Raw genomic sequence first — 240,123 nt, forward strand, 5'->3', positions numbered from 1 at the left:
AAGCCAGAAACATTTTTGCTCCAACAAGCTGCTTGTATTGTATAACCCGTGTAAAAGACTTGTGCTAGCATGTGATGTGTCATCGTACGGAGTCGGGTGTGTATTACAACAAGCTAACGTTGCGGGGAAGATGCAACCTGTTGCCTATGCCTCCAGGAGCTTGTCTAAGGCTGAGAGGGCCTACAGCATGATTGAGAAAGAAGCATTAGCGTGTTTGTTCGGGTAAAGAAAATGCATCAGTACCTGTTTGGCCTCAAATTTGAGCTGGAAACCGATCACAAGCCCCTCATATCCCTGTTCGCTGAAAACAAGGGGATAAATATTAATGGCTCAGCCCGCATACAAAGGTGGGCACTCGCGCTATCAGTGTATAACTATACCATCTGCCACAGGCCAGGCACCGAGAACTGTGCAGATGCTCTCAGTCGGCTACCATTGCCCACCACGGGGGTGGAAATGGCGCAGCCTGCAAACTTGTTGATGGTGGCATAGCCCTCAGACTTGTTGATGGTCATGGAAGCGTTTGAAAATGATAAATTACCTGTCACGGCCCGCCAGATTAGGACTTGGACCAGCCAAGATCCTCTGCTGTCCCCAGTAAAAAACTGTGTACTGCATGGGAGCTGGGCCAGCATCCCCGTGAAATGCAAGAACTAATCAAACCGTTCCAGTGGCTAATTGCGTTGTGCTACCCAAAAAGGGCAGAGAGACGTTCATCTCGGATCTCCACAGCACACACCCGGGTATTGTAATGATGAAAGCGATAGCCAGATCCCACGTGTGGTGGCCCGGTATCGACTCTGACTTAGAGTCCTGTGTACGGCAATGCAGCGTATGTGCTCAGTTGAGCAACGCGCCCAGAGAGGCACCACTAAGTTTGTGGTGCTGGCCCTCCAGACCATGGTCGAGGATCCATGTTGACTATGCGGGCCCGTTTCTCAGGAAAATGTTCCTGGTGGTGGTGGATGCTTTTTCAAAATGGATTGAATGTGAAATAATGTCGGGAAGCACCGCCACCGCCACCATTGAAAGCCTGAGGGCCATGTTTGGCACCCACGGCCTGCCTGACATACTGGTCAGTGACAACGGGCCATGTTTCACCAGTGCCGAATTTAAAGAATTCATGACCCGCAATGGGATCAAACATGTCACCTCGGCCCCATTTAAACCAGCCTCCAATGGGCAGGCAGAGCGGGCAGTACAAACCATCAAACAGAGCCTTAAACGAGTCACAGAAGGCTCACTCCAAACCCGCCTGTCCTGAGTACTGCTCAGCTACCGCACGAGACCCCACTCGCTCACAGGGGTGCCCCCGGCTGAGCTACTCATGAAAAGGACACTTAAAACCAGACTCTCGCTGGTTCACCCCAACCTGCATGATCAGGTAGAGAGCAGGCGGCAGCAACAAACACAATGTAAACGATGGTCGCGCCACTGTGTCACGGGAAATTGATCTGAATGGCCCTGTGTATGTGCTAAACTATGGACATGGTCCCAAGTGGATCGCGGGCATGGTGATAGCTAAAGAAGGGAGTAGGGTGTTTGTAATGGACAAATTTGCAGAAAGCACCTGGACCAAACGGGGCTGCGGTTCACAGACTGCCCTGAACAATCCACAGCAGACACCATCTTTTTCAAGCCCACAACACACACCCAAAGGATCAATGACACCTCGCCGGACCAGGAAATCGAACCCATCACGCCCAACAGCCCAGCAAGGCCAGGCTCACCCAGCAGCCCTGCAGGGCCAACAACACGCCAGCCCAGCGAGGGCACAGCCAACACACCAGAACAGACATTTGTACCGAGGTGGTCCACCAGGGAAAGAAAAGCTCCCGACCGCCTCACCTTGTAAATAGTTTTCACTTTGACTTTGCGGGGGGAGTGATGTTGTGTATCTGTAAGGCATGCACTCCCATGTACCACCACCAGGGAGTGCATCCCCTGAAGTCCCAAGGGACCCCAGCATCCCTTGGGAGCACTGTATATAAGCCGGCCCCTAAGGCCTGTTCCTCACTCTGGAGTGTCTTAATAAAGACTGAGGTCACTGTTACTTTAACCTCCCTGTGTGCAGTCTCATCTGTGTTAGGAACACAACAAAATTTTCTTGTAAAAAATGGCTCATTTTACCTCAAAAGAAGTTTGTCACAAACTTCTCACTTTTAAAAATTAATTCATGGGATGTAGGCGTTGCTGGCAAGGCCAGCATCTATTGCCCATCAACATACCATTTGCTTTTATTGGCTTACATTTATATAGCGCCTTTCACGACCACCGAACGTCTCAAAGCGCTTTGCAGCCAATGAAGTACTTTTGTCAGTGAACCCATGGCCTTCTGACTCAGAGGCGAGGGCACGACTAACTGAGTCATGGCTGACAAGCTAACAAGAAAGAGGAAGACAGGGTCACAGATAGTGAGAGACATGCTGATGCAATGCAAGGAGGGTGTATTTATTATTTATTTGTCATGTGCAAGCACTGGCTGTGAAAGCAAACTTAATAGAATAACACATTTGGTGCTAGGTGTGGCCATCTCTGGTTGTTTCAACAGCATTTTGCTAATCCTTAACTTATACGGTGTCCTAAATCATGCATTTCATGTCATCTCAATTATCTTTTTGACAGCTGGGAGCGAGTATAATATGTGCTCAATCAGCACTGTGATTTCGGTAAATGAACGATATCGATCTTCAACATCGAAATTAGAACACGGTGATAATCCGTTTGTCCCAAACTGTTCATTTAAAAAAATTCATTCACCGGACATGGGCATCCCTGGCAAGGCCGGCATTTATTGCCCATCCCTAATTGCCCTCGAGAAGGTGGTGGTGAGCCGCCTTCTTGAACCGCTGCAGTCCCGTGTGATGACTTTGTCGTAGCAGTTTGGTACAACTGAGTGTCTCGCTGGGCCATTTCAGGGGGGTAATTAAGAGTCAACCACATTGGCATGGGTCCAGAGTTACATATCACCCAGACCGGGTAAGGACAGCACAGTAACTAGTGGGGTGCCGCAGGGATCAGTGTTGGGACCCCAACTATTTACAATCTATATTAACGACTTGGAAGAAGGGACTGAGTGTAACATAGCCAAGTTTGCTGACGATACAAAGGTGGGAGGAAAAGTAATGAGTGAAGAGGACACAAAAAATCTGCAAAAGGACATAGGCAGGCTAAGAGAGTATAATGTTGGAAAGTGTGAGGTCACGCACTTTGGCAGAAAAAATCAAAGAGCAAGTTATTATTTAAACGGAGAAAGATTGCAAAGTGCCGCAGTACAGCAGGACCTGGGGGTACTTGTGCATGAAACACAAAAGGATAGTATGCAGGTACAACAAGTGATCAGGAAGGCCAATGGGGATTGCAAAGGGGATGGAGTATAAAAGCAGGGAAGTCTTGCTACAGCTATAGAAAAGTATTGGTAAGGCCACACCTGGAATACTGCGTGCAGTTTTGGTTTACATATTTACGAAAGGATATACTTGCTGTGGAGGCAGTTCAGAGAAGGTTCATTAGATTAATTCCGGGGATGAGGGGGCTGACTTATGAGGAAAGATTGAGTAGGTTGGGCCTATACTCATTGGAATTCAGAAGAATGAGAGGTGATCTTATTGAAACATATAAGATTATGAGGGGGCTTGACAAGGTGGATGCAGAGAGGATGTTTCCACTGATGGGGGAGACTAGAACTAGAGGGCATGATCTTAGAATAAGGGGCCGCCCATTTAAAACTGAGATGAGGAGGAATTTCTTCTCTCAGAGGGTTGTAAATCTGTGGAATTCATTGCCTCAGAGAGCTGTAGAAGCTGGGACATTGAGTAAATTTAAGACAGAAATAGACAATTTCTTAAACGATAAGGGAATAAGGGGAGCGGGCAGGGAAGTGGAGCCCATGATCGGATCAGCCATGATCGTATTAAATGGCGGAACAGGCTCGAGGGGCCGTATGGCCTACTTCTGATGTTCTTATTTCTTTCCCTAAAGGACATTAGCAGAAGGAAAGCAGATGGGTTTTTATGCCAATCCAGTAGTTCTGTTGTCAACCTTACCGATACAAGTTTTTTATTCCAGATTTATTTATTTAACTGAGTTTAAATTGCCCAGTTATCGTGGTGGGTTTTGAACTCGGGTCTCTGGATCATTGGTCCAGGCCTCTAGATTACTGGTCCAGTGACATATGCTGCCACACTGAACCACAGGAAGCTGTGGGATCAGAACCTCTGGCTGAAACTTCAAGACTCAATTGCACGAGTTCAGATTTAGAGTTGCGCGCCTTTGGTTTAAGGACGTGGTTCTTCCCAGCGCCCTGGCCAATATTTATCCCTCAACCAACATCATTGAAACGGATGGTCTGGCCATTTATCTCATTGCTGTTTGTGGGAGCTTGCTGTGCGCGAACCACCCACAGCGTTTCCCACATTACAACGAAAAGTACTCCATTGGCTGTAAAGTGGCTTTGCGGGTGTCCTGAGGTTGTGAAAGGTGCTATATAAATGCAAGTTCTTTCTCTCTCGCTACTCGTGGCCAGTCTGCGCTCCGGAGCAAGGTTGTATTGTTTGGCCTGTTCCTTTAAGGCTGCTGCTCCCTATACTCCCCGTGGGTCTACAGATGATTGTAACTGCTTGGAACCAGTGTCAGCCATGGCTCAGTGGACAGCACTTCTTGCCTCGGAGTCAGAAGGTCGAGGGTTCAAGTCCCACCCGACAAAAAAATCTAGGCGGACACTCCAGTGTAGTGCTGAGGGGGTGCCACACTGTTGGAGGTGTCGTCTTTCAGTTGAGATGTTAAACCGAGGCCCTGTCTGCCCTCTCAAGTGGATGTAAAAGATCCTATAGCACTATTTCGAAGAAGAGAGCAGGGGGAGATCGCCCTGGTGTCCTGACCAATATTTAGCCCTCAATCAACATTACAAAAGAAAACAGATTATCTGATCATTATCACATTGCTGCTTGTGGGAGCAGAAACCCTCACCACATTTAAAAAGTACTTGGATGTGCACCTGAAGTGGTGTAACCTACAGGGTTACGGACCGAGAGCTGGAAAGTGGGATTAGGCCAGGTTGGCCGGAATGGTTTCCTTCTCCATGCTGTAAACCTCGATGATTGACTGTGTAAATATGAAGATGGAAGGGAAAATCCCAGCAGGGAACAAAGTCCAGGACAAACACGCTATCAAAAACAAGAACTTTAAAAAGAAGTAAAAGTGATGAACTCTTCCCCACGAGAAAAGGTTCAAGTATAAACGGCAGCTGTTGACAGATTACAGCTGGGGAAAAGACTCAAACGTTCCAGCTGACTGACAGGCTGTCAACTAATCCACCAGTCATCATCAAAGAATTAGCTCTGAGCTTTACACAAGGGGAGGTACAGAAGTTCCACCTCAAACTTCACTTTTCAGTGAGTTTGACACTGTCAAGATAATTGACCAGATTGCATTGCAAATATGCACAGGCAAGACTGGAAACTTCGCTCAATGTTTGAGGGTCTAAGGGAAGGGGAGTTGCTGAAGATTTGCATCACTGTGGTGGACCGTACTACATTCACTTCACAAGCTCTTCCATCTTGCTACGTCACTCCTCACCTTCCAAAGCCCCCAGTAAAAGAAAGGCCATCTTCCCAGCAAGCAATTAAGAAAGCAAATATTATGTTGGCCTTTATTACAAGAGGATTTGAGTATAAGAGTAAAGACGTCTTACTGCAATTATATCAGGCTCTGGTGAGACCACACCTGGAGTATTGTGTACAGTTTTGGTCTCCTTACCCAAGGAAGGATATATAAACATTGAGGGAGTACAACAAAGGTTCACCAGACTGATTCCTGGGATGGGGGGATTGTCCTATGAGGAGAGATTGAGTAGACTAGGCCGATATTCTCTAGAGTTTAGAAGAATGAGAGGTGATCTCATTGAAACATACAAAATTCTTACAGTGCTTGACAGGGTAGATGCTGGGAGGATGTTTTCCCCCGGGGCTGGGGAGTCGAGAACCAGGGGTCACAGTCTCAGGATAAGGGGTCGGCCATTTAGGACTGAGATGAGGAGAAACTTCTTCACTCAGAGGGTGGTGAATCTTTGGAATTCTCTGCCCCAGAGGGCTGTGGAGGCTCAGTCTTTGAGTATATTCAAGGCTGAGATCGATAGATTTTTGAATATTAAGGGAATCAAGGGATATGGGGATCGGGTGGGAAAGTGGAGTTGAGGTCGAAGATCAGCCGTGATCTTATTGAATGGTGGAGCAGGCTCGAGGAGCCAAATGGCCGACTCCTGCTCCTATTTCTTATGTTCCTCATTTCGCTCCTGCTCAGACCCTCCCCCTCTGCTTCACTCTGCTGCACCTCGGAAACATCGCTAAGTTCAAGGCAAGTTGTTGCTTGAAGCTTCAAGTCTCATCCTAGTAAACGGAAGTTAAAAAGAGTGGTGGTTTGGGAGAGTGGGGAGACAGTGTTGGGGAAAATATATTGCCCCACATGCAGTTGGGGTTGCCAACTCTGGTTAGGTGCACTCCTGGAGAAATAATCACGACCTCCAGCCTCGAAGCACCCGCCACTGGTCCATCCTCCAGACGCTCGGCCTTCCCGCGGCCAATTGGAAAGTGAGCAAACTCTTACAATCCTAGAACGGTTACAGCACAGAAGGCGGCCATTCGGCCCGTCGAGCCTGTGCCGGCTCTCCGCAAGAGCCCTTCAGCCAGTCCCACTCCCCCCTCCCTTTCCCCGTAACCCTGCACCTTCTTTGTCCTTCAGGCACTTATCCAGCTCCCTTTTGAAAGCCACGATTGAGTCTGCCTCCACCACCCTCTCAGGCAGCGCATTCCAGATCCTAACCACTCGCTGCGGGAAAAACGTTTTCCCTCGTGTCACCTTTGGTTCTTCTGCCAATCGCCTTAAATCTGTGTCCTCTGGTTCCCGACCCTTCCACCAATGGGAACAGTTTCTCTCTCTCTACTCTGTCCAGACCCCTCATGACTTTGAACACCTCGATCAAATCGCCTCTCAACCTTCTCTGCTCCAAGGAGAACAACCCCGGCTTCTCCAGTCTATCCACCTAACTGAAGTGGCATCAGAATATTATCCATGGGTTCGAGAGGCTGAGTAGCATAAGATTATTTTTACTCGTGTTGAATTCGGAACAAGGGGCCATAAAGTTAGAATTCATAGTTGAGGCAGAAACGAGAGTGACTCTTCTTCAGGCTAAAGGTGATTATGTGGAATTCCAGATGACAGGAATGACTTGGAAATATATCGGTCGTTCCCTCATCGTCGCTGGGTCACAATCCTGGAACTCCCTCCCTAACAGCACTGTGGGAGCACCTTCACCACACGGACTGCAGCGGTTCAAGAAGGCGGCTCACCACCACCTTCTCCAGGGGCAATTAGGGATGGGCAATAAATGCCGGCCTTGCCAGCGACGCCCACATATTAAAATGTCAACTGACGGACAGAGGGAGGGAAGGAGTGCCCTGTTCTCCTGTAACTAACTATCGTTGTCAGCGGAGGGAGCTGTTTGGATGGGGCATGGAGGCTGCATCTCACCAGCACCCTGGATAGTATTTTTTCTCCCCTCCTTGAAACCTTTCAAACAAATCGAGTCATTTTTTGGGTCTTGCTGCTCTACTTTACCGAGTGTTTTGAAACACCCTGAATTTACATTTCCCTGCGACACAAAGCATCTCCAAACATGACATGGGAAAAGAAAGTCTTGCATTCATATAGCGCCTTTCACAACCTTTATGGCCCCTAGTTTTGATCCCCCCCACAAGTGGAAATTGTTATGTATTTATCCCTTGGCAACCTGCATCACACCACCACCAGAGGGCCTACCTGTTGGAGTCCCAAGAGATCCCAGTATATAAACAGGCCTCCCACGCTCTACCTAAACTCTGGAGTCTAATTAAAGGAGCTAAGGTCACACTTGCTCATTGCACACAGTATTCAGTTTCATCCGTTATTATGAGCATAATAGAAACAGCTTGAAAAGGAAAAACGATTGCAGAGCTCTGGGGAGCTCGGACAATGTAGTGTTTGCCAAGCAAGGCCGCACTCCAGGCCTGATGGCCCTGGGGCAAACTAATCCAACTGGGCCGAAAGTTCTGTTTGGGCTGGTTATGACTGTGATAGCTGGTCTGAGCTGAAACAAATAAATCAAACGCAAAAATATAATAACAAATTACTACCGTGGACTTATACTATAATATTTTATGTATTAACATATATTTTATAAAATTATATAATAACAGAGAGAGTGAGAAAGAGAGAGAGAGAGAGAGACCCGAACCAGTGACTGAGAAGACCGGACCAGCTAGCCCTTCGGGCGGGGTTGGAGGTAAGTGGCTGCGATGTGTTTTTCAATTCTTTTAAAGTGTTGGGAGCTGGCTGTATGCTTCACTTTGCAGCTTCAGCTCGCTTTGTGTCCCTGGTTACCATGGCAGCCCGATCTTTTTGGCGCAGATCAAGGCTCCACTCTGAAAACCAAAATGAAGAAATCCAGCGACAAACTTACAACACTTTTTTTTTGCGTACTTGAGCTCCAAAAAATCGGGCAGAACTCTTCAAGTACGTCACAAAAATTGCTTTGGGACTAATTGAGCCCCTTGTCTCTGCAATAATAGCTCTGTGCAGGTTAGACCAATAAACAATATTTTCCTCGGTCCTGTTTTTCCTCTCTTATTGTCGATTCTATTCGGCCTATTTGGGAGGCCTTATATTTTTTTCTCACATTTATTTGGTGGAGCTGGGGCTGCAGCTCCATCCTCCCCGCGGTCAATCCCCACCCACAGTTAATTCTCCCCACGGTTAATCCCCCTCCCGGTTAATTCACCCTGTGGTTAATCCCCCCCGCGGTTAATCTGTCCCGTGGTTAATCCTCCCCGCAGTTAATCCTCCCCGCAGTTAATTCTCCCCGCGGTTAATTCTCCCCGTGGTTAATTCTCCCCCGTGGTTAATCCCTCCCATGGTTAATCCACCCTGTGGTTAATTCTCCCCACGGTTAATTCTCCCCGTGGTTAATTCTCCCCCGTGGTTAATCCCCCCCCGCAGTTAATCCCCCCCGCGGTTAATTCTCCCCGCGGTTAATTCTCCCCATGGTTAATTCTCCCCGTGGTTAATTCTCCCCCGTGGTTAATCCCACCGTGGTTAATCCCCCCCATGGTTAATCCGGCCCGGTTGCCTAGTAGTGTGCTATAGCGCCAGCCTAAATGACCTGCTCAAATCGTGGGATGGGTCAAGAATGCAGCCAACGGAACCAAGCTGAGATATCAAGGCCAGACGCAGATTTAAAGTATTTGGAAAAGAACCGGGGGCGGAGTGGGGGGGGGAGATAAGGAGATTTTTTTTTCTTTATGCAGCGAGTTGATGTGATCGGGATCGCGCTGCCTGAAAAGGCGGTGGGAGCAGATTCAACAGTTACTTTCAAACCGGGAATTGGATCAATACTTAGAAAGGAGAAATGTTCAGGGCTGTGGGGAAAGAGCAGGGGGGAGTGGGATTGATGGGATCGCTCTTTATACAGAATCACGGAACGGTTCCAGCGCGGGAGGAGGCCATTCGGCCCGTCGAGCCCGTGCCGGCTCTCTGCAAGAGCACTTCAGCCAGTCCCACTCCCCCCGCCCTTTCCCCGTAACCCTGCACATTCTTTGTCCTTCGGGAACTTATCCAACTCCCTTTTGAAAGCCACGATTGAGTCTGTCTCCACCACCCTCTCAGGCAGCGCATTCCAGATCCTAACCACTCGCTGCGGGAAAAACGTTTTCCCTCGTGTCGCCTTTGGTTCTTCTGCCAATCGCCTTCAATCTGTGTCCTCTGGTTCCAGACCCTTCCACCAATGGGAACAGTTTCTCTCTCGACCTACTCTGTCCAGACCCCTCGTGATTTTGAACACCTTGATCAAATCTTTCAAAGAGCCGGCAGAGGCATATGGGCCCAATGGTTTTATTTGCTGTATTGAAAGCTAGGAAAAAATACTTGGATGTGCACCTGAAGTGCCCTAACCTACAGGGCTCTGGACCCAGAGCTGGAAAGTGGGATTCATCTGGATGGCTCTTTGTCGGCCGGCGTGGACACCATGGGCTGAAATGGCCTCCTTCCGTGCTGTAAATTTCTATGGTTGTATTTCTGCCATACAGGTCCTGCAATCGTTTGCAGGCGTGCATCAATAACTAGCAGAAATGTTTGACAAATCGTGTCATGACAACCATAGATAAATCACAGAAGGGGAAGTTGACAGATGATGTCGTGCAGATCTGTGGCACATCCCTTGCCGATGGCAAGTTGTCAAATGAGAGACTCGCTCCACTTGTGTAAACTCCTCAAATCTTCTAGCGATTTATTCTTCTACCCCACCCAGACACGCACCCTCCAAGTAATAAGTGACCTCCCTATTCTTCCTACCAAAATGTAATACCTCACATTTATCTGTGTTGAACATGTGGTGAAAAGCATAGATATCTTTAAGGGGAAGCTGGATGAACACATGAGGGAGAAAGGAATAGAAGGACATTGTTAAGTATGGAAGAACTCCACAAGGCTGAGTACTGTGAGCTAAAACTGATGTGACCTTAGTCTCTTTAATACAACTCCAGAGTGCCCAAGCAGCATGGCAGACAACCTTTTATACTCCCTCGCACGAGGTGTGACCCTTGGGCCTCCAACAGTTGCGCCCTCTGGTGGTAAGTCTTACACAGTTACAATGTTTACATACACAACAGATAACGTTGACGGGGTGAGATGAAGAGGGGTAGGAGGAGGCTGGTGTGGAGCATAAACACCGGCACGGAGCCATTGGGCCGAATGGCCTGTTTCTGTGCTGTACACTCGATGTAAGTATTACTTTTCAGATGCACTATGTAAATACAGTTGACAGTAGAAAAACTCCCAAATCCCTTTCACTGTCAGATGATGATTCACGTCGTTAATGCTTGTACATTTTTACGAGCGCAGACATATAAGGAAGACGGAGCTGCAATCAGATAAAATTGGTAGCCCACTGTTTGCTTAATGGCGAGTGCTATTTGCAAAAACGCTGGTTATGTGTTTGCTCTGACATTAAAATGAGTCAAACTTCCTTTGGCTTATCTATCAAAATAGGAATCTATTGTGTGTCGGTGACTCATTCCTCAGGTAGTTGCAAGAAGACAAATGCTCCTCTGTTTCGAGCTGTTTCAAAACACGTTCCCATGGATGTGACGACCATAAACATGGGCAGCCTCTCCGCGACAAGGTCAGTTGTGGGTGACCAGCCACTTCTCCTGGCCCGCTAAAGCCTACTTTTGCTGTGGGGCCTGCCACAATGTGGGGACTATACTTGCTCATTATATTAGCTGAGAACAACCAACTGTGCCGCATCTGTTTGAGAAAAGCATCCGGACAGAAAGACCTTGTGCCAAATCTCAAATCGGCACATTTCCAAATGGAATGAAGCAGATTTATTTGGGAGTGCCCTTCTCTAAGCCTTGTTGCTTGTCGGTGGGGCTTTTTTTCCAAGCATTAAATATCAGTTATTTTTAAGCTGTATTTTGCTTCCCGGGACCCCCTCCCAGCTGCAGGCACGAGGGTGAGGGGTGATTGGGGGGGGGGGGGGGCAGGTGCAGAGAGGGGCTGGTTGCAGACACCTTACTGCAGCTTTCTGCTAGTGGAGCCGAAAGGGCTGGATTGTCTGACTTCTGCCACCCCTGTTTTCACCACGGCAATGCCGGCGGTAAGCACTTGTAGACGGCCAGCCTCCAGCGCCCTGCCAGGACGTTCGGTGCCGGTTTGGGCGGGGGGGGCGTGTAAGGTTCGAAAATCCACGGCCGCATTTTATTGGAACACCCTAAGGACAAGCAAATTACCATGGGATCGTCCTATACATTTTAAATGAACATTTTTGGCCAAGTAAAACCCTCAGACCAGGCAGGCTGGGAAACGTGTGGGTGGACACAGACATTGTGGAGTCTGGCTCACAAGCGAGACAGAGGCACTGGCCAATGGGGGAAAAGTGCATTCTGGCCGGCCAATCAGGGGTTGAGTCGGGCCTGAAGCTGGGAAATCCTCAACCAATGGGGACTACCCGGCCCAGTTTGAAAATATGGCTCACCCCTAATGAATGTGAACCATCATCTACCTAATGGCCCATCAAAGGGGAAGCCCAAACCGATTGACTCCCAGGACTGTTACAATGGACCATCAGACTTTGAGGCACCAATGTGCACTGAAAAAATACCCCTGTCCTCACACCTACCTGTACCTGTGACATCTTCTGATTAAATATTCAAAGCTATCTCCCCGCCCAAACTTACACAATGGACCACCAACTGAGTTCGAGCACGAAATGGCCAGAACTAAATTGGATACAAAGATAGGAGCTACAGAACCAGCAGTGGGAGTCAGCTTTTGGAGCAGTTGGAGAGTCAGCTTTTGGAGGTTGGAGTCAGCTTTTGGGAGTTGAGTCAGTTTTTCACAGGGCACTTGCTCTGGGGAAGGTGTGCTTAACTCCAGCAGCTTTTTGCTTAGGAGCAAGTAGTTAAGGCCAATTCACTAAATATATTCAAAAGGGAGTTAGATGAAGTCCTTACTACTAGGGGGATCAAGGGTTATAGCGAGAAAGCAGGAAGGGGGTACTGAAGTTGCATGTTCAGCCATGGACTCATTGAATGGCGGTGCAGGCTAGAAGGGCCGAATGGCCTACTCCTGCACCTATTTTCCAAGTTTCTATGTTTCTATGAGCCAACCGAAAGGCAAAGAGAAGAAACCAACGCAACATCGAGGAGGAAAACCGAACCGACCAACAACGTAAAACCCACCCCAGAGGGACCCCGAGCTGAAATAAGTGCCCCCAGAACCCCGGAGTTGATAGGATTTGAATATAGCCCAAACCCCCTCACAGACTCAATTTAGGACAGGAATTGGTGAGAAGGGTGGAAGTGGGAGGTGTGGTTGTGTGTGAGTGGAATGTTTTAACCTCTTATTTTCCCCTTCCCTGTTGCGAGATTCTTCGTGTTGTTGAGTGAGATTGTGCCGTTACTGCTATTTTTGACCTTTTCCTATGCCCTCTATCTTGGTGTTTACTATTCTAAATGAACAACATTAGCCATTTTGCACTCTTACCCACTGTGTCTGGTGCCTCGTTACTCACCCATCCTCATAAATCACACGTACAGAACCCCAGGGGAGTGTGGATTCGAACCCACACCCCAAGCTCCCCTTACAGGCGCGGAGCATTACCGCCCGGGAGAGGCGAGCCGGTGTGTAACGCCTCCTGGTTGTGAAACCGGCTCGATTTGTGACTCCCGTCCGATCAGTAGCGCCCCACAGCACCTCCTGCTGGAACCGGGCTGTGGACCCGGGCGGTCCGAGCTATCGCGGCTGCAGTGAGGTCAGTAATGCCAACCATGTGATTGGTTTTTTTTCGGCGATTTATGTTGTGGTGGCCTGGGCTGTGTATTGGGGATGTCTTTGGTGGAGTTTTTTTCAGGTTTTTCTTCCCCCCCCCCCCCCCCCCCACCGCCCGAGCCCTCTGTTATGGCGCAACGAGGCCGACTGTTTAGCTCGGGATTTTCGCTTGCTCAGCCGGCCTAGTGCCCTAAAAGAGAGGTGTACCACGCCTCCTTTGGCACTCAGTTCCAAACGCAGGGCCTAGCTGGTGAATTTTTCAGGTGGCAGACGCAAACCATTTGCCGGCGCAAAATTTACCGATCCGCCCGGGACACCGCCCCAACTGAGGCCCGACCGATTTTCTCCCCGATGGTCTTGAAGAAATACAGGTATCTGTCTCTCCGTTCGTCTGTGTGTGCCTCTCCATTCTATCTCCCATTGGTGAAATGGCTGGCCTGGTAGTTACAGCATGACTGAGTTTGGGAACTCAAGGAATGGGGAATTGGGGGCATGAATCAAAGTGTGTTCTTTGCTGCCGGTCTTCTGCTCTGCCAGTGCACCATGATAGATATATATATATATATATATATTTAATACAAGTGCTCAGCTAAATCTCCAATTAACAGGGCCAGTAATGCAACACTGTGAAATGCCTGGGAATAATTTTTTTTTTAAAGCTCATTCACGGGATGATCTTCGCTGACAAAGCCGGCATTTATTGCCCATCCCTAATTGCCCTCGGGAAGGTGGTGGTGAGCCGCCTTATACAACCGAGTGTCTCGCTGGGTCATTTCAGAGGGGCAGTTAAGAGACAACCACATTGCTGTGGGTCTGGAGTCACATATCGGCCAGACCGGGTAAGGCCGGCAGATTTCCTTCCCTAAAAGACATAAATGTTGGTGTTTGTGCTCTACACAAGCAGTAATTCTAATCCCATGAAGGATAAGGGGTAGGCCATTTAGGACTGAGATGAGGAGAAACTTCTTCACTCATAGAGTTGTGAACCTGTGGAATTCACTGCAGCAGAGAGTTGTTGATGCCAGTTCATTGGATATATTCAAGCGGGCATTAGATGTGGCCCTTAGGGCTGAAGGGATCAAGGGGTATGGAGAGAAAGCAGGAATGGGGTACAAAGGTGAATGATCAGCCATGATCTTATTGAATGGTAATGCAGGCTCGAAGGGACAAATGGCCTACTCCTGCACCTATTTTCTATGTTTCTATGTTCCTTTCCCATCCTTTCGTCCCTGTTTCTTTCAACTGCCAAAAGGGTATTAGTGAACCAGATGGGTTTCTGCGACAATCCGGTAGTTTCATGGTCACCATTACTGACACTCACTTTTCAGTTCCAGATTTATTTAATTACCTGAATTTATATTCCCCAGCTGCCGTGGTGAGGTTTCAACTCACGTCTCCAGATTATTAGTTCACGCCTCTCCAGTCCAGTAGCATAACCATTGTGCTACTATTCCTGACCATAGTCCTGCCCTAAGGTGGAATGGGAATGGGGAGGAAAATATATATGATTTTCTGGAAAACAACAAAAGCGAAAAAGGAACATTTAAAATGCGAGATCATGAAAGTACCCCTCTGTGCCACTGAACTAAACTCCTGTACGTAACTTTAGAATTATGGGAAGCCAAACCCCAAACAGACGTTTCTGATTCCAGCTCGGTAATCTGAGAGGTACAGAGTGCAAGAGTGACGTTGTGCTACAGAAGGGGCATGGACGAGGGGCCGAGAATGAGTCACCCGGTGGAACAGCCATGTTGCAGCAAGTTGAAGAGAAGTATGGACAAAGACCGGGGAACAGGTTTTCCACTGGCCCACCCAACCGCCTTTCAGAACTTGGGGGAAGATAAATATTATTTCAGCGCTGTGACTGTTGTTGGCATTTGTTGCCGTTTGCACTGGAGGGACCTATGCAAGTTCGCAGAGCAGGAATTGGTTTATCTTTCAGTCCCCTGACATGTGAGGAGGAAGCTATCCTCAATGCGTAGGTGTGCTCGTTTGTGTCAGTTTAGCATTGCACAACACCTACAGATGCGGTTGAAAGATATAGTGGCTGAAAATGAATGGTCACAAAATTAACCCTATGGATTACCCTTCTTAAACCTCTCCGCCTCTCTCTCCCTTCCTTTCAGACGCTCCTTAAAATCTACCTCTTTGACCAAGCTTTTGGTCGCCTGTCCTAATGTCTCCTTGCGTGGCTCGGGGTCAGATTCCGTGGATAATGCTCATTGGGATGGTATTACTGCATTAAAGGCACCATATAACAACAACAACTTGTATTTATATAGCGCCTTCAATGGAGTGAAACATCCCAAGGTGCTTCACCGGGGTGTTATGAGACAAAAGATTTGACAACCGAGCCGCGTAAGGAGAAATTAGCACAGGTGACCAAAAGGGGTAGGTTTTAAGGAACGTCTTGAAGGAGAGAAAGAGAGGTAGAGAGGCGGAGAGGTTTAGGGAGGGAGTTCCAGAGCTTGGGGCTCAGGCAACAGAAGGCACGGCCACCAATGGTTGAGCGACTAGAATCAGGGATGCTCAGGGGGGCAGAATTAGAGGAGAGCAGACGTCTCAGGGGGTTGTGGGGCCGGAGGAGATTACAGGGATAGGGAGGGGCGAGGGCCATGGAGGGATTTGAAGCGCAAGTTGTTGTATTCTCTTCGTCTTCAAGAGTTGCGAGGCAGAATTATCTTTGGGTGAATGAGAAGGAAATGAAGCTGATTGCGAGAGTAGCCCTTCTCTGCATCTTCAACAGTAACTCCCTAACACCGTCACTAAAGCTGAGCTGTGAACTGTGGCTCAGTGGGTAGCACTCTCATCTATGGAGTCAGAAGGTTGTGTGTTCACGTCTCACTTCAAGAGACTTGAGCACTGAAATCCAGGCTAACACTCCAGTGCAGTGCTGAGGGAGTGCTGCACTGTTGGAGGTGCTGTCTTTTGGATGAGATGTTAAACCAAGGCCCCCGTCTGCCCTTTCAGGTGGAAGGTCCCATGGCAATATTTTGAAGAAGAGCAGGGGAGTTATCCCCGGTGTTCTGGGCCAATATTTATCCCTCAATCAACAAATTATCTGAGTCATTGTCACATTGCTGTTTGTGGGAGCTTGCTGTGCCCAAATTGGTTCCCGCATTTCTCACATTACAACAGTGACTACACTCCAAAAAGTACCTTGTTGGTTGTAAAGCAGTTTAGGATGTCATTAGGTTGTGAAAGACACTATATCAGTGCTAGTCCATATTGGGAGGAGTTTGGAGCTTAATGAGTTGCTGTTATGACAGGGGAAAAATGCCTCCAAAATTTGCTGGTAACCCCCAACCATTAATACCTGTTGAATTATAATTTTTTTTCCATAGCCCTGAGGTGTGCGGGGGTGGGGAGGGAGACTGCGCAAATTCACAGGTGATATTAACTTGCGGAGAGGTGGAAAATAAGTTGGATAGCATTTGTAAATTGGTAATATGGTGAGCATACAGACAGACGTAAGGTACAGTATTTTGGAAAGAATGATGGGGTTCACCAGTAAACTATGGATGATGTAGAAAAATCTAACACTGAAGTGGAAAGGGATCTGAAGATGATATATTTAGCTCTCCTTCTGACCCCTCACAGTCTACCCTACAGATCCTGATTGGCTGCTTCACAACATCAATTCATCTTGCAGGTTATATGTCATCTTCATAGGCAGTCCCTCGTATCGAGGATGACTTGCTTCCACGCCAAAAAAGAGTGAGTTCACGGGTGTTTCAATGAAGGACCGAATATTCCAGATCCCGAACTACATCCTGAAGGGTGGAAGATGCCTGTGCGTGGATTTTTTTAACGTGGGGTGGCCGTTGCACACCAGCCACCACATGGGCTTGACAGAGCTCGGTCTTGGTCCAGTGGCAAGGATTGACCAGGACGACTGGAGACCAGCTCTGCTGCACGGACCTAGTGCGCGCACATATCGCAGTGTGGGCTGGTCCGTGCTGCCCCTGGGCCCCTGGCCCCGAACTCACACCTCCCCTGAGCCCCAATCACATCCCTCTACAATCTCTCACCGCTCCTTCGCCCCGACCTCGCCGCTCCTGCTGTACCTGCCCGCGCTCCAATCACCGACCTGGACGTTGATGATGTCACTCTTCGCTGCCGTCGCCCTCCTGCACCAGCTCGCGCTGCTCCGTGAAGTGGCCTCCGCGCTGCTCCCGGACAGTCGCTCGCCGCTCATTTTATGGCCCCGACCTGCCGCTGATGTTCTCACGCAGGTCAGGGCCTCCACGCTGGTCCTATGTACAGCGATAAATCATACTGTGCCGTGCTTTGGGATGTGGTAGCATAGTGGTTATGTTACTGGGCTAATAATCCAGAGACGTGGACTAATGATCCAGAGACCCGAGTTCAAATCCCACCACGGCAGCTGGGGAATTTAAATTCAGTTAATTAAATAAATCTGGAATAAAAAGCTTGTGTCAATAATGGTAACATTCAAACTACTGGATTGTTGTAATAAACCCATCTGGTTCACTGATGTCCCTTTAGGAAGGAAATCTGCTGCCCTTACCAGGTCTGGCCGATATGTGACTCCAGACCCACAGCAATGTGGTTGACTCTTAACTGCCCCTCTGAAATGGCCCAGCGAGAGACACTCTGTTGTATTGAAGAAGGTGGCTCACCACAGGGATTGGACAATAAATGGTGGCCATGCCAGCGAAGCCCACATTAACTAATGAAAAAAAATGCTGCTGTAATGTTTCATTGTGCTTATGTAAAGTCTGTAAAAATTTACAGTTGATTTTTTATAAGCTCTGAGAAATCTGTACGCAATCATACAAACCACGAGACTTCCTACCTTTCTCATCCTCGTTTTCAATTCATGGCCTCGCACCCCCCTCCCTATCTATGTAATCTCCTCCAGGCCCACAACCCCCCGAGATGTCTGCGCTCCTCCAATTCTGCCCTCCAGAGCATCCCCGATTTTAATCGCTCAACCATCGGTGGCCGTGCCTTCAGCTGCCTGGGCCCCAAGCTCTGGAACTCCCTCCTCTCTGCCCCTCTACCTTTCTCTCTCCTCCTTTATTGGCGGACGAGTCGAGAACCAGAGGACACAGATTTAAGGCGATTGGCAGAAGAACCAGAGGCGACACGAGGGAAACGTTTTCCCGCAGCGAGTGGTTAGGATCTGGAATGCGATGCCTGAGAGGGTGGTGGAGGCAGACTCAATCGTGGTTTTCAAAAGGGAGTTGGATAAGTGCCTGAAGGACAAAGAATGTGCAGGTTACGGGGAAAGGGCGGGGGGAGTGGGACTGGCTGAAGTGCTCTTGCAGAGAGCCGGCACAGGCTCGACGGGCCGAATGGTCTCCTTCTGTGCTGTAACCGTTCTAAGACTCTATAAGGCACTCTGTAAAACCTACTTCTTTGATCAAGTTATGAGGCTCAGTGTCAAATATTTGTCTTAACGCTTCTGTGAAGCTCCTTGGGTGCTAGATGAATGCAAGTTGTTGCTGTTGCCACCTCAAGCTAGTCTGGGAGACAGTGTAGTGGCACCAAATACTTGAATAGGAACATGACCCGCAGGCTACTGTTGAATATTCAGTTGTCGGGCTCCCCAGGACCACCGCCTTGGATGGGCTCCCAGGCCAGCCTGAAATGCGAGGACCTTCGCTCCATGCGATGAGTGAAGTCATTGCAGGTCATTGGGGTCACCAACCCTCCAGAATTGGCCCTGGAGTCTCAAGGAATTGAAGATTAACCCACAGGACACTGCTGGCAGCATCTCCCAGGAGAAAAATCACAGGGGCATTCAAAAAAAAATTTATTCAAGCACCCTTGTTAATAATTATAAACTATGAACTGATGTCAGCTGTGGCTCAGTGGGCAGCACTCTCACCTCTCCATCAGAAGGTTGTGGGTTCAAGTCCCACTCCAGAGACTTGAGCACAAAAATCTAGGCTGACACTCCCAGTGCAGTACTGAGGGAGCACCGGAAGTGCAGTGCTGAGGGAGCACCGGAGGGGCAGTACTGAGGGAACGCCGCACTGTCGGAGGGGGAGCACCGCACTGTCGGAGGGTCAGTACCGAGGGAGCGCCGCACTGTCGGAGGGGCAGTACTGAGGGAGCACCGCACTGTTGGAAGGTCAGTACCGAGGGAGCGCCGCACTGTCGGAGGGTCAGTACCGAGGGAGCGCTGCACTGTCGGAAGGGCAGTACTGAGGGAGCGCCACACTGTCAGAGGGGCAGTACTGAGGGAGCGCGACAGTACTGAGGGAATGCCGCACTGTTGGAGGGGCAGTACTGAGGGAGTGCTTCACTGTCGGAGGTGCCTTCTTTCAGATGAGACGTTAAACCGAAGCCCCGTTTGCACTCTCAGATGTATAAGATCCCACGGCACTATTTGGAAGAAGAGCAGGGGAGTTCTCCCTGGGGCCAATATTTATCCCTCAATCAACGTCACTAAAACAGATTATCTGATCATTATCACATTGCTGTGTGTGGGAGCTTACTGTGCGCAAATTGGCTGCCGCGTTTCCCACATTACAACAGTGACTACACTTTGTAAAGTACTTCATTGGCTGCAAAATGCTTTGAGATGTCCGATAGTTATGAAAGGCGCTATATAAATGCAAGGCTTTCTTTATTTTAAAGATATTGGAGATGAGGGATAAGGATTGACTAATGGTCAGGAATAATCTAATCGAGTAATGGATGAGGTTGTCCACTTTCCAATTGGTGTAGGAAAGCCAATGGTCTTTTGTTGGGCGGTCGAAGGCGGGAGGGAGGGAGGGATTGGGCAAGGCGGGTGATGACACCTCTGGGACTGTTTCCTGGGATGGCAGGACTGTCGTATGAGGAGAGATTGGGTCGACTCGGCCTGTATTCACTGGAATTTAGAAGAATGAGAGGGGATCTCATTGAAAGGTATAAAGTTCTGATGGGGTTGGACAGACTGGATGCGGGGAGGATGTTTCCCCCCCCCGGGGCTGGGAGTCTCAGGATACGGGGCAGGAAATTTAGGACCGAGATGAGGAGAAATGTTTTCACTCAGAGGGTGGTGAACCTGTGGAATTCTCTACCACAGAAGGCTGTGGAGGCCAAGTCACTGAATATATTTAAGAGGGAGATAGATAGATTTCTAGACACAAAAGGCATCAAGAGGTATGGGGAAAAAGCGGGAATATGGTGTTGAGATAGAGGATCAGCCATGATCATATTGAACGGCAGTGCAGGCTCGAAGGGCCGAATGGCCTACTACTGCTCCTATTTTCTATGTTTCTATGTTTCTAATACGTCCAACCTGCATAGGTAACCCTATTCCCGGATGCATGTAACCCATTCTCTCTAAAATGGCATGTAACCCATTCTCTCTAAAATGGCATGTAACCCATTCTCTCTAAAATGGCATGTAACCCATTCTCTCTAAAATGGCATGTAACCCATTCTCTCTAAAATGGCTGGGGAGTTGCGGGGGTGGGGGCGGGGGCGGGGGGGCAGGTGACCGCAGAAGGGGGAAATGGAGAAGAAGTTCTGGAACGTTTGAGATTTCTAGGCAGTGACCCATACCAAACGTGTGGTCAGCGAGTAAGGACGGGACCAGGTTCAAGGGTGTTGCCTCTTGTGGTCGAATAGCATCGTGGGGCGCACGCAAGAATAATGGCAAGGTGCCAGGGAGCAGCTGACAACTGCACTCAAAACCTTCTGGTTAAGAAGGAGACAATATTTCAGAAATCGTTTAAAGAGATTAAGTTTCGACCTGGGTTCTGAGGATAAAATTAAGATATAATCAACGAGTTGTCTACTTTTGCTGGCAGTCACATCAACTACGCCGTGCTGCTGCCTCATTTATCTAATGGTTTGATGACAGGAACAACCGCAGAAAACCCCACAGGTTCTCACAGCTTCAGGACATGCGGGAGTCAGTCTCACTCACAGAGAGAACAGCAAATTGTCTGTGGGCTATCGCAGTGGTTCAGCACGTGTGCAGTGCTCGCTCCACGCTTACAGGGTTGTCAGCCGTGGCTCAGTGGGTAACACTCTCTCGCCTGTCAGTCAGAAGGTTGTGGGTTCAGGTCCCACTCCAGGTGCTTGACCACAAAAAAATCTAGGCAGACACACCAGTGTAGTACTGAGGGAGCACCGCACTGTCGAAGGGGCAGTGCTGAGGGAGTGCCGCACTGTCGGAGGGGCAGTACTGAGGGAGTGCCGCACTGTCGGAGGGGCAGTACTGAGGGAGTGCAGCACTGTCGGAGGGGCAGTACTGAGGGAGTGCAGCACTGTCGGAGGGGCAGTACTGAGTGAGTGACGCACTGTTGGAGGGGCAGTACTGAGGGAGTGCTGCACTGTCGGAGGGGCAGTACTGAGGGAGTGCTGCACTGTCGGAGGGGCAGTACTGAGGGAGTGCCGCACTGTCGGAGGGGCAGTACTGAGGGAGTGCAGCACTGTCGGAGGGGCAGTACTGAGTGAGTGACGCACTGTTGGAGGGGCAGTGCTGCACTGATGGAGGGGCAGTACTGAGGGAGTGCTGCACTGTCGGAGGGGCAGTACTGAGGGAGTGCCGCACTGTCGGAGGGGCAGTACTGAGGGAGTGCAGCACTGTCGGAGGGGCAGTACTGAGTGAGTGACGCACTGTTGGAGGGGCAGTGCTGCACTGATGGAGGGGCAGTACTGAGGGAGTGCTGCACTGTCGGAGGGGCAGTACTGAGGGAGTGCTGCACTGTTGGAGGGGCAGTACTGAGGGAGTGCTGCACTGTCGGAGGGGCAGTACTGAGGGAGTGCTGCACTGTCGGAGGGGCAGTACTGAAAGACTCAGGTCTCCAGAGTGGGTCTTGAACCCACAACCTTCTGATTCCAAGGTGAGAGTGCTGCCCACTGAGCCATAGCTGACACCAAAGCGGTGGAACTACCTGAGCAACATCATATGCATTTGCAGCTTGTGTTGGAGCATTTTCGGCATAAATCTGGAAGCCCATGGGCAGATATTGCCAAGATCTGAGAGTGAATTTCAGTGAGGTATTTGGAGAAAGTTGACCAAAGTACAATGGCCTCTCCAGCTGAGTTGAATTAAATATCCCAGCATGCTTTTTGAGTTCAAGTCCTGTTGGTCACAAGGTTGGAAGTGATCTCATATATCCCATAATATCACAGTGACCATTTATGTTATGTCTGTAATGTACTTATGAATGACTCCACGAGGCAATGTGTTGTACTGAAATTGTAGTGATCTTGGTCCTTTATTCGTAACTCCAGAGTGAGGCACAAGCACGGTGGGCAGACTTTTATACTGGGCCCTGCACACCTATGCAGGTGATCCTCAGGTCTCCCACCGCAGTGCCCTCTGGTGGACAGCCTCTGCCACAGGGACAGGAAACCCCGGTCTTCAGCAGTTGCACCCTCTAGTGGTGCCAGCACAGTATATACACAGTGTAAACCTTATTGATAGTACATCAGGTAACAAGTCTCCATCTTAAGCAACTATACAGTGACTACACAGAGAGTATATCTATAGTCTGCATATGTAACAATTTATACCCTGGATGCAGGAAGAGGCGCCGCACTGCCGGAGGGGCAATGCTGAGGGAGTGCTGCACTGTTGGAGGTGTGACCTTTTGGATGAGACGTTAAACCGAGGCCCCGTCTGCTCTCTCAGGTGGACGTAAAAGATCCCATAGCAATATTTCAAAATGAGAAGGGAAGTTCTCCCGGTGTCCTGGGGCCAATATTTATCCCTCAATCAACATAACAAAACAGATTATCCGATCATTATCACATTGCTGTGTGTGGGAGCTTGTTGTGTGCAAATTGGCTGCCGCGTTTCCCACATGACTACACTCCAAAAAAGTATTTCATTGGCTGTAAAGCGCTTTGTGATGTCCGGTGATCGTGAAAGGCGTCATAGAGATGCAAGCCTTTCTTTCTTTCATCCGGAAGACGGCATTTCCGACAGTGCAGCGCTCCCTCAGTACTGCCCATCCGACAGTGCAGCACTCCCTCAGTACTGCCCCTCTGACAGTATAGCACTCCCTCAGTACTGCCCCTCCGACAGTGCGACGGTCCCTCAGTACTGCCCCTCCGACAGTGCGGCGCTCCCTCAGTACTGCCCCTCCGACAGTGCGGCGCTCCCTCAGTACTGCCCCTCCGACAGTGCGGCGCTCCCTCAGTACTGCCCCTCTGACAGTGCGGCGCTCCCTCAGTACTGCCCCTCCGACAGTGCGGCGCTCCCTCAGTACTGCCCCTCCGACAGTGCGGCGCTCCCTCAGTACTGCCCCTCCGACAGTGCGGCGCTCCCTCAGTACTGCCCCTCCGACAGTGCGGCGCTCCCTCAGTACTGCCCCTCCGACAGTGCGGCGCTCCCTCAGTACTGACCCTCCGACAGTGCGGCGCTCCCTCAGTACTGCCCCTCCGACAGTGCGGCGCTCCCTCAGTACTGCCCCTCCGACAGTGCGGCGCTACCTCAGTACTGCCCCTCCGACAGTGCGGCGCTCCCTCAGTACTGCCCCTCCGACAGTGCGGCGCTCCCTCAGTACTGCCCCTCCGACAGTGCGGCGCTCCCTCAGTACTGCCTCTCTGACATTGCAGCGCTCCCTCAGCACTGCACTGGGAGTGCCGGCCTGGATTTTGTGATCAATTCTCTGGAGCCGTCTTACATAAAAGAAAACGAGGATTAGAAGTCAAAATAAAATGATGTAATTCATGAGGGAATGGCGTAGTTTCAGAATAAGGGGTCACCCATTTAAAACAGAAATGAAAAGGAATTTCTTCCCCTAGAGGGTGGTGAATCTGTGGAATTCTCTGCCCCAGAGAGCTGTGGAGGCTGGGTCATTGAATATATTTAAGGTGGAGATAGACAGATTTCTGAATGATAGGGGAGTGAAGGGTTATGGGGAACGGGTGGGGAAGTGGAGCTGAGGCCAAGATCAGATCAGCCATGATCTTATTGAATGGCGGAGCAGGCTCGAGGGGCCGAATGGCCGACTCCAGCTCCTATTCCTTCTGTCCTTAGGTTCCTGTACCGTGAGTCCTGGGTTGCTCAATTTAAATACTTCACATTTTCGAAAGCTTTACCAAACGGCACATTGCTTGACCTGTGAAAGAGGTCATTCATGTTTTATTTTAAGGTGAGAAAATAATTGTGGAGCGAACAGATGCCGAGAAAGATGCAAGTCAAGGTTCTTCAGGTTTGCAAACCCTCGAACTACATTAACTAACAATTGTCCTTCAACTCTCAAAGTGTAGCTCAAAATCAAAATGTAATACAAGCGATTGATACTATTCAAAGACTACAATGTATCAGCCAGGTAGAGAGGTAATTTTTTTTACACGCTTTCAACTTGCATTGTGCTTGGGGCCAGATTTAAAAACATACTTCTGACTGAACTTCCAAATCACTCAGAAAAATTAAGTGAAACCCAGAAAGTTTCTGTTGCACTGGTTCAACATGCTCTGAACCTTTGCAGATGCTTCTGAATATATGTGTCAGGTAAAAATGTTGACAAAGAATTCTTGCCTGCCTCGGTCTCTAATTGCTGCTTGTTTAATTATTCATTTCCTTGTCGGAGCCGATTCTTTTTGTGCACTATCACACTTCATTTCCCCTGAACTGACTGGTGTCTCATCAGTGTTACTCATCCGTTTAGCATTTGTGTTCCTGTGTGTATGAGGAATTCCCTCACAGAGGGAAGAAAGAAAGACGTGGATTTGTATAAGCGTCTTTCACGACCACCGGACGTCTCCAAAAGCTTTGCCAACGAAGTAGTTTTGGTGTGCAGTCACTGTTGTAATGTTCCAACTGTACAGGGTATTGGTGAGACCACACCTGGAGTACTGCGGACAGTCCTGGTCTCCTTATTTAAGGAGGGATATACTTGCATTGGAGGCAATTCAGAGAAGGTTCACTAGCTTGATTGCTGAGATGAAGGGGTTAGAAACATAGAAACATAGAAAATAGATGCAGGGGTAGGCCATTCGGCCCTTCGAGCCTGCACCACCATTCAATATGATCATGGCTGGTCATTTTTGCAACTTTTGTACCCCATTCCTGCTTTCTCTCTGATACCCCTTGATCCCTTTAGCCGTTGTCTTATGAAGATAGGTTGAACAGGTTGGGACTATACTCATTGGAGTTCAGAAGAATGAGAGGTGATCTTATTGAAATGTATACGATACTGAGGGGGCTCGACAAGGTAGATGCAGAGAGGATGTTTCCCCTCATGGAGGAATCTAGAACTAGGGGGCAGAGTTTAAGAATAAGGGGCCGCCCATTAAGAACAGAGATGAGAAGGAATTGCTTCTCTCTGAGGGTCGTAAATCTGTGGAATTCTCTGCCCCAGAGAGCTGTGGAGGCTGGGACATTTAATATATATAAGGTAGAGATGGACAGATTTTTGAACAATAAGGGAGTCAAGGGTTATGGGGAGCGGGCAGGGAAGTGGAGCTGAGCCCATGATCGGATCAGCCATGATCTCATTGAATGGCGGAGCAGGCTCGAGAGGTCGTATGGCCGACTCCTGCTCCTATTTCTTGTGTTCTTATGTGGAAAACGCGGCAGCCAATTTGAGCACAAGCAAGCTGACACGAAGGACAGATCTGGGAAGATGGGAGAACATCAGCAACCATTCCCAGCACCACCGGAAGAGTGACCTCTTACAGGGTCACCTGCGTTAAAAAAACATCGCAAGGCACAGTAGCTGGAAGTGTGAATGTCAAGCCTTGGAGCGAGATATTGGGGTGGGTGACCAAAATCTTCATTGAAAAGAAGTGTTTGTTGTACATTTTTGACGGTGGAGGTATGAAAAGAACAAATGACGTACGTTTATATAGTGCCTTTCACAACCTCAGCTCTTTACATCCAATATAATACTTTTGAAGTGTTGTCACTGCTGTTAAGTCGGAAACGCAGCAGCCAATTTGAGCACAAAAAGCTGCCAAAACAGCCATTACCAGATAATCATTTCTTTTATGTTGATTGAGGGATAACTATTGGCCAGGACGCCGGGGATAACTCTCCTTGCTCTTACTTCGAAAGTCATAAGAACATAAGATATAGGAGCAGGAGTAGGCCATATGATCCCTTGAGCCTGCTCCACCATTTAATACGATCATGGACTCTGGTCCACTTTCCCGCCCGCTCCCCATAACCCCTTAACCCCTTATCTTTTAAGAAACTGTCTATTTATTTAAATGTATTTAATGTCCCAGCTTCCACAGCTCTCTGAGGCAGTGAATCCCACAGATTTACAACCCTCTGAGAGAAGAAATTCCTCCTCATCTCAGTTCTAAATGGGTGGCCCTTTATTCTAAGATTATGCCCTCTAGTTCTAGTCTCCCCTATCAGTGGAAACATCTTCTCTGCATCCACCTTGTCAAACCCCCTCATAATCTTATACATTTCGATAAGATCACCTCTCATTCTTCTGAATTCCAATGAGTAGAGGCCCAACCTACTCAACCTTTCCTCATGAGTCAACCCCCTCATCCCCGGAATCAACTTAGTGAATCTTCTCTGGACTGCCTCCAAAGCAAGTATATCCTTTTGTAAATATGGAAACTAAAACTGCACGCAGTATTCCAGATGTGGCCTCACCAATACCCAGTACAGATGTAACAAGACTTCCCTGCTTTTATACTCCATCCCCTTTGCAATAAAGGCCAAGATACCATTGGCCTTCCTGATCACACTGTACCTGCACACTATCCTTTTGTGTTTCATGCACAAGTACCCCAGGTCCCGCTGTACTGCAGCACTTTGCAATCTTTCTCCATTTAAATAACTTGCTCTTTGATTTTTTTTCTGCCAAAGTGCATGACCTCACACTTTCCAACATTATACTCCATCTGCCAAATTCTTGCCCACTCACTTAGCCTGTCTACGTCCTCCTGCAGCGTCTTTTTGTCCTCCTCACACATTTCCCTTCCTCCCATCTTTGTATCATCAGCAAACTTGGCTACGTTACACTCAGTCCCCTCTTCCAAGTCGTTAATATAGATTGTAAATAGTTGGGGTCTCAGCACTGATCCCTGCGGCACCCCACTAGTTACTGGTTGCCAACCAGAGAATGAACCATTTATCCCGACTCTCTGTTTTCTGTTAGTTAGTCAATCCTCTATCCATGCTAATATATTACCCTCAACCCCATGAACTTTTATCATGTGCAGTAACCTTTTGTGTGGTACCTTGTCAAATACCTTCTGAAAGTCCAAATACACCACATCCACTGGTTCCCCCGTATCCACCCTGTTTATTACATCCTCAAAGAATTCCAGCAAATTTATTAAACATGACTTCTATTATGTCTTGAATAAAGAATCTGACCAGATACCGTAAACTCAAAGTAATGTGTGACCGTAGTCCTTTATTACAGGTCTCCAGAGTGCCTCTCCAGCCTGTGAGGCCTCCTTATGTACAGGTGCTCCCAAGGGAGTGTGGGATCCCTTGGGACTCCAGGGGATGAGCCCTCTGGTGGTTAAACAAGGTATTTACAGGTTTACATATTAAACAACACCCTCCCCCTCCGCCCAAAGTCAATAGTGCAACTATTTACAATGTGAGTCGATCTGGGGCCTTCCTTTCCCTGGTTGATCGTCTCGGTGCAAATGCTGGTGTTGGTGAGTCGTTTGTTGGGCCGTCGCTGGCCTGCTGTGCAGCTGGCCTTGCTGCAATGCTGGGGGTGGTGAGTCCTGCTGGGCTGCTGCAGGTGATGGGTTCTGCTTCGTGGTCAACCGCTGGGCCGGTTGCCACTTGTGTGTGTGTGTGTGTGTGTGTGTGTGTGTGTGTGTGTGTGTGTGTTGGGGGGTCGAAAAAGGTACAGTCTATTGTGGGTTCTTCTGGATAGTCCGTGAATCTGAGTTTGGTTTGGTCCAAGTGTTTTCTGAAGGTGAGTCCATTTGAAAGCTTGACCCGAAACACCCCGCTCCCCTCTTTGGCCACGACAGTGCCGGGAAGCCACTTGGGACCTTGTCCATAGTTCAACACAAATACAGGATCATTTATCTCAATTTCGCGTGACACATTTGCGCGATCATGATATGTATTCTGTTGAAGCCGCCTGCTCTCTACCTGTTCGTGTAAATCAGGGTGGACTAACGAGAGCCTTGACTTAAGTGCCCTTTTTCTGCGCAGTTCAGCGAGGGAAACCCCAGTGAGTGAGTGGGGTTTTGTGCAGTAACTAAGCAGGACACGGGATAGGCGAGTCTGCAGTGAGCCTTCAGTTACCCTCTTCAAGCTCTGCTTGATTGTTTGAACTGCTCGCTCAGCCTGACCATTGGACGCTGGTTTAAACGGGGCAGATGTGACATGTTTGATCCCATTGCAGGTCATGAACTCTTTGAACTCAGTACTGGTGAAGCACGGCCTATTGTCACTCACAAGGGCATCAGGCAGGCCGTGCGTGGCAAACATGGCCCGCAGGCTTTCAATGGTGGCAGCGGACATGCTTGCCGACATTATCTCACATTCAATCCATTTGGAGTACGCATCTACGACCACAAGGAACATTTTTCCCAAGAATAGACCTGCATAGTCGACATGGACCCTGGACCAAGGTTTGGAGAGCCAGGACCATAAACTTAGTGGCGCCTCCCTGGGTGCATTGCTTAACTGGGAACAGGTACTACATTTGTGCACGCAGGACTCTAAGTCTGCATCGATACCGGGCCACCACACGTGGGATCTGGCTATCGCTTTCATCATTACAATGCCTGGGTGGGTGCTGTGGAGATCACTGATGAAAGTGTCTCTGCCCTTTTTTGGCACCACTACCCGATTACCCCATACGAGGCAGTCTGCCTGTATTCCCATTTCATCTCTGCGCCGTAGGTACGGCTTTATTTCTTCCTGCATCTCTAACGAGACACTAGACCAACTCCCGTGGAGCACACAGTTTTTTTTACTAAGGACAGTAAGGGGTCCTGGCTCATCCAGGTTCGAATCTGTCGGGCGGTAACAGGTGATTGCTCACTCTCGAATGCTTCCATTACCATGACTAAATCTGCGGGCTGTGCCATCTCCACCCCTGTGGTGGGCAATGGCAGCCCACTGAGAGCATCGGCTCAGTTTTCTGTGCCTGGCCTGTGGCGGATGGTATAGTTGTATGCGGACAACGTGAGCACCTATCTTTGGATGCGGGCCGATGCATTCGTATTTATTCCCTTACTTTCAGAAAAGAGGGATATAAGCAGCTTATGGTCGGTTTCCAATTCACATTTGAGCCCAAGCAGATATTGATGCATTTTCTTTACCCCATAAACACATGCTAACGCTTCTTTTTCAATCATGCTGTAGGCCCTCTCAGCCTTAGACAGACTTCTGGATGCATAAGCAACCGGTTGCAATTTCCCAGATTCATTAGCTTGTTGCAATATACACCCGACACCGTATGACGCCGCATCACATGCTAGTACCAAACGTTTACATGGATCATACAACACAAGCAAATTGTATGAGCATAACAGCTTCCTAGCTTTCTCAAAGGCATTTTCTTGGCTTTTACCCCATACCCATTCATCTCCTTTATGCAGTAAAGAGTGCAGGGGTTCTAACAATGTGCTAATACCCAGTAAGAAGTTACCAAAATAGTTCAGGAGTCTTAGAAACGACCGCAGCTCCATCACGTTCTGTGGTCTCGGTGCGTTCTCGATTGCCTCCGTCTTCGAATCGGTGGGCCTGACACCGTCTGCCGCGATTCTTCTCCCCAGGAACTCCACTTCAGGTGCCAGGAAAACGCACTTCGAGCATTTTAGCCTGAGCCCCACACGATTAAGCCGACTAAGAACCTCCTCCAGGTTCTGCAGGTGCTCGACAGTGTCCCAAACTGTAACCAAGATGTCGTCCTGGAAGACCACGGTGCGCGGGACTGACTTCAGCAAGCTTTCCATGTTCCTCTGGAATATCGCCGTGGCTGATCGAATCCCAAACGGGCATCTGTTATAAATGAAGAGACCGTTGTGCATGTTGATGCAGGTGAGGCCCTTCGATGATTCCTCCAGCTCCTGCGTCATGTAGGCCGAGGTCAGGTCCAGCTTCATGAACGTTTTTTCTCCCGCCAGTGTCGCAAATAGGTCGTCTGCCTTTGGTAATGGGTATTGATCTTGCAGGGAGAAACGATTGATAGTTACTTTGTATTCCTTGAGGACTGGAACAATCGGACTGGCCCACTCGTTGAATTCGATCGGCGAAATGATGCCCTCTTGTTGCAGCCAGTCCAGCTCGATCTCCACCCTCTCTCTCATCGTGTACAGTACCGCTCTCGCCTTGTGATGGATATGTTGTGCCCCCGGAATCAAGTGGATCTGCACTTTTGCTCCTTGGCATTTCCTGATGCCCGGTTCGAACAGCGAGGGGAACTTATTTAGGACCTGGGCACATGAAGTGTCGTCGATGGACAAGAGCGCTCGGACGTCGTTCCAGTTCCAGCGTATCTTTCCCAGCCAGCAGCTGCCGAACAGCGTGGGACCATCGCCTGGTATCAGCCAGAGCGGTAAATTATCCCGATGGATGTAGTGTATCTAGATTTCCAAAAGGCATTCGATAAGGTACCACACAAAAGGTTACTGCAGAAGATAGAGATACGCGGAGTCAGAGGAAATGTATTAGCATGGATAGAGAATTGGCTGCGAACAGAAAGCAGAGAGTCGGGATAAATGGGTCCTTTTCGGGTTGGAAATCGGTGGTTAGTGGTGTGCCACAGGGATCAGTGCTGGGACCACAACTGTTTACAATATACATAGATGACCTGGAAGAGGGCATAGAGTGTAGTGTAACAAAATTTGCAGATGACACAAAGATTAGTGGGAAAGCGGGTTGTGGAGAGGACACAGAGAGGCTGCAAAGAGATTTGGATAGGTTAAGCGAATAGGCTAAGGTTTGGCAGATGGAATACAATGTCGGAAAGTGTGAGGTCATCCACCTTGGGAAAAAAAACAGTAAAAGGGAATATTATTTGAATGGGGAGAAATTACAACATGCTGCAGTGCAGAGGGACCTGGGGGTCCTTGTGCATGAATCCCAAAAAGTTAGTTTGCAGGTGCAGCAGGTAATCAGGAAGGCGAATGGAATGTTGGCCTTCATTGCGAGAGGGATGGAGTACAAAAGCAGGAAGGTCCTGCTGCAACTGTACAGGGTGTTGGTAAGGCCACACCTGGAGTACTGCATGCAGTTTTGGTCACCTTACTTAAGGAAAGATATACTGGCTTTGGAGGGGGTACAGAGACGATTCACTAGACTGATTCCGGAGATGAGGGGGTTACCTTATGATGATTGATTGAGTAGACTGGGTCTTTACTCGTTGGAGTTCAGAAGGATGAGGGCTAATCTTATAGAAACATTTCAAATAATGAAAGGGATAGACAAGATAGAGGCAGAGGGGAGACTTGAACTATGGGGCACAGCCTCAAAATATGGGGGAGCCAATTTAAAACCGAGTTGAGAAGGAATTTCTTCTCCCAGAGGGTTGTGAATCTGTGGAATTCTCTGCCCAAGGAAGCAGTTGTGGCTAGCTCATTGAATGTATTCAAGTCACAGATAGATAGATTTTTAACCAATAAGGGAATTAAGGGTTACGGGGAGCGGGCGGGTAAGTGGAGCTGAGTCCACGACCAGATCAGCCATGATCTTTTTGAATGGCGGAGAGGCTCGAGGGGCTAGATGGCCTACTCCTGTTCCTAATTCTTATGTTCTTATGTTCTTATGTACCTCATAGAAACATATAAAATTCTGATGGAACGGGGCAGGTTAGATGCAGGAAGAATGTTCCCGATGTTGGGGAAGTCCAGAACCAGGGGACACAGTCTAAGGATAAGGGGTAAGCCATTTAGGACTAAGATGAGGAGAAACTTCTTCACTCAGAGTTGTTAACCTGTGGAATTCCCTACCGCAGAGAGTTGTTGAGGCCAGTTCATTGGATATATTCAAGAGGGAGTTAGATGTGGCCCTTATGGCAAAAGGGATCAAGGGGTATTGAGAGAAAGCAGGAAAGGGGTATTGAGGTGAATGATCAGCCATGATCTTATTGAATGGTGGTGCAGGCTTGAAGGGCTGAATGGCCTACTCCTGCACCTATTTTCTATGTTCCTATGTTCTATGAAGCACTGACTACACTCGATCAGCTCCGCTGGGCAGGCCACATCATCCACATGCCCGACACAAGACTCCCAAAGCAAGCGCTCTACTCAGAACTCCTACACGGCAAACGTTCACAAGGGCAGAGGAAACGTTACAAGGACACCCTCAAAGTCTCCCTGATGAAGTGCAATATCCCCACCGGCACCTGGGAGTCCCTGGCCAAAGGCCAGTCTGCCCTAAGTGGAGGAAGTGCATCCGGGAGGGCGCTGAGCACCTCGAGTCTCTTCGCCGAGAGCGTGCAGAAACCAAGCGCAGGCAGCGGAAGGAGCGTGCGGCAAACCAGACTTCCCGCCCACCCTTTCCTTCATTGGCTGTCTGCCCCACCTGTGACAGGGACTGTAATTCCCATATTGGACTGTTCAGCCACCTGAGAACTCACTTTTAGAGTGAAAGCAAGTCTTCCTCGATTTCGTGGGACTGCCTATGATGATGATGATGATACATCATCTGATGCTGGATGGCTGAATGACTGCTTTGCATCCCATACATACTATCAATGGTACATCAACAGTACGTACAAATAATTAACAAACAGACGATGTAGACTAAACGACCAGCTTCCTGTTGTCTTGAAATCAGGTCTTATTGCCGCAATCGACCCTTGACATGAATTACTGTGAACACACAGGTGACCAGATTGACACATTTGAATGGCTGAATGACTTCACATCGTGGGTCATTGAATATATTTAAGGCGGAGATAGACAGATTTTTGAGCGATAAGGGAGTGAAAGGTTATGGGGAGCAGGCAGGGAAGTGGAGTTGAAGCCAGAATCAGATCAGCCATGAACTTATTGAGTGGTGGAGCAGGCCAAATGGCCGACTCCTGCTCCTATTTCTTATGTTCTTATGTTCACCATTCTGTTTTTGTGGAAACATCCCCTGGTTGGTCCAAACTTCAATATACTCCATGTTCACCAGAAATCTGCTTCATCAGAAAGCGAGGCATTTCAGGAATATGGGCTTTCACTCCCACACCGTATTACACTTTTTAAGAACTGAAAAGACCATCGATACAAATCGGTGCCCTCTCTTCCCCTGTCCATCCATCCCTTCTCTCTGGGGAAATGTATTAAATTGTCTCTTCAACCCAAATCCCAAGTTTAACTTGAAACTCAATTCTCCCGGCGTCCTGGCTAACCTTCGTTCCTCATTCATCTTTTTAAAAAATTCATTCATCGAATCTGGGCGTTGCTGGCAAGACCAGCATTTATTGCCCATCCATAATTGCCCCTTGAGAAGGTGGTGGTGAGCCGCCTTCTTGAACCGCTGCAGTCCGTGTGGTGAAGGTGCTCCCACAGTGCTGTTAGGGAGGGAGTTCCAGGGTTTTGACCCAGCGACGATGAAGGAACGGCCGATATATTTCCAAGTCTGGATGTTGTGTAACTTGGAGGGGAACTTGGAGGTGGTGGTGTTCCCATGCGCCTGCTGCCCTTGTCCTTCTGGGTGGTAGAGGTCGCAGGTTTGGGAGGTGCTGCCGAAGAAGCCTTGGCGAGTTGCTGCAGTGCATTTTGTAGATGGTGCACACTGCAGCCAGGGGGCGCCGGTGGTGGAGGGAGTGAATGCTGTTTGTGGGATCTCGCTATGCTCAAATTGTCTGTGTAACAACACTGTATACTTCGAAAGTAATTTGTGATTAGCAATTGAGAAAGGATCCTGGCTGATTTCCGTTCCCTCGCCAGGCCAGCTGTCGTCCTCTTAATATGGCCCCACCTGAGATTGGCCACCTTAGCATAGACTGTGCAGCAAATCTAGGACTTTCTGGTCTGTCATCATCTTAGGCGGTCCCTCGAACGAGAATGACTTGCTTCCACATGAGTTCACAGCCGTTTCAATGAAGGACCTGATGTTCCAGGTCCTGAACTCCATATTGAAGGGTGGAAGATGCCTGTGCGTGGATTTCTTTAACGTGTGGTGACTGTCGCACATCAGCCATCACATGGGCTTGACAGAGCTCGGCCTTTATCCAGTGTCAAGGGTTAACCAGGACGACTGGAGGCCTGCTCTGCTGCACGGACCACATTGCAGTGTGGACTGGCCCGTGCTGCCCCTGGGCCCTCGGCTCTATAGTGTCATGCTTGCTGATGTATTGAAGGACTTGCAGTAATGGTGACCAGTATGGCACTGAAGAGGACGCCCAGCTTAGAGCAAAAACGCATAGACAGAATATTATCTGAATGGTGGCAGATTAGGAAAAGGGGAGGTGCAACGAGACCTGGGTGTCATGGTTCATCAGTCATTGAAAGTTGGCATGCAGGTACTGCAGGCGGTAAAGAAGGCAAATGGTATGTTGGCTAGGGGATTTGAGTATAGGAGCAGGGAGGTCTTACTGCAGTTGTACAGGGCCTTGGTGAGGCCTCACCTGGAATATCGTGTTCAGTTTTGGTCTCGTAATCTGAGGAAGGTCATTCTTGCTATTGAGAGAGTGCAGTGAAGGTTCACCAGACTGATTCCCGGGATGGCTGGACTGACATATGAGGAGAGACTGGATCAACTGGGCCTTTATACATTGGAGTTTAGAAGGATGAGAGGGGATCTCATAGAAACGTATAAGATTCTGACGGGACGGGACAGGTTAGATGCAGGAAGAATGTTCCCGATGTTGGGGAAGTCCAGAACCAGGGGACACAGTCTTAGGATCAGGGGTAGGCCATTTAGGACTGAGATGAGGAGAAACTTCTTCACTCTATAGAGAGTTGTTAGCCTGTAGCATTCTCTACCACAGAGAGTTGTTGAGGCCAGTTCATTGGATATATTCAAGAGGGAGTTAGAAATGGCCCTTACGGCTAAGGGGACCAATGGTTATGGAGAGAAAACAGGAAAGGGGTACTGAGGGAATGATCAGCCATGATTTTATTGAATGGCGGTGCAGGCTCAAAGGGCCGAATGGCCTGCTCCTGCACCTATTTTCTATGTTTCTATGTTAAGTCTTAGAAGTGGGGCTTGAACGCCACAACCTTGTGATACATGGCAAGTATGCTGTGCACTGGCCCACCAATCATTCTGAGGCGCTACACAGGATAAGCATTTTCAACTCATTAATGGATTGTATCCCTTGGGCTATACGAAAGATGTCATCACAGGAATTCTAGTGCATGGAATTTCAGCGTATACGTATAAGAGTAAGCTTGGTTGTTGCTTTCAAGTCGAAGTATGATGCCGGTGGTGTTGCAAGTAAGGACTTACTTTCGAAGGGGAAAGCCTCTATAGATCTGGCCAATATCCATTAAAGTCACAGAAGATGAACATATTTCCTGCAGAGATATTAATTAAGTTGTGCGTGCTCCAAGTTTCCAACAGGCCGTTTTATTTAGAAGCAACTTCTACACCTGCACAAAGAATTGGCCCCCATAAATTAAATCACATGTTACTAAATTTAAAAAAGTAACTCCGAGAATGTTATAAGGAAGCATTTGAGAGACTGGGACCATTGCATAGGTGAGAAATCTGCGAGGAGGCTTCATAAAGGAATTTAAATGATTTTGATACGGTGAAAGACTATATCACCTGGTTACCAAGTCAACAACAAGAGGCCATCAATTTAAAATTAGGGAGGTGAGGAGAAATTTCTTTACGCCGTGATTTGCTAGAGCTTTCCTATGGGGAGCAGTCGAATAAAAACCCATCTGGTTCACCAATGTCCTTTAAGGAGGGAAATCTGCCGCCCTTACCCGGTCTGGCCGATATGTGACTCCAGACCCACAGCACTGTGCTTGACTCTTAACTGACTCTCTGAAATGGCCCAGCGAGACACTCAGTTTGTACCAAACCTCTACGACAAAGTCAGCACTGTGGGAGCACCTCCACCACACGGACTGCAGCTGTTCAAGAAGGTGGTTCACCACCACCTTCTCAAGGGGCAATTAGGGATGGGCAATAAATGTCGGCCTTGCACTATATATAGCAGTCAAATAGCAATTATCTTTTACAAAGCAGCAATGTGCCAAAGGACCTTTCCAGAGAGCCGACAAGCTGCCTATGAAGATCATGTGCAGTCCCAATTTATGGAGGGCAACTGAGGGGCAAACAACAAACCAGTTTTGAGTTCTACTTTATAAAGGTAGTAACCATATCCAGTCTGAATTTTAATTCCAATTCGTTCTGTGAACGAATAAATTAATGTGTTAATTGGATACCCGCCTCATTTACAACTCTTTACACCCTGTGAGCCATCTTTCTTCCGTTGGTGGCTAACTTCACCCCTCCCCCACCCACCAACCCATCAGAGGACAAGGTTATGATTCTACGAAATGTGATTTCACAACAGGAACAGTTCTTCGCTAAACGACAGTTTACATTTTGGTCAAGGTTATGAGGATCCAAGATTGTGGTGAGAGAAACTCGCGGTTAAAAAAAAAGACTTGCATTTATATAGCGCCTTTCACGACCACCAGACATCCCAAAGCACTTTACAGCCAATTAAGTACTTTTTGGAGTGTAGTCACTGTTGTAATGTGGGAAACGCGGCACCCAACTTGCGCACAGCAAGCTCCCACACACAGCAATGTGATAATCACCAGATAATCTGTTTTTTTGTTACGTTCATTGCAGGATAAATATTGGCCCCAGGACACCGGGGAGAACTCCCCTGCTCTTCATCGAAATATTTCCGTGGGATATTTTGCATCCATCTGAGAGAGCAGACGGAGCCTCGGTTTAACGTCACATCCGAAAGACGGCCCCTCTGACAGTGCAGCGCTCCTTCAGTACTGCCCCTCCGACAGTGCAGGGCTCCCTCAGCACTGCCCGTCCAACAGTGCAGGGCTCCCTCAGCCCTGCCCCTCCGATAGTGCAGCACTCCCTCAGTACTGCCCATGCGATAGTGCGGCACTCCCTCAGTACTGCCCATGCGATAGTGCGGCACTCCCTCAGTACTGCCCCTCTGACAGTGCAGGGCTCCCTCAGTACTGCCCCTCTGACAGTGCAGCACTCCCTCAGTACTGCCCCTCCGACAGTGCAGCACTCCCTCAGCACTGCCAACGCGACAGTGCAGCACTCCCTCAATACTGCCCATACGACAGTGCAGTGCTCCCTCAGTACTGCCCCTGCGACAGTGCAGCACTCCCTTAGTACTGCCCATGCGATAGTGCAGCACTCCCTCAGTACTGCCCCTCCGACAGTGCAGCGCTCACTCAGTACTGCCCCTCTGACAGTGCAGCACTCCCTCAGCACTGCCAATGCGACAGTGCAGCACTCCCTCAGCACTGCCAATGCGACAGTGCAGCACTCCCTCAGTACTGCCCCTCCAACATTGCAGCGCTCCCTCAGTATTACCCCTCTGACAGTGCGGCGCACCCTCCGTACTGCTCCTCCGACAGTGCAGCACTCCCTCAGCACTGCCCCTCCAACAGTGCGGTGCTCCGTCAATACTGCCCCTCCGACAGTGTGGCACTCCCTCAATACTGCTCCTCCGACAGTGCGGTGCTCCCGCAGTACCGCCCCTCCGACAGTGCGGCGTTCCCTCAGCACTGCCCCTCCGACAGTGCGGCACTCCCTCAATACTGCTCCTCCGACAGTGCGGCGCTCCCTCAGCACTGCCCCTCCGACAGTGCGGCGCTCCCTCAATACTGCCCCTCTGACAGTGCGGCGCTCCCTCAGTACTGCCCCTCTGACAGTGCGGCGCTCCCTCAGTACTGCCCCTCTGACAGTGCGGCGCTCCCTCAGCACTGCACTGGGACTGTCGGCCCTGATTTTTTTATGTGCCCTGGAGTGGTAGAAATGGAACCTCAACAAGAGGTTAGGGACAATTGAGATTGCAGAAGAATCTGCTGTTGCTATCACTGATGGGCAGACAGGTCGGTAAATGCGGAAAACGTGAGGGAATGTTATTGTGGTGCTTTAGCCGAAGGTTCTTCTAATCACCGACAAGTTGTTATTGAATGGTTCCTGGCTCGCTGTCTTGAAACTTGGTTCAAATATGTTGCATGCTAAAAATACAATGGAGTAGATGATCAGCCAGCTGTGTGGGTGTAACTTTGGCATTGCAGATTGGCATTCATTTTGGAAACTGCCCGATTTTTGTTCCAATTGGCAGAAGAAGATTTTTTGCATGTCTGAACTGAATAGTGTTGCACAACTAAGACCACAACATTAGGTAATTGATTGTAGCATCTGATAGATTTTTATTGCACTTTAATCCAAACCTGCGGGCGCCACAGGTGCCTGAATGACTCCGTGGGCCACATCGACTGCGATTCAGGCGTCGACGCCATGTCCTAGGAGAGAAAGGTCCGATGACGAATTTTACATTGAGCCCGCGGGCCTCATCAGAATAAATCAGGCAAGCTGCGGCTCGCCTGTCGGGGCCTCGCTAATAACAACAACAACAACTTGTGTTGACATAGCGCCTCTAACGCAGTGAAACGTCCCACAGCGCTTCACAGGAGTATTATCAGATTTTAAAATTTGACACCGAGCCGCATAAGTAGAAATTAGGGCAGGTGACCAAAAGCTTGGTCAAAGAGGTCGGTTTTATGGAACGTCTTGAAGGATGAGAGAGAGGTAGAGAGGTTTAGGGAGGGAGTTCCGGAGCTTGGGGCCCAGGCAACAGAAGGCACGGCCACCGATGGTGGAGCGATTATAATCAGGGATGCTTAAGGGGGCAGAATTAGAGGAGCGCAGACATCTCGGGATGGGGGATGGGGGGCGCGGGGGGGGGGGTTAATAAATGTAAGAGAAGGGATAGCCATCTGTGGCTAAGGAAGGAAATAAGGGATGGTATCAAATTGAAAACAAGGGCATACAATGTGGCCAAGAATAGTAGGAGGCCAGAGGATTGGGAAACTGTTAAAAGCCAGCAACGAACGACTAAAAAAATAATAGAAAGGGAAGATAGATTATGAAAGTAAACTAGCACGAAATATAAAAACAGATAGTAAGAGTTTCTACAGGTACATAAAAAGGAAAAGAGTGGCTAAAGTAAATGTTGGTCCCATGGAGGATGTGACTGGGGAATTAATAATGGAGAACAGGGAAATGGCAGAGCCTTTGAACAAATATTTTGTATCGGTCTTCACGGTAGAAGACACTAAAAGCATCCCAATAGTGGATAATCAAAGGGGCTATAGGGAGGGATGAACTTAATACAATCACTATCACTAAGGAAGTAGTACTCAGTAAAGTAGCCTAAAGGCGGACAAGTCCCCTGGACCTGATAGCTTGCATCCTAGGGTCTTAAGAGAAGTAGCGACAGGGATAGTGGATGCATTGGTTGTAATTTACCAAAATTCCCTGGATTCTGGGGTGGTCCCAGCTGATTGGAAAACTGCAAATGTAACGCCCCTATTCAAAAAAGGATGCAGACAGAAAGCAGGAAACTATAGACCAGTTAGCCTAACATCTGTTGTTGGGAAAATGCTGGAGTCCATTATTAAGGAAGCAGTAGCGGGACATTTGGAAAAGCATAATTCAATCAAGCAGAGTCAGCATGGATTTATGAAAGGGAAATCATGTTTGATAAATTTACAGGGTGGATAAGGGGGAACCAGTGGATGTGGTGTATTTGGATTTCCAGAAGGCATTCGATAAGGTGCCACATAAAAGGTTACTGCACAAGATAAAAGTTCACGGGGTTGGGGGTAATATATTAGCATGGATAGAGGATTGGCTAACTAACAGAAAACAGAAGTCGGGATAAATGGGTCATTTACCGGTTGGCAAACAGTGACTAGTGGGGTGCCGCAGGGATCGGTGCTGGATTCTCAACTATTTACAATCTATATTAATGACTTGGATGAAGGGACCGAGTGTAATGTAGCCAAGTTTACTGATGATACAAAGATGGGTGGGAAAGCAAGTTGTGAGAAGGACACAAAAAATCTACAAATGGATATAGACAGGCTAAGTGAGTGGGCAAAAATTACACAGATGGAGTATAATGTGGGAAACTGTGAGGTTATCCACTTTGGCAGAAAAAATAGAAAAGCAAATTATAATTTAACTGGAGAGAAATTGCAAAGTGCTGCAGTACAGAGAGACCTGGGGGTCCTTGTGTATGAAACACAAAAAGTTAGTATGCAGGTACAGCAAGTAATCAGGAAGACAAATGGAATGTTGACCTTTATTGCAAGTATCGGTATAAAGTATAGAGTATAAAAGCAGAGAGGTTCTTCTACAACTGTACAAGGTATTGGTGAGGCCACACCTAGAGTACTGTGTACAGTTCTGGTCTCCATATTTAAGAAAGGATATACTTGCTTTGGAGGCTGTTCAGAGAAGGTTCACTAGGTTGATTCCGGAGATGAGGTGGTTGACTTATGAAGATAGGTTGAGTAGGTTGGGCCGATACTCATTGGAGTTCAGAAGAACGAGAGGTGATCTTATCAAAACATATAAGATAATGAGGGGGCTCGACAAGGTGAATGCAGAGAGGATATTTCCACACATAGGGGAAACTAAAACTAGGGGACATAGTCTCAGACTAAGGGGCCAACCATTTAAAACTGAGATGAGAAGGAATTTCTTCTCTCAGAGGGTTGTAAATCTGTGGAATTCTCTGCCCCAGAGAGCTGTGGAGGCTGGGTCATTGAATATATTTAAGGTGGAGATAGACAGATTTTTGAGCGATAAGGGAGTGAAGGGTTATGGGGAGCGGGCAGGGAAGTGGAGCTGAGTCCATGATCAGATCAGCTATGATCGTATTAAATGGCGGAGCAGGCTCGAGGGGCCAGGTGGCCGACCCCTGCTCCTATTTCTTATGTTCTTAACTGGAAATTCAGGAGAAACCTCTTTACCCAGAGAGGGGTGAGAATGTGAGACTCGCCGCCACAGGGAGTGGTTGAGGCGAATAGTTTCGATGTATTGAAGGGGAGGTTGGATAAACACTTGAGGGAGAAAGGGATCGAAGGATGTGCTGATGGGATGAGATGAAGAAGGGTGGGCGGGAGCTCGAGTGCAGCATAAACACCTGCTCATTTCCCACCGATCTTTCTGCACTTCACCTTAGGGCCTCTTGCTATGTGACGTGTGCTCTAGTAGGGAAAGCAGATGTTACCGCTGTTCATGTCATGTCTTCATTACTCTGTTGTGTGGGAGGGAATCGATTTGTTAGTACGTCCATAAAAAATGTATATTATCAACAGAGCCGATTAAATTAGACCTGTTCTGGGAGAGTTGTTACTGATGCCACATTCAGATAAATTCAGCAAAAGCAATTGACTGCACACCCTGTTGCTGAACTGTCATAGTCACAGTAAGCTCTACCTTTCCTACAATACAATCAATTTTGCCCAAGCCCGTTTTCTGGCGTATTGCCAGAGTCACGCCTGTTTTTCTAGGCCAGAAATACGCCAGAAATATTTTGCCAAAATTTCCCCGATGTATAATTCAAATTTGGCGATTTTTTTTTTTTTTTTTGGGGTGGGTGATGAGGTAGCGGGACTGTCGGGAGAAATGACAGCAACCTCACGAGAGTGTTGGCCCAGCTTGTGCAGTTGTGGTTGCTTTTCTCCAGGCAGGATCTTGGTCCTTGCACTCCGTTGCATCTTGTATTTCTGCGGCTGCGATTTTTCCAATGCTCTCACAAACCACTCCTTCTCTCACACACACACACACACACACACAACTGGCCCTTTAAAAATGGCCGATTGCCAACCCGGAATGTACTGCGCATGCGTGTCCATTTGAAATAACTTCAAAAATGTCACTTTTTTTTGGGTCGCGCATGCGCAGAAGGTGCGGCATCGCTTTTTCGGCGCAGACAGCAGGCTCCACCCCCCCCGAGGCGACTGGACGCACCGTGCGGCTCCAAGTTGAATTATACATCAGGGAAACTTTGGCAAAATATTTCCGCTGCATTTCTGGCCTGGAAAAACGGGCGTGACTCTGGCAATACGCCAGAAAACGGGCTTGGGCAAAATTGAGCACTAAGTCACCATTGCTGACATGCGCATTTTATTCTAGATTTGTTTCAATAACCTGATTTAAATTCCCCAGTTGCCATGGTGGGATTTGAACTCATGTCTCTAGATCATTAGGTCAGGCCTCTGGAATTACTAACTCTACAGCTTAACCGCTGTGCTACCGTTCCCATCTTGTAGTCTTATAGTGAGTTACATGAAGTACACAGGTGTAGAATACAGCAATGGGGAGCACATTTCATAGAGAAAACGCTCAATATTGAAGGATATCTTCTGCGCAGAGCCCTCAATGTTGCCGGGAAAACTCCCAACTGCATCAACTCTGACCCAGGGTGGGTCTTAAAAAAAAAATATATATATATATATATACACTTGTTGGTTCTTGAGATGAGGGCAACCAGAGCAAGCTAGTATTGGAGCAAACCAGCGTGGAGGTCCCGACCTGCGTGAGAACATTAGCGGCAGGTCGGGGCCATAAAAGGAGCGGTGAGCAGCGGCCTCGGGAACAGCGTGGAGGCCACTTCAGGGAGCAGAGCGAGCTGGTGCAGGAGGGCGACGGCAGTGATGACATCAAGGTCCAGGTCGCTGATTCGAGCGTGGGCAGACACAGCAGGAGCGGCAAGATTGGGTCGAAGGAGCGGCGAGAGATTGTAGAGGGATTGTGAACCTGTGGAATTCTCTACCACAGAAAGTTGTTGAGTCCAGTTCGTTGGATATATTCAAAAGGGAGTTAGATGCGGCCCTTACGGCTAAAGGGATCAATGGGGTATGGAGAGAAAGCATGAATACAGGAAAGCGGGGTACTGAAGTTGCATGATCAGCCATGATCATATTGAATGGTGGTGCAGGCTCGAAGGGCCGAATGGCCTACTCTTGCACCTATTTTCTATGTTTCTATGTGATCGGGGCCCAGGGGAGGCGTGAGTTTGGGGCCAGGGCCCCAGGGGCAGCACGGGTCAGCCCACACTGCGATATGTGTGCGCACTAGGTCCGTGCAGCAGAGCTGGTCTCCAGTCGTCTTGGGTAATCCTTGCCACTGGACCAAGACCGTGTCAAGCCCGTGTGGTGGCTGGTGTGCAACGGCCACCCGACGTTAAAAAAATCCACGCACAGGCATCTCCCACCCTTCAGGACGTAGTTTGGGATCCGGAATATTAGGTCCTTCATTGGAACACCTGTGAACTCATCCTTTTTTTGGTGTGGAAGCAAGTCACCCTCGCTTCGAGGGACGGCCTATGATGATGATTTATTGCCCACAACTAGTTGCCCGCTCTGAGGGGCATTGCATCAACATGTAGTCGGGAACCAGACTAAGCATTCCCTTCCCTGGAGAACATCAGTGAACCAGTTGGGTTTCTACAGCAACATGTCAGTTTTCAAGGTCATTTTTTTTTAGTACCCGTAGTAACACCCTCGCCTCTACTTCAGCAGCTTCTGGTTCAAAGTTTCTCAATGTATATTCCTGGCAGTCTCGATAACTCAGCCCAGGCGAGGACTCGGTGAATGGGAGGCTAGATTTGCTGAATTCGACTTTCTAAGTTACTGCGGTAGGATTGGAATTCACAACTTTGGGGTTGTCTAGTACCCTAACCACGAGCGTATCATTCACCCAGTCCTTGGCAGGGCTGAGATACCCTGACTGCCAGGAATATATATATATATATTGGAAAACCTTGGACCCACAACGTTAAGAGTCAGAGGTGAGAGCCAAGGCTGACACACAGGGGTCAAGTTTCCGCCTGAGTTGCTCCTATTTTTTTGGAGCAACTAATTTAGAATGGAGCATCTTAGAAATTGCAATTCTCGGCATTTAGTTTGCTCCAGTTCTAGTGAGTTAGAATAGTTTCATTTTAGAACAGATTTTTTTTTCAAAAGGGGGCGTGTCCGGCCACTTACACCTGTTTTGCAAGTATAGGCAGCGAAACTTACTCCAAACTAACTTAGAATGGAGTAAGTGTAGATTTTGTATGCTCAGAAAAACCTTGCCTACACTTATAAATCAGGCGTAGGGAACGAGGGAGGGCGGGGGGAAGTAATTACATTTTACAAGCATTCAACAGTCTTACTTATACAAATAAAGAGCCATTCTGAATTAAAAAATTATAAATAAAGCAAATAAAAAATACATAGAATTTTCCTACCTGTGTGAAGCAGCAAGCAGCCTTCGAGCTGCGGAGCTTCAGGCCATTCAACCAGGAGACAGGGAAGGCATACAAAACACCTGGAGGGAGAGCCAGCCAGCCAGCCAGCAAGTTTAAAAGTTTAATTTGTAATTCAAGTATGGGTGCTGTATTATCAACACCACGGATTGTGCAATGGTTCGCCATCAATTCACTGCATAGGAGAGAATTGATTAGAGCTCACCGCATCAGGAATGTCATAGCCCGTAGGCTGATGGGCAGGAGAACTTACTCACGTCGGCAATATCAAGCCAGGCGTTCGTACCTGGACATGAGCGAGGCTGATTGCAAGAAAAGGCTATGTTTCTGCAGAGGCGTTGTTGTTGAGATCTGTGATATGGTGAGAGCAGATTTGCAGCCCAGAAGCAGAACGCCGACTGCCTTGTCTGTTGAAGTGAAGGTAACAGCTGCACTTGCCTTCTATGCCTCGGGATCGTTGCAGGCTACAACTGGAGATGTGTGCGCCATCTCTTAACATGCAATACATGTCTGCGTTTACCAGGTCACGGCTGCATTGTATGCGCAGAGGAATGACTTCATCAAGTTCCCGATGACCGCAAAAAAAATGCATGACAGGGCTGTGCGCTTCTTCAGGATTGCTGGCTTCCCAAAGGTACAGGGTTGCATTGATTGTACCCACATCGCCTTGCGAGCACCTGTGGAGGATTCCGAGCAGTACAGGAATAGACAAGGTTTCCACTCCATTAATGTGCAGCTCATGTGTGACGACAAGCAGCGTATTGTGTCAGTCAATGCGAGATACCCTGGCAGCACCCATGATGTGTTCATCCTACGCGACAGCATTAAATCTGACATGTTTGAGCAGCAGCCAGAAGGGCAGAGCTGGCTACTGGGAGACAAAGGGTACGGCCTGGCCACTTGGCTCATGACGCCCATACGCGTGACACGGACGGAAGCTGACCATAAATACAACATGGCGCACATTGCGACATGCAGCATCATTGAGAGGACCATTGGCATCTTGAAACAGCGATTCCGATGCCTGGACCATACCGGAGGTCACTTGCAATACTCTCCTCAGATTGTCGGTCACTTCGCTGTTGTGTGCTGCATGCTCCATAACTTAGCCATCATGAGGCAGCAGGAGCTGGTAATGAAACCAGAATGCCCACGTGAAGGGCCAGTGCCTGATGATAGTAATTTGGAAGAGCAGGATGAGGATAATGACAACAATCAGGAAAGCATGCAAGTGCCTGATGCCGGAGCATGAGGTCGGAGGAGGGCCGTCCATCGTGCCCCTTTAACGATTGCTCGAGACTTGCGCCAGCAGCTCATCCGTGAACGCTTCAACTACTGATGCCTGAGGGCTCTGCGACCACTTTTGCATATGGACATGTTTATTCTTTGCACTTGTTCCTACGTTGTGTTGTGTTAATGGAATATGATTCAGTTTAATGAAAACATATTTTATTGAAAAGTTAACGTTAGTGTAATAAAATATTTGTTGTATCAAACTTTACTTTTTAATATGACTCTTTAAGATCACTTAAAAACTTTAAGATCACTTATAAGTTGTAAAGTTACAAAACTTACAAAACAATTTCAATTTGAAAAACGTTACTACAGTTACATCAAGAACAAGGACAAAAGCAGCAAAGAAAGGCTGCAACCATGTCTCATCCACATCTCAGTGAATGTTCACTTCTTCATGGGGGTGTCATTTGATTGGCTGGGCTGTGTGCCCTTATTAATGCAGCAGCTACCTCACTCAGGCCCTCCCTGACGGCCAGAGCCGTCGATTGCACTCCCTCGGACATTCCCTTCCTCATTTCCCGTGTCATTACTGCTATTTCTCCCGTCAGTACCATCAGCTCTTCACCCACTGCACTGACGCTGCCCACGAGTGATCGGGTCAGCTCATTGGTCTCCATACCCAATGCCACAACCTAAGCCGCATCTGTTGCACGCTGCATCTCAGGAGAACGTGTCTCCAATCTCCCTCTCCTCTGCCTGGGTCTGCCTCACGGCACCACTACACTGGGAGCTGCGGGCTGGGACGGTGGGACGCTCGGTGTTCGAGACGGCAGCACTAAAGTGGGAGCCTCGGGCTAGGATGGTGGGCCAATGGGTGTAAACTGCTCCATTATATCACCAGCACCACTGGGGCCCGCATCGTCGGAATCAAAACCATGGAAGGTGGAACCAGAACCTATGCAGGGGGTTGAAACTCTGATGCCTCTTAATGTGGGCTCATAAATATTAATTTGGAAGGTCTCCCCTGAAGACATTGCAGTCATCGCCGCCCACAGCCAGTCTGGATTGTCCGCATCTGGTTCTACTGGTCCTTCTTCTGGATCTTCAGGATCTTCAGGGTTGGCATCATCATCATCATCATCATCATCATCTTCTGCAAAATATATCAGAACAGTCAAAAGTTTAGCAGCAAAGGAGGGGGCAGGATGGATGGCATGAGTACTCTCACACATAGCAGGCCAGGCAGCAGGTTGATTTGAAGGGCCACATTTTCAGGACTTACCCTCTTCCTCGCGTGCGGGCCCAGCTTGTGCTGTACCGATTGCTTTTCTCCATGTACGACTCATCATAGCAGCTACCCTTTGTTCCAAGCGTGTCAGTGGATGCAAATTGGGCACGCCTCCTCCTGTACGAGTTGTTTCCCTTTTGTTGTGGGCCAATTTCTTCTGCCAAGATTAAAATATAAGTTTTTACAGAGTGCGTCTTTCTGCAGGGTGGGACATATACAGATAGTCACATTTACAATTACGATTACATTAAAACATGAAAATATTACTTGCACTAACTACTTGACCAAGGTCGTGCCATTTCTTTTTACACTGGCTTCCAGATCTCCTGGTATGCACCACTGCGCAGTAATCTTCTGCAACTTGCTTCCAGCGTTTCTTCATTTCTTTAGGTGGCACTTTTATGCGACCTCTGTTGCTGGTATCCAGCTCCTGCCATCTCTGCTCAATGACGTTAACTAATGTCTCCACTTCCTCAATGCAAGAAATTCTTTGTTCTTGGTGGACTTTGTTCCATTGCTGTATTCAATTGACACTCTGATTTTTCAAAACACACAGTCCTTAATTTGCATGCACCTATGCAGCACTTGTTCTGGAAGTTTAGCAGCAAAAAGCAGCACTCACTGATTTCAGCAGGTGATAGAAACATAGAAGCATAGAAAATAGGTGCAGGAGCAGGCCATTCAGCCCTTCTAGCCTGCACCGCCATTCAATGAGTTCATGGCTGAACATGAAACTTCAGTACCCGCTTCCTGCTTTCTCGCCATACCCCTTGATCCCCCGAGTAGTAAGGACTTCATCTAACTCCCTTTTGAATATATTTAGTGAATTGGCCTCAACTACTTTCTGTGGTAGAGAATTCCACAGGTTCACCACTCTCTGGGTGAAGAAATTTCTCCTCATCTCGGTCCTAAATGGCTTACCCCTTATCCTTAGACTGTGACCCCTGGTTCTGGACATTGGGAACATTCTTCCTGCATCTAACCTGTCTAAACCCGTCAGAATTTTAAACTTTTCTACAGGTCCCCTCTCATTCTTCTGAACTCCTGTGAATACAAGTCCAGTTGATCCAGTCTTTCTTGATAGGTCAGTCCCACCATCCCGGGAATCAGTCTGGTGAATCTTCGCTGCACTCCCTCAATAGCAAGAATGTCCTTCCTCAAGTTAGGAGACCAAAACTGTACACAATACTCCAGGTGTGGCCTCACCAAGGCCCTGTACAACTGTAGCAACACCTCCCTGCCCCTGTACTCAAATCCCCTCGCTATGAAGGCCAACATGCCATTTGCTTTCTTAACCGCCTGCTGTACCTGCATGCCAACCTTCAATGACTGATGTACCATGACACCCAGGTCTCGTTGCACCTTCCCTTTTCCTAATCTGTCACCATTCAGATAATAGTCTGTCTCTCTGTTTTTACCACCAAAGTGGATAACCTCACATTTATCCACATTATACTTCATCTGCCATGCATTTGCCCACTCACCTAACCTATCCAAGTCACTCTGCAGCCTCATAGCATCCTCCTCGCAGCTCACACTGCCACCCAACTTAGTGTCATCCGCAAATTTGGAGATACTACATTTAATCCCCTCGTCTAAATTACAATGTAAACAGCTGGGGCCCCAGCACAGAACCTTGCGGTACCCCACTAGTCACTGCCTGCCATTCTGAAAAGTACCCATTTACTCCTACTCTTTGCTTCCTGTCTGACAACCAGTTCTCAATCCACGTCAGCACACTACCCCCAATCCCATGTGCTTTAACTTTGCACATTAATCTCTTGTGTGGGACCTTGTCGAAAGCCTTCTAGAAAGTCCAAATATACCACATCAACTGGTTCTCCTTTGTCCACTTTACTGGAAACATCCTCAAAAAATTCCAGAAGATTTGTCAAGCATGATTTCCCTTTCACAAATCCATGCTGACTTGGACCTATCATGTCACCTCTTTCCAAATGCGCTGCTATGACATCCTTAATAATTGATTCCATCATTTTACCCACTACTGAGGTCAGGCTGACTGGTCGATTTCTTCAACAGTGCTGCTAAAAGCTCTCCAGGCACAAAAAATCACCAAGATTCAATCCCAAGCCTTTCCGGAGATCTAGGAAACAAATCAGCACTTTTCTTCAAGTTCCTTTAAAAATGGCCGAGTGCAAATGCTTGTAACCTACTGCGCGTGCGCGCGCGCTCCAACGCGCATGCGCAGGGTTGCCGGCACGATGTTTCCAACCGAGAGTTAACCCCGCCCCCCATGCACTTTCAAAATCGGCGTGATGCTGTGGCTCCGCCCCCCCCCCCCCCCCCACTGATATCTGCGCGCCGCGCCGAGCTGCGAGGAAGCTGTAGGGAGGCCAAGAATTTCTCCGGGCATGGATGTCGGGGCTGCGCCGTTCTAGGCGCGGCCCGAAACTTGAGGCCACAGACTCTATAGTGCTGGATTTTTGGTTTTGCTCTTTTCGGGGCGATAAAGTTTGCGCCCGGGAACAGTTTGTGCCTCAGTCAGTAACATTGGACACCTGGGCCCTGAGTGTGGGGTGCAGCGCTAAGGGAGGCGTTGTACATCTCTCTCGTGCGCCCTTAGCATTGGAAACTCCCGAGCTAAAGAGGAGGGCCGGGAACGCTCCCAGAGATGAGGAGAAAATAAACCTAAAATAAAAACCACAAAAACATTCCCAATATTATAGCCCATATTGTAAAAAAAAAATTAAAAGAATAACCAATCACACTGACCTTAGGAGCCCATTACTTACCCCTCCGCGGTCGGAATCGTTGGTCCGCCCCGATTTCCCAGGCGTTCAGTGCGGGACGCGCTGCGGGGATGGACGGTTCGGGCGGGAGTCAAAACTCGCGCCGGTGTCGTGACCGAGGGGGGCGTTGCGCACACCAGACGCAGCTCTTTCGGGCGGTGCTGCTCCGCGCCGCCACAAAACACAACCCTGAGGATCGCCGCGGGGCGCTGGAGGCTGACCGGTGGCCAGAACACCTCACCCCCGCCATGGAGCGCAGAAGGACACGGAAATCCGACCCCTTAAACCTCAAGAAAGATAGACTTGGATTTATATAGCGCCTTTCACGACTACTGGACGTCTCGAGGCGCTTTACAGCCAATGAAGTAGTTTTTTGGAGTGTAGTCATTGTGGAATGAATTATATATAAGTGCTGGTATCTGAGCAGAGCTGCTCCGGAGATTTTCACACAAACATTATTCGCACCCAATTTTGAATGCGAGCCAACAGGTAGAGCCTTCCCCACCTTCTCAAGTGTATATTTAACTATCTCCACAACCAGAATAACACGAGAAAAGAAAATTGCAAGCTTAACAGCCAGCCAACTAAAAATGGGCACAATAAATGATTGCAACACAAACCCTACCTGGGGCAATTCTGTGCTAACTGCAAACATTTTACAGCTTGAAAAAAATAGGCGGCTTCTTCCGAGCGAAATAAGCCGGGGTTTTTTTTCAGGATTAAGTTAGTTCTAAGATGACATGCCTGTCAATGGGAGATTACAAGCTCAGTCGTTGAGTGTATTCAAGGCAGAGGTCAATTAAATTTTTGAGAACGAAGGGAATTAAGGGATTATGGGGATATTACGGGGAGGTGGAGTTGAGGTCGAGGATCAGCCATATCTCATTGAATGGCGGAGCAGGCTCGAGGGGCCGAATGGCCGACTCCTGCTCCTAATTCTTATGTAGAATGGAGCTAACTACCTTTGGCAGGCTTGGGAATGCTCTAAGAGTCCAGCACTGCAGGGCAGTGCTGTTAAAAAGAAAAAAGAAAAAATTGCATTTATATAGCGTCTTTCACGGCCACCGGACGTCTCAAAGCGCTTTACAGCCAATGAAGTGCTTTTGGAGTGTAGTCACTGTTGTAATGTGGGAAACGCAGCAGCCAATTTGCGCACAGCAAGCTCCCACACACAGCGATGTGATAATGACCAGATAATCTGTTTTTGTTATGTTGATTGAGGGATAAATATTGGCCCCAGGACACCGGGGATAACTCCCCTGCTCTTCTTCGAAATAGTGCCATGGTATCTTTTACGTCCACCCAAGAGAGCAGACGGGGCCTCGGTTTAACGTCTCATCCGAAAGACGGCACCTCCGACAGTGCCGCGCTCCCTCAGTACTGCCCTCTGACAATGCGGCGCTCCCTCAGTAATGCCCCTCTGACAGTGCAGCCCTCCCTCAGTACTGCTCCTCCGACAGTGCAGCGCTCCCTCAGTACTGCCCCTTTGACAGTGCAGCGCTCCCTCAGTACTGCCCTCCGACAGTGCAGCGCTCCCTCAGTACTGCCCCTCCGACAGTGCAGCGCTCCCTCAGTACTGCCCTCCGACAATGCGGCGCTCCCTCAGTACTGCCCCTCCAACAGTGCAGCGCTCCCTCAGTACTGCCACTCCAACAGTGCAGCACTCCCTCACTACTGCCCCTCCGACAGTGCCGCACTCTCTCAGCACTGCACTGGGAGTGTCAGCTTAGATTTTTGTGCTCAAGGCCCTGGAGTGGGACCTGAACCCACAACCTTCTGACTCAGAGGAGCCACAACCGGTAGAAAACATCCAAAAGTCCAAAACTACTTAATTGGCAGTAAAGCGCTTTGGGACGTCCGGTGTTCGTGAAAGGCGCTATATAAATCCAATTCTTTCTTTTCTTTTAATCCTTGTTTTCAAATCCCTCCATGGCCTCGCCCCTCCCTATCTCTGTAACCTCCTCCAACCCTCCGAGATCTCTGCGCTCCTCCAATTCTGACCTCTTGATTTCCAACGCTCCACCATTGGCAGCCGTGCCTTCAGCCGCCTGGGCCCTGAGCTCTGGAACTCCCTCCCTGAAACTCTCCGCCTCTCTCCTCTCCCCCCGCCCCCCCCACCTTTAAGACGCTCCTTAAAATCTACCTCTTTGACCAAGCATTTGGTCCCCTGTCCCTAATATCACCCTATGTGGCTCAGTGTCCAATTTTGCCTGATTACGCTCCTGTGAAGCGCCTTGGGACGTTTTACCACATTAAAGGAGCTATATAAATGCAAATTGTTGTTTTTGATGTTGTGTGTGCGTAGTCATGCCTGGTGGTGCACAGCCACACTGCCATTCGGGGGCTTCCAGCTTCTTGTACAGTAACCCTGTGAAATCATTGACCAAAGTGAACAGTATAAATGAGCTCCAGAGACGAATAGGTAAGTTTCTGGAGAAAGATTAAAGCGTGGCTTGTGGTGAGCAGGTGATAGTTGGGGTTGAAAGCACTCAGAAAAGGGATAGATTTATTGGGGACATTGCTTCAACTTGTTCGAAAACAGCAATGGCCTGGTGACAGATACACTGACTTTGAAGAACAAGGAACAGGATTGAAAAAGCCAGGGGCCAGAAATATAAAACATGTCACCAATAAATCCAATGGGGAATTCAGGAGAAACTTCTTTACCCAGAGAGTGGTGTGAACATGCAACTCGCTGCCACAGGGTAGGGTTGAGGCGAATAGTATCGGTGTATTTAAGTGGAAGCTGGATAAACACATGAGGGAGAAAGGAATAGAAGAATATAGAATCATAGAATCATATAAATTTACAGCATGGAAGGAAGCCATTTCGGCCCATCGTGTCCGAACCGAAGACTTTCCCTCAAATCCCCTCTACACCTCTTACCAGTTACTTTAAATCTATGTCCCCTGGTTGTTGACCCCTCTGCTAAGGGAAATAGGTCCGTCCTATCCACTCTATCCAGGCCCCTCATAATTTTATACATCTCAATAAGGTCTCCCCTCAGCCTCCCCTGTTCCAAAGAAAACAACCCCAGCCTATCCAATCTTTCCTCATCGCTAAAATTCTCCAATCCTGGCAACATCCTCGTAAATCTCCTCTGTACCCTCCCTAGTGCAATTGCATCTTTCCTGTAATGTGGTGACCAGAACTGCACGCAGTACTCTAGTATAGCAGTACTCTCGTATTTCATAGCGAGAGGATTTGAGTATAGGAGCAGGGAGGTCTTACTGCAGTTGTACAGGGCCTTGGTGAGGCTACACCTTGAATATTGTGTACAGTTTTTTTCTCCAAATCTGAGGAAGGACATTCTTGCTATTGAGGGAGTGCAGCGAAGGTTCACCAGACTGATTCACGGGACGGCAGGACTGATATATGAAGAAAGACTGGATTGACTAGGCTTATATTCACTGGAATTTAGAAGAATGAGAGGGGATCTCATAGAAACTAATAAAATTCTGATGGGATTGGACAGGTTAGATGCAGGAAGAATGTTCCCGATGTTGGGGAAGTCCAGAATCAGGGGTCACAGTCTAAGGATAAGGGGTAAGACATTTAGGACCGAGATGAGGAGAAACTTCTTCACTCAGAGAATTGTGAACCTGTGGAATTCGCTACCACAGAAAGTTGTTGAGGCCAGTTCGTTGGATATATTCAAAAGGGAGTTAGATGTGGCCCTTATGGCTAAAGAGATCAAGAGGTATGGAGAGAAAGCAGGAATGGGGTACTGAGGTTGCAGAATCAGCCATGATCATATTGAATGGTGGTGTAGGCTCGAAGAGCCGAATGGCCTACTCCTGCACCTATTTTCTATGTTTCTATGCTGGGCTAAATGGCCTGCTTCTGTGCTGTACATTCTGTGCAATTCTATGTAAAAAGACATGAATTTGAGACGAAAAAGAGACAACAGCCATGGATCACAAAATGGTGGAGAAGGCTTGATGGGCTGAATGGCTGACTCCATCTCTCCCCCCTCTCACCCCTTGTTCCTGGCAGATGTGGGCATCACAGGCAAGGCAGGAATTTGTTTCACATTCCTAGTTGCCCTGAGAAAGGCGTCATATAAATCCAAGTCTTTCTTTCTTTTATTATTAGGACAGGGAGAATGAAAAGCCAATTCAATTTAGAGCAAAGATCCTTTGGAAAGTAAAACAAGACTGTCATTTTCATCTGCTTCGCTACATCTATAGCTGTGCGTAATATGCATGGTATATATATAAGTTCAGGCCTATCATAAAGTAATGTCTGTAAGCTTGTAATGTTTGTAGCTCCACACTGTGGATGTGGACGTATTGTGTACTGCAACTGCAGGGTTAATAATAAACAGAACCAGGTAGATTCCGGAGGCTTCCGAGAGAGCTGCCTGCCAGGTTAGGAGCTGTGTGTGCTGTGCTCTGTGAATATATCACACATAAGAACATAAGAAATAGGAGCAGGAGTAGGCCATACGACCCCTCGAGCCTGCTCCGCCATTTAATAAGATCGTGGCTGATCTGATCATGGACTCAGGTTCATTTCCCCGCCCGCTCCCCATAACCCCTTATTCCCTTATCGTTTAAGAAACTGTTTATAGGAGAAATGGGAGCAGGTGTAGGCCATACGGCCCCTCGAGCTGCTCCACCATTTAATAAGACCATGGCTGATCTGATCATGGTCTCAGGTCCACTTCCCTGCCTGCTCCCCTTAACCCCTTATCCCCTTAAGAAACTGTCTATCTCTGTCTTACGTTCCAGATGTCACAACCAAACACACCACTTTCTTCTGGAGGCAACTATCTGAGAAAACAAGAGAAATAAAGCCAGGTAGGACTGAAGACTTCCTAATCCTGTCGTCATGGTGCTCAAACTGGTTCTTTATACAAAAAGAGACAATAAGTTTAGGCGTGACAACTCTGGAACTCACTGCTTCAATTCTATTAATTTCAGTGCAAACACCATTCCTTAGTGTACACTGCAATCGGTTCACAGCCTGATGCCAGAGTGTCTGTTCGTTGACCTATTATTCTGATCACGATAATTGTTCCTGTATGAATATTCTGAATGGGTCAGCAGCGTATAAACCTGAGCTGAGCGCTAACCAAACAATGGATGTTTAACTAACGTTGGGTAACCATGGTTGGAGGCCAATATCATCTCCGGTGGTGCCAACAGAGCTGGAGGGGAATTTGTTTCCTGCGCAGCGAGATGTTGTGGTGTGGAACGCGCTGCCTGAAAGGGCGCAGGAAGCTGATTCAATAGTAACCTTCGAAAGAATGAGGGAGTGGGATTAATTGCTCTGTCACAGAGCCGGCAACGGCAGGATGGGCCAAATGGCCTCTTTCTGTGCTATAAGCTTCGATCATTTTAAGTACCATTATTCAAAATATGTGTCAGTTCTCCTGTTAAAGAAAGAAAGAATATGCGTTTATATAGTGCCTTTCTTGGCCTCAGGACTTCCCAAAGCACTTCACAGCCAATGAAGTACATTTTGGAGTGTAGTCACTGTTGTAATGTAGGAAACGAGGCAGCCAATTTGCGCACAGAAAGCTCCCACAAACAGCAACATGCTAATGAGCCGATAATCTGATTTAGAGATGTTGGCTGAGGGTTAAATACTGAGCAGGACACCGGCGGGAGAGCTCCCTATGCTCTTTGGACCATCAGAGGGCACTTTTGCTACATTACGGCATTATCGTGTACTTGTGACCTTCAGTTCAAGGGTCAAGAGGCTGTGCCGCAGTATGGTATGTTGGCGTATCATTCCACGGAGTTGGACCACCTGCTGTTTGCCCATGTACCAAGTTCCTGGAGCTGTGATGCTTTTGGAGGGATCTGGATGAATACCCAGCAAAAACCAAACACTTCCCCAAATCCGTCAGAAACGCACTCCCACCCACGCTCTTAAGCTCCTGTTTCTGGTGGGATATTGAAAACCAACCTCGACAGTGGCATGAGAGAGGGTTTCTCATTCGTCCTCTCTACTATAGGATTGCGTGGAACAGGGAAGAAGAAAGATGCTAAAAAGAACTGAAATGTTTGTTCCAAAATTTTGAAAATGACAGGAGGAAAGGTTTAAGAACATACGAATTAGGAGCAGGAGTGGGCCATTCGGCCCCTCGAGCCTGCTCCGCCATTCAATAAGATCATGGCTGATCCGATCATGGACTCAGGTCCACTTCCCCGCCCGCTCCCCATAACCTCTTATTCCCTTATCGGTTAAGAAATTGTCTATTTCTGTCTTAAATTTATTCAATGTCCCGGCTTCCACAGCTCTCTGAGGCAGCGAATTCCACAGATTTACAACTTTCTGAGAGAAGAAATTTCTCCTCATCTCAGTTTTAAATGGGCAGCCCCTTATTCTAAGATCGGCCCTCTAGTTCTAGTCTCCCCCATCAGTGGAAACATCCTCTCTGCATCCACCTTGTCAAGCCCCCTCATAATCTTATACGTTTCGATAAGATCACCTCTCATTCTTCTGAATTCCAATGAGTAGAGGCCCCAACCTACTCAACCTTTCCTCATAAGTCAACCTCCTCATCCCCGGAATCAACCTAGTGAACCTTCTCTGAACTGCCTCCAAAGCAAGTATATCTTCTCGTAAATATGAAAACCAAAACTGTACGCAGTATTCCAGGTTTGGCCTCACCAATACCTTATATAGCTATAGTACCTGCTTTTATACTCCATACCCTTTGCTATAAAGGCCAAGATAGCATTGGCCTTTCTGATCACTTGCTGTACCTGCATACTATCCTTTTGTGTTTCATGCACAAGTAACCCCCAGGTCCCACTGTACCGTGGCACTTTGTAATCTTTCACCATTTAAATAAAACTTGCTCTTTGATTTTTTTCTGCCAAAGTGCATGACCTCACACTTTCCAGCATTATACTGCATCTGCCAAATTTTTGCCCACTCACTTAGCCTGTCTATGTCCTTTTGTAGGTTGGTTCAAGTGCTAGATGTTTTGCACAAGCAGGAGTTCCTCGCATGAGATGAATTGAATTGCAGCAGGATTTTGACGGTGCAAAAGCAAAATACTGTGGATGCTGGAAGCTGAAATAAAGAGAGAAAATGCTGGAAATCTCAGCGGGTCAGGCAACATCTGTGGAGAGAGAAACAGAGTTAGTGTTTCAGGTCGATGACCCTTCATCAGAACTGGGTTTTTTTGTTGGCGTTGGTTGTGGGATAAAACTTTGGCAACAGCGAAAGACACCCCGAGGGTCATATCATTAATCATTCCTAAAGCAGAAAGTACTGTCAGAAATAATACTGCACTCATTCATTAATTCTACCATTAAATGTTGACAATATGTAATTAGTGCAACTTCTGATGCTTGTATGTTTCACTGGTTTCAAGGTCCACCCTTCCCTCAGGGTGGATGCTGGCCTTCTTTACCTGTTTGTGGAACCGGGTGTTCCGCTGCAGGCTTGTAACACTGTGCTTCCACACATTTACACGACACCATTGGGACGCGTAGTAATACCCGCCCTCCTGTATGGCTCAGAGACATGGGCAATGTACAGTAAACACCTCAAGTCACTGGAGAAATACCACCAACGATGTCTCTGCAAGGTCCTACAAATCCCCTGGGAGGACAGACGCACCAACGTTAGCGTCCTCGATCAGGCCAACATCCCCAGCATCGAAGCATTGACCACACTCGATCAGCTCCGCTGGGCAGGCCACATTGCTCGCATGCCAGACACGAGACTCCCAAAGCAAGCGCTCTATTCGGAACTCCTTCACGGCAAGCGAGCCAAAGGTGGGCAGAGGAAACATTTCAAGGACACCCTCAAAGCCTCCCTGATAAAGTGCAACATTCCCAATGACACCTGGGAGTCCCTGGCCAAAGACCACCCTAAGTGGAGGAAGTGGAGGGTGCTGAACAAGTCCCCTGGTCCTGATGAAATGCATCCCAGGGTATTAAAAGAGATGGCGGAAGTTATAGCAGATGCATTCGTTATAATCTACCAAAATTCTCTGGACTCTGGGGAGGTACCAGCGGATTGGAAAGCAGCTAATGTAACGCCTCTGTTTAAAAAAGGGGGCAGACAAAAGGCAGGTAACTATAAGGCCGGTTAGTTTAACATCTGTAGTGGGGAAAATGCTTGAAACTATCATTAAAGAAGAAATAGCGGGACATCTAGATAGGAATAGTGCAATCAAGCAGACGCAACATGGATTCATGAAGGGGAAATCATGTTTAACTAATTTACTGGAATTCTTTGAGGATATAACGAGCATGGTGGATAGAGGTGCACCGATGGATGAGGTGTATTTAGATTTCCAAAAGGCATTCGATAAGGTGCCACACAAAAGGTTACTGCAGAAGATAGAGGTATGCGGAGTCAGAGGAAATGTATTAGCATGGATAGAGAATTGGCTGGTGAACAGAAAGCAGAGAGTCGGGATACATGGGTCCATTTCGGGTTGGAAATCGGTGGTTAGTGGTGTGCCACAGGGATCGGTGCTGGGATCACAACTGTTTACAATATACATAGATGACATGGAAGAGGGGACAGAGTGTAGTGTAACAAAATTTGCAGATGACACAAAGATTAGTGGGAAAGCGAGTTGTGTAGAGGACACAGAGAGGCTGCAAAGAGATTTGGATAAGTTAAGCGAATGGGCTAAGGTTTGGCAGATGGAATACAATGTCGGAAAGTGTGAGGTCATCCACTTGGGAAAAAAAACAGTAAAAGGGAATATTATTTGAATGGGGAGAAATTACAACATGCTGAGGTGCAGAGGGACCTGGGGGTCCTTGTGCATGAATCCCAAAAAGTTAGTTTGCAGGTGCAGCAGGTAATCAGGAAGGCGAATGGAATGCTGGCCTTCATTGCGAGAGGGATGGAGTACAAAAGCAGGGAGGTCCTGCTGCAACTCTATAGGGTATTGGTAAGGCCGCACCTGGTGTACTGCATGCAGTTTTGGTCACCTTTCTTAAGGAAGGATATATTAGCTTTGGAGGGGGTACAGAGACGATTCACTCGGCTGATTCCGGAGATGAGGGGGTTACCTTATGATGATAGATTAAGTAGATTGGGTCTTTACTCGTTGGAGTTCAGAAGGATGAGGGCTGATCTTATAGAAACATTTAAAATCCTGAAAGGGATAGACAAGATAGAGGCAGAGAGGTTGTTTCCACTGGTAGGGGAGACTAGAGCTAGGGGGCACAGCCTCAAAACACGGGGGAACCAATTTAAAACCGAGTTGAGAAGGAATTTCTTCTCCCAGAGGGTTGTGAATCTGTGGAATTCTCTGCCCAAGAAGCAGTTGAGGCTAGCTCATTGAATGTATTCAAGTCACAGATAGATAGATTTTTAACCAATAAGGGAATTAAGGGTTACGGGGAGAGGGCGGGTAAGTGGAGCTGAGTCCACGACCAGATCAGCCATGATCTTATTGAATGGCGGAGCAGGCTCGAGGGGCTAGATGGCCTACTCCTGTTCCTAATTCTTATGTTCTTATGTTCTTATGTTCTTATACTCACAACCTAGATGCACACCTTGACCACAAGGGGTGAACTTGTGGGAGATACTCCTTACCTGATCTCCCAGGTATATAAAGGGAGGTCCCACGCAGGGTCATCACTTGTGGAGTGCTGTGAATAAAGAGTTGAGGTCATGGAGTGACCTTGTCCCCAGAAAGTGCCTCATGTGATTTCATGCTGTAGAGTAAGGACTTTAAATTGGCGACGAGGAACGGCAATTCAAGACCCACGAGAATGGCCACCGGTCGCACAGAGGAATGGTACTGTGTTGGGGAAGACTGGGACAATTTTGTCGAGAGGCTTCAGCAAAGCTTCGTTACGAAAGACTGGCTGGGGGATGCAGCGGCTGACAAGCGAAGGGCTCATCTCCTGACCAGCTGCGGACCAAAGACTTACGCGCTCATCAAGGACTTACTAGCACCCGAAAAGCCAGCGGACAAAACCTTTGAAGAACTTACCAAACTGATTGGGGAGCACCTCAAACTGGCGAGTAGCATACATATGGCCCGACACAGATTCTACACTCACTGACGTCGTGAAGGACAGAGCATACCGGACTTCGTAGCGGACCTCCGGCGTTTGGCCAGCCTCTGTAAGTTCACAGACGCCTGCAGGGGGGAGATGCTAAGCGACTTCTTTATTGAGGGCATCGGTCATGCGGGAATTTTCCGCAAATTAATTGAGACCAAGGATTTGACCTTGGAAGCGGCGGCGTTGTTAGCTCAAACTTTCATGGTGGGGGAGGAAGAGATGAAAATAATATACGCGCGCAATTCTGTCTCTAACGCGGCGATGGGTCAGGGAGTCACTATCATCAATGAGACTCAGAGCCCCGCAGACTGGCAGGGGCAGTCCGACATTCCCCAGGCAGCAATAGACCGCAGAGTAGGACTTCAACAGAGACAATGGCAGGCTGAACGGACATTCATGCCATCACAGCGGACAATGCGGCCCGGGATGGGGCCATTGACACCCACCAATAGGGTACTTAAGAGCAGTCAAAGAGACAGTCAGCGCGGAATGCCTGGCCAATAGTCCCTTTGTCCCCAACAATGGAAACTTTAACTCATGCTGGAGGTGTGGGGGAAAACACTCAGCTAGATCTTGCAGATTTCAACAGTTTGTCTGCAGAATCTGCAATCTCAGTGGCCACTTAGCTCGAATGTGCAGGACACCTGCAACCAGACTAATATGTGAGGCAGATGGACCAGAAGAGGATCCTTTGAGGCAAGATGACTTTTGGGGCAAATCAATGGCCGCCGAGGTTCAGCGGGTCCATGTGGCGAATATTCACAGTTCATACACCAAAACGCCACCAATGATGATGAGGGTTTTATTAAACGGTATCCCAGTACGCACGGAGCTGGACACTGGGGCCAACCAGTCACTCATGGGCATTCAGCAATTTGAGAAGCTATGGCCACTTAAAGCCAGTAGACCCAAATTAGCACGTATTGAGACACAATTACGGACTTACACTGAAGAAATCATTCCAGTACTAGGCAGTGCAATGTTGGCTGTCACACACAACGGGTTAGTGAATCGGCTGCCACTCTGGATTGTCCCGGGCAATGGTCCCGCACTGTTGGGGAGGAGCTGGTTAGCCGAGATGAACTGGAAATGGGGGGATGTTCACGCAATGTCATCTGTGGAGCGAAGTTCATGCTCACAAGTCCTACAACAATTCGATTCACTATTCCAACCTGGTGTCGGAACTTTCAAAGGCACTAAGGTAGTGATACACATCACCCCGGACGCCAGGCCAATGCACCACAAAGCCAGAGAGTGCCGTATGTGATGCGGGAAAAGATCGAGAGCGAATTGGACCGGCTGTTGAGAGAGGGCATCATCTCGCCTGTTGAATTCAGCAACTTGGCGAGCCCCATCGTTCTCATCCTAAAAGGCTCTGTCAGGATCTGTGGCAACTACAAAGCCACCATCAATCGGGTGTCCCTACAAGATAAATACCTGCTCCTGAGAGCGGAGGACCTTTTCGCCACGCTGGCAGGCAGCAAGCTGTTCACCAAGTTGGACCTCACTTCAGCCTACATGACCCAGGAACTGGCCAACGAATCTAAACTACTGATCACCATCACCACGCACAAGGGACTGTTCGTTTATAACAGGTGCCCGTTTGGCATTCAATCAGCGGCCGCGATCTTTCAATGAAACATGGAAAGCCTGCTTAAATCCATTCCTGGAACGATCGTATTCCAGGACGACATCCACATCACAGGTCGAGATACGAAGGAACACCTCCACAACCTGGAGGAGGTGCTACGCCGACTGGACCGGGTAGGCCTGTGACTCAAGAAGTCTAAATGTGTGTTTTTGGCTCCTGAGGTTGAGTTTCTGGGCAGGAGGGTTGCTGCAGATGGGATTCGGCCCACCGAATCCAAAACAGAGGCAATTCGATGAGCACCCAGGCCCTGCAACACATCGGAGTTGCGTTCATTTCTGGGGTTGTTGAACTATTTCGGGAACTTTCTGCCGAACTTGAGCACATTGTTGGAGCCGCTACACGTGCTCCTGCGTAAGGGTTGCGATTGGTTTTGGGGGTACTGTCAGGAACGGGCTTTTGATCGGGCGCGAAACCTACTTTGTTCAAACAAGTTGTTGACCCTGTACGACCCCTGTAAAAAATTGGTTCTGACATGTGATGCATCGTCCTATGGGGTTGGGTGCGTGTTGCAGCAGGGCAATGCCGAGGGTCAACTACAACCTCTGGCTTATGCCTCTAGGTCGCTCTCTCAAGCAGAACGGGGATATGGGATGGTCGAGAAAGAAGCGCTTGCATGTGTCTATGGTGTAAAAAAAATGCATCAGTATCTCTTTGGTAGGAAGTTCGAATTAGAGACGGACCACAAGCCATTAACATCCCTGTTGTCAGACAGTAAGGCTGTCAATGCCAACGCATCAGCCCGCATACAGCGATGGGCTCTCACGCTGGCTGCTTATGACTACTCCATCCGGCACCGGCCCGGCACTGAAAATTGCACTGACGCGCTCAGCAGGCTTCCACTGGCCACCACTGAGGGGGCAGCGGAGCAAAGTGCTGAGATGGTCATGGCTGTCGATGCCTTTGACAGCGCAGGCTCCCCCATCACAGCCCGCCAGATCAAAATCTGGACAAATAGAGATCCCCTCCTATCCCTGATTAAGAAATGCGTCCTGACTGGGGATTGAGTGCCCGCACATGGAGCGTGCCCTGAGGAGGTCAGACCGTTCCACAGACTGATGGATGAGCTCTCCATCCAAGCCGACTGCCTACTATGGGGCAGTCAGGTAGTCATGCCCCAGAAGGACAGGGAGGCATTCATCAGGGAACTCCACAGCGAGCACCCAGGCATTGTGCTGATGAAGGCCATTGCCCAGTCACATGTTTGGTGGCCTGGAATTGATTCAGGCCTGGAACACTGTGTTCGCAGGTGCATGACATGTGCCCAGCTGGGTAATGCCCCAGGGAGGCCCCGCTCAGCCCGTGGCCCTGGCCCACCAGGCCATGGTCACGCATTCATGTTGACTACGCGGGCCCGTTAATGGGAAAGATGTTCCTTATTGTGGTAGATGCATACTCAAAATGGATTGAGTGCATCATTCTGAATTCATGCACGACATCCACCATCATGGAAAGCCTACGTGCGACCTTTGCAACCCATGGCTTGCCGGACATCCTGGTTAGTGATAATGGCCCATGCTTCACAAGCTACGAATTCCGGGAGTTTATTTCGGGCAATGGCATCAACCACGTCAGAACTGCGGCGTTCAAGCCGGCCTCCAATGGCCAGGCGGAACGTGCAGTCCAAATCATTAAGCAAGGTATGCTCAAGATTCAAGGACCCTCCCGACAATGCCGCCTATCACGCCTCCTGCTGGCCTAGAGATCCCGACCGCACTCCCTCACGGGAGTCCTGCCCGCAGAGCTACTAATGAAACGGACACTCAAAACTCGGTTGTCTCTCATTCACCCAGTCCTAGCCGACATAGTTGAGGGCAAGCGCAAGTCACAAAACGAGTACCATGACCGTAATTTGAGGGGGAGATGTATAGAAATAAATGATCCTGTATTCGTCCTCAATCACGCCATGGGGCCCAAATGGCTTGAGGGTACTGTAATTGACAAAGAGGGGAATAGGGTCATCGTGGTAAAACTCAACAATGGTCAGATATGCCGGAAGCATCTGGACCAAGTTAAAAAAAAGGTTCAGCATCGACACGGAGGAACTTAAAGAAGACCATTAGATGGAGCTCACAACACCACCAGTGAACGAGCAACAAGAGCAATCAGAAGAATGCACAGTCTCTGCGGTCAGCCCGGACAGGCCGGAATCACCACAGGTGACAGACACATCAGTGTCCTACAACCAGAGCCCCAACTGCGGCGCTCCACGAGAGAGCATAGACCACCCGAAAGACTAAACCTATGATCCTAATAAGACTTTACGGGGAGAAGGTGATGTCATGTTTGTAACCACAATGTAACACCACTGTATTACTGTATACACTCAACCTGGATGCACACCTTGACCACAAGGGGTGAACTTGTGGGAGAAACTCCTTACCTGATCTCCCAGGTATATAAAGGGAGGTCGCATGCCGGGTCATCACTTGTGGAGTGCTGTGAATAAAGAGTTGAATGTGCCTCGGGTGCTTTCATGCTGTAGAGTAAGGACTTTACACCTTTCACTTTGTCGTGAGAACAAGTCCCTCTCCAGAGACTTGAGCACAAAAAAATCTAGGCTGACGTTCCCAGTGCAGTGCTGAGGGAGCGCCACACTGTCGGAGGGGCAGTGCTGAGGGAGTGCCACACTGTCGGAGGGGCAGTGCTGAGGGAGCGCCGCACTGTCGGAGGTGCAGTGCTGAGGGAGCGCCACACTGTCGGAGGGGCCGTACTGAGGGAGTGCCGCACTGTCGGAGGGGCAGTGCTGAGGGAGCGCCGCACTGTCGGAGGTGCAGTACTGAGGGAGCGCCGCACTGTCGGAGGGGCAGTACTGAGGGAGCGCCGCACTGTCGGAGGGGCAGTACTGAGGGAGCGCCGCACTGACGGAGGGGCAGTATTGAGGGAGCGCCGCACTGTCGGAGGGGCAGTACTGAGGGAGTACTGGGTGTGTCAGCCTGGATTATGTGCTCAAGTGTCTTGGTAGTTGATATGTCCTTACTATACAGTATAAATGCAAACGAGGCCCATACTTGAGAGAAGGTCACTCTATGACCAATTATTTTTATTACCAAGACCTCAAGTGATGAAGGTGGGTGGAGCTTCCCCTTTTATACCTGAAAGTCCAGGTTAGGCGTGTCTCCCACAAGTTCACCAACTTGTGATCAATGTTCTCAAGGTGTACAACTTAGGTCAGCTTACACATGGGTTACAATGATAGTTGAATACATGACATCACCTCCCCCCCAAAGTCTTATTGGGATCACAGGTTAAGTCTCTCTTGTACAGCGCCTGGGTTGGGGCTCCGGTTGTTGGGCGCTGGCCTGAGTGTCTGCTGTTTGCGGTACCTCAGGCCTGTCCGGACTGCCCACAGTGACAGGGCTCTCCTCCACTTGGTTCCGGTGTTCGGTCACCTGTGGTGGAATAAACTCTACGTCGTGTTCTTCCTCTGCTTCTTCTATGGGGTTGCTGAACCTCCTTTTAGTTTGATCCATGTGTTTGCGGCAGATTTGTCCATTGGTAAGTTTAATTACCAAAACCCTATTCCCCTCTTTGGCAATCACAGTGCCTGCAAGCCATTTGGGCCCTGCAGCGTAATTAAGGACAAAAACAGGGTCATTGACATAAATACATCGCGCCCTCGCATTCCTGTTATGGTAGTCACATTGTGACTGACGCCTGCTCTCAACAATTTCTTTCACAGTGGGGTGTATAAGGGATAACCTAGTTTTGAGCGTCCTTTTCATTAGCAGCTCTGCTGGTGGAACCCCTGTGAGCGAGTGTGGTCGGGATCTATTGGCCAACAGGAGGCGTGATAAGCGGCTTTGTAGGGAACCCCCTTGGATTCTGAGCATCCCCTGTTTGATTATCTGCACTGCTCGTTCCGCCTGGCCGTTTGAGGCCGGCTTGAACGGTGCCGTTCTGACATGGTTAATTCCATTGCCTGCCATGAAGTCCTGGAATTCAGTGCTTGTGAAGCACGGGCCATTGTCGCTGACCAAGACATCCGGTAGACCATGGGCGGCGAACATTGCCCGTAGACTTTCTACCGTGGCAGAGAATGTACTTAAATTTAAAATAGCACACTCAATCCATTTGGAGTCGACATCTACTACAACCAAAAACATTTTTCCCATGAAAGGACCTGCGTGGTCCACATGAATGCGTGACCATGGCTTGGCGGGCCATGGCCAGGGGCTAAGGGGGCCTTCTCTGGGTGCGTTGCCCAGCTGAGCACACGTGTTGCACCTGCGAACACAAAATTCCAGGTCTGCATCTATCCCTGGCCACCAAATGTGTGACCTGGCAATTGCCTTCATCATGACAATGCCCGGGTACTCATTGTGAAGTTCTCTGATAAACACCTCTCTGCCCATCTGGGGCATGACTACTCGGTTTCCCCATAGTAGGCAATTGACCTGAATCGAGAGTTCATCCTTGCGCTTATGAAACGGTTTAAATTCCTCAGGGCATGCCCCGTACGTGGCTGCCCAGTCGCCATTCAAGACACATTTCTTAACTAGAGACAGTAGCGGGTCTTTATTTGTCCAGACTTTAATCTGACGGGCTGTTACAGGTGAGCCTTCGCTTTCGAAAGCTTCAACAGCCATGATCATCTCAGCATCATGCTCAGTTGCCCACTCAGTGGTGGCTAGTGGGAGCCTGCTGAGTACATCGGTGCAGTTTTCAGTGCCCGGTCTGTGCTGAATTGTATAGTCATAGGCGGCTAATGTAAGTGCCCACCTCTGTATGCGAGCCGATGCATTCGCATTTATGGCCTTATTGTCGGCCAAAAGGGACGTTAGGGGTTTGTGATCTGTCTCCAGCTCAAATTTCCTGCCAAACAGGTACTGATGCATTTTTTTTTACTGCATATACACATGCTAGCACTTCCCGTAGCCCCTTTCTGCCTGGGACAGACTTCTGGAGGCATAAGCTACCGGCTGTAACTGACCATTGGCATTCACATGCTGCAACACACACCCAACCCCATAGGACGACGTATCGCACGTTGGAACAAGTTTCTTACACAGGTCATATAAAGTTAACAGTTTGTTGGAGCATAACAAGTTGCATGCTCAATCAAAAGCCCTCTCCTGGCTGTCCCCCGCAGACCCAATCATGACCTTTGCGTAGGAGCACGTGTAGCGGCTCTCTAACAGCGTGCTCAATTTGGGAAGAAAGTTATCAAAATAGTTCAGGAGCCCCAGGAACGAACGCAGCTCCGTCATGTTACGGGGTCTGGGTGCTCTTTGGATCGCTTCCATTTTGGGCGCTGTAGGTCTGATCCCGTCTGCTGCTACCCTCCTCCCCAGGAATTCTACCTCTGGAGCTAGGAAGACGCACTTCGCCTTTTTCAGTCGCAGACCTACCCGGCCCAGTCTGCGTAGCACCTCCTCCAGGTTGTGGAGGCGTTCTTCAGTGTCGCGACCCGTGATGAGGATGTCGTCTTGAAAAACCACCATCCTTGGAATCGACTTGAGGAGGCTTTCCGTATTTCACTGAAAGATCGCGGCGGCCGAACGAATCCCGAACGGACATCTGTTATACTCAAACAACCCTTTGTTTGTCGTGATGGTGGTCAGCTTCTTCGACTCACTCACCAGCTCCTGGGTCATGTAAGCTGAGGTCAGGTCCAATTTTGAAAAAAGTTTGCCACCGGATAGCGTCGCAAAGAGGTCCTCCACTCTCGGTAGCGGGTACTGGTCTTGGAGTGACACCCGATTGATGGTGGCCTTGTAATCACCACATATCCTGATCGACCCATCCGCCTTGAGCACCGGCACGATCGGGCTCGCCCAGTCACTGAATCCGACTGGCGAGATGATGCCTTCCCTCAGCAGGCGGTCCAATTCGCATTCTATCTTTTCCCGCATCACGTACGGCACCGCTCTGGCCTTGTGGTGTACTGGCCTGGCGTTCGGGTTTATGTGAATCACTACCTTGGTCCCCATGAAAGTGCCGATGCCGGGTTGAAATAATGAGTCAAATTTGTCCAGGACCTGTGAGCATGATACTCGCTCCACAGAAGAAATTGCATTGACATCGCCCCATTTCCAGTTCATGACAGCAAGCTAACTCCTCCCCAGTAGTGCGGGACCATCCCCCGGGACAATCCAGAGTGGCAACCTGTTCTCTGAATCTTTGTGGGTCACGACTACCGCGGCGCTGCCTAGCACCGGAATGATCTCCTTTGTTTTTGTCCGTAGCTGTGCGTCAATCGGCAATAATTTTGGCCTCCTGGCCTTGGACACCCACAACCTTTCGAACTGTTTGATACTCATCAGGGACTGGCTGGCCCCCATGTCTAGCTCCATTAATACTGGGATGTCATTAAAGAGCACTTTCATCATTATCGGTGACGTCCCAATATATGAACCGTATATGTGCTCATAGAAAATAGGTGCAGGAGTAGGCCATTCGGCCCTTCTAGCCTGCACCGCCATTCAATGAGTTCATGGCTGAACATGCAAATTCAGTACCCCATTCCTGCTTTCTCGCCATACCCCTTGATCCTCCTAGTAGTAAGGACTTCATCTAACTCCCTTTTGAATATATTTAGTGAATTGGCCTCAACTACTTTCTGTGGTAGAAAATTCCACAGGTTCACCACTCTCTGAGTGAAGAAGTTTCTCCTCATCTCGGTCCTAAATGGCTTACCCTTTATCCTTAGACTGTGACCCCTGGTTCTGGACTTCCCCAACATTGGGAACATTCTTCCTGCATCCAACCTGTCTAAACCCGTCAGAATTTTAAACGTTTCTGTGAGGTCCCCTCTCATTCTTCTAAGCCCAGTTGATCCAGTCTTTCTTGATAGGTCAGTCCAACCATCCCGGGAATCAGTCTGGTGAACCTTCGCTGCACTCCCTCAATAGCAAGAATGTCCTTCCTCAAGTTAGGAGACCAAAACTGTACACAATACTCCAGGTGTGGCCTCACCAAGGCCCTGTACAACTGTAGCAACATCTCCCTGACCCTGTACTCAAATCCCCTCGCTATGAAGGCCAACATGCCATTTGCTTTCTTAACCGCCTGCTGTACCTGCATGCCAACCTTCAATGACTGATGTACCATGACACCCAGGTCTTGTTGCACCTCCCCTTTTCCTAATCTGTCACCATTCAGATAATAGTCTGTCTCTCTGTTTTTACCACCAAAGTGGATAACCTCACATTTATCCACATTATACTTCATCTGCCATGCAGTTGCCCACTCACCTAACCTATCCAAGTCACTCTGCAGCCTCATAGCATCCTCCTCGCAGCTCACACTGCCACCCAACTTAGTGTCATCCGCAAATTTGGAGATATTACATTTAATCCCCTCGTCGAAATCATTAATGTATAGTGTAAACAGCTGGGGCCCCAGCACAGAACCTTGCGGTACCCCACTAGTCACTGCCTGCCATTCTGAAAAGTACGCATTTACTCCTACTCTTTGCTTCCTGTCTGACAACCAGTTCTCAATCCATGTCAGCACACTACCCCCAATCCCATGTGCTTTAATTTTGCACATTAATCTCCTGTGTGGGACCTTGTCGAAAGCCTTCTGAAAGTCCAAATGTACCACATCAACTGGTTCTCCCTTGTCCACTCTACTGGAAACATCCTCAAAAAATTCCAGAAGATTTGTCAAGCATGATTTCCCTTTCACAAATCCATGCTGACTTGGACCTATCATATTACCTCTTTCCAAATGCACTGCGATGACATCCTTAATAATTGATTCCATCATTTTACCCACTACCGATGTCAGGCTGACCGGTCTGTAATTCCCTGTTTTCTCTCTCCCTCCTTTTTTAAAAAGTGGGGTTACATTGGCTACCCTCCACTCGATAGGAACTGATCCAGAGTCAATGGAATGTTGGAAAATGACTGTCAATGCATCCGCTATTTCCAAGGCCACCTCCTTTAGTACTCTGGGATGCAGTCCATCAGGCCCTGGTGATTTATCGGCCTTCAATCCCATCAATTTCCCCAACACAATTTCCCGACTAATAAGGATTTCCCTCAGTTCCTCCTCCTTACTAGACCCTCTGACCCCTTTTATATCCGGAAGGTTGTTTGTGTCCTCCTTAGTGAATACCGAACCAAAGTACTTGTTCAATTGGTCTGCCATTTCTTTGTTCCCCGTTATGACTTCCCCTGATTCTGACTGCAGGGGACCTACGTTTGTCTTTCCTAACCTTTTTCTCTTTACATATCTATAGAAACTTTTGCAATCCATCTTAATGTTCCCTGCAAGCTTCTTCTCGTACTCCATTTCCCTGCCCTAATCAAACCCTTTTTCCTCCTCTGCTGAGTTCTAAATTTCTCCCAGTCCCCGGGTTCGCTGCTATTTCTGGCCAATTTATATGCCACTTCCTTGGCTTTAATACTATCCCTGATTTCCCTTGATAGCTCCACATGAACTCGCTGAACTTCACCTTCCAGAGATTTCCCCCAGTATTCATTTGGCCTCGTAGGGCTTACATCGGGCCCGTCCTCCTCGTACATCAACCTGGCTGCAGGCTTCCTGCACATACGCGCCAAGTGACCGCTTACGTTGCAGTTTCTACAGGTCTATTGCTGATGCCTGCAAGCTCTGGCTGGGTGTTTGCCTCCACACCTCCAGCATGAACTGAAGGCCCCATTGTTGGAAACAAAAGGTCCATTACCAGTCGATCATCTCTGACTGTCTCTGTAACTGTCCTTAAGCGCACCATTAACAGGTGTTGATGGCCCCATTACTGGCCACATTGTCCATTGCGATGGCATGAATCGCCGTTCAGCTAGCCATTGTCTCTGTTGAATTCCCCCTTTGGGTTCGATTACATGCTGGGGCATGTCCGATTGCCCTTGTCTGCCTAGAGAACTGTGTGCCGCGTTAACAATGTTGACTCCCTGGTCGTTTGCCGCATTTGAGCCAAGATTTTTGTCATACAGCATTCTGGTCTCTTCCTCCCCTGAGATAAATGTCTGGGCTATCAGAGCCGCCGCTTACAAGGTCAAGTCTTTGGTCTCAATCAGTTTCCTGAAAACCCCAGCGTGCCCGATACCCTCAATAAAAAAGTCTCGCAGCATCTCCGCTCTGCATGCATCTGGGAACTTACATAGGCTCGCCAGTCGCCGGAGATCTGCCACGAAGTCTGGAACGCTTTGCCCTTCTCGCCGCCGGTGCGTGTAAAACCGGTGTCTCGCCACGTGCATGCTGCTCGCCGGTTTATGGTGTTCCCCGATCAACTTACTGAGCACCGGCTTCTCTTGCACTCGAACGTATGTACTTACCAGCACACATCTGATCCCTTGGGTGAGTTTTGAAAGTGAGCATTTACTTCGCAATGTCCAACACATTGCAGCACCTATCAATGATATTCATATCGTGTTCATTTCATCACACCTACAAGCTGTAACAGAAACCCATTCACAACAATTTTATAAATTCTAGCCCACAGCAATGAAAGATTTTACCAATTTCAGATCACAGCACTAATCTATTTTGACAGATTGTACTATACAACCTAGTTTAAACATGCTTACCTCCCACAGCTAACATACTCCTGCCATATTTAACTTAACCAGTTCCTTAACTCCATTATGCATTCTTATCTTGCGTAAACTGGAGGTGATCTAAAACTCGGCTGCCCCGTGTTCTAACTCGCACCTTGTCCCGCTCACCCATCACCCACTGTGCTCGCTGCCCCATGTTCTAACTCGCACCAAGTCCCGCTCACCCATCACCTCCTCTGCTCGCTGCCCCGTGTCCTAACTCGCACCGAGTCCCGCTCACCCATCACCCCCTGTGCTCGCTGCCCCGTGTCCTAACTCGCACCGAGTCCCGCTCACCCATCACCCCCTGTGCTCGCTGTTCCGTGTCCTAACTCGCACCGAGTCCTGCTCACCCATCACCCACTGTGCTCGCTGCCCCGTGTTCTAACTCGCACCGAGTCCCGCTCACCCATCACCTCCTCTGCTCGCTGCCCCATGTTCTAACTCGCACCGTGTCCCGCTCATCCATCACCCCCTGTGCTCGCTGACCTACACTGGCTCCCGGTTAAGCAATGCATCGATTTCACAATTCTCATCCTGGTTTACAAATCCCTCCATGGCCCTGCTGTGGCCGCCATTTACGGTCGACGGAACAAAGGTGGCCGCCACCGCACTCCAATCTCCACTTTGAAGGCGGCTGGTAGGTGGTGGGGATTGGTCACAGCCACCACAGCTTTTCGCCCTGAGAAGCTGTCGATGGCATCGCCCTCCCCATGACACCTTGCGCCCCCCCCAGGCCAATTTACTCCAAGGGGCACAAAGGGGTCGGCATACCAATCGCAGGGCGTGCCGCAAACCCCTTTGTCAGAGGAGCCCCGGGGGTAATTCCGGGGGGCAGGTTCTCTTCCCGCCACACCCCCAAGCGAATACCCTTTAGCGCCCCATTGGCACTAACGGGCCTTTCTGAGAGGGGCAATTCCAGCCCCATAGTGTCTGTCACAATTTCAGGATAGCCTCAGCCATCTCATAGCCAATAAAATACTCTTGAAGTGTAGTCAGTGTTGTAATTTAGGGAAACGCAGCAGTCAATTTGCCCACAGCAAGCCCCCACAATTACAAGGGATACACGGCACAGAAACAGGCCAGTGGGCCCAACCAGTCCGTGCTGGCGTTTATGCTCCACTCGAGCCTCCTCCCGTCTTTCCTCATCGAACTCTATCAGCATAACCCTCTATTCCCTTCTCGCTCATATGGTCATCTAACCACCCCTTAAATTCAATTATACTATTCACTTCAACCGCTCCCTGTGGTAGCAAACCAGCATGAGATAAATGAGTAGATAATCTGTTTTTTAGCAATGCATCTTATGCCATGGTATCTGTGGGCAAGAATTTATCCTCATCGATATCTTTGTGGCCACTTTCATCATTTCTCGAGAGATAAAAATGATAGCAGTTACCCCAGGCTGATCTCTACTGCCACCTAGTCCCAGATTCATGAACAACACAGCAGAGGGCTGGAGTCGATTGCCAAGGTTCCCTATTCAGAATCGAGAAGCCTGCATTTAATTGGTGCCTTATAACATTCATCAGAAACATTTCAAAGTGCCTTGCCTGTAAGGAATTATAATGAATAATGAAGTGCCTCGCGTATAAGGAACTTGAGCACATAAATCTAGACTGACAGTCCCAGTGCAATACTGTTGGGGTGCTGCACTGTCGGAGGGGCAGTACTGAGGGAGTGCTGCACTGTCGGAGGGGCAGTATTGAGGGAGTGCTGCACTGTCGGAGGGGCAGTATTGAGGGAGTGCCGCACTGTCGGAGGGGCAGCACTGAGGGAGTGCTGCACTGTCGGAGATGCTGTCTTTCGGATGGGACGTTAAACCGAGGCCCCGTTTGCTCTCTCAGGTGGACGTAAAAGATCCCACGGCACTGTTTCAAAGAAGTTCTTCCCAATGTCCTGGGGCCAATATTTATCCCTCAATCAACATAACAAAAACAGATTATCTGGTCATTATCACATTGCTGTGTGTGGGAGCTTGCTGTGCACAAATTGGCTGCCGCGTTTCCCATATTACAACAGTGACTACACTCCAAAAGTACTTCATTGGCTGTAAAGTGCTTTGAGATGTCCGGTGGTCGTGAAAGGCGCTATATAAATGCAAGTCTTTCCTTGTTTCTGTTTTGAATTTTCAGTGACTGTTGTTACGTGGGTGCATGAAGTAGGGTAACTTATTTCTAAGACCAAACCGGACACAGCAGGAATACTGATGGAGTTATTACGGTTTACATTATGTCGGGAGTGTCTCCTCTTGCCCACGCCCCAACCTTCAGATATTCGTTTTGCTGAGGATGAAAATTCACTGAAACATTTATTCCAATTATTAGTGGCGCCTCATCAGGAGACACAGACATGGATCAAAATCAGTCAGATTAAAAAGAAACATACTAGATGATTCCGCCATTCAATCCCTATCTAGACTCATCTTTTGTTTCTTAACTTGTCCCATGTCCCATTACCATCTCAATTTGGCCCAGCATCCCTTTTTGTCTCTCTAATCTCTCCTGCCGTCCACCTGATCACAGACCTTCCCTTTTGTTCTTCCCTCCCCTCCCCGCTTTCCCTGTCCCCGACACTCGCTTAAAAAGCTGTCACATCTCTAACTTGCTCCAGCTCTGACGAAGGGTCAGAGACCTGAAACGTTAACGCTGTTTCTCTCTCCGCAGATGCTGCCTGATGAAGAGATTGCAAAGTTTCTGTTTAAAGAATGGACTCAGTCGAATACTTTGTGGATTTTATGGGGTCACCCTGCGCAGATATGCGCGTGGCAGTTAGCTGTGACCAAAGAACTGTCAGTCATCCAGAAGGGGTTTGCCTACCAGTCACAGCTAAAGGAAGGGGGGGGCCACGGATATTGACAAAGCCACTCTAATATGCAAAAGCACCTCTCCCCTCCATCTCAGAAGGAAAAAATGTAACCAGTAGGCTGGCCAGCCAAGGAGGAGCTGGCTGTTTCCCAACACAAACACTCAGAGATGCCCAGATTAAGGGCCATCAGCCCAATGCATGGGTTGGATGGCCCATCACTGACTAGGTACCCGTGCTGAGAAACAAAAGGATTTTAAAGATTGGTGGGAAAGATAGGGATAGCAAAACTCCCATAAAGACAGGGTCTTTTCCACTTTATTTTTAGCTTTGAAGCTTGGAGCTTGGAGTGAAGCTTGGAGCTTGGAGCTTGTAGAGAGAGAGCTCTCTCTCTCTCGCTCCACCAAGATCAATGTACCAGTAAGAGGTCGCAGTTCCGCAAAAGAAGCCACTGAGACTGAAACCCAAGCAGTGACTTCCCACGGCTGAGCTGAGCGAGGAAACCAACTGTGTGTGGAGTGGTGAGCATGATCGCGCGTGTCCCAAGCTGGGTGAGACTAAGGACTCAGGGTTTTCTCAGAAGTGAAGCTTTTCAGGGCTATTCTGGGGAGGAAGCTTCGACTGGGCAATTCATTGGGATGGGTGAAGTTAGAATCCACCAGGGAATTACTGCGTGTTACTAGGTCTCATTTCTGTACTGTATATATGTTGTTTGTAACCTGGATTTTATTCTCCACAGAGACGGTGATTTCGTTTAGTGGGTGCGTGTTTTAGCCAGTGTATGTTCGACCAAATAAATATCAAGTACGATCTTTCACCGAAGCATTCCAGTCCGTGACTCATTTCATTTACACTCTGAACAATAATTCCCGTGTCTCGAACTTTTGTAAGGTGGGGGAGATTTGAACCGTCCGTCCGTTTAGGCTAGAATCAAAACCGCTTACACTGACCCGCTGAGTATTTCCAGCATTTTCTGTTTTTAATACAACTGTGTTAGAGGTTGGGATCCCATGATGCCTTTTCCATTAGAACACCGATCATGAGGCGATATAGTAGGAGTATTTAAGGTTTTAAAAGGATGGGACATGGGTACATAAATGATTGTTTCCACTAATTGAGGGGGGGTCTAGTGTGAGGGTCCATAGATAAAAGATTTTGGGTGCATTTGCGCCTCCTGGGAGGGGGTGGGGGGGCGCTAATGCCTTTGCTACCGGGCATAGACTTGCGCCATTTTGGGTGGGGATTTAGCGGCGGCGCTATAGCGTGGCGCCCTGATCTCCTGCGCCTGGAGATCGTGACGCCATTGCCGCGCGCGTCTCCCTAAATTCACTTCCCGCCCCCCCCCCCCCCGCAGCAGCGCCGGGCGTAAACAGCGCCGGGTGCAGGAGGCGCGGATGTGCTCGAGCGCCGGACTGATCGCACGGGATCGCCGCTCCCCTGGGTGGTCCAGGGAGGTCCCCCTTTCACATTTGCAGAGCCTGCAGCGACGGCCCCCCTTTCCCTTTGAGGGAGGGAGGGAGGGAAGGGGCCCTTTCAGCGGGGCGGGGCCAGCGTGCAACACTCCCAAGGTCTCCGGTCTCCGTCCCGCCCACCTCCTTTAGCGCTGCAAGAAGGAAATGCAACGCTTGATTTACTCTTCCTTCCTGGAGCTCCAATGCCAATTTTTGTGACAGCGGGGAAACATCGGCCTCTGGCTATTGACAGTTCTTCCTCTTAGTGTAAGAAATATTCGACAGCGGACAGGAGAAACCTTTTTACACAGAGATTATGAGGCTGTGGGATTCCCTCCCAGCGTTGAGGCAGAAACTGTGTTGACTTTCGAGATTAGATTGGACAGGTGGATGAAGGGGTACGGGAGCAGGGTGGGAACATTTAAAAAAAAAAAGACTCATATGGAGGATAAAGTACGCCATGGACCGGTTGGGCTGAATGGCCTGTTACTGTGTTGTAACTTCTATGTATGTCTATGAACCCACAGAAAATTAACTGTCCAGCTGAAAGATGCATGGGTCAGTTGCCCGAGCGTTGAATCAGACGAAAAGAACGATCCAAGTTTAAGATATTGTAGGGGGGGGGGGAGGGGGGAAACCCCACCCACACAGCTCATGTTGTCTCATCCTCATTTTCAAATCCCTCCATGGCCTCGCCCCTCCCTATCTCTGTAATCTCCTCCAGTCCCACAACCCTCCGAGATCTCTGCGTTCCTCCAATTCTGCCCTCTTGACCATCCCCAATTTTAATCGCTCCGGCATTGGTGGCCGGGCCCTAAGCTCTGGAACTCCCTGCCTAAACCTCTCCACCTCTCTCTCCTCCTTTAAGACGCGCCTTAAAGCCTCTTGACCAAGCTTTTGGTCATCTGTCCTGATATCTGTTTACGTGGCTCGGTGTCCAATTGTGTTTGATAACGCTCCTGTGAAGCGCCTAGGGCCATTTTAAAAGGCGCTATATAGATGCAAGCTATTGTGGTGAAATAAATACGCACACACAACCAAGTGCAGTTAAATGCTTTCTTTATTTGGCCCAACCATCATGCAATCGCCCATAACAGCCACAGATAGAACATCATCAAAAAAGTAAGCAAGGCGCCCAACCAAAGCACAACGGGAAATTCCAACCATTACATGTCAGAGCGAGTGACGAGCAGTCTGCGTGAAGTCCGGAGAAGCTACCTAAAGGGTCAACAGCGCGGTCTGTTGTCCAAATGCAAGCGACATCAGCTACTCGGGCCATCGAGCTGCCACGATGGGATGAAGCTGGCAAGCTGTTATTGTTATCTCATTCTTTGAATTGCTGGAAAAGAGGAGGAGAAATGAATTACTATCAACTGGTCACTCCTCAGTCAAGATTGGTGACTGGCTTAAAAGCGTGGGACTCGAAGAGAAGGAATGTCTCGGGGCCATGGTGGGAAGGCTTGCAAAATGTGATATCTTTCCGACATTACTAACAAACACACTCGACAAGATGGCTCCCATTGTCATCATGTGACTTTAACACATGACCCTTTTATTGTACGGACATCAGTCGTTACATTACATTGGGTGTCCACCACGTGGAGCTGTAGTCCACTAAGGGAGAGCTCTATTACACTACCCCACAGTAGAAATCTTACATTGGATGCTGACTTGCACTAAGCAAGTAATATCACTCAGCGAAGCTATAAATAGGGCTGGGTGGGAAGGCTTTATTTAGTGTAAATCAGAGGGCCTGGACCATCGGTGGCTAACTCCCCTTCACCTCTTAACCCCTTTGCAAACTCAATTGCACACAGACCTTACAACGTAGAAACAGTCCTTTCGGTCCAACCAGTTTGTGTCGCCATTTAGATTCCATGTGAGCAAATAGCTAATAACTTTAACGCATCCCATTCCCAGATCCCTTCAGCCCGGTTTCCTTCATCCACCAAACTAATCTTGAATGTTGACACCTTTTCTGCGGCAACCACTAACCCTGCCACACAGGAAGTTACTCATGCCCATTCCGAGTCTTTTACATTTAATCTCCTATCAATGACCATATAATCCATTATCTATTTTAAAATACTGTTAATATTTATCATTTTCTGGCCTTCTTGAGTCAGCAGGTCCACGTTACTGCAATAATTTTAATTACATGGAAGGGCTGCCTGCAAACCAGAACATAGAATTTTACGGCATTCGGTCCATCGTGACGTCTCTTTGAAAGAGCTCTCCAATTAGTCCCACTCCCCCCTGCCCTTTCCCGCAAATTCCCCCGTCAAGTATTTATCCAACTCCCCGTTTGAAAGTTACTGTTGAATCTACTTCCACTGCCTCTTCTCAACTTCCCTCTGGTTCTTCAGGCAATTATATTAAATCTGTGCCCTCTGGTTACTGACCCTCCTGTCATAGGAAGCAGTTTCTCCCTACTTAGCCTATTAAAACAATTTATGCTTTTGATAATGATGTAGATTTCTGCTCCTCTTTAAAATCGCAAAAAACACCGATGCAAACACAGAACGGACTCCAGTTTTGAACTTTAGAAGAATGAGAGGGGATCTCATAGAAACTTAAAATTCTGATGGGACTGGACAGGTTAGATGCAGGAAGAATGTTCCCGATGTTGGGGGAAGTCCAGAACCAGGGGTCACAGTCTAAGGATAAGGGGTAGGCCATTTAGGGCCGAGATGAGGAGAAACTTCGTCAGAGTTGTGAACCTGTGGAATTCTCTACCACAGAAAGTTGTTGAGGCCAGTTCGTTAGATATATTCAAGAGGGAGTTAGATGTGGCCTTTACGACTAAAGGGATCAAGGGGTATGGAGAGAAAGCAGGAATGGGGTACTGAGGGAATGATCAGCCATGATCTTATTGAATGGTGGTGCAGGCTCAAAGGGCCGAATGGCCTACTCCTATTTTCTATGTTTCCAAACCCCTAAACTAGGGATTCCATGCGGTATCACATCACAGCTTTATTGATAGCGATTTATACAGGCTGCTCACCAGTTTTTGTAGTTTGGATTATAGTTGATCCTGAAGTTTCCGTGGAACTTCCCCCTTGACTAAAAAGAAATAGAAGAAGATTCATTATAAAATGGTTGTGTTTTTTTTAAAACTATTGAATTAAATATATTTGTTCTTGGGATGATGTCAACACTTGGAATAGCCAGTATTTATTGCCCATGTGAGAGCATGAACCGTGGGGCTGGAGCACTTGTAGGCCAGACAAGGCTCCCCTCCTCGAAAGGCATTACTGAACCTGTGTGTTTGTTGGCAGTCCGCGCGCTTAAACACTCATTTCATCTTTCCTGGCGTTCGGTCACCAGATTTATTGAATTCAACACATCTGACAGTAGGGTCTTAGCTTGCAATCTCTTTGGTCGAAATTGGATTTTTACTGCAGCCCGTTACCGCCAGCGACAGGCGGCAAATGCCTACCATCGGCGGCCATACCTCCGGAGAAATTTAGTTGGGTCTTTGGCGGAGGAGCCAAGAGGCAACGCTGTGCGCCCTCTAACGCCACCCGCTTGGTGACGTCATCTGGCGTGCAGCGCCCCCTTGGTGCCGCTCTCGCGATATTCGGTCTCAACGGCGGCCTAACGGGCAGGCGTTCGTATAGCCTCAGAAAAGTGATGTCAACATCGGGGATCTCGCCCAGAGAGCAAGCTACGTTTTTATCTTTATTTATTTCTGCATTTTTTCCATTGAGCTGTAACAGTGGGGGAAGTGTGTGTGTGTGGGTCGGAGAAGTTTAAGTTTTGTTTCTTCCCGTTGTTTTCCAGGAGGCAGACTGAGCTCCTGCCTGAGGATGAGTGTGCAACGCCACTTTTTAAGCGCTGCTCTCATATCTTTGGCCGAATAAACTGAACTTGGCAGCTGGAGCCTGCACCCAAAGTCTGGCGGTAAAATTAGCACTCAGGCAGTGACACCACCTCAAAAACAGCCATAACCAACCAATTCTGACCCCAAAGAATTGCAATTTATTGGACTGCTTTGTAGCAGTTACTGAGAAGCTATCGGAAGTGGATGGTTAACCACATTCAATAGATTTATTACAGGTCTCGGAATGGGCTCCGCTTATGGCTCCATGGCTAAATGTACCACCCAATGTGGTACTGAGCCAAACACAAAGTCCTAGGTTCAATCTCGGTGCTAAAAATAGTTCTGCCAGTAATTAGGGCGATATAACTTGCTCTGGTCCCCTTCGCTGGGGGAGAGGAAGCGAAGGTTCAGACGACCGATTGGTGATTGTTTTGGCGGGGGATGGTCTGGAAAATATAGCTTGTGTCTGGAAAGTAAACCTGTAATGACATTGGGAGAGACGGGATCAGTCTTGGCCAACAACCTTGTGTTGGGTCACCCATAAAGAATGGAGATTACGGCCGAGTGACCCGGTGGAGATTCTTTTGCCCATTGATGCGGCGTGAGCCATCACCGCAGTCAGGGGAAAATATATTGCACCTTTGATGTTCAACAAACAGCAAATCTATATTCAAGTAGGTTCATTTTCTTCTGCCTGCCAGCCTATCACAGACCTTCCCTTTTGTTCGGTCCTTCTCTCCCCGCTGCACTTGCTTAAGAACCTGTTATATCCCGAACTTTTCCAGGTCTGACAAAGGGTCGCCAACCCAAAACGTTAACTCTTTCTCATCACAGATGCTGCCAGACCTGCTGAGATTTCCAGCGCTTTGTCTTTATTTCAGTGGTACCACTATTTTGATTTAGATTTCAATGTAGCCAACAAACCTGATCATTATGCCTTCAAGGAGTTGCTTGTAGTTGGCAATTTCCATCTCAAGTTCCATCTTGATGTTGAGGAGCGTCTTGTAGTCTTTAGATTTCTGTAGGATGTCATTCCTCATGCTAGTCACTTCCAACTCCAATTGGGAAACAGTTTCATTCAGACAAAGGAGCTTCTGGCAATATGAATCTTTGATCTCTTGAATGCTAGACTCCAAGGAACAGTTCTGCAAATGAGATAGTGGGGAGGGGAGGAGAAAGATAAATGGTTTTGTTCCAATGATTGTGCTCAAGGGAGCGACCAGAGAGCCTTGGAACTAAATCACGGTTCAGTCCCCCTCCACCTGTAACCCATGGTAGACTTGTTACTGTATGCACGTTGGCACCACCATTCATGGCCTACCTGATTGTGGGAGGCCATCAGGCGGGGCTAAATGTTTGAAGCCGTTCCCTCACCCTGTGATTCGGCAAAAGACAGAGGAATGAATGCAGTATCCCCAGAGAAAGTGTCTGGCTCCTACTCTTGGCCAGTAAACTTTCTAAGGGCAGCCTTTGAGCACGTTGTCAGTTGGGGGTTTGTGACAAGGTTGTAAAGAAAAGAAAGATTTGCATTTATACAACAGCTTTCACAATCACCGGACATCTCAAAGCGTTTTACAGCCAATGAAGTAGTCACTGTTGTAATGTGGGAAACACTGCAGCCAACTTGTGCACAGCAAGCTCCCATAAACTGCAATGTGATAATGGCCAGATAATCTGTTTTTGTTTAATGTGGATTGAGGAGTAAATATTGGCCCCAGGACACCAGGGAGAACTCTCCTGCTCTTCTTCAAAATCATGGCCATGGGATCTTTTCCATCCACCTGAGAGCAGACGGGGCCTCGGTTTAACGTTTCATCTGAAAGACGGCCCCTCCGACAGTGCGGAGCTCCCTCAGTACTGCACTGGGAGTGTCCGCCTTGATTTTTGTGCTGAAACCACTAACCACTAACACCGGGCAGATAACTAAAATATAACGAGGGAAGCAATTCAGCTGCTTAGTGCTTCCAGTTAGTGCTGTGGGCGGGGGGTGGGCGCTAAGAGGACGCTATGAGATTAGCGACCGGGCACAACAAATTCAGCGACGTCCGCGAACTTCACTGCCAGTTTAGTGCCGGCGCTAACACTTACCGCCTGGATCACTAGCGCCTCGCAAATCATGATGTCATAAAGCACGCAGCTCCCAGTTACCGCCCTGGATGTGAAATTGGGCCCCACTCCCTGCAGCATCGCCGGGCGTCAACAATGGCAGCAAGTGGTCATCCTCGGCCAGCCGCTTGGGGGAACACTAATTAAAGGCACTGGTTTTCAGGTAGGCTGAACTTTATTCTGGTGCCTGCTGAAAGGTTTGATGCTTCATTGATGTGCGATGTCTAAGCCTTCCACTCTGAGCGTGTTTGGGGCTGTAATGTAATGCCAGTTGTGCAGGTTGCCTGGCAACGCAGAACTGCCGCCAAGTAGATTGTGCACCATCGCTGGCTCTCCCCTTTAAGCGAGTAAAGCAGCCTCTGGTGCCGTTAGCAATGCGCTCCACATTGTTCAGCACTCTGCCGCTATCGCCTTGCTCTCGGACGTTCGCGCCCAAAAGAGAAACATAGAAACATAGAAAATAGGTGCAGGAGTAGGCTATTCGGCTCTTCGAGCCTGCACCACCATTCAATAAGATCATGGCTGATCATTCCTTCAATACCCCTTTCCTGCTTTCTCTCCATACCCCTTGATCCTTTTAGCTGCAAGGGCCACAGCTAACTCCCTCTTGAATATATCTAATGAACTGGCCTCAACAACTCTCTGCGATAGGGAATTCTAAAGGTTAACAACTCCTCTCATCCTTCTAAACTCCAGTGAATACAGGCCCAGTCGATCCAGTCTCTCCTCATATGTCAGAAGTGGTTAGCGCTTGATTGATTTAGTGCTCCACTTCCTTCTTGGGGCAGAATTTCCCGAGAGGGGACAATCATTAACATCCTACCGCTACTTTGAGTTTTCAAAAGTTATCCCCCAAAGGGAGCACTGTAGAATTTCTTGCCCAACTTGTTATTTCATTCTATTTGAGGTTCAGTACACCCATTCCTCCTGTTTTTGCGTGTGTGCAAAGTGTTTATAAAAGGAGAGGCAAATGGCCCCTTGTTTGCAACAGTTGGGGGCTTACAATTTGGAGGGAGAAAAACAAGTGACTAGCTAAAATATTAGAAGAGGTGGAGAAAGTTAGAGGAAACTTGGGACTTAAGCAGTTGAAGGCACGGCCACCATTGATGGAGGGGTGAAGGAATATGTTGGAGGCCAGAATTGGAGTAACAAGGATCTCAGAGTGTTGTAGGGCTGGAGGGGGTTAGACAGGAAGCCCATGGAGGGATTTGAAAACAAAGATGAGAATTTTTAAAATCGAAGTGTTGCCGGGCTGGGATCTAACGTAGGCCGGCAGGCACAGGGCCCAAAGGAGGCCGGCGCAGCGCGCATTCGAGGATGGACGAGTTCATGTGCTAGGGAGACGATATGCAGTCAGTTGAATGCTCTTTACTTAATCCTTACTTTCTACATGGACTTACCCCACTGTACAGCGAGTCGTATTCAGCCTGCAGAGTTTGAAACTGTTTGCGTAATTCCGAAATCTGCAGCTTTGCGCCTTCTGCTGCCTCGTTGACTTGAACAGTTTGAACGGTTTGGGTTTCGAGCTTGAAACAGAAGGACAGTTGCACTTAAATATGAATATTTCGGTCTCTGCAACCCACAGCCCCGGGAGATGTGAATAGTGAGACGCTGACTTTTTTATCTCCGGATCTTCGGTTCAAATTCAGCCACAGGCCGGTGAAAATCTTCTCTGTCTATTGACCATCAGGAACCACCATGAAACGACCTTGGGTAGTTTCGATTCAGGTTCCGATGGGGAATTGGTCCGGAGCACAAAATGACCCCTAACCTGGATGATGCAGAGTTAACAAGTTTGGAAGTCTCGAAAAATTATGGGCTGGGTTTTCCGGTGATGTCCGCCCCGGTTAGCGCCCCAGAGGGGGTGGCAATGCCGGCGGTAAGCACTTCCGGGCGGGCGGCCAGCCTCCAGCGCCCCGCCGGGACATTCGGGCCCAGTTTGGGCGCGGCGCGGAGCGTTACCGCCCGGGAGAGGCGAGCCGGTGTACAACGCCCCTGGGTGCCACACCGGCTCGATTTGTGACTACCGTCCGACACGTAGCGCCGGGCAGCGCCCCCTGGTGGGACCTCCTGTGAAAGCGGGCGGCCCGAGCTGTAGCAGCGGCAGTGAGGTCAGTAATGTCCACCTCGGGTAAGTCCGATTGGGTTTTATTTTGGCAATTTAGGTTGTGGTGGCGAGAGTTATCTATTGGGAATATTTTTGGTAGGTTTTTCTTCAGATTTTTGCTTTCCCCGCGCACCCCCCCCCTCCCGCCTCCGCCTGAGCCCTCTCTTCGGGCGCTCCGAGGCCGCCTGTTTAGCTTGGGAGTTTCCCTCACTCACCCGGCCTAGCGCCCTAAGAGAGGTGTGCAACGCCTCCCTCAGTGCCCCGCCCCACATTCAGGGCCCAGCTGATGAATTTTGCAGCGGCAGGTGCAATCCATTTCCGGCGCAAAATTAACCGCCGCGCCCGGATTAACACCGCAACAGAGGGGCGACCGAATTTCCCACCGCTATGAGCGCAGTAAAGTTCACAGTTCGCCCCTATTTTCTGTGGAATGTTATATATGTTGAGCCCCAGTTTACAATTGACATTTGATCCAACTCGCGAGATTGTCCAGCGAAATAGTTCATACAAAGAGTTCAAAAAGACCTTGGACATAATGCTAGGAAGCAGCTAAATCTTGTAACCTGGACTAGGATTGGATTTGAGGATTGGATTTGTGGCTTGTCCCATTCTGGCCTGGGGGCGATGCTAATTTGCTTCACTCTGCTGGAAAACTGCCGCACACAAAAGCCATCCACCGGAAGACGACAACTCACCTGTTGCTTGTACCAGACATCCAGCTCGGCTTGATTCGTGGTGCATATGGTCTCATACTCATCCCGGATTTGAGCCAGTAACTGGGTCAAGTCAGCTGAAGGTTCAGAGGCAACATCCACACTGACTGTACCAGTCACCTTCTGCCTCAGTATTATCAGCTCCTAAAAGAATGAACAGTGCAAACCCATTAGAACACATGAACATAAGAATTAGGGGCAGGAGTTGGTCACTGGGCCCCTCAAGCCTGCTCCACCAATGAGATCATGACTGATCTTCGAGCTCAACTCCACTTTCCTGCACTGTCCCCATTTCGCTTGATATTTAATAATCTATCGATCTCGGTCTTGAATATACTCAAAGACTGAGCCTCCACAGTCCTCTGGGGCAGAGAATTCCAAAGATTCACCCCGCTCTGAGTGAAGAAATTTCTCCTCATCTCAGTCCTAAATGGCCAACCCCTTATCCTGAGACTGGTTCTAGACTCCCCAGCCCAGGGGAAACATCCTCCCTGCATCTACCCTGTAAGAATGTTGTATGTTTCAATGAGATCACCTCTCATTCTTCTAAACTTGAGGGAATATAGGCCTAGCGTACTCAATCTCTCCTCATAGGTCAATCCCCGCATCCCAGGAATCATTCTGGTGAACCTCTGTTGCACTCCCCCTATGGCAAGTATATCCTTCCTTGGGTAAGGAGACCAGAACTGTACTCAGTACTCCAGGTGTGGTCTCACCAGGGCCCGATATAAATGCAGTAAGACATCTTTAGGCATTTTTTTTCTGCTAGCTATTTGCCACATTGGCACTGGTTAAATTCTTGACAAGTGCATTCAAAAATCGAAACAAAGTTGAGATTGTCCCAGCTTCCAACTCTGAACCATTATCCCATGGGCTAAACTTGGTCATTGGACCCGTTGGTGGTTGGTCAACGTTGGACCAGATTTCAACTCCAACCCATTACCCTGGGCCCCAGGAATGTCCCCTTGGCCATCGAGAGGAAAGGAAGTAGATCTCTGCAGCAGTGACCTGTCATTTGCGTCCTTCTCTTGAATTAGGTGTAAAATATTAGATTTCCTATCGTCTGGCCGAGCCCGTGTGGTGGCTGGTGTGCAACGGCCACCACACGTTAAAAAAATAATCCACCCACCGGCATCTTCCACCCTTCAATATGTAGTTCGGGATCTGGAATGTTAGATCCTTCATTGAAACGCCTGCGAACACCCTTTTTAGTGTGGATGCAAGTCATCCTCGATACGAGGGACCGCCTAAGAGAGACGTACTTGGGGGTGTATTGGGCGATCACCCAAGACCAAGTTGAGATGAAGCTCAGGCAAACACAGCGCTGTGACAGCCAATGAGCTGGAGGTGGGCGGGAGAAATGGTGCCACTACCTGCAGCCGTCACTGACTGCAGTGCAGTCTCCAGGGGGTGTTTGACGGGGAAGGACGGTGGGATATCTTCTCCATGTCAACACTGACGCACACACTTACAAGATGGCTTCCACTCAGGAACTGGTCAGGTGACCTAGTCACCTGATGCTTTTATTGTATAAACAGCAATGGCTGCATTACCACATTAGTCCACGAGGTGGAGCTCTACATTACGCAGGGGGATTATTCCCTTAAGGCGCAACTCGGAGTGAAGTTGGAGACATGCCGCTTGTCAACACCACGATCGCCACACCTCAAAAAGAATGCCAAACCAGAACGAAACCTGGCTTACCTCCTCATGGTTCTTCTTCAGAAAAGCAAGCTCATCCTGCGAGACCACTATCTCCGATTCCAATTCCTTGTAATTACGGAGATATTCTTCTTTCAGGCATTTAAGGTCAGCAATGTCAGCTTCCACGGATTGTCTGATGCTAAACTCATTTTCAAATCTAGTTTGAAGATATTTTTTTTTTAAAAACTTGTTTAACCCAAGCAAGAATCACAGGTCCATACACGGGATCTCAAAACCACACGCTTGTGGGGACAAATATGGCTCAGTATTAATTAAACGCTAAGGCGCACAAACATGTTTAAGAAGAAATGGTCATCAAGGTATCGACGGTTGTTAATAATTTTATTACAACTCTTCCCCCGTAATCTATTACTTTTTTCAGCAATGATTGTTGGCAGTGAAGGGAAGGGAATGGAAGGAAGGAAGGAAGGAAGGAAGGAAGGAAAGGTGGGCAGACTTGCATTTATATAGCGCCTTTCATGACCACCGGACGTCTCAAAGCGCTTTACAGCCAAAAAAGTACTTTTGGAGTGCAGTCACTGTTGTAATGTGGGCAATGCGGCAGCCAACTTGCGCACAGCAAGCTCCCACACACAGCAATGTGATAATGACCAGATAATCTGTTTTTATGTTGATTGAGGGATAAATATTGGACCCTGGACACCAGGGAGAACTCCCTTGCTCTTCTTCGAAATAGTGCCGTGGGATCTTTCACGTCCACCTGAGAGAGCAGACGGGGCCTCGGTTTAACATCTCATCTGATAGTTGACACCTCTGATAGTGCAGTGCTCCCTCAGTATTGCCCCTCCAACAGTGCGGCACTCCCTCAGTACTGCCCCTCCAACAGTGCGCGCTCCCTCAGTACTGCACTGGGAGTGTCAGCCTAGATTTTTGTGCTCGAGTCCCTGGAGTGGGACTTGAACCCACAACCTTCTGACTCAGAGACGAGAGTGCTGCCCACTGAGCCACCGCTGACACAAGGAGTTACATGGGTCGGTCTGTCGATCGGCACACCCACCGTGGATGGACACGAGGTGGACGTACGGGGTGGGGGGAAGTGACTGACCCACAGTGATTGCTTTTCATGCACTTCTCACTTAGTATGAGAAGTATGTCGCTGGGTCAGAATCCTGGAGATCCCTTAGGCAACAGCGGCTTGGGAGCAACTTCACCACACGGACTGCAGCGGTTCAAGAAGGCGGCTTACCATCACATTCGAGGGGCAATTGGGGGATGGGCAATAAATGCTGGCCTTGCCAGCGATGCCCACATCTCAAAAGTTTGTTTTTTTAGAAAGTAGGTAGTAATGAAACATCATTAGGCAAGTAAAGAAATGGCACACGTACTTATTGCCGTAGTCCTTCGCGGCCAGTGTTGCATTGTCAAGGTCCAAAGCCAGGCGAGCATTGCCAAGGTGAACTGACAAAATCTGAAGGCAAAACACAAAGTAAACACATATGCTCTGCAGACTTTAATGCATCGTCATAATGACTTACGAGTAAGCTGCTGTCTTAATTGGTGCTTTGGGGAGGGGGGGGGGGGTGGGTGGTTCTTGAGGTGCATTGGGTTTGACCGATGAGGATATACATCTGTGTCTGCATTCTATCCAGCACTTGTAGTATTTAAGGGAGGCGGCAGCACTATGGATTTTAGGGCCTGCACTGTCTCGCCCATTCTGGACATTGCAAGCCAAGACTGTGTAATGTGTGCACCTGTGAGTATGCTCACAGGCTTGTAGAGCTGTTGCTATGTTTTAAAGTTTAATTTGTTTTAATTGCTGGGTTTTAGTGTCCCACTCCCCTTTTATAGGGGGCACTTGTAAATTATATGATTTTAATGCCCAAAAAAAAATCACGAAAGGAAAAAAAAACAAAAAAAAAAACAACAAAAAAAAAAGAGGGCGGGTATAAGTGTCTGGAGTGTCCCCCAGATCAGGGGGCACTCAATCTAATGATTTTTAGGGAGTACAAAACAGAGTTGTAGAGCTGTTGCTATGTTTTAAAATGTAATTTGTTTTAATTGCCGGGTTTTTAGTGTCCCCCTCCCCTTTTATAGGCACTTAGGAAAAAAAAATGATTTTAGTGCCCAAAAAAAAAAATTTTTTTTTTTTTTTTAAAAACACAAAAAAACCCACAAAAACAATAAAAAAAAAACAATAAAAGGGCACTTGAAAAGTTTTTGGAGTGTCCCCCGCTTCCCCCTTTAATGAGGGGGCACTTGGACTAATTGTTTATTTATTTGCAACAAAAGAGTTGTAGAGCTGTTGCTCCCACACGCCTGATCTTTGGGCACCCTTTGCGGAGGGGAGCGGGTAGGTCGGAAGGCCTCCTCGTAGGACTGCTCCTGGGCCTGGCCAAGGGGGCCATCAGCCGGTCCAGGCAGCGGCCGATCGAGGGGGTCGTTCAGCCCGACTGCCTGCCTCTCTTCCGCGGTTACATCCGAGCCAGGGTGTCCCTGGAGATGGAGCACGCGGTGTCCAACGGTACGCTCGCGGCCTTCCGCAAGAGGTGGGCGTCGGAGGGACTGGAGTGCATCATCACCCCCGGCAACCAAATTTTAAATTGATTTAAGATTACCATCTAAAGTTTAATTTGTTCAATGTGTCGGTTTTAGAGCCCCCCCTTTAAGCACGGGGCACTTGACTTATAGGTCCAACTCAAAATAGTTGTAGAGCAGTTGTGGGAGTTCACAAGACTCAATAAAACCCCAGCCAGTTGTATTCAGGGGATCCACGATGAGGCAAGCAGTTGTGAACCTGGTGGATGAACTGGTAATGTGTAGTGTGATTTATTAACTAAAGGTTCAACAACCAACTAGTTCTTAATAGCAATGCGATGCTGTGAATTCTTAAGCAAAGAACCCACGAAGCAATTACATTACAGACTGCATCTCACCAAGCCCTGTCTTGTCTGCCCACCAATGCTGACAGCAGGAAGCAGGGCTGCCTCCTCACATGGGAGACAGCGAGAGTGCCCGCCATGGGCCAGACTGAGATCAGCCGACCAGCGATCAAATCGTAGAGCTGGTCCTTGCATTCCCACACTGCTGGCTGTGGGCGTGGCGAGCCAGGGTGGTACAATTGCCCTGTACCCTGCCATCTATGCCCTATGAGTGAAGCTCTGAGTTGCGAACAATGGCATAGGGAGCTACAAGCCCATTGAGCAGAAGGTTTTTGCCCCTTTTATGCAACCCATGTCACACCCCTATCTATATTATATATGTAGAATAGGGATTAGAAATCATGAGCTAAATTTGGGCAGGCTTTTTGGCTTTGCTCATTTCCTGGCGGTAAAGTTTGCGCCTGGGAACACTTTGCGCCTCAGTCAGCAAAATTGATCAGCTGGGCCCCGAGTGTGGGGCGGGGCGCTAAGAGAGGCATTACATACCTGTCTCAGGGCGCTAGGCCAGCTGAGCATAGGAAGATCCCGAGCTAAACACCCGGCTTGGGAGCGCTGATAACAACCCAACAGAAACATTCCCAATACACGGCCCACGCCACCACAACATTAATCGCAGAAAAACAAACCAAAACCCAATCACACTTACCCGAGGTGGACATTACTGACCTCATTGCGGCCGCTGCAGCTCGGGCCGCCCGCTTTCACAGGCGGTCGCACCAGGGGGCGCTGCGGGTCGGACGGGAGTCACAAATCGAGCCGGTGTCACGACTAGGAAGCGTTGCACACCGGCTCGCCTCTCCCGGGCGGTAATGCTCCGCGCCTCGCCCAAACCGGCCCCAAATGTCCCAGCGGGGCACTGGAGGCTGGCCGCCCGCCCGGAACTTACCGTCACCATAGTGCCGGAGGGGGCGGCAAACAGGGGCGGCAGTAGCCCGAAAATCCAGCCCTTTGTGTCTCGAACAAAATGAGGAACTTTGTTAAAACTAGAAATGGAACTAAAATAGATATGACTGGAGATCAATTCTAAACCCCAATTTCGAGCTGGAACAAAGTCTGGTTTGAAAATCGATATGTGTAATGTCAAGAAATCGTTTACATTCATTGTCACACGGGATTGGACTCAAGTCAGTGTAAAGTAACTAAACTGGCAATATTTGATGGCGTTTTTTGACACCTTCTGGTGCCTCAAGGTCGCTACTGTGCTGTGCAGTAGGGAACAGAGTGGTGAAGTTGGTGCTTCTATCGTTGTTCGGTGTTGTCAGAGAGGAGAGGGGGTGGGGTACCACTTTGAGCCTCTGTCTTCCTGAGTTGGGATGGATGGGGTGGTGCCGTCGGGGTAGAGGTGAAGGCGATCGACACAGCTTGCTTTCCTGCTTCTGCTCACTCTGCATCGACCCCTGCTGGGACGAGGATGCTTTGGCTGTGATGCTACGTGCAGTTGAATAGCCCAGCTACGGTATCGGGCGGAGAATGGCCACCTCGGCCTGGGTCCTGAAGCCCAGCCAGCACTTACCGAATTGGACCCCTGCGAGAGTCGATTAATCTCGGAGTGGAAACGAGCCATGCCTGCTTTTCGTGCAGTATCGCTTTCTTCGAAAGGCTTCAAGTTGTGGCAATGTAATGCAGTATCATACAGTAACTCCAAATTATACATTACCTCTGGATTTTTAGCAATTTTAAGCTCCAATTTATATATTTTTTAAACTAGCAATATGTTTCCAAGTCACCAACTGAGTCACATTCGTGTTGGTAAACACAGCGGGTTGCAAGGTGTACAACAGCATAGTGTACCGTACACTGCATCCCTTTTAGATTGAAGCTCCTTTTACACTTGGTGCTTGGTGCGGGAAGCACAGGGTTAATGGGAATGTTGTTGTGAAAACGTCGCAGCTATGTTGGAAGCCGTGCATTAGACAGCTACCATAACCACAAGACAGACGGCAGCATAGTACCAGCAGTTCATAAGTAACAGTCGTTATAAAGACGTTTCATGAAACCTTGTTGCAGAGAGTTGCTGCAAATGGGGGCTTCAGGAGAGTAGCGTCAGTCAAGACAGCTTTGTGTGTTAACACCCGCCACTCCTGGTCCCTTCCCCTGGCTCGCAATCCAAGCTAAAGGAGAGATGGTATGGAATCAGTATTCGGTACTTTCGTCTCCTTTGCCTGTACAGCAGAATTAGCTGGGAGGCTTCAGTTAAACTGCAGCTACCAGTCTGGGTGGGAGCAGATGTATGCACAAATCTCTAGGTTAACATTGGGGAGCAAATTTTAAACTTAACCCGCCCGCCAGATGTTACTCTTCGCCCAAGCCTAATTTCAAGAACATAAGAAACAGGAGAAGGAGGCGGCCATTCGGCCCCTCGAGCCTGCCCCGCTATTCAGTGAGATCATGGCTGGTCTGATATTGGCCTTGACGCCGTAAACACGCTCGTACCTTAGCTCTCAGTGGTTTGATCACTGCATCGTAAGCATCATAGTCGATCCCGGTTATGGCCTTTCCGATCTGGAACTCTTTTAGCTGCAGTTCCAGCTGTGTGTTGGCACTTTCCAGGTCCCTGACCTTCTGCAGGTAAGCAGACAGTCGGTTGTTGAGGTTTATCATGGTGTCCTTTTCGTTGGCGCCCTTGCCCACGCCCAGACCGACAGACATTGACATCGATGAGCCCCCTCCAAACGAACTCTGCCCCAGACCCTGACCGCCCCGCATCGCCGAGAACCCCATCCCTGCTCCGTACCCCAAGGACGACATTCCCGAGCTGTCCCCGAACCCATAGCTCTTCCTGTACGACCCCCCTAACCTGCCCCCTGATGTACTGTAGGACGATTGGCTAGTGAACTGACGTCTCATGATTATCACTTAACGTGGCAGATACCAAACTCTGGGCAAAAATAAAACCCTTAACCACCAGCGTGCAAAAAAAAAACCTTTCTCGTGGCTTAGATCAGTCTAGGCTACCACCTCACGGAGCAGGCTGCAAAGTAACGGCTATGTTAAAACTAGGACCGCCTCTTGCTCTGACTCCACCAGCATCCCATTCACCTGTTAGTTACACCTGCATTTATAAGCCAAGACATCTAAGTGGCCCTGCCCACGTCCACTGCCCATCCTCTAAGGTGATGGACACCAAAGCTGTCAAACCCCTCCCACCGTTTTCTGTTTACTTAAAGTTTGCTGACAGAGGCAACTTTTCTTACAGCAACAATTTTAAATACATTTATATATAAATGTATATCTTGCCGGAGGAGAATAAAGGGAAGAACATTTTCACCACGTTTGAAAAAAAATACATTCCCATCCCTCCCTTTGTTCCTCGGTGTTCTGGGGCCAATATTTATCCCTCAATCCACATTGCTAACAAAAACAGATTATCTGGGTCATTATCACATTGCTGTGTGTGTGGGAGCTTGCTGTGCACAAATTGGCTGCCGCGTTTCCCACATTCCAACAGTTCAAAAAAAGTACTGCATTGTCTGTACATCGCTTTGGGACAGTCTGGTGGTCGTGAAAGGCGCTATAGAAATGCAAATCTTTCTTTTTCCTGGGCTGGGGGACAGGACGTGTGAGGTTGCTGTAAGTGCGTGTGAGGATGGTTATTTAGGGCCATGGTTCTGTAGCCAGGTTGTACCGTCTCCTTTCAGATCTGACTAGGGAACAGCCAGTTCCAGCAACCAGTGAAAAAGACATGATTTTGTGATGCCGCCAAGTTATGGGGTCATCCACGATTTTAACTTCACTATAACGGTTTTAAGGATCCCAATATGGCAAGGTGGGATATTTCCGAAAGATAATGAGCCCTTCTACTACAGAGAGCACTTAAACTGAGCCCACCTGGCTGGACCGACCTGGTGCACCGATGGAAGGCGAGCTGAGGCTGAAAGATAACGGGCCCGATTTTAACTGGGCCCGTCTGGCGGCAACCAGCCTGCCCCCTCCCAGGATCGCACCCAGCCCCTCCCCCCAATTGCACCCAGCCCCTCCCTCCGATCGCTCCCAGCCCCTCCCTCCGATCGCTCCAAGCCCCTCCCCCCCCGATTAGCCCAGTCCCTCGCCCCCGATTGCTCCAAGCCCCTCCCCCAATCACTCCAAGACCCTCCCCCGATCGCTCTAAGCCCCCCTTTCCCCCGATCGCTCCCAGCCCCCCTCGATCAGCCCAGTCCCTCACCCCCGATTGCTCCAAGCCCCTCCCCCAATCACTCCAAGACCCTCCCCCGATCGCTCTAAGCCCCCCCTTTCCCCCCCAATCGCTCCCAGCCCCCCCCCGATCAGCCCAGTCCCTTGCACCCGATTGCTCCAAGCCCCTCCCCCAATCACTCCAAGCTCCTCCCCCGATCGCGCACAGGCACCTCCTCCAATCGCTCCAAGCCCCTCCCCGATCACTCCAAGCCCCTCCCCCGATTGCTCCCAGCCCTTCCCCTCCAATCGCTCCCAGCCCCTCCCCCCTATCACGCCCAGCCCCTCCCCCACCCCTCCGATCGCACCCAGCCCCCCCCGACCAGTCCCAGCCCCTCCCCCTTGATCGTGCCCAGCCCCTCCCCCCAATCACTCCAAGCCTCTCTCCCCGATCACTCCCAACCCCTCCCCCCCAATCAGCCCAGCCCCTCCCCACCCAATCGTGCCCAGCCCCTCCCCCCGATCGCTCCCAGCTCCTCCCCCGATCGCGCCCAGCCCCTCCCCCCGATTGTGCCCAGCCCCTTCCCCACACCTCCATCGATCGCGGCCAGATTCCCTTCCCCCACCTCAATCACAGCCCAATCTCCCGCCCCGCCCCCTCCCCCACATTCCTTAACCATGGCCACCATCGACTCCACTAACCGTGGCCCCAGCCCCTTCTTTGAACTCCCAGCTCCAGGCAGTCCCTCTGGCTGTCTGTCGGGTGGGAGGCTGCATTCTTTGATTGAAATTAGGTCTTGCTGTTAATTCCAGCAGAGCCTGTGTGTCCCCTTCCCCCTGCACCCACGCACCCCCCCCCCACTCCCCCACCCCGTTAATAGCGTGGCCAACCCAGTGTATCTCCAAAGCAGGGATGAGCCGGAAGGGAGTGTGTTTTAAAATAAAATAATTTAAAATAAATGTTAAAACTGCATGCCCTTAAGTGTCTCTGATCCCAGAGCAGTTTGACTCCCTGTGCAACCTCAGTAAATGGCAGCGAATTTCTTAAAAGAGCTAATTCAAGTTACTCTAAAGGATCTGTTCTTGTCCTTCCACCAATGTTCTCCCTTTCTTCCCCACCGGACGTCTCAAGCAATGAAGTACTTTTGGAGCGTAGTCACTGTTGTAATGTGGGGAACGCGGCAGCCAAATTGCGCACAGCAAGCTCCCACACACCGCAATGTGATAATGGCCAGATAATCTGTTTTTGTTATGTTGATTGAGGGATAAATATTGGCCCCAGGACACCGGGGATAACTCCCCTGCTCTTCTTCAAAATAGTGCCATGCGATCTTTTTACATTCACCTGAGAGAGCAGACTGGGCCTCGGTTTAATGTCTCATCCGAAAGACGGCATCTCCGACAGTGCAGCGCTCCCTCAGTACTGCCCCTCTGACAGTGCGGCGCTCCCTCAGTACTGCCCCTCTGACAGTACGGTGCTCCCTCAGCACTGCACTTGGAGAGTCAGCCTGGATTTATGTACTCAAGTCTCTGGAGTGGGACTTGAACCCACAACCTTCTGACTCATAGGCTTGTGTGCTGCCCACTGAACCACAGCTGGCACTAAGAAGATGCTAAGTGTTGCTGGAATAGCCTTCATGGGTGTTGGCAACCCTCCAGAACCAAGGTCAAGAGTCTATTCCTCATCTGTGTGCTCCGGCAGTTCCTCAGCAGGCTGCTCAACCATATGGGCATCACAACCGAGCTTTTCCCTCTCCTTGTCCGATCGCCTCATGTGCAACCTTCGCGGTGGGGGGGTCGCCTGATAGTAATCAGGAACAGGAACTCCGTGACTGAACTGAATCTGGGAAGGGGCAGTGGGGAGGTGGGGGTGGGGGGCACCGGAGTTAATAGCAGGTACGCCCCTAGCTGGGACAAGCTCACTCAGCACAGAGGCAAGAGAAAGAGAGAGAGAGGGGAAGAAAGAGAGAGAGAAAGAGCGAGAGAAAGGGAGAGAGAAAGAGAGAAGAGAGAAAGAAAGAGAGAAAGAGAGAAAGAAAGAAGGTGTGTATGTAATAACTCGATAGACTGAATACTGTAGACTAACACAGGTACAAACCTGGCTCTGCTTTATTCGGGCCCAAAGTGATTACATTACAAGATGGCTGACCTTTTATACCTGGGCTGCACACATGTGTGCACAGCCCAATGACCTCGACAGTGGTGCCACCTGGTGGCTAGTAAACCCAAGAATACATATATGACAATATCCCCCTTTAAGATATTAGTAACAGTCTTTTTACAAATTGAGACGGTCCGGGGCTTTCTGCTCCCGAGTTGATCGTCTCAGTTCAACTCCAGCCTTGGGCGAGCGTTCTGAGTCTGTTACGACTGGGGGCTGGGTAGCCGATCTGATGGGAGTGGCAATGACCACGTCAGGGATTGAAAGTCCAGATTCATTGATGACAGCGGAGTCCTCTGATGACTGAGGTTAGGTTGGTTGGTCACTGACTGTGTCTTCCTCAGACTGTTCCGGTTCATCCGTGTGTCGCAGCTTTATCTGATCAACATGTTTCCTGCATGTCTGCCCATTCTTGAGCTTGATGATAAACACTCTGTTACCCTTCTTGGCCGTAACAGTGACCCACTTGGGATCTTGACCATAATTTAGTACATACACAGGATCGTTAACAGAAATGTCACGTGACACAGCAGCAAGATCATGATATCACTGCTGACTTTGATGTCTGTATTCAATATGATCGTTCAAGTCAGGGTGGACAAGAGAGAGCTTGATCTTGAGACCTCTCTTCATCAATAGTTCAGCAGGGGGGACCCCGGTAAGCGTGTGGGGTCTTGTCCTGTAACTAAGTAATATGCATGACAAGTGAGTTTGCAGTGAACCTTGAGTTACACATTTCATACTCTGCTTGATGGTTTGGACAGCACGCTCTGCTTGTCCATTGGATGCGGGTTTGAATGGTGCTGACCTCACATGTTTGATACTATTGAGTTTCATGAACTCTTGAAACTCCAGACTAGTGAAGCAAGATCCATTGTCACTTACAACGATGTCGGGTAGACCATGAGTGGCAAACATGACACGAAGGCTCTCAATGGTAGCTGTGGGTGTACTGGATGACATGATTGTACACTCTATCCACTTGGAATATGCATCCACAACTAAAAACATCTTTCCCAGAAAGGGACCTGCAAAGTCGATGTGGATCCTGGACCATGGTTTTGATGGCCACGACCACAGACTCAGCCCTGATTCCGCTGGTGTTTTACTTAGCTGCATACAAGTGTTGCACTGATGCACACATGATTCCAGATCAGAGTCAATTCCAGGCCACCAATACATGAGACCTGGCAATGGCTTTCATCATGACAATACTTGGGTGATTGCTATGTAGTTCATGTACAAATTTCTCTCTGCCTTTCTTAGGCATAATAACATGATTACCCCACAGTAAACAATCTGAATGAATGGATAGTTCGTCTTTGCGACGGTTGTAAGGTTTGGTCACATCACCCATTTGCTTGGGTATGGCAGACCAATCACCACTAAGGATACAACGTTTCACAACTGATAATATCAGGTCCTGGCTGTTCCAGGTCTTAACTTGTTGAGCCATGACAGGGGTTCCTTCACTTTCAAAAGCATCTATAACTAACAATAGATCTGCAGGTTGTGGCGTTTCCACCTCCGGTGTGGGCAACGGCAGACGGCTCAAAGCATCGACACAATTCTCGGTGCCAGGTCTATGGCGAATGACATAATCATAGGCAAATAATGTCAGCGCCCACTTCTGGATGCAGGACGATGCATTGGTATTGATACCTTTGTTTTCCAAAAACAATGAAATGAGTGGCTTGTGATCTGTTTCCAGTTCAAACCGAAGACCAAACAGGTACTGATGCATCTTTTTAACCCCATACACACAGGCTAGTGCTTCTTTCTCTACCATGCTGTAGGCTCTTTGACAAACTTTTAGAAGCATACACACCAGGTTGTAGTTTACCCGACTCATTAGCTTGTTGGAGCACGCAACCAACTCCATATGACAAAGCATCACAGGCCAATACTAGACACTTACACGGATCATAATGTACCAGCAGCTTGTTAGAGCAAGGCAGATTAGTAACTTTCTCAAAAGCTCTATCTTGAGATGCACCCCAAACCCAGTTATCAGCTTTTCTTAGCAGCATGTGCAGTGGCTCTAATGAAGTGCTCAATCTAGGTAGGAAGTTACCGAAGTAGTTGAGTAGACCAAGGAATGAACGCAGATCCGTCACATTCTGAGGCTTGGGTGCATTTTTGATAGCCTTGGTTTTCAAGTCCGTAGGCCTGATGCCATCAGCAGCAATTTTCCTCCCCAGGAATTCGACTTCCGGTGGCACGAGGACGCACTTCGAATGTTTCAGTCAGAGTCCCACTTTGTCCAGACAGTGTAGAACCTCTTCCAGGTTGTTCAGATGTTCGGCGGTGTCACGATCTGTGACCAGGATGTCATCTTGGAACACGATGGTTCTAGGGACAGACTTCAGTAGACTCTCCATGTAACTCTGAAATATTGCTGCAGCCGAGCGAATTCCGAAAGGACACCTGTTGTGGATAGACAGTCCTTTATGAATGTTGATGCTTATAAGTTTCTTCGACGTCTCGACCAGCTCCTGTGTCATGTAGGCCGACGTCAGATCCAGTTTAGTGAATGACTCCCTCCCCCCGCCCCGCCCCCCCCCCCCCCCCCCCGCCGCTAGCACTGCAAACAGGTCATCAGCCTTCGGTAACGGGTATTCATCCTGTTTTGAAACTCGGTTGATTGTAACCTTGTAGTTTCCACAAATCCTGACAGCGCCATCACTCTTCAACACGGGAACAATGGGGCTGGCCCATTTGTTAAATTCGACCGGTGATATGACCCCTTCATGCTGGAGTCTGTCCAGTTCGATTTCGACCTTCTCCCTCATCATGTATGGAACTGCCCGAGCTTTATGATGGAAGGGTATTGCATCCGAGTCCACGTGGATCTGCACCTTGGCTCCCGTGGAATTGCTGATGCCTGGTTCAAACAGTGAGGGGAACTTGCTCAGTACTTGAGCACATGGAGTATCATCCTCCAATGACAGTGCTTTGATATCGTTCCAATTCCATTTGATTTTTTTCTAGCCAATTCCTGCTGAACAGCTTGCCTGGAACAATCCATAACCGTAAATCATAGAAACATAGAAACATAGAAAATAGATGCAGGAGTAGGCCATTCGGCCCTTCGAGCCTGCACCGCCATTCAATGAGTTCATGGCTGAACATGCAACTTCAGTACCCCATTCCTGTTTTCTCGCCATACCCCTTGATCCCCCTAGTAGTAAGGACTACATCTAACTCCTTTTTGAATATATTTAGTGAATTGGCCTCAACAACTTTCTGTGGTAGAGAATTCCACAGGTTCACCACTCTCTGGGTGAAGAAGTTTCTCATCATCTCGGTCCTAAATGGCTTACCCCTTATCCTTAGACTGTGACCCCTGGTTCTGGACTTCCCCAACATTGGGAACATTCTTCCTTCATCTAACCTGTCTAAACCCTTCAGAATTGTAAACGTTTCTATGAGATCCCCTCTCATTCTTCTGAACTCCAGTGAATACAAGCCCAGTTGATCCAGTCTTTCTTGATATGTCAGTCCCGCCATCCCAGGAATCAGTCTGGTGAACCTTTGCTGCACTCTCTCAATAGCAAAATCATGAACCGCACCATCATACGACACCTTGACTACTGCACTGCCAATCACCGTTATGAGTTCTTTAGTGTACGTACGCAACTTGGCATTGACTGGACTCAGCTTAGGCCTCACAGCCTTAGTATCCCACAGTTTCTCGAATGTCTTCTGGCTCATTATTGATTGATTCGCACCAGTGTCCAATTCCATCGGTACCGGCACACCGCTAAGTTTCACATTAATCATTATCGGTTGGCTCTTTGTTAGGAACGAATACAGTCCATACACTTCCTCCTCTGGTATCTCGGACTGCATATCCAGATCCATGCTATACTGGTCATCATCCTCCACGTGGTGTGTCACAGCACGCTTGCTCAGTTGCGGACACATGTGCTGGAGATGCCCCAGTCTCGAACAGCTTTTACAAATGTACTGTTTAAACCAACACTGATGAGGCCAATGATTGTCCCCAAAACGGCAACATGGTGAAATCGGATTCATTCCCGTTGGCAGACTTTGAGCAGCCACAGGTTTCGCATACGTAGTCGAGAATCCCTGCCATATGCAGCTCTGCCAAACAACGATACAATCTTGATTACAGTACTTGCCGAGTTCCGATTTTTTGATGATATCTGCTTTAAGTTTTTGTCCGTCGTCATGCATGCCTGGGCAATCGTGATGGCCTTGCTCAAATCCAACGTCTCCGCCGCCAGTAGCTTACACAAGATCACCTCGTGGTTGAGGCCGATTACAAAGAGGTCCCACAGCATGTCTCCCAACGTGTTTTTGAACTTACATGGTCCAGCTAGACGTCTTAGGTAGGCAACGAATTCATAAGAACATAAGAACATAAGAATTAGGAACAGGAGTAGGCCATCTAGCCCCTCGAGCCTGCTCTGCCATTCAACAAGATCATGGCTGATCTGGCCGTGGGCTCAGCTCCACTTACCCGTCCTCTCCCCGTAACCCTTAATTCCCTTATTGGTTAAAAATCTATCGATCTGTGATTTGAATACATTCAATGAACTAGCCTCAACTGCTTCCTTGGGCAGAGAATTCCACAGATTCACAACCCTCTGGGAGAAGAAATTCCTTCTCAACTCATTTTTAAATTGGCTCCCCCATGTTTTGAGGCTGTGCCCCCTAGTTCTAGTCTCCCCGACCAGTGGAAACAACCTCTCTGCCTCTATCTTGTCTGTCCCTTTCATTATTTTAAATGTTTCTATAAGATCACCCATCATCCTTCTGAACTCCAACGAGTAAAGACCCAAGTCTACTCAATCTATCATCATAAGGTAACCCCCCATCTCCGGAATCAGCCTAGTGAATCGTCTCTGTACCCCCTCCAAAGCCAGTATATCCTTCCTTAAGTAAGGTGACCAAAACTGCACGCAGTACTCCAGGTGCGGCCTCACAAATACCCTGTTCAGTTGCAGCAGGACCTCCCTGCTTTTGTACTCCATCCCTCTCGCAATGAAGGCCAACATTCCATTCGCCTTCCTGATTACCTGCTGCACCTGAAAACTAACTTTTTGGGATTCATGCACAAGGACCCCCAGGTCCCTCTGCACCGCAGCATGTTGTAATTTCTCCCCATTCAAATAATATTCCCTTTTACTGTTTTTTTTCCCAAGGTGGATGACCTCACATTTTCCGACATTGTATTCCATCTGCCAAACCTTAGCCCATTCGCTTAACCTATCTAAATCTCTTTGCAGCCTCCCTGTGTCCTCTACACAACTCGCTTTTCCACTAATCTTTGTGTCATCTGCAAATTTTGTTACACTACACTCTGTCCCCTCTTCCAGGTCATCTATGTATATTGTAAACAGTTGTGGTCCCAGCACTGATCCCTGTGGCACACCACTAACCACCGATTTCCAACCCGAAAAGGACCATTTATCCCGACTCTCTGCTTTCTGTTAGCCAGCCAATTCTCTATCCATGCTAATACATTTCCTCTGACTCCGCGTACCTTTATCTTCTGCAGTAACCTTTTGTGTGGCACCTTATCGAATGCCTTTTGGAAATCTAAATACACCACATCCATCAGTACACCTCGATCCACCATGCTCGTTATATCCTCAAAGAATTCCAGTAAATTAGTTAAATATGATTTCCCCTTCATGAATCCATGTTGCGTCTGCTTGATTGCACTATTCCTATCTAGATGTCCCGCTATTTCTTCCTTAATGATAGTTTCAAGCATTTTCCCCACTACAGATGTTAAACTAACCGGCCTATAGTTACCTGCCTTTTGCTTGCCCCCTTTTTTAAACATAGGCGTTACATTAGCTGCTTTCCAATCCGCTGGTACCTCCCCAGAGTCCAGAGAATTTTGGTAGATTATAATGAATGCATCTGCTATAACTTCCGCCATCTCTTTTAATACCCTGGGATGCATTTCATCAGGACCAGGGGACTTGTCTACCTTGAGTCCCATTAGCCTGTCCAGCACTACCCTCTTAGTGATAGTGATTGTCTCAAGGTCCTCCCTTCCCACATTCCTGTGACCAGCAATTTTTGGCATGGTTTTTGTGTCTTCCACTGTGAAGACCGAAGCAAAATAATTGTTTAAGGTCTCAGGGCATTTCCACATTTCCCATTATTAAATCCCCCTTCTCATCTTCTAAGGGACCAACATTTACTTTAGTCACTCTTTTCCGTTTTATATATCTGTAAAAGCTTTTACTATCTGTTTTTATATTTTGCACAAGTTTACTTTCGTAATCTATCTTTCCTTTCTTTATTGCTTTCTTAGTCATTCTTTGCTGTCGTTTAAAATCTTCCCAATCTTCTAGTTTCCCACTAACCTTGGCCACCTTATACGCATTGGTTTTTAACTTGATACTCTCCTTTATTTCCTTGGTTATCCACGGCTGGTTATCCCTTCTCTTACCGCCCTTCTTTTTCACTGGAATATATTTTTGTTGAGCATTATGAAAGAGCTCCTTAAAAGTCCTCCACTGTTCCTCAATTGTGCCACTGTTTAGTCTGTGTTTCCAGTCTATTTTAGCTAACTCTGACCTCATCCCACTGTAGTCCCCTTTGTTTAAGCATAGTACGCTCGTTTGAGACACTACTTCCTCACCCTCAATCTGTATTACAAATTCAACCATACTGTGATCACTCATTCCGAGAGGATCTTTTACTAGGAGATCGCTTATTATTCCTGTCTCATTACACAGGACCAGATCTAAGATAGCTTGCTCCCTTGTAGGTTCTGTAACATACTGTTCTAAGAAACAATCCCTGAATTCCTCCTCCAAGCTACCCCGTGCGATTTGATTTGACCAATCGATATTTGTCGAATTCCGACACATTTTGGCCCTCAGAACGAACGTGTATGTAGAATCGATATTGTGAGATGATGCTGCCAGCTTCTGGTTTGAGATGGTCATGTACCAGAGCACACAATTCCTCATAGTCCTTGTCCGTTGGACTTGCAGGCGAGAGAAGATTCTTTATGAGCGCATAGATTTTCGGACCGCAAACCGTGAGGAAGACCGCCCTGCGCCTAACTGCGTCAGTGTGTTCCTCCATTTTGTTGGCCTCAAAGTGCTGGTCCAGGCGAGCTCCAAAATCTGCCCCGTCTGCTCCCTCCATGAATCTCTCCAGAATTCCAATTGTGCTCATTTTTGCATGCAAAGGTTCTTAAGTTACCTCGTCGCCAAATGTTGTATGTAATAACTCTAGAGACTGAATACTGTAAACTAACACAAGTACATACCTGGCTCTGCTTTATTAGGGCCCAAAGTGATTACATTACATGATGTCTTGCCTTTTATACCTGGGCCGCGCACACGTGCGTACAGCCCAATGACCTCCGACAGTGGCGCCACCTGGTGGCTAGTAACCCCAGGCATACATGCATGACAGAAAGAAAGAAAGAAAGACAGACAGACAGACAAACAGACAGAACGAATATTTCACGACCACTGGACGTCTCAAAGCGCTTTACAGCCAATGAAGTACTTTTGGAGTGTAGTCACTGTTGTATTGTGGGAAACGCAGCAGCCAACTTGCGCACAGCAAGCTCCCACACACAGCAACGTGTTAATGACCAGATAATTTGTTTTGAGTGATGTTGATTGAGGAATAAATATTGGCCAGGACACCAGGATGCGTGCTAAAGTTTGAATCAAACATTGCCAAATCCTCAGCTCCTCAGCCAAATTATTTCCCACATGAAGTGTTTACATTAGGTACAGCAAACATAGCAACATTATAAGCATTGCTATGACAACCTGAAAAATCTGCGGAGACTGCATTTTGTTGGGAGAAACAATATATTTTTTAAATTGTTGGTAATATTGCTGAGTCAACGATCGTTGTGTACTGAACTGGAACTACTATCCCTCAAACAATTGAATCTCGCTAGTTGGAGTGGCACTCAGAAACCCAAGCGGGTTCTAGGTGTAGTTGCAATATCACACTTTGCATGTTACAGTATCAGGTTAGAGAAAGACCTTGAATTTATATAGCACCTTTCAAAACCTCAGGACTTCTCAACGCGTTTTACGGCCAACGAAGCACTTTTTTTGAAGTGTAGTCACTCTTGCAATGTAGCTAAACACGGCAGTCAACTTACGCACAGCGAGCTCCCACAAACAGCAACGAGATAAATGACCAGATCGTAGTTTTTTTTAGTTGTTCGTAGGATAAATATTGGCGCCTGGACACCGTGGGAGAACTCCCCTGCTCTTCCGCGAAATAGTGCCGCAGGATCTTTTACATCCACCTGACAGGGCAGACGGGGCCTCGGCTTAACATCTCCTCCACAAAGCGGTGAGCTTTGGGCATGAGTCACCCGCCTGTCCACTCAGCTGGTGCTGGTGGCGAGCTGGGCATGGGACAGCTGTCATCATAGGCAGTCCTTCGAACGAGGGTGACTTGCTTCCACAAGAGTTCACAGATGTTTCAATGACGGACCCGATGTTCAAGTCCTGAACTCCAGTTGAAGGGGTGGAAGATGCCTGTGCGTGGATTTTTTTAATGTGGGGTGACCGTTGCACACCAGCCACCGCACGGGCTTGACAGAGCTAGGTCTTGGTCCAGTGGCAAGGGTTAACCAGGACGACTGGAGACCAGCTCTGCTGCACGGGCCTAGTGCGCGCACATATCGCACAGTGTGGGCTGGGTCCGTGCTGTCCCTGGGCCCTTGGCTCTTCTGGGCCCCAAACCCTCAATCGGCGCACCTCTGCCCACGGTGTTCCTGGGCCCGGTGCTCCAGCTCCACCCACAGCCCTGACCTGTGTGAGAAGACCACCGCAGGTCGGGGCCACAAACAGAGCTGGAGCATTGGGCCCCAAAACACTGCGGGCCGCCCCACCTGCGTGTCTCTGATGATGAATCACCTGTAACTGGTGGAGGTAAACTAGTCTGTGTGCACCCTCAGCAACCCCTCCCCCATGGAATTCTGGTCTGACGTCTGTACTTGGATGTGCACTTAAAGAGCCGTGACCTACAGGGCTACAGACCTAGTGCTGGAAGGGATTAGGCTGGCTCGCCATATGTCGATATTCCATATGATCTCCATATTTACGAAAGGATATACTTGCATTGGAGGCTGTTCAGAGAAGGTTCACTTAGTTGATTCCGGGGATGAGGGGGTTGACTTATGAGGATAGGTTGAGTAGGTTGGGCTTGTACTCATTGGAATTCAGAAGATTGAGAGGTGAGCTTATCGAGACGTATAAGATAATGAGGGGGCTTGACAAGGTGGATGCAGAGAGGATGTTTCCACTGATAGGGGGAACTAAAATTAGGGGATGTAGTCTTAGAATAAGGGGTCACCCATTTAAAACTGAGATGAGGAGGAATTTCTTCTCTGAGGGTTGTAAATCTGTGGAATTCTCTGCCCCAGAGAGCTGTGGAGGCTGGGTTATTGAATATATTTAAGGTGGAGATAGACAGATTTTTGAGCGATAAGGGAGTGAAGGATTATGGGGAGCGGGCAGGGAAGTGGAGCTGAGCCCAAGATCAGATCAGCCATGGTCTTATTGAATAGCGGAGCAGGCTTGAGGGGCCGAATGGCCTACTCCTGCTCCTATTTCTTATGTTCTTATCTCCTGGACTGGTTTCAATCTCCTGAGGGAGGTCGGAGAGGAATTTTCCAGATCATTGTTTCCCTTATTGGCCCTGGGACCTTTCCCTATTTTTTTGCCTCTTCCAGGAGATTACACGGCTGTGAGACAGGGTGGGAGGGCAGAAGTATTTTGTCACGATACTCCGACCATCATCGTGTGGGGCAGGCTTGGTGCACCAGCTTGTCTTCCCCTGCCCGTTAATTTTGTAAGTTCGTATTGCTCATTAATGTAAGAGAGTGCAATCTCGGCCAAGCGGGGTATAGAATCAGAGGATCATAGAAAATTACTACACAGAAGGAGGCCATTCAGCCCATCGTGTCCGCACCGGCCGACAAAGAGCTGTCCAGCCTAATCCCACTTTCCAGCTCTCGGTCCGTAGCCCTGTAGGTTACGGCACTTCAGGTGCACATCCAATTACTTTTTAAATGTGGTGAAGGTTTCTGCCTCTACCACCCTTTCAGGCAGTGAGTTCCAGACCCCCACCACCCTCTGGGTGAAGAAATTTCCCCTCAAATTCCCTCCAAACCTCCCCCCAGTTACTTTAAATCTATGCCCCCTGGTTGTTGACCCCTCTGCTAAGGGAAATAGGTCTGTCCTATCCACTCTATACAGGCCCTTCATAATTTTATACACCTCAATAAGGCCCCCCCCTCAGCCTCCTCTGTTCCAAAGAAAACAACCCCAGCTTATCCAATCTTTCCTCATCGCTAAAATTCTCCAGTCCAGGCAACATCCTCGTGTATCTCCTCTGCACCCTCTCCAGTGCAATCACATCCTTCCTGTAATGCGGTGACCAGAACTGCACGCAGCGTAGCAGTAACTGTGACAAGCATCATGCCTCAATGGCAGAATGGTGATCCTGAAGTTCCCGGGTTTGTTATATATGCAGACTATAGATATACTCTCTGTGTAGTCACTGTATAGTTGCATAAGATGGAGGCTTGTTACCTGATGTACTTTCAATAAGGTTTACACAGTGTATATACTGTGCTGGGACCACTAGAGGGTGCAACTGGTAGAGACCGGGGTTTCCTGCCCCTGTGGCAGAGGCTGTCCACCAGAGGGCACTGCAGTGGGAGACCTGAGGGTCACCTGCATAGGTGTGCAGGGCCCAGTATAAAAGGCTGCCCACCTTGCTTGTGCCTCACTCGGGAGTTACGAATAAAGGACGAAGGTCACTACAGTTTGAGTACAACACATTGCCTCGTGGAGTCATTAATAAGTACATTACAGACATAACAGGGTTTAACCCTAATTTTAGGTGGTAATTAGTGGGTTTAACTCTGAAATCAGAAGCATTAGTTATTAAATTGGTCGGCCCCTCACTGCCTGTAGATTAGGCTAAATATAAGGCGATTCCTCCAAATCATTCTTTCGGTTAGCCTGTGGTTAAATCTGTCTTACAACATATCAGATAAATGTACGTCAGACCTTTGACATTGCTTGCTGCGCAATTATGAAATCCCATCGTGTGAACAATGGACCCAGTGTTTTAAACTATTGTCGGTGAAGCTGCTCGTGGTGTGTATATGTTTCGGGCTTTATTACAGTGTAGGGTGGAGGTGTGCAGCTATCAGAAACTCAAGTAGGAAGAAGCGCCTTTGACAACCTCAGGATGTTCCCGAACCTTCTTACAGTCAGTGCAGTACTTTTTGAAGTGCATTCACTGTTGTGATGTAGGAAACGCGGCAGCCGATTTGCGCGCACTCTCGCCTCTGAGTCATAAAGTTGTGGGTTCAAGTCCAACTCCAGAGACTTGAGCAATAAATCTAGGCTGACACTCCCAGTGCAGTGCTGAGGGAGCGGCGCACTGTCGGAGGGGCTGTACTGTGGGAGCGCTGCACTGTTGGAGGGGCGGTACTGTGGGAGCGCTGCACTGTCGGAGGGGCAGTGCTGAGGGACTGCTGCACTGTCGGAGGGGCTGTACTGTGGGAGCGTTGCACTGTCGGAGGGGCGGTACTGTGGGAGCGCTGCACTGTCGGAGGGGCAGTGCTGAGGGACTGCTGCACTGTCGGAGGGGCGGTACTGTGGGAGCGCTGCACTGTCGGAGGGGCAGTGCTGAGGGACTGCTGCACTGTCGGAGGGGCAGTACTGTGGGAGCGCTGCACTGTCGGAGGGGAAATACTGAGGGATCACTGCACTGTCAGAGGGACAGTACTGAGGGACTGCTGCACTGTCGGAGGGGCAGTACTGAGGGAGCTCCGCACTATCAGAGGTGCCATCTTTCGGGTGAAATGTTAAACCGAGGCCCCGTCTGCTCTCTCACGTGGACGTAAACGATCCCATGGCACTATTTCGAAGAAGAGCAGGGGAGTTCTCCCCGGTGTCCTGGGGCCAATATTTATCCCTCAAGCAACATAACAAAACAGATTATCTGGTCATAATCATATTGCTGTGTGTGGGAGCTTGCTGTGCGCAAATTGGCTGCCGCGTTTCCCACATTACAACAGTGACTGCACTCCAAAAGTACTTCATTGGCTGTAAAGTGCTTTGCGACGTCTGTTGGTCGTGAATGGCGCTATATAAATCCAAGTCTTTCTTTTTCACTTAAAAGCTCTTCGTTGATTTCCATCCAACATAACCTCTGCAACCTCCCTTCAGCCCCATTCTACCCTCTGTTCTTCCAAACCTGGGTCTGCTCCACCAAGAGCGGAACAGCCTTTAACCAACATTCTGCCGAGTGAGTGCCGGTCCCGGTCCGCTCTGCTTCCCGCCCCTAGCCCAGGTCGAATAGCCTCTGATGTACCTATCTGCGCCGATTTCTTTAACTCTCTGCAAGGGTTTTCTTGAGAGGCCACATACGCTGGCCTGAGCAGAAATGGAGTAACTATTCAGCTGGCCAAAGTTGCCGAAATGGCCAGAATTGGCGTCGGTGGCTGGTAGCGCCCCGTTTTGGAAAAACAAAAAGTTACCTAAAAAAAAAACCCGTAACTAACTGAGTTACGCTGGTGCAAATTGATTGGGGAAACTGGGGATTTTTAAGCTAGGCCAGAAAAGGCAGCCTGCTCCAAAAAAACGGCGCAAATCACTGAGGAAAATTGAGCCCCGGATCTCTCTTCGCCTTGTAAATCCTGCTTCGAGCCTACGTTGAATCACAGCATCAGCCTAATTTTCCTCCTTATTTCCACTTAGGTTTGACCCCAGCAACCGTGAAGCACTTTGAGGCTTTTTCCTGTCGTAACATAAGCGCTTGTTGCTCTTGTACGGACATTAAAGTGAAAAGGCTGTCTGGTCCCAAAGCAAAGTAATACCGTATTTAAAATTGACAAGCGTACTGTTCAGACAAGTTTCTAATGTAAGCGTTATCGAGCCAGGCAGGTAAAAACCTGATCTTGTATGTCAATAAATAGCTTTACTCTTACTCACAGTAGTTTTAAGGGTCTATTAATTCTGACTAAAATAACAAAAGGTAAATACCTGCGAACCGCAACCTATAGAATGCATCAATCAAAATCGGGGTGGATTATAACCAGCAAGCACAACAAAGGTGGGGCCTTTCAGATGGCTTGGCGGAAAGCCATGATATTGAGCGAGATGCAGTGGGTTTACTCTTATTGAAAAGCCAGAGAGCAGGATTACACCCAGGTTTGCAGAGGAGAATCTAGAAGTGAAGTTTAGATGGTGCTCAGCTTAGACCACTTGTTTCTCAAGCCTTGTAGAGAGAAGGGACGAGAGAGGGAGGTGCGCGGTGCGACATCGAATACTCGTTCTGTAATACATCTTTTAGTTAGATCGTAGACAGCCCGTAGCGTTGGAATTTCTTTACTTGCAGCCCCGGTTATTAGTTCTGATTGCCTTCATTCAAGAGAGAGACAGAGCATGTGGGTAAATAATTCTATCGCTCCGGGTAGAGGCAGCACGATCTAACTGTCTGTAGTTTAAAAGTGTCAGCTGTGGCTCAGTGGGCAGCACCTTCACCTCCAAGTTAGAAGGTTGTGGGTTCAAGTCCCACTCCAGGAATTTGAGCACAAAAATCTAGGCTGACACTCCCAGTACAGTGCTGAGCAAGCGCCACAGTGTCGGAGGGACAGTACTGAGGGAGTGCCGCACTGTCAGAGGGGCAGTACTGAGGGAGCGCCGCACTGTCAGAGGGGCAGTACTGAGGGAGCGCCGCACTGTCAGAGGGGCAGTACTGAGGGAGTGCCGCACTGTCGGAGGGGCAGTACTGAGGGAGTGCCGCACTGTCAGAGGGGCAGTACTGAGGGAGCGCCGCACTGTCAGAGGGGCAGTACTGAGGGAGCGCCGCACTGTCAGAGGGGCAGTACTGAGGGAGTGCCGCACTGTCGGAGGGGCAGTACTGAGGGAGCGCCGCACTGTCAGAGGGGCAGTACTGAGGGAGCGCCGCACTGTCAGAGGGGCAGTACTGAGGGAGCGGCGTACTGTCGGAGGGGCAGTACTGAGGGAGCGGCGTACTGTCGGAGGGGCAGTACTGAGGGAGCGCCGCACTGTCAGAGGGGCAGTACTGAGGGAGCGCCACACTGCCGGAGGGGCAGTACTGAGGGAGCGGCGTACTGTCGGAGGGGCAGTACTGAGGGAGCGCCGCACTGTCAGAGGGGCAGTACTGAGGGAGCGCCACACTGCCGGAGGGGCAGTACTGAGGGAGCGCCGCACTGTCAGAGGGGCAGTACTGAGGGAGCGGCGTACTGTCGGAGGGGCAGTACTGAGGGAGCGGCGTACTGTCGGAGGGGCAGTACTGAGGGAGCGCCGCACTGTCAGAGGGGCAGTACTGAGGGAGCGCCACACTGCCGGAGGGGCAGTACTGAGGGAGCGGCGTACTGTCGGAGGGGCAGTACTGAGGGAGCGCCGCACTGTCAGAGGGGCAGTACTGAGGGAGCGCCACACTGCCGGAGGGGCAGTACTGAGGGAGCGCCACACTGCCGGAGGGGCAGTACTGAGGGAGCGCCACACTGCCGGAGGGGCAGTACTGAGGGAGCGCCACACTGCCGGAGGGGCGGTACTGAGGGAGCGCCGCACTGTCGGAGGGCAGTACTGAGGGAGCGCTGCACTGTCGGAGGGGCAGTACTGAGGGAGCGCCGCACTGTCGGAGGGGCATACTGAGGGAGCGCCGCGCTGTTGGATGTGCCACCTTTTGGAGGAGACATTAAACCGAGGCCCCGTCTGCTGTCTCAGATGGACGTAAAAGATCCCACGGCACTATTTCAAAATGAGAAAGGGAGTTATTCCCAGCGCGTTGACCAATATTTATCCCTCAATCCACATAACAAAAACAGATGATTTGGTCATTATCACATTGCTGTTTGTGGGAGCGTACTGTGCACAAATTGGCTGCCGTGTTTCCCACATTACAACAGTGACTGCATTGTACAGATCAGGTGATTAAAAAGAATGGCAGATACCATGAGAACAGGAAGGTTATGCTTGAACTGTATAAAACACCAGTTCAGCCAAAGCTGGAGTACTGTGTGCAGTTCTGGTCACCACATTACAGGAAAGATGTGATTGCACTGGAGAGGGTACAGAGGAGGTTTAAGAGGATGTTGCCTGGCCTGGAGAATTTTAGCAATGAGGAAAGATTGGATAGGGTGGGGCTGTTTTCTTTGGAACAGAGGAGGCTGAGGGAAGACCTGATTGAGGTGTATAAAATTATGATGGGCCTGGATAGAGTGGATAGGACGGACCTATTTCCCTTAGCACAGAGGGGTCAACAACCAGGGACCAGCGTACCTCCGCCAGGGCAACAAATGAAGATACTGCAATTGAACTCAGGGGAAAAGGTCACTGGGTGCTGGTGGGTGGAGGAGTGGGATGACTGGGGCTCCCGTTCCCTGTCGCTATCCAATGCTCCTTCTCAAGAGATAAACAATACCAGGATCGGAGCTGGTGGACCTCGGTGACTGAGGGTCCAATCTCAGATCGCTCACTGTAAGACCAGATCCAAGCAAGGAAGGTTAGAGAAGGGTGTCAAGGTTAATAATATCCAGCTCCATGCTTTTCTGTCATGATGATCACCATTTATTTAGAACAAGGTTTGCATTTCTAGTGACCACAGAGGCGTTCCAACGTGCTTTACAGCCAATGAAGTACTTTAGAAGTGTAGTCACTGTTGTAATGTAGGATACGAGGCAGCCAATTTACACACAGCAAGCTCCCACAAACAGTAATTGATCAGTTAGGTATTGGTTGATGAGTATAAATTGGCCAGGACACCGGGCAGAACTCCCCTTCTCTTCCTGGAATAGTGCCATGGGATCTGTTATGTTTACCTGAGAGGGCAGACGGAGCCTCGGTTTAACGTCTCATCTGAAAGACTGCCCCTCTGACAGTGCAGCACTCCCTCAGTACTGCCCCTCCGACAGTGCAGCACTCCCTCAGTACTGCCCCTCCGACAGTGCAGCACTCCCTCAGTACTGCCCCTCCGACAGTGCGGCGCTCCCTCAGTACTGCCCCTCCGACAGTGCGGCGCTCCCTCAGTACTGCCCCTCCGACAGTGCGGCGCTCCCTCAGTACTGCCCCTCCGACAGTGCGGCGCTCCCTCAGTACTGCACTGGGAGTGTCAGCCTAGGGGATTTTAAGACAGCGATGAGGAGGAATTTCATCTGTCAGAGGGTCCTGAAACTTTGGAATTCTCTGCCCCAGAGAGCTGTGGAGGCTGGGTCATTGAATGTATTCATGGCGGAGATAGACAGGTTCTTGAAATATAGGGGAGTCAAGGGTTATGGGGAACAGGCAGGGGTGTTGAGGTGGAGTTAAGGCCAAGATCAGACAGCCATGATCTTATTAAATGGCGGAGCAGGCTCGATGGGCCAAATGGCCAACTCCTGCTCCTATTTCTTATGTTCTTATTGTGTGCTCAGTGCCCTGGAGTGGGACTTGAACCCACAACCTTCTGACTCAGAGGCGAGAGTGCTGCCCACTGAGCCACGGCTTTGCACTAGGTCCACTCCCCCATTGAAGGCGCACTGGGGTCAAGTGAAGCTGGCTATGTCTGTGAACACTTGTGGGCTGAACGAATGCTTCTTATGGCCCATGCTGCAGGCTTCCTTTAACAATGTCGTCTTCAGTCCAGTCCCACCCTCCCTTACCCTCAACCACTGTCTGTCCCACCTGTGACAGGGACTGTAGTTCCCATATTGGACTGTTCAGCCTCCCAAGGACTCATTTTAAGAGTGGAAGCAAGTCTTCCTCCATTCTGAGGAACTGCCTATGATGATGATGATGAGACTTCAGAGAACCGCGTTAAGCCGCTATATCATTCTGTCACACCAGAACACACACTGTGCCACTCAGCACTCAAAAGGCCATTCACACAGCTCCCTGCGGCCTTGCCATTGTTGTGTGTCAGGAAGTTGGCTGCAATGTTGAGTGTTGTATCAGATCACTGTTTGATAGTGCAGTATAATGCCATTCAAAGGCTTTTCTTCAATTATAGAGTATTGCAGTATGTGTCCAACCTCGCCCATCCCACGGACCTGTTCCCCAGCACAAGAGCCTCATTGTATTCACTGAAAGTTGAAAGAAAGAACTTGCATTTATGTAGCACCTTTCAGCATAACCCAAAGCACTTTACAGCCAATGAAGTACTTTTCAAGTGCAGTCACTGTTGTAATGTGGGAAATGATAATGACCAAATAATCTGTTTTTGTTATGTTGATTGAGGGATAAATATTGGTCCCAGGACACTGGGGATAACTCCCCTGCTTAAAATAGTGCCATGGGATCTTTTTCCTGAGAGAGCAGATGTTTAGCATCTCCCCCAAAAGACAGCCTGTCCGACAGTGCAGCACTCCCTCAGTACCGCCCCTCCGACAGTGCAGCGCTCCCTCAGTACCGCCCCTCCGAGAGTGCAGTGCTCCCTCAGTACTGCCCCTCCGACAGTGCAGCGCTCCCACAGTACCGGCACTCCGACAGTGCAGCGCTCCCTCAGTACCGCCCCTCCGAGAGTGCAGTGCTCCCTCAGTACTGCCCCTCCGACAGTGCGGCGCTCCCTCCGACAGTGCGGTGCTCCCTCAGTACTGCCCCTCCGACAGTGCGGCGCTCCCTCAGTACCGCCCCTCCGACAGTGCAGCGCTCCCTCAGTACTGCCCCTCCGACAGTGCGGCGCTCCCTCAGTACTGCCCCTCCGACAGTGAATCGCTCCCTCAGTACTGCCCCTCCGACAGTCCGCCGCTCCCTCAGTACTGCCCATCCGACAGTGCGGCGCTCCCTCAGTACCGCCCCTCCGACAGTGCAGCGCTCCCTCAGTACCGCCCCTCCGAGAGTGCAGTGCTCCCTCAGTACTGCCCCTCCGACAGTGCAGCGCTCCCACAGTACCGCCCCTCCGACAGTGCAGCGCTCCCTCAGTACTAACCCTCCGACAGTGCGGCGCTCCCTCAGTACTGCCCCTCCGACAGTGCGGCGCTCCCTCAGTACTGCCCCTCGGACAGTGCGGTGCTCCCTCAGCACTGCCCCTCCGACAGTGCGGCGCTCCCTCAGTACCGCCCCTCCGACAGTGCAGCGCTCCCTCAGTACTACCCCTCCGACAGTGCGGCGCTCCCTCAGTACTGCCCCTCCGACAGTGCGGCGCTCCCTCAGTACTGCCCTTCCGACAGTGCGGTGCTCCCTCAGTACTGCCCCTCCGACAGTGCGGCGCTCCCTCCAACAGTGCGGTGCTCCCTCAGTACTGCCCCTCCGACAGTGTGGCGCTCCCTCAGTACCGCCCCTCCGACAGTGAATTGCTCCCTCAGTACTGCCCCTCCGACAGTGCGGCGCTCCCTCAGTACTGCCCCTCCGACAGTCCGCCGCTCCCTCAGTACTGCCCATCCGACAGTGCGGCGCTCCCTCAGTACTGCCCCTCCGACAGTGCGGCGCTCCCTCAGTACTGCCCCTCCGACAGTGCGGCGCTCCCTCAGTACTGCCCCTTCGACAGTGCGGCGCTCCCTCAGTACTGCCCCTCCGACAGTGCGGCGCTCCCTCAGTACTGCCCCTCCGACAGTGCGGCGCTCCCTCAGTACTGCCCCTCCCACAGTGCGGCACTCCCTCAGTACTGCCCCTCCGACAGTGCAGCGCTCCCTCAGCACTGCCCCTCTGACAGTGTAGCACTCCCTCAGTACTACAATGTGATGGTCAGCCCTGATTTATTTATGCGCAGTGCCCTGGAGTGGGACTTGAACCCACAACCTTTTGACTCTAGAGGCGAGGGCTGCCACCAGGTCCCAACGCTGCACCATTGCGTGTGAAGGAACCACAGTGTGACCTGTGCAAACACAGTGCAGCTCAAAGAGCTCGGACCACACGTACTACGCAGCTACTCCCACTCGGGGTTTTACGCTCGGCTCATCTCAGACCAGCAGAGTTAAATAAATCAACGCGCTCCACTCCCTGAGGAAGGGCCGTGTCTGCCAACAGTTCCAGTGAGCTGCGGGCAACATTGCCACCCTCTGGCAATGATGTGGTACGGCAGAAGACATCTGTCAAGAAATTCCCTCCAATATTTCCTCTTCTCTCAAAGCAATGTTAATTCCTTGCTGGTTGCCTCTCCCTCCCAATCCCAATTAGTGGCTGTTACTGTCTGAACCTACAACCCTAGCAGGCCTCTGTGCCTGCTAACGATTCAATGCTACTTCATTGAGCAAGGGCTAGTGAGTCCATCTCACACCCTTGGCTATTTTTCGTCCCTCATTCATCAGCCACCAGAAGCATTTGGGCTGGCTATTCGTCTCATTGCTGATTGCGGAATCTTGCAGAATGTCTGTCGTGATCGCCCACAAAACAATGAAGCCCTTTAATCAAATTAATTGGTTGTGAAATGTTTTCGGAATGCTTCAGACAGAGAGGTCAAGGCACATTCTTTCTTTTTAACCTCCTGCCATGCCCTCGTCCCCGAAGCTTCAGCAATGTTCAAAGGTTGGGAGAGGAGGAGGAGGGAGGGAGTGAGAGAGGGAAGGGGAGATGAAGGGTGGGGGAGATGGAGGATGTGAGAGAGAGGGTGTGAGTTCGGGGCCCAGGAGAGGCGAGGGCCCAGGGGCAGCACAGGCCCAGCCCACACTGTGCGATATGTGCGCGCGCACTGGGTCCGTGCAGCAGAGCTGGTCTCCAGTCGTCCTGGTTAACCCTTGCCACTGGACCAAGACCTAGCTCTGTCAAGCCCGTGTGGTGGCTGGTGTGCAACGGCCACCCCACGTTAAAAAAATCCACCCACAGGCATCTTCCACCCTTCAGGGTGTAGTTCGGGATCCGGAATATCAGGTCCTTCATTGAAACACCTGTGAACTCATCCCTTTTTGGCGTGGAAGCAAGTCACCCTCGATATGAGGGACCGCCTATGATGATGACAATGCTTCCCCCTAACCTTGTACACTGCCCTAACCCCTACATTCTGCATTGTCCTCTGCCCAATAACCTTCCGCAGTGTCCAGTCTACTTGAGTGCCCGCTGCACTCAACAGCGAAAAGGTTGTCATCATCCAGACAGTGGACAACCATCGACCGCCTCAGAACCGGCCACAGTCGACGCTGCCACCTTCTCCATAGGTGGGAGATTAAAGCATCGCCATCATGCGACTGTGGAGCTCCTAATCAGACCCTGGAGCACATCATCGAGCACTGCCCCCAGAGGGAATTCACAGGCAGCCTACAACATATCCACGCTGTCACACCGGAAGCATTGGCCTGGAAAACCGACTTGGATATTGACGTTTGGTTTGCTTTGCTACAAACATACAAAAGAGGAAGACTAGCCTGTGCCCAAACCTTTGTCCTGATGAGCTGATAGGCAACAAGAATTTTCCTGTCTCTTTAAGACAAAACCACACAATGGAATGAACGACATGAAAGTGCGATGAAAGCAGGTTTTTAGCAATAACGTTCAAAAGAGAATTGCATAAATAGTTGAAGAGGAGAAAAATTGCGGGGCTGTGGGGAAAGAGCAGGGAGGGAGTGGGATTAATTGGATCGCTCTTTCAGAGAGCCAGCACAGGCACGATGAGCCCAATGGCCTCTTCTGTGCTGTACCATTCTATGATGTAACGTATAACACTGTTTCCGTAAACATACTTTTTATAATTCTATTTGTGAGACCTTTGTGCAAGAGGTTGCAGCAATTGACACCTTAAACATTCACTCCCTCCACCACCGGCGCCCCCTGGCTGCAGTGTGCACCATCTACAAGATGCACTGCAGCACCTCGCCAAGGCTTCTTCGGCAGCATCTCCCAAACCCGTGACCTCTACCCCCTAGAAGGACAAGGGCAGCAGGTGCATGGGAACACCACCACCTCCACGTTCCTCTCCGAGTCACTTACTATGGAGTTTAGAAGAATGAGAGGTGATCTTATTGAAAGGTATAAGATTCTGAGGGGGGCTGGACAGGGTAGATGCAGAGAGGATGTTTCCCCTCGTGGGGGAATCTAGAACTAAGGGTCATAGTTTCAGAATAAGGGGTCGCTCATTTAAAACTGAAATGAGGAGGAATTTCTTCTCTCAGAGGGTGGTGAATCTGTGGAATTCTCTGCCCCAGAGAGCTGTGGAGGCTGGGTCATTGAATATATTTAGGGTGGAGATAGACAGATTTCTGAGCGATAAGGGGATAAAAGGGTTATGTGGAGCAGGCAGGGAAGTTGAGTTGAGGCTAAGATCAGATCAGCCATGATCTTATTGAATGGCGGAGCAGACTCGAGGGGCCAAATGGCCGACTCCTGCTCCTATTTCTTATGTTCTTTAATGTTCCTTCATCGTCGCCGGGTCAGAATCCCAGAACTCCCTCCCTAACAGCACTGTGGGAGCACTTTCACCACACGGACTGCAGCGGTTCGATGAGAAGGCGGCTCACCACCACCTTCTCAAGGGGCAATTAGGGATGAGCAATAAATGCCGGCCTTGCCAGCGACGCCCACGTCCTGAGAATGAACATACATAAAATAAAACTTAAATCTTGCTGACTCCACATTTTAAACGTCTTTCTCCTCTGGCTTCCATTCACTTTTAACAGATTACTCAAGTTCTCCTGTACTTGATTTGAATAGTTTGGAAGTCAAGCAGCAAACCACTCCCGTTTGATTTGTTAGTACTTGTACAATTTTTTGGCTCTCAAACATGACTCGTCCTGACATGCAATTTATCAGTGAATCATTCTTAATGCTGCAAGTGAGCAACTTAAGGTACGCCACCATCAAAGATCTGACGAAGGGTCATCACCTGAAACGTTAACTCTGTTTCTCTCTCTGGATGCAAAAGATCCCACGGCACTCTTTCGAAGAAGAGCAGGGGAATTATTCCCCGGTGTCCTGAAAATTTTTATCTGTCAACCGACATAACACAAAAAAACCCAGATTATCTGGTCATTATCACGCTGCTGTGTGTGGGAGCTTGCTGTGCGCAAGTTGGCTGCTGCGTTTCCCACATTACAACAGTGACTGCACTCTGAAAGTACTTCATTGGCTGTAAAGTGGAGGTTTGCAGCATTTTCCGTTCTTAGTTCAGATTCCAGCATCCGCAGTATTTTGCTTTTGTTTCAATATTTATATCTTTCAGCCAGACATCGCCACAAGCTTTTTGCTGGATAATCGGGACTGCAGATAATGGGGCTGTGGATAACCAGCGTTCCACTGTAGACAATATAAGAAGTCAGATAGCCATGTGGCAAAGGATAGTGTTATGACTTTAGATGATCTGATGATGACTTCTCGAGGCAGTGTGTTGCATTTGAACTGTAGTGACCTTAGTCCTTTATTTGTTAACTCCAGAGTAAGGATCACACCTGGTGGCCTGCCTTTTATACTAGGCCCTCGTTGCCAATTGTTATGTCCTAGGATGCTCTGATAATGACTCCACAAGGCAGTACTTGAACTGTAGTGACCTTAGTCTTTATCAGTTAACTCCAGAGTGAGGATCACACCTGGTGGCCTGCTTTTTATACTAGACCAGGCACACCTGTACAGGTAACCTACAAGTCTCCCACTGCAGTGCCCTCTGGTGGCACACCTTGTGATAGTGCACATAGTAACCGTGTAGAATACATCACTCTCCCCCAAGCCTTTAGTGCAAATTGCCTTCATGCATTGACTGTGCTCTGGGCTTAGCTCTATCTGGTTGAGCCTTGCCAGGTCGTTTCTATCTTGGGTGAATGGTTGGTGTTTTGTTGGCAGTAGAGTGCTGGTGGTTTCTGTTTGTGTGTCCATGACCACTCCATTCTGCCCCCAGCCCCCCACATATAGATTGTGCCGGTGGCTCATTACATTCATATACATTCAGGTCCAGAAAAAAAACTTTGCATTTACATAATTACATTTGTAGTACAGTTGTGAGGCAAGTACATTCGACTGGTGAGATACATTCTTGATACGTACTAGGAATCGGTGCAGATGTCAGCACTGGTGCGTGAGAACAAGCTAGTTCCAGAACTGCTGGATGGTGTCCAGGCAGTCTGGTGGTGGTGTGGTGCCCAGTGCTGGCAGTGGGAACCTGGTTGGCTCAAGTTGCCTGCTCTCGGGGCCTTTTCTGTTGCTCCTAGCGTCGGGCAGGTTCACAGATGCCTGTGACCTCCCTGTCCTTTCCTTGTGGCCTGGGTCATTGCTGCTTCCTGAGGAACAGTCGTCTGGCAGTGCACAGGGAACTGCTGACTCGCTTGCCTGGGTGTTATTTGGTTTGGGATTCTAGCTGGTTCCGGTCCCATTTGGGAGAACTGTTGTGGGTGACCTTTCGTTCCCGGGTAAGGCCTTGGTGGCGATAGGGTCTTGGGGCTGCACCTTAGCACAGTTTGCTCTTTCAGGCTCATGGCGGTTGGTGCCATCGGGTGCCTGAGAGGTGGAGCCATTCAGGGGCAGGGTGTCGATACCGGTGTCGTTGCCCTCCTGAGATCGTTTGCTCTGTGGCTTGTATCTATTGGCTGCTTGTGGCCACACTCCATGGTCCATAACTCTGGTCCCAGGAATGCAGGCTACTACATTGGGTAACTCGCTGGACCTGTGGGCTCCCGATGGGTGTGTGCTCGCTGCATTGACTGAATGCAGTTGAAATCCTACATCGCATAACGTTTCATTACTCATTGTAAATAACCTGTAGCTCCGATCATGATCGCGTGACTTTTCTTTCCTTGTTGCATGTACACAACTTTGATCATCAATTTCAGAAGGCTTTCGACAAGGTCCCACACAAGAGATTAATGTGCAAAGTTAAAGTACATGGGATTGGGGGTAGTGTGCTGACATGGATTGAGAACTGGTTGGCAGACAGGAAGCAAAGAGTAGGAGTAAATGGGTACTTTTCAGAATGGCAGGCAGTGACTAGTGGGGTACCGCAAGGTTCTGTGCTGGGGCCCCAGCTGTTTACATTGTACATTAATGATTTAGACGAGGGGATTAAAAGTAGTATCTCCAAATTTGCGGATGACACTAAGTTGGGTGGCAGTGTGAGCTGCGAGGAGGATGCTATGAGGCTGTAGAGTGACTTGGATAGGTTAGGTGAGTGGGCAAATGCATGGCAGATGAAGTATAATGTGGATAAATGTGAGGTTATCCACTTTGGTGGTAAAAACAGAGAGACAGATTACTATCTGAATGGTGACAGATTAGGGAAAGGGGAGATGCAACGAGACCTGGGTGTCATGGTACTTTAGTCATTGAAGGTTGGCATGCAGGTACAAGAGGTGGTTAAGAAAGCAAATGGTATGTTGACCTTCATAGCGAGGGGATTTGAGTACTGGGCAGGGAGGTATTACTACAGTTGTACAGGGCCTTGGTGAGGCCACACATGGAGTATTGTGTACAGTTTTGGTCTCCTAACTTGAGGAAGGACATTCTTGCTATTGAGGGAGTGCAGCGAAGGTTCACCCGACTGATTCCCGGGATGGCGGGACGGACATATGAAGAAAGACTGGATCAACTGGGCTTGTATTCACTGGAGTTCAGAAGAATGAGAGGGGATCTCATAGAAACGTTTACAATTCTGAAGGGTTTAGACAGGTTAGATGCAGGAAGAATGTTCCCAATGTTGGGGAAGTCCAGAACCAGGGGTCACAGTCTAAGGATAAGGGGTAAACCATTTAGGTCCGAGATGAGGAGAAACTTCTTCACCCAGAGAGTGGTGAACCTGTGGAATTCTCTACCACAGTAAGTTGTTGAGGCCAATTCACTAAATATATTCAAAAAGGAGTTAGATGTAGTCCTTACTACTAGGAGGATCAAGGGGTATGGCGAGAAAGCAGGAAGGGGGTACTGAAGTTGCATGTTCAGCCATGAACTCATTGAATGGCGGTGCAGGCTAGAAGGGCCGAATGGCCTACTCCTGCACCTATTTTCTATGTTTCTATGTTCCACATTTTACATCTAACTCACAGTTGCTCTTACATTAATTGAAAATATGGAACTGTCCCTTTAAGTGTAGTGGGTAGCTGGCCTTCTTTAAGAGAGCCTTGCTTTCTTTACCCCAATCCTCTTCTTCGCTTGGTATCACGTGTTGCTCCATCAGCGCTGCACCTCGTGGTCTGGGCACCATCTTTCCTCCATCCACGATGTCGACTGCGGTGATCCTCTTCGCCCCAGGTTCTGCCACCGAAGCTGGGAAGTTGCCTTTGGATCCGATTTTCTTCCTCCGGAGTCCTGCCGCTGGAGCCTGGAAGGTGCGTTCGGGTTGTCTCAGCTGGATCATCTCCATGCAGTCATGCTGAGCGGTCTGTGCCTCGGGTGTTGCGCTGGTCTGCTCTCTGGTGCCAGGTCCACCCTCAGGTGAGGGCTTACTTTACCTCTGAGCACAGAGAACGTCGATCGCTGGAGGGGTGAAGTCTTCCCAACTCCAATGGATCTTCTCCATCCACCTTCTTCCGAGTAGCGGTCCATCACTTGCAACAATCCACAGAGGTAACTTGTGCACCGCGCCATCATGGAGTACCTTTACATCCACGCTGCCAACGACTGTGATAAGTTCATTGGTGTAGGTACGCAGCTTTGCCTGAACCGGGACCAACTTGAGTTGTTCAGCCAGATTGTCCCATAGCCTCTCAAAGGCTTCTTGATTCATTACTGACTAGCTCGCCCAGTCAATGAAGACTGGAACGCTATTTATCTCGACTTCCATCTTTGGCTGGGAGCACTTGGTAGTGCAGGTAAACATGCTATACACCTCATCGTGGGGCTGGGCTGCCTCTCTGACTATCGTTTCATAATCCACGCTGGATTCATGGCCATCTGCTGACTCTTCATCAACACAGTGAGTCATATTTCTTTTACACATTCCCTGGAGGTGGCCCTTTGTGCTGCAGCCTTTACACACATGGTCTTTAAAGCGGCATTGGTGAGCCCTGTGATTACGTCCACAACGCCAGCATGGAGCTACTCGGTTAGCCCCCCCTTGGTGGTCTCTGAGTTAAGGGACTCAGGGGCCTGTTCTCTCTTCCCTGAGAAGGTTCACGTTCTACAGTCCAGCCTCTAAAAGGTGCCACTCTGTGCACAGCACTTGCCGGGTTTGAGTCCTGAGGATGAGTCACCTGCCTAGAGCCGTAGGTCGAGGTCATGAATGCCTGGCTCACGGAGATGGCCTTCTGCAGTGTGACTGTGGTATCCGCAGATAGTAGCCTGTGAAGAAGGTCCTCATGGCCGATTTCAATGACAAAGATATCCCACAGTGCTTCGGTGAGGTGGTCGCCAAAATCACACAGTGTCGCCAGCCTGAGGTCTGCGGCATTCTTCGCGATTTTCTGGCCTTCGGGCCGTCGGTGGGTGTAAAACCGGTGTCTGGCTGTGAGGATGCTCTCTTTGGGCTTGAGTTGCTCGTGAATCAAAGTTACAAGCTCATCTTGGTCGTTGTCTTCGCTGGTGCCAGCAAGTCCCTGACAAGGTCATAGATAGTGGGCCCACAACTGGTCAGCAGGATAGCTCTGCACTTATCGGCCAGTGTGGCCGGGTCGTCTCCTGCCAGTCGTTTGCTGTGAAGAAATGGTCGAGCCTCTGCACAAAGGCGCCCCAATCATCACCATCAGTGAACTGCTGCAACGCACCAAGGGTAGCCATTTTCGCGTGAAGGTCTGTAATCTCGTCGCCAGTTGTTATGTCTTTAGATGCTCTGAAAAAGACGCCACAAGGCAAGTATTGTACTTGAACTGTAATGACCTTGGTCCGTTGAATATAACTCTAGAGTGAGGATCACAAATGGTGGCCTGCCTTTTGTACAAGGCCTGGCACACCTCTCCAGGTAACCTACAAGTCTCCCACTGCGGTGCCCTCTGGTGGCACACCTTGTGATAGTACAAACAGTAGCCATGTAAGATACATGATAGATAGAATACTTGAGCCGAGTCTTTAGTCACTTTCAAGCCTTTATTTACAGAGAGACAGGTGGGCAGAGGAAACGTTACAAGGGACACCCTCAAAGCCTCCCTGATAAAGTGCAACATCCCCACCGACACCTGGGAGTCCCTGGCCAAAGACCAGACCGCCCTAAGTGGGGGAAGTGCATCCAGGAGGGCACTGAGCACCTCGAGTCTCGTCGCCCAGAGCGTGCAGAAATCAAGCGCAGGCAGCGGAAGGAGCGTGCGGCAAACCAGTCCCACCCACCCCTTCCCTCAACGACTATCTGTCCCACCTGTGACAGGGATTATGGTTCTCATATTGGACTGTTCAGCCACCTAAGGACTCATTCTTAGAGTGGAAGCAAATCTTCCTCGATTCTGAGGGACTGCCTATGATGATGATGACATACTGTGCACCCGCAAAATCACCTTCATATGGGAGCCTGCCCCCATATATATCAACACAAGAAAATACCCGCCACCTCAATACAACAACAACTTGTATTTATATAGTGCTTTTAACTTAGTGAAATGTCCCAAGGCACTTCACAGAAGTATTATACGATAATAATTTGACACTGAGCCGCATAAGTAGAAATTAGCCCAGGTGAGAGATAGGTTTTAAGGAGCGTCTTGAAGAAGGTCGAGAGGCAGAGAGGTTTAGGGAGGGAGTTCCAGAGCTTGGGCCCCAGGCAACAGAAGGCACGGCCACCGATGGTGGAGCGATTATAATCAGAGATGCTCAAGAAGGCAGAATTAGAGGAGCGCAGACATCTCGGGGGGTTGTGGGGCTGGAAGAGATTACAGAGATAGGGAGGGGCGAGGGCCATGGAGGGATTTGAAAACAAGGATGAAAATTTTAAAATCGAGGTGTTACTTAATCGGGAGCCAATGTAAGTCAGCGAGCACAGGGGGTGATAGGTGAGCGGGACTTGGTGCGAGTTAGGACACGGAGCAGCGAGCACAGGAGGTGATGGGTGAGATGGACTTGGTGAGAGTTAGGACATGGGGCAGCGAGCACAGGGGGTGATGGGTGAGCGGGACTTGGTGAGAGTTAGGACACGGGGCAGCGAACACAGGGGAGTGATGGGTGAGCGGGACTTGGTGCGAGTTAGGACACGGGGCAATGAGCACAGGGGGGGATGGGTGAGTGGGACTTGGTGCGAGTTAGGACACGGGGCAGCGAGCACAGGGGGGTAATGGGTGAGCGGAACTTGGTGTGAGTTAGGACACGGGGCAGCGAGCACAGCGGGTGATGGGTGAGCGGGACTTGGTGCGAGTTAGGACACAGGGCAGCGAGCACAGCGGGTGATGGGTGAGCGGGACTTGGTGTGAGTTAGGACATGGGCAGCGAGCACAGGGGGTGATGGGTGAGCGGGACTTGGTGCGAGTTAGGACACAGGGCAGCGAGCAGAGGGGGTGATGGGTGAGCGGGACTTGGTGCGAGTTAGGACACAGGGCAGCGAGCACAGCGGGTGATGGGTGAGCGGGACTTGGTGCGAGTTAGGACACAGGGCAGCGAGCACAGGGAGTGATGGGTGAGCGGGACCTGGTGTGAGTTAGGACATGGGCAGCGAGCACAGGGGGTGATGGGTGAGCGGGACTTGGTGCGAGTTAGGACATGGGGAAGCCAAGTTTTCGATCACCTCTAGCTTACATTTACAATTACAATTAACACCCTCTTTTAAAATGAACTTGATGTGCTGAAGTGACTTAACTATGAGTGGAGAAGTTTAATTGCTATAATACTAGGTGTGTTTATTACATAACAATTTGGGTACTGATTCTCTGTCATTCTTATTAAATCATAGCAATCCAACAGAACGAAAAATTAAATAAATGTATATTCAGTAATCCCACACTCAAAGAGAGTCTTGGTCAGGGTATTGGGACTACAGTTGTAGCTCTGTCTCCCTTTGAGTGCAGCTTCTGGACTGGGATTGTGGAATGAGTGAAGTACCTCTGTACAGAATAGGTTTGTAGCTCTGATTATGGGTTTGCACTGACTCCGACTGTGACTCATTTATTCCCAAGACCTCAGAACTGTGCAGTCAGGGTAATGTGAACTAGAGTTCGAGTTCCTTGTTTCCATTCTCAGCAAGGCTCTTTAATTGCAGGTTTATGTTTCTGGTACTTGCCCTAAGCGATTTAATCAACTAATGAATACCTTGCCTTTGGAGAGAGTGTGGTTAAGATGGATCTCTTTGTGGTTGCATTAACACCAAGCTGAAATTTAGGAAAGTGTGCCTGAGTCTATTCTCTGTGGCTCAGTGGGTAGCACCCTTGCCTCTGAGTCAGGAAAGTTGTAGGTTCAAGTTCCACTCCAGGGATTAGAACACAAAAAAAATCTAGGTTGACACTCCAATGCAGTGCTGAGGGAGTGCTGCACTGTCAGGGGGGCCGTTTTTCGGATGTTAAACTGAGGCCCTCTCAAGTGGACATAAAAGATCCCATGGCACTATTTCGAAGAGCAGAGGAGTTCTCCCCGGTGTCCTGGGGCCAATATTTATCCCTCAATCAACATAACAAAAACAGATTATTTGGTCATTATCACATTGCTGTTTGTGGGAGCTTGCTGTGGGCAAATTGGCTGCTGCGTTTCCTACATTACAACAGTGACTACACTCTAAAAGTATTTAATTGGCTGTAAAGCGCTTTGAGATGTCCGGTGGTCGTGAAAGGCGCTATATAAATGCAAGTCTTTCTTTCTTTTTATGGTGAATGCAGTAACTCAGTACCTGAATCAGGCAGCACCATTATAGGGAGTCCCTCGAAATCGAGGAAGACTTGCTTCCACGCTAAAAGTGAGTTCTCAGGTGACTGAACAGTCCAATACAGGAATTACAGTCTCTGTCACAGGTGGGACAGACAGTGGTTGAAGAAAAGGGTGGGTGGGGAGTCTGGTTTGCCGCACGCTCCTTCCGCTGCCTGCGCTTGATTTCTGCATGAGACTCGAGGTGCTCAGCGCCCTCCCAGATGCTCTTCCTCCAGCCAGGACCACAGTGCTCCTAGGTACCTAGATTATTGACTAGACTGTGTAGCTCACCGATGGGACTTAGGAGGTTCGACCTATCTCTGGGGACCGAGGTGCTTCATGCTTGGCTTCAGCTAACCGTGCCAAATGGGGCTAATGGGGGGAGGGGAGGTAACCCAAGCTGGACAAGTTGGAAACTTACCCATGCCCTGAGCGGCGAGCGTCTTTGCTTTAGCTGGTTAAACAGTGGCGCACCCTTGCGCAAGTCAGCGGTCGGAAATCTTGTTTAATGCCAGCCTGTTATTTGGGTTGGCGTGGCTCTGGACAAATTGAACCACTTCCCATAATCCCGGGAACCTCCTATCAACAAGAGCAGACACTGACAACGAGATCCGACACCGTCTCCAGTGCGCCAGTAGAGCCTTCGGCCGCCTGAGGAAAAGAGTGTTTGAAGACCAGGCCCTCAAAGCTGCCACCAAGCTCATGATCTACAGGGCTGTAGTAATACCCGCCCTCCTGTATGGCTCAGAGACGTGGACCATTTACAGTAGACACCTCAAGTCACTGGAGAAATACCACCAACGCTGTCTCCGCAAGGTCCTGCAAATCCCCTGGGAGGACAGACGCACCAACGTTAGCGTCCTCGACCAGGCCAACATCCCCAGTATTGAAGCACTGACCACACTCGACCAGCTCCGCTGGGCGGGCCACATTGTCCGTATGCCAGATACGAGACTCCCAAAGCAAGCGCTCTACTCGGAACTCCTACACGGCAAGCGAGCCCCAGGCAGGCAGAGGAAACGTTACAAGGACACCCTCAAAATCTCCCTGATAAAGTGCAACATCCCCACTGACACCTGAGAGTCCCTGGCCAAAGACCACCCTAAGTAGGGGAAGTGCATCTGGGAGGGCGCTGAGCGCCTCGAGTCTCATCGCCGAGAGTATGCAGAAACCAAGTGCAGGCAGCGGAAGGAGCATGTGGCAAACCTGTCCCACCCACCCTTTCCCTCAACGACTATCTGTTCCACCTGTGACAGGGACTGTAATTCCCGTATTGGACTGTTCAGCCACCAGAGAACTCACTTTTAGAATGGAAGCAAGTCTTCCTCGATTCCAAGGGACTGTCTATAATGGCCCTGCCTATGACTGATGATTTGGGTTTGGGTAAGTGAAGTGTGTCTCAGTGAGAATAATCAGCCACAACAGACCAGCAACTATACCTGTGTGATTGCTCTATAGTTAGGTTTGGAAACTTTCAGCAAGCTGAAATATCAGATTCCCCAGATGGCCAACAAAAAAGTAGGATTCCCCAGTCTCAATAATGCACCCCAGTATTCCAGAGCGATAAAGAGAGACAGCAAAAAAAAAAATGGTTTAAACTCTACTGGTTGCTGAATTAGCAATTGTCTGGAGGATAGTCAGCTACGTGGATAACACTTTCACCTCTGAGTCAGAGGGTTGTGGGTTCAAGTCCCACTCCAGGGACTTATGCACATAAATCTAGACTGATACTTGCAGTACAGAGGGAGCGCCGCACTGTCAGAGGGGCAGTACTGAGGGAGTGCCGCACTGTCGGAGGGTCAGTACTGAGGGAGTGCCGCACTGTCGGAGGGGCAGTACTGAGGGAGTGCCGCACTGCCGGAGGTGCAGTACTGAGGGAGTGCCGCACTGTCGGAGGAGTAGTACTGAGGGAGTGCCGCACTGTTGGAGGGGCAGTACCGAGGGAGCGCCGCACTGTCGGAGGGTCAGTACTGAGGGAGTGCTGCACTGTTGGAGGGGCAGTACCGAGGGAGCGCCGGAGGGTCAGTACTGAGGGAGCGCCGCACTGTCGGAGGGGCAGTAGTGAGTGAACGCCGCACTGTCGGAGGGGCAGTACTGAGGGAGTGCTGCACTGTCAGAAGGGAGTACTGAGGGAGTGTCGCACTGTCGGAGGGGCAGTGCTGAAGGAGTGCTGCACTGTCAGAGATGCCGTCTTTCGGATGAGACGTTAAACCGAGGCTCCGTCTGCTCTCTCAGGTGAACGTAAAAGATCCCATGGCATTATTTCGAAGAAGAGCAGGGGAGTTCTCCCCAGTGTCCTGGCCAATATTTATCCCTCAATCAACATGACAAAAACAGATTATCTGGGTCATTATCACATTGATATGTGTGGGAGCTTGCTGTGCACAAACTGGCTGCCGCGATTCACTCCAAAAGTACTTCATTGGCTGTAAAGCGCTTGTGGTGGTCGTGAAAGGCACTATATAAATGCAAGTCTTTCTTTCTTTCTATTGTGTCCAATTCTGGGCCCCGCACTTTAGGAAGGACGTGAAGGCTTTCTCAAGGACGCAGAAAAGATTTATGAGAATGGTTCCAGGGATGAGGGACTTCGGTGACGGGGATAGACTGGAGAAGCCGGGGTTGTTCTCCTGAGAGCAGAGAAGGTTGAGAGGAGATTTGATCGAGGTGTTCAAAATCATGAGGGGTCTGGACAGAGTAGATAGAGAGAGACTGTTCCCATTGGCGGAAGGGTCGAGAACCAGAGGGCACAGATTTAAGGCGATTGGCAGAAGAGCCAAAGGTGACATGAGGGAAAACTGTTTTATGCAGCGAGTGGTTAGGATCTGGTGTGCACTGATTGCGGAGTGGATACAGAATAGTAGCATTCAAAGGGAATTGGGTGAGTACTTGAAAGAGAGAAATTGCAGGGTTATGGGGAAAGAGCGGGGAGAGTAGGACTGACTGGATTGCTCCAGTGCAGACATAATTGGCCGAATGGCCTCCTCTTGTGCTGTACTATTTTTAAATTATCAAGATCCACGACCTTGGACAATGTGGACCATTTTCCATATTTCAAGAGCCGACTGTCAACAAGGGCAGACGTTGATGACGAAGTCCAACATCGTCTTCAGTGTGCCAGTGCAGCCTTCGGTTGCCCAAGGAAGAGAGTGTTTGAAGACCAGGACCTCAAACCCGGCACCAAGCTCATGGTCTACAGAGCAATTGTGATACCCGCCCTCCTATATGCCTCAGAGACGTGGACTATGTGCAGCAGACACCTCAAAGCACTGGAGAAGTACCACCATCGCTGCCTCCACAAGATCCTGCAAATCCATTGGCAGGATAGACGCACCAACATCAGTGTTGTCGCTCAGGCCAACATCCCCAGCACTGACCACGCTCAACCAGCTCCGATGGACGGGCCACATCGTCCGCATGCCCGACACGAGACTCCCAAAACAAGCGCTCTACTCGGAGCTCCGATACGGCAAGCGAGCCCCGGGTGGGCAGAGGAAACGCTTCAAGGACACCTTCAAAGCCTCCTTGAAAAAATGCAACATCCCCACCGACACCTGGGAATCCCCGGCCCAAGATCGCTCAAAGAGGAGGAGGAGCATCCGGGAGGACGCCGAACACCTCGAGTCTCTTCACCGGGTGGAAGCCAAGCGCAAACAGCGGAAGGAGCGCACAACAACCCAAGCACCCCACCCACCCGTCCCTCCAACCACCGTCTGCCCACATCGGACTCATCAGTCGCCTGAGAACTCATATTAGTGTAGAAGCACGTCATCCTCGACTCCGAGGGACTGCCTAAGGAGAAGGAGACTATTTTTAAAAGGGTTAAAAAATAGAACTTGATATTTCACCAAGCTTACCTTGAAAGGTGACGCAACACACACTGAAACAAAAGAAAAATGCTACGGATTATGGGAATCTGAAATAAAATCAGAAAATGCTGGAAATCTCAGCAGGACAGGCAGCATCTGTGGAGAGCGAACAGAGTTAAGGAAGGACATTAGTTTGGATGAATTGGAATCTGTATGGGTAGAGCTGCGGAACACCAAGGGCAGAAAACGCTAGTGGGAGTTGTGTACGGACCATCAAACAGTAGTAGTGAGGTTGGGGAGGGCATCAAACAGGAAATTAAGGATGCGTGCAATAAAGATACAGCAGTTATCATGGGTGACTTTAATCTACATATAGATTGGGCTAACCAAACTGGTAGCAATACGGTGTAGGAGGATTTCCTGGAGTGTATTAGGGATGGTTTTCTAGACCAATATGTCGAGGAACCAACGAGAGAGCTGGCCATCCTAGCCTGGCTGTTGTGTAATGAGAAAGGACTAATTAGCAACGTTGTCGTGCGAGGCCCCTTTGGGAAGAGTGACCATAATATGGTAGAATTCTTCGTTAAGATGGAGAGTGGCACAGTTAATTCAGAGACTAGAAACATAGAAACATAGAAACATAGAAAATAGGTGCAGGAGTAGGCCATTCGGCCCTTCTAGCCTGCACCGCCATTCAATGAGTTCATGGCTGAACATTCAACTTCAGTACCCCATTCCTGCTTTCTCGCCATACCCCTTGATCCCCCTAGTAGTAAGGACCTCATCTAACTCCTTTTTGAATATATTTAGTGAATTGGCCTCAACAACTTTCTGTGGTAGAGAATTCCACAGGTTCACCACTCTCTGGGTGAAGAAGTTCCTCCGCATCTTGGTCCTAAATGGCTTACCCCTTATCCTAGGGTCATGAACTTAAAGAAAGGTAACTTCGATGGTATGAGACGTGAAATGGCTAGGATAGACTGCCGAATGATACTCAAAGGGTTGACGGTGGATAGGCAAAGGCAGACATTTAAAGATCACATGGATGAACTTCAACAATTGTAAACACCTGTCTGGCGTAAAATAAAACAAGGGAAATTAGGGATAATGTTAAATCCATATAAATTGGCCAGAGAAAGCAGCAAACCTGAGGACTGGAAGAAATTTAGAATTCAGCAAAGGAGGACAAAGGGTTTCATTAGGAGGGGGAAAATAGACTATGAGAGTAAGCTTGCAGGGAACATAAAAACTGACTGCAAAAGCTTCTATCGATATGTGAAGAGAAAAAGATTAGTGAAGATAAATGTAGGTTCCTTGCAGTCAGAATCAGGTGAATTTATAATGGGGAACAAAGAAATGGCAGACCAATTGAACAAATACTTTGGTTCTGTCTTCACGAAGGAAGACACAAATAACCTTCCGGATGTACCAGGGGACCGAGGGTCTAGTGAGAAGGAGGAACTGAAGGATATCCTTATTACGCAGCAAATTGTGTTGGGGAAATTGATGGGATTGAAGGCCGATAAATCCCAGGGCCTGATTGTCTGTATCCCAGAGTACTTAAGGAAGTAGCCCTTGAAATAGTGGATGCATTGGAAATACTAGGGGCCAAGGATCTAGCGAGAAGGGGGAACTGAAGGAAATCCTTATTAGTCAGGAAATTGTGTTAGGGGAAATTGATGGGGTGAAGGCTGATAAATCCCCAGGGCCTGAGAATCTTCATCCCTGAGTATTTAAGGAAGTGGCCCTAGAAATAGTGGATGCATTGGTGTTCATTTTACAACATTCTATAGACTCTGGATCAGTTCCTATGGATTGGAGAGTAGCTAATGTAACCCCACTTTTTAAAAAAGGAGGGAAAGAGAAAACAGTGAATTATACACCGGTTAGCCTGACATCGGTGGTGGGGAAAATGTTGTAATCAATTATTAAGGATGAAATAGCAGCGCATTTGGAAAGCAGTGACACAGAAACATAGAAACATAGAAACATAGAAAATAGTTGCAGGAGTAGGCCATTCGGCCCTTCTAGCCTGCACCGCCATTCAATGAGTTCATGGCTGAACATTCAACTTCAGTACCCCATTCCTGCTTTCTCGCCATACCCCTTGATCCCCCTAGTAGTAAGGACTTCATCTAACTCCTTTTTGAATATATTTAGTGAATTGGCCTCAACAACTTTCTGTGGTAGAGAATTCCACAGGTTCACCACTCTCTGGGTGAAGAAGTTCCTCCGCATCTTGGTCCTAAATGGCTTACCCCTTATCCTTAGACTGTGACCTCTGGTTCTGGACTTCCCCAACATTGGGAACATTCTTCCTGCATCTAACCTGTCTAACCCCGTCAGAATTTTAAATGTTTCTATGAGGTCCCCTCTCATTCTTCTGAACTCCAGTGAATACAAGCACAGTTGATCCAGTCTTTCTTGATAGGTCAGTCCCGCCATCCCGGGAATCAGTCTGGTGAACCTTCGCTGCACTCCCTCAATAGCAAGAATGTCCTTCCTCAGGTTAGGAGACCAAAACTGTACACAATACTCCAGGTGTGGCCTCACCAATGCCCTGTACAACTGTAGCAACACCTCCCTGCCCCTGTACTCAAATCCCCTTGCTATGAAGGCCAACATGCCATTTGCTTTCTTAACCACCTGCTGCACCTGCATGCCAATCTTCAATGACTGATGTACCATGACACCCAGGTCTCTTTGCACCTCCCCTTTTCCTAATCTGTCACCATTCAGATAATAGTCTGTCTCTCTGTTTTTACCACCAAAGTGGATAACCTCACATTTATCCACATTATACTTCATCTGCCATGCATTTGCCCACTCACCTAACCTATCCAAGTCACTCTGCAGCCTCACAGCATCCTCCTCGCAGCTCACACTGCCACCCAACTTAGTGTCATCCGCAAATTTGGAGATACTACATTTAATCCCCTCATCTAAATCATTAATGTACAGTGTAAACAGCTGGGGCCCCAGCACAGAACCTTGCGGTACCCCACTAGTCACTGCCTGCCATTCTGAAAAGTACCCATTTACTCCTACTCTTTGCTTCCTGTCTGACAACCAGTTCTCAATCCATGTCAGTATACTACCCCCAATCCCATGTGCTCTAACTTTGCACATCAATCTCTTGTGTGGGACCTTGTCGAACGCCTTCTGAAAGTCCAAATATACCACATCAACTGGTTCTCCCTTGTCCACTCGACTGGAAACATCCTCAAAAAATTCCAGAAGATTTGTCAAGCATGATTTCCCTTTCACAAATCCATGCTGACTTGGACCTATCATGTCACCTCTTTCCAAATGCACTGCTATGACATCCTTAATAATTGATTCCATCATTTTACCCACTACCGATGTCAGGCTGACCGGTCTATAATTCCCTGTTTTCTCTCTCCCTCCTTTTTTAAAAAGTGGGGTTACATTGGCTACCCTCCACTCCATAGGAACTGATCCAGAGTCAATGGAATGTTGGAAAATGACTGTCAACGCATCCACTATTTCCAAGGCCACCTCCTTAAGTACTCTGGGATGCAGTCCATCAGGCCCTGGGGATTTATCGGCCTTCAATCCCATCAATTTCCCCAACACAATTTCCTGGCTAATAAGGATTTCCCTCAGTTCCTCCTCCTTACTAGACCCCCCGACCCCTTTTATAACCGGAAGGTTGTTCGTGTCCTCCTTCGTGAATACCGAACCAAAGTACTTGTTCAATTGATCCGCCATTTCTTTGTTCCCCGTTATGACTTCCCCTGATTCTGACTGCAGCGGACCTACGTTTGTCTTTACTAACCTTTTTCTCTTTACATATCTATAGAAACTTTTGCAATCCGTCTTAATGTTCCCTGCAAGCTTCTTCTCATACTCCATTTTCCCTGCCCTAATCAAACCCTTTGTCCTCCTCTGCTGAGTTCTAAATTTCTCCCAGTCCCCGGGTTCGCTGCTATTTCTGGCCAATTTGTATGCCACTTCCTTGGCTTTAATACTATCCCTGATTTCCCTTGATAGCCACGGTTGAGCCACTTCCCTTTTTTATTTTTATGCCAGACAGGAATGTACAATTGTTGTAGTTCATCCATGCGGTCTCTAAATGTCTGCCATTGCCCATCCACAGTCAACCCCTTAAGTATCATTCGCCAATCCATCCCAGCCAATTCACGCCTCATACCTTCAAAGTTAGCCTTCTTTAAGTTCTGGACCATGGTCTCTGAATTAACTGTTTCATTCTCCATCCCAATGCAGAATTCCACCATATTATGGTCACTCTTCCCCAAGGGGCCTCGCACAACAAAATTGCTAATTAATCCTCTCTCATTACATAACACCCAGTCTAAGATGGCCTCCCCCCTAGTTGGTTCCTCGACAGGATTGGTCCAAGTCAGCATGGATTTATGAAAGGGAAATCATGCTTGATAAATCTTCTAGGGAAAACCAGTGGATGTGGTGTATTTGGACTTTCAAAAGGCTTTTGACAAGATCCCACACAGGAGATTAGTGTGCAAAATTAAAGCAAATGATATTGGGGGTATTGTATTGCCGTGGATAGAGAACTGGTTGGCAGAGTAGGAATAAATGGGTCCTTTTCAGAATGGCAGGCAGTGACTAGTGGGGTACCACAAGGTTCAGTGCTGGGACCCCAGCTATTTATAATAATATATTTATGATTTAGACGAAGGAATTGAATGTAATATTTCCAAGTTTGCAGATGGCACTAAGCTGGGTGGCAGTGTGAGCTGTGAGGAGGATGCTAAGAGGCTGCAGGGTGACTTGGACAGGTTAGGTGAGTGGGCAAATGCATGGCAGATGCAGTATAATATAGATAAATGTGAGGTTATCCACTTTGGTGGCAAAAACAGGAAGGCAGAATATTATCTGAATGGTGACAGATTAGGAAAAGGGGAGGTGCAACGAGACCTGGGTGTCATGGTACATCAGTCATTGAAAGTTGGCATGCAGGTACAGCAGGCGGTGAAGAAGGCAAATGGCATGTTGGCCTACATAGCAAGAGGATTTGAGTATAGGAGCAGGGATGTCTTACTGTAGTTGTACAGAGCCTTGGTGAGGCCACACCTTGAATATTGTGTATTCAGTTTTGGTCTCCTAATCTGAGGAAGGACATTCTTGCTATTGAGGGAGTGCAGCAAAGGTTCACCAGACTGATTCCCAGGATGGCAGGACTAACATATGAAGAAAGACTGGATCGACTAGGCTTATATTCACTGGAATTTAGAAGAATGAGAAGGGATCTCATAGAAACATATAAAATTCTGATGGGATTGGACAGGTTAGATGCAGGAAGAATGTTCCCGATGTTGGGGAAGTCCAGAACCAAGGGTCACAGTCTAAGGATAAGGGGTAAGCCATTTAGGACCGAGATGAGGAGAAACTTCTTCACTCAGAGAATTGTGAACTTGTGGAATTCTCTACCACAGAAAGTTGTTGAGGCCAGTTCATTAGATATAAAGGGAGTTAGATGTGGCCTATACGGCTAAAGGGATCAAGGGGTATGGAGAAAAAGTAGGAATGGGGTACTGAAGTTGCATGATCAGCCATGATCATATTGAATGGTGGTGCAGGCTCGAAGGGCCGAATGGCCTACTCCTGTACCTATTTTCTATGTTTCTATGTTTCTATGTTTCGGGTCGGTGACCCTTCGTCAGAACTGGAAGAAGTTAGAGATGTGACAGGTTTTTAAGCGAGTGTCGGGGCAGGGAAAGGGGGAGGGGGAGGAAGGAACAAAAGGGAAGGTTGTGATAGGGTGGATGGCAGGAGAGATTAGAGAGACAAAAGGAAGGATGGTGCGAGGCGAGAGTGGGTGGTACTGGGACATGTAAAGAAACAGAAGAAGGGCTGGATGAATAACACATCATCTTTCAACTAGACATTTTACAGCCTTTGGACTCGACAATGACTTCAACAATTTCAGGCCACAACCTCTGCCCCCATTTATTAGGACGGCAGCTGTTGGTGATTCTGCCATTCCCAGTCACACCCTATCTACACTCATCTTTTGTTTCTTAACTTGTCCCATTACCATCTCCTTTTGCCTCGCACCATTGTCCCTTTTATCATTTAATCTCCCCCCGCCTTCCACATAAGAAATAGGAGCAGGAGTCGGCCATTTGGCCCCTCGAGCCTGCTCGTGTCATTCAATAAGATCATGGCTGGTCTGATCTTGGGCTCAGCTCCACTTCCCCGCCCGTTCCCTATAACCCTTCACTCCCTTATCGTTCAAAAATCTGTCTATCTCCACCTTAAAAATATTCAATGGCCCAGCCTCCACAGTTCTCTGGGGCAGAGAATTCCACAGATTCACCACCCTCAGAGAAGAAATTCCTCCTCATCTCCGATCTAAATGGGCGGCCCCTTATTTTTAACCTCTTCACAGACCTTCCCTATTGTTCCTTCCTCCCCCCCCACCCCCGCTTTCCCTGCCCCCTACACTTGCTTAAAAATCTGTTACATCTGCAACTTTTTTCCAGTTCTGTCAAAGGGTCATCGACCCAAAACATTGACTCTGTTTCTCTTTCCACAGATACTGCCCGACCCGCTGAGTATTTCCCAACATTTTCTGATTCTATCTGCTGTTCTGAGACTGGAGCAAGCTGACAAACGACAGCAGATGCAGAACTACACAAAAAACAACTGATAAAATGGGCTCCCATCCAAGTGTTTTTGAAAATACCTGAAGCCATTGATTAGGTAACTCCAATTACTGTTGTTATGGGCTCGGTGATTCAGATTGTCACCTTTGCTCCAGTTTATGGACAATTGTGCGTTTAAGGATCACTAGAGGTTGGGTAGACCCTGCGCCCAAGCTGATTGTCTGTAGGAGCCTTGAAGCAAGGCAAAAAGCAGTGAGATTCCTCCCTTGGATTTGGCCTGGATGCATTCTGCGTTGCGAAGACAAAGGATGTCAATTACAGAATTGGGCAGCCTTTCAAGCCTCAGATTTCAAGTCCCAAGTGCAAAATCAGTAATGACTGACGAGAACTAATCTATCCTGTTTTTCAACACAAAGACAAAGGATAAAGCTCTGGTTTGTACCTCAGGCTCTGCCTACTGTTGTGGATAGATTAACTTGTATGTTTAAAATAATCTACTTTCGTTCAGGCATGTGAAGCTGGGACAATAGCTTGAATTGTTCTCGGGATCTGAGCATCACTGTGCGGCAATTTTTACAATCCTGGCCCCTTAGGGACTGTCATGTATGTACTTTTGGGATCACTAGCCACTAGATGGCGTCACTGTTGGAGGCCATTAGACTGCACGCACGTGTGTGCAGCCCAAGTATAAAAGTCCAGAGCCAAGGTCATACCTCTTGGAGTTAAACAGTACTCAGTCTAACAGTTATTGCATACACAACAGGGACTATCCCCAGATCAGGCATAGTCCGCAAGTGTTCACTCTCAACTTAAGGTTGAGGTAACCGAATCCTAAAAATGCTAACTGGGTCTAAAGATCCAGACTATCTCTCCCAAAAGAAAAGGAACAACTCGAGAATGTCACCATCCGCCAGATAGCACTTTTTAGCAAGTTTTAGCCAGGTTGTAAAGTCCCAGATATTGTAAGGGTCCGGGGGTCTCTCCTCACTAACGTACCCCTTCACCAACATCCCCAGCATCGAAGCACTGACCACACTCAATCAGCTCCACTGGGCGGGCCACATTGTCCGCATGCCAGACACGAGACTCCCAAAGCAAGCGCTCTACTCGGAACTCCTTCACGGCAAACGAGCCAAAGGTGGGCAGAGGAAACATTACAAGGGCACCCTCAAAGCTTCCCTGATAAAGTGCAACATCCCCACCGACACCTGGGAGTCCCTGGCCAAAGACCGCCCTAAGTGGAGGAAGTGCATCCGGGAGGGCGCTGAGCACCTCGAGTCTCGTCGCCGAGAGCATGCAGAAACCAAGCGCAGGCAGCGGAAAGCACGTGCGGCAAACCAGTCCCACCCTCCCTTACCCTCAACCACTGTCTGTCCCACCTGTGACAGGGACTGTGGTTCAGTCACCTAAGAATTCATTTTCAGAGTGGAAGCAATTCTTCCTCGATTCCAAGGGACTGCCTATGATGATGATGATGATGATGAGACCTCTTCACCAAAGAGTGTACGGAGTTGCAGTTTGCGAGTTATTGATACCGAAGAATATGAGAGACAATTCTAAAATGATTTAAGGAACCATGCCACAATTTACAACTGGTGAATCAGTCAATAGCAATGTTAAAAATTCTAAAAAAAAAGAAGAAAAATGCAATCTTATTTGTTCTTAAAATAGTTTAAGCTGGATATCCATCAATTATCAAGGTAGCAGTTACCTTAATTCCTGGAGCAGTGGAAGAATAGAAGAAATAGAGAAAAATTGCAATGTGCTGTAGTACAGAGGGACCTAGGGCTCCTTGTGCGTGAAACACAAAACGTTAGTATGCAGGCACAGCAAGTAATCAGGAAGGCAAATGGAATGTTGGCCTTTATTGCAAGGGGGATAGAGTATAAAAGTAGGGAAGTCCTGCTACAACTGAACAGGGCGTTGGTGAGGCCACACCTGGAGTATTGCGTCCAGTTTTGGTCTCCGTATTTAAGGAAGGATATACTTGCATTGGAGGCTGTTCAGAGAAGGTTCACGAGGTTGATTCCGGAGATGAGGTGGTTGACTTATGAAGATAGGTTGAACAGGTTGGGCCTGTACTCATTGCAGTTCAGAAGGATGAGAGGTGATCTTATTGAAACATATAAGATTATGAGGGGGCTCAACAAGGTAGATGCAGAGAGGATGTTTCCACTGATGGGGGAAACTAGAACTAGGGGACATAGTCTTAGAATAAGCGGTCGCCCATTTAAAACTCAGATGAGGAGGAATTTCTTCTCTCAGCAGGTTGTAAATCTGTGGAATTCTCTGCCCCAGAGAGTTGTGGAAGCTGGGTAATTGAATATATTTAAGGTGGAGATAGATAGATTATTGAACAATAAGGGAATAAAGGGTTACGGGGAGCGGGCAGGGAAGTGGAGCTGAGTCCATGATCGGATCAGCCATGACCTTATTAAATGGTGGAGCAGGCTCGAGGGTCAAATGGTCGACTCCTGCTCCTATTTCTTATGTTCTTATGCTCTATACAGCAGGCACGATGCCTTCTGCTTTGCTCTGTAGTCGAGAAACATTTAAGCCCGTTTAAGCGAATCTAAAAGTGCCGTCTTTCAGATGAGACATTAAACCGAGGCGGATGTAAAAGATCCCACGGCACTATTTCGAAGAAGAGCAGGGGAGTTCTCCCCGGTGTCCTGGGGCCAATATTTATTCCTCAAACCAATATCACTAAAACAGATTATCTGGTCATTATCACATTGCTGTGTGTGGGAGCTGGTGGTCACAAATTGTCGTTCTTGCTTTTGGGGTTGGATTCTAGCACCAAACATCATTTGGTTTGGAACGAGTTCAACATAAAACAAATTGGCAGCAAGATGTGTGGAAAGGATTCTCAGGTCTTGTGGTAACCATTTGCTCCAATCCTTGTTGCCGGCCTGCAGGCGAGAGTTTGATATTTATTCATAGCCAGTGTAAAGTCCTGTCCCCTCAGTACAGATTCACACGAGGCATGTAGTGAAGTCAAGGTCACTCTGGACCTGCACCTTTATTTCACAGCTCTGGAATGCTGCACTTGCCTGAGACCTGTCCTTATCTACCTGTCTCTTGCAAGTGCACCCCTGGTGGTAAGGTATGCTGGTGGTTACAGGCCATATCTTATTACAGTCATGTACAGCATGTTGGGATACAGTTATATATAATAATGTAAGATACATGACATCACCCTCCCCCAAGGTCTTATTGTCTTTATAGGTTCAGTCTCTCAGGTGGTCTACGCTCTCGCGTGGAGCGTCTGAGTTGTATTTCAGTTGTTTGCCTTGGTGTCTGTTTTTCTTTGGGTGTGGTTGCTGGTATCTCGCCTGGGCTGTCTGTTTCGATTGGTGTGATTGTTGTTGACTCACCCGGGCTGTCTGTTGGGATTGCCCTTTCCTCAGGTTGTTCCCTCTGTCTGTCCACCAGGTGTGGTGCGAGTTCCACATTGTAGTCTGCCTCTGGTTCCGCAGTGCTGTTGGTAAATCTGCTTTTGACTTGGTCTACATGCCTCCGGCAGGTTTTGCCACTGTCCATTTGTACTACCAGTAGCCTGTTTCCTTCCTTGCCCGTTACTGTCCCTGCCATAGTTTAGGACAAACACTTTGTCCCCTATCTCATTCCATCTCCCCCTCGAATTTCTGTCATGGTACTCAGTCAGCTTACGGCGTTTTGCCTCAACGATTTCGTGCATGTCTGGGAGGATTAATGAGAGCCTTGTTTTTAAAGTCCTTTTCATCAACAGTTGCGAGGGGGGGGTTCCCAGTCAGTGAGTGCGGACGAGATCTATATGCCAGCAGCAGTCGCGACATGGTTGCGAGGCTCTCCACAGTGGTGGAGGTTGTGCTTGAGTTTAAAATGGTGCATTCGATCCACTTTAAAAATGCATCTACAACTACGAGGAACATTTTGCCCATGAATAGGCTCGCATAGTCTACGTGCACCCGCGACCACGGTTTGGTAGGCCAGGGCCAGGGGCTCAGTGGAGCCTCCCTGGGGGCATTGCTGAGTTGGGCACAAATGGTGCACCTTCGGACGCAGAGCTTCAAGTCCGCGTCAATACCAGGCCACCAGACGTGGGATCTGGCTTATGGCCTTCATGAGAACGATTCCCGGGTGCTCATGGTGGAGCTCCCGGACAAATGCCTCTCTGCCTCGCAGAGGCATGACTACTCGGCTGCCCCACATCAGGCAGTCTGCTTGTAGTGATAGCTCATGCATGCGCCTGTGAAAGGGTTTTAATTCCTCGGGGCAGGCATCGCGAGCCTCTGCCCAGTCACCGGTTAGGACACATCTTTTTACTAAGGATAATGTGGGGTCGCTGGCCGTCCAGACTCTGATTTGGCGAGCCGTCATGGGCGAACCTGTGGACTCAAAGGCATTGATTGCCATGACTATCTCACAGTCCTGCTCGTCAGACCCTCCGTGGTCGCCAGGGGTAGCCTGCTGAGCGCGTCGGCACAGTTGTCTGTGCCTGGTCTGTGCCTTATGGTATAGTCGTAGGACGCCAGCATGAGTGCCCACTGTTGAATTCGCGCCGAGGCGTTGGCGTTTATTGCCTTGCTCTCGGATAGGAGGGACGTGAGGGGCTTGTGGTCGGTTTCTAACGCGAACTTGGCCCCGAAAAGGTATTGCTGCATCTTTTTGACACCGTACACGCACGCGAGCGCCTCCTTCTCTACCATTCCGTACCCGAGCTCCGCCCACGAAAGTGACCTGGAGGCATAAGCTATGGTTTGTAATTTGCCTGCACTATTGACATGTTGCAAAACGCACCCGACCCCATACGCTGATGCATCGCATGTGAGAACTAGCTTTTGACCTGGATCAAAGAAAGTCAAAACACAGAAGGTTGCGTGCCTTATTGAAGGCACGTTCCTGTGCGTCCCCCCAAAACCAATCGCACCCCTTCCTGAGTAGCACGTGGAGAGGCTCCAGCAGCGTGCTTAAGTTCTGCATAAAGTTCCCAAAGTAATTGAGTAGCCCGAGAAAGGCGCGCAGTTCTGAGACATTCCGGGGCCTGGGTGCCAGGCGAATTGCTTCTGTTTTGGATTCTGTTGGGCGAATTCCATCAGCGGCAATCCTTCTGCCCAAAAATTCAACCTCGGGTGCGAGAAACAGGCACTTGGATTTCTTGACTCGTAGGCCTACCCAATCCAACCGCTTTAGTACTTCCTCCAAATTACGGAGATGGGAGTCGGTGTCCCTGCCCGTGATAAGTATGTCGTCTTGAAATACAACCGTCCCCGGGATGGACTTGAGCAGACTCTCCATGTTGCGCTGGAATATGGCAACTGCCGACCTGATGCCGAATGGGCATCGATTGTACATGAAAAGGCCTCGATGTGTGTTGATGGTGGTGAGTAGCTTGGATTCCTCGGTCAATTCTTGCGTCATATACGCAGATGTGAGGTCTAATTTTGAGAAAAGTTTACCTCCAGCCAGTGTGGCAAATAAGTCCTCCGCTCTGGGCAGCGGGTACTGGTCCTGTAGGGAGACTCTGTTTATGGTAGATTTATAGTCCCCACAGATTCGTACGGATCCATCAGGCTTCATGACTGGGACGATGGGACTTGCCCAGTCACTAAATTCCACAGGTGATATAATGCCTTCCCGCAGAAGCCTGTCTAGTTCGTGTTCAATCTTTTCCCTCATCACATAGGGTACAGCTCTGGCCTTGTGATGGACCGGTCTAGCATCCTGTGAGATGTAGATTTTGACTTTGGCCCCTTTGAAAGTGCCCACACCTGGCTGAAAGAGATGTTCAAATCGCTTTATAACTGTTGAGCAGGAGGTCCGTTCCTCTAATGACATGGCATGGACATCATCCCATTTCCAGTTTAGTTTTGCCAGCCAGCTTCTCCCCAGCAGTGCTGGGGGGTCTCCGGGGACAATCCACAGGGGAAGTCGGTTCACTGTCCCTTTGTGTGTGACAGAGAGCATGGCGCTGCTGAGGACTGGTACGATTTATTTGGTATAGGTCCTTAGTTTGGTGTCGACCCTTGTGAGTTTTGGTCTGTCTCTTTTATGCGGCCACAGTTGTTCACATTGTTGAGCGCCTATGAGAGATTGACTCGCTCCCGTATCCAGCTCCATGTTGACAGATATCCCGTTGAGTAGGACCCTCATCATTATAGGAGGCGTCCTGTTGTAGGAGCAGCGGTCATTGATCGTGTTGACCCACTGTACACCGGTGTCTCGGGTACTGTCCCCACCATCTTCTGTTCCGCTTTCCAACCCATCCGATTCGTATACTAGCTGAGCTGCTGTTTTTTTGCACATGCGGGCCAAATGCCCTGTATATTCACAGTTCCTGCAAACAACCTGCTGAAATCGACATCCCCTTGACGAGTGCCCACCCCCACACCTCCAGCACAGACCTGTTCCATTGTTCAAAGTGTTCCCAAAGAATGAGCTGCGTCTGGCTGATCTCTCTTGAGCTTCTCTCAGTTTGTAGTTGATTGCTCGCATTGTGGGTTGATGAGGTGTGAACGGCCATTCCTGTGGCTCTTGATGGCTTCTGCCTGCTGTCGAGAGCCTGTTCACCCGATTTTGTCTGTGTGTGGGGGTAGCAGCTTGTTTAGTGCTGTGAACAACTTCTTCCGATATTTCGTTAGTTGTCGTACCTGCATTATAAATCAACCTCGTTTCTTCTTCCCCTACCAAGAATGTCTGTGCATCCAGTGCTGCTGCCTCTAAGGTCAGGTTCTTGGTCTCTCTGAGCTTTCGGAATATGCCTGCGTGGCTATTCCTTCAATGAAAAAGTCTCTCAGCATTTCTCTCCTCAGTTCATCGGAGAACTCACATAAACTAGCCAACTTCCGAAGTTCCGCCACGAAGTCGGGTATGCTCTGGCCCACACAGCGTCTGTAGTTGTAGAACCTGTGTCTGGCCATGTGTAGGCTGCTCGCTGGCTTCAGGTGGTCTCTTACCAGTGTGTTCAATTCTTCAAACGACTTGCTTGCTGGTTTCTCGGGTGCCAACAGATCCTTCATTAAAGCGTATGTTTTCGAGCCACAGCTGGTCAAGAGATGGGCTCTTCTCTTGTCTGCCTTATCGTCGCCTAACCAGTCTTTGGTTACAAAGCTTTGCTGGAGCCTTTTTATAAAGTCCTCCCAATTGTCTCCAGCATTGTACTTTTCATCTGATCCGTTGTTCGCCATTCTGTGGATTCTGTAATCCCGTAGTCCGTCACCACTGTAAAGTCCTGTCCCCTCAGTACAGATTCACACGAGGCATGTCGTGAAGTCAAGGTCACTCTGGACCTGCACCTTTATTTCACAGTTCTGGAATGCTGCACTTGCCTGAGACCTGTCCTTATATACCTGTCTCTTGCAAGTGCACCCCTGGTGGTAAGGTATGCTGGTGTTTACAGGTCATATCTTATTACAGTCATGTATAGCATGTTGGGATATAGTTATATATAATAATGTAAGATACATGACAGCCAGAGGCAGAGAATCAAGCTTGATTGTGAGCTGTCCTGATATTAGTTAGATTATTTGCTGCGCTCCCTGTCCACAGAGTGTAGGGCTGTCACAGCCCAGCATTAAGTTGTCCCAGGTCAACTACCCTTTGGGTGAGAGGGACATGTAATGATCCCCCCCCCCGCCCCTCCCAATTGTCCTCTATTCACTTCACCCACGTACAAATTGTGTTAAGGCTCACACCAAGTCCCGCTCGCCCATCACCCCCTGTGCTCGCTGACCTACATTGGCTCCCGGTCCGGCAACGCTTCAATTTTAACATTCTCATTCTTGTTTTCAAATCCCTCCATGGCCCTCGCCTCATCCTTATCTCTTTGACCTCCTCCAGCCCCACAACCCTACCGAGTTCTCTGCGCTCCTCCAATTCTGGCCTCTCGTGCATCCCCCCGATTGGTAGCCGTGCCTTCAGCTACTCGGACCTCAAGCTCTGGAATTCCCTCCCTAAACCTCTCCGCCTCTCTCCTCCTTTAAGATGCTCCTTAAAACCTATCTCTGCCCTAATACACTTTTATGCGGCTCGGTGTCAAATTTTGTTTGATCACGCTCTTCGGCCGCATGAGGAAGAGAGTGTTCGAAGACTAGGCCCTTAAATCTGGCACCAAGCTCATGGTCTACCTGGCTGTAATGGAGGTCCCGCCCTGCGTGAGAACACCAGCGGCAGGTCAGGGCCATAAAAGGAGCAGCAAGCGCCTCGGGAGCAGCGTGGAGGCAGGCCACTTCAGGGAGCAGGTCGAGCTGGTGCAGGATGGGCGACGGCAGCGAAGAGTGACGTCATCAAGGTCCAGGTCGGTGATTGGAGCGTGGGCAGGTACAGCAGGAGCGGCGAGGTCGGGGCGAAGGAGCAGTGAGAGACTGTAGGGGGACGTGATCAGGGCCCAGAAGAGGCGTGAGTTCAGGGCCAGGGGCCCAGGGGCAGCACGGACCAGCCCACACTGTGCGATATGTGTGCGCACTAGGCCCGTGCAGCAGAGCTGGTCTCCAGTCGTCCTGGTTAACCCTTGCCACTGGACCAAGACCTAGCTCTGTCAAGCCCATGTGGTGGCTGGTGTGCAACGGCCACCCCACGTTAAAAAAATCCACCCACAGGTATCTTCCACCCTTCAGGATGTAGTTCGGGATCCGGAATATTAGGTCCTTCATTGAAACACCTGTAAACTCATCCTTTTTTTTGGCGTGGAAGCAAGTCATCCTCGTTTTGAGGGACTGCCTATGATGATGACGTTGTTTGTGGGAGCTTGCTGTGCACGAGTTGGCTGCCGCGTTTCCCACATTACAACAGTGACTAAACTCCAAAAAGTACTTCATTGGCTGTAAAGCGCTTTGAGACGTCCGTTGGTCATGAAAGGTGCTATAGAAATGCAAGTCTCTCTTATCTTTTAAACGTCTGCGCAGCACAGTGGAGGATTACAACTAAAAGGGCAGAATCAGCTTTGTTGGGATTGAGTATTAGTCCTTCTGGCTTTCACTCCGGTGGCCGTACTTCACATGTCAGCCTGAGCAGTGAGTGTTAGCAGCTTATTCAACTTTGGCGTGCGTCACCATTCATGGCTTTCCCCAGCATCCACCAGGGGTCACTAGATCGCAGTCAGCACCGAGCACCCTGGCTGAATCGCTCTCGCTCCACAAGCACATACGTTGTCCCTTTCAGAGGCCGAAAGGTTCCCCCTGCCCCGTGCATTCAGGGAAGGGTTAACAAAGAACAATCCGAATGACATTGATGGAAAAGGCAATTATATGAAAAGAAGTTTAAGGTAGCTCTTGAGGGAGGAGTCACTTTAAAGCCCCATGCTTAAAGAAAGCACCTTTGTTCTCCTGTACAAGTGAGGAAATACTGATGAAGCTCTGAACTCTTTCACCCGCAACTTAAAACATTACAAGATAGACCTCCCTAGCAACTGACAACAACATCAACAACAGCCTGCATTTGTATAGTGCCTGCCTTTAACATCATAAAACGTCTCAAGACGCTTCATTATCATCATCATAGGCAGTCCCTCGGAATCGAGGAAGACTTGCTTCCACTCTAAAAGTGAGTTCTCAGGTGACTGAACAGTCCAATATGGGAATTACAGTCCCTGTCACAGGTGGGACAGATAGTCGTTGAGGGAAAGGGAGGGTGGGACTGGTTTGCTGCATGCTCTTTCCGCTGCCTGCGCTTGGTTTCTGCACGCTCTCGGTGACGATACTCGAGGTGCCCAGCGCCCTCCCGGATGCACTTCCTCTACTTAGGGCGGACTGGTCTTTGGCCAGGGACTCCCAGGTGTCGGTGGGGATGTTGCATTTTATCAGGGAGGCTTTGAGGGTGTCCCTGTAACGTTTCCTCTGCCCACCTGGGGCTCGCTTGTCGTGTAGGAGTTTCGAGTAGAGCACTTGCTTTGGGAGTCTTGTGTTGGGCATGCAGACAATGTGGCCCACCCAACGGAGCTGGTCGAGTGTGGTCAGTGCTTCAAGGCTGGGGATGTTGGCCTGGTCGAGGACGCTAACGTTGGTGCGTCTGCCCTCCCAGGGGATTTGCAGGTTCTTGCGGAGACATCGCTGGTGATATATCTCCAGCAACTTGAGGTGTCTCCTATACATGGTCCATGTCTCTGAGCCATACAGGAGGGCGGGTATCACTACAGCCCTCATCATCATCATAGGCAGTCTCTCGTATCGAAGATGACTTGCTTCCACCCCAAAAAAAGGGATGAGTTCACAGGTGTTTCAATGAAGGACCTAATATTCCGGATCCCGAACTACGAAGGGTGGAAGATGTCTGTGCGTGGATTTTTTTAATGTGGCCGTTGCACACCAGCCACCACACGGGCTCGACAGAGCTAGGTCTTGGTCCAGTGGCAAGGGTTATCCAAGACGGACCTAGTGCACACACGTATTGCACAGTGTGGGCTAGGCCCGTGCTGCCCCTGGACCCCTGGCCCCGAACTAATGCCTCTCCTGGGCCCCAATCACGTCCCTCTACAAACTCTCGCCGCTCCTTCGCCCCGACCTCGCCGCTCCTGCTGTACCTGCCCACGCTCCAATCACCGACCTGGCCCTTGATGATGATGTCACTCTTCGCTGCCGTCGCCCTCCTGCACCAGCTCGCGCTGCTCCCTGGAGTGGTCTCCCGAGGCCTCCACACTGCTCCCGGGCCGCTGCATCGCTGCTCATGTTATGGCCCCGACCTGCCGCTGGCAAACAACAATGTTATAATAACCAGATAATCTGCTTTTAGTGATGTTGATTGAGGGATAAATATTGGCCCCAGGACACCGGGGAGAACTCCCCTGCTCTTCTTTGAAATAGTGCCGTGGGATCTTTTACATCCACCTGAGAGCAGGCTCCCTCAGCACTGCACTGTCAGCCTGGATTTATGTGCTCAAAGTTCCTGGAGTGGGACTTGAACCCACAACCTTCTGACAGCTGACGCTGTTATGTTTATTATGTTTAAAGCATAATACAGTCAATTCGCTGCTTAATCCTTCAAATAGGAGCGAAATAAATACCTACTGGGGTCATAAGGATAACGACTCACTTGAGATGTTTACAAAAACAGAGTGGATATTTTACTGAATAGACTAAGCCAAAAAGTGTCCCACTGAGGTGCCCGTCAAACCGTCTTAAAGAATGCAAGCTGTCCCAGGAATTTATGTGGGATCCACATTGCACCAAAACCAGGCAACAATCTAGATAATGGCATAGTGGTAAGCTGAGTATACAGAGGATGTTAGAATAAGGAGGGTTATAGTGAGAAGAGTGATAGATCAATGTTACAGTGAGGGGTGTGATCTATCAGTGTTACAGTGAGGAGTGAGATATATCAGTGTTAGAGTGAGGGGTATGATATATCAGTGTTACAGTGAGGAATGTGATATATCAGTGTTACAGTGAGGGGTGTGATATATCAGTGTTACAGTGAGGATTGTGATATATCAGTGCTACAGTGAGGGGTGTGATATATCAGTGTTACAGTGAGGGGTGTGATATATCAGTGTTACAGTGAGGCGTGTGATATATCAGTGTTACAGTGAGGGGTGTGATATATCAGTGTTACAATGAGGGGTGAGATATATCAGTGTTACAGTGAGGAATGTGATATATCAGTGTTACAGTGAGGAGTGAGATATATCAGTGTTACAGTGAGTAATGTGATATATCAGCATGACAGTGAGGGGTGTGATATATCAGTGTTACAGTGAGGGGTGAAATATATCAGTGTTACAGTGAGGAGTGTAATATATCAGTGTTACAGTGAGGGGTGTGATATATCAGTATGACAGTGAGGAGTGAGATATATCAGTGTTATAGTGAGGAGTGTGATATATCAGTGTTACAGTGAGGGGTGTGATATATCAGTGTTAAAGTGAGGAGTGTGATATATCAGTGTTACAGTGAGGGGTGTGATATATCAGTGTTACAGTGAGGAGTGAAATATATCAGTGTTACAATGAGGAGTGTAATATATCAGTGTTACAGTGAGGGGTAAGATATATCAGTGTTACAGTGAGGGGTGAGATATATCAGTGTTACCGTGAGGAGTGAGATATATCAGTGTTACAGTGAGTAATGTGATATATCAGCAATACAGTGAGGGGTGTGATATATCAGTGTTACAGTGAGGGGTGAGATATATCAGTGTTACAGTGAGGAGTGTAATATATCAGTGTTACAGTGAGGGGTGTGATATATCAGTGCTACAGTGAGGAGTGAGATATATCAGTGTTACAGTGAGGGGTGTGATATATCAGTATGACAGTGAGGAGTGAGATATATCAGTGTTACAGTGAGGAGTGTGATATATCAGTGTTACAGTGAGGGGTGTGATATATCAGTGTTAAAGTGAGGAGTGTGATATATCAGTGTTACAGTGAGGGGTGTGATTTATCAGTGTTACAGTGAGGGGTGTGATATATCAGTGTTACAGTGAGGAGTGAGATATATCAGTGTTAGAGTGAGGGGTATGATATATCAGTGTTAGAGTGAGGGGTGAGATATATCAGTGTTACAGTGAGGGGTGAGATATATCAGTGTTACAGTGAGGGGTGAGATATATCAGTGTTAGAGTGAGGAATGTGATATATCAGTGTTAGAGTGAGGGGTGTGAAATATCAGTGTTAGAGTGAGGGGTGTGATATATCAGTGTTACAGTGAGGAGTGTGATATATCAGTGTTACAGTGAGGAGTGTGATGTATCAGTGTTAGAGTGTGGGGTGAGATATATCAGTGTTACAGTGAGGAATGTGATATATCAGTGTTACAGTGAGGGGTGTGATATATCAGTGTTACAGTGAGGATTGTGATATATCAGTGCTACAGTGAGGGGTGTGATATATCAGTGTTACAGTGAGGGGTGTGATATATCAGTGTTACAGTGAGGCGTGTGATATATCAGTGTTACAGTGAGGGGTGTGATATATCAGTGTTACAGTGAGGGGTGAGATATATCAGTGTTACAGTGAGGAATGTGATATATCAGTGTTACAGTGAGGAGTGAGATATATCAGTGCTACAGTGAGTAATGTGATATATCAGCATGACAGTGAGGGGTGTGATATATCAGTGTTACAGTGAGGGGTGAAATATATCAGTGTTACAGTGAGGAGTGTAATATATCAGTGTTACAGTGAGGGGTGTGATATATCAGTATGACAGTGAGGAGTGAGATATATCAGTGTTATAGTGAGGAGTGTGATATATCAGTGTTACAGTGAGGGGTGTGATATATCAGTGTTAAAGTGAGGAGTGTGATATATCAGTGTTACAGTGAGGGGTGTGATATATCAGTGTTACAGTGAGGAGTGAAATATATCAGTGTTACAATGAGGAGTGTAATATATCAGTGTTACAGTGAGGGGTAAGATATATCAGTGTTACAGTGAGGGGTGAGATATATCAGTGTTACCGTGAGGAGTGAGATATATAAGTGTTACAGTGAGTAATGTGATATATCAGCAATACAGTGAGGGGTGTGATATATCAGTGTTACAGTGAGGAGTGAGATATATCAGTGTTACAGTGAGGAGTGTAATATATCAGTGTTACAGTGAGGGGTGTGATATATTAGTGCTACAGTGAGGAGTGAGATATATCAGTGTTACAGTGAGGGGTGTGATATATCAGTATGACAGTGAGGAGTGAGATATATCAGTGTTACAGTGAGGAGTGTGATATATCAGTGTTACAGTGAGGGGTGTGATATATGAGTGTTAAAGTGAGGAGTGTGATATATCAGTGTTACAGTGAGGGGTGTGATTTATCAGTGTTACAGTGAGGGGTAAGATATATCAGTGTTACAGTGAGGGGTGAGATATATCAGTGTTACAATGAGCAGTGTCATATATCAGTGTTACAGTGAGGGGTGTGATATATCAGTGTTATTGGCTAGGATAGATTGGCGAATGATACTTAAGGGGTTGACACAGGATGGGCAATGGCAGACATTTAGAGACCACATGGATGAACTACAACAATTGTCTGGCGTAAAAATAAAAAAGAGAAGGTGGCTCAACCGTGGCTATCAAGAGAAATCAGGGATAGTATTAAAGCCAAGGAAGTGGCATACAAATTGGCCAGAAATAGCAGCAAACCCGGGGACTGGGAAAAATTTAGAACTCAGCAGAGGAGGACAAAGGGTTTGATTAGGGCAGGGAAAATGGAGTACGAGAAGAAGCTTGCAGGGAACATTAAGACGGATTGCAAAAGTTTCTATAGGTATGTAAAGAGAAAAAGGTTAGTAAAGACAAACGTAGGTCCCCTGCAGTCAGAATCAGGTGATGTCATAACGGGGAACAAAGAAACGGCGGACCAATTGAACAAGTACTTTGGTTCGGTATTCACTAAGGAGGACACAAACAACCTTCTGGATAAAAAAGGGGTCGGAGGGTCTAGAAAGGAGGAGGAACTGAGGGAAATCCTTATTAGTCGTGAAATTGTGTTGAGGAAATTGATGGAATTGAAGGCCGATAAATCCCCAGCGCCTGATGGACTGCATCCCAGAGTACTTAAGGAGGTGGCCTTGGAAATAGCGGATGCATTGATAGTCATTTTCCAACATTCCATTGACTCTGGATCAGTTCCTATCGAGTGGAGGGTAGCCAATGTAACCCCACTTTTTAAAAAAGGAGGGAGAGAGAAAACAGGAAATTATAGACCGGTCAGCCTTACATCGGCAGTGGGTAAGATGATGGAATCAATTATTAAGGATGTCATAGCAGCCCATTTGGAAAGAGGTGACATGATAGGTCCAAGTCAGCATGGATTTGTGAAAGGGAAATCATGTTTGACAAATCTTCTGAAATTTTTTGAGGATGTTTCCAGTAGAGTGGACAAGGGAGAACCAGTTGATGTGGTATATTTGGACTTTCAGAAGGCTTTCGACAAGGTCCCACACAAGAGATTAATGTGCAAAGTTAAAGCACATGGGATTGGGGGTAGTGTGCTGACGTGGATTGAGAACTGGTTGTTAGACAGGAAGCAAAGAGTAGGAGTAAATGGGGACTTTTCAGAATGGCAGGCAGTGACTAGTGGGGTGCCACAAGGTTCTGTGCTGGGGCCACAGCTGTTTACACTGTACATTAATGATTTAGACGAGGGGATTAAATGTAGTATCTCCAAATTTGCGGATGACACTAAGTTGGGTGGCAGTGTGAACTGCGAGGAGGATGCTATGAGGCTGCAGAGCGACTTGGATAGGTTAGGTGAGTGGGCAAATGCATGGCAGATGAAGTATAATGTGGATAAATGTGAGGTTATCCACTTTGGTGGTAAAAACAGAGAGACAGACTATTATCTGAATGGTGACAGATTAGGAAAAGGGAAGGTGCAACGAGACCTGGGTGTCATGGTACATCAGTCATTGAAGGTTGGCATGCAGGTACAACAGGCGGTTAAAAAAGCAAATGGCATGTTGGCCTTCATAGCGAGGGGATTTGAGTACAGGGGCAGGGAGATGTTGCTACAGTTGTACAGGGCCTTGGTGAGGCCACACCTGGAGTATTGTGGACAGTTTTTGTCTCCTAACCTGAGAAAGGACATTCTTGCTATTGAGGGAGTGCAGCGAAGGTTCACCAGACTGATTCCTGGAATGGCGGGACTGACCTATCAAGAAAGATTGGATCAACTAGGCTTGTATTCACTGGAGTTCAGAAGAATGAGAGGGGACCTCATAGAAATGTTTAAAATTCTGATGGGTTTAGACAGGTTAGAGGCAGGAAGAATGTTTCCAATGTTAGGGAAGTCCAGAACCAGGGGTCACAGTCTAAGGATAAGGGGTAAGCCATTTAGAACCGAGATGAGGAGAAACTTCTTCACCCAGAGAGTGGTGAACCTGTGGAATTCTCTACCACAGAACGTTGTTGAGGTCAATTCACTAAATATATTCAAAAAGGAGTTAGATGAAGTCCTTACTACTAGGGGGATCAAGGGGTATGGCGAGAAAGCAGGAATGGTGTACTGAAGTTGCATGTTTAGCCATGAACTCATTGAATGGCGGTGCAGGCTAGAAGGGCCGAATGGCCTACTCCTGCACCTATTTTCTATGTCTATGTTTCTATGTTACAGTGAGGGATGTGATATATCAGTGTTAGAGTGAGGAGTGTGATATATCAGTGTTAGAGTGAGGGGTGTGATATATCAGTGTTAAAGTGAGGAGTGAGATATATCAGCGTTACAGTGAGGAGTGAGATATTTCAGTGTTACAGTGAGGGTTGTGATATATCAGTGTTACAATGAGGGGTGTGATATATCAGTGTTACAGTGAGGGGTGTGATAGATCAGTGTTACAGTGAGGGATGAGATATATCAGTGTTGCAGTGAGGAGTGTGATATATCAGTGTTACAGTGAGGAGTGTGATATATCAGTGTTACAGTGAGGAGTGAGATATATCAGTGTTACAGTGAGGAGTGAGATATATCAGTATTACAGTGAGGGGTGTGATATTTCAGTGTTACAGTGAGGGGTGAGATATATCAGTGCTACAGTGAGGGGTGAGATATATCAGTGTTACAGTGACGAGTGTGATATATCAGTGTTACAGTGAGGAGTGTGATATATTAGTATTACAATGAGGAATGTGATATATCAGTGTTACAGTGAGGAGTGAGATATATCAGTGTTACAGTGAGGAGTGAGATATATCAGTGTTACAGTGAGTAATGTGATATATCAGTGTTACAGTGAGGGGTGAGATATATCAGTGTTACAGTGAGTAATGTGATATATCAGTGTTACAGTGAGGGGTGTGATATATCAGTGTTACAGTGAGGAGTGTGATATATCAGTGTTACAGTGAGGGGTGTGATATATTAGTGTTACAGTGAGGAGTGTGATATATCAGTGTTACAGTGAGGAGTGTGATATATCAGTGAGTGTCCCGGGAATGTCCACCTTTGGAGTTGGGACTTAGTATCACAGAATCATAGAAATTCACAGCACGGAAGGAGGCCATTTCAGTCCATCGTGTCACGCTGGCCAGCAAGAGGCTATCCAGCCTAATCCCACTTTCCAGCTCATGGTCCATAGCCCTGTAGGTTACGGCACTTCAGGTGCACATCCAAGTACTTTTTAAATGTGGTGAGGGTTTCTGCCTCTACCACCCTTTCAGGCAGTGAGTTCCAGACCACCACCACCCTCTAGGTGAAGACATTTCCCCTCAATTCCCCTCTTGGCCTCCGCCCAATTACTTTAAATCTGTGTCCCCTGGTTGTTGACCTCTCTGCTAAGGGAAATAGGTCCTTCCTATCCACTCTGTCTCGGCCGCTCATAATTTTATACACCTCAATTAGGTCTCCCCTCAACCTCCTCTGTTGCAAAGAAATAGGAAGACATAGATGGATACAGCACAGAAGAAGGCCATTCAGCCCATCGTGTCTGGGTAAGCCCTGATATCAGCTTGCTCATATTGGAGCAGGTGTCCCTGTAACGTTTCCTCTGCCCACTTTGGCTCATTTGCCATGAAGGAGTTCCAAGTAGAGCGCTTGCTTTGTGAGTCTCGTGTCTGGCATTCGAACAGTGTGGCCTGCCCTGTGGAGTTGATCAAGTGTGGTCAGTGCTTCGATGCTGGGGATATTGGCCTGGTCGAGGACGCCAACGTTGGTGCATGTGTCCTCCCAGGGGATTGGTGGTATTTCTCCAGCGACTTGAAGTGTCTACTGTACATGGCCCACGTCTCTGAGCCATACAGGAGGGCGGGTATTACTACAGCCCTGTAGACCATGAGCTTGGTGACAGATTTGAGGGCCTGGTCTTCGAACACTCTTTTCCTCAAAGCCTCCCTGATAAAATGCAACATCCCCACCGACACCTGGGAGTCCCTGGCCAAAGACCACACTAAGTGGAGGAAGTGCATCCGGGAGGGCGCTGAGCACCTCGAGTCTCATCGCCGAGAGCATGCAGAAATCAAGCACAGGAAGCGGAAAGAGCATGCGGCATCCTCTCTTACCCTCAACGACTATTTGTCCCACATGTGACAGGGACTGTGGTTCTCATATTGGACTGTTCAGCCACCTAAGGACTCCTATGATGGTGATAATGGAGCAGGAATCGGAACCTTCTCTCAGCCAGTTTTCTTCCCTGCTGTTATATATGTAAACTTGTGTATTTACTCTGTACAGCCACCAGAGGGCTCATCCCCGGAGTCCCAAGAGATTCCATATTCCCTTGGGAGCACAGGTATTTAAGAAGGCTTCACTCTAGAGACCTGCAATAAAAGACTAAGGTCACACATTACTTTGAGCTCACGGTGTTCAGTCTGACTCTTTCTCCATACACAACAACTGGCGACGAGACACAGATAGCGAACACAAAGATGCAGAGAACAGTGGGCATCCTGGAGAAATTCTCAGAGGGAGATGATTGGGAAACTTTTGTGGAGCGATTCAACCAAAACTTCGTGGCCAACGAGCTAGATGGGGAAGAGAGCGCTGCCAAACAAAGGGCGATCCTCCTCACCGTCTGTGGGGCACCAACGTATGGCCTCATGAAGAATCTGCTTACTCCAGCGAAACCCACGGAGAAATCATACGACGATTTGTGCACTGGTCCGAGAGCATTTGAACCCGTAGGAAAGCGTTCTGATGGCGAGGTACCGGTTCTACACTTACAAAAGGTCTGAAGGCCAGGATGTGGCGAGTTATGTTGCCGAGCTAAGACGCCTTGCAGGACATTACGAATTTGAAGGACATTTGGAGCACATGCTCAGAGACGTTTTCGTACTTGGCATTGGCCATGAAACCATACTTCGCTAAACTTTTGACTGTAGAGACCCCAACCTTGAGTAAGGCCAAAGTGATAGTCCAGGCGTTCATTGCCACCAGTGACAATACGAAGCAAATCTCTCAGCACACAAGTGCTGCTACAAATACTGTGAACAAAGTGATGTTGTTTTCAAATCGAAACGTACAGGGCAGGTCACACATACCTGCAGCTGCACATCCGCAGATGTCTCAGAGTCCACCATCAAGGGTGATGAATCCAAGGCCGTTAACACCTTGTTGGCACTGCAGGGGTGATCATCGTTTCCATTCATGCCGATTCAAAGAGTACGTTTGCAAGGGCTCTGAAACAATGGGACACCTCCAACGAGTGCGCAGACGAGTTGCAAAGCCTGTTAAACTTGCAAACCACCATGTTGCAGAGGACAGATCCATGGAGGAACACGACGAACCAGAGCCTCAGACCGAGGAGGCAGAGGTACATGGGGTGCACACATTCACCACGAATTGTCCCCCGATAATGCTGAATGTTGAATTAAATGGACTCCCGGTGTCAATGGAGCTGGACACAGGCGTGAGCCAGTCCATCATGGGCAAAAAGACTTTCGAAAGGTTATGGTGCAACAAAGGTTTAAGGCCAGTCTTAACTCCAGTTCGCACGAAACTAAGAACTTACACAAAAGAACTGATTCCTGTAATCGACAGTGCTACCGTAAAGGTCTCCTACGATGGAGCAGTGCACAAACTACAACTCTGGGTGGTACCGGGCGATAGGCCCACGCTGCTCGGCAGGAGCTGGCTAGGAAAGATACGCTAGAACTGGGGCGACGTTCGAGCGCTATCACCCGCTAATGACACTTCGTATGCCCAGGTCTTAAACAAATTTTCTTCGCTGTTCGAACCAGGCATCGGGAAATTCCAAAGAGCAAAAGTGCAGATCCACCTAATTCCGGGGGCGTGACCCATCCATCACAAGGCGAGAACAGTACCATACATGATGAGAGAAAGGATAGAGATCGAGCTAGACCAGCTGCAAAGAGAGGGCATCATTTCACCGATTGAGTTCAGCGTGTGGGCCAGTCCTATTGTCCCAGTCCTCAAGGGAGATGGCACCATCAGAATCTATGGCGATTACAAAGTAACTATCAATTGTTTCTCCCTGCAGGACCAATACCCACTGCCAAAGGCCGACGACCTCTTTGCAACGCTGGCGGGAGGAAAGACGTTCAGGAAGCTGGATCCGACTTCAGCCTACATGACACAGGAACCGGAGGAATCATCGAAGGCCCTCACCTGCATCAACACGCACAAAGATCTTTTTGTTTATAACAGATGCCCGTTTGGAATCCGATCAGCAGCGGCGATATTCCAGAGAAGTTTACTGAAGTCAGTCCCGCACACCGTGGTCTTCCAGGACGATATCTTGGTCACAGGTCGGAACACAGTCGAGCATCTGCAGAGCCTGGAGGAGGTTCTTAGTCGACTCAACCGCGTGGGGCTCAGGTTAAAACGCTCGAAATGCGTTTTCCTGGTGCCTGAAGTGGAGTTCTTGGGGAGGAGGATCACGGCGGACAGCATCAGACCCACTGATTCGAAGACGAGGCAATCGAGAACACACCGAGGCCACAGAACGTGACGGAGCTGCGGTCGTTTCTGGGACTCTTGAACTACTTCGGTAACTTCTTACCAGGTCTCAGCACACTGCTAGGATCACTGCATGTCTTACTATGAAAAGGGGGCAAATGGGTTTGGGGCAAACGCTAAGAAAATGCCTCTGTAAAAGCGAGAAAATTGTTATGCTCAAATAAATTGCTTGTGTTGTATGATCCATGTAAGTGTTTGGTACTAGCATGTGATGTGTCGTCATATGGCGTCGGGTGTGTATTGCAACAAGCTAATGATTTCAGGAAACTGCAACCGGTTGCTTATGCATCCAGGAGTCTGTCTAAGGCTGAGAGAGCCTACAGCATGATTGAAAAAGAAGCGTTAGCGTGTGCTTATGGGGTAAAGAAAATGCATCAATACCTGTTTGGGCTAAAATTTGAATTGGAAACTGACCATAAGCCACGGATATCCCTGTTTTCCGAGAGTAAAGGGATAAATACCAACGCACCGACCCGCATCCAGAGATGGGTGCTCACGTCGTCCGCATACAACTATGTCATCCGCCACAGGCCAGGCACAGAAAACTGTGCCGATGCTCTCAGGAGGCTGCCATTGCCCACCACGGGGGTGGAAATGGTGCAGCCCGCAGATCTAGCCATGGTTATGGAAGCATTTGAGAGTGAGCAATCACCCGTCACTGCCCGGCAGATCAAAACCTGGACAAGCCAGGACCCCTTATTATCTCTCGTCAAAAGCTGTGTGCTTCACGGGAGTTGGTCCAGTGTCCCAGTGGAAATGCAGGAAGAGATAAAGCCGTTCCAGCAGTGCAAAGATGAAATGTCTATACAAGCAGACTGCCTTCTGTGGGGAATCGAGAAGTGGTCCCCAAGAAGGGCAAAGACATCTTCATCAATGACCTCCACAGTACCCACTCAGACTTCGTAATGATGAAAACATTAGTCAGATCCCACATGTGGTGGCCCGGTATCGATGCGAACATCTGCGTTCACAGATGTAATACATGTTCGCAGTTAAGCAATGTACCCAGGGAGGCTCCGCTCCAAACCGTGGTCTAGGGTACACGTCGACTATGCAGGCCTGTTCTTGGGTAAAATGTTCCTTGTGGTTGTAGACGCATACTCCAAGTGGATTGAATGTGAGATAATGTCAGCTAGCACGTGCCCTGTCACTACTGAAAGCCTGCGGGCCATGTTTGTCATTCATGGCTTACCCGATGTCCTCGACAACGGGCCATGTTTTACCAGTGCTGAGTTCAGAGAATTCATGACCCGTAACGGGATCAAACTTGTCACATCTGCCTCATTTAAATCAGCGTCCAATGATAAGGCAGAGAGAACAGTGCAAACCATCAAACAAGGCTTGAAGAAGGTAACTGAAGGCTCACTACAGACTCGCCTATCCTGAGTCCTGCTTAGCTACCGCACGAGACCCCACTCACTCACTGGGATCCTACCTGCTGAACTGCTCATGAAAAGAGCACTCAAGACAAGGCTCTCGTTAGTTCACCCTGGTCTACATGACCAGGTAGAGAGCAGGCAGCTTCAACAAAGTGCACACCATGATAGCGCAAATGTTTCACGCGAGATTGAAATCAATGATCCTGCATTTGTATTAAATTATGGACAAGGTCCCAAGTGGCTTCCCGGCACTGTCATGGCCAAAGAGGGGAGCAGAGTGTTTCGGGTCAAACTTTCAAATGGACTCATTCACCGGAAACACTTGGACCAAATCAAGCTCAGATTCACGGACTATCCTGAGCAACCCACCTTCGACCCGCCCTTTTTTGATCCCCCAACACACACACCAGTGGCAACCGGCACCACGGTTGACCATGAAGCAAAACCCATCATCCACAGCAGCCCTGCAGGACCCAACACACCAGGCAGCCCAACAAGGCCAGCTGCACAGCAGCCCAGCGAGGGCCCAACAAATGATTCAACAATACCAGCTTTCACACCGAGACAATCAACCAGGGCAAGAAGGGCTCCAGATCGACTCACATTGTAAATAGTTACACTATTGACTTTGAGGGGATGGGGGGGGAGTGTTGTTATATATGTGGACTTGTATTTACTCTGTATAGCCACCATAATCCCTTGGGAGCACAGGTATTTAAGGAAGCCTCACAGGTTGGAGAGGCACGCTAGAGACCTGCAGTAAAAGGCTAAGGTCACGCATTACTTTGAGCTCAGTGTTCAGTCTGACTCTTTCTCCATACACAACACCTGCTATCAGTTGTTTTTGCATATCCCAGGAAGAAACATACCCCTAAGGAACGTTGATTCAAACAATGCTAATGTTGCCATGGAAACAGATGTTTTTTTGCAACAAATGAAATCAGCTGACAGTTGTCACACAACTTAGTAACAATGTGCATTATTCAAGATTAGTAGTGGAGATGATTTTTTTCCAGCGATGTGACACATTGCTGACTTGCGTTCAACCCACGTAGAGCGATTGCCAACAATACTGAGGGAGTGCTGCACTGCCCATCCTTTGTACGAGATGTTAAACCAAGGCCGCAAAATGCTCGCGCAGAATGATGTAAAAGATCCCGGGAAACTAGTATAGAGGCACGAGGGAGGGTGCAAACAAGATTTACAAGGATGATACCAGACTGAGAGGGATACCGAGCAAGATTGAACAGGGTGGGTCTCATTTCTCTTGAAAAGAGAAGGCTGAGGGGTGACCTAATAGAGGTCTTTAAAATTAGGACGGAGTTCAATAAGGTAAACAAAGAGAGAATATTTCCACATGTGTGGGAGACCAAAACTAGAGGCCATCAATATAAGATAGTCACCAATAAATCCAATCGAGAATTCAGGAGAAACTTCTTTACCCAGAGAGGGGTGAGAATGTGGAACTCGCTGTCTCAGGGAGTGGTTGATGCGAATAGTATCGATGCATTTAAGGGGAAACTGGATAATTGGGCCCTTATTCACTGGAGTTTAGAAGGATGAGAGGGGATCTCATAGATTCTGACGGGACTGGACAGGTTAGATGCGGGAAGAATGTTCCTGATGTTGGGGAAGTCCAGAACCAGGGGACATAGTCTTAGGATAAGGGGTAGGCCATTTAGGACTGAGATGAGGAGAAACTTCTTCACTCAGAGAGTTTTTAACCTGTGGAATTCCCTGCCGCAGAGAGCTGTTGAGGCCAGTTCATTGGATATATTCAAGAGGGAGTTAGATATGGCCCTTAAGGCTAAAGGGATCAAGGGGTATGGAGAGAAAGCAGGAATGGGATACTGAGGGAATGATCAGCCATGATCTTATTGAATGGTGGTGCAGGCCCGAAGGGCCGAATGGCCTACTCCTGCACCTATTTTCTATGTTTCTATGTTTCTATGTAAACACACGAGGGAGAAGGGAATAGAAGGATGTGTCGATGGGGTGAGATGAAGAGGGGTGGGAGGGGGCTGATGTGGAGCATGGGCCAGTTGAGCTCAACGGCCCGGGGCTGTAAAATCTATGTCATTCTATGTATTTGAAGAAGAGCAGGGGAGTTCTCCCCGGCGTCCTGACTTAGAGTTATCCATTAAACAACATCACTAAAACAGATTATCTGGTCATCGTACCATTGCTGTTTGTGGGAGCTTGCTGTGCGCAAATTGGTTGCCGCGTTTCCCACATTGCAACAGTGACTTAAAGTACTTCGTTGGCTGTGAAGTGCTTTGGAATGTCCTGTGGTCGTGGAAGGTGCTATAGAAATGCAAGTTCTTTCTTTTCTTTTTATGTTCCTTGGAGATATTCCTTAACTCCAAAGTCAGCGGAACATTGTTTCACAAGGTTTAATCTTTCATCAGGGTTCCTGATGTAATGTATTTGCTTCATGGGTTCTTTGCTTAAGAATTCATAGCAACACATTGCTATTAAGAATAGTTGGCTTATTAACAAACGTTTAACATTCACACTACACATTATAGGTTCATCCATCAGGCTCACAACCACCTGCCCCATCGTGGATCCCCCGAACCCAACTGGCTGGGGTTTTATTGAGTCTTGTGAACATCACGTGACTGGCTAAGCCATTCACAATGCAACAGCTGTGCTCGCTGACCTACATTGGCTCCCAGTTAAGCAACGCCTCAATTTCAAAACTCTCATCCTTGTTAACAAATCCCTCCATGGCCCTCGCTCCTCCCTATCTCTGTAATCTCCTCCAGCCCCAAAAACCCCCGAGAAGTCCGCGCTCCTCTAATTCTGCCCTCCTGAGCATCCCTGATTATAATCGCTCCACCATCGGTGGCCGTGCCTTCTGCTGCCTGGGCCTCAAGCTCTGGAGCTCCCTCCCTAAACCTTGCTACCTCTCTCTCTCACTTTAAGGCACTCCTTAAAACCTACCTCTTTGATCAAGCTTTTGGTCACCTGCATGAATTTCGTCTTATGCGGCTCAGTGTCAAGATTTTAATCTCATAATACTCCTGTGAAGCACCTTGGGATGTTTCACTGCATTAAAGGCGCTATATAAACACAAGTTGTTGTTGGATGGACCGTGTTTCATTCCTGAGTAGTAACCTTCTGCATGTTGATGGGCACACATTAAACAAATGTAGGTCAGCAGGTGTGAACTGGGCTATGGGCAGAGACGGCACTGGACAGTGAGGAGCAATCAATCAGATTAAATACCACACAGAAATCTATCTTGTTGTGTCCTCACACACTACTATAAATTCACACGAGGCACATTCTGGGGACAAGGTCACTCTGTGACCCTAACCTTTATTCTTAGGACCAAGAAGTGATGACCCTGCGTGGGACCTCCCTTTATATACCTGGATGACCAGGTGAGGAGTGTCTCCCACAAGTTCACCGCCTATGGTCAAGGTGTGCATTTCTTCGGTGTATACAGTATGCAGTGTTGTTACATGAAGGTTACATAAATGACATCACCTCTCCCCCAACGTCTTATGGGGTCAAAGATTAAGTCTTTTGGGTGGTCTGTGCTCTCTCGTGGAGCGCCGCAGTTGGGGCTCTGGTTGTTGAGCCTTGGCATGCGTGTCTGTCACCTGTGGTGATTCCGGCCTGTCCGGGCTGGCCGCAGGGACTGTGCATGCTGCTGAATGTTCTTGTTGCTCGTTCACTGGCGGTGGTGTGAGCACCATCTCATGATCTTCCTCAGGTTCCTCAGTGTCCATGCTGAACCTTTTTTTTACTTGGTCCAGATGCTTGCGGCATATCTGTCCATTGTTAAGTCTGACCACTATGACCCTATTTCCCTCTTTGCCAATTACAGTACCCCCAAGCCACTTGGGCCCCAAAGCGTGATTAAGAACAAATACAAGGTCTTCGATTTCTATACATCACCTCTTTGAGTTACATTCACGGCACTCATTTTGGGACTGGCGCTTGCCCTCAATAATGTCTGACAGGACTGGGTGAATGAGGGACAGCCGAGTTTTAAGTGTATGTTTCATGAGTAGTTCCGCGGGCGGGACTCCCGTGAGCGAGTGCGGTCGAGACCTATAGGCCAGCAGGAAGCGCGATAGGCGGCATTGAAGGGAGGGTCCTTGAATCCGGAGCATGCCTTGTTTTATGATTCGGACCGCACGTTCCACCTGGCCATTGGAAGCCGGCTTGATTGGTGCCGTCCTGACATGTTTGATGCCATTACCCGACATAAACTCCCGGAATTCATAGCTAGTGAAACACAGGCCGTTGTCGCTAACCAGGATGTCCGGCAAGCCGTGGGTCGCAAAGACCGCACGCAGACTCTCCACAGTGGTGGATGTCGTGCACGAATTCAATATGATGCAGTCGATCCATTTCGAGTACGCATCAACAACAATGAGGAACATTTTCCCCATGAATGAGCCCGCCTAGTTGATGTGAATACGTGACCATGGCTTGGTGGGTCAGGGCCACGGGCTGAGTGGGGCCTCCCTGGGGGCATTGCCCAGCTGGGCACACATCGTGCACCTGCGAACACAGTGTTCCAGGTCTGCATCAATTCCCGGCCACCATACATGTGACCGGGCAATGGCCTTCATTAGCATGATGCCTGGGTGCTCGCTGTGGAGATCCCTGATGAATGCTTCCCTTCCCTTCTGGGGCATAACTACCCAGCTGCCCCATAGTAGGCAGTCGGCTTGGATGGAGAGTTCGTCCATCCGTCTGTGAAACGGTCTGACCTCTTCAGGGCTCCGTGTGCGGGCGCCCAATCCCCAGTCAGGACACATTTTTTAATCAGAGATAGGAGGGGATCTCTGTTTGTCCAGATTTTGATCTGGCGGGCTGTGATGGGGGAGCCTGCGCTGTCAAAGGCATCAACAGCCATGACCATCTCGGCGCTTTGCTCCGCTGCCCCCTCAGTGGTGGCCAGTGGAAGCCTGCTGAGTGCGTCAGTGCAATTTTCAGTGCCAGGCCGGTGCCGGATGGAGAAGTCATAAGCAGCCAGCGTGAGCCCATCGCTGTATGTGAGCTGACGCGTTGGCATTGACAGCCTTGCTGTCTGACAACAGGGATGTTAACGGCTTGTGGTCCGTTTCTAACTCGAACCTTCTGCCAAAAAGGTACTGGTGCATCTTTTTCACCCCGTAGATACATGCGAGTGCTTCCTTTTCAACCATCCCATATCCCCGCTCTGCTTGGGAGAGCGACCTGGAGGCATAAGCCACAGGTTGGAGTTGGCGCTCATCATTACTCTGCTGCAACACGCACCCAACCCCATAGGATGATGCAGCACATGTCAAAACCAGTTTCTTACAGGGGTTGTACAGGGTCAACAGCTTATTAGAACAAAGCAGGTTCCGCGCCCGATTGAAAGCCCCTTCCTGACAGTCCCCCCAAAACCAATCGCAACCCTTACACAGGAGCATGTGTAGCGGCTCCAACAATGTGCTTAAGTTCGGCAGAAAGTTCCCGAAATAGTTCAAGAGTCCCAGAAATGAACGCAACTCCGACGTGTTGCCGTGCCTGGGCGCATGACGAATCGCCTCCGTTTTGGATTCGGTGGGCCGGATCCCGTCTGCGGCAACCCTCCTGCCCAAAAACTCGACCTCTGGGGCAAAAAACACACACTTGGAATTCTTTAGTCGCAGGCCTACCCAGTCCAGTCAGCGTAGCACTTCCTCCAGGTTGTGGAGGTGTTCCTCAGTGTCTCGACCCGTGATAAGGATACCGTCCTGAAATACGATTGTTCCAGGGATGGATTTGAGCAGGCTTTCCATGTTCCTCTGGAAGATAGCGGCTGCTGAACGAATGCCAAACAGACACCTGTTGTAGACAAACAGCCCCTTGTGCGTGGTGATGGTGGTCAGTAGCTTGGCTTCTTCGGCCAGTTCCTGGGTCATGTAGGCCGAAGTGAGGTCCAACTTGGTGAACAGCTTGCCGCCTGTCAGCGTGGCAAAAAGATCCTCCGCTCTCAGAAGCGGGTATTGGTCTTGTAGTGACACTCGGTTGATAATGGCCTTGTAGTCGCCACAGATCCTGACCGAGCCATCCGTTTTTAGGACAGGGACGATGGGGCTTGCCCAGTCGTTGAATTCAACAGGCGAAATTATGCCCTCTCTTCGCAACCTGTCCAACTCACTCTCAAGTTTCTCCCGCATCACATACAGCACAGCTCTGGCTTTGTGGTGCACTGGTCTGGCATCCAGGGTGATGCGTATCATTACTTTGGTACCTTTGAAAGTCCCGACACCAGGTTGAAATAGTGACTCAAATTTCTGTAGGACTTGTGAGCATGAACTTGCTCCACAGATGAAATGGCGTGCACATCCCCCCATTTCCAGTTCATCTCGGCTAGCCAGCTCCTCCCCAAAAGCGCGGGACCATTTCCCGGGACAATCCAGAGTGGCAGTCGGTTCTGAAATCCATTATGTGTGACCACCAACATTGCACTGCCTAGCACTGGGATGATCTCTTTGGTGTACGTCCGTAATTGCGTGTCAATGCGTTCTAGTTTGGGTCTGCTAGCTCTGAGTGGCCATAGTTTCTCGAATTGTTGGACACTCATAAGTGACTGGCTGGCCCCTGTGTCCAGCTCCATACATACCGGGATGCTGTTTAATAGGACTTTCATCATCATAGGTGGTGTTTTTGTATATGAGCTGTGGATGTTTGGCACATGAACCCGCTGAACTTCAGCATCCATTGCTTTGTCCCAAGCAACAACCTGCCTTGCAGACCCCTCTTGTGGTTCATCTGCCTCGTAAATTAGCCTCGCTGCGGGCTTCCTGCACATTCTGGCTAAATGTCCACTGAAGTTACAAATTCCATAGATAAATTGTTGAAACCTACAGGTTTTTGCAACATGTCTGCCCCCGCACCTCCAGCATGAGCTGAGATTGTTGTGAACAAAAGAGCTGTTACCAGGTATTCCTCTCTGATTGTCTCTTTGATTACTCTTGAGCACTCTGTTAGTGGGTGTCGATGGCCCCATCCCGGGACGTATTGTCCACTGTAATGGTGTAAATGTTCGTTCAACCTGCCATTGTCTCTGTTGAGGGTCTGTTGCTGCCTGGTTGGTGTCGAATTGCCCTTGCCTGCCTGCGGGGTTCTGAGTCGCGTTTACAATGTTAAGTCCCTGCTCCATCGCCACTTTGGGAGCAGAGTTGCGCGCCTATATTATCTTGGTTTCCTTCTCCCCCGCCATAAAGGTCTGAGCCATCAACGCCGCCGCTTCCAAGGTCAAGTCCTTGGTCTCAATTAGTTTTCTGAAAATCCTGGCATGACCAATGCCCTCAATGAAGAAATCCCTTAACATCTCCCCCCTGCAGGCGTCTGTGAACTTACAGAGGCTGGCCAAGCGCCGAAGGTCCGCAACAAAGTCCGGTATGCTCTGTCCTTCCCAATGTCGGTGTGCATAGAATCGGTGTCGGGCCATGTGTATACTGCTCGTCGGTTTGAGGTGCTCACTGATCAGAGTGCTGAGCTCTTCAAAGGTTTTGTCCGCCGGCTTCTCGGGTACGAGCAGGTCTTTCATCAGCGCGTACGTCCTAGGTCCACAGCTGGTCAGTAGATGCGCCCTTCGCTTGTCAGCCGCTGCATCTCCCAGCCAGTCCTTCATGACAAAGCTCTGCTGGAGCCTCTCAATGAAATCGTCCCAGTCCTCACCAACACAGTACTGTTCCTCTGTGCTACCGGTGGCCATTCTTGTGAGTCGTTGATTCCCGTTTCTCGTCGCCAAATGTTGTGTCCTCACACACTACTATAAATTCACACGAGGCACATTCTGCAGACAAGGTCACTCTGTGACCCTAATTTTTATTCACAGGACCAAGAAGTGATGGCCCTGCGTGGGACCTCCGTTTATATACCTGGATGACCAGGTGAGGAGTGTTTCCCACAAGTTCACCCCCTGTGGTCAAGGTGTGCATTTCTTAAGTGTATACTGTATGCAGTGTTGTTACATGAAGGCAACAGTTACATGAAGGTTACATACATGACACATCTAAATCTCTGACTGAATAATTAAACCATTTGAAAAGTCAGTGCGTGCTTTTGAAGCTCATGATTCACTCTATTATTGATTAATTTTCATCCATAAGGCAGGGTTCCAACATTAGTTAGTCTTTTACAAACAGTTAATTGCCATCACAATAGAAGCTGATTCAAGAGGAATATTTCAATGTAAAATTGAATGTTGTAAGACATTCAAAGCTCCCTTTCCTAATAGCTACTTTGCATAAATCTCTGTGAAAGCACAGCGTGAAATGATGCCCTGCTACAAATCAAGTAACTGCAGCATTATATGTATTTTTCTAAGCTAACAGCGGAGCCACACATCTCCAACGTCCCAAAGCGTTTTACCACCTTTGGAGTGTAGTCACTGTTGTAATGTGGGAAACGCAGCAGCCAATTTGCACACAGCAAGCTCCCACAGACAGCAATGTGATAATAACCAGATAATCTGTTTTTGTTATGTTGGTTGAGGGATAAATATTGGCCCCAGGGCACCAGGGAGAACTCCCCTGCTCTTCTTCGAACTAGTGCATGGGATCTTTTACGTCCACCTGAGAGAGCAGATGGGACCTCAGTTTAAAGTCACATCCGAAAAACGGCACCTCCGACAGTGCAGCGCTCCCTCAGCACTGCCCCTACGACAGTGCAGCACTCCCTCAGTACTGCCCCTATGAAAGTGCAGCATTCCCTCAGTACTGCCCCTCCGACAGTGCGGCATTCCCTCAGTACTGCCCCTCCGACAGAGCGGCATTCCCTCAGTACTGCCCCTCCGACAGTGCGGCATTCCCTCAGTACTGCCCCTCCGACAGTGCGGCGCTCCCTCAGTACTGCCTCTCCGACAGTGCGGCATTCCTTCAATACTGCCCCTCCGACAGTGCGGCATTCCTTCAATACTGTCCCTCCGACAGTGCGGCATTCCCTCAGTACTGCCCCTCCGACAGTGCGGCATTCCTTCAATACTGCCCCTCTGACAGTACGGCGCTCCCTCAGTACTGCCCCTCCGACAGTGCGGCACTCCCTCAGTACCGCCCCTCCGACAGTGCGGCGCTCCCTCAGTACTGCCTCTCCGACAGTGCGGCATTCTCTCAGTACTGCACTGGGAGTGTCAGCCTAGATGTTTGTGCACAAGTCCCTGGAGTGGGACTTGAACCCACTGTCGGAGATGCCGTCTTTCAGATGAGACGTTAAACCGAGACCCCATCTGCTCTCTCAGGTGGATCTAAAAGATTCCATGGCACTAGTTCAAAGAAGAGCAGGGGAGTTATCCCCGGTTTCCGAGAAAATATTTATTCCTCAATCAACATCACTAAAACAATGATCTGGTCATTATCACATTGTTGTCTGTGGGAGCTTCCCACATTACGACAGTGACTATGCTCCAAAAGCACTTCATTAGCTGTGAAGCGTTTTGAGACGTTCGGTGGTCATGAAAGGCGCTATGTAAATGCAAGGCTTGCGTTTCTGACTCAGAGGCGAGAGTGCTACCCACTGAACCACGACTGACACCTCTAGTGTCACAGCATGTGTAGGGGAGGACGAAAACCCCCTCATTTTACCCAGAAGGAAAAGGGCTGTGGGATCAGTCTGTGCTGTGAATTGAAACCGAGACGGTTTGACCTTGGCAGAGCAGTGATTGGACGGGGGAGGACACCGGAGAGCCAATGGTGGGACAGAGTCAGCCCGAAGCATGGGGTTTCCAAGCCAATGGGAGAGCACTTGCTCGAAAACTGTGGGACTGACTCACAGCCATTATCAGACTATAGTCTTCCCCATGTTTACACTATGGAAGGAAATTATGCAGGTCTTCAGAAAACTGGGGAACCCAAAACAAACCAGGAACCTACACAATGGCTACAGGAGGCCAACCCAATTAACACCCACTCAAACCTTGAGTAGGTTAGAAAAACTGAATTGGAGGAAAATTATGCAGACCTTCAGAAACCAGGGAACCCAAAACAACCCAAGGGCCTACACAATGGCTACAGGCGGCCAACGCAATCAACACCCACTCAAACCTTGAGTAGGTTAACATCTGTGGAAAAAACCCGCAATAATCTAAAACTGCTGCATTTTTCAAAATCACAAAGCCCACCAATGGGAAGAATCGATTTCAGCAGGAGAGGCGGACTGGATAATCTGGCTATAAAAAGGGGTTTCTGACGTAGTGTGTGTGGTTCCCTGCTCTCGTGATCCAACAACTAGCAAGCCTCTCAACACTGAAGGAAAACCAGTGTCCGAAGACAGAAGATAGAAGAAACAAACCACCAGACTGCAGAAGGCACAGTAGTGAGTATAACTTCTGGTCCCCGGAACTCCCAACTCAGTTAGGCCAGGAAAGGTGGGAGGTTGGGCATTGTACTGCTAAACTTGTGTAACGATTTCCGTTGTGTCCGTTTAGTGGGATTTAGGGGGATTGTTTTGTTGATGTATTGCTGTTTGTTGAGATACACCTTGTCAAATAAATTGGAAGCCTAAGTTCCTCTTGGAATCACCTTGTCTCAGTTCTATTGTATTACATCTTCTGATCGTGAGTTTTATGTCAGAACAGTGTAAGGGAAGCTAGGAGCACCTCGAAAACGCTCAACTGTGTGTCACGGGCTAGGGAAGAAGGGGTTAGGAGTGTTTGACACTCACAGGTGCCTCACAGGCCAGGCATAAGCTGTGAGGGCAGAAGCCCAGCAAGAGACACCCAAGGCACAACAACACTCCCTAAAAACCCCTTACAGAACATGGTGACCGCCGCAGGACATAAGCAAACAGGAGATGTTAATATAACAGATGAGGTGATAAGAGAGGAAACTAAAATAGTGGAGAGAATTTCCTCATACATTTTTGGCAAGGTGAACCTCACCAAGCCCTCACTCGGGCAGAGCGCCCAGTGGATGCTGCTGCCCTGTGGACAACAGGGAAGGACCACAACCACAGGATGGAAAAGGCCATCTGGCTTAACTGCCTCACCAGCCAAGTCCGAAAGCTCGACCAGCAGGTGAAGGACTTGGAACAGAGTCTTCAGAAATCAGAGGAGCTCTCTGCTATCCGGGCTGCGGTTGGGGACAACCTGCTGGCCGAATTAGCTGAGGAGCAGCAAGGGAAGAGGCAGTTGGAGGAGACCTTCCGAAATAGCCGGGACTATCTTCAGTGTCAGGTCACTGAGGCCAAGGGTAGTGAGGGGTCCCTCCGGGAACAGAACTTTCGGTACACCCAGAAAATTTGGGAACTAGAGTATAAATTAAAAGATGTACAGGCAGCCTATAAAGTGGCCAGTAGCAGTGAGTTTGCAGATCACGGTCCCTGCCAGGAGAGGATTCAAACTTTCACCCACGCTCTATCCCAGGCAAAGGAGGCAAAGACCTGGAGGGTCCACAGGGGACAAAGGAGAGTATTGGGGGGTAGAGGAGAATCCAAAGGCAAGAGACGCCCGACCACCTCCTGAGGCACCGGTGGTTTGTCCGGTGGGGTACCAGGAGGGGCGGGGCACGCAGGTAGTAGCAGACCCAGGGCTGGGGGCAGGACCAATGTGTCCCGCTCGGCAGCAGGGATGTGAGGCTCCTGCCGAGGGTCAGTTAAGGACTGGATCAGGTGACCAGGCGCTGTCTGCTGCACCGGGTATGGTGGGTCAGCCGGAGATAGAGGGACCAGCGCAGAAAGATCCTGAACAAGGGCGGATGTGCCCGGTCAGGCGGCGCAAGTACGGTCCTCCAAAGGGGGGTGGCCAAGGTCAGAGAGCGCTGGAGAGCGACTTTATTATTCCCCATGGAGTTCAGTTACTCAGGGCCAAACTCACTCGCAGCGGGGACCCGTCTATCCACTTCATGGAGGTGATGCAGGCAGGGGAAATTAATGGGTGCGACGAGGAAGAGACAGCCAAGCTGCTGCTCTACTCTCTGGACAGCAAATTGTACCAGGCCCTACCGGCAGAATGCCGGAGGGGACAGCGTACATTTACTGAGGTCCAGAGGGCCGTCCTTGAGGCTATGGGCTTCGATGACGGCAGTCCTTTCGAACGAGTCGACAGCTCGCAGGGGAAACCCCGCAGGCGTTTGCGGACAGGCTGTGGGTGGTATACCACGCAGCCTGTGGGGAGCTCCTCGACCGGGCGAATCTTTCCGCGGTACAGACTGGCCGCTGGCTGAGGATGCTGGTGGCAAACTGCTTGCCCCTGCTCAAGGCCACGGCAGAACTGTGGTTCGATTCCCGGGACCTCAACCTCACTGAGGAAGCAGTGGTCAGGCAACTGGCACTGGTCCAACAGAATGGAGGAGGGGAGGAGGGGAGGAGGGGAAAACTTCCAAAGGTCAGGTAGATGAAGTAAAACCCAACTCGATTCCCAAAATGGAATGGCACCAGGAGGGTGGCCGCTCGTCTGATAAGGAGGGATGTGCTACGGGTGCGGGAAAGCTGGGCATTTTAAAAGGGATTGCAGGAGCCCAGTAAAGAGATATGGGGGGAGAAGTTCTTTAGGAGCCGCCCAGAGTGGGGGAAGTGGAGCGAGCTCCTCACCATCCCTTGACCAGATAGTAGCTGCAGTGAGGACAGCGCTGGAGGGGACTGGGAAGGTAGCCACGGCAACAGGCAGGGAAGCACCAGCAACCCTGCCAGTACAGAGGCCGTGACTAGCCCAGACCCAGCCTGCATACCTGTGCCCACTAGAATACGACCCCTGGGGACGACCCTGGGTCAAGATGGAGGTTGAGGGTGTATTGGGTACTTACCTTTTGGACACTGGTGCTTCCAGCACGATAGTCCATTCAGAGGACCCTGCAACCTCACCTCTATCAAACGGGGTGCCGTATCAACTAGTTGGGTTCACAGGGTTTTTCTCAGTCCCGCTCGCAGTTCGTTTAGGAGCCCTCCAAACACAACGGAAGTGCTGATGAGCTGTGAGCAGGTGGGAAAAGGGATCTTGGGGGCTGATTTCATCATCGCTCACCAGATCCTAGTAGACTTGAGGAATCACTGTCCATGGGGCACAGTGGACACGGGAGCAGAGGGAGAAGTCATGGTTATTGAAAAGAAACAGGGAAAGGGGACTCTGTGTACAATGAAGCCAAAAGTGGGTTACGACCTGGAGGTTCTGGTCGGTAACACCCCGGCCCAGTACCAGGCCTATGTGCAAGCAAGTCTTGCAGCATTTGCCACCCATAAACACGACTGTGAGAGAGTCACAGGAGTGGAGGTTAGAATAGATGGGGATCCCATGTCCCGCCTGCAAAAGCAGTATGGCTTTCCCTGAGAGGCAGAAGCAGACCTGGAGACAGCTTTAAGCTCGCTCGTCGAACAGGGTGTTTTGAGACCCATAGCCACCCATGTCAACTCCCCGCTTTGGCCGGTTAGGAAACCGGACAATTCTTGGAGGGCTACGGTGGATTATAGGGTGCTCAATAAAAACATCCCAGCTTGTGCTCCCACATTAGCGGCGGTTGCGGATCTGATCGGGGAAATCCCTGCATCCACAACCACGTTCAGTGTTGGACATATCCAACGGGTTCTGGTCTATCCCTGTACGGAGGGAAGACCAGTACAAGTTTGCCTTCACCTTCCGGGAACAGCAGTATACATGGAGCTGCCTCCCACAGGGCTTTCATAATAGTCCCAGCATCTTTCACCAATGCATGGCGAACTGCTTAAAAGGCTTCAGCCAGCCACACCAGCTGGTCCAGTATGTGGACGACCTGTTGTTGTTCACAGACAGCAGTGAGGAACACGGTCCACTGCTGGCCGAACTGCTGGTCTTACTGAAGGAAGGGGGTTTTAAAGTTAACCTCAAGAAAGCCCAGATAGGTCTAGGAGAAGTAAAATTCCTGGGCCTGGCGATAAGGGCAGGAGAAAGGGCCATTGATGAGGCTAGAAGAAAGGCAGTGCAGGAACTCCCTGTCCCTAGGGACGTGTCGGGGGTAAGGTCTTTCCTGGGAATCGCTGGCTACTGTAGAGACTTCATCGAGGACTATGCAGCCACTGCCGCCCCTCTGCTCAGACTCCTACATAAGTGGGAATGGGACAAGGGCTGTGAGGCAGCATTTGTCCGTCTTAAGAGAGACCTGCAGGTAGCACCAGCCCGAGGGGCAATTGATGGGGGGGAGGAATTCTTCCTGGAGGTGGCAGCCAGTGGTGACAGCTTAAGTGCAGTGTTGCTCCAGGAGCGAAACGGTCAGCTGAGACCAGTGGTGTACTCCTCCAGGGTCCTCACGGAGGTAGAAAAGGGATACTCCAATTGTGAGAGGCACTTGCTTGCCACCCACTGGGCAGTAAAGAGAGCTCAGATCTTTACCGGAATATCCCCCATTACACTCCTCACGGGAGGATTAAGGACGGGACAGTGAGCAGTGCTAGAATCACTCGCTGGACCCTCCTCCTCTCCCAAATGACTTTAAAGGTCAAGGGTCTCTGCGAGCCCAGGCTCGCAGCAAATTTAATCTATCCAGGGCAGCCACATCGATGCTCTGTGGAGGGAGTATGGGACATCAACTTTGGATTTCGGGCAGGGATACACCCCACAGGCCGCGAGATCTACGTTGATGGCTCCAGTTCAGTGTCCGCGGGTACAAGACTCACAGGCTGCGGAGTTTGGGATCCCAAGGCAGGGATTGCCTTGGCTCTTAAACTCCCATGCACCCTGAGCGCCCAGCAGGTGCAACTCTCGGCGGTGATGTATGTGGTCACACACCCCGAGGAATTCCCTACCCCATACACGATTTGCTCGGACAGCATGTTCACTTGCAATTCGTGTACAGAGTATCTGGCGATTTGGTCATGCCGGGGGTACACCTCTACGGAATGGAAGCCCCTTGTGACCAAACCCCTGCTAGTAAAGACCGTGGCTGCAGTGGGAGAAACCGGGGATGTATATATCCATAAGGTAAAGGCTCACTCCAAAACTGAGCCACGGGGGGAAGGTAACTAGCAGGCAGACCTGTTGGCAAGGGAAGGTGCTCGTACAGGTCGCCTATGGGACCCATACGAGGCAGGCAGGATAGCAGCAGCAAGAAGCAAGCCAGGGGCACAAGGGAGCGTAGAAGGCAGCTGTGGCCCCGGACCTTAAAGTAGTCCAGATGCAGTATCCGGTCCTGAAGGCTGCCTTGGCTGCTATCAAAAGGGGGGAAAAGGCGGAGGGCCCATACAGTGCTGCAGATATTGCTGTGCGGGAAGGCATGTTGTTTAAAGGGGACAAATGGGTAGTGCCGCCACAACACCAGAGGGAATTCCTTCAGCTGGCCCATGAGGGTCCACGTGCGGGATACCGCGGGCCAGAATCTACCTGGCAACGGGTAGAAAAGGCAGGGTGGTAGCCAGGCCTCCGGGAAGACGTCCGCGACTTCTGTGCGGGCTGTCTGGTTTGCGCTGCAAACAACCCAGACCCTCAGAAAAGGAAGGCGTCTATGGGACACGTCAGGCGGGTAGAGGGACCATGGCAGTCGATCCAGATCGACTACATCGGACCCCTACCGGCCGCCCAAGGAGGTTATAAATACTGCCTCGTCCTGGTGGATGTGTTTTCCAAGTGGGTGAAAGCCTTCCCTTGCCGAACAGCTACCGCAGTGGGGACTGCAAAAATCCTGGCAAGGGAGGTGTTCTCTCAGTGGGGTCTACCTCAAATCGTGGAGCCCGACCGGGGAAGCCACTTCACCGGCCAGGTGATTGAGGCCACCCTAAAGATGCTGGGGATAAGAGCCAAATGGCATGTTGCCTACAACCCTCAGTCCTCAGGCCCCGTAGAACGCCTGAACCAGACCCTAAAGGAAAGGCTGCGCAAGGAGACGGGAGACTCACCGAACAAGTGGGTGGAGGTCTTACCGTTGGTCCTCATGGGAATCCGGGCCAGTCAGTCAAAGAGCACAGGGTACTCACCCCATGAGCTGATGACTGGCCGGATCATGAGAACCCCAGTGCATGTGTTGGTGCCGGTTCTCACCGAAGGGCAGCTCCGAGAGGTGAACCGGGACCGCTTCGTCAGGAATCTGTTCGAACAGATTCACTGGCAGGCGGCCAACAACATGGGTAAACAGCACCGTGCCAATCGGCTGCTACTGGAACCCCGCAGTCACCATGTTTGGGAGGTGGGCGACCAGGTGATGGTGAGAAGCTTCGCCTGGGTCGGGGTATTTGAACCACTGTATATGGGACCATACAACATAGTCGACAAGGCTAGCCCTATGGTCTATGCGGTTCAATTGCCTCGCCGGGTGAAGTGGTATCACATTAATCAGTGTAAATTGTTTGACCCCAAAAGGGGTAACAAACAGAGGGGATGAGCAAGGGAAGGGAACCAGGCACTGGAGGAAGAACAGGCCCCGGTGGATGTGGAGGCTCCGGAGGAGGCAGCGGGCCCCGAAGCTCTACAGCCGGGGATGGTTTACTGCTCCAGTAAGGCTATCCCACCACTGGGTAGGGGTTCCCAGCCCACTAACAGAAGTGGGGAGAAAGGCTCTACCACTAGCAAGGTCCAAAGGGAAGCTGAACCTCCCATGATGGATCAGCTGGGGTTAGCCTAAGAGGTGGAGGAGATAGCGTTGCAGACCATAACGTTGGACTCTGCACCGACTGTAACTACAGGGAACGACAGCTCACCCAAAAAACCTGCACCCATATCCCATCCTACGTCAATTTCCGCTCCCCTATCTCAATCATTTGGATGAAGGAATTGCATGTAATATCTCCAAGTTTGCAGACAACACTAAACTGGGTGGCGGTGTGAGCTGTGAGGAGGACGCTAAGAGGCTGCAGGGTGACTTGGACAGGTTAGGTGAGTGGGCAAATGCATGGCAGATGCAGTATAATGTGGATAAATGTGAGGTTATCCATTTTGCGGGCAAAAACACAAAGGCAGAATATTATCTGAATGGCGGCAGATTCGAAAAAAGGGAGATGCAACAAGACCTGGGTATCATGCTTTATCAGTCATTGAAAGTTGGCATGCAGGTACAGCAGGCGGTGAAGAAGGCAAATGGTATGTTGGCCTTCATAGCTAGGGGATTTGAGTATAGGAGCAGCGAGATCTTACTGCAGTTGAGGCCTCACCTGGAATATTGCATTCAGTTTTGGTCTCCTAATCTGAGGAAGGACATTCTTGCTATTGAGGGAGTGCAGCGAAGGTTCACCAGACTGATTCCAGGGATGGCTGGACTGACATATGAGGAGAGACTGGATCAACTGGGCCTTTAGAAGGATGAGAGGGGATCTCATAGAAACGTGTAAGATTCTGACAGGACTGGACAGGTTAGATGCAGGAAGAATGTTCCCCATGTTGGGGAAGTCTAGAACCAGGGGACATAGTCTTAGGATAAGGGGTAAGCCATTTCGGACTGAGATGAGGAGAAACTTCTTCACTCAGAGAGTTGTGAACCTGTGGAATTCCCTGCCGCAGAGGGCTGTTGATGCCAATTCATTGGATATATTCAAGAGGGAGTTAGATATGGCCCTTACGGCTAAAGGGATCAAGGGGTATGGAGAGAAAGCAGGAAAGGGGTACTGAGGTGAATGATCAGCCATGATCTTATTGAATGGTGGTGCAGGCTCAAAGGGCCGAATGGCCTACTCCTGCACCTATTTTCTATGTTTCTATGTTTCCTCGATTCCGAGGGACTGCCTATGATGATGGTAACAATCCGTCTGCACCAGTCAGGGTAATACAGTTAACAGTATCAGGCCAGTATCAGGGCTCACAGTATTCAAGCAGCCTGAGAAGTACAGCCTATCTGAAAACTCTGCATTAAAGGAAGCAGTAACAACATGGCCACCTACTGTGGTGAAAGTTTCAAACGCTGGCATTGCAAAATGTTGGCAGGTGTTATTTTTTGAGAGTTATGCAAAACATTTCTGAGGAACTTTTGAAAATCAATCATCCAACTGAATGTTAACATATTTAACAATCCTGACCTATTCTTCAGATCTGTTTTTACAATCACTCAGGCTGACAGAGAAATTGACATTTGCTTTATTCTCAGGATTCCAGTCTGATTACCTGATTACCAGCTCTGGAACTCCCTCCCTAAACCTCTCCGCCTCTCTACCTCTCTCTCCTCCTTTAAGACGCTCCTTAAAACCGTCCTCTTTGACCGAGCTTCTGGTCACCTGCCCCAATTTCTTCATATGCGGCTCGGAGTCAAATTGTTTTGTGTGTCTTATAACGCTCCAATGAAGCACCTTGGGACGTTTTACTACGTTAAAGGTGCTATCTAAGTACAAGTTGTTGTTGTTGTCGTGAGCGGTGTAGGTGGTTCGAAGATTTCGACTCAGTCGGACTGCTTTTGTTATGTTTCTAATATGCTTTGAGCTGGATGTTCGGGTTGTGGGTTTTTGGGGGTAAACGCAAGCGATATGTGAGCATCACTGTTTTTGCTGCGTTACTGATTTAAGGCCCAACTCTCAGCACTTGGTGTCTGATCGGAAAGGGAGGCGTCGCACTATTTTCGGGGTGAAAAATCACGATCCTCGGCAACTTTAGTGCTTGGCTGGGAGCGCTGCGAGAGAGGCCTCGGGAGGGGGATCGAAAAATATTCAAAATAAACATTCAAAAAGCACATTACCAAGACCCTTAACTAACTAATCGCTGCAAAAAAAAACCCCAAAAAACTTGAACTTACCTATTTTTCAGGTTTTCCAACTTTGCCGCTGCTGGCAGGACTGAGCGGTTAGGTTTTACCGGTCGGTGTTCGGGGCGTGGCGTACGGGATGGAAGAGCGCCGAAACTTGGACGGTCACGCAATCCGAGTCGTTCTACGTCCGGCGCAGCGCTCCCCGGTGGTACGTCCCATCACCGCCGCAAACAAGGAGCCCGCGATCGGCCCGGGCTTAGCGAGCGGGATTTCGCCGCCGAGGGACAAAACGCGGCGTGAACTCAGTCGCAAACCACCCGGAAATCCGGCCCCTAGAGTTGTAAAATCAGCTTCAGTCTATTTTTAGGCATTTGCTGCAAAAGAAAAGCCGGAATTCGAATCATCCGTAAGTCAACACGGGGTTAAATTGAAATGTAAACAATCTCGTCCGCTCAGATACAGGATAATCTCATTATGTGTGCTCGGGCCGATCAAAATGTTTCCATGTGTAAGGGGTTCTCAGGGAGTGTTGTTGTGCCTTGGGTGTCTCTCTCTCTCTCTGGATTTTTGCAGTCCCCACCGCAGTAGCTGTTCGGCAAGGGAAGGCTTCCACCAGGACGAGGCAGTATTTATAACCTCCCTGGGCAGCCGGTAGGGGTCCGATGTAGTCGATCTGGATCGACTGCCACGGTCCCTCTACCCACCTGACGTGTCCCATAGACACCTTCCTTTTCTGCGGGTCCGGGTTGTTTGACTACACAGCCCGCACATAAGTTGTGGACGTCTTCCCGGAGGCCTGGCCACCACCTTGCCTTTTCTACCCATTGCCAGGTAGACTCCGGCCCGGGCTGTCCCGTACCTGGACCCTCATGGGCCAGCTGAAGGAATTCCCTCCGGTGTTATGGCCTTGCCTTGGGATCCCAAACTACCCATTTGTCCCCTTTAAACAACATGCCTTCCCGCACAGCAATATCTGCAGCACTGTATGGGCCCTCCGCCTTTTCCCCCTTTTTGATAGCAGCCAAGGCAGCCTTCAGGATCGGATCCTGCATCTGGACTACTTTAAGGTCCGGGGCCGCAGCCGCCCCTACGCTCCCTTGTGTCCCTGGCTTGCTTCTTGCTGCTGCTATCCTGCCTGCCTCGTATGGGTCCCATGGGCGACCTGTACGAGCACCTTCCCTTGCCAGCAGGTCTGCCTGCTGGTTACCTTCCCCCCGTGGCTCAGTTTTGGAGTGGGCCTTTACCTTATGGATATATACATCCCCGGTTTCTCCCACTGCAGCCACGATCTTTTCTAGCAGGGGTTTGGTCACAAGGGGCTTCCCATCCACAGAGGTGTACCCCCGGCGTGACCAAATCGCCAGATACTCTGTACACGAATTGCAAGTGAACATGCTGTCCGAGCAAATCGTGTATGGGGTAGGGAATTCCTCGGGGTGTGTGACCACATACATCACCGCCGAGAGTTCCGCCTGCTGGGCGCTCAGGGTGCATGGGAGTTTAAGAACCAAGGTAATCCTTGCCTTGGGATCCCAAACTCCGCAGCCCGTGAGTCTTGTACCCGCGGACACTGAACTGGAGCCATCAACATAGATCTCGCGGCCTGTGTGGTGTATTCCTGCCCGAAATCCAAAGTTGATGTCCAATACTCCCTCCACAGAGCGGCTGCCCTGGATAGATTAAATTTGCTTTAAAGTCATTTGGGAGTGGAGGAGGGTCCAGCGAGTGATTCTAGCACTGCTCACTGTCCTGTCCTTAATCCTCCTGTCCAACAGCATCTGCGTCGGGGTATGATGGGTGAGGAGTGTAATGGGGGATACTCCGGTAAAGATCTGAGCTCTCTTTACTGCCCAGTGGGTGGCAAGCAAGTGCCTCTCACAATTGGAGTATCCCTTTTCTACCTCCGTGAGGACCCTGGAGGAGTACACCACTGGTCTCAGCTGACCGTTTCGCTCCTGGAGCAACACTGCACTTAAGCTGTCGCCACTGGCTGCCACCTCCAGGTAGAATTCCTCCCCCCCATCAATTGCCCCTAGGGCTGGTGCTACCTGCAGGTCTCTCTTAAGACGGACAAATGCTGCCTCACAGCCCTTGTCCCATTCCCACTCGATCCCCTTGTGTAGGAGTCTGAGCAGAGGGGCGGCAGTGGCTGCATAGTCCTCGATGAAGTCTCTACAGTAGCCAGCGATTCCCAGGAAAGACCTTACCCCCGACACATCCCTAGGGACAGGGAGTTCCTGCACTGTCTTTCTTCTAGCCTCATCAATGGCCCTTTCTCCTGCCCTTATCGTCAGGCCCAGGAATTTTACTTCTCCTAGACCTATCTGGGCTTTCTTGGGGTTAACTTTAAAACCCCCTTCCTTCAGTAAGACCAGCAGTTCGGCCAGCAGTGGACCGTGTTCCTCACTGCTGTCTGTGAACAACAACAGGTCGTCCACATACTGGACCAGCTGGTGTGGCTGGCTGAAGCCTTTTAAGCAGTTCGCCATGCATTGGTGAAAGATGCTGGGACTATTATGAAAGCCCTGTGGGAGGCAGCTCCATGTATACTGCTGTTCCCGGAAGGTGAAGGCAAACTTGTACTGGTCTTCCCTCCGTACAGGGATAGACCAGAACCCGTTGGATATGTCCAACACTGTGAACGTGGTTGCGGATGCAGGGATTTCCCCGATCAGATCCGCAACCGCCGCTAATGTGGGAGCACAAGCTGGGATGTTTTTATTGAGCACCCTATAATCCACCGTAGCCCTCCAAGAATTGTCCGGTTTCCTAACCGGCCAAAGCGGGGAGTTGACATGGGTGGCTATGGGTCTCAAAACACCCTGCTCGACGAGCGAGCTTAAAGCTGTCTCCAAGTCTGCTTCTGCCTCTCGGGGAAAGCCATACTGCTTTTGCGGGCGGGACATTGGATCCCCATCTATTCTAACCTCCACTCCTGTGACTCTCCCACAATCGAGTTTATGGGTGGCAAATGCTGCAAGATTTGCTTGCACATAGGCCCGGTACTCGGCCGGGGTGTTACCGACTAGGACCTCCAGGTCGTGACCCACTTTTGGCTTCATTGTACACAGAGTCCCTTTTCCCTGTTTCTTATCAATAACCATGACTTCTCCCTCTGCTCCCGTGCCCACTGTGCCCCACAGGCAGTGATTCCTCAAGTCTACTAGGATCTGGCGAGCGATGATGAAATCAGCCCCCAAGGTCCCTTTTCCCACCTGCTCCCAGTTCATCAGGACGCACTTCCATTGTGTTTGGAGGGCTCCTAAACGAACTGCGAGCGGGACTGAGAAAAACCCAGCCTTCTCATTACCTGTGAACCCAACTAGTTGATACGGTACCCCGTTTGATAGAGGTGAGGTTGCGGGGTCCTCCGAATGGACGATCGTGCTGGAAGCACCAGTGTCCAAAAGGTAAGTACCCAATACACCCTCAACCTCCATCTTGACCCAGGGTCGTCCCCAGGGGTCGTATTCTAGTGGGCACAGGTATGCAGGCTGGGTCTGGGCTAGTCACGGCCTCTGTACTGGCAGGGTTGCTGGTGCTTCCCTGCCTGTTGCCGTGGCTACCTTCCCAGTCCCCTCCAGCGCTGTCCTCACTGCAGCTACTATCTGGTCAAGGGATGGTGAGGAGCTCGCTCCACTTCCCCCACTCTGGGCGACTCCTGAAGGACTTCTCCCCCCATATCTCTTTACTGGGCTCCTGCAATCCCTTTTAAAGTGCCCAGCTTTCCCGCACCCGTAGCACACTCCCTCCTTATCAGACGAGCGGCCACCCTCCTGGTGCCATTCACTTTTGGGAATCGAGTTGGATTTTACTTCATTTACCCGACCTTTGGAGGTTTTCTCCTCCTCCCCTCCTCCATTCCGTTGGACCAGTGCCAGTTGCCTGACCACTGCTTCCTCAGTGAGGTTGGGGTCCCGGGAATCGAACCACAGTTCTGCCCTGGCCTTGAGCCGGGGCAAGCAGTTTGCCACCAGCATCCTCAGCCAGCGGCCAGTCTGTACCGCGGAAAGATTCGCCCGGTCGAGGAGCTCCCCACAGGCTGCGTGGTATACCACCCACAGCCTGTCCGCAAACGCCTGCGGGGTTTCCCCTGCGAGCTGTCGACTCGTTCGAAAGGACTGCCGTCATCGAAGCCCATAGCCTCAAGGACGGCCCTCTGGACCTCAGTAAATGTACGCTGTCCCCTCCGGCATTCTTCCAGGAGGGCCTGGTACAATTTGCTGTCCAGAGAGAAGAGCAGCAGCTTGGCTGTCTCTTCCTCGTCGCACCCATTAATTTCCCCTGTCTGCATCACCTCCATGAAGTGGATAGACGGGTCCCCGGTGGGAGTGAGTTTGGCCAAATGGGCCACCATGGCCCTGAGTGATTGAACTCCATGGGGAATAATAAAGTCGCTCTCCAGCGCTCCCTGACCTTGGCCACCTCCCTGTGGAGGACCGTACTTGCGCTGCCTGACCGGGCACATCCGCCCTTGTTCAGGATCTTTCTGCGCTGGTCCCTCTACCTCCGGCTGCCCCACCATACCCGGTGCAGCAGACAGCGCCTGGTCGCCTGATCCAGCCCTTAACTGACCCTCGGCTGGAGCCTCACATCCCTGCTGCCGAGCGGGACACATTGGTCCTGCCCCCAGCCCTGGGTATGCTACTACCTGCATGCCCCGCCCCTCCTGGTACCCCACCGGACAAACCTCCGGTGCCTCAGGAGGCGGTCGGGCGTCTCTTGCCTTTGGATTCTCCTCTACCCCCCAATACTCTTCTTTGTCCCCTGTGGACCCTCCAGGTCCTATCAGGGCGACCATCCCCTTTGCCTGGGATAGAACGTGGGTGAGAGTTTTAATCCTCTCCTGGCAGGGACCGTGATCTGCCCTTTGAAACTCACTGCTACTGGCCACCTTATAAGCTGCCTGCACGTCTTTTAATTTATTCTCCAGTTCCCTAATTTTCTGGGCGTACCAAGAGTTCCGTTCCTGGAGGGACCCCTAACTAACCTTGGCCTCAGTGACCTGATGCTGATGATAGTCCCGGCTATTTCAAAAGGTCTCCTCCAACTGCCTCTTCCTTTGCTGCTCCTCAGCTAATTCGGCCAGCAGGTTGTCCCCAACCACAGACCGGATAGCAGAGAGCTCCTCTGATTTCTGAAGACTCTGTTCCAAGTCCTTCACCCGCTGGTCAAGCTTTCGGACTTGGCGGGCGAGGCAGTTAAGCCAGATGGCCTTTTCTACCCTGTGGTTGTGGTCCTTCCCTGCTGTCCACTGGGCAGCAGCATCCACTGGGCGCTCTGCCCGAGTGAGGGCTTGCACCCAAGGTTTGGTGAACTTCACCTTGCCAAAAATGTATGAGGAAATTCTCTCCTCCATTTTAGTTTCCTCTCTTATCACCTCATCTGTTATATTAACATCACCTGTTTGCTTGTGTCCTGCCACAGTCACCATGTTCTGTAAGGGGTTCTGGGGAGTGTTGTGCCTTGGGTGTCGCTCTCTGGGCTTCTGCCCTCATAGCTTATGCCTGGCCTGTGAGGTACCCTGAGTGCTGCAAGAGCACTCCTGGAGAGACTGTGTCCACAGCTTATGAAGGGAGTTTTGAGACTCGTGAGTTTGACACTCACAGCTTATGACTAGCCTGTGAGGCAGCTGTGAGTGTCAAACACTCCTATAACCTACCTGGATTGACACTCAAGGAGTGTAGAGAGCAAAATTCACCAGAGCACCCCTTGTGTTTGGGCTCATTCGAAAGGAAATGTAATTTGGGACTATCTACCGAAAAGTTTGGAACTCTAACGTGCTTATGGAAGAAATTATGAACTTTAATAGAGTTATGAACTTTTACAAGATAAATTCAAGCCTGTGGGCGGACCTAGGGAACAAAGGAAGTCCACTTGATTATTGGAACTGTCTGGGTGTGAGGACTGAGGTAACCTGTCTGGAAGAATGAGTAGTTGGAAATCTTCCTCCACAAGAGACATTACCATCACAGTATCACCCAGAGATAGCTCCCCATCAACGTGGGTCTGGACAAACTATTTCAGCATATACATCACAAAGAGGCCCAATCCAGCCTGTATGCGAAAGACTCAGCACAAAAGGGCATTGCAATTACCAAACTAATATTTCCAGCAGGAAACAGTTTTCGAACATCAACCCACCCAAGACATTTCAACTTTAACGAGCCCGACAAAATATTACAAAGAAGAACCAAGCCCGCCAAAATTATCCAAAGGATTGTGAACAGATTGGGCGGCAAGATTAGAACACTGAAATCATATAACTGGCCACGGTTTTCAACAGAGGTTGGAGAGAGAGGTGGTCGCTACTACCTCACCAAGACAAGGAAAGAAACCAACGCGACAGTTGTAAAACTAACTTCTCCAGCCTCAAAGTCTTGAAGTCCTGAAGGAAGGAAGAACATCACCATCTACCATTAACTAGCAAAAGGATTGGTAAGCATAAGTCCCTGCCTGACCTGGAGTCTAACCTAGCTAGAATTAGGTATTGGGAGGTGGGAGGTATCATTTTACTGCAACCCCCTTTGAATGTGTAGTGTATGGTACTTTATTAGAGTGATTTTAAGTTTGACCTTGTACCTTTCCTTCAATTGTTCTTTATTAGAGTGATTGTAAGGTTGGCCTTGTATTTTCTTACTAGAGTAATAAGCCTGTATTACTTTGACTGTAATAAAACCAAAGTTCTTTGCATTAAACCAGTGTCCTCTGCACCTTTGTCAACCCCCCCCTCAAATAAATCCAGAGTACAGAACCCAAGGGAGGGGGAACGATTCGAAACCGCTCAAGTTGGTCAGAAGGGAACCTGACCCCCTCACACAACACCCCCCTTACAATACAGCCACCAGAGGGATCCCATAAGCCCTTGGGAGCACAGGTATTTAAGGATGCCTCATAAGTTGGAGATTCATTCTGGAGATCTGCAATAAAAGACTAAGTTCACGCATTATTCTGAGCTCACAGTGTTCAGTCTGACTCTTTCTCCATACACAGCACCTGCTACCAGTTGTTTTTGCATATCCCATGAAGAAATATACCCCCAAGGAATGTTGATTCAAACAATGCTACTGTCGCCATGGAAACATGTTTTTTTTGCAACAAACGAAATCAGCTGACAGTTGTCACGCAACTTAGCAACAATGTGCATTATTCAAGATTAGTAGTGGAGATGATTTTTTTCCAGCGGTGTGACACATTGCTGACTTGCGTTCAACCCACGTAGAGCGATTGCCAACAATACTGAGGGAGTGCTGCACTGCCCATCCTTTGTACGAGATGTTAAACCAAGGCCGCAAAATGCTCGCGCAGAAGGATGTAAAAGATCCCGGGGAGCTTGTATACAGGCACCGGGGAGGGTGCAAACAAGATTTACAAGGATGATACCAGACTGAGAGGTTATACCGAGCAAGATTGAACAGGGTGGGTCTCATTTCTCTTGAAAAGAGAAGGCTGAGGGGTGACCTAATAGAGTGGTTGATGCGAATAGTATCGATGCATTTAAGGGGAAGCTGGATAATTGGGCCTTTATTCACTGGAGTTTAGAAGGATGAGAGGGGATCTCATAGAAAGGTATAAGATTCTGACGGGACTGGACAGGTTAGATGCGGGAAGAATGTTCCCGATGTTGGGGAAGTCCAGAACCAGGGGACATAGTCTTAGGATAAGGGGTAGGCCATTTAGGACTGAGATGAGGAGAAACTTCTTCACTCAGAGTTTTTAACCTGTGGAATTCCCTGCCGCAGAGAGCTGTTGAGGCCAGTTCATTGGATATATTCAAGAGGGAGTTAGATATGGCCCTTAAGGCTAAAGGGATCAAGGGGTATGGAGAGAAAGCAGGAAAGGGGTACCGAGGGAATGATCAGCCATGATCTTATTGAATGGTGGTGCAGGCCCGAAGGGCCGAATGGCCTACTCCTGAACCTATTTTCTATGTTTCTATGTTTCTATGTAAACACACGAGGGAGAAGGGAATAGAAGGATGTGTCGATGGGGTGAGATGAAGAGGGGTGGGAGGGGGCTGATGTGGAGCATGGGCCAGTTGAGCTCAACGGCCCGGGGCTGTAAAATCTATGTCATTCTATGTATTTGAAGAAGAGCAGGGGAGTTCTCCCCGGCGTCCTGACCTAGAGTTATCCATCAAACAACATCACTAAAACAGATTATCTGGTCATCGTACCATTGCTGTTTGTGGGAGCTTGCTGTGCGCAAATTGGTTGCCGCATTTCTCACATTGCAACAGTGACTTAAAGTACTTCGTTGGCTGTGAAGTGCTTTGGAATGTCCTGTGGTCGTGGAAGGTGCTATAGAAATGCAAGTTCTTTTCTTTTTATGTTCCTTGGAGATATTCTTTAACTCCAAAGTGAGCGGAACATTGTTTCACAAGGTTTAATCTTTCATCAGGGTTCCTAATGTAATGTATTTGCTTCATGGGTTCTTTGCTTAAGAATTCATAGCAACACATTGCTATTAAGAACTAGTTGGTTTATTAACAAAGGTTTAACAATCACACTACACATTACTAGTTCATCCACCAGGCTCATAACCACCTGCCCCATCGTGGATCCCCCGAACCCAACTGGCTGGGGTTTTATTGAACATCACGTGACTGGCTAAGCCACTCACAATGCAACAGCTGTGCTCGCTGACCGACATTGGCTCCCGGTTAAGCAACGCCTCAATTTCAAAATTCTCATCCTTGTTAACAAATCCCTCCATGGACCTCGCCCCTCCCTATCTCTGTAATCTCCTCCGGCCCCACAACCCCCCGAGATGTCCACGCTCCTCTAATTCTGCCCTCTTGAACATCCCCTGATTATATTCGCTCAACCATCGGTGGCCGTGCCTTCTGTTGCCTGGGCCCCAAGCTCTGGAACTCCCTCCCTAAACCTCGCTACCCCTCTCTCTCTCTCTCTCACTTTAAGACACTCCTTAAAACCTACCTCTTTGACCAAGCTTTTGGTCACCTGCATGAATTTCGCCTTATGCCGCTCAGTGTCAAGGTTTTAATCTCATAATACTCCGGAGAAGCACCTTGGGACGTTTCACTGCATTAAAGGCGCTATATGAATGCAAGTTGTTGTTGTTGGGTGGACCGTGTTTCATTCCTGAGTAGTAACCTTCTGCATGTTGATGGGCACACATTAAACAAATGTAAGTCAGCAGGTGTGAACTGGGCTATGGGCAGAGACGGCACTGGACAGTGAGGAGCAATCAATCAGATTAAATATCGCAATACAAAGACCCTTTAAGGCCACACAGAAATCCATCTAAACCTCTGACTGAATAATTAAACCATTTGAAAAGTCAGTGCGTGCTTTTGAAGCTCATGATTCACTCTCTATTATTGATTAATTTTCATCCGTAAGGCAGGGTTCCAACATTAGTTAGTCTTTTACAAACAGTTAATTGCCATCACAATGCAAGCTAATTCAAGAGGAATATTTCAATGCAAAATCAACTGCTGTAAGACATTCAAAGCTCCCTTTCCTAATAGCTACTTTGCATAAATCTCTGTGAAAGCACAGCGTGAAATGATGCCCTGCTCCAAATCAAGTAACTGCAGCATTATATGTATTTTTCTAAGCTAACAGCGGAGCCACACAACTCCAATGTCCCAAAGCACTTGACCACCTTTGGAGTGTAGTCACTGTTGTAATGTAGGAAACACAGCAGCCAATTTGCACATAGCAAGCTCCCACAGACCGCAATGTGATAATGACCAGATAATCTGTTTTTGTTATGTTGGTTGAGGAATAAATATTGGCCCCAGGACGCTGGGGAGAACTCCCTTGCTCTTCTTCGAGCATGGGATCTTTTACATCCACCTGAGAGAGCAGACGGGGCCTCGGTTTAACGTCTCATCCGAAAGATGGTACCTCCGACAGTGTGGCGCTCCCTCAGTACTGCCCCTCCGACAGTGTGGCGCTCCCTCAGCACTGCCCCTCCGACAGTGCGGCTCTTCCTCAGCACTGCACTGGGAGTGTCAGCCTAGATGTTTGTGCTCAAGTCCCTGGAGTGGGACTTGAACCCACTGTCGGAGCTGCCGTCTTTCAGATGAGATGTTAAACCGAGACCCCATCTGCTCTCTCAGGTGGATGTAAAAGATTCCATGGCACTAGTTCAAAGAAGAGCAGGGGAGTTATCCCCGGTTTCCTAGAAAATATTTATTCCTCAATCAACATCACTAAAACAATTAGCTGGTCATTATCACATTGCTGTCTGTGGGAGCTGCCCACATTTCGACAGTGACTATACTCCAAAAGCACTTCATTAGCTGTGAAGCGTTTTGAGACGTTCGGTGGTCATGAAAGGCGCTATTTAAATGCAAGGCTTGCATTTCTGACTCAGAGGCGAGAGTGCTACTCACTGAGCCACGACTGACACCTCTAGTGTCACAGCATGGAAACATTTTGATCGGCCCGAGCACACATAATGAGATTATCCTGTATCTGAGCGGACGAGATTGTTTACATTTCAATTTAACCCCGTGTTGACTTACAGATGATTCGAATTCCGGCTTTTCTTTTGCAGCAAGTGTCTAAAAATAGACTGAAGCTGATTTTACAACTCTAGGGGCCGGATTTCCGGGTGGATTGCGACTGAGTTCACGCCGCGTTTTGTCCCTCGGCGGCGAAATCCCGCTCGCTAAGCCCGGGCCGATCGCGGGCTCCTTGTTTGCGGCGGTGATGGGACGTACCACCGGGGAGCGCTGCGCCGGACGTAGAACGACTCGGATTGCGTGACCGTCCAAGTTTCGGCGCTCTTCCATCCCGTACGCCACGCCCCGAACACCGACCGGTAAAACCTAACCGCTCAGTCCTGCCAGCAGCGGCAAAGTTGGAAAACCTGAAAAATAGGTAAGTTCAAGTTTTTTGGGGTTTTTTTTGCAGCGATTAGTTAGTTAAGGGTCTTGGTAATGTGCTTTTTGAATGTTTATTTTGAATATTTTTCGATCCCCCTCCCGAGGCCTCTCTCGCAGCGCTCCCAGCCAAGCACTAAAGTTGCCGAGGATCGTGATTTTTCACCCCGAAAATAGTGCGACGCCTCCCTTTCCGATCAGACACCAAGTGCTGAGAGTTGGGCCTTAAATCAGTAACGCAGCAAAAACAGTGATGCTCACATATCGCTTGCGTTTACCCCCAAAAACCCACAACCCGAACATCCAGCTCAAAGCATATTAGAAACATAACAAAAGCAGTCCGACTGAGTCGAAATCTTCGAACCACCTACACCGCTCACTACAACAACAACAACTTGTACTTAGATAGCGCCTTTAACGTAGTAAAACGTCCCAAGGTGCTTCACTGGAGCGTTATAAGACACACAAAACAATTTGACTCCGAGCCGCATATGAAGAAATTGGGGCAGGTGACCAGAAGCTCGGTCAAAGAGGACGGTTTTAAGGAGCGTCTTAAAGGAGGAGAGAGAGGTAGAGAGGCGGAGAGGTTTAGGGAGGGAGTTCCAGAGCTGGTAATCAGGTAATCAGACTGGAATCCTGAGAATAAAGCAAATGTCAATTTCTCTGTCAGCCTGAGTGATTGTAAAAACAGATCTGAAGAATAGGTCAGGATTGTTAAATATGTTGACATTCAGTTGGATGATTGATTTTCAAAAGTTCCTCAGAAATGTTTTGCATAAATCTCAAAAAATAACACCTGCCAACATTTTGCAATGCCAGCGTTTGAAACTTTCACCACAGTAGGTGGCCATGTTGTTACTGCTTCCTTTAATGCAGAGTTTTCAGATAGGCTGTACTTCTCAGGCTGCTTGAATACTGTGAGCCCTGATACTGGCCTGATACTGTTAACTGTATTACCCTGACTGGTGCAGACGGATTGTTACCATCATCATAGGCAGTCCCTCGGAATCGAGGAAACATAGAAACATAGAAAATAGGTGCAGGAGCAGGCCATTCGGCCCTTCGAGCCTGCACCACCATTCAATAAGATCATGGCTGATCATTCACCTCAGTACCCCTTTCCTGCTTTCTCTCCATACCCCTTGATCCCTTTAGCCGTAAGGGCCATATCTAACTCCCTCTTGAATATATCCAATGAACTGGCCTCAACAACTCTCTGCGGTAGGTAATTCCACAGGTTCACAATTCTCTGAGTGAAGAAGTTTCTCCTCATCTCAGTCCTAAATGGCTTACCCCTTATCCTTAGACTGTGACCCCTTGCTCTGGACTTCCCCAACATTGGGAACATTCTTCCTGCATCTAACCTGTCCAGTCCTGTCAGAATCTTACACGTTTCTATGAGATCCCCTCTCATCCTTCTAAACTCCAGTGAATAAAGGCCCAGTTGATCCAGTCTCTCCTCATATGTCAGTCCAGCCATCCCTGGAATCAGTCTGGTGAACCTTCGCTGCACTCCCTCAATAGCAAGAACACCCTTCCTCAGATTGGGAGACCAAAACTGAACACAATATTCCAGGTGAGGCCTTACTAAGGCCCTGTACAACTGCAGTAAGACTTCCCTGCTTCTGTACTCAAATCCCCTAGCTATGAAGGCCAACAGACCATTTGCCTTCTTCACCGCCTGCTGTACCTGCATGTCAACTTTCAATGACTGATGAACCATGACACCCAGGTCTCGATGCACCTCCCCTTTTCCTAATCTGCCGCCATTCATATAATATTCTGTCTTCATGTTTTTGCCCCCAACTGGATAACCTCACATTTATCCACATTATACTGCATCTGCCATGCATTTGCCCACTCGCCTAACCTGTCCAAGTCACCCTGCAGCCTCTTAGCGTTCTCCTCACAGCTCACATCGCCACCCAGTTTAGTATCATCTGCCAACTTGGAGATATTACACTCAATTCCTTCATCTAAATCATTAATGTATATTGTAAATAGCTGGGGTCCCAGCACTGAGCCCTGCGGCACTTCACTAGTCACTGCCTGCCATTCTGAAAAGGACCTGTTTATCCCGACTCTCTGCTTCCTGTCTGCCAACCAGTTCTCTATCCACGTCAGTACATTACCCCCAATACCATGCGCTTTGATCTTGCACACCAATCTCTTATGTGGGACCTTGTCAAAAGCCTTTTGAAAGTGTAAATACACCACATCCACTGGTTCTCCCTTGTCCACTCTACTAGTTACATCCTCAAAAAATTCCAGAAGGTTCGTCAAGCATGATTTCCCTTTCATAAATCCATGCTGACTTGGACCGATCCTGTCACTGCTTTCCAAATGCATTGCTATTGCATCCTTAATGATTGATTCCAACATTTGCCCACTACTGATGTCAGGCTAACCGGTCTATAATTACCCGTTTTTCCCTCCCTCCTTTTTAAAAAAGTGGTTTTACATTAGCTACCTTCCAGTCCATCGGAACTGATCCAGAGTCGATAGACTGTTGGAAAATGATCACCAATGCATCCACTATTTCTAGGGCCACTTCCTTCAGTACTCTGGGATGCAGACTATCAGGTTCCAGGGATTTATCAGCCTTCAATCCCATCAATTTCCCGAACACAATTTCCTACCTAATAAGGATATCCTTCAGTTCCTCCTTCTCACCAGACCCACTGTCCACTAATACATTCTTGCTTCCACTCTTAAAATGAGTCCTTAGGTGACTGAACAGTCCAATACGAGAGCCACAGTCCCTGTCACAGTTGGGACAGATAGTCGTTGAGAGAAGGGGTGGGTGGGACTAGTTTGCCGCACACTCCTTCCGCTGCCTGCGCTTGGTTTCTGCATGCTCTCGGCGACGAGACTCGAGGTGCTCAGCGTCCTCCCGGATGCACTTCCTCCACTTAGGGCAGTCTTTGGCCAGGGACTCCCAGGTGTCGGTGGGAAGGTTGCACTTTATCAGGGAGGCTTTGAGGGTGTCCCTGTAACGATTCCTTTGCCCACCTTTGGCTCGTTTGCCGTGAAGGAGTTCCGCGCAGAGCGCTTGCTTTGGGAGTCTCGTGTTGGGCATGCGAACAATGTGGCCCCGCCCAGTGGAGCTGGTCGAGTGTGGTCAGTGCTTCGATGCTGGGGATGTTGGCCTGGTCGAGGACGCTGATGTTGGTGCGTCTGTCCTCCCAGGGGATTTGTTGGATCTTGCGGTGACATCGTTGGTGGTATTTCTGACTGTTAGCCGTATTACTGACTGGTGCAGACTGACTGTTTTGCTTTAATACCTTCACTCGTCCAGTACTTACACTGCTCAATGATTGAATTATAGAATCACAGAAAGGTTCCAGCACGGGAGGAGGCCATTCGGCCCGTCGAGCCCGTGCCGGCTCTCTGCAAGAGCACTTAGAAACATAGAAACATAGAAAATAGGTGCAGGAGCAGGCCATTCAGCCCTTCTAGCCTGCACCGCCATTCAATGAGTTCATGGCTGAACATGAAACTTCAGTACCCCCTTCCTGCTTTCTCGCCATAATCCTTGATCCCCCGAGTAGTAAGGACTTCATCTAACTCCCTTTTGAATATATTTAGTGAATTGGCCTCAACTACTTTCTGTGGTAGAGAATTCCACAGGTTCACCACTCTCTGGGTGAAGAAGTTTCTCCTCATCTCGGTCCTAAATGGCTTACCCCTTATCCTCAGACTGTGACCCCTGGTTCTGGACTTCCCCAACATTGGGAACATTCTTTCTGCATCTAACCTGTCTAAACCCGTCAGAATTTTAAACGTTTCTATGAGGTCCCCTCTCATTCTTCTGAACTCCAGTGAATACAATCCCAATTGATCCAATCTTTCTTGATAGGTCAGTCCCGCCATCCCGGGAATCAGTCTGGTGAACCTTCGCTGCACTCCCTCAATAGCAAGAATGTCCTTCCTCAAGTTAGGAGACCAAAACTGTACACAATACTCCAGGTGTGGCCTCACCAAGGCCCTGTACAACTGTAGCAACACCTCCCTGCCCCTGTATTCAAATCCCCTCGCTATGAAGGCCAACATGCCATTTGCTTTCTTAACCGCCTGCTGTACCTGCATGCCAACCTTCAATGACTGATGTACCATGACACCCAGGTCTCGTTGCACCTTCCCTTTTCCTAATCTGTCACCATTCAGCCAGTCCCACTCCCCCCGCCCTTTCCCCGTAACCCTGCACATTCTTTGTCCTTCAGGCACTTATCCAACTCCCTTTTGAAAACCACGATTGAGTCTGTCTCCACCACCCTCTCAGGCAGCGCATTCCAGATCCTAACCACTCGCTGAGGGAAAGCGTTTACCCTCTATAATGTGTTTGCGCGGATACATGGTTACGTTATGACATCATTTGTGATCTCGCCACAGAAATTTGGAATGGTAGCTTGCAGCTTAATTAAGGTCCTCCTGCTTCGACACCAAGATGCCCCATTACTGTCAATCGCCGCCACCCCCCCTCCCCTCCCCCGCTGGGGTAACAGATACACAACAAATCTATTACACAGGCAGTTGCTCGATGTGTCTGTACGATGGTATCTGTAAAAGAAAATATAACGAGCACACAAATTTGGAGGCTATTGGGAAAAGTACTCAGTTTCCAGGTTATGTTCACACCCTGGGATGCATGTAAGTACACGGTACAAAATATGTCCTTCTAGGGAGTACAACTCATTTACATTTTCATTTGTGTGTCAGCCATGGCTCAGTGGGCAGCACCCTCGCCTCTGGGTCAGAGGGTTGTGGGTTCAAGTCCCACTCCAGGGACTTGAGCACAAAATTCTAGATTGATATCCTAGTGCAGTACTGAGGGAGCGCCGCACTGTCGGAGGGGCAGTACTGAGGGAGCGCCGCACTGTCGGAGGGGCAGTACTGAGGGAGCGCCGCACTGTCGGAGGGGCAGTACTGAGGGAGCGCCGCACTGTCGGAGGGGCAGTGCTGAGGGAACGCCGCACTGTCGGAGGGGCAGTACTGAGGGAGCGCCGCACTGTCGGAGGGGCAGTCCTGAGGGAGCGCCGCACTGTCGGAGGGGCAGTGCTGAGGGAGCGCCGCACTGTCGGAGGGGCAGTGCTGAGGGAGCGGCGCACTGTCGGAGGGGCAGTGCTGAGGGAGCGCCGCACTGTCGGAGGGGCAGTACTGAGGGAGCGCCGCACTGTCGGAGGGGCAGTGCTGAGGGAGCGGCGCACTGTCGGAGGGGCAGTGCTGAGGGAGTGCCGCACTGTCGGAGGGGCAGTACTGAGGGAGCGCCGCACTGTCGGAGGGGCAGTGCTGAGGGAGTGCCGCACTGTCGGAGGGGCAGTGCTGAGGGAGTGCCGCACTGTCGGAGGGGCAGTACTGAGGGAGAGCTGCACTGTCGCAGATGCCGGCTTTTGGATGAGACATTAAACTGAGGTCCCATCTGCTCTCTTAGGTGGACGTAAAAGATCCCAAGGCACTATTTCGAAGACGAGCAGGGGAGTTCTCTCTGGTGTCCTGGGGACAATATTTATCCCTTGATCAACATAACAAAAACAGATTATTTGTTCATTATCACATTGCTGTTTATGGGAGCTTGCTGTGCACAAATTGGCTGCTGCGTTTCCCACATTGCAACAGTGACTACACTGCAACAGTACTTCATTGGCTGTAAAGCACTTTAAGACGCGGTGGTCCTGAAAGACGCTCTATAAATGCAAGTTTTCCTTTCTTTTTACACCTCGTTATGATCTAAACAAGGCAGTAAATAGCTCAGTTCAGCGATTCCCCATCCTGGACTGCAGAGTGTTAATCTTGATTAAAACAGCAACAGTGCCCTCTGGTGGCAGCAGAGAATGGTGCATTCATTGGTCATCGAATGAGGGTCGCTGGTTAGTCAGTGGTGACTGATTTGATCAAATACTCATTTTATGCAACAAGCAGTGACCTTGCCTATGATATACATGAGGGCTATTTGTCACGACAATACAGCCGATGGTTTGTAAATATTTAGCCGCTGCGTCTCTTACATCACAACAGCGACGACACTTCAAAAAGCGTCTACTTGGTTGTAAAGTGCTTTGGAAAGTCCTGATGTGATGAAAGGCACTATCGAAATGCAAATCTTTCTTTAGTTCCATTTTTGTACATCGGATTCTGGGATTTTTTTCTCAATCTTTCGGGGATGGAATCCTGAACTTATGCTTGTCCATAATTATACCCCTTAGCTTTTGTTGTCCGAATATTTCAAATTCCATTTCACTGACTTGAGATGACAATAAGTGAATGCTGGAAAGAAGATTCAGTTGTTGAATTACAGAACTTAAAAAGAAAGAAAGACTTGCATTTATATAGCGCCTTTCATGACCACAAGGCATCTCAAAGCTCTTTATAGTCAATGAAGTACAATGTAGTCACTGTTGTAATGTGGGAAACGTGGCAGCCAATTTGTGCACAGCAAGCTCCCACACACAGCAATGTGATAATGGCCAGATAATCTGTTTTAGTGATGTTGATTGAGGGATGAATATTGGCCCCAGGACACCGGGGAGAACTCCCCTGCTCTTCTTCGAAATAGTGCCATTGGATCTTTTACATCCACCTGAGAGAGTCTCATCCGATGACTTTGTTTAGTCCTGTTTAGAGATTAGCTGGGTCAGTCGGAGAATACGCTCCCCATACGTCCAGCAAACACAGACAGCGATAGTCTAAAGAGAAGCAGGAATAAGGCAGAGAGCAGGAGCCTCCCACTTAGAAGGGTTTCTGCAATCTTGGTTGGAGGCTGTCTGTCGCTGGAATATCCCATGCAGACCAAATAATATGAAAAGCAAAGATAGGGAAAAATTTTAATTCCCTTTTCAATTTAGTAACCATTTTTATCAGCATTTTTTTATACAAAGAATGTAGATTGGAAGTTACACGATCTGCAGTTTTAAAATAGAATAATAATCAACTATACAGATTGTTATAACCACATCTTAAGTTTCAGAGGATATTACGTTTAACTTTATGGTTGTGTCATCCCAACTATTCATTATTCTTCATGTGATATAACAACTTGCTGTTAGATAGGAATTAGGAGCAGGAGTCGGCCATTCGGCCCCTCGAGCCTGCTCCGCCATTCAATGAGATCACGGCTGATCTTCGACCTCAACTCCACTTTCCCGCCCAATCCCCATATCCCTCGATTCCCTCAATATCCAAAAATCTATCGATCCCAGCCTTGAATAGATGAAAAGACTGAGCCTCCAACTCCCTTACATAAGGCCTTAAACGTAGGGCGCTTCACAGAAGGTGGTAATCAGACAAATAGACGTCAAGCTAAAGAACGAGATATTGGGAGGGGCTAAAGAGGTGGGTTTTAAGGGGCTTCTGATAGTAGGAGAAGGAGTGGAGAGGTATAGCGAGGGAATTGCCAAGTACGGGGTCAGAGTGGCTGCAGGGATGGGCGCCAATGGGGAGGGTGGGGTGTGAAGGTAAGGAGGATTGTAGAAAAGGCCAGTCAGAGGAGCGGAGAGCTTGTGTGGGGGAGGGGGGGGCGGGTGTAGGGGCTGGAGGAGGCTACAGTGATTGCGACGGATGAGGCCATAAAAGGATTTAAGGATGCGAATATAAAATTGGAGGCATTGGGAGGCCAATATAGGTCAGGAAGAACAGGAGAAACATAGAAACATAGAAAATAGGTGCAGGAGCAGGCCATTCGGCCCTTCGAGCCTGCACCGCCATTCAATAAGATCATGGCTGATCATTCCCTCGGTACCCCTTTCCTGCTTTCTCTCCATACCCCTTGATCCCTTTAGCCGTAAGGGCCACATCTAACTCCCTCTTGAATATATCTAATGAACTGGCATCAACAACTTTCTGTGGTAGAGAATTCCACAGGTTCACCACTCTCTGAGTGAAGACGTTTCTCCTCATCTCAGTCCTAAATGGCTTACCCCTTATCCTTCGACTGTGACCCCTGGTTCTGGACTTCCCCAACATCGGGAACATTCTTCCTGCATCTAACCTGTCCAATCCCGTCAGAATTTTATATGTTTCTATGAAATTCCCTCTCATTCTTTTAAACTCCAGTGTATAAAGGCCCAGTCGATCCAGTCTCTCCTCATATGTCAGTCCTGCCATCCCGGGAATCAGTCTGGTGAACCTTCGCTGCACTCCCTCAATAGCAAGAACGTCCTTCCTCAGATTAGGAGACCAAAACTGAACACAATATTCCAGGTGAGGCCTCACCAAGGCCCTGTACAACTGCAGTAAGACCTTCCTGCTCCTATACTCAAATCGCCTAGCTATGAAGGCCAACATACCATTTGCCTTCTTCACCGCCTGCTGTACCTGCATGCCAATCTTCAATGACTGATGTACCATGACACCCAGGTCTCGTTGCACCTCCCCTTTTCCTAATCTGCCGCCATTCAGATAATATTCTGCCTTCGTGTTTTTGCCACCAAGGTGGATAACCTCACATTTATCCACATTATACTGCATCTGCCATGCATTGGTCCACTCACCTAACCTGTCCAAGTCACCCTGCAGCCTCTTAGCGTCCTCCTCACAGCTCACACCACCACCCAGCTTAGTGTCATCCACAAACTTGGAGATATTTACACTCAATTCTTTCATCCAAATGATTGAGATAGGGGAGCAGAAATTGACGTAGGATGGGATATGGGCGCAGGGTTTTAGGGTGAGCTGTAGTTCCTAGAAGGTGAAGGATGGGAGGCCACCCAGAAGAGCTTTAGAACAGTCGAATGTGGAGGTCACATAGGCATGGATGGGACCTATTTGCTCACTGACAAAAGCTTTGCAGTGCCCCACTAGTCACACAACTGATGAATGTTGCTTATACAGTAAAAGAAAGATTTGCATTTCTATAGCGCCTTTCACGACCATCGGACGTCTCAAAGCGCTTTACAACCAATGAAGTACTTTTGGAGTGTAGTCACTGTTGTAATGTGGGAAACGTGGCAGAAAACTTGCACACAGCAAGCTCCCACACACAGCAATGTGATAATGACCAGATAATCTGTTTTTGTTAGGCTGATTGAGGGATAAATATTGGCCCCAGGTCACCGAGGATAACTCCCCTACTCTTCTTCGAAATAGTGCCGCGGGATCTTTTACATCCACCTGAGAGAGCAGACGGGGCCTCGGTTTAATGTCTCATCTGAAAAGTAGCACCTCTGACAGTGCGGCGCTCCCTCAGTACTGCCCCTCCGACAGTGCAACGCTCCCTCAGTACTGCCCCTCCGACAGTGCGGCGCTCCCACAGCACTGCCCCTCCGACAGTGCGGCGCTCCCTCAGTGCTGCCCCTCCGACAGTGTAGCACTCCACTGCGGAGATAGGGAGGGGCGAGGGCCATGGAGGGATTTGTATACAAGGATGAGAATTTTGAAATCGAAGCGTTGCTTAACTGGGTGCAAATTAAATACAGGTCAATGAGCACAGGGGGTGATGGGTGAAAAGGACACGTTGCGAGTTAGGACACGGGGCAGTGAGCACAGTGGGTGATGGGTGAAAAGGACACGTTGCGAGTTAGGACACGGGGCAGTGAGCACAGGGGGTGATGGGTGAGTGGGACTTGGTGCGAGTTAGGACACGGGGCAGCGAGCCCAGGGGAGTGATGGGTGAGCGGGACTTGGTGCGAGTTAGGACACGGGGCAGCGAGCCCAGGGGAGTGATGGGTGAGTGGGACTCGGTGTGAGTTAGGACACAGGTCAGCGAGCACAGCGGGTGATGGGTGAGCGGGACTCGGTGCGAGTTAGGATATGGGGCAGCGAGCACAGCGGGTGATGGGTGAGCGGGACTCGGTGCGAGTTAGGACACGGGGCAGCGAGCACAGGGGGTGATGGGTGAGCGGGACACGGTGCGAGTTAGGACACGGGGCAGCGAGCACAGGGGGTGATGGGTGAGCGGGACACGGTGCGAGTTAGGACACGGGGCAGTGAGCACAGCGGGTGATGGGTGAGCGGGACTCGGTGCGAGTTAGGACACGGGGCAGCGAGCACAGCGGGTGATGGGTGAGCGGGACTCGGTGCGAGTTAGGACACGGGGCAGCGAGCACAGGGGACTGATGGGTGAGTGGGACTCGGTGCGAGTTAGGACACGGGGCAGTGAGCACAGGGGGTGATGGGTGAGCGGGACTCGGTGCGAGTTAGGACACGGGGCAGCGAGCCCAGGGGAGTGATGGGTGAGCGGGACACGGTGCGAGTTAGGACACGGGGGCAGCCAAGTTTTGGATCACCTCCAGTTTACGTAGGCTTGAATGTGGGAGGCCAGCATCGGCAAGAGACGGGCTTGTTGGCCTTCCTGGCCTCTTCCTATGCCTAGAAATTGTTGTGTTTCCTTTTTAAAAGAATCTTATCGATTTTATTAATACAATGTTCGAAAGGCGGCGAAATTGGACAATTCAGCATTGAGCTGCAAAACTCAACATAGCCACTTGATGGCGGTGTCATGCCAGGTATGTGAGCCCCTGTTATTCACTCGGTATATAGAGGATAGATCTTCAACAGCAGTATAGTAAGACAAGTGTTTCCACAATATGACCGAATGGATAATTTACATGTGTTCACAGAGTAGATGCATTTAGTATTTCCCATTGCTGATAGATTTTTGTTAGGCAAGGGTATTAAGGGTTACGGAACCAAGGCAGGTAGATAGAGTTAAGATACAGATCAGCCGTGATCTGATTGAACGGCTGAACAGACTCGAGGGGCCTACACCTGTTCCTATGTTCCTCTGGTTTCTGCACTTGCTCCTGCGTGTTATGAGTGTTATGCGGGCCCGCTGGAGGACAATGGCGGTGGGAAGAGAGCGGGACGGATCGGAGTTGATTCCCCGCCGGCCCCAGAGTCGGCTGACCAGCATCTGTGGAGCAAAGCTTCCTCCCGGGGACAGACTCAGCACCGCTTTATAAACCCGGGGTGGGAGCAAACTGGGAGCGGAGGGAGGAATGCTGGAGATGGTGCGATGGGTTGGGTTTGAGCTCAGCCCGGGACCGCGGCGATTTCCGGGAGGGCGACGGCTGCGAAGCCAGGTCGCTGATTGCAGTGCGGGCAGGCACAGCAGGAGGGGCGAAGGAGCGGCGAGAGTCTGTACAGGGACCTGATCGGGGCCCAGGAGAGGCGAGGGCCCAGGGGCAGCACGGGCCCAGCCCACACTGTGATATGTGGGCGCACTAGGTCCGTGCAGTAGAGCTGGTCTCCAGTCGTCCTGGTTAACCCTTGCCACTGGACCAAGACCTCGCTCTGTCAAGCCCGTGTGGTGGCTGGTGTGCAACGGTCACCCCACGTTAAAAACATCCACGCACATAGAAACATAGAAACATAGAAAATAGGTGCAGGAGGAGGCCATTCGGCCCTTCGAGCCTGCACCACCATTCAATATGATCATGGCTGATCATGCAACTTCAGTACCTCATTCCTGCTTTCTCTCCATACGCCTTGATCCCTTTAGCCGTAAGGGCCACATCTTCCACCCTTCAGGATGTAGTTCGGGATCTGGAATATTAGATCCTTCATTGAAACACCTGTGAACGCATTCCTTTTTGGCAAGGAAGCAAGTCATCCTTGCTTCGAGGTACCGCCTTTGATGATGATGGTATGAGTGCAGCTCAATTATGTTTCTGTTTCTAATCTGTGTGTTGCTTTGGTTTTGACAGCATCAAGTAGGTAACTAGAGCCTCAGTGGGCAGCACTCTCGCCTCTGAGTCAGAAGGTTGTGGGTTCAAGTCCCACTCCAGAGACTTGAGCACATAAATCCAGGCTGACACTCCCAGTGCCGTACTGAGGGAGCGCCGCACTGTCGGAGGGGCAGTACTGAGGGAGCGCCGCACTGTCGGAGGGGCAGTACTGAGGGAGCGCCGCACTGTCGGAGGGGCAGTACTGAGGGAGTGCTGCACTGTCGGAGGGGCAGTACTGAGGGAGCGCCGCACTGTCGGAGGGGCAGTACTGAGGGAGTGCCGCACTGTCGGAGGGCAGTACTGAGGGAGCGCCGCACTGTCGGAGGGGCAGTACTGAGGGAGTGCCGCACTGTCGGAGGGCAGTACTGAGGGAGTGCCGCACTGTCGGAGGGGCAGTACTGAGGGAGCGCCGCACTGTCGGAGGGGCAGTGCTGAGGGAGCGCTGCACTGTCGGAGGGGCAGTACTGAGGGAGTGCCGCACTGTCGGAGGGGCAGTACTAAGGGAGCGCCGCACTGTCGGAGGGGCAGTGCTGAGGGAGCGCCGCACTGTCGGAGGGGCAGTGCTGAGGGAGCGCCGCACTGTCGGAGGGGCAGTACTGAGGGAGTGCCGCACTGTCGGAGGGGCAGTACTAAGGGAGCGCCGCACTGTCGGAGGGGCAGTGCTGAGGGAGCGCCGCACTGTCGGAGGGGCAGTACTGAGGGAGCGCCGCACTGTCGGAGGGGCAGTGCTGAGGGAGCGCCGCACTGTCGGAGGGGCAGTACTGAGGGAGTGCCGCACTGTCGGAGGGGCAGTACTAAGGGAGCGCCGCACTGTCGGAGGGGCAGTACTGAGGGAGCGCCGCACTGTCGGAGGGGCAGTGCTGAGGGAGCGCCGCACTGTCGGAGGGGCAGTGCTGAGGGAGCGCTGCACTGTCGGAGGCATCGTCTTTCGGATGAGACGTTAAATCGAGGCCCTGTCTGCTCTCTCAGGTGGACGTAACAGAGTCCACGGCACTATTTCGAAAAAGAGCTGGGGAGTTATCCACGGCGTCCTGGCCAATATTTATCCCTCAATCAACATCATTAGAAAAATAGATCATCTGGTCATTATCACAGTGCTGTTTGTGGGAGCTTGCTGTGCGCAAATTGACTGCTGCGTTTTCTGAGTTTCCCGCGCTCAGCCAGGGTCTCTGTGCTCCCACGGTAGGTAGAAGGAGAAGCAGACCCCTTATTCTGAGACTATTTCCCCCCGGGCTGAGGATTCTAGAACCAGGGGTCACACAGTCTCAGGATAAGGGGTCGGCCATTTAGGACTGAGATGAAGAGAAACTTCTTCACTCAGAGGGTGGTGAATCTTTGGAATTCTCTGCCCCAGAGGGCTGTGGAGGCTCAGTCTTTGAGTATATTCAAGACAGAGATCGATAGATTTTGGGGAACTAAGGAAATCAAGGGATATAGGGATCGGGCGGGAACGTGTTGAGGTTGAAGATCAGCCGTGATCTCATTGAATGGCGGAGCAGGCTCGAGGGCTCCTAACTCTCCAGTGACACCCCGGAGCGGGGTGAAAGATGGCGGTGAGGGCCCACCGCGATCCACGGGTCGGGTTTTGCGGTGGCGCGGAGCAACACCGCCGGCAAAGTGTGCGACGCCCTCTGGTTGCGACACCGGCAGGAGATTTGGAGATTTGCCCGGCTCACCCGCCCAGAAGTGCGCCCGCAACGACCGCCTGGGAAATCGGAGCGATCCGGCATAGCCGGTGGCAGTGAGGGAGGTACAGAACTCGGCAAGTAAGTCGAGGGTCCTTTGCTTTCATTGTTTGTGCGATTAATGATGTGGGTGGGCCTTGTTTTGGGAATACACACGGCCCGGCACTTTAGGTCGCGAGTTTCCCCATCCTTGTGCCTCGAAAAGTGTACAATGCCTCCCTTGGCGCTGCGCCCCTTGACACAGGGCCCAGAGGCCCAAATTTCCTTACCAGGGCGTACACTATTCCCAGCCGAAAAATGTCCCGCCCCGCCTCTGTTTTCGTCCAGAAATCAGAAAAGCCTAAAATCTAGGCCTCATATGTTCTTAAGAATAGAAGCCGGTGTTGTCGCTCTTGATTGCCACCTAGTGCTTGTGTGTGGACATTGCGTGAGGAGAGGGTTAGGTGATGTCCCCTGTAATGGTCGTTCCCCTTCGAGCAGCAAAGTGTACGAAAAGATTTAATAGAGGTGTTCAAAATCAGTTGCGTAAATAAGGACAAACTGTTTCCAGTGGCAGAAGGGTTCGGTAACCAGAGGGACACAGATTGAAGGTAATTGGCAAAAGAACCAGAGGGGGAGATGAAGGGAATTGGATAAATACTTGGAGGGAGAAAAAGTTACGGGGCTATGGATGAGACAATGTTCCCATGCTCCAGTATCGAGCTCTCGCACTCCCCAGCTCACTGGCCCCTGTCACCACATCACAGATCAAAGCACGGGCGCCTTTTGCAACTGTGCAACACCTTGTGGGTTGGAGATAGAAACATAGACAATAGGAGCAGTAGTAGGCCATTCGGCCCCTCGAGTCTGCACCGCCGTTCAATAGGATCATGGCTGATCCTCTATCTCAACACCATATTCCCGCTTTCTCCCCATACCCCTTGATGTCTTTTGTGTCTAGAAATCTATCTATCTCTCTCTTAAATATATTCAGTGACTTGGCCTCCACAGCCTTCTGTGGTAGAGCATTGCACAGATTCACCGCCCTCTGTGTCGGGGGTTGAGCTGACATCCCCAACACCCCTTCCACAGAGCAGGTACCTGAGGGACGCCCCCCGCCCCCCCTCTCCCGGTCTTGTGTCTGGTCCAGTGCCAGTCCTGCCCCTCTGGTACAGCACGGTGTGGCGATACTGTGTGGTGAGACGCACTGTCCCACACTCATCCTCTTCCTCCTCTACCGTCCGTCACGTTACTGGCAGGTCACTGCCCCCCTTCCCAGTGGGGCCCTCGTCCCAATGGAAACTTGCGCCTGAGAATGCAATTGGACATGGTGTTGCTCCTGTAACTATTTTAGACTTTTTAACAATGCAGTTCTTCGCCTTCTCTGCCCCTTCCACCAATGGTGCAGCCCTTTCGTAGTAAACACAGCGATGAGTCCAAAAACCCTTTTTATTTGGAGTACAGCTGGCCATCTGCACTTGGAGGCCGGATGCAGTGCTGGGCTGTGATCGATAATGTTGCTTAATTTTTAACCTCCTGTTGCAGGGTTGTGCCTGTGGAAATTCAGCATGCTGGGCATAGTTAGCCAATCAGGGGACCCGCTGGAATCCCCAGAGTCTTGAGGAGAGGAGAGAGAATACAGGGGCAAAACTGGGTGGGGGAGGAGAGGTTCTGAGATAGAAGTTTGGATCTCTGGGCCCTGCGTCAAGGGACGCAGCACCAAGGGAGGTGTTGTACACTTTTCAAGGCACAAGAACGGGAAACTCGCGAGTTAAAGTGTCGGGCCTTGTGCGCTCCGAGTGAGACCTTGGGGGGGGGGGGAGGGGACCCTCAGCCAGCGGGACCCTCAGCCAGCGGGACCAGGATCCTCAGCCAATGGGACCCTCAGCCAGTGGGACCCTCAGCCAGTGGCACCCTCAGCCAGTGGGACCCTCAGCCAGTGGGACCCTCAGCCAGTGCAGACTCTGAGCCAGTTTTCGACCGGCACGGACACAATGGGCCGAATGGCCTCCTTGGGTGTTGCATCATTCTTTGATTCAATCATCGAAAACCTTTCCAGCGTTCATCGCCCAGGGCGCACACGCGAGATACAGAGAGATACAGAGAGGCAGACTGCACCTTGGACTCAAGGCCTTCAAGAGACATGGAGGGGCAGCGGGGAGGGAGAAAACTGGCAAGTGTAAGATTTACACACTTTCACAAAAGGTACAGCAAGAGGCCACAAACCAAAAATGGTCGAAGACAAGCTTTTGGGACTGACTGGGCGGGGGAGAAAAAGGCGCCAGCCCGGGGCAAGTGATGACTCAGCTTTAGATGAAAAACAATCTCTGCGGTCAGGAACCAGACCTGATTATGCATCAAAACAAAGGGATTAATACAATCTAATCCAGGAGCCCCTGGATTGATTGGCCGGAAGGGGAAAACAGTTCCCTCCAGAGACGAAAGGTCTGCAAAAAACCAGGACAACAAAGGATCCCACAAGACGTGCATTTTTGGAGAACGGGGCCGTATGGATAAGGAGTTATCTTTTGCCCTGTCAACTCCGTGTGCAAATTGTGGATATCCAGATCCATCACTGCAGCCAGTCAAACAAATCACCACAAACAACGGAACCGATCCAGATGCATTAACAGAAAACCCAGCCCAGCGGGACATTTATTCATAAAATGGATAGATATATACATGAGCTGGAAGTGGCTCAGCGCGAACGGATGGGGAAGGACGGACACGGAAGAAACGGAAGAGAAGCGAACGGCCAGAAGAGGGAACATTAAAGAGGAACAACCGGTCACGGAACCAACGACACGAACCTACAATCGACATGGTGGGCCGCCCCGACCTGTGTGAGACCACCACCACAGATCGGGGCTATAACTAGAGCTGGAGCGCTGGGCCCTGGAACACCGTGGGCGGAGGTGCGGCGAATGAGAGTACGGGGCCCAGGAGAGGCGAGGGCCCAGGGGCAGCACGGGCCCAGCCCACACTGTGCGATATGTGTGCGCACTAGGTCCGTGCAGCAGAGAAGGTCTCCAGTCGTCCTGGTTAACCCTTGCCACTGGACCAAGACCTAGCTCTGTCAAGCCCGTGTGGTGGCTGGTGTGCAACGGCCACCCCACGTTAAAAAAATCCACCCACAGGCATCTTCCAACCCCCTGAACTGGAGTTCAGAACTGGAACATCGGGTCCTTCATTGAAACATCTGTGAACTCTTGTGGAAGCAAGTCATCCTCGTTCGAGGGACTGCCGATGATGATGATGACAATTGACGATAACAGCAACTAACTGGACGGGTGATTGTATGTCTTCGGTCAATTCTCTCAGAAGTCTTGTTCATTTTTGGTTGGTTTTTGCGTAATGAAACCTACAGTTGGGCTAAGCCTAAAATTGGCATCACGTGTCGTCCTTTCCTGCAATTCCCGAGGTCGACGATTCAAGGTAGAGAGTAAAACGAACACCCGACACAAGAAAATAAGTGGGGGGGAAAATGAAAAGTACTCACAGCTCCCCCAATGGCTCCCCCGGTGGGCAAATGCAGCATCGGTACGTCTACAACCCACTGTGGAAATTCAGCATGCACAGAAACACAGTTAGCCAATCAGGGGACCTGTTGGAATCCCCGGAGCCTTGAGGAGAGGAGAGAGAATAGAGGGGCAAAACTGGGTGGGGGAAGAGAGGTTCTGAGATAGAATGAAATTAAAAAATCGTTTGTGAGACTGTTGCCATGGTAAAACTGCAAGAGAAGTCGGCGTTAAAAAGGCCTCTCAGATATAATCACAAGTTGCTAACAATTTTCCCCAGCCTGTGTGCCAAGTACTCATTTACCAAAATGCACCGGGGTAGATCTTGCCTTTGGGCGATGGTGTAAAGTGGGTGATAATGAATTGGCAGCAAGTTTTACACCTCTCGAAATGAGAACCGGTGGAGATGTAAAGCTGCTGTTTTATAGTACAGGGTATCTACTTCAAGGACTTTAGAATAGAATCCTACAACACAGAACTAGCCCATACAGACACGATGAGCCAAGCAGTCTCCATCCGTATTGTAATTTCTCTATGATTCACTGGTGGGCCGGATTTTCGGCTTTGGGGTTTGTCGGCACAAACGGCAGCGATACGTGAAACTTACCGTTTTCATTGCGCTACTGTTTTTAGGCCGAACCTTCAGCCTTTGCCTGAGGGGGGCATTGCACAAGCACTCGTGGCGCAAACCACGAGTTTCGGCAACTTTAGTCCGGGGTCGTTTGCGCTGCGAGAGAGGCCTTGGGAGAGGGGGGGGGGGGGAGGAAAAATAATCCCCCAAAATACATTCCAAAAAGATTTACAAGACCCTTAATTAAGTAATCGCTGCAAAATAAAAATGTAAAAATAAAAACGTTGGCGCTTACCTTCTCTGCAGGTTTTCAGACTTACTGCTGTTGGCAGGGCTGCACCGAGTGTCGCAGTTCTGGGTGCGGCGTACGGGTCGGGGGGGAGCTGAAACTCGGACCCACACGCAATCGGAGTCGTTGTACGTCAGCGCTCCTCTCCCCCTCGGCACGTGGAAGTGCCGCCGCAAACCGATCCCACACAATCCCGCGCCCGGGCTTAGTGACCGTGTTTTTCGCCGCGGAGGGTCAAATCGCGGCGAAAAACCAGTCGCGCACCTACCAGAAATACGGCCCGATATCGTGCCTGTGTCAACTCTTTGAAAGAGCGGGGCACAACTTGGTTAAAAGTAAACTTTAATGTTGGTAATCATCCATCAACATCGGCGGTCCCTCGAGGCGAGGATGACTTGCTTCCACACCAAAAAGGGATGAGTTCACAGGTGTTTCAATGAAGGACCTAATATTCCGGATCCCGAACTACATCCTGAAGGGTGGAAGATGCCTGTGGGTGGATTTTTTTAACGTGGGGTGGCCATTGCACACCAGCCACCACACGGGGCTTGACAGAGCGAGGTCTTGGTCCAGTGGCAAGGGTTACCCAGGACAACTGGAGACCAGCTCTGCTGCACGGGCCGAGTGTGCACACATATCGCAGTGTGGGCTGGGCCCGTGCTGCCCCTGGGGCCCTCGCCTCTTCTGGGCCCCGAACTCACGCCTCTCCTGGACCCCGATCACGTCACTCTACAATCTCTCGCTGCTCCTTCGCCCCGACCTCGCCCCTCCTGCTGTACCTGCCCTCACTGCAGTCAGCCGTCGCCCTCCTGCAGCACGCGCTGCTCCCTGCCGTGGTACACCACCGCACGCTGCTCTCGCTAATAGCCCCGGCCCGCTGGTGGTCTTGCAGGCCGGGACCCGTGCCAATTTCCGGGCCGGGCTGTCGCACACTGCTCCCTCTAGTGGTCCAGGCCTGCTGGTGGTCTTGCAGGCCGGGACCCGTGCCAATTTCCGGGCCGGGCTGTCGCACACTGCTCCCTCTAGTGGTCCAGGCCTGCTGGTGGTCTTGTAATAATGTACCTAGATCTGGCGAATCAGCAGAAAGTGTTGAAAATACTCAGCCAGTCCGGCAGCCTCTGTGGAGGTTTAACGTTTCAGGTCCACGACCTTTTGTCAGAACGTGGAAGACTTTGGGGATTTAAAGGGAAATCCCGGCGGAGGTAAAAATTGAACTTCTTCAAGGTAGGCAGGTCACCATATCGAAAGGTTAACTTTGGTTCTCTCTGCACAGACGCTGCCTGACCCGCTGAGCAATTCCATCATTCTCTATTTTTATTCAACGTTTCCAGACTCCGCAGTATTTTTCTTTTTGTATTAGAGTATACATTTATGTCTGTTCTTTGCGTTCACAGTTTCCAAGAATCCCATTAAATTGCATTTTCATTTAATCTCATACTCATGCCTCAAAGAGTTTTAAAAGTCTATAAGGTCATAACACAAGCAAACCAAGCACTAGGGTTTATTTCTCGAGGGACAGAATTGAAAAGTTAAGCTAAACTTGTATGGAACCTTGGTTAGACCACACTTGGAGCACTGCATACAGTCCTGGTCGCCGTATTATAAAAAGGATATAGAGGCACTGGAGAGGGTGCAGAGATGATTTACAAGGATGAGACCAGTAATGCGGGGTGCAATTATCAGGAAAGGATGAACAGGCTGCGTCTCTTTTCTCTGCCCTAATAGAGGTCTTTAAAATGATGAAAGGTTTTGATGGAGTGGATACAGAGAGAGTGTTTCCACTTGTGGGGAAGAGCATAACTAGAGGCCATCAATATAAGACCGTCACCCAGAAATCCAATGGGGAATTCAGGAGAAATTTCTTTACCCAGAGAGGGGTGAGAATGTGGAACTCGCTGCCACAGGGAGGGGTTGAGGCGAATAGTATCGATGCATTTAAGGGGAGGCTGGACAAGCGTATGGGGGAGAAGGGAATAGAGGGTTATGCTGATAGAGTTAGATGAGGAAAGACGGGAGGAGGCTCGAGTGGAGCATAAACGCCGGCACGGACTGGTTGGGCCGAATGGCCTGTTTCATAGAAACATAGGCCCCAAGTTTCCACATGATTTGCTCCTGATTTTTAGGAGCAACTGGTGTAGAACGGAGTATCTTAGAAATGGGAATTCTCGTCATTTAGTTTGCTCCAGTTCTAGTCAGTTAGAACAGTTTCACTTTGGAACAGAATTTTGTTTTCAAAAGGGGGCGTGTCCGGCCACTTATGCCTGATTTCAAAGTTTCGTGAGTGAAAACTTACTCCAAACTAACTTAGAATGGAGTAAGTGAAGATTTTTGTACGCTCTTGTCTACACTTTAGAAAATCAGGCGTAGGTTACAAATTAGGCGTAGGGAACAAGGTGGGGGGGGGGGATGGGGGGGAAGGGAAGTCATTAAATTCTACAATTAATCCTTAGTTATACTTATACAAACATTATACAAATAAATCCAACCTGAATAAAAATTTATAAGCAAAGAAAAGATTAAATAAACCATGTTCCTACCTGTGTGAAATAGCATCAGCCTTCGAGCTGCTGTGCTTCAGGCAGGCCTTTCATGTTGGAGACTGGTAGGGGTATGGCGTCAGTGTCTCGACGGCAGCGGCAGCAAGCTTCGAGCTGAGCTGCGGTGCTTGAGGCAGGCCTTCATTCTCTTCGTGGCTGGCCGCGAAGAAGCAGCACCGGACGGACCCGAGGCCATTTGGCCATGAGATATCAGCGGCGTCAGTGGCTGGCCGGCAGCCGAAGAATCAACACCTGACACACGCAGCCCTTTATGGTGCTTGAGGCCATTTGGCCACGCTTTAGGGGCGGCGTCAGTGGCTGGCCGGCAGCCGAAGATACAGCAGCAGCCTTCGAGCTGTGAGGGGGACTGAGGCCATTTGGACAGGGAGAGGCAGCCACATAGACAGTTTTATATTGAAATTTGCAGAATGGGTGCTGCATTGTCAACACCACGTATTATGCAATGGTTTGCCATCTTTGTTCTTGGTGGATGTTGATTCATTGCAAAGTTGAATTGGCACTCTTATTTCTCCAAACACACAGTCCTTAATTTGCATGCACCAATGCAGTACCGGTTCTGCAAGTTTAGCAGTGAAAAGCTGAACTCACTGATTTCAGCAGGTGATTTATTCAGCAGTGCTGCTAAAAGCACTCCCTCACACACAGAAATATAAAAAAAAATTAAATTACAAGCCTTTGCAGGGGTCCAAGAAACAAATCTTCACTTTTTCTGCAGTATTTTTAAAAATGGCCGAGTGCCAATGTTTGTGTGAGACTGCGCGTGCGCGCACGCTCCAACGCGCACGCGCAGGGTTGCCGGCACCACGAAGGCTAATTTAAATTGTACCCGCCCCCTGCTACTTAGAAAATCGGCGCGCGTGTTAGGCTCCGCCCCCTGCTGCGAAGAGCGCACCGCGCCAAGCAGACATCGAGCTCCAAGGAGCTCGAGAATATCGGACTTTTTTTTAGGCGCAGTTTTCGGCGCGAAAAACAGGCGCCCAGCTCGGAGGTGCGCCGTTTTCGCCGCGGCACGAAACTTGGGGCCATAGAAACATAGAAAATAGGTGCAGGAGCAGGCCATTCGTCCCTTCGAGCCTGCACCACCATTCAATATGATCATGGCTGATCATGCAACTTCAGTACCCCATTCCTGCTTTCTCTCCATACCCCTTGATCCTTTTAACCGTAAGGGCTACATCTAACTCCCCTTTGAATATATCTAACGAACTGGCCTCAACAACTTTCTGCGGTAGAGAATTCCACAGGTTCACAATTCTCTGAGTGAAGAAGTTTCTCCTCATCTCGGTCCTAAATGGCTTACCCCTTGACCTTAGACTGTGACCCCTGGTTCTGGACTTCCCCAACATCGGGAACACTCTTCCTGCATCTAACCTGTCCAATCCCGTCAGAATTTTATATGTTTCTATGAGATCCCCTCTCATTCTTCTAAATTCCAGTGAATAAAGGCCAAATTGATCCAATCTCTCCTCATATGTCAGTCCTGCCATCCCGGGAATCAGTCTGGTGAACCGTCGCTGCACTCCCTCAATAACAAGAATGTCCTTCCTCAGATTAGGAGACAATATTCTGTGCCATGTAAGCTGCGAAATCCACGGGATGTGGGTGTCGCTGGCCAAGCATCCATAGCATTTATTGGCCATCCATAGTCGCTCCTTGTGAAGGTGGTGGCAAGCTTTCTTCCTGAACTGCTGCCGACTGTGTGGTAACGGTTCTCCCACATTGTGTGACGTGCTTTCTGATGTGGTAGGGCACAACATAAATCAAAATATTTGTGGGCGGGCGGGGGAGGGGAGTTTTGTGCTCCCATCTCAGGCCATTAAAAGAGGTCACTGTTCCAACGTAAATGGGCGCCAGTTGCAATGGGGTAGATAGCACATTCGACCCGCATTTGACCCCTGCCTGACCAACAGGTTGTCTACATGCAAAAAATCTAACCTGCACCTTTGTGTCTTTTCAGATGTCTCTGCTGAGCCTTTCTGGGTTTTTTCATCTCTGTTGGAATAAGTACCTTCTCTCTAACACCAGCCATGGAGTTACCTGAAATGTGTTTCCACGAAAATCCAGATAACTGCGGGCCCTGTGCCAAAGGCCTGATGGGATATCTGAGCTCTTTTTAACCGCAACCCTGCCAAATCCTAGGAAGAGAGAAGGCCAATATAAATCGACTTTATTTTTCAAACCAACACACCATGACCTGGACATCAAGGACTAGATCACACAGTGCACTGACGGCCTGAATCACATTGTCAGCCCACAGTCTCAGAATAAGAGGTTGGCCATTTAGGACCGAGATGAGGAGAATTGCCTTCACTCAGAAGGTGGTGAATCTTTGGAATTCTCTACCCCAGAGAGCTGTGGAGTCTCGATAGATTTTTGGATATTATGTTATATTGGGGCCCAAGGGATTATGGGGAGAGTGCAAGAAGGTGGAGTTGAGGTCGAAGATCAGCTGTGATCTCAGTGAATGGCGGAGCAGGCTCGAGGGGCCGAATGGCCGACTCCTGCTCCTAATTCTTATGGTATTATGTTATGTTCTTATCACAGAGTGGCAAGAATGCTGGTTTCATGACGTGAGATGCTACAATTTAAGAAGAAAGACAGAACTTGCAATTATATAGCGCCTCTCACAACAGGAAATGAGTTTAGCCAGTATCTATACTATTCAAAGTAGACATGGCCTCAAAAGACAAAGTGCTTTGCAGCCAATTAAGTAGCCTTGGAGTCACTGTTGTAATGCAGGAAATGCGGGTAACCAATTTGTGCATAGCAAGCTCCCACACACAACAATATGATAATGACAAGATAATCTGTTTCAGTGATGTTGATAGAGGTATAAATTTGGCCAAGATACCGAGCAGAACTCCCCTTTTTTGAACAGTACCAGTGGGATCTTTAATGCTCAGCTTCAACGTCTCATCCATCAGACTGCCCCTCCGACAGTGCGGCACTCCCTCAGTACTACCCCTCCGACAGTGCAGCGCTCCCTCAGTACTGCCCCTCCGACAGTGCGGCATTCCCTCAGTACTACTCCTCCGACAGTGCAGCGCTCCCTCAGCACTACCCCTCCGACAGTGCGGCACTCCCTCAGTACTACCCATCCGACAGTGCAGCGCTCCCTCAGCACTGCCCCTCCGACAGTGCGGCACTCCCTCAGTACTGCCCCTCCGACAGTGCGGCACTCCCTCAGTACTGCCCCTCCGACAGTGCGGCACTCCCTCAGTACTACCCCTCCGACAGTGCAGCGCTCCCTCAGCACTCCCCTCCGACAGTGCATCGCTCCCTCAGCACTGCCCCTCCGACAGTGCAGCACTCCCTCAGCACTGCCCCTCCGAAAGTGCGGCACTCCGTCAGTACTACCCCTCCGACAGTGCGGCGCTCCCTCAGTATCGGCCCTCCGACAGTGCAGCATTCCCTCAGTACTGCTCCTCCGACAGTGCGGAGCTCCCTCAGTACTGTCCCTCTGACAGTGCGGCGCTCCCTCAGTACTGCCCCTCCAACAGCGTGGCGCTCCCTTATTACTGCCCCTCCGACAGTGCAGCACTCCCTCAGTACTGCCCCTCCGACAGTGCGGCGCTCCCTCATTACTGCCCCTCTGACAGTACGGCGCTCCCTCAGTACTGCCCCTCTGACAGTGCAGCGCTCCCTCAGTACTGCCCCTCCAACAGTGCAGGGTTCCCTCAGTACTGCCCCTCCGACAATGCGGCGCTCCCTCAGTACTGCGCCTCCGACAGTGCGGCGCTCCCTCAGTACTGCACCTCCGACAATGTGGCACTCCCTCAGTACTGCCCCTCCGACAGTGCGCCGCTCCCTCAGTACTGCCCCTCTGACAGTGCGGCGCTCCCTCGGTACAGCCCCTCCGACAGTGCGCCGCTCCCTCAATACTGCACTGGGAGTGTCAGCATAGATTTTGTGTTCAGGGGGGACTTTGAACCAACAACCTTTTGAGTCAGAGGCGAGAGTGCTACCCACTGAGCCACTCAATTTGAAGCTTCTGGGGGTTCCCTGAGAGATGTGATACAGCCTTATAAACACAAATTCTTTCTTTTGTGCGCAGTTCAGCCTTTTGCTTCTCGGAACTGAACTCAAAGCCAAGCCAATTCGGCGATTCTTGACTGTTAGTCAAAGCGCCTATATTTTTTCCTCATCTCCAATATTTTTGTGACCCTTAACCAGAAGCGTTGAAAGAAATTGAAAAAACTCCACAATCTTTGCCTGGATGATGATTTTTTTTTCTTCCTGGGCTGGAAGCAGTGCCCCGTGGGGATCAATCCCGGAGGGTTCCCGGCCTGAGCTGGGCCCCTGGCAGTGGAGACTGACCGGAGCCTCGGCAGAAAGTTTAAAATCTCAGCGGGTTGGCGAGGTCCTCAGCTCGGCTGCTGGCCCCAAGTTAAAATCGGGGGTTAGGGTCTCCGGAGAGTCGAATTCTCCAGCACCAGCGCTCAAGAAGAGAAAAATAAGGGGAGAATATATTTCAGCCCCAAGCAGAACCTTCACGGCAGAATGAATGCTCAGAAAGCACCACTTGGTTGCAAATTAAGTTCAAGGACACGAGCTATTATTATATTCCTATCAATACTGCGTACTTGGTGCAGTTGAAGATTACGGAAGACTGACCCTCATTGTCTGCGCTGAAGACTCCCTGATAACCGTGTCTGCACGCACTGTCCTCGCGGCTGATAAAGGCAGGAGTGACAAACTACAACTACAGGCGTTGCTGATCCACGTCCCGATTCGCCGCAGGATGGTCTGCGGCCAAGCGCGAGGCTGGAAACAAAAACTGGCAAACGGCACGGGCCGCAAAAAAAAACTCGACTTTTTTTCGCACCGACACGTCAGCGAACAGATAGAAAACGAGAGGGTCCTCTCAGCTCCACAGCTTATGGCGACTGCCAGGTTTATTAAAAAATGCATTTATTCGTTCACGGGATGCGGGCGTCGCTGGCCAGGCCGGCGTTTATTGGCCATCATTAATTGCCCCTTGAGAAGGTGGTGGTGAGCCGCCTTCTTGAACCGCTGCAGTCCGTGTGGTGAAGATGCTCCCACAGTGCTGACTTTGTCGTAGCGGTTTGGTACGACTGAGTGTCTCGTTGGGCCATTTCAGAGGGGCAGTTAAGAGCTAACCACATTGCTGTGGGTCTGGAGTCACATGTAGACCCAGACTGGGTAAGTGCGGCAGATTTCCTTCCCTGAAGGACCATCGGAGCAGGCCGGGGAGCGGAAGGAGCAGCGTGGCGGTGTACCACTCCAGGGAGCAGCACGGGCTGGAGCAGGAGAGCAACGGCAGCGAAGAGTGACGTCACCAAGGCCCAGGTCGGTGATTGGAGCGTGGGCAGGTACAGCAGGAGCGGCGAGGTCGGGGCGAAGGAGCGGCGAGAGATTGTGGAAGGATGTGATCGGGGCCCAGGAGAGGCGAGGGCCCAGGGGCAGCACGGGCCCAGCCCACACTGCGATATGTGTGCGCACTAGGCCCGTGCAGCAGAGCTGGTCTCCAGTCGTCCAGGTTAACCCTTGCCACTGGACCAAGACCTCGCTCTGTCAAGCCCGTGTGGTGGCTGGTGTGCAACGGTCACCCCACGTTAAAAAAATCCACCCACAGGCATCTTCCACCCTTCAGGATGTAGTTCGGGATCTGGAATATTAGGTCCTTCATTGAAACACCTGTGAACTTTTTGGCGTGGAAGAAAGTCATCCTCGACGCGAGGGACTGCCGATGATGATAGTGAACCAGATGGATTTTCCCATTATTGATACTAGCATTTTAATTCCAGGTTAATTTAACTGAATTTAAATTCCTCCAGCTGCCGTGGTGGGATTTGAATTCGCGTCTCCCAAATGTCCCCCAGAACATCAGGATCGCCATCACTTATCCCCAAAACTGCAGGGCATGAGCAAGCAATCTCCCTCTGGATCTGGAAATGAGAGTAACCACGGGCAGGGCTATTTTTGGTGATGGGTTGACCATCCAACGGGATGGGATGAGGTGGAGTTTTGGCAGCATAAAGGCTAGTGAGGGTTCCTCTGTAGCAAGTGGAGAATGGATACGTTTCCCTCCCACTCCATGGGGATCTTCGTCCTCTGGTCAGTGGGAACCAGATTTGAGGATGACAAATATTTCCCAAAGGAGGTTAAAGCTAAAAGCTGGAATCAAAACGTGTTGGAAAGTGGACTGAGGTCTGAGCACAGCTTGACCATAGGCCCAACGACCCGCTGACCCACTTGGATTCTCGACGGTCAGTCAGTCAGGGAGAGGCCAAGCACCACCTCACTGCACATGCCCCCGATTAAAATCAAGTTTCCAGCAACTGGAGTACAGTACTGGGATTCAGAGAAGGACACGTTCTTCCCCTGCACTTCCTCCTCTGTCAACACTACCAGATTGGCGGTCAACCAAATATGTTAATGTTCATGAGAACGTCAGAATTAGGAGCAGGAGTCGGCCATTCGGCCCCTCGAGCCTACTCCGCCATTCAATGAGATCATGACTGATCTTCAACCTCAACTCCACTTTCCCGCCCGAACTCCATATCCCTCGATTCCCCGAGTACCCAAAAATCTATCGATCTCTGTCTTGAACATACTCAACGACTGAGCCTCCACAGTCCTCTGGGGCAGAGAATTCCAAAGATTCACCACCCTCTGAGTGAAGAAGTTTCTCCTCATCTCAGTCCTAAATGGCCGACCCCTTATTCTGAGACTGTGACCCCTGGTTCTAGACTCCTCAGCCCGGGGGAAACATCCTCCCTGCATCTACCCTGTCAAGCCCTGTAAAAATGTTATACGTTTCAATGAGATCACCTCTCATTCTTCTAAACTCCAGAGAATATCGGCCTAGTCTACTCAATCCTCATAGGACAACCCTCTATCTCAGCAATCAATCTAGATTCCAACATGTATTTATCTCTTGCTCTTTGTATCGCTGCTGCTAGAATTCGAGTATTAAAATCCATGAATAATCAATTGTTTGCTCACAGTGATTGGTCTAGTTTCAAAACTAGCATTCACCCATTCAACCAAAGGCCAATCAAGCCGACAATAGTTACCACTAACCAGCCAATTGGCTCACAATGGTGAAAGGTGTCTATTGTTGCAGTGGGTGATTAGGAAAAACTAATAGAGTGTCGACATAATTATCTTGTGCTTAGCCAGATAAAGCTTTCTAGGCAGACTGGGTAAAGATGCCATCCAGCATCGCACTAAGCCATACAACAACTTTCATTTATATAGCACCTTTAACGTAGCAAAATGTTCCAAGGTGCTTCACAGGAACGATTATCAAACAACATTTTAAAATGATGAAAGAGTGGATACAGAGAGAATGTTTCCACTTGTAGGGAAGAGCAAAACTAGAGGCCATCAATATAAGATAGTCACCCAGAAATCCAATCGGGAAACTTCTTTACCAGAGAGTGGTGAGAATGTGGAACTCGCTACCGCAGGGAGTAGTTGACGCAAATAGCAGCGATGTATTTAAGGGCAGGCTGGACAAGTATACGAGTGAGAAGGGAACAGTGGGTTATGCTGATAGTGAAGAGCTGTGAAATGGTAGCTTTTATACCACTTTTGCAGCTGTCACCTATTCAGAGGATTGGAGAGTCATTAAAAACCCTGACATGATCCCCGAGCGCCGTGAAACTCATCAAAAAGCTGGAAAAATGGTAAGCAGATGGTAAAAATGCTATTTAAGTACCTTTTAACAACCTCTTAACCAATTCAATTGGCTCACCCGCCATTTAATGTCAGGCCTGCAAAGCACAGGCAGACCCGGCAGTTGGGAAACTGACATGGAGGCAGGTTCACAGCGGGACCCAGACCCGCTGTCATGCTTTTAGATTGTAACAGCAGGTCCACTGCCGAAGTCGCCCTGTGATCGCCGGCAAGATTCCGGCCTTACGGTGGGCCAGATTTCTGCAGGCTGCTCTCCTTTGCCTCCTAGTGGACATCAGAGGAGGTGGCACTGACACAGATCTCGAATGGTGCAACTCAGGCCACTTAAAGGAAAAAGCAAGAGGGAGCATTTTTAGAATTAGAAGTTAATCAAAATTTGAAACTGTTTAAGATGAAATTCTACAGTGTCAGCTGTGGCTCAGTGGGCAGCACTCTCGCCTCGGAGTCTGAAGGTTGTGGGTTCAAGTCCCACTCCAGGAACTTGAGCACACAAATTCAGACACACCAGTGCAGTGCTGAGGGAGTGCTGCATTGTCGGAGGTGCCGTCTTTCGGATTAGACGTTAAACTGCAGCCCCATCTGTTTTGAAGTACTTTTGGAGTGCAGTCACTGTTGTAATGTGGGAAACACGGCAGCCAATTTGCGCACAGCAAGCTCCCACAAACAGCAATGTGATAATGACCATATGATCTGTTTTTGTTATGCTGATTGAGGGATAAATATTGGCCACGACACCAGGGATAACTCCAATGCTCTTGTTCGAAATAGTGCCATGGAATCTTTTTACGTCCACCAGAGAGCAGACGGGGCCTCGGTTTAACGCCTCATCCGAAAGACGGTACCTCTTACTGTGTGGCGCTCCCTCAGTACTGCCCCTCCGACAGTGCAGCACTCCTTCAGTACTTTCCCTCCGACAGTGCAGCACTCCTTCAGTACTTCCCCTCCGTCAGTGCAGCGCTCCCTCAGTACTGCCCCTCCGACAGTGCAGAGCTCCCTCAGTACTGCCCCTCCGACAGTGCAGAGCTCCCTCAGTACTGCCCTCCGACAGTGCAGCACTCCTTCAGTACTTCCCCTCCGACAGTGCAGCACTCCTTCAGTACTTCCCCTCCGTCAGTGCAGCGCTCCCTCGGTACTGCCCCTCCGACAGTGCAGAGCTCCCTCAGTACTGCCCCTCCGACAGTGCAGAGCTCCCTCAGTACTGCCCTCCGACAGTGCAGCACTCCTTCAGTACTTCCCCTCCGACAGTGCAGCACTCCTTCAGTACTTCCCCTCCGTCAGTGCAGCGCCCCCTCAGTACTTCCCCTCCGACAGTGCGGCGCTCCCTCAGTACTTCCCCTCCGACAGTGCAGAGCTCCCTTAGTACTGCCCCTCCGACAGTGCAGCACTCCTTCAGTACTTCCCCTCCGACAGTGCGGCGCTCCCTCAGTACTTCCCCTCCGACAGTGCAGAGCTCCCTCAGTACTGCCCCTCCGACAGTGCAGCGCTCCCTCAGTACTGCCCCTCCGACAGTGCAGAGCTCCCTCAGTACTGCCCCTCCGACAGTGCAGAGCTCCTTCAGTACTGCCCCTCCGACAGTGCAGCGCTCCCTCAGTACTGCTCTGGAAGTGTCAGCCTAGATTTATGTGCTCAAGTACACTATTATCCCACGTCATAATTTTAATGCTGCAGTGTCTGAATATTTCAATTCTTTAAGCTGTGAGAGATGCGATAACATTCAGTTGCCCTATGTACTGACAGGCACAGTTGGAATGGGCCAATTGGTAATCTACCTAGTAAAAGCGGAGGTATTGACCGGTCGTGTAGATGTCCAGTTTCTACACAATGACTGACTACTGATCAAAAGATGCGGCCTTGAGTTTGTTAACACAAGCCTGCCGGCCATTCCTTTCAACAAGTGCAATAATCCAAAGTACAAAGTTATTGTCAAACAACCTGATTGGTGCTTAGAAAATCATACTATACTTTAGTTTAGATTGCATTGGTTCCTGTTTTGTTTATTAGTCTGGGACATGTCATGTTTGTTTTTGACCCCTAGCATACGTCAGGGCACAGCATTGCTAAACAACTCAGCTTCCTGCATCTACAGAGTAACAATGGTCGGATTCACAGTGCAATGATTGCTATTATCTTCCAACGGAACATTCGAGTATTACCATCCCTACATAGAGAGGAGATATTGGCTGTTCACTATTTATAATGTTCTTTATAGCTATGTTTATAATTTCCCTATAAAGTGTACAACAATCAGAATCTTGCACTCTTTGGAAAGAAAGAATTTACATTTATTTTACACCTTTCACGACCTCAAAATGTTTTACAGCCACGGAAGAGAGAGAGAGAAAAACACAGAGAAACAAGGAAAAGAAAGAGGAAATAGAGAGGTAGAAAGTGAAAAGAGATGGAAGAACTTCATTGGCTGTAAAGCGCTTTGAGACGACCACCGGACGTCTCAAAGCGCTTTACAGCCAATGAAGTACTTCTGGAGTGTCTCTTCTTTTTGGAGCGTAGTCACTATTGTAATGTGGGAAACACGGCAGCCAATTTGCACAGCAAGCTCCCACACACAGCAGTGTGATAACGATCGGATAATCTGTTATTTTGTGATGTTGATTGAGGGATAAATATTGGCTACAACATTCAAATATTTTGAGAAACGTTTCTAGTTTGCAATTGAACTACCAACACCTAAAACAGATAATCTGATGGTGTCTATAATGTGCAGCAGTGAAATATAAGGACCTACATCGAGAAGTGGTCCAAACAGGAGAATCCGTTAGTTAGTGATGGCCTGGAGTGATTTGTAGAATTATTTGCATCTTTTACAATGACTTTATCCTGTTACATCTGAGCAATGGATCTAAAGCATAACAGCAACCTGTATTTATATAGCACCTTTAATGTAGTGAAACGTCCCAAGGCGTCCACAGGAGTGTTATGAGATATAAATTTGACACCGAGCCGCATAAGTAGAAATTAGGGCAGGTGACCGAAAGCTTGGTCAAAGAGGTAGGTTTTAAGGAGCGTCTTGAAGGAAGAAAGAGAGGTAGAGAGACGGAGAGGTTTTGTGAGGGAGTTCCAGAGCTTGGGGCCCAGGAAACAGAAGGCACGGCCACCGATGGTGGAGTGATTATAATCAGGGATGCTCAGGGGGGCAGAATTAGAGGAGCGCAGACATCTCGGGGGGTTGTGGGGCTGGAGGAGATTACAGAGATAGGGAGGGGCGAGGGCCATGGAGGGATTTGAAAACACGGATGAGAATTTTGAAAACGAGGCGTTGCTTAACCGGGAGCCAATGTAGGTCAGTGAGCACGCTCCCCCTAGTGGTTTAGTGGGTAAAGGCACCACACTGTCCGGCAATAAGTCACATAGACCAAGAATGTCTCCGATTCGTGGAATTACCTCTTCTCTGGGCTTGGGTACCAACAATTGGCCTTGGCTCCGGTGTACTAGGAAATGGGGGTTGGGGGTGGGGGGATATTAACTGTCATCCGCACGCCTGATTGGCATTTAACGGTCCTTGCTGAAACATGCAAGGGCGTTAGATGTGGACAGGGTCGGGCGTGAATGTGAGGCCTTTCAGGGCCCAATAACCTGCCGCTGTTTAGGCCCAAAAAATTAACATGGGCACCAGCAGGCTCTCATATGGGCCTATGTGGTGCCATCCCACAGCGCATTGAGTTGCCATGTTTCATGGTGTAAAGCCATAGGCCAACCCAAAGCGCTTACATTGACTCCGAAATACCACACGTCTCATCTCCGAGCTCTGGTTCAGTGTGTGTGAGGTTCAGCTTTCACCGGCTTGTGTGGTTTAACCAATTGTTAATCTGTGCTTTACTGTTTGATCGTCTCGCTCAGCTCACCCATGGAAGTAATGTCCTCGCAAGAATCAGCACCTCCGGGAGAAAGGCACAACACACTGAACAAACACCACTTGGATCGCAAAATGCTGACCAGCTCCCAATGAGTTTCAGGAACAAAGGGAGACCAAGAGACACCAACAAGCCCAGAGATAGCTTTCATCCGAATGTTTAGGGTTATGTCACAAGAGAGAGGAGTAAAGCCCCTCTTTTCACATTTGTGTCATCCTTCACTGCAATCAGTTGTGATGTTTCTTTGTGTGTGGGTCATATGAACATAAGAAATAGGAGCAGGAATCGGCCATTTGCCTCTCGAGCCTGCTCCGCCATTCAATCAGATCGTGGCTGATCTGGTCTTGGCCTCAACTCCACTTCTCCGCCCGCTCCTCATAACCCTTCACTCCCTTATCGTTCAAAAATCCATCTATCTCCACTGTAAGGGATAAATTGTAAGAGTTGCAAATAGGTGGTCAGAATTATACTGAAGGTAGTGAACTGATCAGTATAATTGTATAATTGCCTATGTATGTAACACTAGCTTACGTAGGTATAGCACAAATGTATAACGCATTAAACTGAATCTATAACTTCTGTAATACTTAAACAGCAAAATCAGCAGTTGTTGATCAGAAGTCTCTGAGGAAGAGATAATGAAGCCAGTTTAGGTGCCTATTATACTGCGGCAAATGGCATGTCATGGAACAACAGCACAGAAGATGGGCAATTGCATATACCACTAAGAGACAGTTTGCTAAGTGTCAACAAATCAATGTAACTTCGCTGATAGAGTTAGACCTATCGAGGATTTTGTAGAAGGGTGCTCCTCTCCAAACCCTGTATAAATTGTACTTGAAACCTCTTGTAACTCGGAGGTTCCACAACTAAACCTTCCCGTGCATTGCTCGTAATAAAACCGGTAACCGGTAAACCGGTTTACTTCCGTGGTCGTTATACAGTGGGAAGCTGGGCGAGGTGTCAATTATCTACATCAGTTAGTCCACCTTGAGGGAGAGAAGCCTTTTTTGTACCCCTATACCACCATAAATATATTCTATGATCCAGCCTCTACAGCTCTCTGGGGCAGAGAATTCCACAGATTCACCACCCTCTGAGAGAAGAAATTCCTCCTCATTTTCATTTTAAATGGGCGGCCCCTTATTCTGAGACTATTCCCCCTAGTTCTAGATTCCCCGTCGAGGGGAAACAGCCTCTCTGCATCTACCCTGCCAAGCCCCCTTGTTACTAACAGAAAGAAAATCATTAAAGCATCATTGAGTTGATCGATGTTATCTCTTTAGTCCAACAAAGAGAAGATGGTGCTCATCAAACAAACAAGAAAGGCTGTTTAAAGCATTCACTGTTTGCCGATTTGAGTGAGGTTGTGAAATCTGACCCTTTAATATCTTCTTCTACCCTGAAGCCACTGTTCCAGGCTGCACCTTGAATCTGTGGGTACCTTGCTGGTAACTCACCCAATCTTCAATGGTGTGGCTAGATAGTGAGCGGCAGTGGGCTGCAATGTATTTGCTTCATGGGTTCTTTGCTTAAGGATTCATAGCAACACATTGCTATTAAGAACTAGTTGGTTTATTAACAAAGGTTTAACAATCACACTACACATTACCAGTTCATCCACCAGGCTCACAACTGCATACATAGAAGCATAGAGAAACATAGAAAATAGGTGCAGGAGTAGGCCATTCGGCCCTTTGAGCCTGCACCACCATTCAATGAGTTCATAGCTGAACATGCAACTTCAGTACCCCATTCCTGCTTTCTTGCCATACCCCTTGATCCCCCTGGTAGTAAGAACTACATCTAACTCCTCATGAAAGACCTAGACTCAACTGGCCTGGGTTTTATTGAGTCTTGTGAACATCACGTGACTGGCTAAGCTACTCCCAATGCAACAGATTTACAAACCATGCTCACAGGTGTGCACATTACATAGATTAGTTCCCAAATCTCTCTCTTCTCCTTTAAGACACTACTTAAAACATACTTCTTTGACCAAGCTTTTGGTCATATGCCCTAATATCTCCTTATGTGACGCGGTGTCACATTTTGTTGGATAACGGTGCTGTGAAGCATCTTGGGCCGTTTTACTATGTGAAAGGCGCTATATAAATACAAGTTGTTGTTGTTGTGGTGGTGGTGGGCAGAGTCTGCTTCTCAACTGAGGTCCAGCAGGGAGTACTGCACGTCAATCAGGAGTGGGACCTTTGGTATCTTAGCTCAGGGGCCCATTTATCCAGCCACATAAAAGCAAGAGGACATCAGTCCTGCAGTCGAGATGGAAACAGAAGAGCGAGAGAGAGAAAAACAGAAAAACAGGGAAAAGAAAGAGGAAATAGAGAGAGAGCTAGAAAGTGAAGAGATGGAAGGAAAAGAAAGGAAGACTTGTATTTATATAGCGCCTTTCATGACCTCAGGACGTCCCAAAGCGCTTTACAGCCAATGACGTACTTTTAAAATGCAGTCCCTGTTGTAATGTGGGAAACGCGGCAGCCAATTTGCACATAGTAAGCTCCCACACACAGCAACGTGATAATGACCAGATAACCTGTTTTAGTGAATTGTAGGAAGGAGAAAATAGAGAGAGGAGGAGTACTTAAATGCTGCTGCTGCATTTCTGGCATTCTCTCAATTTTCACAAGAGTCAAAAAGAGTCAGGTTTCTAACTCTTCTGATTGGTTCTTCGGATGTGGGCAATGTATTTCATGCCCATCCCTAGTTGGCAAGAGGGCATTAAGATTCAAGCATGTAGTAGAGATAGGGTTCAGGGATGGCTTCACTCCCTGAAGGACATTAGTGAACTAGTTGGGTTACTCGTCTAGTTTCATGACCAATACCCTGTTAACGGTGCTGTGAAGTTGGGGAAAGTGGAGCTCCATGTAAGTATCCTCAAAGACAGATATGAAGCACCGATCACCAGCTTCCGAACACCAGGCCAAAATTCTAACGCTTAAAATTAGTAGCCAAGGTAGTCAACTCGTTAAAAAAAGCATGTGGTGAATTAACAACAACCTGTATTTATATAGCGCCTTTAACGTAGTGAAACGTCCCAATGCGCTTCTCAGGAATATTAGTTAATAAAAATTTGACACCGAGCCATATGGAAGAAATTACGGCAGCTGAAAGATTAAGACGTTAAGGAGCGTCTTAAAGGAGGAAGTTATATTCAGGGAATGCTCAAGAGTGCAGACATCTCGGGGGATTGTGGGGCTGGAGGAGAACATAAGAACATAAGAATTAGGAACAGGAGTAGGCCATCTAGCCCCTCGAGCCTGCTCCGCCATTCAACAAGATCATGGCTGATCTGGCCGTGGACTCAGCTCCACTTACCCGCCCGCTCCCCGTAACCCTTAATTCCCTTATTGGTTAAAAATCTATCTATCTGCGATTTGAATACATTCAATTAGCTAGCCTCAACTGCTTCCCTGGGCAGAGAATTCCACAGATTCATAACCCTCTGGGAGAAGAAATTCCTTTTCAACTCGGTTTTAAATTGGCTCCCCCGTATTTTGAGGCTGTGCCCCCTAGTTCTAGTCTCCCCGACCAGTGGAAACAACGTCTCTGCCTCTATCTTGACTATCCCTTTCATTATTTTAAATGTTTCTATAAGATCACATCCTTCTGAACTCCAATGAGTAAAGACCCAAGTCTACTCAATCTATCATCATTAGGTAACCTCCTCATCTCCGGAATCAGCCGAGTGAATCGTCTCTGTACCCCCTCCAAAGCCAGTATATCCTTCCTTAAGTAAGGTGACCAAAACTGCACGCAGTACTCCAGGTGCGGCCTCACCAATACCCTGTATAGTTGCAGCAGGACCTCCCTGCTTTTGTACTCCATCCCTCTCGCAATGAAGGCCAACATTCCATTCCTGATTACCTGCTGCACCTGCAAACTAACTTTTTGGGATTCATGCACAAGGACCCAAAAAGAGTTTCATGCACAAGGACCCCCAGGTCCCTCTGCACTGCAGCATGTTGTAATTTCTCCCCATTCAAATAATATTCCCTTTAACTGTTTTTTTTTTCCAAGGTGGATGACCTCACATTTTCCGACATTGTATTCCATCTGCCAAACCTTAGCCCATTCGCTTAACCTATCTAAATCTCTTTGCAGCCTCTCTGTGTCCTCTACACAACCCGCTTTCCCACTAATCTTTGTGTCATCTGCAAATTTTGTTACACTACACTCTGTCCCCTCTTCCAGGTCATCTATGTATATTGTAAACAGTTGTGGTCCCAGCACCGATCCCTGTGGCACACCACTAACCACCGATTTCCAACCCGAAAAGGACCCATTTATCCCGATTCTCTGCTTTCTGTTAGAAAGCCAATTCTCGATCCATGCTAATACATTTTCTCTGACTCCGCGTGCCTTTATCTTCTGCAGTAACCTTTTGTGTGGCACCTTATCGAATGCCTTTTGGAAATCGAAATACACCACATCCATCGGTGCACCTCTATCCACCATGCTCGTTATATCCTCAAAGAATTCCAGTAAGTTAGTTAAACATGATTTCCCCTTCATGAATCCATGCTGCGTCTGCTTGATTGCACTATTCCTATCTAGATGTCCCGCTATTTCTTCGTTAATGATAGCTTCAAGCATTTTCCCCACTAGAGATGTTAAATTAACCAACCTATAGTTACCTGCCTTTTGTCTGCCCCCTTTTTTAAACAGAGGCGTTACATTAGCTGCTTTTCAATCCGCTGGTACCTCCCCAGAGTACAGAGAATTTTGGTAAATTATAACGAATGCATCTGCTATAACTTCCGCCATCTCTTTTAATACCCTGGGATTACAGTGATAGGGAGTGAGGCCATGGAGGGACTTGTAAACAAGGATGAGAATTTTGAAATCGAGGCGTTGCTTAACCGGGAACCAATGTCGGTCAGCGAGCACATGGGGAGATGGGTAAGCAGGACTTGGTGCGAGTTAGGACACGAGTCAGCGAGTACAGGGGGTGATGGGCGAGCAAGACTTGGTGTGAGTTAGGACACGGGGCAGCGAGCACAGGGGGTGATGGGTGATGGGTGAGCGGGACATGGTGCGAGTTAGGACACAGGGCAGAGAGCACAGGGGATGATGGGTGAGTGGGACTTGGTGCGAGTTAGGACATGGGCAGCCGAGTTTTGGATCACCTCTCGTTTACGTAGGGTAGAATGTGGGAGGCCGGCCAGGAGGGACCTGGGTGTCATGGTACATCAGTCATTGAAGGTAGGCATGCAGGTATAGCAGGTGGTTAAGAAAGCAAATGGCATGTTGGCCTTCATAGCGAGGGGACTTGAGTACAGGGGCAGGGAGGTGTTACTACAATTGTACAGGGCCTTGGTGAGGCCACACCTGGAGTATTGTGTACAGTTTTGGTCTCCTAACTTGAGGAAGGACATTCTTGCTATTGAGGGAGTGCAGCGAAGGTTCACCAGACTGATTCCCAGGATGGCGGGACTGATATATCAAGAAAGACTGGATCAACTGGGCCTGTATTCACTGGAGTTCAGAAGAATGAGAGGGGATCTCATAGAAACGTTTAAAATTCTGACGGGTTTAGACAGGTTAGATGCAGGAAGAATGTTCCCAATGTTGGGGAAGTCCAGAACCAGGGGTCACAGTCTAAGGATAAGGGGTAAGCCATTTAGGACCGAGATGAGGAGAAACTTCTTCACCCAGAGAGTGGTGAACCTGTGGAATTCTCTACCACAGAAAGTTGTTGAGGCCAATTCACTAAATATATTCAAAAAGGAGTTAGATGAAGTCCTTACTACTAGGGGGATCAAGGGGTATGGCGAGAAAGCAGGAAGGGGGTACTGAAGTTGCATGTTCAGCCATGAACTCATTGAATGGCGGTGCAGGCTTGAAGGGCCGAATGGCCAACTCCTGCACCTATTTTCTTTGTTTCTAATGCATTGGAATAGTCTAGTCTAGAGGTAACAAAGGCACAGATGAGGGTTTCAGCAGCAGATGAGCTGAGGCAGGGGTGGAGACGGGCGACGTTATGGAAGTGGAAATAAGCGGTCTTCGTTATGCCACAGATATGCAGCCAGAAGTTCATTTCAGGGTCAAATATGACACCTAGGTTGAGAACAGTCTGGTTCAGCCTCAGACAAATGCTCGGGAGAGGGATGGAGTCGGTGGCTAGGGAATGCAGTTTGTGGCGGGGACCAAAGACAATATTTAATGTTTAATTGGAGAAAATTTCTTCTCATCCAGTACTGGATCTTGGACAAGCAGTCTCACAATTTTGAGACCATGGATGGGTCGAGAGAAGTGGCGGAGAGGTAGAGCGGGGTGTCGTCAGCATACATGTGGAAACTGACTCCGTGTTTTCGGACGACGTCCACTGCGAAGCCTTGCCAATTCACCATTAATACAAATTTTAATCCAAGTGTACTATGTGTGGGAAATTAGTACTATAATTATCACAGTGACCACAGTCCAAAAGTACTTCATTGGCTGCAAAGAGCTTTGAAACATCCGGTGGTCGTGAAAGGCGCTATAGAAATGCAAGTCTTAATTTCTTTCAATGTGGCCATATTTAATCATATGACTAAATGAACTGCTTCTGTATCTGGTCTTGCAATGTGGGTGACAATGGGAATGTCCCATTTATTGCCTATCCCTAGTTTCCCCGAGAAGGGAATAGTGGGCCATTTTGTGCAACGGACTGTTTGTTCGGCCAAGTTAAACGGCATTGAGAGTCAACCATGTGGCCTGGGACCGGAGTTCTGAGTTAGCCCTGACCGGGCACGGGTGTCAGGCTGGTTAGTGAACCAGTTGGGCCTGTACAACAGTCCAGAAGCTTCATAGAGTCAATTTTACAACACCAGCCCATAGGTTACTAGATTCGATTTCACAATTGGTCAATGGTGGGATTTGAACTCCTGACTTCGAGGCTGTTCGTCCAGTGTCAGTTATGTAACCACTGTCCTGGGAGGACAGACGCACCAACGTTAGTGTCCCCGACCAGGCCAACATCTCCAGCATCGAAGCACTGACCACACTCGATCAGCTCCACTGGGCGGGCCACATCGTCCACATGCCCAACACGAGACTCTCAAGGCAAGCGCTCTTTCACGGCAAACGAGCCAAAGGTGGGCAGCGGAAACGTTACAGGGACACTCTCAAAGCCTCCCTGATAAAGTGCAACATCCCATCGACACCTGGGAGTCCCTGGCAAAAGACCGCCCTAAGTGGAGGAAGTGCATCCGGGAGGGCGCTGAGCACCTCGAATCTCGTCGCCGAGAGCATGCAGAAATCAAGCGCAGGCAGCGGAAGGAGAGTGCAGCAAACCAGTCCCACCCTCCCCTTCCCTCAACCACTGTCTGTCCCACCTTAGGCAGAGACTGTAATTCCCGTATTGGACTGTTCAGCCACCTAAGGACTCATTTTAAGAGTGGAAGCAAGTCTTCCTCGATTCCGAGGGTCTGCCGATGATGATGATGATGATGCACTAAAATGTCCTTCAAGATCAGGGAACCTACCACCCCTGCCCTGTCTGGAATACACGTAACTCCAGCCCCACACTGTTGACATGAATGCCCATAGGGCAACCAGGGGTGGGCAATAAAGACTGCTTTGCCCACATATTGCCCACATTGCAAGAACAATGAAAGAACATTACCACGGTGTTCAGAATCTCAATCCCAATTAATATCTTGCCTCAAAGATTGTCTCCAACACCTTGTTCCACAGCATCACAGGTCATGGTTCGATGCTGCACTTCCCTACCCAGTGAGGCCCGATAGGCTGTGGATGGGGGTACCTGTATATGGACCAGCAGAACCGTCCCGAGAGGAGGAGAGCTACACCTTGCTCCTTGGCCACATCATAAGAACATAAGAAATAAGAGCAGGAGTAGGCCATATGGCCCCTCGAGCCTGCTCTGCCATTCAATAAGTACATGGCTGATTTGATCATGGACTCAGCTCCACTTCCCCGCCCGCTCCCCATAACCCCTTATCCTCTTATCGATTAAGAAACCGTCTATTTCTGTCTTAAATCTATTCAATGACCCAGCTTCCACAGCTCTCTGAGGCAGCGAATTCCATAGATTTACAACCCTCTGAGAGAAGAAATTTCTCCTCATCTCAGTTTTAAATGGGCGGCCCCTTATTCTAAGATTGTGCCCTCTAGTTCTAGTCGCCCCCATCAGTGGAAACATCCTCTCTGCATCCACCTTGTCAAGCCCCCTCATAATCTTATACATTTCGATAAGATCACCTCTCAGTCTTCTGAATTCCAATGAGTAGAGGCCCAACCTACTCAACCTTTCCTCATAAGTCAATCCCCTCATCCCCGGAATCAACCTAGTGAACCTTCTCTGAACAGCCTCCAAAGCAAGTATATCCTCATCGTGAGTACTTTTACAGCGAAGGGATTTGATCGTGCAAATAGAGAGAAATGGTTTGCAGTGGCGGGGGGCTCGGTAACCAGAGGACACAGATTGAAGGTGATTGGCAAAAGAACCCAGAGGGGAAGTTGAGGAGAAATGTTCTTTACGCAGCGAATTGTCTGGGATGAAAGGGCGGTGGGAACAGATTCAACATTAGCTTTCAAAAAGGAATTGGACACTTGCTTAAAGCGGAAATAATTGCAGGACTATGGGGAAAGAGCGGGGCGGTGGGGGAATAATTGGATAAGGCTTTCAAAAAGAGCTGGCACAGGCACGATGGGCTGAATGGCCTCTTTCTGTGCTGTACCATTCTATGATTCTATAAGTCTTCGGAACATACAAGAGAGGCCAGTAAAAAACCAATAATTCCATCTAGCTTGTCACATTCAAACATGGTGCCGTGTACATACATCATCAACCCACTCACTCCCCCCACCCTTAATAATGGGAAATGTGGAAATGGCTGAGACCTTAAACAATTATTTTGCTTCCGTCTTCACAGTGGAAGACACAAAAACAATGCCAAAATTTGCAGGCCACAGGAATGTGGGAAGGGAGGACCTTGAGACGATCACTATCACTAGGGGAGTAGTGCTGGACAGGCTAATGGGACTGAAGGTAGACAAGTCCCCTGGTCCTGATGAAATGCATCCCAGGGTATTAAAAGAGATGGCGGAAGTTATAGCAGATGCATTCGTTATAATCTACCAAAATTCTCTGTACTCTGGGGAGGTACCAGCGGATTGGAAAGCAGCTAATGTAACGCCTCTGTTTAAAAAAGGGGGCAGGCAAAAGGCAGGTAACTATAAGCCGGTTAGTTTAACATCTGTAGTGGGGAAAATGCTTGAAACTATCATTAAGGAAGAAATAGCGGGACATCTAGATAGGAATAGTGCAATCAAGCAGACGCAGCATGGATTCATGAAGGGGAAATCATGGTTAACTAACTTACTGGAATTCTTTGAGGATATAATGAGCATGGTGGATAGAGGTTTACCGATGGATGTGGTGTATTTAGATTTCCAAAAGGCATTCGATAAGGTGCCACACAAAAGGTTACTGCAGAAGATAAAGGTACGCGGAGTCAGTGGAAATGTATTAGCATGGATAGAGAATTGGCTGGCGAACAGAAAGCAGAGAGTCGGGATAAATGGGTCCTTTTCCGGTTGGAAATCAGTGGTTAGTGGTGTGCCACAGGGATCAGTGCTGGGACCACAACTGTTTACAATATACATAGGTGACCTAGAAGAGGGGACAGAGTGTAGTGCAACAAAATTTGCAGATGACACAAAGGTTAATGGGAAAGCGGGTTGTGTAGAGGACTCAGAGAGGCTGCAAGGAGATTTGGATAGGTTAAGCGAATGGGCTAAGGTTTGGCAGATGGAATACAATGTCGGAAAGTGTGAGGTCATCCACCTTGGGAAAAAAAACCGTAAAAGGGAATATTATTTGAATGGGGAGAAATTACAACATGCTGTGGTGCAGAGGGACCTGGGGGTCCTTGTGCATGAATCCCAAAAGGTTAGTTTGCAGGTGCAGCAGGTAATCAGGAAGGCGAATGGAATGTTGGCCTTCATTGCGAGAGGGATGGAGTACAAAAGCAGGGAGGTCTTGCTGCAACTGTATAAGGTATTGGTAAGGCCGCACCTGGAGTACTGCGTGCAGTTTTGGTCACCTTACTTAAGGAAGGATATACTAGCTTTGGAAGGGGTACAGAGACGATTCACGAGGCTGATTCCGGAGATGAGGGGGTTACCTTATGATGATAGATTGAGTAGACTGGGTCTTTACTCGTTGGAGTTCAGAAGGATGAGGGGTGATCTTATAGAAACATTTAAAATCATGAAAGGGATAGACAAGATAGAGGCAGAGAGGTTGTTTCCACTGGTCGGAGAGACTAGAGCTAGGGGGCACAGCCTCAGAATACGGAGGAGCCAATTTAAAACCGAGTTGTGAATCTGTGGAATTCTCTGCCCAGGGAAGCAGTTGAGGCTAGCTCATTGAATGTTTTCAAGTCAAAGATAGATAGATTTTTAACCAATAAGGGAATTAAAGGTTACGGGGAGAGGGCGGGTAAGTGGAGCTGAGTCCACGACCAGATCAGCCATGATCTTATTGAATGACGGAGCAGGCTCGAGGAGCTGGATGGCCTACTCCTGTTCCTAATTCTTATGTTCTTATGTTCACCCCAGGTTATGCAATCTCCTGGGACAGGCAAAACAAAGACAGAGACAAAATCTTAGGCCAATTTCCTCCCTGAGCCTCTAGGACAGTCAAACAAGGTATCCATGGCGACTGCACTAAATAATTACAGCTCCCTTCCCTCACCGCCTTACTAACTCTAAAATTCTAAAACCTAACATCGCCTAACACTTGCACCTTTTATTGCCGCAACTGTGGCATGTCCCAGAAACAGAAAAATCTTCCCCAAGGTCAATGAGTTCCACGACTCCCAAAGAAAGACAACCCATTTGCTTTCAAACCTTTCGAGAATCTGGTGAAAACATTATTTGGGCAAGACTTCTTCACCTAAAGAATGCAACGTTGTTGCTCCGAATACCTGGAATCATCGAGTTAATCATTTTTTTTCTCTCTTCACTATCAGTCAACAATCCTTATCTTCTATTTGTCTTTCACACAACACACACACAGATTTCAAATGAATGTGCACTTGCCGAGTTTTCGTGACTGGGCCTAACCAGGAGCCTGCGGGCCTAGTTCTCATCTGATTACACAGCCTATCATTAGGTGGAGTTACAACTTACTACATCTCAACAATCAGAATGTGGACAAAGTCCAGCCTACACGATGTGTGATGTACGAGGGAAGGGTTCATTTGCTTTTACTTCATCGGGTACAGCGTAATTTCTTCCTGCCCGGAAAAGGATTATTTTTTGAAGATTCGCCCTCTGATTTGTCGTGTGTGTGTGTGATGTGTGGCCAGGAATGTTAAAGTATGTCGGCGGGCTTTGCCGGAGATGCTCCACTAGCTTCAAATACCCGGGAGTCGTTTGGGACGGGTGAGTAGCCATGTTTGTTGTCAATGAGCCCGAGACAACCAGCGAGTCGGGAATGTTCTAGCTGTCATAAAGAGTGAAGGGAAAGTCAAGCGCACGCCCCAGAGGTCGTGGGTTCATGTCCCGGCCCTGCCTGATGGTTAATCTTATCGACTTCAGTTCTGATGAGTTTAATGAGGTCTCGCTTGGGTCACTGTGAGTTCTCAGTGAGGTGGCTGGATACTCAGAGCCTTTCATTGTCACCAGGTTCCACTTTACGTAGCGGGAGGGGCAGGGGGCGAGAAGGAAACAGTCATTGTCCATCTCAATCCTTTGTGTATTGACCAATAGTGGAGCAATATTGATAAGTGGCCTGGAGAATATTGGCCCAGCCCCCTGAACAAGGTAGACTTACTGGAGGAAATTGGCAGTGTTGGAGAGACAAACTCCCATTAAAAAGACTTGCATTTATATCGCGCCTTTCACAACCAGTGAACGTCTCAAAGCGTTTTACAGCCAATGAAGTACTTTTGGAGTGTGGTCACTGTTGTAATGTGGGAAACGCAGCAGCCAATTTGCGCACAGCAAGCTCCCACAAACAGCAATGCGATAATGACCAGATAATCTGCTTTTGTTTTGTTGATTGAGGGATAAATATTGGCCCCAGGACACCGGGGAGAACTCGCCTGCTCTTCTTCGAAATAGTGCCCTGGGATCCTTTACGTCGACTTGAGAGAGGAGACGGGACCTCGGTTTAATGTCTCATCCGAAAGACGATTAGACAATTGTCAACACCTAATAGTCATTATTTATTGTTAACTATTGTTTATATTGGGCAAGAGCACATTCGATATCAGGCAGCTTAAAATTGAGGTTCAGACTGGATCTTAAATGGGCTCCAAGGCGGGGGTTCCAATCACAGGCAGTTTAAAATAACCTTCAATCCATGGAGACTTCAGGAAAAGATTTTCTATATGGAGGGCCCACCTACAAATATTCACACTCTCTCCTCCTGCTGCTGGTCCACAATAGCCCCCCACCCACCCCAACCCCAACCCCCCCCCCCCACCCCGCCCACGTCCTCATAAAATTTTTGGAAGTCCAATTTTCAAGTCCCACTCCAGAGACATGAGCACAAAAATCTAGGCTGATACTGCCAGTGCAGTACTGAGGGAGCGCCGCACTGTCGGAGGGGCAGTACCGAGGGAGCACCGCACTGTCGGAGGAGCAGTACTGAGGGAGCGCCGCACTGTTGGAGGGGCAGGACTGAGGGAGCACCGCACTATCGGAGAGGCTGTGCTGAGGAAGCGCTGCACTGTCGGAGGGGCAGTGCTGAGGGAGCGTCGAACTGTCGGAGGGGCAGTACTGAGGGAGCGCTGCACTGTCAGAGGGGCAGTACTGAGGGAGCGCCGCACTGTTGGAGGGGCAGTACTGAGGGAGCGCTGCACTGTCGGAGGGTCAGAACTGAGGGAATGCTGCACTGTCAGAGGGGCAGTACTGAGGGAATACTGCACTGTCGGAGGGGCAGTATGAGGGAGCGCCACAGTGCTGGAGGGGCAGTACTGAGGGAGCACTGCACTGTTGGAGGGTCAGAACTGAGGGAGCGCCGCACTGTCAGAGGGGCAGTACTGAGGGAGCGCCGCACCGTCGGAGGGGCAGTACTGAGGGAGTGCCGCACTGTCAGAGGGGCAGCACTGAAGGAGTGCCGTACTGTCAGAGGGGCAGTAGTGAGGGGGCGCCGTACTGTCGGAGGGGCAGTACTGAAGGAGTGCCGCACTGTCGGAGGGGCAGTACTGAGAGACGTTAAACCGAGGCCCCGTCTGCCCTCTCAGGTGGGCATAAAATATCCCATGGCACTATTTCGAGGAAGAGAAGGGGAGTTATCCTCAATGTCCTGGAGCCAATATTTATCCCTCAACAAAAGCAGATTATCCGGTCATTATCACATTGCTGTTTGTGGGAGCTTACTGTGCGCAAATTGGCTGCCGCGTTTCCCACATTACCACAGTGACTGCACTCCAAAAAAGTACCTTATTGGCTGTAAAGTGCTTTGAGATGCCTGGTAGTCCTGAAAGGCGCTATATAAATGCAAGTCTTTCTTTCTTGTCACCATTGGTGAAACCTTTTAGTGCGTAAAAATACAATCTGCTGATGCCTCAGACACAAGTGATCCTCCACCTGGACCGCACTCACAACCACCACTGCACTCCAAAGAAATTAATTGTAAATCAAGAGATTTTGACGTGTTTCTGAGGCGTGTGATAAAGCTGAGGTTGTCAACCCTCCAGGATTGGCCCTGGAGTCTCCAGGAATTGACGGTTATTCTCCAGGACACTGCTGGGAGCAACACCCAGGGAGATAAATCGTGGGAGTATTCATTTTTTTTGTTTGCTTTCCAATTGGCTGTGGTACGTCAGTGCCACATGACGGATGTGTGGGGCGGTTGGAGGTCATGTCATCATCAAGAATCATAGGCAGTCCCTCGAAGCGAGGATGACTTGCTTCCATGCTGAAAAAAGGGATGAGTTCACAGGTGTTTCAATGAAGGACCCAATATTCCAGATCCCGAACTACATCCTGAAGGGTGGAAGATGCCTGTGCGTGGATTTTTTTAACGTGGGGTGACCGTTGCACACCAGCCACCACACGGGCTTGACAGAGCTAGGTCTTGGTCCAGTGGCAAGGGTTAACCAGGACGACTGGAGACCTGCTCTGCTGCACGGACCTAGTGCGCTCACATATCGCACAGTGTGGGCTGGGCCCGTGCTGCCCCTGGGCCCTCGCCTCTCTGGGCCCCAAACTCTCGCCTCTCCTGGGCCCCGATCATGTCGCTCTACGAACTCTTGCCTCTCCTTCGCCCAACCTCGCCGCTCCTGCTGTGCCTGCCCGCACTGCAGTCAGCTGTCGCCCTCCTGCAGCACCACACACTGCTCCCTGCCATGGTACGCCACCACACGCTGCTCCCTCTAATGTTCCCGGCCTGCTGGTGGTCTTGCAGGCTGGGACTGTGCTGATTTCCAGGCCGTGGGAGGTCATATGATGGTCTCCTTGAATATGTCCAACCTGAGTTGGCAACCCTAGGTAAATCACTGCATAAATTTATTGCCCATCCCTAACTGCCCCTTGAGAAGGTGGTGGTGAGCCGCCTTCTTGAACCGCTGCAGTCCGTGTGGTGAAGGTGCTCCCACAGTGCTGTTAGGGAGGGAGAAATTTCCCTTTAAGCGCAGTTCCCTGAAGGTCCTGCACAGCCAGCTTTTAAATAGCAAAAGCACACATGCGTGGTATTTTGAATGGGTGTGTAGCCCTCTCAAAACATTACAGGGAACATTGGTAGGGAATACGAGGATTTTTACCCAGTGATAAAGAAGGAACGAGCGATACAGTATATGTCTAAGTCGGGCTGGTGTGGGACTTGACAGGTGGTGTTCCAGTGCTCCTGCAGCCCTTGTCCTTCTAGGCGGTGGAGGTTAGGAGTTTAGGAGATGCTGCCGAAGAAGCCTTTGCAGGGCGTCTTGTAGATGGTGCACACTGCAGCCACAGTGCACCAGTGGTGGAGGGAGTGAATGTTGAAGCCAGTGGATAGGGTGCCGATCAAGCGAGCTGCTTTGTCCTCTCCATAACCATGAGTCAGTGAGCCTGGCTCATTCTGGTCTACATGCCATCCTCAATGAACCCTCTTTACCAACTGTGCCAGCAGAGATGTTCAAATTACCCAACCCCGCGGAAAATCAACATGGCTACACACAGGAACACTTAAATTGTGATTCAGTTAAGAAAGAAAGACTTGGACTTATAAATGACCACCAGACATCTCAAAACCACTAAGTACTTTTGGAGTGTAGTCACTGTTGTAATGTGGGAAATGGGGCAGCTAATTTGTGCACAGCAAGCTCCCACACACAGCAATATGCGAATGACCAGGTAAGCTGTTTTGGTTATGTAGATGGAGGGATAAATATTGGCCCAGGACACGGGGGAGAATTCCCCTGCTCTTCTTCGAAATAGTGCCATGGGATCTTTTATGTCCACCTGAGAGGGCAGAAGGGGCCTCGGTTTAACGTCTCATCCGAAAGACAGCATCTCCGACAGTGCAGCGCTCCCTCAGTACTGCCCCTCTGACAGTGCGGTGCTCCCTCTGCATCGCCCCTCCGATAGTGCGGCGCTCCCTCAGTACTGTCCCTCCGACAGTGTAGCACTTCCTCAGTACTGCCCCTCCGACAGTGTAGCACTCCCTCTGTCATGAGCAATGGTGCAGCAGGGAGGGATTCAAATTCCTGGGGCATTGGAACCGGTTCTGGGGGAGGTGGGACCAGTACAATCCGGACGGTCTGCACCTGGGCAGAATCGGAACCAATGTCCTCGGGGGAGTGTTTGCTAGTGCTGTTGGGGAGGAGTTAAACTAATATGGCAGGGGGATGGGAACCAATGCAGGGAGATAGAGGGAAACAAAAAGGAGGCAAAAACAAAAGACAGAAAGGAGATGAGGAAAAGTGGAGGGCAGAGAAACCCAAGGCAAAGAACAAAAAGGACCATTGTACAGCAAAATTCTAAAAGGACAGAGGGTGTTAAAAAAACAAGCCTAAAGGCTTTGTGTCTTAATGCAAGGAGTATCCGCAATAAGGTGGATGAATTAACTGTGCAAATAGATGTTAACAAATATGATGTGATTGGGATTACGGAGACGTGGCTCCAGGATGAGCAGGGCTGGGAACTCAACATCCAGGGGTATTCAACATTCAGGAAGGATAGAATAAAAGGAAAAGGAGGTGGGGTGGCACTGCTGGTTAAGGAGGAGATTAAGGCAATAGTTAGGAAGGACATTAGCTTGGATGATGTGGAATCTATATGGGTAGAGCTGCAGAACACCAAAGGGCAAAAAACGTTAGTGGGAGTTGTGTACAGACCTCCAAACAGTAGTAGTGATGTTGGGGAGGGCATCAAACAGGAAATTAGGGGTGCGTGCAATAAAGGTGCAGCAGTTATAATGGGTGACTTTAATATGCACATAGATTGGGCTAACCAAACTGGAAGCAATACGGTGGAGGAGGATTTTCTGGAGTGCATAAGGGATGGTTTTTTAGACCAATATGTCGAGGAACCAACTAGGGGGGAGGCCATCTTAGACTGGGTGTTATGTACTGAGAAAGGATTAATTAGCAATCTCGTTGTGCGAGGCCCCTTGGGGAAGAGTGACCATAATATGGTGGAATTCTGCATTAGGATGGAGAATGAAACAGTTAATTCAGAGACCATGGTCCAGAACTTAAAGAAGGCTAACTTTGAAGGTATGAGGCGTGAATTGGCTGAGATGGATTGGCGAATGATACTTAAGGAGTTGACTGTGGATGGGCAATGGCAGACATTTAGAGACCGCATGGATGAACTACAACAATTGTACATTCCTGTCTGGCATAGAAATAAAAAAGGGAAGGTGGCTCAACCGTGGCTATCAAGGGAAATCAGGGATAGTATTAAAGCCAAGGAAGTGGCATACAAATTGGCCAGAAATAGCAGCGAACCTGGGGACTGGGAGAAATTTAGAACTCAGCAGAGGAGGACAAAGGGTTTGATTAGGGCAGGGAAAATGGAGTATGAGAAGAAGCTTGCAGGGAACATTAAGACGGATTGCAAAAGTTTCTATAGATATGTAAAGAGAAAAAGGTTAGTAAAGACAAACGTAGGTCCCCTGCAGTCAGAATCAGGGGAAGTCATAACGGGGAACAAAGAAATGGCGGACCAATTGAACAAGTACTTTGGTTCGGTATTCACGAAGGAGGACACGAACAACCTTCCGGTTATAAAAGGGGTCGGGGGGTCTAGTAAGGAGGAGGAACTGAGGGAAATCCTTATTAGCCGGGAAATTGTGTTGGGGAAATTGATGGGATTGAAGGCCGATAAATCCCCAGGGCCTGATGGACTGCATCCCAGAGTACTTAAGGAGGTGGCCTTGGAAATAGTGGATGCGTTGACAGTCATTTTCCAACATTCCATTGACTCTGGATCAGTTCCTATGGAGTGGAGGGTAGCCAATGTAACCCCACTTTTTAAAAAAGGAGGGAGAGAGAAAACAGGGAATTATAGACCGGTCAGCCTGACATCGGTAGTGGGTAAAATGGTGGAATCAATTATTAAGGATGTCATAGCAGTGCATTTGGAAAGAGGTGACATGATAGGTCCAAGTCAGCATGGATTTGTGAAAGGGAAATCATGCTTGACAAATCTTCTGGAATTTTTTGAGGATGTTTCCAGTAGAGTGGATAAGGGAGAACCAGTTGATGTGGTATATTTGGACTTTCAGAAGGCGTTCGACAAGGTCCCACACAAGAGATTGATGTGCAAAGTTAGAGCACATGGGATTGGGGGTAGTGTACTGACATGGATTGAGAACTGGTTGTCAGACAGGAAGCAAAGAGTAGGAGTAAATGGGTACTTTTCAGAATGGCAGGCAGTGACTAGTGGGGTACCGCAAGGTTCTGTGCTGGGGCCCCAGCTGTTTACACTGTACATTAATGATTTAGATGAGGGGATTAAATGTAGTATCTCCAAATTTGCGGATGACACTAAGTTGGGTGGCAGTGTGAGCTGCGAGGAGGATGCTGTGAGGCTGCAGAGCGACTTGGATAGGTTAGGTGAGTGGGCAAATGCATGGCAGATGAAGTATAATGTGGATAAATGTGAGGTTATCCACTTTGGTGGTAAAAACAGAGAGACAGACTATTATCTGAATGGTGACAGATTAGGAAAAGGGGAGGTGCAAAGAGACCTGGGTGTCATGGTACATCAGTCATTGAAGGTTGGCATGCAGGTGCAGCAGGCGGTTAAGAAAGCAAATGGCATGTTGGCCTTCATAGCAAGGGGATTTGAGTACAGGGGCAGGGAGGTGTTGCTACAGTTGTACAGGGCATTGGTGAGGCCACACCTGGAGTATTGTGTACAGTTTTGGTCTCCTAACCTGAGGAAGGACATTCTTGCTATTGAGGGAGTGCAGCGAAGGTTCACCAGACTGATTCCCGGGATGGCGGGACTGACCTATCAAGAAAGACTGGATCAACTGGGCTTGTATTCACTGGAGTTCAGAAGAATGAGAGGGGACCTCATAGAAACATATAAAATTCTGACGGGGTTAGACAGGTTAGATGCAGGAAGAATGTTCCCAATGTTGGGGAAGTCCAGAACCAGGGGTCACAGTCTAAGGATAAGGAGTAAGCCATTTAGGACCGAGATGCGGAGGAACTTCTTCACCCAGAGAGTGGTGAACCTGTGGAATTCTCTACCACAGAAAGTTGTTGAGGCCAATTCACTAAATATATTCAAAAAGGAGTTAGATGAGGTCCTTACTGCTAGGGTATCAAGGGGTATGGCGAGAAAGCAGGAATGGGGTACTGAAGTTGAATGTTCAGCCATGAACTCATTGAATGGCGGTGCAGGCTAGAAGGGCCGAATGGCCTACTCCTGCACCTATTTTCTATGTTTCTATGTTTCTATGTATCCTACTTGGTTACTGCTTGCACTATTACAAGGTGTGCCACCAGAGGGCACCGCAGTGGGAGACTTGCAGGTTACCTGTACAGGTGTGCCTGGCCTAGTATAACAGGCAGGCCACCAGGTGTGATCGTCACTCTGGAGTTATCAATAAAGGACTAAGGTCACTACAGTTCAAGTACAACACATTGCCTTGTGAAGTCATTATCAGAGCATCTAAAGACATAACGCCCTCACTACTGCCCCTCCAACAGTGTAGCACTGCCTCTCCAACAGTGCAGCATTCCCTCAGCACTGTCCCTCCAACAGTGCAGCACTCCCTCAGTTCTGCCTCTCTGACAGGGCAGCATTCCCTCAGCGCTGTCCCTCCGACAGTGCAGCACTCCCTCAGCACTGCCCCTTTGACAGTGCAGCACTCCTTCAGTACTGCCCCTCCAACAGTGCGGCACTCTGTCAGTACTGCCCCTCCGACAGTGCAGCACTCCCTCAGCACTGCCCCTCCGACAGTGCAGCACTCCTTCAGTACTGCACTGGGAGTGTCGGCCTAGATCTCTGTGCTCAAGTTTCTGGAGTGGGACTTGAACCCACAACCTTCTGACTCAGAGGCGAGGGTGCTGCCCACTGAGCCATGGCTGACACGATGAACATGATAGTTTCCAGGAGGAAAAGGAATAAAACAAAGTGTCACACACCTGAGAACAAGCCCGTGAATTTACAGTGCTTGTCTGTGTTTATTCTATCTCCTGAGTTCTGTAAACTTATCAGAAACTAATGAAAAGTGCTGATAAGTTTATGGACTTTAGATAATAGCCCTCCTTTGAACTACCCACAACTGAAGCCATGTTGGTCAGGAACAATATGGAGAGACAGAGGCAGGAATCAATAGACAAACAGATAGCAGCTCGCTTAGCAGCCCAGGTTAGTGAGGATCGTATAGTTTACAGTCGGAACAGACAACAGGTTTTGAAGTCTTGTGGCACCTTGACGCTGCTGCATCTGCCAACCCAGGTTCCAGAAGCCGATGGCATCGAGTTACCAGCTTTAGTCGGATGTATTCCGCGAGGTTTCATAATTTGACCTTCCACCTCCAGCCACACACCAGTCAAACACGGTGCGTTTTGGACGAACAAAATGTTCAAAGGAGGAAGAAAATTATGCAACTGTTTGTTGAGTGCTCCCTGTGATTTTCCTCCCGGGTGTTTTCTCCCAGCAGTGTCCTGGAGATGAATCTTTAATTCCTGGAGAATCCAGGGCCAATCCTGGAGGGTTGGCAACAGTGATAATTCGAGGTGTGGCCCCAATACTGCACCAAAGTGGGCTGGCTGTACGGAAGCTGCAAAGCTGCTATGGGCTGCACTGCTTAAAGGCAACATTGGTTAGCTTCCCTACAGACAGCATTGTGGACAACAACAATTTACCTCGCATCTTTAACGTAGTGAAACGTCCCAAGGTGCACTAAACTGCTGTTGGGGCCATGAAATTAGTTTTGGGGAATTAACCCCCCATTTGCACTGTTTCCCCTATTTAGTATCAGCCGTGGCTCAGTGGTTGGCACCCTCACCTTAGTCCGAAGGTTGTGGGTTCAAGTCCCACACCAGAGACTTGAGCACAGAAATCTATGCTGACACTCCACAGTGCAGTATTGAGGGAGCACCGCACTGTCGGAGGGGCAGTACTGGGGGGAGCACTGCATTGTCGGAGGGGCAGTACTGAGGGAGCGCCACACTGTCGGAGGGGCAGTACTGAGGGAGCGCCACACTGTCGGAGGGGCAGTACTGAGGGAGCGCCACACTGTCAGAGGGGCAGTACTGAGGGAGCGCCACACTGTCAGAGGGGCAGTACTGAGGGAGCGCCGCACTGTCAGAGGGGCAGTACTGAGGGAGCCCCGCACTGTCGGAGGGGCAGTACTGAGGGAGCCCCGCACTGTCGGAGGGGCAGTACTGAGGGAGCACCGCACTGTCAGAGGGGCAGTACTGAGGGAGCCCCGCACTGTCAGAGGGGCAGTACTGAGGGAGCGCCGCACTGTCAGAGGGGCAGTACTGAGGGAGCCCCGCACTGTCGGAGGGGCAGTACTGAGGGAGCCCCGCACTGTCGGAGGGGCAGTACTGAGGGAGCACCGCACTGTCAGAGGGGCAGTACTGAGGGAGTGCCACACTGTCGGAGGGGCAGTACTGAGGGAGCGCCGCACTGTCGGAGGGGCAGTACTGAGGGAGCCCCGCACTGTCGGAGGGGCAGTACTGAGGTAATGCCGCACTGTCGGAGGGGTAGTACTGAGGGAGCGCCGCACTGTCGGAGGGGCAGTACTGAGGGAGCGCCTCACTGTCGGAGGGGCAGTACTGGGAGAGTGCTGCACTGTTGGAGGGGTAGTACAGAGGGAACGCCGCACTGTCGGAGGGGCAGTACTGAGGGAGCGCCTCACTGCCGGAGGGGCAGTACTGAGGGAGCGCTGCACTGTCGGAGAGGCAGTGCTGAGGGAGCGCCACACTGTCGGAGGTGCCGTCTTTTGGATGAGATGTTAAACCGAGGCCCTGTCTGCTCTCTCAGGTGGATGTAAAAGATCTATTTTGAAGAAGAGCAGGGGAGTTCTCCTCGGTGTCCGGGGCCAATATTTATCCCTCAATCAACATCATTATAAAACAGATTATCTGGGTCATTATTACATTGCTGTGTGTGGGAGCTTGCTGTGCGCAAATTGGCTGCTGCATTTCCTACATTACAACAGTGACTACACTCCAAAAGTACTTCATTGGCTGTAAAGCGCTTTGGGACATCTGGTGGTCCTGAAAGGCGCTATAGAAATATATATCCTTCTTTTTCTTTCTTTCTTTACACAGTTGCCCCTCATTTGCATGTCCTTCCCTCTGATTTACATTGTCAATCCCCACCCATTCACACTATTGCCCCATTTACGGCCACCTGAGCGAGCAGCCGAGGCCTCTTGTTTAACGTCACATCCGATAGGCGGCACCTCCGACAAAAACAGAGAATGCTGGAAATACTCAGCGGGTCGGGCAGCATCTGTGGGGCGAGAAACAGAGTTAACGTTTCAGGTCGGTGACCCTTCATCAGAACTGGAGAATGTTAGAGATGTGACAGGTTTTTAAGCGAGTGTCGGGGGCAGGGAAAGGGCGGGGGAGGGGAGGGGAGGAAAGAACAAAAGGGAAGGTCTGTGATAGGGTGGAAGGCAGGAGAGATTAGAGAGACAAAAGGGATGATGGTGAGAGGCGAGAGGAGATGGTAATGGGACAAGTTAAGAAACAAAAGATGAGTCTAGATAGGGTGCAGAATCGTCAAACAGTTGCCGTGGAAAAGAACAGGATAAAAGATAAGGGCAGAGGTTATGGTCTGAAATTGTTGAACTCGATGTTGAGTTCAGAAGGCTGTAAAGTGCCTAAACGAAAGATGAGGTGCTGTTTCTCGAGCTTGCGTTGAGGGCAACTGTGTAAAGTAGGAATGTCAGCCTGGTGTTTGTGCTCAAGTCTCTGGAGTGGTTGACACAGTAGCATAGCTAGCATCTAAAACACAGCATGGGGAAAAGTCATACAGCCCGATATTCTTTGAATCCCCTCCCAA

At 49.3% G+C, this 240,123-nt stretch overlaps 1 protein-coding gene across 1 annotated transcript; it reads right to left on the reverse strand.

Moving 5' to 3' along the window:
- Nucleotides 1-76,236: 76,236 nt before the first annotated feature.
- Nucleotides 76,237-209,064, reverse strand: LOC139238018 (keratin, type I cytoskeletal 13-like). The gene is made up of 10 exons (XM_070867415.1): nucleotides 209,025-209,064; nucleotides 208,181-208,278; nucleotides 90,929-91,057; nucleotides 86,942-87,024; nucleotides 85,596-85,752; nucleotides 83,874-84,035; nucleotides 82,472-82,597; nucleotides 79,890-80,110; nucleotides 78,147-78,205; nucleotides 76,237-76,481 (listed from the first exon to the last, which is right to left on the reverse strand). The coding sequence occupies exons 1-10, from the start codon at nucleotides 209,062-209,064 to the stop codon at nucleotides 76,462-76,464; spliced, it is 1,095 nt and encodes a 364-aa protein (XP_070723516.1). The 3' UTR covers nucleotides 76,237-76,461.
- Nucleotides 209,065-240,123: the final 31,059 nt, after the last annotated feature.

Source organism: Pristiophorus japonicus, chromosome 24 (assembly GCF_044704955.1).
Source record: "Pristiophorus japonicus isolate sPriJap1 chromosome 24, sPriJap1.hap1, whole genome shotgun sequence".
Taxonomy (NCBI): domain Eukaryota; kingdom Metazoa; phylum Chordata; class Chondrichthyes; family Pristiophoridae; genus Pristiophorus; species Pristiophorus japonicus.

Coding starts and splice junctions, on each gene's coding strand:
- LOC139238018 (XM_070867415.1), bottom strand. CDS start 209,064: ATGGATGAGACGTTGAAGCTGAGCATTAAAGATCCCACTG. Junction 91,058..208,180: donor TTCGTGGAAACACATTTCAG/GTAACTCCATGG, acceptor GCTTACCTGCAG/AAGGTCAGGGACCTGGAAAG. Junction 82,598..83,873: donor ATGTCTGGTACAAGCAACAG/GTGAGTTGTCGT, acceptor TTCTGTTTCAAG/CTCGAAACCCAAACCGTTCA.